The sequence below is a fragment of the Oryctolagus cuniculus genome, chromosome 2, assembly GCF_964237555.1.
Source record: "Oryctolagus cuniculus chromosome 2, mOryCun1.1, whole genome shotgun sequence".
In the NCBI taxonomy this organism is placed as follows: domain Eukaryota; kingdom Metazoa; phylum Chordata; class Mammalia; order Lagomorpha; family Leporidae; genus Oryctolagus; species Oryctolagus cuniculus.
This window is the reverse complement of record NC_091433.1, coordinates 79,183,644-79,472,001: the sequence shown is the minus strand read 5'-3', so window position 1 is coordinate 79,472,001 and position 288,358 is coordinate 79,183,644. Positions and strand designations below refer to the sequence as shown.

Below are 288,358 nucleotides of genomic sequence, written 5' to 3'. Positions count from 1 at the left end.
GATCAGAAGCGGAGCAGCCAGGACTCAAACTGGCACTCATACGGGATGCCAGTGTTGCAGGTGGCGGCTTAACCCTCTGTAGCACAGAGCCAGCCCTTCCCAATTTGTTCCTATGGAAAATAAAGAAAAGATTTTGCCATGAGAAACATTTGACATTTTCCTGTTCCTGGTGGTGACCCTGGCAGCCTGAGAAAGTCGGCGTCGTGCATCCTATTTTGGTACTGTTAATTCCAATGCTGGGTGAAGTCCAAGTACCCCCGGTAGTGGAGAGATTGTAGCACAAGTTGTGTTCCGAGTGGACTCCACTCTACCTCGTGAAGGGGAGAGGCAGGCCTGCCTCCTGCATGGGCTGGTTCATGAATCCCGGCCTCCAAACCCGTGACGTCCCTCTCGTCACTAGAGTCACCCAGAAGTGTTCTGGTTGAAACGCCCCTTCTCTTCCCTTCGGGTTGATTTAGGTACTCCTCTGGCATGCTTGTGCTTAACGCTGGCTCCGGTAGGAATTGCACAGGGAGATTTGCTCATCAGTCACAAAACCGAGCTGAGAGGACAAGCCATCTGCAAAGTATTTGTAAAACGCTTGCCTAGGATTTGTTCCATCCTGTTTTCCTTGGAAGTCCCCGAACAGGCGGCCTCCTGCACGGTTAAACCCATTCGGAATGTCACCTGGAGCTCTCCCACTGCGGCTCAAGGGCAGGAGGCTACTCAAAGCCTCCCAGGCAGTGGTGAGAAGGACACCGGAGTTTTCCGTGTCAGGAGACTTGGCAGGACGTGGCGGAAGAGACCCGGGTGCGACAAACCAGCCCTCACAGGCTAAGGGTCAGCTCCACCTCCCTTGGAGTTCTCAGAGGTTTTGAGGAGGGGGGAGGGAAGGCCACGCCCACACCCTCCCCCAGCCTTCAAGGCAGAAGCACAGTTCTCAGGTGGTTGCACCTGCACCTGTCAGTCCACCTGGGAGAAGAGATAGGCGAAGAGAAAGGCCACAGGCCCTCCGACTGGCTGACAGTGGGACCCCTAGCAAAGTCTCATCAAGTGCAGAAACATCTTTAATCAAATGCTGAACCTGGGGCCGGCAGGGAAAGCCGTCACCTGTGACGCCCACATCCCGAGTGGGTACAGGTTCCAGTCCCAGCTGCTCCACTTCCAATCCAGATCCCTTAGGCCACTTTGGTCTTGGTTCATGGCTTACTTATGAAGGCCACATGCACTGTAGAACATCAAAGTGGCCTTCAGCACGGCCCCCCCCATGCCCCTGCCCACAACCCCTGTGTCCCTGCGCCCTGTCTTCCCTCTGCCTCAGGCCTGCCTCACACCAGGAGCACAGGTGTGGCCCCAGACCCAGCACCAGCTGCTCCCACTGGCCAGCAGCTGAGAGCAGGAGCCCGGGCTGTTAACAGCTGTTGCGATCCAGCAGATGGAGATGCTATCAGAGGGGGAACTTCCAATACCTGAGTCTCTGTGCTGAACTAAGGTTTCAGCTGCCATTGTCCCCTGTGCGGGAAGCCCCCAGGGCCCCCTGCTCACACTGTGGGTTCCTGACTTCTGGGCACTCAAGGACGACCCATGATCCTCTTGAGCTTTCAAAGCTGGGAACCCCCGGGGACGGTGCTGGTTGGATCCCCGAGTGCTGCCGCCCAGCACCGCAGGAGCCAGAGGCTGGTCCCAAGTCTCACACTAAGGCTATCATGCTTTCAAATAGATGCTTTAAAAATATATTTAATCAATAGACACACACACACACACGCACGCACGCACAGAGAGAGAAGGAGAGAGATCCCATCTGCTCCTTCACTCCCCCAAATGTTGGTGACAGCTGAAGCTGGGTTGAGAGCAAAGCCAGGAGCCGGGAATTCAGTCCAGGTCTCCCATGCAGATGGTAAAGACCCAGCTCCTTGAGCCATCACTGCTGCCTCCCAGGGTCTGCATTAGCAGGAAGCTGGAGGGGGGAACCAGAACTGGGAATGGAACCCAGGCACTCTGCTCATCTTAACTGCTAGAGCAAATGCCCACCCAGAGATTCTCTTTCTGTATCTCCTGAGTGGGGATGGTGGGAGCAGACCCCAGAGCTCTCCCTATATGCACTTGCTCTCCAGCTTTAGCTTAGCACACTTGGAGAGGAAGAGCTTATTTTTTAAGGAAAGAAATCTGTAAATATAGTAACTTGGAGGAACTGAGATCTTAAAATTGAATATTTTTATTTTGAATTGATTCCTTCTTTTTTAAATATTTATTTATTTATTTGAAATAAATACAGAGAGAGGAGAGGCAGAGAGAGAGAGAGAGAGATCTTCCATCCGATGGTTCACTCCCCAATATGGCCATAATGGCTGGAGCTGCACTGATCCGAAGCCAGGAACCAGGAGCTGCTTCTGGGTCTCCCACGCAGGTGCAGGGGCCCAAGCACTTGGGCCATCTTCTACTGCTTTCCCAGGCCACAGCAGAGAGCTGGATCGGAAGTGGAGCAGCCAAGACTCAAACCAGTGCCCATATGGGAATGCCGGCACTGCAGGTGGCAGTTTACATGCTATGCCACAGCACCGGCCCCAAATTATGTGATTCTTATGGCCAATTCTTATTCTGGCCTCCCAAGACAGCTTGATGTCCAATTTGCATTTTGAGAAGTTATTCTTCCAGTGACTGCCCACATGTGTGTAGTCAATTTTCTAATTATCTATGCTGGTAAGGGCTGGCTTTGGCTGGATGACCTGAACTCCTATTTTATTAACTTTGAGTAGTATTCTCATTTACTTTTAAAGCAAATAACTCTTGTTCCATTTGATCGTCTTGTCAATAAGCTACATTTTTTTAAAAAATCAGGGCCAGCATGGTGGCACAGCAGCTAAGCCACTGCTTACAATGCCAGCATTTCATCTCGGAGCACTGGCTGTTTCCTTCTGATCCAGCTCCCTGCTAACGCACCTGTGAAAGCAGCAGAAGATGGCCCAAGTGCTTGGGTCCCTGACACCCATGTGGGAGACCCCGATGGAGTTCCTGGCTCCTGGCTTTGGCCTGGGCCAGCTCCAGGCTTCGCAACCATTTAGGGAGTGAATGAGCAGCTGGAAGATCTCTCTCTCCCTGTCCTTTTGTCACTCTGCCTTTCAAATGAACAGAAGAAATTACCTGAGACCCAGGTGTGCACCATCTTCTGGGAGGGGTGTGGACTCTGCTTTTCTGCGTTTTCAGTCCTTACGGTTTCCCTGGTTTCACATGGGATTCTCCAAATCACATTCCCACCCACAGACACCATTTCTACCTGTTCACTGGAGCTGCTTTGGGCCTCGAAGGTCAAGAGCTTTGTTCCCCTGTGCCCCCTCTCCATCAAAAGAGTGAAGCGATTGTAGAAGCAAGACTCAGAAGTGTCTCTGCAGGCTCCTCTTACATGCGCTTGTCCCTTCCAGGCCTCTGCTCACCCACCATGTCCAGCCCCAGATGCTCAGTTCTTATCACACTGGGTGTTAAATACAGAGCACTGATGGCCACAAGGCTGGATGGTTTGCCTGCTTCCAGCAGTCGTATTTCAAGACACCCAGGGGACGCCTGAAACAGCAGATAGTACTGAACTCCAAGTTAAAGCTTTCTCCATCTTGACTTCATCACACCTCGTGGACATAGGTGTGACAGTAAAACTGACATGAATTTCTTTTCCTCCTTTGCAATAAAAATCATAAAATATCATTAATAAAGATAAATACATAAATGTTTTAAAATATGCATTTATTTATGTGAAAAGCAGACTGGCAGAGAGAGACTGAGATCTTCCATCCACCGATTGATTCCCCAGATGGCCACAATGGCCAGGGCTGGGCCAGGCCAAAGCCAGGAGCCAGGAGCTCCACCCTGGAATGTGAGCCATCTTCCCAAATGCATTAACAGGGGGCTAGATCGGAAGTGCAGCAGCCGGAACTAGTGCTCTAATTCGGGATGTCAGTGTCGTAGGCGGCAGCTTAACCTGCTGTACCAGGACCCCAGCCCCTCCACAAACTTTTGGAAGCCCCTCATGTATTGCACAGGCCCCAGTGCCCTTGCATGCTGGAGTCCTAAACCATGCGCCAGCCAGGCAGCTGCAGCCCAAGGGCATCCCCATGGGTGCTAGGACTCTTGGGTACCCTGTGGAGCTGCTATAAGCGAGACCCTGCACCTTCAGGCCGACCTGCTGGGCAAGGTACTTCCCAGAGTAGCACACGCAGGCTGAGTGGCAGGCTGCAAGGCTGCTTTGTGACAACTTGCTAATAAATGTCTGTACCCTTGGCAGCATTTAGTCTAGGGATGCTTCATCATCACCCACCCATGGGAACACTGCACCCATTTCCTGATTGAGCAGACTGGCTGAGCCCCTGTCCCCCACAGCTGGTGAGGGGCAAAGCCAGAGTTTGGGGCCAGCTCCATTCGCTGTGACGCTCAGGAAGCAGGCAAGTCGTAGTCGTGAGTGAGAGGATGAAGCAGACAAACAGAAGCATGGAGGCCAGCACTTCCGTCACCCGCCCGGGAAAGAAAACTCCTTGCTGTTGACTGAACTGTCTTTCACCTCCAGGATCTGCTGTAAAATGGATCCTTAGAAATCCTCCAGGTGTCCCATGTCCTTCAAAGGTCGGGCTGAAGAAATAGATCTCTTTCAAGCCCTAACAGGAAATATAACACGGTTTGGCTTGAAGCATGCGCTTAGCTGTCTCATATAGAATGCAGTAGGGAGCCCATACGACAAGGAAAACCACAGATGCAACTTTCTCAGCATTGCTCTGCGAAAGGTCAGCTTTATTTCCGTCCTAGTGTCCTGGGGCCCAGCCGGCAAAGCGTAGCCTTGTCTTTTCGTTTGCTGTGACTTCTTCAAGTGATCCGATTGGCCAGATCACCAACAAGGACTTATTTTTAGAACCCAAAGGATGAGAACTTCCTATCCTCCCAGCCTCCTCTGAAGATGACGGGCTTTGTTTGTATTTCAACAAGGATATAAAACAGAAAATCTTCCAGCTATTTTTTCCACCCACGAGGACATGCTGCTGACATGTTGACTGGAGGCATTTCCGCATCGGACTCAAAAAGACAAGGCTTCATGAACAGGAAAATCGCCTGGCTGGCAGCAAGTGCTGAGTGGCAGTCTTAACAACACGCAAGCTTGCGGCGAGCGATGGCTGCGAGGCTCCCCCCAAAAGCGTGGACAGCGGTCAGACCAGCTCCTCGCTTGGAGCCCATCATGCTGGCCACGTACGTGAGGCCTGCAGAGTGGGCGTGCCCAGCTCCAGGCTCTGGAGCCCAGGAGTCTTGGAGACTGTGAAATCCTGCATTGAGGATTTTGGAAAGCGACTCGGCTACTAGCTAGAGGCAGAGGCCAGAGAATGCATGAGTTTGGAATCCTGGTGCCCTCTGCCTGGTCCCGCTTACTAGAAACCAAATGGCCTGTGGGACCACCGTAGATGATAATCTCTAGATCACCATATACAAAGCCCTCTGGGACAGAGGCACACGGAGGTCGCAGTGCCTGACAAATCTTTTCTCCACACTTCTCCTGAAATATTTAGTTCCTGCCTGGAAGGACTTGAAGTTTTTAAGATTTGTCATTTAAGGAAATATATTTATCCCCGTGTTGGAACAAACACACGGAAGCGAGGCCACATTTCCTCTGCCTTGCAAAATCAACTTCCCCTCTGGAGCTTTTCTGGTTTTCTGGCTGGGATGAGTGAAAAGCCGTCCCACCCACCTCTGATGGATGCCTTGGAAACAGCAGTGCAAAGTGAGAGGGGCCACCTGTTCTAGACGTTTTCTGGGGCTGTAAGAGGTAGATTTCTTTTTGATTAAAAAAAAAAAGATTTATTTAAAAAGCAGAGTTAAGGGAGGCGGGGGAGAGATCTTCCATCTGCTGGTTCACTCACCAGATGGCCACAATGGCAGGAACTGGACCAGGCCAAAGCCAGGAGCCTGGAACTCCATCTGGGTCTCCCTCGTGTGTGACAAGGGCCCAAGCACTTGGGCCGTCTTCTGCTCTCCCAGGAGCATTACACGGAGCTGGAGCCGAAGTGGAGCAGCCAGGATTCGAACTGGCCAGCTGGTGACTTTCTTGCTCCTCAATGGGAGGAATGCCATTCCTGGGTCTGTGTGTACCCAGAGTACAGTGGGGCAGGGGAGAGCGCCAGTTTATTCTTCACTCTGGAAGTTTGCGCACGCTGTGTCCTCATCCCCAGAGACTTGGCCTAGCCCTTTCCTTCTCTGGTACTATCCTCGCATCCTGAAAGCAAGAGGACCAGTGAGTCCCACACTGGACAGGCTGCTTCCTGTTTTCATTCACTCATCCACTCCTCATCCACAGGGCTTTGTTCCCGACCGCCAGTGACGCCTGAAACGGCTCATAGTGCTGCACCCTATGGGATAAACCAAGTTCCTGTTCCCTATCCATGGACCTATGCTAATAGTTAATTTATAAATTGGGCACAGGAAGAGATTGGCAATAGCTAGTACTAAAACAGAGCGTTTACAACAATAGTGTAATCAAAGTTATTTAACACGAACGAGTCATTGACTTCTGGAATGGTTCCAGGTACCATTGTCCAGGTACCAATGTTCCAGGCCACCATCGGTCACCAGTGACTGAAGCCGTGGATGAGGGGGGACTTCTGCTTGTACTCTGAGCACTTCCTGTGTGGCTGTGTGAGGCTTGGTGCCCAGCGCTGACCTCAGGTGTGAGCTGACACCTGCCTTTGTCCCAGCAGGCCGACCAGGACTGACTGTCCCCCATCCCCAGGACAGGGCTCAGAGAATTCTGCAGCCCTCTGTGTCCAGCCTTTCACTCAGTCACAAGGATGCGTTAGTCACTGACAGGGTTCAAACCCTGTGGGGGCACGCACATGAGTCAGGTCATCAATTCTTCCCATTGCCTAGGAGGGAAGGGGCTCAATCAAGAGTAAAATACCCATTTGGGAGTAAAAATAAAACATCATTTGGATTTTTCCCAGTTTGGAGCTATTATGAAAAAAAAAAGCTGTTGTGAATATTCTTTTTTTAAAGATTTATTTATTTATTTTAAAGGCAGAGTTACACAGAGAGAGAAGGAGAGACAGAGAGAGAGAGAGAGAGAGAGGTCTTCCAGCCGCTGGTTCACTCCCCAGTTGGCCACAATGGCCAGGGCTGTGTGGATCTGAAACCAGGAGTCAGGAGTTTCTTCCAGGTCTCCCACGCAGGTGCAGGGGCCCAAGAATCTGGGCCATCTTTTACTGCATTCCCAGGCTATAGCAGAAAGCTGGATGGGAAATGGAGCAGCCGGGACTTGAACCAGTACCCCCTGAGATGCCGGCACTGCAGGCAGTGCCTTTACCCGCTATGCCACAGCGCCAGCCCTGTGAATATTCTTGTACAGTTCATTTGGTGGACATATGATTTCATTTATCTTGGGCTAATACACTATCCCAAACTCCACTATTGGTTGGATAGGTCAATTGTGGTACATTCATTCAGTGGAATATTATGCAGAAATAAAGAAGAATGATCCACTGCTACTTGGAGCCACATGAAAGAATTCCAAGAACCTTGTCATGAGCAAGAACGGCCAGGCACAAAAGAGTTCATTCTGTGTGATTCTAGTTACATAAAGCTCTGGAACTGCAAAACTAATCTATGGTGGGAGAAATTAGACCAGGGGTTGCCTTTGGCTGGTGGGGCGTAGGGGTTGCTGGGAGAAATGCAGGATAGGTCTTGATCTTGTCCAGGGGGCTGGTTTCACAGATGCCAATGTTTGCCAAAACTCACCACAATGTACCCCTAAAAACTGTGCATTCAGGGCTGGCACCGTGGTGTAGTGGGTAAAACATCCCATGTGCTTGCTGGTTCGAGTCCCAGCTGTTCAACTTCCGATCCAGCTCCCTACTAATGCAGCCGCCAGCGAGGTGCAGGGATGGGGTTCTCTGCCTCTTTATGCTCCCACAGGCCCTAGTACAATCCTCTACCAGAGGACTTGTCGTGTGGAGCTGTCACTGTTGGCAGAGGACCTTCCTTGGAGAGTGGTGGCTCCTGAGGGAGGCATGGCGCCAGCCTTCTGTGTGTGGCATCCATCCCTAGCACGCAGGGCAGGCCACAAGACATGGAGGTGACTTGCTGCAAGTAGGACCCCAAGTTGGCATGCACCTCCTGTTCCTCTCTCACCCCTTTCAGCAATAATGATCGCAGGAGTGGTTTGTACGTCCTGGTGCCAATTCTGCTCCTTCCACCCTCTCTCGAATCCACCCCAACAGTCTACCTGCACAATGTCCTATCGACAGCACCCATAACCTCCTTGCTGCTCAGTGTGGATTGGACCCCTGTCCTCACTGTCCAGAGCTGGTTGCTCCTTTCCCTGTGTCTAGCTTCCTTAGTTCCAAGGACACAGAACCCCTGGTGTTCCTCCCATGCCATGGGTGGCTTCCGAAGCTTGCTAGCGCTTCTTTGTCTCTGTGATGTCTGAATATTCCAAAGTCCCGGAGCTTGGTCCTGGGACACCTTCTGTCTGCTTGCTTCTCTCGGTTACATCGTCCAGCCACGTGGCTATAAGTGCTTGCTCTCCGTTGATTATTCTCACACCGATGACCCTGCCTCTTCTCCTCTCATGAACCTAAGCTCTTCTAACAAACTGTCAACTCCGTCACTCACCTCTTCAGCCTGCAAAGGGAGGCCATGGTCCACCCTCCTGACACCCTGTCCCCAGCATTGCAGCTTTGGGCTTCCAGTTGCTCAGCCCAAATCCCTGGAGTGAGCCTGGTGTTCTCACCTTCCCACACCCCACTCCAGTCCATTGTCACATCCTGTCACTCAGAAGCCCAGTGCTCCTCACTGTCTGGCCAGTCTTACGAGCACCGTGACTGTAGGTTCCTAACTGATCTACTTGCTTTGACCCTTGGGCCCCTAGAGTCAGTTCTCCATGAGGCAGCCTGACCGACTCTGTGGGAACTAAGCCAGGTCGCATCACCCCATGTACGGCACGCCAACAGCTCCCATCACACCTACAATGGCTCACCTAAGAGCTGCTGCTGGGCTTCCCTCCCTCCTTGCCTCTACATCAGCCACAGTGGCCTTCGTGCTGCTCCACCTGATCTCCCACAGGTCAGGCACACGCCCATGGAGCCGCCTGCTGCACGCCCTGCTCCCTCAGCCCCGCGTGCTCCCAAGGTGTGCAGCTCCCTCCTTTCCCACCTCCAAGTCTCTTCAAAGGGGGTCTGTCCCAACCACCTGGGATAGCATGTGGCACTTACTGCATACACGCGGGTATATTCAGTGGGGTGTGGCGCATGCACCTGCTGCTAATGCTTTAACTCTGGATGGTCAGGGAGGTATGGCTTCCCTGGCCCCTGATATCCTAAAGGGACACGCAGGAGAGATGGCTGCTGTCAAGTCTCTGAGCCTGCATCTCAAGCAACAACCAACACATGGTTACTCAGCACACTAATTAAAAAAAGAAATTCCAGCCGGCACCGCGGCTCACTAGGCTAATCCTCCGCCTTGCGGCGCCGGCACACTGGGTTCTAGTCCCGGTCGGGGTGCCGGATTCTTTCCCGGTTGCCCCTCTTCCAGGCCAGCTCTCTGCTGTGGCCAGGGAGTGCAGTGGAGGATGGCCCAAGTACTTGGGCCCTGCACCCCATGGGAGACCAGGAGAAGCACCTGGCTCCTGCCATTGGATCAGCGCGGTGCGCCGGCCGCAGCACACCGGTGGTGGTGGCCACTGGAGGGTGAACCAACGGCAAAGGAAGACCTTTCTCTCTGTCTCTCTCTCTCTCTCACTGTCCACTCTGCCTGTCAAAAAATTAAAAAATAAATTCCTTTATTGGTGAAACTAGCAACCTGTTAAATAGCATGGGGAGAGTTAAAAATCAACTCAGGTGGTTAAAATGGTTTTTGTGGATTGACTCAAGGTGTTGGTTATTGTAATTAGAGGACAACCCCTACTCTTAAATAAATAGGGGGTAAGAATCCAACAAGGCCTGTCACCTTACCCATGATGGAGACCCTATCTTTATTCTTTTTTTTTTTTAAGATTTATTTATTTATTTGAAAGTCAGAGTTACACAGAGAGAGGAGAAGCAGAGAAAGAGAGAGAGAGAGAGAGAGAGAGAGAGACAGAGGTCTTCCAGCCGCTGGTTCACTCCTCAGATGGCTGCAACAGCCAGAGCTGCACAGATCTGAAGCCAGGAGCCAGGAGCTTCTTCCGGGTCTCCCACCTGGGTACAGGGTCCCAAGGACTTGGGCCATCTTCTACTGCTTTCCCAGGCCACAGCAGAGAGCTGGATCAGAAGTGGAGCAGCCGGGTCTCAAACTGGCTACCATATGGGATCCCTGTGCCTCAAGCCAGGGCGTTAACCCGCTGCGCCATAGTGCCGGCCCCCATCTTTATTCTTTAGAAGGATTTGTAGCTACATAATCCCAGCTAGAGGGCACGGAAGCTCAGAAACGTGGGAATATGGTTAGGAATTCGGAGCAGGTTATATGGGAAATTTGGGGCCTGTTTAACTATTAATTTTTTGATGTATAAATATGGTGAGCAGAGTCCAGCTGGAGATGTGCTTTGATTACTCCCCAGCAGGGATATCATGGGGCAGTGACTTACGCTTAGAGGCCACCATTGTTACCAAAAAGAACCCAAGAACTATGCACATCCAAGCTGGCTAAGGTCAAGGTGTCAAGTTGATGAGACCTTCCTGTACCCAGCTGCTTAGTATCTCTATCTCTGTTTCATTTCTTTCCATTACCCATCAACAGCTAACAGTCCATCAATGTCACTTTCTTGGGGAGTTGTCGATCTCCTTCCAACTCCAGAAGCTCATTGGTCCACATGGCTCGGTTCTGTTCGCTGCTGTAACCCCGCACAAACAACAGTGCCTGGGCTAACAGCCACGCCTGGGTGTGGGGAGACTGCTTCAAGAGAACACATGTGATGCCAAAGGCATCAAAAAAATAAAAAAGAGGATTATTTTTGTCTATAATATCAAAGAAAATAGAGTTTGGCCATGTCATGTAGCACAGGTAATCAGTGTCATCTAAATTGACAGGCATGGATTTATGACTTCACTGGCAAGAGGTGTCAGGTTCTTCAAGAAGGCTCGCGGGGCCTCCCGAAACTTAGAGTGAAGGATGAGATGCGAGGCAGATATAGAAACAGTTGTCCAAGTTTCCAGCTGGTCGAGGAGCGCAGCTTGCAGTGGCTCTTGAGATGGGCTCTGGCCCTGGTTTTGCGTCACTGAGGTATGGGGCAATTCTCAGACACAGGCAGTATTTGCAAAAGGCTCCTGTGGGATTGCGCAGAGGGCAACAGAGGGTGATCTGGAATGAGCACACTCAAGGCTTGGCAAGGTCCTTCGGGCGCTATCTCAACAGCTCCAGGAGGAGGGCATGTGGGGCAGAGAGAACAGTGTGTGAGTGTTCAGGAAAGAAAACAGAAAAATCTGGCAAGACACGCGGCCCCAGGGAGCAGCGGGGCCTTTCCGGCTGAGGGCTGGGCGACGATGGGAAGGGGGCTCCCACTGCGGACTGCGGGAAGGTTGCAGGTCATGGAGGATCCCTGATTATGCCATTTGTAATCAGGGAACGGGACCAGAATTTGGAGCTGGGGCAACTCCTGGGTAAGAGGTCATAAACCTTGGACTTGGACGTGGTGAGACAGGCAGGCAGTGGTCAGAGGCCAGGCTGCCAGCCATCAAAGATGGCGCTGGAAGAGGCCACACTTGGTCTGATGGCAGCTGACACACCTGCTCCCCTTTGCTGACACTCAGGTGGCACGGCGTGGCTGTGGCCCTGCCAGGAAGCAGGCTAGACTCCACAGTGGCTGCTCCCTGGCCTGGAGGACTTAACCTTCACTGGGTGGAGATGGAGAGAAAGAAGCCCCAGTGGCACTGGACAATGTGGCCAGCCCTACCACACCTGCAGCTGACACTGTGGTCGTTTTGGGGGGACCAGACGAGCCAACCAGATGGAAAGGTGGGAGCTCAATGACCAGCACCTGGCTTGGTCTGGCAAAGGCCTGCTCACCAGACCCAGCCAAGGCTGTAAGACTCAGGCACTAAGAACCCAGGTTCAAGAGGGACTTGGAGCAAGAATAAGGAAGGTCACAGTGGAAGGCCAGCCCTGGTCCCTGGACAGGCCCAGTGTGAGTCCAGCAAATCAGCTGAGGGGTCTGCCAGCCAGTGGGGAAAGGCTGCAGACCCCCAGGCAGGCCTGACTGATGGACTGTGGGGGCAAGAAACATCTGTGTCTTCACGGATAAGCTAGGAAGGCTGGGAAGTCCACTTCCAATCCTGCACTCCCTGCCCCCAGCAGACTGTGGCACTAGGGACAGCCCAATGCTTATTTAACCTTTGCCCATTTCCTGTTGCACTGAGAAGAAAGAGGGTGCTCTTGGGTTCACAACAGCCAAATCGCTTGGACACAGAGCTGCCCCTGCTTAGCAAAACACACTTAATTCTCTGTCTCTTCTTCCCCTTTTTGCACCTTCTGCAGAAGATGGGAGGCAGTAATGAAAGGGCAGGAAGACAGGAGAGTGCCTGGCCAGGGTCAAGTGCACTGTTGGCTGCCCCCTGCCCAGCTGACCGCCTGTCCACTCTCACCCCATCCCTCTGCCAGAGCCCCTAGCATCCAGGGAGCCCCTGATGTGGGGAGGCAGGGGAGCCGCTGCAGAGAGGCAGGGGAGCCGCTGCAGAGAGGCAGGGCTGGCTCTGCAGGTCAGCAGCCCTCAGTACCCCCTCGGGTGGAAGAGCTTTCAGTCCCGCCCTCCACACGCTGCCTTCTGCAGCCAGAAAAGCCAGGCACCCCCCCGCCCCCAGTCTCCTGCACTGTTCTTAGCAGTTACTTCTGAACAGGTCACCTTACCAGCCTGGGAGGCTGCTAATCACTGCTAATCTGACAGCTAGTGCAGGTGATGTTTGCCTTGGCCGCACTCCAAGGCCAGAACACTCCCATTTCACTCTGCAGCCGCCCTGGCATCGCCACTTCACCTCTGTCCCTCCCGCTGCTGGCCTTAGAACAAATGCCCTTGGGGGTAACTCAAGCCAGATCTTCCCACTCCCACCCGCTAAGTTTCTGCCACGCTTGTGGGAACCTGGAAAGACAGGCAGGCCCCAAGAGATTCAGAGACGTCAGGCAGAGAGATTGACCTGGAAGACGACAGCTCACTTTACCAGAAGGGAACACGTCTGTCTGAGAGGTCTCTGGGTGGGTAGGTCCCTCGAGACCCCAGAGAAAGGCAAGCACAATCCTAAGTCCAGAGTCAAGGAGCAGTGGACTTGGAGCCAGAGACAATGCCAGGCTCTTTCCTGTCGTCCCACGGAATCCTCAGGCACAGGTGCAGGTGGTCTGATTTGTTCCCATTTTATAGCAGAGGCAACCGGAGCTCAGAGACATCAAGTAACTGAACTAAGGTCGCAAGTCTAGAAAGCACAGAGTTGGCGTCCCAATCCGGCTTTGGCTGTCTCTGGAACCCAGGTGCTATCCACCACGTGGCGCTACCTCTGGCAGGAGTGTAAGGAAAAACGATGTGGAGGGAATAATCACCTTATATTCCGTCCTCTCAAAATTCCTATTGGAAGCCCCAGCCTCCCAGTCCCTTAGAATGTGATGTACTTGGAGAGAAGGTTGTAAAGGGGTGACTAAGATAAAATGAGGTCATCAGTCATTAAGAAGAGGCGATTGGGACCCAGACATAGGGAGGGAAGAGCACCTGACATCAGTGGGAAGACGTCATCTACAAGCAAGGAGAGAGGCCTCTTGATCTTGGACTTTAAGCTTCCAGGACATGAGACAGTAGCTTTCTCTTGTGGAAGAGAGCGTTGGGGTATCTTGTGACAGCTGCTCTATCTATTTATTTGAGAGGCAGAGTAACAGAGAGAGAAAGAGAGAGAGAGAGAGAGAGAGAGAGAGGTCTTCCATCTGCTGGTTCACTCCCCAGCTGGCCACAACAGCCAGAGCTGGGACAATCTGAAGCCAGGAGCCAGGAGCTTCTTCCAGGTCTCCTGCATGGGTGCAGGGGCCCAAGGACTTGGGCCATCTTCGCTGCTTTCTAAGGCCATAGCAGCGAGCTGGATGGGAATGGGAACAGCCAGGATCCGAACCAGCCCTCATGGGATGCTGGTGGCAGCTTAACCTGTTGTACCACAACACCCAGCCCCGTCCGACATTTTTCTTGATTCTTCCACCGATTGTAAAGAAGGCACAGGAACAGAAACTCATGTAAGTAAGAAGTCTGTACTTTTAGTATTCTGAAGTTTAACATTTTTTAAACTTGATGAATTCCAAGTGGAAATCCTGATCATTTTTAGTAAGTAGTCCTGTAGTTTTACCCAACCCAAAGGCTATGAAGGCAGTGCTAAAGGCACACTTTAACCCTCTGTTTTCAACCTTAAACTATGACAGAGACATTTCCCTCTGTCTTCAAACATCCAGGGAAAAACCCTGCTCTAGAATCGCGGACACTAACATCTGTGCAAGGTATTTAACGGCATGCTTAGTATATCCCATCATCATTCACATGTATAAAACAGAAGCAGGAAAAAAAGCCTGTACCTGACCTAATGTTCTCGAAGAGAATATGTTCCATTTACAATTTCACTACAAGCGTGAAAAATATTCCTTCTGAAAGGGAAAACAGCCGTGGATGTGGTGTTTATGCCCCAGGCCAGGAAGTCGCCCTCTAACTTGGGTTCTGCTCTCAACAGCACGTAGAGCATGCCAGTGGCACGGGCTCTGTGCATCTCAGTGGAATGGAAGCAGCGTGTTTGCTTCCAAAGCCCGCACGAGGCACAAGAGACAACGACACCTGCCAGGAGCTCTTGGATTATTGATCAAGTGGAGGGAGACTATTAGGGCTTATAAAATAGTTTGTGTGCCCCCCAAAGGCATATGTCTGGGGGGTATAGTCCCCAAAGGTTTTTAATGGTTCATGGATTAAGGGTGAAGACCTGGCCGGCGCCGTGGCTCACTAGGCTAATCCTCCGCCTGCGGCGCCGGCACACCGGGTTCTAGTCCTGGTCGGGGCGCCGGATTCTGTCCCGGTTGCCCCTCTTCCAGGCCAGCCCTCTGCTGTGGCCAGGGAGTGCAGTGGAGGATGGCCCAGGTGCTTGGGCCCTGCACCCCATGGGAGACCAGGAAAAGCACCTGGCTCCTGGCTCCTGCCATCGGATCAGCGCGGTGCGCCGGCCGCTGCGGCCATTGGAGGGTGAACCAACGGCCAAAGGAAGAGCTTTCTCTCTGTCTTTCTCTCTCACTGTCCACTCTGCCTGTCAAAAAAAAAAAAAAAAAAAAAAAAAAAGGGGTGAAGACCTGATCTAAGTATGGCATCTGGGGTGGTCCCAGTGGAAGGCCTTCAAAGCAGCTCTCTCTGGAGGGTTGGTGATGGATGCCAACTCCAGCCCCCTGCTTCCTCCCCACTTCCTGTCTCGCCATGTGATCCTCCTTCTGCACGTGTTCCCCCATCTGTCATGCTCATCAGATGCCAAGCTAATGAAGCTCCCGGTCTCTGTGCACCTCCAAAACCATGAGCCAAAATAAACCTTTTCCCGGCCTTAGTAGCTTCTCCCCAGCGTTTTAATCCAAGTAAAGGAGGACTGACTAATGTGGAGCCTAGGAGAAGCTGGCCAGCCAGTGCTAGTCAAAGGCTCTGCAGGGAGAACCATGGCCTTGGGTCTCCAGGCGGCAAACATCACAGCCTTGCAAAAGGAGCAGCCTGGTAGCAACAGTGCTGAGTACAGAGTGTTTCAGAGAGTGGAAGGAGCACATACTCAGCAGAGAGACTGCCAGGGTGGGCTGCAGGCTACAGGAGGGGCCTCCAGCCCCTGGCCAGCACAAAGGCATGGCAATTAATAAGTTCACAGGTCTCTGTGTCAAGTCATCTGTGCACATCTCTGGCCTGGACATTGCAGGAGATTTTGCTGTGACTGGGCAGATAATATGGTTAGGGGCTGTAATGTAAATCGGCTGTGATATTTTTAAGGATGCTTAATTCTGCTACAGAAAATAAGAAAAACTGAGTCAGCATTGTGGTACAGCAGGTTAAGCAGTTGCCATGGTGCCAACATCATATGTGAGTGCTAGCTTGAGTTCTGGCTGCTCCACTTCTGATCCAGCTCTCTGCTATGGCCTGGGAAAGCAGTAGAAGATGGCCCCAGTACTTGGGCCCCTGTACCCATGTGGGAGACCCGGGTAAAGTTCCTGGCTCCTGGCTGCAGCCTGGCCCAGCCCTGGCTATTGGGACCATCTGGGGAGTGAACCAGCACATGGAAGATCTCCCTGTCTTCGTAACTCTGCCTTTTAAACAAACAAACAATTTTTATTTTAAAAAAATAAGAAAAATCAACATTAGCTGTAGAAAAATAAGCAGAGCATAATAACACTGTGCACTGATTTTAAAAATGATAAAACAGGTGACTTCTCTGGAAAAGTTAAACATAGAATTAGCATATGATCCATCGATTCCACTTCTAGGTATATTCCCCCCAAAGAATGAAAAGCAAGGACTTAAACAGGTACTCACACACCAATGTTCATAGCTGCATTATTCATAATAGCCAAAAGGTGGAAACAACTCAAATATTCATCAACAGATGAATGGATTTTTTAAAAATGTAACCTACACAAACAACGCAATATTATTCAGCCTTAAACAGGAATGAAATTCTGACACATGCTACAGGAAGACATTATGCTGAGTGACGTAAGCCAGACACCCAGGACAAATATTAAATAATTCTACTAACACAAAGCATCTACGATGGGTAGATTCAGAGACAGAAAATAGAGAGGTTGCCAAAGGCTGGGGGAGGGGGTTGGGGAGATACCGATCCAGAAATAAAGTCCTGAAGATGGATAGTGGTGATGGCCACCCATTGCCAACACACTTAGTGCCACTGAGTTGCACCTACAGATGGTTACAACAGCACATTGTATGGTCTGTACATTTCATCACACTTTTTAAGCAAGGATGAGATACGTCAGGACTTTGCTTAGACAGTCACAGTGCATAAGATTACGCTGTCCCTAGGATGACAGCTCTGTCATCCCCAAGTCAGCCACCACTGGTGACACCGTTTGGCTCCATCTGGCACTCCGTGTGCTTTGCCTAGAAACACAGAGAAAGCCGAGGAATGGCTGTTTCGCCAGGGATTTAGGAGTCAGGCCTCCCTGCCGCTTCACCTCTCTGATGGAGCAAGATTGGTTTTGCTTCAGGCCCTTCTCTCCGCTGAGCCTCTGGCTCAGTGCTGGCTGCTGTCACTGCCGTGAGTACAGAACGCAGGTGCAGCAGAGAGCATGGGTCGGAGGACCCGAGCCCCCGAGGGTCGCGCAGGGTGGTCCTTCCACGTACTCACACGCGAGCCAGCTACCTCGCTTCCTCCCCCTGGAGAACACTGGGCATTTTCAACCGATTCCATACGGCACCCACTCAGCATCCCAGGTTGGTCTGAGAGTCCACGTGTTCCACGGAGGAGGCCACCACTGCTTCAGGGAGATTTCTCCCACCCAGATGGAGAAAGGGCGGGTACTGTGTGGCCAACAAGAGAGGAAGCAGGATGGAAGAGAGTGAGGGCTGAAGCAAACTGGAGTGGGGATGGGCACAGGGGAGACTGCCCTGGCTAACCAGGGGCTGGGAAGCAGGGGTGGAGGAGCCCTGCAGGCTGATGGGTAGCAGCAGGAAGACTCGAAGAGCCTTTGCATTACACTGACCAATGGGCCAACATCTGGGCCAACATCTGGGCCAGCTGAGCAGCCGGGCCTGATGGCAGACAGCACACCTGTGCTTCCCAGCGCGTCTGGAGTTTTGCCACGCGCACTTCCACAGAGAGAATAATGCGAAAGTCAACGGGGCCACCTCGCTGGTACCTCGTGGTGTCTCAGAGAACGCCGATGATGTTTACTGAGTAATGTTCCCAGTGATTGATCGAGGTGTACGTAACGTTCCCAGGGAAGAGATAGGAAGAGTAGAGGTTGGAACTCATCTGAGTTCCCCAGCTGCTAACTGGCCCAGCTGGCATCGAAACCCACTTCTACCTGGTTGCAACGTCTGTGTCTTGTGTCAGTACCCCTGATTAATATGAGAAGATACAGCTCACGGTCAAGGCACAGGCATCAGATAGATGATCTTCAGAAAGGGAAGTTGGTCACCTACTACACAGACCTGGTACCTGGTGACCTGGTGGCTAAGGCCAAGACTGTGTGACAGAAAGGACAGGACACAGTGTGAGTCTGGGGACAAAGACAGAGCAATGCATTAGATTAAAAATAGAGTTGGCTGGGTGCTAATTAGCTAACCTCTAGAAACAGGATAAGCAGCAGGATGTAATTACCCACAGTGTAACGGAGCCCCTCAGTGTTTCCCTGGCTGGGTAACCCCTGTGGGTTGTTCGGAGAGAGCACACACAGCTTTTCTGCAGAACACAGCACAATTTGCCAGAAACCGATTCTGGAAAGCCCAAATAATTTTTATAAAAGGAAACTGGATTATAGGAGAGATTGGATTGCGAGAGGAGACAGGACCGTCTGGGCAGCAGCTGGGTGGTGCGTGATGACCAGGTCAGCTGGGGGAGGCAGAAGCAGAGGGGGCGTGGCTGCGGGTCTTCATCAGAAAGACAACATGCTGAGAAGTGTGCGGAGGGGTGGGGGTGAGGGGTGCCCCTCCCCACCTCCACTCCCCCTTTTGTCCCCTCCCAGGGCTCCTAATCCATCCAGCTGGGAGCGGCTGTTTGCAACCTGACGTCTGAAAACCATTATTTCAACTGAAATGAGTTGACCAGTCTCAAAGAGTGCTCAAAATCATCTGCTTTTTGCTGAGACAGCTCATTAAAGACAGATCTTTCTTCATGTAGAAATTGTTGGTTCCTGGCCCCTTCCTTCCATCTACCTGAAAATTCAGAAGTAAGCATTTTCAATCTTCAGAGGGACCGCAGGTTTTCCAAAGCCTGTGACAAGCTGGACGGGACCTGCCCATCATCTTCCGAAGTGCAGGCTGGAAGTGCAGGTCCCGCCCCTGCTGTGACAGCCCCTTTGTGGTTACTGTAATGAGACACCTGAAGAAGGCTGAACTTCACAGGGCAAAAAGGGTATAGAGTTCGCCCTTCTTCAGGTACCAAGGAACAGCATTGGCATCCGACGGGTTTTGGGGAGGACCTCATTGACTGTTGCATCAGAACTAGGAGTTCTGAGAGATTCAGAGTGAGGCCCAGGCTTGCTGGCTTTCTTTAAAAAAAAAAAAGATTTATTCATTTATTTAAAAGTCAGAGTTACATAGAGAAGAGAGGGAGACAAAAAGAGAGGTCATCCATCCGCTGATTCACTCCCCAAATGGCCACAACGGACAGAGCTGGACCAATCCAAAGTCTTCAGAAGCCAGGAGCTTCTTCCGAGTCTCCCACGCAGGTGCAGGGGCCCAAGGACTTGGGCCATCTTCTACTGCTTTCCCAGGCCGTAGCAGAGAGCTGGACTGGAAGTGGAGCAGCTGGGACTCAAACCGGCACCCATATGGGATGCAGGTGGTGGCTTTACTTGCTACGCCACAGCACGGAGCCTGTCCAGGCTTTCATGAGGAGATTTTCTCTGGAATTCACTCCAGGAGCCCAGCATTCCCTCCAAGGAATGCTCCACTGGGCCCCACTTTTTTTGTACATAACCTTTTCCCCCTTCTATTTATTGAAAAAAAATGCTTTATTATTATTTGTTAAATTTATATGAAAGACAATGGAAATATTCCATTGTCTGGTTCACTCCCCCAGATGCCCCAAACAGGCAGGGGCTGGGCCAGGTCAAAGGCAGGAGCCAGGAACTCCAACTAGGTCTTCCACAGGGATGACAGGGACCCAAGTCCTTGGGCCATGATCACCCGCTGCCTCCCGGGGTGTGCATTAGCAGGAAGCTGGAGGCAGCAGTGGGGCCAGGACTCAAACCCAGGCACTCAGATAAGGGATGCTGGGGGCCTAAGCAGAGGTTTAACTGCCAAGCCCAACGCCCACCCCAGTCCCAGGAGTCTGCAGGATGACGGGGACTCGGCTGCGGGCAAGGGCAGCACACAGGCGCCAGACCCAGGTCTCCCAGAACTCTGTGCAGTGCCGAAAAAGGGCCTGAAAGTCCCTGCTTTTCTGTGTTAGACTCGATTTCAGGTCGTTTGCCTGTTTTTGTTTTGTTTTGTTTTGAATAAATGAATATTCAGTTAACTTAAAAGTCTGTGTGATTTTATGTTTACTTCTTGGTAGGAGGTTTCACACAAATCATTGCACAAAGTCCAAAACAAAGCTTTTCTGACCATACACTCTCAATATCTGATCCTACAGCAAAATTCCCACTGCCAGATCCTTGGGGAAAATGATGGAGACATTTAAAAAAATCAATGCTGATGGCGGCCTCGTCGCTCGTCCACCAGATGACTCGAGTAAGATGACGTGAAAGCAGCGCCCGCCGCGCCTGGGTCACCCTGCATCCCGGCTGACGCTGTCAGTGACACAGATGCTCCACCAGGCCCTGGCGTCATCCCCGCTCTCTCTAGCTCCAGACAACTGCTCATCTATTTTTAGCTGTGGACCCACTGGGGAGGAGAGACTTTACCAAATGAAAGGAACAGAGGATGAGGCACAAGGGCAGAACGAATGTCAGAGGTAAGATAACAGTTAAAGAAAAACTGGGACCCTAAGCAGTCAAGGGCGACACTTCAAGGATAACATTGAAGCGGATGAAATGCGCTCCAGCCTTTGTCTGTGGTTTCCCGAAACACTTCACAGACTGTAGGCACAGTCCGGGGGTGCGGTGGGTGTTTCAGATGCCTTTGTTTCTCCCATGAAGTTTAGTGTGTTTGTTGAGTGAATGAAAGAATGAATGAATGCGTGGAAAAGAATCCATATGCAGATTGAGAGACCAATAAAAAGGCTGAACCCATTTGGATCTCCTGTTGGGAAGACTATTTCTCTCCAAAATTTAACAAGATTAAAACTATCAACTTTGTTCTCCATGAGTTTATGTTCTCTTTTTATTTATTTTTTAAAGATATTTTATTTATTTGAAAGAGTTACAGGGAGAAGTAGAGCCAGAGAGAGAGAGGTCTTCCATCCACTGGTTCACTCCCCAAATGGCCGTAATGGCTGCAGCTGAGCTGATCTGAAGCCAGGAGCCAGGGGCTTCTTCCAGTTCTCCCACATGGATACAGGGGCCCAAAGACCCGGGCCATCCTCCGCTGCTTTTCCAGGCACACTAGCAGGGATCTGGATTGGAAGTGGAGCAGCCGGGACTCGAACCGGAGCCCATATGGGATGCCGGCGCTGCAGGTTGGGGCTTTAACTTGCAGCGCCACGGTGCTGGCCCCAAGACTTACGCTGTAAAAGAGAGAGAGAAAGGTCCCCTCTGTCTGGGCATCTCATTGTGTGTGTAGACTTTGGGGGCAGAGCCCAGGAGGTTGGTGAACCTTGGGTTTGGGGTTGAGGGCTCTCTTGTCTGGTATAGGGTTGAAAACGGCAGGGGAAACACTTCCCACCCAGATTCTCCATCCGCCACAGGTGAAGAAACTGGAAGCCAGGGGAGACTGTCTTACCCAAAGCCACCAAGTAATGAGGAGACAGGGCATACAGACCCTGGATAGTTTTCAAATGAAGTATACGATCTCAATTTTTTTGCACCAAAATAAACTCAAATCTTTTCATTTCACTTTTCCATGAACTTTTTGAAGTACCCTGGTAGTAAATGAAGCCTGCATTAAAACGTCTCTGCAGAGGCAGTGGGTTAATAACCCAGACTTTAAATCATTAGTAACACCCACAGAAAAATATGGAGGCTACTGAAATGACCGACTGCACAGCCAGGACTAAGCCCCCAGGCTCCGCTCCAGGGGCCGTGGCCAGGCAGACTTGCCCAGCACTGGCTTCCCACCACCAGATGCCCAGCTCTGCAGCCCAGGTCCTTCCCGTGCCAGCCCAGGGCAACAGCGAGCCTCCCTCTCTGCCCCAGAAAGGGAAATCCACAGGACTTTTCTCTCCCCTGCCACCTGAATTCGTTCATTAAGGATTTGTCTGGCGAGTTCTACTCAAGTCCTCTGGGCAGTGAGTCAGGGGCTGGCTTGGGAACCAGCATAGAAGCCATCGTCCTCTAGGGAGTCCAGGTGGACCCTTAAACTCCCCGATCACACACGGTCCTAATTGGGAAGAAACGTTCTTCAACAAGAGCAGGGGTTTGCGGAGCCTGACAGGCTAACACAGGCGATCCCAGGCGCGCTGATGAGAGAGAAGCAGGATCTACAGGTCACAGTGGATTTCTGAAAGTATTTTCACCCTGAGGTTTACTGCCGAATATAAATAAACTACAGCAGCGCCGACAGCGGCTCACTAGGCTAATCCTCCGCCTTGCGGCGCCCGCACACCGGGTTCTAGTCCCCGTCGGGGCGCCGGATTCTGTCCCGGTTGCCCCTCTTCCAGGCCAGCTCTCTGCCGTGGCCCGGGAGTGCAGTGGAGGATGGCCCGAGTACTTGGGCCCTGCACTCCATGGGAGACCAGGAGAAGCACCTGGCTCCTGGCTTCGGATCAGCGCGATGAGCCGGCCGCAGCGCGCCGGCCGCGGTGGCCATTGGAGGGTGAACCAACGGCATAGGAAGAACTTTCTCTCTGTCTTTCTCTCTCTGTCCACTCTGCCTGTCAAAATAAATAAACAAACAAACTACAGCTCCTCGCGCAATCCCATTCTGATCCCTGCAGCGCCGTCTTAGTTAATTAAATTAACTTTGCAGCGACATTCAAGCCCAGTGTCTTCCTTCCAAACGCTTTGTTTGCGCCCAGATCTGGTGATTGACAAGCTGTTTCGCAAGCTTCCTGTGTGAACGGATTACGTTCCCCGCCCCCAGCCCGCTGAGCAATTGGAGGAAGTTTTATCACCAAGCCTGGAACAGCCGCTGTCCGGTACCCCTCCCACTGTATTTGCTTCATTGCGGACCGAATGCTACAAGCACTTAGAATTAAAATGCATACATGTGCATCACATAAATGAAATACCATAACGTAAATCTCATTAGCGCAAAGCCGATTCCTGGGCTAGAGCTAGGGGACACCCGGGCCTTAGCCCTCGCCGCGGAAGCCACTCCCGGCATGCACACGCGAGTCCGAGGCGGCGGCCGCCCTCCGGGGAGCAGCGCGCAGGCGCGGCGCGCACACGCGGACACCCACGCGCGCCCGCGGGACGCGGGGCTTGGCGGCTGCGGACTGCTGTCAAGTGCAGAGAGCCAGTCTTTGTTCCGGGGGCATTCTCCTCCCCCCGTATTGGGCTGTTCCTTACGCGCCACGTGAGCGCCGCTCGCGGGCTGGGCAGGCGGGGAGCTGCCCCCGGCGCCGGGGCGACAAAGGCGGGCAGCGCGCGGCCCGTGCGGCTCCGGGCCCTTGCCCCACCTCCTGCCCCTGTGGCGCTATTGGCTCGGCCCTGCCTCCCACTGAGAGGCTCCTGGAAGCCACGTCCCGTCCAGACCTTTGCGAAGGAGTAGGGGTCTCTCCTCGCCGAGAGGGGCCGGATATCTGAGCTGCCTGGAAAAGCGAATCTTCCCGGAGCTGTCAGGGCTGGGGGACCCCTGGACCAGGGCGCATTCCTGGTGTGTTAACGAGATCAGGGGTTAGAGAGCCCCACAGCCACCCCAGCAGAATGAGGGGCGCCACGGAGACCTCTCGTGTCGCTCCGTGCGCTGTGTCCGCTGACCTCCACCCGGAGTGCCCGCGCCCGGGCCCCTCAAAGGGTTGGGATTAGGGTGAGCGCGTGCCTCAGGCGCAAAACTTCAGGGGTGTGTGTGTGTGTGAAAAAGTTACTGATCAAAATAAATGTCTTAAAGCCATGTATCAAAAACGCGAAAGTGCACGATGAACGAAATAGTCCATTTTAAGTCGACACAGGAGCACTGCAGAGTCGTGCTGAGCCACCTTGGAGCCCCAGAACATAAGGATTCTGCCCCGGACAAGCCACAGGCCAGGCCCCCGGGTGGGGGATTCGGGGCGCTGAGGGCGGGGTGGTGGGGCGCAGGTCGGTGGCCTCGGAAATGGAGGCCCCGCTGAGCCCCGGTTGGGGCCTGGGGCGAATGGCCCCGGGGGCCGGAGGTGAGAGCTCCGGAAAGCCGCGCAGCCGGGAACAAAAGCCCGGAGCAGGGCGAGCGGGGAGGGCCCAGCCGGGGCGGGAGGGGCCGGCGCGCGACCCAGCTACCGGGACTCGCGGCGCGTCCTGTAATTCCCTAGCTCGGTGATTAATTCTCCCCTAACAAGGCTTGGCAAGATGTCGGCCGAATAATTTTTGGCTTCTGGAAGGGCCCCACCGCGTGCGCGCACAACCCCGGTGTCAAAGAGGCCTCGGGGAAATTAAATGCATAAGTAAAGCCGGGCGGGGGTGTGTGTGGGGGGGGATGCTACGTGACCTGGAAGGAAGGCGGGAGGCCGGGAACCCTGCGTGGGGCCCGCGGCTCGCTCAATCCTTCCCAAAGGTCAGCGCACGGCCGCGCCTCGGGGTTTCGCCCCACACCCAACGCGGACCCCATCTTTGTGCCCTGCGGAGCCGGTCCACACGCGCGCAGAAAGGGGAGGAGAGCCTCCGCCCGCCAGGGTTAAATAAACATCTTTTAGGAAGCGCGGCGCACACCACCACCATTCGGCCCATGCGCGCCTCCCTCCGGGTGGTCCACGGCAGCCCGGCACCTCTCGCCGTTACGGGGCTACGGGGGGCGGGGAGGGCTTTCTCTTTCCTCTTGTAAAAGGGGCTTGCCCACGTTCCTCGGAAGCCGTAAAGCTGATCTCACGACGCGAGATAAACTCAGTCACCCGCTAACGCCTGCGTAAAGAGCGCGCCTGGCTGGCCCGGGCGCGCACGCTGAGCTCCGGGGAGCGGAGTCCCGGGCCGCGCCGGAGGGAGGAGGAAGGGGAGGGGGCGCGCCGCGTTCCCCTCTCCCTTGGGGCTCTGGGGAGAAACCTGCGGCTGAGTTAGGGGCGCGGCGGGGCGGGGGGAGAGCATGGAGACAAAGGGGAAGCAGCCTGGAGCTTCGTCCTGGACTCGGCGGCGCCGGAGTCCGGGCCGGCTGTTTGTTTCCATTGCACCGAACCTCGCGCGGCCCGGGAAGCGGCGGCCCCGCTGCTCGTGTCGAGCGGGAGGCGCGCGGCGGGCTCCGGGCCCGCGGGCGGAGCGGCGGCTCCATTCACAAAAGTCCAGGCGCCGCCGCCACCGCCGCTCGCCGGCGGCTCGGAGGCCGCTCCCTCTTCCGCTGGGTCTCCGTTTTATGAATGGGCCTGGCGGCGCGCACCGAGCGGCCTGTTTACTCCGCTCTTTGTGACGTCGCGGCCCCGTGACCAGGCGCGAGCGGCCGGCGCTCCATTCACGCGCCCGGGAGGGCTGCGATCGGGGGGGGGGGGGGGGGGGAGGGCGCGGGGCCGGGCCTGGGAGGGGGCGGAGCCTCGCAAGGTAGTATTGAGTTCCCTCCCCGGGGTGGGGGGAGCCGAGGAGCATTAATAAATCTATAAGCCGAGGAGGAAGCGCGGCCGGGCGGTGCGCCGAGCTCCGGCTGTGCTTGGGGGCCCGCGCACCGGCGGGAACAGTACGGCCGGCTAAGCCCACGAGAGGCGGCAGCGAGCGGGAGCCGCGATCTCTCCGTACACGCACTCCCCGCCACTGCTGCCACCGCCACCAGCGCCTCCCCAGCGAGCCGCCTACCGGGAGCCCGGGACCGCTGCGCTGCGCCTGCTATGTAACCGCGAAGCTGCGGGAGGAAGGGGACTGCGAGAAGAGGCTGCCCACGGCGGCACAAGTTTGCGGCCACTTGTGCAGGCGCCCGCGCGCAGCCTCGCCGGCCCGGGGGCCCTCCGCTCCCCCTCGCGCGCCCCGCAGCCGCGCTGACCGGCCGGCATGGTGACGATGGAGGAGCTGCGGGAGATGGACTGCAGCGTGCTGAAGAGGCTGTTGAACCGGGACGAGAGCGGCGGCGGCGCCCTGGGGCTGCTGGGCGGCGGCAAGTGCCTGCTGCTGGACTGCAGACCGTTCCTGGCGCACAGCGCGGGCTACATCCGCGGCTCGGTCAACGTGCGCTGTAACACCATCGTGCGGCGGCGGGCCAAGGGCTCCGTGAGCCTGGAGCAGATCCTGCCCGCCGAGGAGGAGGTGCGCGCCCGGCTGCGCTCCGGCCTCTACTCGGCCGTCATCGTCTACGACGAGCGGAGCCCGCGCGCCGAGAGCCTCCGGGAGGACAGCACCGTGTCGCTGGTCGTGCAGGCGCTGCGCCGCAACGCCGAGCGCACGGACATCTGCCTGCTCAAAGGTACACGCGGGCGCCCACCGCGCGAGCGGGGAGGGCAGGGGCGTGGGGACCGAATACCCGGGGCGACTTCGTTGGCCGTGGGGAGCCCCGCGCGCTCCTTGGCGCGCGTGTTGGTGTGTAGTGCGTGGGTTTGCAAAGGGTCGTGCGTCTCTGCGCGTGCGAGCTCCGAGTTCCTGGGGACCGTGCGGCTGCGTTTCCCGGGTCACCTGCCATTCCGAAGGCGTCGCGGCGACACCGTGTTTGCTTACACTCTAACGGTTCTGGCCTCGCGGGTGAGGCGACTCTGCTGGAGTCCTGGCGGGGAGTGCTCCCCGGTGCCACCGAGTGCCCTGCCCCGAGTCCTAACCCCCCCGGGGGTGAGGGAGGGGAGTGAGCGCCGAGACTGGCTGTGTCCCTTGGGCTCAGTGGGAAGCGATCCTCGCGTCCCGTCTCCCACTGCCCAACTCCAGGCGCCGCGTGGGAAGTGGCAGGTTGCTTCCGCGCTGGGCTAGTCCCAGACTCGGGGACGCGGGGCCAGAACCGTGCAAACCCGGGCGGTGGAGACTCGAGACCTTTTGTTCAGCTACGAGTCTCCCTGGCTGTCTGATGGTGGCGCGTGTCTGCGCGAAGTGAACCCTGGCCAAACTCTTGGCAGCAGCGGCAGCAGGGTCCCGCGTGCTCTGGAAGTCGCTGGAGCGGCGGCGCGCTGGCCGCACCTGCCGGGCCAGGGGCCGGGGAGTCCCCTGCCGCGCTGCGCCCCCCCACCCCGCCCCGGGCCGCCGCATTCCGCACATTCTTTGGCCGCGCCGGGTCTTCGCTTCCGACCCGGAGAGGCGTTTCCTAGCCGCGCCATCAAAGAGCCGCCCCTCTCCCTGCAGGCGCCCTAAGCCCCCTCTCTCCTCGCCTCTCCCCTCGGGACCTGTTCGCCCGGGAGGAAGGGAGATGGGCGGGGGAGAGGGGCGGAAAACCTCTCCCCACCGCCCCCTCCCCGCCGCACTGCCGCGTAGCTCCTTGCCTGCGAGCCGGGCCGCCCCTGTGGACAGCGGGGGGCTTTGTCCTGCGTCGTTGTTTGCTGACCGTTTGACCTGTCAGCTGCCGGGGAAAGGCCGCTGTTGACCTTTGGTTGAACCGCTAAGGCGATTTTGCTGATTTTTCCTTTTCCCTAAGGGTCGCCTTTTGCCCCTCCGCTGCAGCCTATACCCCCAAATCTCCCCAAGGCGCTTTAAGAGACGGCGCGGGGGAAGCCGCTCGCCCTGCCAGGCCCTGCGGTGCCGGGGTCCCCGCGCCGCAGGTGCCTAGGAGACCTCCTGGGCGAGCGTCTGCGCCATTGTCGGAGCGCTCCCAGTCCCCCGGAGCCGCGAGCCCTCCCGGCCCCGCTGGTTCGGAGCCGGAGCGCGCGCGTCTCTTCGCGGACCTCTGGCCGGACGCAGCAGCGCGAGAACGCTGAGGGGGCTGGCGCTGGGCTCCGGCCCCACGTGCAGCCGGCGTCTGTTTTGTTTTGTTTTCCTTCCTGGAAGAAATCCGGAGGCGACCGCCCCGGAGCGGCAGCGCGGGGGCTGGAGCCCTGGGGCTTCCGGGACACAGTGATTTAGGTCCTGTCCCCCGGGCTATCAGCCAGAATCCCATCCCGAGACGCCGAGCCAGACCCGGTCTGAGCCAGGCAAATACTGATGAGACGCCAGGCCGTTTCTGGGGAAAATGACAGTGTCCCGGCGGCGTGGCGAGGTGCCTGGCCTGCGGAGAGGGCGATCCTACCGAGGCCTGCACCGCCTGCGACCCTACGCGCGCCACAGGGGGCATCCCAGGGATGGAGATCGAGGGGGAGTCCTGGGCAGCAGGTTTAGCTGCTGACTCGCCAGGGACAGCTGCTCCCCTAACCCCAACCCCAACCGAAGCCGGGGGTTGGAGCTGCGTCTTCAGGAGCAAAGAGAGCAAAGCGCCTCCAGGGCGCGGGGCTGTCCAGCCTGATGGGGGAGGTGACCTGGGCTGCGTTCCGTTCCGTTCCGTTCTGATGTCACTCAGGCCCTTTGTCCTCTCGGCCCTCAGGGTGCGGAAGGCATCCCTGGAGAGGGCGGGAAGGAAACAGCCCGGATCTGCCCCCACACCCCGCGGGAAGGTGCAGCGGCATCTAAAGGGAAGCAAAAACCCCTTGGGTAGTCTTCCGCGAGCCTCGCTTGATAGCGGTCTGGGTAATGTGGTTCCCACCGGAGTTGCTCATTTGACTTTCCTGTTCGGAAGTGGGGCCTTTATTATGTCTTATTCGCGCGCATGGGAGGCGAGTGGCCGTGGGCAGCACAGCCAGCAGGCGGGGCCGGATGGCCGATGACTGCCCTGCGTGGCCAAACAGGGTGACAGTGAAAGCGACGGGATATCTTCAGAAGTGATACCATTCTTCCCAGCGAAGACTCATCTCGTTCTACTAATTAATTGCGTGCAAAAATCCAGTTTTCCTGTTTCCACCACTGCAGGTGGTAACTGATTCCACAGGAGAATTCGGGAAGACAAGAGTAAAGGCTTACCAGAGTTCCGTGGGGCCCTTACAGATCCTATTATTACCCCAGTTTTGTTAAGAGCAGTAACTACAATTCTACAGTGTTTTCTGCATTGTTGCCGGTAAAAGAGTCCCATTGGAGTAATTTCTTAAAACATTTTAATTGAAATCCTGTAAGGAATTTTTAGGGACAATTGAGGGATTTCGGTATTTTTTATATAAAATCCCAGTACACATCTTTAGAATCCCTTTTCTCTCTCTCCTTCTTAAATCTGACATAGAATTTTAATTCCTGGTTGAGAGAAAGACAGGAGTATCTTCTTACCCTAAGCTTAGCCAGAAGTTATTTCTTACCTCCAATATTCCCAAATAACTATTATTATTGTTGTTGTTGTTATGCAAGGAGATTGCGAGTATAACAACTTTATCTTCCTTCCTAAGATTCACCTGTTTCCCTCCAGGTTGAATTTCCTGTGCCCCTTGTGGTACACTAGGATACCTATCTCTTTCCGGAGCCCACCATGAATGACAGGCAGGGATTGGCAGGCCAGGCTGGGGACTGTCATCTCCATGTGGCTGTGTCTTTATCTCTGCTTCCCCTGGGGGGAGGATGAGCTTACTCACTTTCTGTGTGCCCAGGGGAAAGGATGTTTTTCCTGTACAAATACAACACCGTGTGTGCTCTGGACAGCGGAGGCCTGGAGAGTTAGTATTGTAAAAGGGTGGAGCTGCGGCCACTGCCTGTGATGCCAGCATCCCATATGGGCGCCAGTTCAAGTCCAGGCTGTTCCACTTCCGATCCAGCTCCCTGCTAATGCACCTGGAAAAGCTTCGAAAGGTGGCTTAAGTCCTTGGGCCCCTGTACCCTTGGGGGAGACCTGGAAGAAGCTCTTGGCTCCTGGCTTCAGCCTGGCCCAGCTCTGACCTCTGCCATCATTCGGGGAGTGATCCAGCAGATGGAAAATTAATCCCCTCCCCTTAACTCTGCCTTTCAAATAAATAAACACATCTTTTAAAAAACATGGTGGGCCTGAAAGAGGAGATTATCAGGGAAAAAGCAAAGGCATCCTTTGAATTGGGTTTGCAACTAAGAGAAGTAGCCCCAGCCGGGGCTGAAGTGTGACCCGAGAGTGGCCACTTCCCTAGGAGAACTCTGGGCTTCCTGGGGCAGACACCTAAGGTGGCCGGCTGAAGGAGCCCAGGGCTGTCTTCTAGAACTCTGCACGTCTGAAACCAGAGAGCCAGCTTCCTTAGCGGGCGCCGCTCCCGGCTAACAAAGAGGAAGCGTGACAGGAAGCAAAGTTCATTCTCTAACGGAAGCCAGCGAGCCGAATGCTGCAGAGAGCATGCGGGACCTGGGGCGAGGCTGGGGGCGGCTGCAGGCTCTGGGGGTCCCCCAGGTGAATTTTAAGTGTTGCCCAGCATTCCCGCGGCTGCTAACCAGGTCAGTACCCGCAAAAGGCAAGTTCTAATCAGCAGTGACCTTCAAATAACCCCAGGCTTATTTGCTGAGCCAGAGGAGCAGGGCCATGAAGCTGTGAGAACAGGTGATACTGTGAGCACAGAGAGGGTCATGGGAAAAGTCTGGCCATCCCATGAAGAGCTGTGTGCCCATCGGTTATCTCTGCTCCTGCAGGGACAGAGGCCACCAGCAGTGCACAATCTATGGCCAGGGAGACACGGTTCTCACTCACCTGTGGGAACTGGCTTGCTGTGTGAGTACAGGAGTGAGCAGTTGGGTGAAAATCGTACTCCTATTATTTTTTTTTCTCCTAGACTTTCGAGTTTTAAAATTCATCTGAGAAAATGAGAGGTTTCAAAATAAGGAGTACATTTGTAAATAAGGACTTGGGAAAGACTGGTCAGAATTAGTCCAAGTGGTTTTTTCTGGAATTGCATTCAATAGGGCATAGAAACAAACAGATGAACATTCATTGGCATGTGTGTTGGGATATTTTATTCAGAAGACACGAATGCCCGTTTTTTGTTTTTTTTTTTGGTTTTTTTTTTTTTTTTTTTTTTTGCACAGGCAGAGTTAGACAGTGAGAGAGAGAGACAGAGAGAAAGGTCTTCTTTCTGTTGGTTCACCCCCTCCAAAGGGCCGCCAGGAGCCAGGTGCTTCCTCCTGGTCTCCCATGCGGGTGCAGGGCCCAAGCACTTGGGCCATCCTCCACTGCACTCCCGGGCCACAGAGAGAGCTGGACTGGAAGAGGAGCAACCGGGACAGAACCCGGGGTGCCGGCGCCGCAGGCGGAGGATTAGCCTAGTGGCGCCGGCCTGAATGCCCGTTTTCGACACCTGCTGGCCAACTTGACCGGTAGAGAAGGAGTCTTTGGACATTTAGACCCACAGGACACAGGAACTTCAAGATCATTGCCTTGTGATGTCCTTAGTGTTGAGGGGCTGGGAAACTGGGGTTTGAGAGAGACTGTGCTTGCCCAAGTCCCGGATCTGCCTCTGTTTGTCCTTGTACGGTGTGAGCTCAGCCTGCTTATATGTGATGGCAACAAGCTCTCCTTCTCCTGAGTTGTGGATAAGCCTGGCCTGGGTCTGGCCGCAGCACACTGGGTAGGAGAGAGACAGGAGAAGTCTTAGAATCTTTTGTCCCACCTCCCACCTTCATTCACAGGGCAACCCAGTAGAGGGATACAGGCACGCCTGGCAGAACCTGTGCTCCAGGGCACGCGTGGCGTCCGCTGTTTGTTGCGGCTCAGTCCCACGTTTCCACAGGACGCGGCTGGGCTCATGGGTGGAAGCCTGGCACAGGGGACACAGTCCCTCTCACAGTGGCCACACCCTTTGCTAGCACAGACTGAGACCAGAGACCACTGGCGAGGGGCTGGCCTTGAGGACACACTGGGTGCCTTGGACTTGGCGGTGCCTGCCTTGGACTTGGCTGTGGACTTGGACTTGCAGGCCCACTGGGAGGAGCTCCCTGGGGTGTTGCTCCTTGGACCACCCAGCCACAGCCCCACCCTTAAGCCAGCAGCAGCCCAGGAAGCTCAAACCCTCGGATGGCTGCCCTTGGCCCCTGCTCCCTCCTCTAGGTTCTTCCTTCCTGTGGTTCCTTTAGCCATGGCCAGGAGGGAAGCTCACCTTGTTTCTGCTGCTTTCTAAGGGGGTCTTTTCTAGACCCTTGCTAGTTGTCCGTTCTGTTGGGATCAGCGTGGAGGAGGCCTCTCCTCCACCCCGGGAGGTCACCTGTCCTGCCTCCCACCCAGTCAGCCATCAGCAGCAGGCTCCAGGCCCCTCCCTCCGGGGTCTGCTGCTCATTGACTGGGCCCTGGAGGTGGCTGATGCTTGCCATGGCAGGTTTTACTTGCAGGTGGGGGACAGTTTGCCTGTTTGGGAGCTCCACTCTTGTCTTAGATGTTTATTGAAAAACATATACTTTGATAGCTCACATGATAAATAGAAGCCGGGGTACTGGTGTTCAAACCCCTGGGAGCCCACAGAAGCCCACGTGACTGCCTGCGTGCAGGTATCCACCTGCCATGGGTGGTTTGTCACTTGCACCTGTCTCCCGGTCCCCTTTGTCTGAAGGGGAGTGTTGACCAATGCTCCTGACGCCAGGTCTTTAGTTACAGACGCTTGCTGCCTCCTCCCCCCGCCCCTCCCCCATACTCCATTCACTCCACTATGGGCAGCAAAGTCAGCAGCTTTGTAAGGAAGGGGGCCGATGGGGGTCCTCATGGGAGGGAGGGGTGCTCCCCGGGGTGAGGTGGCTGCTCAGGCCAGCAGCATGGCTGGAGCTGGCATGGGGCACCTGGGGCGGCTGGGCGCTGTGAGTCAGCAGGAAGCAGGCCTGTGCCCAGAGAGATGTCTGGTTACATCCGGAGGGAGGGAGCGAGCCGCGGGGGACAGGGAGGAAGGCTGGATGCCCTGTTTCTGGAAGCCTTGTGATGTGGCTCTCTGGGGAAGGGGGGGGGGGTGGCGGGGAGGGAGCTGTTTTTAGGGTGGGGAATCAGGGCAAGGGCTTGCCTAACTACGTGGGCTGCCCCGGGGAATGGCGGCCTGGACTACAGACAGGACTGTGCTGGCGACGCGGGGACCTTTAGCCAATTGGCATTTTCACTTTATTTATTATTTAAAGGCTTATTTAGTTATTTGAAAAGAAGAGTGATAGAGAGGATGAGAGAGAGAGCTTCTGTCTTCTGGTTCACTCCCTCAAATGGCTGCAATGGCTGAGGCTGGGCCTGGGCAAAGCCAGGAGCCTGGAACTCCATCCGGGTCTCCCACGTTGGGTGCAGGGGCCCAATTATCAAGGCCATCTTCCGCTGCCTTCCCAGGTGCGTTAGCAGGGAGCTGGGTTGGAGCCGGGACTGGCACTGGTGCTCTGGCGGGATCACGGGTGGTGTCTTAGTTCCTGCATCACGGCGCCAGCCCCCAGCTTGGCACTGTCATCATTTGAATGGGTTCATTAGAGTAGTTGCGGCAAAAGCTCTACTGCATTAAAACCATCCCCTGCTGGGCCCGGCGGGCACCCAGCACAGCAGTTAAGACAGCTCCTGGGACTTCCACATTCCAGAGTGCCTGGGTTCAAGTCCCCACTCAGCCTCCTGCTCATGCACCCGTGGGAGGCAGCAGGTCCAGTGCTTGGGCCTCTGCCACCCATGTGGGAGACCCGGGTGGAGTTCTAGATCCCGGCTTCAGCCTGGCCCAGCCCCATCCATTGCCAGCCATTTGGGGAGTGAACCAGCAGATGGAAGATTTCTCTCCAACCATCTGTGTCTGCCTTTCAAGTAAATATAAATGAGTAGAAACAATTTTAAAGCTCGTTTGTGGGGCTAACGAAAGAAACCTGAAAGCGGGGCCGCACGTGGGCAGGGCCTCGGAGGGCCCGGTCGGGGTCCTCCCGTGCCCCAGCCCCGGGTGTCTGCAGGGGCCGTGTGGACGTCGCTGCTGTGGGTGAGGTTGTGCACCTGGTGCCTGCTCTGCCCTGGGCATCCCAAAGGGCCGGTGCCAGGGGGCCTGCGTGTGTGTGTGTGTGTGTGTGTGACCGGCGCCCGTGCAGGCCGCCCCGGTGCGCATGGCAGCCCACAGACCGTGCTGTGCCCTACCCGAGCTTCAGTATCCCCTCTGCTCCGCAGAGGCGCCCCTGCCGCCGGCCTGTGTGTCTGCCTCTGTATCCCAATCCCAAGGCGTCCCCCGGGGAAACGCGCCTGGGCCGTCATCGCCGGGCCCACAGCGCCACCCAGTGGCAGATGCGGCGCCAGCCAGCCAGCCAGCCAGCCTTCGCTGAAGCCGACTCCCTTAACCTGAACCTCTTTCTGCTTTACAGGTGGCTATGAGAGGTTTTCCTCCGAGTACCCAGAATTTTGTTCCAAGACCAAGGCCCTGGCAGCCATCCCAGCCCCGGTGCCCCCGAGTGCCACGGAATCGTTGGAGCTGGGCTGTAGCTCCTGCGGGACCCCCCTGCATGACCAGGTAGACTTGGGGTGCTGAGCTCAGGAGTGAGGGGTGAGGGCGGGGTGGGGACCCAGGAGCGGCCTCTTGGCAGAGCTCTGTGTGTTTTTTTTTTTTTTTTTTTTAAGGCGTTGAGTGCACTCCTTCAATTTGGGAAGAATGAAGTGAACCCTGAGTATTGGGGTGTGATGTTAGGGTCCGTTCACTTCACTTTCTAATTAACCCTCATTTAAGAACAAATCTGAAGACATGTGCCTGGCTCAGCCTTGAGCGTTAACATTCAGTGTCGCTGGCGCCTGCTGCATAGGAGGCAGAGAGAAAGCCTTCCTCAAAGGAACAGGCCATGGAGCGGTGCCCAGCGGTCAGGCTGCCCGGCTCGTTGTACGGGGGTCATCAAAACCTTCAGCCTCGTGATTAAGACACGGGCACCGGCGTGCCTGGTCCAGGTCCTGGCTGCACTCCCCACTCCAGCTGCCTGCTAGCACACAGCCTGGGAGGCACTGGGGATGGCTCACGTGGTTGGGTCCCTGCTACCCACACGGGAGACCTGGATGGAGCTCCCAGGCCAGCCCCACCCTTGCTCTTGTCCCTAAGGTCAAGATGGTGCCTGTCTTTGTTGTGCAGTGGCTTGCTGATCAGCAGGCTTAAACTCTGAAGGCAACGCCAGCACTGAGCTACTTCCCTTGTCCTGGGAGTGGTGGACGGGAACTGTGCTGGCTTCTCTGCCCACTGGCAGAGTGGGAAAAGCTCCAACTGCCCCCCCACCCCGCAGGACCACCAACCCTGCCATGCTCCCGGAGGAGGGGATTGGGCTAGAAGAGCTGCCTTGGAAAGCCCCCCAGGGCCAGGCTCCACCCCGCTCCCCCAGCCTGGCCTGAGCCCCTCAGGCCCTTGGCTTGCACTCATGTTGTCGGGGTGCCTCTGTGTTCCTTCCTGCTGCAGGGGGGTCCCGTGGAGATCCTGCCCTTCCTCTACCTCGGCAGCGCCTATCACGCTGCGCGGAGGGACATGCTGGATGCCCTGGGCATCACGGCCCTGCTGAACGTCTCCTCCGACTGCCCGAACCACTTCGAAGGCCACTACCAGTACAAGTGCATCCCGGTGGAAGACAACCACAAGACCGACATCAGCTCCTGGTTCATGGAAGCCATCGAGTACATAGGTAGGTGGGCTGGCCTGGGCTCCCCCAGGGAGGGTGCGAGGGACCAAGCCACCCTGTGCCTGGCTCCACTGCTTCCTCACTGGCAGCCTTGTGCACCTGCTGTGCCGGCTGGGTGGGGTTGGGAAGAGGAGTGGCAGATACCCCCATGGGGACCCAGAGGGAGAACTGGGTGGTTCTGTTTCCGGAGATGGGAACCCTTGCATGTCTGATGGGACCTGACTGGCTGCAGCGTACATTTTCCCAAGTGTGGTGCTTTCCTTTGGTTAACTCCCTGGAGGGGCTGGCGTTGTGGTGCAGTGGGTTCACCTGCCACTGGGGATGCTGGCATCTGGCATCGGAGCGCTGGTTCAAGTCCCGTCTCTGCTTGCTGCTAATGTGCCCAGGAAGGCAGTGGATGATGGCCAGAGTATTTGGGCTTCTGCCACTCATGTGGGAGACCAGGAGTTCAGGCTCCTGGCTTGGGCCTGGCCCAGGGCTGGCTGTTGGGCCATTTGGGGAGTGAAGCCTCCAATGGAAGATGTGTGTGTGTGTGTGTGTGTGTGTGTGTCTACACTTGTACGTCTCCATGTCTCTCTCTGCCTCTCACATAAGTAAATAAATCTTTAAGAAACAGAGCAGAGCAGAACCACCCTAGAACAGGTAGACTCCCTCACGTGGGGATTTTCTTCCTCTCCCTTCTGAATCTGCTTGGGCATTGAAAAAAAAAATGGTTCATTTATTTAAGGGCAGAGTGACAGAGAGGGAGGGAGACGCAGAGCTCTTGTATCTGCTAGTCCACGTCCCAGGTGGCCACCGGAAACTCCATCCTGGGCTCTCACGTGGGTGGCAGGGGCCCGAGTACCTGCACCGTCCTCCATTGCCTTCCCAGGTGCACTGGCAGTGTGGGGGAGCAGCCGGGACTCCTGCTGGGGCTGGGATCCGGGATGGCGGCCCCGCGCTCACTGCGTCCCCCCCTCCCCCCTCCCCCGTGTGCCCCAGATGCGGTGAAGGAGTGCCGCGGCCGCGTGCTAGTGCACTGCCAGGCGGGCATCTCGCGCTCGGCCACCATCTGCCTGGCCTACCTGATGATGAAGAAGCGGGTGAGGCTGGAGGAGGCGTTCGAGTTCGTGAAGCAGCGCCGGAGCATCATCTCGCCCAACTTCAGCTTCATGGGGCAGCTGCTGCAGTTCGAGTCCCAGGTGCTGGCCGCGTCGTGCGCCGCCGAGGCCCACAGCCCCTCGGCGCCCCTGCGGGAGCGCGGCAAGGCCACCCCGACGCCCACCTCGCAGTTCGTCTTCAGCTTCCCGGTCTCGGTGGGCGTGCACTCGGCCCCCAGCAGCCTGCCGTACCTGCACAGCCCCATCACCACGTCCCCCAGCTGCTAAGAGCCGGGAGCCCCCCGCCCCGTCCGCCTCTCCCTGGCCAGCCGCAGGGCCAGCCACGATGGCAATAAGGACTTTTGACTACAGATTCGAACAAACAGCAAAACACTCCACCTTAGAGCAATAACGGCTGCCCCGGCTGCCAGGGAAGGCCTTGGTGTGGTTTGTGTGTCAGTTTTACTTTTTCTGATAGAAATTTCTTACCTCATTTTTTATTTTTATTTTTTTTTTTTTTTTTTTTTTTTTTTTTTTTTATTTTTTGACAGGCAGAGTGGACAGTGAGAGAGAGAGACAGAGAGAAAGGTCTTCCTTTGCCGTTGGTTCACCCTCCAATGGCCGCCGCGGCCGGCGCGCTGCGGCCGGCGCACCGCGCTGATCCGATGGCAGGAGCCAGGATCCAGGTGCTTTTCCTGGTCTCCCATGGGGTGCAGGGCCCAAGCACCTGGGCCATCCTCCACTGCACTCCCGGGCCACAGCAGAGGGCTGGCCTGGAAGAGGGGCAACCGGGACAGAATCCGGCGCCCCGACCGGGACTAGAACCCGGTGTGCCGGCGCCGCTAGGCGGAGGATTAGCCTATTGAGCCGCGGCGCCGGCCATCTTACCTCATTTTTTAAAAGCAGTGAATGAAGGCTTGAAGTTTCCACGCCCCCAGCTCCTGGCAAGTGCGCCCGATCGACCGGTTTCCTTGGAGGCGGGGGAGGAAGGGAGAGGGAGAAGAGACCAAGTTTGCCAGAAGTGCCTGGTTCTGCGTGCTTGTCCCTTTTTTTTTTTCTGTTGTAGTTACAGGAATTGGGTTCCAAAAGGAATATTCTAGGACATGGTTTTCACTTCTGAAGTCGCCAACAGGTGCATAATTATGTGTAATAATAAAGGCAATTATTTATTATGCGGTTCCTCGGAGCGTGGACATACTAGGAGTGGAGCTACAGTGATGGGAGAGTTCGGGGTGCTGTCCAACAGCCCTGCAGCTGGGTAGGAAGTGGATGGTGCCCCCCTGGGGGGGTGCAGGTGGGCCTGATGGTCACCCGCATCTGTCTCCCTGGACGTAGGTGGGAAGAGACCACTCTGGAAGCTGGGATCTGGGCACCCAGACCACCAAGGTGGTTGAGCTGCACCCTACGACTTCTCTCCCATGATCACTTCGGCGGTTGGAGGGGGCTTCTCCTGGACCTGCCTAAAACTGTCTGTGATAATGCACCTGGTCCAAGGTGCTCCCAGGAAACTGGGTGCCAGCCAGACATTCCTAGAGCACCCCTTGGGGAAGACCAGATTCCGAACCCCTCCGTCTGCTGTAGCCTCCTCTCTCCTCTCTCTGGCGGCAGCTGCAGTGTTGGGTCTTAGGGAGCTCCCCAGAGGTGCCCTGGGAAATGCCTGTGCTCCTAAAATTCCCGCCTCGGTGGGTAGTTCAGGACTCTCTTGAAGGACAAGAGCATTTCAGGTGTCCCTCAGTGTGGGGGGTGGGGGTGGGGTCGAGGTCGAGGCAGAGTCCTCCGGCTGCTGACCCCCGACGCGCACGTTGTGTGCACTCGGCGGCCGCTCCGAATCCTTCTTTGGGCCAATGCCATATTAAGGGGCCTGTCCAAGTGGAGAAATGGCTAATTTAGAGGCAGAAGGATGTGTGTTCCGGGCAAGGTTGGGGGGTGGGGTAGGGGAGGGGGGGCAGCCTTTGTGTGATTTCTTGTGTCGTGTTGTGGGCCGAGTTGCTCTGGAGTGCATCACAGGTCACTGCAGACGTGTCTGGAATCGAGGGCCTGCGTCTTGTAGCCCTTGGACAGTCTCCGTGGAGACCTTGCTCGCCCAGAAAGGACTTCCAAGCCGCAGAGGCACGGACGCCACTTCTCCTTTCCGCCTCCCAGCCGGGACTGGGCTCCGTCTGTGAACTCTGAACCCGTGTGCGCCCTTTGGCCAAGGCCAGGGCTCCCACTTCCCATTTGTAGGGAAGCCAGAGGTTCACCCTCCCCTCCCCCCATTTCCTCCGGAGCTGCTTGGCTGCACGATGGGGAGGGGTGGGGGTTGTTGGACAATGGGCGCATTCAGAGACTGCTGGTGGAACATTCCCGCATTCTCACGTTTTCCTTGCTTCCTGGAAGTCACTTCAAGGTCAAAGAAGGTCAAGTGGGGCCGCTGCTTGGGGGGGTGGGTACCAGGGAAGGGCACCTGCAGGACCCTGTTCCTTTTTCCCTAGAGTGAGTACACATTTGCCAAAAGCCACCCTGCTTTCCCGGCCAGATCCTGACCAACTTGGAACTGGTCCACGTCCGTCCAACCCCTGTTTCCCAATTCAGGTCTTTTGAGTGTCGGACAAGCTCTTTATGAAGCCATTTCCTCTGTACTTGATAGCAGCATGAGCCCCGACCCCCTTGGAGGTAAACTAGGACATAGGCTCCATTGCAAAAGAGGCCTTTTGGTGGCAGCTCTGTTGGATGGCTCGGGCAGCCCTAATGAAGCCGCCACGGGGTCAGCGCAGCTGTCGGGGGTTTCCAGAAGCCCCCGCCTGTCCTGTGCCCGTCCTGTGCCGTGATTTCCAGGAATGAGAGATCTCCGCAGTGGCCACCAGGCATTGCCACCCTTCCCTGCCCACCAAGTCTGCTGTTGGCCACAAAAGTGCAGCCAGCGCGTGCGAGAACCGTGGCCCCTTCCCTCCCCGGGTCTTGTCTGCCCACGGGTGCTTGTGCAGGACCCTAAGTGGAGTGGACTGGCTCGGCCACAGGGTGGTGGTGTTAGGCTGGCACTGTGCAGAGCATTTACAAATCCTTGGGAAAGTGGCGGCCAGGGAGCTGGGACGGTTGGAATGCGAAGAGAAGGGGCTGAGACTGGGAGTTGACCCGCAAGCCTGCGGTAGCCAAGAAAGCAGTCTTTCCCCCTCGGCCACCCCTAAGAATCGCCCAGGAGCTTCCAGACTCCTGAAATCCAGCTCTTCCTGCACCAGGCCAACCAGAATCCCTGTGGGCAGGACCCCGGCATCAGCGTGTTTCAGAACCGCAGGCGCTCGCAAGGTGCAGCCAACAGCCCCGGTCTGGGTGGAGGCTGGGCCCGGCCACCACAGAGCTAGTCATCTCACAGAAAGCACAGCCAGGGTTTGTCCCTGTCTGGGCGTGGTCTCCACACCAGCCCCAGCCTGGCCCAAATGGGGCATCTGTTCTTGCTTGCAAGCCAGCTGATACCGTGGAGCGCCGTGGGAAGACTTTGCCCGAACCTTGTCCATCAAGGGTGGAGGGTGTCTCCTCTTGGAAAGCGCCCTTTCCCCCAGCACTCTGCCCCTCCTTGGAATCTTGAGGGGGTCAAGGAAGAGGGTTGCGGGAGCCAGCAATGCAATACTTGTAACTTGTGTAAGTAGCCTCATCTTTCGGAGTGATGTCATTTCTACATTTGAGATGCCTGTACTTCTGTAGGATGTATATAGTCTACGGCATTTTTTTTTTTTTTTAGAAAAGTCAACATGTCTGTTTTTATTTATTGCTTGATAAAGATTGTTTGAAGAAAAATAAATACATTTTCAACCACCTCTGGCTTGGTTTAAATGTCCTTGAACACTGTCTTGCTCCTGTGACCCAGGAGGGGAGGAGAGAAGGCCTGAGTGTTGTGTCTTCTTGCTCTAGGGTAGGCGACGAGCCTGTGGTTGAAGACGACCCCGAGTACCCGGCTGTGAGACCCAGCTCTGGCTTCTGATGCAGACCTGGGAGGCAACAGTGATGCCTCAAGTCAATTGAGATCCCTTTCCCCAGGTCCCTGCCACTGCAGGCATTTAGGGAGTGAACCAGTAGATGGAAGCTCTTCGTCTCTCCCTCCCTGTCTCTGAAATAAATACATATATGTATTTTAAAACCCTTGCCCCCTTAGTGGCATCTGCAGTGGAGACCGGCCGGGGAAGGGAGCCCATCTCTGCTCCTTGAACAGCAAGGAGGCAGGTGAGAGAAGGCAGAAAATAATCTCTCGAGAATCTGGTTTCTCCAAGCTGTCCTGCAGGAGCGGGGCAGGGGGGTGGTCCTCCCGCATCTGGACGGACAAGATAGGATGTGGAGATAAGGGTTCCAGGCTCCCACCCTCGGCCCGGCCCAGCCCTGGCCATTGCAGGCATTTGGAGAATGAACCAGGGGATGGAAGAGCAATCGCTCGCTCCCTCTTTTTCAAGTAAGCTTTTCAAAAATGAGGTGGCTATTCAAGTCAGTGGTTAAGACGCTGTTTGGGATGCCCAGTTCCTCTCCCAGGGCGCTGCACTATTGACTCCCAGCTGGTGAACTTCCTGGGAGGCAGGAGGTGATGGCTCAAATGCTGGGGTCCCTGCCAGCCATGGGGGAGACCCCGGCTTCACTCTGCCTGAGCCCTGGATGTTGTGGGCATTTGGGGAGTGAGCCAGAGGCTGGAAGACCCGTTTTCCTCTCTGTGTGCCTCTCTCTCTCTCTCTCTCTCTCTCTCTCACACACACACACACACACACACACACACACGGTTGTGGATATGAGAATGGCTCCTCAGTGGGAGACATCAGTCTTACACAGCCTAGAGGCGAAGTGATTGGGCTGTCCCAGAAGAATGTACAAGGCACTGCCGCCACTGGCACGGCTCTGCCCACCAGAACAAGGAGACCTGGCCTGGCTCCCAGAGTCTGGGGAGATTTCACTCACCTCGAGTTCTTTCAGGATCATAAAAATCAGCAGCCTTTCGGAGCTGGTAAAAGTTTCTCACACAAGCCAGCGATGTCCCGCAGTGTCGATCTGTGGGTCACTTGCACAAGTCCATTGGTACAGATTTTCCAATGGAGGCTAAAACTACTGGGAAAGCCGCATCCCCTTTGTATTGCGATTATTTAGCGTTATTGGCAACATGAAGCCAATGTGATTAGCCAGGGAAAGCCACGAGGGACAGCACTGGGAAGGGGGGAGGTCAGATTATCTGCGGATGATAAGTATCTGGAAAATGAAGGAATACAGTGGAAAACTCAGATTTTCAGCAAGTGATTAATTGTAGAACTAATATGAAAAGAACCCAGACTTTTTCCTATGCAGAAATATCAATTAAAACTAAACTGGGGGTAGGAGACAATCCCACTGACAGTAGCAATGTACGATCAAATGCCCATGGTAGACTTTATTAGAGCTAGGTCAAGTGTATGGTGGGTATGGAAATAGGAACATGGAAGAACCCTTGGAAACAGCAGAACAATACACTGTGTCTTGGATAAGAGAATAAGAAGCCTCAGTATTGAAAAAATATGGTTTCCCCATCAATTAGCCCATGCATTTAATGTGATTTGGGGTGAAACAGCAACAAGATTTTAAGAGGAACTTGACAAAATGATTCTGAATTTCACCTGAAAAAATAAACATGCAGGGAAATGAAAAAGGTAATACTAATGATAGGGGTGGGAATCAAAGGTTGGGTTGGGAGCCTCTTGGTTCATTGGGTGCTACCATAACAGGGTCCCGCAGACTGGTGATCTAGAATGTGGATCTAATTCTAATAGTCCTAGAGGCTGGGGAGGCCACGATCAATGGGAGCCCCTCTGGCAAAGAGCTTGCTGTGTCATCCCATGGCAGAAGGGAGAAGACTGGGGCAGGGGCCAAACTTGTGTTTACCACAAAGCTCTCACAATGACGAACCCACTCTCCCAGCAAAGACAAGAAGCCACTCATGAGGTCAGAGCCCTTATGACCTAACCACTTCTTAAGGTTCCATCTCGCAACACTGTTGCCCTGGGGTTAATTAAGTTCCCAACACATGAACTTGGGGGGACAGATTTGGACCCTAGTGTTCTGCCTTGGCTGGCCAATGCATGCCCTCTGTCACCAACAAAACACATTCATCCCGTCCCAGTGGCCAGAAAGCCTTAATTCAGTCCAGCACCAACTCCGAAGCCCAGAGTCTCATCTGAATGGGACCAGGGTGAGACTCAGGACACAATTCACCCAGGGGTACATTCTCTTTCATGGCAAGCCTGTGAAGTTAACAAGTTACATGCCTCCCAAGATGACCGGGGGACACACGGGCTAGACATTCTCACCCCGTAAAGAAGAAATAGACAAGAAGAAAGCGTAGCTGGTGCCAAGTTAAGTCTGGAACTCAACAGGGCAAACAACATCAAGTGGGAAAGCTGAGAAGACTCCACGTTCTCCCATCCTGGCCACACTGAAGGGTTTGCCCCCTCTGCCCTCCATGGCCTCAGGCAGCCCAAGCTTTGTAGCCTGGCAGGGCTCAGCCCGCCTAGCTGTCTCCCGGAAGTTGGCCTCTCATGCCTGCAGCTCTCCCAGGCTGCAGATGTACGATGGTAAATCTGCAGGGCTGGGGTCCCAGAGGCAGTCCTGCCCCCACGGCGCCACTAGGAAGTCTACCGGGGACACTGGGGTGGCCTCGTTCCCACGGCTCCACTCGACGCCGCCCTGCCATGGACTCTGTGCCCTTGCACCAAGTTTTTGTCTGGGCCTCCAGGCTGTCTGCCACACTCTCTGATATCATGGTGTGCCACCAAGGCCCACTGCTTGGGGCCTCCAGGTGGCTGCCCGAGCAGCATCTGGGTCCCCCGCGGACCCCAGCAGCCTCCGTATGTTAGATCACCACTCTCACGGTCTGACCTCCATGAAGCGCCAGGGCATCGACCCGGGGCCACTGAGTTCTCTCAACCGTGGAGCAAGGATGCCTTTTCCTCCCATTTCCAAAATCTTGCTGCTTGGTCCCAAGACCCCAGCAGTAGGGTCTTCCTTCCCAGCCACGTTTCCAACAGCGTCCTCATCACCGCTGCCTACCTAATCTTGAGGAAGCTCCCGACTTCCACTCCAGTTCTCTTCTTCTGAGTCCTCCCTAGATTCACCTGCTGTCCCCATTCGTGGCAGTCGAACCTTTCCCTATTTGGCTGGCTTTTACACGTTATCCAGATCCAAAGTTGCTTCTAGATTCATTTTCAGATATTGGTCACCGCAAGATTCTCATTGCTCAGGAACAACTTTCTCTCTTAGTCCCTTATTCACATAGACCAAAATTCAAAAGGTGGGGCTGGCGCCGTGGTGTAATGGGCTAAGCCTGTGGCACTGGCATCCCATATGGGTGCCCATTCATGGGCATAACTTGCAATATTAGCTTGTTTTTGTGGTTTTAATTTTTTTGTTCTATGTACAAAATGCTGGCATGATTCTCCATAGCTCTGATGCCTGGAGAATCCATTCAAGGAAAATCCCTTGGTCCCACTTAATGAAACTGACACCCAGCACAGGCTGTGGTCCTGTCTCTGGACGTGACCGTGCGTGCTTGAGCAGACCCAGTGAAAGAGAGAATCCTGGCTGGATTTTCGCAGGTGGCTCCTTGGGAGCTGCGTGGCCCATCTTGCTTTCCGGAGAACGTCGAGGCAAAAGGCGACTTGGACTTGTTGCCTTAACTTGGGCCTCTCTGATTAGGAGACTGAGTATTTTATATATATATATATATATATATATATTTAGCATTTTGTGATGTTTTTATTGGGGCAAGGACACAGGGCGGGAAAGGGTACCCCTCGCAGGTACGGGAATGTCCGTGCTAGTCAGTCTTCCTGGGATGCTTTATGGAGCTTTTTTTTTTTTTTTTTCTTGGCACTGCTCTTGGTGGCGGCCTATTTTATATATTTTCAAAAGTCACTGCATACATGTGTGTGCAAATTTCCACATGATTATCTTAGAAATTTACAGGAACCCTGCATAGAAAGAGAAGTGGCCCCTTGTCTGTTGCGAACATTTGCAGCCTGTCCCCGTCTATCAGCTGTGTTTTGATTTTCTATATGACAGCGTTCTTCCTTTTTTTCTTTTTCTTTTTTTTAACAACTATGTTTGAGTCCCTGCTTTCAGTTCTTTGGGGGTGTCTTCTCTCTGCCTATTTGAAAGAACATTTAGAGAGAGAAGACAGCTGTCTTCATCATGGCTCGGCCCTCACTGATGCATCAGGGCACATCAATCTTAAAATGTAAACATTTAATGGGCCCAGGGGAGGAGATCTGGCCTGGATAAGTGCTCTCCTTTCTTGATAATCCTCCTGAGTCTAAATTGTGCTGTCCAGAATCAGGTCCAAGTCCATGGTGGAGAACCTAAGGAGTGCCTGTGCCCACCTCCACTGCCCCCAGTTCAGATGTGTTAAAAACAGCAGCACGCTACCTAGGCTCTGCAAATATTTTTCTCCCATTCTGTTGGTTGTTTCTTCTGGATGGCATCCTTTTTTTTTTTTAAGATTTTTTTATTTATTTGAAAGGCAGAAACAGAGAGCAAGAGAAGGAGGGGAGAGGAGGGGAGGGGAGGGGAGGGGAGGGGAGAGGAGGGGAGGGGAGGGGGGGAGGGGAGAGGAGGGGAGGGAGAGAGAGAGAGAGAGAGAGAGAGAGAGAATGAATCTTCCATCCACTGGTTCACTCCGCAAATGGCTGCAATGGCTGGAGCCAGGCCAATTGGAAGCCAAGAGCCAGGAGCTTCCTCTGGGTCTCCCAGGTGGGTGCAGGGGCCCAGGCACTTGGGCTATCCTCTGCTGTTTTCCCAAGTGCATTAGTAGGGAGCTGGATTGGAAGTGGAGCGCCCATATAGAATGCCGGCAGTCCAGGTTGAGGCTTACCATTCTACATCACAGCGCCAGCCCTGTTTCTTTTCTTTTTTAAAAATTTCCCCCTTGATGGTGCCTTTTGAACCCTAATGTGCTAAAAGTTAACTTTTGAAGTAGACCCATGTGTCTTTTATCTGTAGTTGCTTGTCCTTTAGGCGTTGTATCAAAGACAACAACTTCTGGGCCCACAGCTTTTATGCTTGTTTTCTTTAGAGTTTTGTCGTTTTAGCTCTGTCCTCCACTGCCAGTTCCGTGCTTTGGTATAGGGGTCGGCCGCTGGGCTTCCCTCTGGGAGCAGGGGTGGTTTTCTGGCCTCTGCTCCTGTTTGGTGGCCTCAGGGTCCCTTGGGAATCGGAGGTGGCTGGCTCCTTGCTCCTCCTCAGGAGGCTGTGCGGGCCGCCTGCACAGCCTCACTGCTCTGGCCAAGGGCTGGCAGGAGTTGAGCTCCATCTGCTCATCTTGGCTTCTCTATGGGGTGGGTGGAAGAGCCGTGGCTGGGATGTGGGGTGCACTCCCGGCTACCTGGAGCCACGGGGCTGGGCGCTGAGGACTGGCCTGGTCCCACTGCCACCGCCGGCAGCAAACACGGAGGCACCAGAAATAGCCTGGGCTTGCAGTCCCCAATTCTGATGACTTCATTGAAAGAAATCATGGAAATCGGTTAAGCACTTGAAGTTGGTCTGAATCCTTTTCTCCCACGATCGCTGGGACAGTGTCCCAGTAACTCCCTGTGGAAGCTGCCACTGCATCAGGGTCATTTCCCACGTGACACAGGTCTTTATCACAGCTGTGCTTTTGGAAGGCTTTGGTCGTGGGTGGGTGGGTGGGTGGGGTTAGCCCAGGGGGAAGACCTGAGATATAGATGGACGAGTGATGTGATGCACGGAATATTTCTACAGGACAGCTTAGTAGCTGTCTGCGGAAGGTTGGAAGATAGAAGAACGAGCGGGAAGAACTAACGATGGTTACTGTGGAGCTGGCACTGTGGTGTAGCAGGTAAAGCCACTGCCTGCAGTGCCGGCATCCCATATGGGCGCCAGTTCAAGTCCCGGCTGCTCTACTTCCGATCCAGCTCTCTGCTGTGGCCTGGGAAAGCAGAAGATGGCCCAAGTCCTTGGGCCCCTGTACCTGTGTGGGAGACAGGAGGAAGCTTCTGGTTCCTGGCTTCTGATTGGTGCAGCTCCAGCTGTTGTGGCCAATTGTGGAGCGAGCCAGCGGATGGAAGACCTCTCTCTCCTTGCCTCTTCTTCTTTCTCTGTGTAACTCTTTCAAATAAATAAATATTTTTTTTAAAAAGGTGGTTATTGGAAGACTTATAGGATGGGAGTGCTACGTCTAAGTTCAAATGGAAGTCAGGATTTGGATTCTGTCTGCGCTGCCTCCCTCTGGTTATGAGGCCTTCGACAGACTCTTCACCAATCAAAGAATACAGCTGGGGGCTGGCACCGTGGTTCAATAGGTTAATCCTCCACCTGTGGCACCAGCATCCCATATGGGCTCCGGTTCTAGTCCTGGTTGCTCCTCTTCCCATCCAGCTCTCTGCTATGGCCTGGGAAAGCAGTAGAAGATGGCCCAAGTCCTTGGGCTCCTGCACCAGGGTGGGAGACCAGGAAGAAGCCCCTGGCTCCTGGCTTTGAATTGGCATAGCTCTGACCGTTGCGGCCATTTGGGGGTGAACCAACATTTCTGTCTCTCCCTTTCACTGTCTTTAACACTGACAGAGAGAGGAGAGAGAGAGAGAGAGAGAGAGAGAGAGAGAGAAAATAGAATACAGCTGGGTCAGATGAACGCTAAGGCTTATTCTAGCTCTAAGACATTATGAGATGCCATCCTCATCCCATAGCATGAGGCCAGCTTGGGATATTTTAAGATGCAGCCACACTCCCTGTGTTTTATCCTCTGAAACATACATTTTCTCTGAAGGGAAGAGGAGCCAACTTTTAGATGGAAAAATAAAGACCATTTACAACACAAGTCAGCTCATGTTATTCTCACAGCAACTCTCAAATAGTACTTAACAGTAGTAATGGCACATTTTTTTTAAAAGATTGATTTATTAATTTGAGAGGCAGAGATATGGGGTGGGGTTGAGAGGAGAATCTTCCATCCTCTGGTTCACTCCCCAAATGACCTGCAAGGGCCACAGCTGGGCCAGTCCAAGGCCAGGAGCCAGGAGCTTCTTCTGGGTCTCCCACATGAGTGCAGGGGCCCAAGCACTTGGGCCGTCCTCCGCTGCTTTCCCAGGCACATTAGCAGGGAGCTGGATCGGAAGTGGAGCAGCCGGGACACGTACGGGATGTTGGTGCCACAGGCAGTGGCTTTACCTGCTATGCCCAAGTGCCTGCTCCGGTACATTCGTTTCTGAAGATGAGGCAGCTCAGGCACAGGGGAGCTAAGTGACTTCTCACAGCCCTAGGGCTCATCAGTGGCAGAGCCGGAGGCTTTAATCCTACACAGTCTTTCAGTAAACTAGCTGCCTGAACAGGCCCCGAGGTCACGTCAAAACTTCGCGGAAAAAGCAAGTCATGGGCGGCTCACTAGGCTAATCCTCCGCCTGAGGCGCCGGCACCCCGGGTTCTAGTCCTGGTCGTGGTGCTGGTTCTGTCCCGGTCGCTCCTCTTCCAGGCCAGCTCTCTGCTGTAGCCCAGGAAGGCAGTGGAGGATGGCCCAAGTGCTTGGGCCCTGCACCCCATGGGAGACCAGGAGGAAGCACCTGGCTCCTGCCTTCGGATTGGCGCAGTGCGCTGGACACAGCGGCCACTGGAGGGTGAACCAACGGAAAAAAGGAAGAGCTTTCTCTCTCTCTTTCTCTCTCACTGTCCATTCTGCCTATAAAAAAAAAAAAAGGCATGTCATGCAAAACTCAGGCATGGATTTCTAAAACCTTTTTGCACCACAATAAGCCTCATCTTTTAGTTCTATTCCTTTCCACAAACTTGATGAACCTTCATACCTAGACACCTAAATGTCTCATTGTTCTTATTCCATTTTCTCCTAGGACAATAAAAACATGATTTGTGTCACCTGATGCATGTCCCAAACACTCCGTGAATGGCTCTCGGGCAGACAGTACTTCCAGCTGGCAGACAGAACAACAGAGATATGCAGCCCTCTTGAACTTCCTTGGCAACTTAGTGGATTATGGCAGGCACTGCTTTCCTGTGAACTTGAACTTGAGCCTCTGCATGAAAAGTGAACTCTCATAGCTACCTTGTGCTGTATGCTTGGTATTCATATGCCACTGATTTGTCAGCAGGATTATGAATAAAGACAAACTTGATTTACAAATCAGTAGTTGAACAGCAAGAGTATGTTGAGTCATTACAAAAACTGATGTCATCTACATATTGTCTTCCTCACACAAAGCTGTTTTATTAGCACTGTAAGGCTGGTGGAAACTGGTTAAAATGAAGATTCACACAAGACTCGGCTTCCATTTCTGCATTTTCTATTTTCAAGTCTTCGGAGCAGATGCTAACCAGGAAACTTGGCACTTTGGTCCCAACTCAACGGGAGCAGATGACTTCTCTTTTTATTATCTCCAATATAATATCAAGTGCTCCTTCAGATTGGAAGCCAATTACATGGTCTCGTGATTATTAAATAATGAGGAAAAGAGAACAGAGCCAAATAATGAAGGTTTACAAGTGCCAAAAAATGGAGCACGCTGTCTCTATTCTGAGATACTGGGTCAGAACAACCAGAGCACCAGTATAGACAACTGAATTCATAAGCAGTTCTTCCAAGTTTGCTGCCCAAGAAACACTCATGCTTTCCTATTAGTTATAGGACTTAGTTTTTTCTTTTTCTTTTTATAATTTTTACTTATTTGAAATATAGAGTTACAGAGAGAGGTAGAGACAGAGAGAGAGGTCTTCCATCCGCTGGTTCACTCCCCAATTGCTGCAACGGCCAGAGCTGCGCCAATCTGTAGCCAGGAGCCAGGAGCTTCTTCTGGGTCTCCCATGCAGGTACAGATCTTCTACTGCTTTCCCAGGCCACAGCAGAGAGCTGGATGGGAAGACGAGCAGTGGGAATTCAAATCAGAGCCCATATGGAATGCTGGCGCCCCAGGCCAGGGTGTCAACCTGCTGTGCCACAGTGCTGGCCCCAGGATTTAGTTTTCTAGCAAGTAATTTTCTTTAGAAGACAATTGCAATCTATCTGGCAAATGACTTGCAGCCCTCTTCCACTGTCCACCACTGGGTTCCAGTTCTGAAAGTAGGCCTTGGGGCCGTGTTGTGGCGTGGTGAGTGAGGCTGCTGTCTGCAGCACTGGCATCCCATATGGGCGCCGGTTCGAATCCTGGCTGCTCCACTTCCAGCCCAGCTCCCTGCTGATGTGCCTGGGAAAGCAACAGAAGATGGCCCAGGTTCTTGGGCCCCTGCACCCACGTGGGAGACCCAGATGAAGCTCCCGGTCCCTGACATTCCACCTGGCCCAGCCCTAGCAGTTGCCGCTGTTTGGGGAGTGAACCAGCAGATTAAAGATCTCCGTTTCTTACTTTCAATCTCAAACAAACAAACAAAAAAAAAAAACAGAACAGAACAGGCCCTTAGATTACTTATTCTGCCAGGCGGTGGAAATTCTAAGTTGCTATTTCCTAATGCACTTGATTTCCCTGCACAATTCAGGTCAATTCTATTTTCTAACACAACAATAACCAAAGGGGGCACTTGAATCTAGTGGCATTTAGAATCAGATGCCCTAAGACACTGATGATCCACAAAGCTTGTAGGAGAGTCAACTCTGGGTTTTCATTCCTGCTTAAGCTCGAAATTCCATTTTCTTCTGAGGGATTGGTGCACAGCAACTGATACCCACTCCTACCGTGAAAAGTACTCTTGAGCTATACATTATTGCACACCTTGGAGTTCCAGTTGCTTCATCGGTAAAATGAGGATTAAAGCATGAGTTGTGCAGGTGGCTGGGGTCAGTAATCACGACGGGTACACAGCGCCTGACTCGTTAAACAGCGCAGGGACAAGCACTCTTGTGTGCAGGGTTGCCAGAGTAGCCAGCCAGTCGCCGGTACTAGGTGACTACAGGACTGACGTCTCCTTGTGACTCTGACCATCCCTTTGGAAGAGAAGTTACAGGTACAGTCTAGCTTTGAACTTGCCATCTAACGGGTCACCTGGCCAGGAGAAAGGAAGGGGAGGCGATGGAAAACTGCCCTCAGCCCTCCATGGTGGGTCCTGTGTGAGGTCTTTAGTAGCTGCCATGGTATGTGGAAGGCATTCTTTGTGCTTCCTCTCACACAGGACGAGGTATGAGAGTGGGACTCCCAGCCATCAGGCTGTGCCGGGCCTCCTGTGGCCCCGGGAACTGTGTGAGGCCCGACTCCAAAGCTAGGTCTCTTTGTTTAGGGATCTTTCTAGAAGAAACCTGAGTTCTTCCTGGCACTGCCACTCCTCAGGAACTGCCATGCAAGCTAAGAGGGGAAGACAGTGCCCTCCAAGTCCAGATCTCACCAGGAGACAGGGAGGGAGGCTGTTAGTGTGCCCTTGACAGTTTTAGGTCAGCTGTGTTAAGGCTGCTCAGGCTGAAATGAACAAACAGGGCAACAGGAAAGCATTCAGGTGCTAAATGCTACTCACACACAGTGTACTTTAAAAACAGTTTTTATTGAATATTAATCAATTACAAGTACTGTAAGTTAGACGTTAAGCCGAAGCACAATCACAGGTTAAATATAATCACAAAGATGTCGTCCACAGAAACCCGCCGTGGAGGCAGGTCAGGTTCCCTGGCGCCCTCTCTTGGAAATACGCAGAGGGCAGAGGGAAGGAAAGGTCTTCCATTCCGGTGAAGGATCATGAAGACTACAAGCGTTACATGCTGGAAGGCATTTTCTGTGCCCGAAGTGGGAAGGTTGCCAGATTCACAAAAACGAAACAAAGCAAAGCAAAAATTCAGGACACTCAGTTAAATCTGAATTTCTGATAGCTTTTTTTAAATTGTTAAGTATATGCCAAATATTGCGTGACACATATGTGAACTAAAAAACTGTTTATCTGAAATTCAAATTTAACTGTGCATCATGTATTTCATCTGACAATCCTACAAACAGACAAATGCAAGAAAGGAAGAGGAGGGGTTGGAATCCCCTGCCACTGGTGGGTCATACAGAGACTAAAAAATAACACAGCAACAGTGAACCAAAGAATTACTACATCGGTTACTACACAGACCAACATCACAGTGAGAAAATACAGTAACTACTCCCAGTGCTGTTGCCAGGAAACATTCTACGTTTCCTCAAAGCTGGTTTTGTAAATGTTTTGAGAAACCTTGTTGATAAAAGTACCTTTTTAGTTTTGTAGTTATCAAAGACAAGTATTACTACCACAAACATGAGCTTAAAACAACAGGAGCAGAAGCAGGGTATTATATGCACATGAAGAGTTTAAATGTTTTGTGTAGTGAATACCATGGTTATAGGGTCAAGGTCACCTTCTAGGGCTAGGCTGTTAGCCTTACAGATTTCAGTTCCTTTCTAACTCAAGCTGTCTGTCGTGCTTCAGCTTTTCATCCTGAACTCTGGGAGGGGCGTGGGGGTGTGGAGGTGTGCGAGGTACAACCCACGGCCGGGGGCTGACTGGCTTTCTCTGCAAGGGCTCTGAGGTAACGAAGGGCTTTCAGGGCTGCCTACAGAAATGGGGAGACAGGTAAGAAATAACAAAACCATCGGACTTCTGGAGCATGAGCGGAATCTCGGAAAGGATGGGTGATGGGGGTGGGTGTGGAGCTGTGACGTGTAAAGCAGAAAGGAGAAGGGGAAGGAGTTTTTTTTGATGTCTGTCAAAATGCAATTACCTCTACAGTGCGGATACTACTTCAAAGGAGGCAGGACTCTAGCAAGTGTACAAAACTGGTCAACGTCGTAACCACATTTGGTCTTACAGAGTATATAAAATCTTCAGCTTCCTACAGGTTTTTCCTTTAATATCACCATAGCTTATAGCTTAAAACGATTGAAACACAGCTTGCACACCACTCAAACTCTACCTGGTATCACAGCTGTCATCCTATTCCCATTCACAACTACATGGGCTTTGAAATCTTTTGAGCATTTCTCCAAACCAGAGCCAGTAGCTGAGGAATTTCAAATACGGAGAAAGCAGAACGGATGGGTCATATCCATCCTGCTGTTTAGAGGGGAGTATTATCTATGAACCACATCCTCACTGAACAAGCTGACCAGGTATGGGACACACGGAGATATGCCTGACACACGGACACCCTTCAAACACAAAGAAATGCATTTACAAGGTCTCACTTACTAGAATAGAAAAGTTTAAAAAGTTTCTGCCACAGTTAAGGCTTTCTTAAGAAGAAAAATGTAATTGTCCATTGATTGCAGAATGCGTAAGTTGTCTGAACAAGCCTGATGTTGGGGGTGGTAATTTTTGGATGTGTTTACTTTTCATATACTAGATGGGTCCCACCACAGCTTGAATACTACTTACAGTTCTTTTCATTTCTCTGTCATTGATTGGACATCATATACATTTAACTTTAGTCAACTTGAGTCTTTAAATGAATTTCTGACACATGAAGCCCTATCTTCATGTCAGGTTTGGGTATTTGCTAAATGACTAGCCTGTGGCTCTATGCGAGATAATTAACCCAACAGAACACACAGTCGGAAGGCTACAGATCACATATATCATACACATTGCATCTGGACACTCTGGGGAAAGAGTCTTAGAAACACACACCACTTTCCGTGTGCAAGGCCATCGGCAGGCATCCAGAGAGCATCATGTTTATAAAGGGAGAGGAAACAATGTCCAATAACCTTCCGCGCAATTGGGAGATGCACTGAAACAGAAAAACCTGGAGAATATACTGCATTCTGATGCCATTTTTCCAGTGTAAGCCAACATTTTTTTTTTTTTGTATAGTGGCTATAATAACAGAATGTTCATCTGTATTACTTTATTTGTTTGCCATATTCAGGTATATTTCAATGCACCTTGCTATTTTGAGAGCCAAAGGGAAATTATTTTCACCACTGATATCAAGCTTCAAGGAGTACAAGGATGCTATGTCATGAAACATCCTAATATCTTTATTCTATTTATATTGCCCAAAAAGCTAGAAATTCCAAACTCCAAGAAGGTAAATAGGAATCCTGGTTGCACTGCTATAATTTTGCACAGAATTACAACTCTGGGTTCCATGCCATTATTTGTTCACAAGGTGGCACCATCTTCTGGGCAGACAATATGTGAGGCCCACTACTCATTTCTGATTGAGATATGAAAATGGAGAGGTACCTCCTGTAAGCACTAGATGAAGAGAAGAAATGAAGAAAATGAATGGGGTCATGGATAACTGCTGTAGTGAATTTTATTTTCAGGCTAGCAATCCGGGGGAGATGGATGGAGGCCTAGTTGAAAGAAAGCGCCTAGTCCAGAGCACTTAACTGATGCCCTGTCAAGTATCCCGCTGGACATACCAGTGACCTGGAACCATCAGGTCTAGAGAAGCCCTCCGCTATTGGAACTCTGAAGAGCACGTGGTGACGTTTGAATTCTGACTTTCACACAGTCTGAGAAACACAGGGGCCATTTCAGGGCAGAGGGGGGTGGGGAGGACTACAGTGCAAGCCCCTGACTTCCTAGCATTTCCATATAGTGCATATGCAAGAAATTAAGCAGATTTCCACTTAATTCAATGCCATGTTTTCAATATGCCATAAGGTCTTAACATCACTGCTGATGGAAATCCCAAATGTACTCAACTTACGCTAACTTCTGAGTATATTCATGATGACCTTTGGATTTCAAGTTCTGAAAAAAATGTTACTTGCTCCTGTGATACACCCATTAGCCCACTCCCTTTAGCAATGAATAATGTACGCACATCCTTTCAAGAACTACCACATACGTGTATCATCACAAGACAAGAAGCACTGCACATGTCTTCCTCACGGAGTACCCCTTACTTGGCACACAGAACGTCTGACACATGACAGCGGCAGTTTGACGACTGAACCACAGTTTGACTTCTCAAGTGTAAGGCTCAAGTTTAAAACTGACACATCCATTAATCTAGTTAGTAGAATGGAAACGACACACAACCACAGTTGGGTGGTGGTTTACCATTTTAATGAAGTCATAAAGCTTCCATATCTATACCATATAAACACTTTCACTTAACTAAAAATCACGGCTGTGCTGACCGTTTTAAAACTATATCTAAGGGAGGGGGGCAGGAAATACACACCTGGGAACTACTGAAAACCACACAGATGGTAACTTCTTTGACCCTTTGTTACACACAGCCAAAAGGGAACAGAGGAAAGAAAGTTCTCTTACTGAATGGGGAAGTTTGAAGCTCCACTGGACTTCTAGTGTTACCAAGCACAGAGCCACGATGCGAACACCCAGCTCGGGCCACTGGCCTTCAGCAGAACCGGAAACTGATGCTCCTTCTGCACTGAAATTCTGAGGACCCACGCGAGATGGCGCTATAGAATTCAAGCTAGCGTGGCTGTCCAGTCCTAGCACTGGACTCTAGCCAAAAAAGAAAGCAAGATGTGTATTTTTAAGAGCCTGTTGCTAAACATTTTGCATGTAAGCATTTTATTTCACCTCAGGTAATTTAAATCAGCCTACATTTAAAAAGTCCTCCAAATTAGCTTCCAAGGCTTTACACTGAAATGGCAAGTTCGCCTCATGCTGCTCTCTGACTTTTCCAGCATGTTTGTGTTCCTTTTTCCTCAAAGCTGAGCAGCCACGCAGCCTGTCGAGTAGCGTGGAATCGATGCACTGGGTTTGCTACTTAGCTCAGGTGGCGAGGGAAGTGTGAGCACTGCAGCCCGCGGTTCTGAGCGGATGCGCCCTGGGCCAGTGCTGACTGCAGCACGCAGCGAGCTCCTGCCACACCGGGCCTGGGGCTCTCCACCACCTCCATCACAAAACACACACAACTGAAAAGCTTTGGTTTCTGTTTTTGATGATCTTGCCTAAATATTAAGAAATCTGAAAAGTTTGAAGCTCAAAAATTTAGTACAGGGATGTTTATAAACTATCTGTAGCATACCACTCAAAATGAACCCCAAATCTGGATTAAACAAAAACATTCTTGCACTGTGTGTATCTATCGAAGCTAAAGAAAACAATAGGATAATCATTTTGTGACTTTACTGAGGCACAATTCCTCTGACTTTGGAAATAAGGCAGCTAATTTTGGGGCGGCAACTCTAGTGGCACAGATTAAGTGAGGGGAAGAACTGACTCTTTGGGGAGCCCCCTCAAGGCTTTCGGCTGTGATGCTGTAAATCCCATGTTCCACCCGCGGCTTGCCACGGCTCCTCCCTTGCAGCCTGCCTAGTCTTCACCTGGGGACCGGCTGGCGCAGTGGCCTTGCTCCAACATTTCTCTGGCCGACTCTGCTGGCCTCTCCAGCACTTCCTGCACACCTGTGCATGGAGCGAGTGATGCGTCTCAGGCTCTGACTTCTCTCAACCTGGGGCTCCTGAACTGGGGGGGCTGTCTCTGCCCTTCCCGTGCAAGATGGGCCAATTTACAGAAGCAAACGCAAACTGTCGCTTTTCCTTTTCATTTCAATTTATGTGAATAAGCACAGACCCTAAAATCAAACCAGTGAAAGTAAAAAAAGAGAGTGGAAACTGAATCTCGCTAGGCCAGAAGCGTGGGTTGCATTGCTCATGACTTTAGTCAGTGTGACTTTGTGCAAAATGTCCTCAAGAAGGTTCTGGCTCATTTTCAATGTAACAAAACAAAACAAAACACAAAGCCCCAATGATGCACATTTCAAAACAATTATGTGTATGTCTGTTATATACATGTGTGATGCATAACAAAGCAAATGTAGTGTGTAACAGTGAACATGTGGAATAGTATTGGTTTTCTTGTTTTGCATTTCCAAGTCTAGATCCAAGCGATTTTGTTTTAGAATTGGATAACTGCGATGAAAATGAGCCTGAGATATGTGAAAAGGCCGCCCCTGTAAACATTCCCTCAAAGGGAACAGTAGCAGTCGAGTATGTATCAGTTACTCATACTAGGTCATCACTATAGCAATGCTTTATAAAAGACAAACAGCTTATTTCTAGGCTGTCGGGGATTGACGGAATATTCATTTGTTGTTGTTGCAAACAATCCACTGTACTCCAGTCCCAGGTTCACTCCAAACTGGCCTTTCCCAGGGGCGTTCACTAGGTCTTCTGCTCCGCGGCAGTTGCGGTCTGGGAAGGCGCCTCGGGCTTCATGATCTGATACGTGATGAGATACTCGGGGTACGCCTGCAGAGGACACGAAGAAAGCAGTTCACCTTCCGGGAGGCACACCCTGCCAGCTTCACTTCCCTCGGCAGCCTCAGAGGCTGCTGGTCCTAGGCACACTATCCACAGAGCCCCCGCAGCAAGGCAGAACCAGTCTACGAACAGGTGCCTGAACAATTAGCAGATCCAAACGCGCGGATCTGTACAGAAACATGCACACATCCTACACTCTAGAATGCCAGTTCTACTCTGAATACCATAAACATTCACACTCTAGCCTTGTCTTTACAGCCTCACGCTACAAGACCAAGGCATGAAGCAGTGCTAAGATCTTCCTTCTTCTTCTTCACCTTATACACCACAGGACTGTCACACAGCACATGCTCAATGACAGTTGCTAAATCAAAGAGTAATTCTGCTGCACTGAGATCAGATTAGTCACAGAAAATGAAGTAAATGCACTGAGCTAGAAAGAGGAAAGGTAGGACATGCTGAGTCAGCAATAACCTACCGGCAGCAGTTGGGAGGTACTTTTTAAAAACTGACTAAACACAAGTATTGTTTATATGAAAATAGCACCTCTCACACTAGTCTCTTTCTCTGTCTCTGCTGTCTGGCAGTCAATAAAACAGGCTCAGTGTCTGGAATGAGCACTTGACGGGAGCATGAAAAAGGCTAACCACAGGAAGTTGTCATAAACCTTAGCAGAAATCACCACGAAGACAACTGGAAGGAGGGGACAAGCACCTCCTCAGTCTGAAAACTCCACAGGGAATTCTTCCACAAAATACACACGGTTATAAAGGAAGATTCAGTACTCAGGCTGAAAATACTACTTGTTTGGTGAGCAAAGTGTATGGGAGCCCAAAAATAATGTGTTGAGTGATGATCTACAAATGACTTGCATGCAGACATTTAGTATGATAATAAAAGGAAAGGAATTAAAAGAGTATGGAAAAACTGGATTAACACTTCAAATGTAGAAATAACCAGTCACTGAATTATTTCTCTTTAACCACTGAGATCTTAGGAGGCAGAAACTGCTACACATCTGAGCCTTGGCATTTCCATGAGGAATAAATAAAGGGTCTTATATTGGGCATAGTAAAAATCCAGTACATGTTAGTTATTACTATAAATGTTTTACCAGAGGCTTGACCCTCCTTGGAGGTCTCAACAAGGATTTTAAAAACAAAACAAAAACCATGCATGTGCTGTAAGAAGTTATACTTGCTTATGTACATGGAAGGAATCATTATTGTTTGTAATATTCTTATCAAAAATTCTAATTTGTTTCTAAAAATTACAGTGCTGTCCATCTTTAGTATATGTAATTGTAATAACCAAAGCTGACAATCATTTTTGATTTTCCTATTTGAAGCCTCAATAACTAAATGGTTTGTAGCTTTATTTTATGATTTGTATACTGTTTAATTTTTTCTTAAAGATAGATTTATTAATTTGAAAGGCAGAGTTACAGAGAGGCAGAGGCAGAGAGAGAGGTCTTCCATTTGCTGGTTCACTCCCCAAATGGCTGCAACGGCTGGAGCTGGGCCGATCCAAAGCCAGGAGCCTGGAGCTTCTTCCAGGTCTCCCACCCCCTTCTCTGTTGCTCTGCCTCTCAAATAAATCTTAAAAAAAAAACCAAACAAACAAACAAACAAAAAAAACAAATATCCTTTGCCACTTAGCAGCTGATATGGAAATTATTTTTAAAAAAGATTTCATATCTTTTGTATTAAAATAAACATTTTTAAATTCCATTTCCCAGAAACTTTTGAAGTATCCTTGTATCAGAAATCATGTGTTAATTTTAAAGACATCCAATTTCAGTCCATCCCTACTAGGTTTCACATTTTCCTGTTCCATATTTGTACATCCCCTCTACAGTGGGAAGTGTAGTCAGTCCTTGGATCAATACATCAACACATTCATTCATTTGATCAACTCTATAATGCACCTAGAAGAGTTTCATTGTTTTGCTGAACTACCACAATCAACACACTTACTAAAAAGATTTCTTGGCAATTCTGCTGGCTTCACACCCTACCCTGCCCAAGATTGATAGCACAGTGTAAAACACCATTTTTATAGATCACATGTTATGTATATTACATGTTGGTTTTTGTTTTTTTTTTTTTCTCTTCTCCTTCAGCATAGTAGTGGTATTTATTTGAAATTCAGTTAAGTTCAGATAAACTGATTTTTGTTTTCGGACAAGTTGGTAGACACTTAGCAGCACTGTGTTAAGACAGAATTGAAAAACACTGGAGAAGTTTTCTGGGTATCCATTTCCCTGAGTGTGTGTGTGTGTGTGTGTGTATTGTTTTCAATTCTACTTTGCACCTCAAGAGTTGGTAGAATTAAACATCCTAGAGCTTTGTGACTCAGAAAGCTACACAGTTCTATGTAGGCATCACGGTCAAAATGACAGAGATTCCACTCCTGTGACAAGCCTGTGCAAGCAGGTCCATTCAATGGCAGCTCCTTAGCTCCTCACTGCCAGGCTGGGGAACAGAGGGATCCAAAGCATTAACTCAGCATAGCATGGCATCGAGCTGCCCTCCTGTCCACACTGAGCTACTTCCCTGACATGTAACTAATGGGTTCTCTGTGCCAAGTTGATGTCAAAGAAACATTTTCCTGTCTCCATTTTGCACCCAAGCTGACTAACACTACTAGACTAGGTGGTGTGTATTTCACCAAAAAGTTTGCTTAAATCTCACATGGTCTTCATATTCTGTACTGACATGTTTGCTAACATGGATATGCTCATTTAATGCATCACATACCTGCTCTCCCCTGTAGATGACGTATTCAGCATATGCCAGCCCGTTGACACTTGGTCTACCAATAACTGAGTGATGTCCTGGGGGCGCATGAGCCATTTTCATGGTGCTGAATTGCAGGAAGGATTTCCCAAGGGTCACTCTACAGAAAAGCATTTGTCTGAAGAAAAAAAGGAAAGTCATGCTTTGAAGGAAACCTTAACTCTTACAATGACATAACTGTTAGGTTTATTTTTAAAAAATAATAGCAGGCAAGCCAATCGAAATGTCATTTTGAAATTAATGAGTAGGAATGAGATGGGACCTGATATATTGATTTGCTATAAACAATTACCAGGCGCAGTAGTTAACATAAAAGTTAGGAGCCGTGTTGTGGCATGCGGGTTAAGCCACTGCCTGTGATGTTGGCATCCCATAGCAGGCTGGTTCATGTTCCAGCTGCTCCATTTATGATCCAGCTCCCTCCTATCGGCCTGGGAAAAGAAGTGCAAGATGCCTCAAGTGTCTGGGTTCCTGTCACCCATGGGGGAGACCCAGATAAACTTCCTGACTCCTGGCTTCGGCCTGACTCAGCCCTGGCCATTATGGCCACTTGGAGAGTGAACCAGCAGATGGAAGACCCCGCCACCCCCAACCTCCATCTCTCACTCTCTTTCTCTGTAATTCTTTAAAATAAATAATTTTTTTTAAAAAGTTTGAAGTAGTTTTAGTGCGACTTAAGAACAAAATAGAAAATTCATGGTACTAAGTTTTGCCTAATGCAAAAAGGCTCTCTTTTCTAGAAAATATTGCCTAATATATAAACTTAGTGTCTAATTTTAGTAAGTGACTTTCTATCCTTATCTAGGTTCACTTTTATTGATTAAGGTTTTTGTTTCCAGGGGAGTCTGGTTGGAAGCAGGCTAAGTTTTGCATGCTGTATGTACTTGTGTCCTTGGGAATTTCTGTGTGTTTTGAATCAGAGAAGTCTCAATGGAAAGAATTTCTATGGCATGCATCTTAGGACTGCTGATGAATATAATTTTTTTCATAACAAAACAGAGATAAGCTTTAGGGTCAATAACTACAATGAATTTCAAGAATATATAGGTCTTTTTAAGGTCTTAACTGAATAACAAGATACCTCATTAACTTGATTTGCAAAAATAATGCATCTCATTAGTTTGAAGAGAAATCTAATAAATTTCACTCTTTGTAAAGTATAATTCTTTCATATTTTTCCACTTGGCCAGAAAGAGAATATTTCTCTTACACTGACTTCAGAAAAAATGTACTAATGTTATTTTTAATTTCTGAATGTTAAGATCCTATTCAAAAGCTGATATTTATCTGTTTGCAATTAATTCCAAAGTTGTCATTTTGAAGCTGTATTTTTCATGGTTAATCCTGCCATAAACAACATCAGAAGTAAACGAGAGTCTACTTGATAGTAAAAGTTGTATGTGCTAGTTAAAATGTGACTAACTAGAGCTAGAATTCTTGGCTTCACATAAATCATTCTCAGCCTTTCCTTGTCCTAATTCTGAAGCAAGGAAAGTGGGCACAGGGAGAAAGTCAAGATGCAGGGAGCAGCATCATAGCCCACGTCTGGGCAGAGGGGTCTGGCTTCCCCTCTGATACCACATCTGCCCCGCTGCTCCTAGCAGAGCTGCGTCTCCTTAAACTCCAAGCCTGTCCTCTGTAATAGGAAGTTAACACGGAGGATAACCTGTGACTTCTGCAGAGTCTGAGAAAGTAGTCTGGTTTATCACCTGAGGGTGGCAACCATCACACTGAAGGCAAGATGCTCACCTGTGACATATATAACATGACCTGTCTTTGTGTGTGGGGCAGCCTGTTCCTCCTCCAATCCCATAGACATACTGGTTGCTTTTTGAGGAGTTTTCAGCAAAATAAATACCAGCTCCAAACATTCCTCCTATGTATGCATGTCGCTCATCAAACCCTTTATGAATAATGGCATTAATGAAAGGAGAACCTAAAAACATAAAGACACACAGAAAAATTGGTTTTGGAACACTTTTCTAGAACCTGAGTTAGGCACATGCTATCTGCACCAGGTAGATTAATATTAAGTAACCAATAATGCTTACATGGGAAGTTTCATTTTTCTAAGATGGCCTATTATACATAAATTATTGTTTCAGTGAATCATAGCGTCTATTACCAAGCATGCCATATAGGTTTTGCAGATGGCATGAGATTTAGGTGGTTGTGTATAATGTGGCTTTAAAAATACTGTATTACATGCACTCAAACAAGCATGGAGAATCTGATAAACGAAAACAACTCCACTACATTAGGACAAAAGTACTTCGCTAGGTGGTTCAACAAGCAACTTGTGTTCTGAAGCAACTGCAGATAGAGTATGTTAATTTACATGTCTTGGAAAACATGCAGTGTACCAACAAATATTTGTAAAGAACAAAACAAGCCATGTTCAACCCAACCCTACTACGGTCAACAGCATAGGGTTTTCACTGCTGTGAGTTTTGCAAAAGCCCCGTCCGCCCACACGTGCCGGCGCCACGCCCTCACCGTGAAATAACATGCGCTCGTTGTGATGGTTGTGATTCTCCTCCGAGACCTCCTTCTGTCTGTGGCAGAATCGCTCCCTCAACTTCTTATTGACAACTTTTTGAATCTGTAAGGATGAAGAAGAAAGCAGCTATTTGCCAGTGAAATGTACATTTACATCTGAAACTGAAAAGCATGCTTGCCACTAAGAAGGTTCAGTTTTTGTTGTATGCCAAAGGCAGGATTTTTAAACGCTGAGCTTGCCATCTCCCAGCAATTCAGATGGTAACTCCAGCTTTCAGCCACATGATTTTCATTTTGGATTTTCTTATTCTGTACCAGACCTGACTGATACAGAGGTTTAGAGTTATAAAAAGTCAAAAAGGTTCTTTCTAGGCTTTTCCCCAGCTTGATGAACTTTAGGCCTGTGCATCTATATATTTTAAATAAGGTTCCTGAGTAATTCTTATGTGCACCAGTACAGCTTCCTCAGGTCTGTTAGCCCCACATGGTACACTAGCTCTCAACAGATTTTACTCATTTTCATACAGCCCCTTTAAAAAAGGGTACAAGCTATAAATTAAGATACTGAGATTAAGAGATATACACACTCCGGTATAACCTCTGACTCGAGTAGATTGTAAACCTAGGCCTTTAATGTTACTCTCAAGTGGTAATAAAAAAAAAAAAACCACTGTCAGCGAGGTCCAATCTCCACAGGCGCTCACGTGTCACAAGGTGCGCCACGAGGTCACCAGCTGAGGCGCTGGTGTTCCCCGAGCCTCTGTTCCTACAGAAGACTGGCTTTGGGGTGGGGGTGGGGTGAGAGTTACTGCAGGGAGGACAGTGACATCTGACTTCAGCATGACACAGTGCTGATCACCAGGGTTTGAAAACAGGACTTTGAGGAAGTGTGCATGGCCTAGATTTCGCTTTCAGGCAAGCCCTCCATATGATTCTCAGCAGGACATTTTAACACTTACTCGAATGACATTGTATCTGTTGAAGATGCCCCCAGCATTCCCGCCATCTCTGTGTTCTCGGATGGTACTCTGCATCTGGAGAGCAAAATATAGCAATGAACCTCATGAAAATCATTTGGTGTATAATTCTGAAGACATTCCTGTTGTTTTCAATATTCCAGTTCTATTGTATTGCTTCACTGACAAGTACAAAATTCAGCATTAATAAATAGAGTTCACTATTTATGGGCCAACAGATTTAGTGGCTTAAATATTTTTGAGGAGAAAACAGTTACAAACATAAATATTAAATTTACATACTTTGTTTATTTTCTAATAATAGTTTTGAAAAGAGTTCCTCTAAACCTAATGGGAAAACATACAGAAAAATATCACATTAAATCATCTAAAATAACAACTATTATTTCATGCTATTGAGAATGAGAAATACTGTGATTAAGTCAAAACTAAAACTACTCTAATGGGACAAATTATTAAAAATAAATAATTTTTTCAGGGCTGGCATTGTGGCTCAGGGGGTGAAACTACTGGCTGCAATGACAGCACCCCACAGGGGCACAGGCTTTAGAGTCCTGGCTGCTCCACTTCTTCTCCTTCTTCTTTTTTAAAGATTTATTTATTTATTTATTTGAAAGACAGAGGTACAGAGAGGCAGAGGCAGAGAGAGAAGTCTTCCATCTGCTGGTTCACTCCCCAAATAGCTGCAATGGCCACTGCTGAGCCAGTCAGAAGCCAGGAGCCAGGAGCCATTTCCGGGTCTCCCACACAGGTGCAGGGGCCCAAGCACTTGGGCTACCCTCCACTGCTTTCCCAGGCCATAGCAGAGAGCTGAATTGGAAGTGGAACAGCCGGGACTAACTGGCACCCATAGGGGATGCTGGTGCCACAGGCTTAGCCCACTATGTTACAGTGTTGGCCCCTGTTCCACTTCTGATGCAGCTCCTTGCAAATGTGATTGAGAAAGCAACAGAAGATGGCCAAAGTACCTGGGCTCCTGCCGCCCACATGGGAGACCCAGATGTAGTTCCAGGCTCATGGTTTTGGCCTGTTCTAGCCCTAGCTGTTGCAGCCATTTAGGGAGTGAAGCAGTGGATGGAAGATCTCTCTCTCTGTGACAGTGCCTTTCAAATAAATAAATAAACTTCAAAATATATAAATAAATACTTTTTCAAAAAAAATAAATTTTTGGAAAGTTCTCTAGGTGAAATATTCTATATTAGTTCAATAGTCTTTAACTGGGGATCTCTATGTATGTATAGAGAGTACAGGGGAAGTTGTATATAACTAAATGAAATAACTAAATGAAATAACTTTCTTCTAATCACTAACCTTTCCCCCATTCTCCAAATTAAAAATAATTATTATGGAAAAGAAAAATGTTTTAAAGATTCAAGTTTTCATAGTATTGATTCACAGGGTGAATTCCCTATCTCATGCTCCCCATTTGTGAAGATTACTGATCTATTTGATATTCCAATCAGAATTTACTAACTTCTAGAATAATTCAGTATAAGACACTAGATTGCGACAGGAAGTCTTCCTGATACTCAAGCTAAGTATGAGCTCAAAGACTTTCCTAGGATAACTGGTTCAGGACCAGTCCTTAATGTGATTTTCTAGCATGGGAATGAGAATGATAAAAGCATTCATTAAAAAACAACAACAATTAAAAAAATGTAAATGCCAGCATGCCTTCCCTGCTCAGGTATTTGCATAATGGAAGTAAGCATTAATTATCTAATGGAATTAGGCATGTTGCTTATCATGGGTGAGAAGTGAGACATAAGTCATCAGTGGAGAAGATATCTCAGTGGTATCTATCAGGAGGTTCACAAACACAGCCTTACCAAAGGGCTTCACATAATTGTGACTGGAGACATGAAATATGACACAGAATTATGAAGTAGGCTTCAGAAGCAGACATGAAAATTAGGCATATATTTTATAATCATATTCTCTAACTACATTAAAATAAGGATTAGAGGATGTTTATCTATGAGGTACGATTCTCACTCTGTTTCATCCTTAGGCACCATTCTAAGATTGTAAGATTATAAATAGTTCTTTTTTATTTATTTTTTATTTTATTTTTTTATTTTTGACAGGCAGAGTAGACAGTGAGAGAGAGAGACAGAGAGAGAGCGTGGTGTACCGCGCTGATCCGAAGCCAGGAGCCAGGTGCTTCTCCTGGTCTCCTATGCAGGTACAGGGCCCAAGCACTTGGGCCATCCTCCACTGCACTCTGGGCCACAGCAGAGGGCTGGCCTGGAAGAGGGGCAACCGGGACAGAATCTGGAGCCCCGACCGGGACTAGAACCCAGTGTGCCGGCACCGCAAGGCGGAGGATTAGCCTAGTGAGCTGCGGCGCCGGCCATAAATAGTTCTAATAGGATCCTTGCATGAGTTTCAAGAAAGTCTCCAGAATAGAAAGACATCTGCCCAACCCATGCAAACTCTAGGCTTATGACCTGAAAGCAAGGTGGCATAGTTCTAACGCAGTCACACTTTAATTCTGGCAATATTCCACTACCATGCAAAGGAGACTGAATAATATAGATATACCATATGACCAGCAATCCCACTATTGGGAATTCACCCAAATGAAATGAAATTAGCATATGGAGAGTCATCTGTACCCCATGTTTATTGCAGCTCAATTCACAATAGCTAAGATATGGAATCAACCCAATTGTCCATCAACTAATGATTGGATAAAGAAATTATGGCATTTATATAATGTGGAATACTATTCAGCCATAACAAAGAGTGATATCCTGTCTTTTGCAATGAACTGGAAGCAACCAGAAACTATTATACTTAGTGAAATGAGCCAGTACCAAAAAGACAAATATCATACGTTTTCCCTGATCTGTGGTAACTAACAGAGTGCCATTTTGAGCTCTGATGATTGTTTACAGCCCTTGTCTCTACTGTTGAGGAAAAGTGTTTTTTTTTTCTTCTATTTGTTTAACTCTTTACTTAGTATAGGGTTAATCTTATGAGTATAAAGTAAACTGAAAGTAGATCACTGTAAAAATTAAGAGGGAATAAGAGAGGGAGGAGGAGGAAGGGTGGGAGCATGGGTGGGAGGGAGGGGAAGGGTGAGAAGCATCACTATGTTTCTAAATCTGCATATATGAAGTACATGAAATTTTTTTACCTTAAATAAAAAACATTAATTAAAAAACACCAAAATAAAAATAATAAATAGAGCTGTTGCTCATTTTTAAAATAGGAAAAATAGATACGCAGGTGGCCACAAGATAATGTAAGATGATCCTACTTCTGGGAAAATGGGTTTAGCCACAGGTTTCAGGAAAAGAAAATTTCAAATTTTTGATATACATTACCTCTTCTTCTACTGACTGATATTCTTTATCCTCTGGAGCAAGATCCAGCAAGATAGTCCCCTGATTAACACAGTGAAAAGTCAAATAAGGATTGGTACCTGTAGAAGAGAAAAAAAAATCAGCACATAAAACAACATTCTGCACCACCCAGGCTCTATTTTAGGAAAAACTTCACCACAAACAATTGATATTTTGGAATATGCCTAAAGTATTTGAAATTCCAACCTAACACAGAAGGTTACATTGAATAAATGTACCAAAAACAAGAGAAGAAATGAAGATGTGTTTGTGGATCAATCTGATCAGTTTTTTTTTTATCTTTTTTTTTCCTTTTATTTGACAGGTAGAGCTATAGACAGTGAGAAAGAAACAGAGAGAAAAGTCTTCCTTCTGTTGGTTCACTCCCCAAATGGCTGCCACGGCCGGTGCTATACTGATCTGAAGCCAGGAGCCAGGTGCTTCCTCCTGGTCTCCCATGTGGGTGCAGGAGCCCAAACACTTGGGCCATCCTCCATTGCCCTCCCGGGCCACAGCAGAGAGCTAGACTGGAAGGGGAGCAACCGGGACTAGAACCTGGCGCCCATGTGGGATACCGGCGCCACAGATGGAGGATTAACCAAGTTAGCCATGGTGCCGGTCCCAATCTGATCAGTTCTTACAGAGCTCCCTGTAAACACGGCAAGGATCAACAAATTGTTGAATTAAAATTGTTGAAATAAAGTCAATCATAAACACAGGGAAGCTGTATCTGACCCAAAAGACACATACTTATTTACAATGCAACAAGTCTAAAATACTTGAATTATTATTTGTTAAAAGTGTCACTACATGACAGAAATTTATAACAGCTTCAGAATACATTACCTTTGTTAATTTCATGGGTGGACTAAAATATAGAGAAATAAATAAGACTCAAGCACAAAGCCTAACTTGAAGTGTCATGTCACTCTTGCAATTTTGTTAGCTCTGTGGCTTAATTCATTAATTCAAATTGTTTATCTTTCCTTGCTTTACCATATAGTTAAAGTGCTTCTACCAAATGGAGAGATGATAAACATGAAAGACAAAGATAAGAGACTTCTAACAGCAAAGCACAATGGACAAAGACTGAGCTGATAATCATGGACCAGGGAGAAAGCTTCAAGGTGAGGTAAGAAAGGTCAGATACTACAAAAAAACACGATGTTATGAGTATCTGATTCCAGCCTAAAAGCAGTAGGATCCACTAAAGGGTTTTAAGCCAGAGTGATCTGATTAGATACTCATTTTGTAGGGTCCTGGGGTTACTGTGGGGAGAAAGGAAAGCAAAGGTAGAGACTGCTGATGAGCTGGAAGGCGGCCATGACAGCACAGGGAGGCAGGGACAGTGGTTTGGCTTCGGTGAGAGCAATGGGGAAGGACAGAAGTACAGAGATTCTAGAGCAGTTTAGGATATAAAGTGTGTAGAGAGAGAGGGCAGAATGCTTCTCAGATCTTCCCAGCTGTAACTGAGAGGGGGGAGGCAAGGGGTATAGCAGCAGTGTGCATGGGCTCCGGCTCAGGTGGCCTGAGTTCACACGCCAGCCCTGATATTAAGCTTGCACCACTCATTTCTGGTCTATTATTTTCTGAATGGCTTACCTTGCTGTCCACCTAGAAGTCTTTCTACTCCTTTGATTAATTTGTGGCGATGTCCATATGCATTGATGCCTATTTCTTTCAACTCTTCATGACCCATGTCAGCCAGCACATCTAGTGTAATCTGCAAAACAAACACACTTGCTGCTACATCTTTCAGAGTTCCTCAGACTACAGAAGTGCTTCCATTTTTCCAAAATGCTTTACCATACAAATTCAAGAAATTCTTTTGTTTCCTTTATAAGCATAAACTTGCAATCCTGTTAAAGTCACTCTCATAATCTGATCAGCTTTTTTGCTCACTTGAAATAGTCCTTATTTTTTTTTTTTTTTTAGTCAGTGGAGAATTAGAAAGGGAGAAATAATACTATAGAAATACAAGGTGAGCGTTGCTATAATTTCTTCTGATTACTGTATTTAATTCTACATCTTCTGCTTGCCTCAAAATATAGGAGGCACCTATAATTTGAAAATGGGGATGCCCCAGCTCCCACTTGCCAGCAGGTAGAAGTGCACACAAGGGAAAAGGAGACGTGTTGAATACAGTTAGATAGAATGTGGAAAAGGAGTAAGCAGTTTTGCTTCACTAGATCTTAGATAAAGATAAAGAAGAACTTCCCAGTGCTGAGAAATATTCAAGCCTGGTACAGGCTGCCTGCGAAAGTGGTAAGATAGCTATCTGAAGTACAGACTATTTTATAGAGAAGCTACATTAAAAAAAAAAAAAAATCCCAGTTTGGACAACAGAAGACACAGTAGACAGTTTTTAAACTCTCTTAAGACATTGTCTGAATTAATAATCCCTGCTGCTTAACATACATTCCTCTCTTTAATTTTCGGTTATTTGTCCCTGTAGATGGAGATGTTTAACTGGCTCAAAATTACCTAATGCCTCTGTGCTCAAAGTAACTGTGCCTGCACCCCCACCCAGTGGCAGGACTTTGAACACTCAGGATGAAGTCTCCCGCAGGGCCACTTCTTAAGGGCTGAAACAGGCAGTTTTACAGCCCAGAAGAAGCTGGCCCCTGGGATCCAAACACTAGTTCACAAGATTAGCCTTTGACTTTCTTCTTCCTTGGAAAACTGAGCAATCGTTTTACAGACACTCCTTTTCAAATATGAAAAATTGAAATAGCTTTTTTCCAACTTTATACCTGCACATAACATTTTAAAAACTGACAAATTAGACCTGGAGGAGCTCAGCTGATTTTTACTGTCAGAATGAAAAAGATGTAATGAGTCTGACAGTCTCAGTGCAATGAACATATATCACTCACTTTTTGAAATAATTTACTATATTGCTTCTAAGTGGCCATTTAAGAACTAATTGCTTCATTGTACAAAATGGGCAATTCACTTTCAATCACCCAAAGGAAGTTTTCAGCAAAGCTTTTAAAGAGCAACAGTTCTGAAATACATTTGAGACAGAATGGTTCACAAAATAGGTGTCTTCACATTTCTATCTAGAAGTGATCTTAATATAATTTGAAAACCATGTTATTGATACCCCATTTTTTCTTGTAAATATATTCTATCAGTTTAAGTACAGTTCACTAAAAATGAGATCTCATATTGACGTGATAACTTCAAGTTAAAGTATCCCTCACCCTTCTGAACCGACACACACAATGCATATCTGGAGGAAACAGAAACAGGACAGCCAAACACAGTCTCCTCCACGATGTCCTAGAAGCAATGCAGAAGCTTCATCTACTTGTTCCTTATAAAGCACTGAGCACGCAGTGAATGTAAAGAATTTCTAACCGAAGCCACACAGCACCCTGATAGATTATAATCTGTCATTTAGTTCGGAAAGCAAGGTTCAGAACGGGCCTCCTACCTACTGTGAAAAGCAGCCTCTAAGACGGCCTCCATTGACCCCTACACCTCCTGGTATCTGTGTCTCGTCCCCTTGAGTGTGAACTAGACTTACTGGTGCTCATTCTAACAAACCTAAGACTGCAGAAGTCAGGAGACACCACTTTTCATGCCAGGTTGTAAAAAGATTGTGGTTTCCGCCTGGAGTGCTCATCTGCCGGCCTGCACCCCGGGGGGAGCCAGCTGCGATGCTGCAGTAGACAGAGACAGTGAGTCCCATTCTTGCGGCGTGTGGGCTCAGCGATGGTGGCTGCATGTTGACTAGCAGGATCTCTCCCCTGTTGGCTTTGGTAAGGAATTATGACATATTAGGCCCAGATGGTAAGGAGTGGAGGCCTCCAGTCCAACAGGCTGCAAGGTACTGACTCCTGCCCATGACTGTAAGCTTGGAATGGGATCAATTCCCCCAGTCGAGTATTTAAATGATTTACCAGCCCTGGTAGGCACCCTGACTGCAGCTTTGTGAGAGACTCAGAAGCAAAGGGCAAAACTAAACCATGCACAGACTCCTGACTCACAGATGTGTTGTTTTCAGCTGTTAAATTGGTGACGATTTGTCAAGCAACAACAGATAAATAACACATACCACATGCTCATTCCATGGGGAGCTCTGTAAGGTGAGGGGTCAAGGTCAAGATGGGCTAATACTACGAGTGAAGTTGGAAGTGGCCCCCACTCTTGCCAAGTGAGAGCCTCCAGAGGAAACCACAGAGCGGGCAGACAGCGGGACTAACTGCATTGCAAACCTGCAGTCTGAGGCATCTAACTGCGCCATGCTCAGATCCTGGACCCACAGAAACTGCGGGATACTCAATATTTATTTTAAGTCACTAAGTTTTGGGTTAATTTGTCATATAGCAGTAAATAAAAAATGCCTCTGGGCTATCTTGGCATTTATCTCATTTGATGCTTACTTATATAGCTATATAGAAAGAATAAATAAGAAAATGAGTATTCAAGGAAAAAAGAAAATATTTATTAGGTTGAAATGAAGGAGACAAAGGATCGAAAGATATTAACATCTGAAATCTGATAAGCAAAGAAGGAATGGCACAATTTATAAACCTATAATGGAATTTATATACATACATTTTGTAATTCCATCCATCCATTCACCATGCATCCTCTCATCCACCCACTATTTGTTGTTCAAAGCACCTTCTCTCTTCCCCACTCCATAAATATTTTCAACTATCATCACATATTACTGGTCAGAGTTACAATGGGGGAAATTCTAAGTTATGGAAAGGGTCATCAAATTTATTACTTCATAACTGAATGCTAGATAAGTAACATTTGCAGTTGAAATACAAATAAATCCGATTGCTTGAAGACTGGACGGGGCCCAAAGACAGTCAAATACAGTTCAATATGATGGATGGTAATATCACTTGTCTGGGGAAGAGGAAGTGTAATAGAGAACACACATTAAATGCAAGAGTCAAAGCACTGATCAAGAAAAGGCAAAAACAACATCAATGGAAGCATTCATTCAGAATAAACCGACAGTGAAAGGAGAACAAGGAAACTGATGAAACCAGGACAGGCTTTCAGAGGACTGATGGGAAATCAGTAAAAAGAGAGAAATATGCCAGAGGCAGTCAGTAACTGAGGAATATACAATACAAAGTAAAAAAGAAAACATAAAATTATAACGCTCACTGACAGAAAGAGTGGACCTTGAAGTTATGTGAAAATGTTTTAATAGTCAATGACGTTATCTGTTTGAGGCAGGGCCTCTGGATTCTATGCAAAGACATGAGATTATTGTGGAGATGATTTGGGAAGAAGGGATATGGCTATAACATGGCTAGAGCAGAGGATAATGCTTTTAAAACAGATTCAATATCTTCAGGGAGAGAAAAGAGAAAAAAGTCTTAAATGTAAGATGTTCTCAGAAGGAATCTCCACACCAGAGTACAAATGGTAGGAAAGAGAAATTACCACAGTCTCTAAAGTCCTCGCCACCAGACAGCAGAACTCTGAAGCTCCACTAAAGGCATTCTCAAACCTTGTGCACACGGCACAGCAAGCAGATGACTGCATCCCACATAGGAGGACCTGGATCTGACACCCGACTCAGTTTGACTCCAGCTTCCCACTGACATAAACCCGGGGAGGCAGTGAGGATGTCTTAAAAGTGGAAGACCCCGGGGCCGGCACAGCAGGTGAAGCTGCCGCCTGCAGTGCTGGCATCCCATATGGGCGACGGTTCAAGACCTGGCTGGTCCACTTCCAATCCAGCTCTCTGCTTTGGTCTGGGAAAGCAGTAGAGGACAGCCCAAATCCTTGGGCCCCTGCACCCACGTGAGAGGCCTGGAGGAAGCTCCTGGCTCGTGGCTTTGGATCGGCTCAGCTCTAGCCGTCGCAGCCATCTGGGGAGTGAACCAGCAGATGGAAGACCTCTCTCTCTCTTTGTCTCTGGCCCTCTGTAACTCTGCCTTTCAAATAAATAAATAAATATTAAAAAAAAAATGTGGGAGACCCAGAAGCAGCTCCTGCTCCTGGCTTCGGACTGGCCCAGTTCTGGCTGTTTTTGGCCATCTGGGGAATAAACCAGTGGACAGAAGATCTTTCTCTCTCTGCCCCTCTCTTTGTAACTGCCTTTCAAATAAATCAATCTTTTCTTTTTTTAAAGAAACTTAATTTTACTAAGAAAAAGAAAAAAAATCTTACAATGTAACTGATCTGAAAAAGAAGAAAAAGAACTGAGGTTTTTAATTAACTCCAAACTGCCTGTAGGCCTACAAAGAAACCAGAACAGGGAAGGCCATGTATGGAATTTGGAAACTATGGCATATAGAGCATAACTAAAAAAAAAAAAAAAAAAAAAGTGTGCTGATCCTAGAATATGGGAGGATTTGTGCAGGTGGGCAGGCAGTGGAATGGAGAAGTTCGTAAACTGACTAGGTCTTACAAAGCTGAAGGGCTGCACTGCACTGTAGTGCACTGAGTGGTGGCTCTCCAGAGGCTACGGCTCTAATCCCCAGAACCCACGACTGTGCCCTTACTGGAAAGAGATCTGGAAATGTTTTTCTAGATGTAATTAAGGATCCTGAGAAAGATTAGACAGGCTTATAAGGGTAGGTCCAAATTCACTGTGAGTGTCCCTCTAAGAGATACAGAGAGGAGAATACAGACACAAAAGAGAACGCAATGTGAAGATGAAGCGGTTTGAAGGAACGTGGCTGCGAGCCGGGGACACTGCCAGGCATCAGAAGCTAGAGGCATGGAAGGCTTGCCCTTGGAGCCCTGGGGTCCAGGAGGCACAGCCCTGCTGACATGTCCAGAATTTCTGTTAAGCCCCACATTTGTGGTAATTTGTCCCCACAGCCTTATGAAAGTTAATACATTATGTAGATTAGAGATGCGGTTTCAGTGGAAAGCAGGGTAAACATTAAATCTAAAACACACAAATTGATTATACTCAGGGTAGATTTTGGGACACTTAAAAATTACAGTCATTCTATTACACCTGCCCCAGATTATAAGTTACCTTCCTTGGCTACAGGATAGACACAGATGTTAAAAGGGTGATTATAAATCTCTAAACAGCTTCCTATTCTAAGATTTTATATATATATAAATAACAGGCAATTTAAACTCAGGAACTTATTATCATTCAACATTTAATGCTGATCATGATAATAAAACCATCCAATATTAAGTTAAAAACTCTTTATCCTATGCAAAGGTAGCATGATAAATAGGATTCTATAAACACCCTAATGATGACTCCATAACTAATGATGGCGTAGACTTTTACAGACCTTTAAGCTGAAAATAGGATAGTCTATTTGAATGCATTGCCAATTTTTGGCTCAATGCTAATTTAGACTCCAATGGAATGACAACAACTTCATAAAGGGATGATTTTAAAAAGGTACAAATGGCTAAGTATTTGCTGTCCAAGACTTTGCTAAATACTAAATATTTAATGAAACAGTTTCTCATTGGTTATAAGGGGACATCTAGTCACATCAGTAATGAAATGAGATGGATAAATGCCAACAGCTTTAGAAACAAAATAACTAAAAGCAATTTTGAAAGCATCCGTTTGAAATGGTTTTATGGTTGAAGTTTGACGTATGACAAAATATATAAAGCCAGCCTACTTGTAAATATAAACCAAAATAACAAAGACTCTCGTTTTTTAGATAATTTTGGGATGAATTATAAAATATGAGACTCCCTGGCTTCTACAGAAACGTGTTGTGAGTTACAAAATAGCTATTAAAAAAAAAAGAAAAGAAATAATGAGTGACAATTAATAATTCTTAATGTTTAATTCAAAGACTCAAATATATACAAGAGTTTACCTGTTCTGTTTCAAAGATATCCCGAAGATGTTCAAGACCAAGGCTTTTTAGGAACTGGCTAATATTCATGTCAAGACCCGCAACTGAAACAGAAACATATTAAAGTTTCTCAGGAGCAATTTTATGAATACAAAGAAAATTTCAATTTCTTTTTTTTTTAAAGATTTATTTATTTGAAAGTCAGAGTTACACAGATTGAGGAGAGGCAGAAAAAGAGAGAGAGAGAGAGAGAGAAAGTGAAAGAGAGAGAGAGGTCCCCATCTGATGGATCACTCTCCAATTGGCTGCAATGGCTGGCCGGAGCTGCACTGATCTAAAGCCAGGAGCCAGGAGCCTCTTCCAGGTCTCCCACATGGGTTCAGGGGCCCGAGGACTTGGGCCATCTTCTACTGCCTTCTCAGACACAACAGAGAGCTAGATCAGAAGTGGAGCAGCCAGGTCACGAACTGGCACCCATACAGGATGCCAGTACTGCAGGCCAGGGTCTTAACCCACTGTGCCACAGTGCTGGCCCTGGAAATTGCAATTTCTATTTAAAGTCATGGCTCTCTGACATCCGTGGCTGTGCAGCTGATTTTACACAGCATAATATAATCCAGACTGAAGATGAGGTCTGAGTAACCGTTTTTCACCTTTACAATAGTGTGAAAGTGATACACATTCAGTAGAAAGTGGACTTCACTTTGGAGTTTGAATGTTGATGTGTTCCTGAACTAGTGATGTGTGACCTGACCCTCTCTAGCGCTGCTGGGCAGCAGTGGCAGTCCCACTGTCAGCCACAGGGTCATGAGGAAGAACAACCAGGGCTCTCCAGTGTGCGCGTTGCTCAGCTAGGCTGCTTGGTAGCTTAGGGGAGCTCAGTGCATTTTCAGCTTATGATATTTTCAACTTATGATGGATGTATCAACTTGTAATCCCACAGTGAGTTGAGGAGCATCTGCATATAGATTTAATTCAGACATTTCAAGTTATCCCTAAATTTGAGAAGTAGAGTGCTTTATCAAATCAGGAGTATTTACATTAATTCTAATATTATAGTTAGGACTAGATTAATATTATAGAATAATAATTACAGCATTATAATTGTTCTATTAGAACAAATATTTAATATATAAGTATAGAATGCTCTAATTAGCATAATTAGAATTGAACGTTTTTAATGAATTAAAAAAGTCCCTCCTAAAATGACCTCCCAGTTGTTTTCGGTGATGACAGTGGTTTAATAAGATACTATGGTTGGAAATGGAGGTACTAGAATATGCATACTAAGAGCAATGTGGATGTTTGGAAACTTGCTAGTCTTCTATGAAGTATCTAAGGTGTCAGGTGTTTGAAGTTGCAGACAGGATGTGACTAAGTGAGGCATTTAATAGCTACCAATAGAAAGCAGTGAGTCTGTCCCTCTGAAGAAAAGAATAAGCAAAGAGAGTTCAAAGGTCCGCTTACCTTCTCCTTCCTTCCTTTCTGTACCAGCTGCACCGTCCCCTGCGTTCGAGGCTCCTCCTACTGCCAGCTCCGCCAAAGGGCCAGTGAGGTTATCAATGCTGCTAGCAGCAGACAGGCAGGAGGGGGTGGACGCTGGTGAGATCAAAGAGGCACTCACTACAGTAGCTTGAGGTTTAAAACAGGTAGGTAAGGCCTCTGGGGGCATGGCATCTATCAGCAAAGCTCTGATATCGTCAGCCTGAAATCATAATTAAAATAAGACAAACACAAATTACTATATTTTAAAATGTTACATTTCCCACACTACGGACCACATATTTTGTGAAATTTGTTCTTTAATAAAAGGATTCTTATTGCCTTGAGTTCTGGTCATTCCTCTTGCTTTCCTTCTCTTATCCACAGCTCCAAGAGACTCAGTAATTTCAGTAGATAGGACTGGAGAAACTATGTAATTCTTAGACATATTTCTTATTTTAGGACATTAATTCTCTCTTACAAAGAATTTCCATATGTGCTTTTAAAAAATTATTTATTTGAAAAGCAGAGTTAGAGAAAGAGAAGATCTTTCATCAGTTAGTTCATTCCCCCAAATGGCTATAATGGCCAGGGCTGGGCCAGCCTGAATCTACATTTGGGTCTCCTATCTGGGTAGCAGGGTTACAAACACTCAGGCCATCTTCTGCTCCCTTCTCAGGCAGACTAGCAGGGAGCTGGATTGGAAGTAGAGCAGCTGGGACTCAAACGGGGGTCAGATGGGATGCCAGTGTTGTAGGCAGCATGTTAACCACTAAGCCACAAAGCCAGCCCTACTCTTTTATTGCTTAAACAACTATAATAATCTTTGGTTATTTGGTGTACACTTAATGTACAATTAACATGTATTAATTTTTATGTTTTTTTTTTTATATTTCTGAGTTATCGTTTTGGTTTAAAAAAAAAACTTATTTATTTGAAAGTCAGAGTGAGAGACGGAGAGACAGAGATCTTCCATCTGCTGACTTGCTTCTCAAATGGCCATAACAACAAGGTCTTTGGTCTGATGCAGACCAAAGCCAGGAGCCAGGAACCCAATCCTGGTCTCCTACATGGGTTAACAGGGGTCCAAGTACTTAGGCCATCCCCTGCTGCCTTCCTCGGTACATTAGCAGGAAGCTAGACTGGAAGCAGAGTAGCCAGCACTCAGATATGGGATGCTGGCTTCACCTGCTGTGCCACAGTGCTGGCTCCTGGTAAAACTGAAGGGCTGACTACTTGGCTGGTTTATTCACAAGCTTCCCAGTTCATACATGTGAGGTGAAGGTGCTGTAAGAGTATGCAGGAGGTTGTTTCCAAAGCCATCAGCTACTAATTCCTTCACCACGCAGTGCATGCCACTCCTCCACCCAGAGGGGACATCGATTTCCCTCTCCACGAACCTGATTTGCCCTGTGAGTTGCTCTGACCAATAGAACATCAAGGACGTGATGCTCTGAGCCTTTTGAGAAAGGCTTTAAGAGGCTGGCAGTATCTACATCTACTTTCTTAGAAGCCACGCTGTAACTAAGTGGGCTGGACTACTGAGTGCTGAGACACACTATGAATTAGGGAGAAAATCTGCAAGATGAAAGGCTATCTTGGATGCTCCAGCCTCGGTTGATTTCCTATTGAAGAGAGCCATACAGACTGCAGAACTGCTCAGCCGAGCCCTCAGCCCTAGAACTGAGAAATAAATGGTGGGTTAAGCCCCTCTCTATGTTTTTGGATGGTTTGTTTTGCAGCAAGAGAGAAATGATATGAAAATTGGTACCTGGAAGTGGAGTACTGCTCTAACAAAAACCCAAGCTATGTGCCTTTGGCTGGTGCCTGAAACGTGGCATGGTGACTGTTTGTGGCGGCTGGAAGACAGACAGTGGCAATGGACAGCTGGAGAAAGGGACACTGATGCTCTGGAATGCCCTGGCACATAAGGTACTATGGAAGGTCAACAATGACCCTAATACACTTGTGGGTTGGCTAACTGTCAACCACACTGGCTTGTTCTATCTGGCCTTGAAAAAGCGCAAGAGAGAAATGAACTAAGATAAGAACTGCTTAGTTCTCTTTAAGGACACATATTCACCCAAGATTTGCTAGGTTTGCAGCTTCTGATTAGCAAGTTTCTCAAAGCTAGAAAAAGCTTCAGGCCCAAGATCAAATCTAGGTTGTCGATAATAAAACATGGCCTCAGAGTAAAAATCAATTCAGAGGTAGGCATGTATTACATAAGAGTCTTAAAAAGAGCTTTAGGGTGGCGCCCTTAGAACTCTCTCAGCTAGATGAAAGAGACTGTAGGAGTCTTAGAGGCATTGCCCCCTAGCTCCTTGGCTTGCAATCCAAATTAGGGAGGGACATGCCTTGAAGAGATCTGTGAGGCTGCCTTTGTCTGATGGAGAAGCAAATAACTTGATAAGAAACTCAAACATTTATAGAGGAGTGTACCAGTCTGGACTAAAAGGGACAGACTGATCAAAATGAAGAAAGGCTCAATCAAGATTCCCAGCTTCCTAGGAGCAAGGAACAACAGGTTGAGCAAGCCATTTAACAGCTAGATATGGGGCATTTTTTTATGAAAAGAGAAGGATGATTCAGAGGGAACAGCCAAGAGCTACAGAAAACCACCCCCTGGGGAGAGAAGTGGGCCTTATTCAAGGTCCAGTCCCTGATTTCAGAGTAGAAGGCGCTACAAACATAACAGGTGCCAGGTTTGATTTCAGAGCTGCTATGGATCAGTGTTGTGAATACAGCTTAAATGCAGGAGACCTGTAAATAAGTCGTGCTCACCAGGAGGCCTGTAATAGATTACACATAGTCAAAATCTTTGCTCTTTTCTCTTCAAAGAAGTGGAGTCTATTTTCTTATCCCTCAAATATGGACTGACCTCATGACTTGCTTTGTCTCACAGACTGTAGTAAAGTGCTAGCATGCCAGTTCCAGGCTTAGTCTTAAGAGAAATGGCAGCTTCTGTTTTTTCCCATGAAGAAATTCTAGCAAACCTCTACATGGTAAGACACCACATGGAGTAGATAGGAGGTCTCATCTTTCTTGTGGTCTCTGCCAAGGACCAGGCATAGGAGTGAAGTGACCCTTACATTCCTGCTCCAGCCACAGCTGTATACAACTGCATACCTGACCTCAAGTGAACTTCCTAGCCAAGGTACAGAATCATGAGAAATAATAAGTCATTATTAAGCCACTGTTCTGAAAGTTTATTACTCAGCAGATTTCTAGCTTAAAAATTAGAAATTATTGTAACTCCCTATTTTCCAAAAGTTCAGGGAAGATGATTCAGTATTTAATTTTGCAGGTATGATATTTAACCCACAAACATTTAATTCTTGGTTTTGAAACATTTTTTAAAAATTTATTTTCATTTCATTTGAAAGAAAGACACACACGCAGACATACAGAAAGAGAGGGATCTTCCATCTGCTGGTTCACTCTCCAAATGCCCACAAGAGGTAGGGCTGGGCCAGGCCAAAATCAGCAGAGCGGAACTCCATCCAGGACTCACACATGGTAGGCAGGAACTCAATTACTTAGGCAATCACTTACTATCTCTTCGGGCACACATTAGCAGGTAGGTGGAGTCAGAAGCAGAGCTGGAACTCAAGGCCAGCCACTTTGATATGGGATTTGCGTGTCCCAAGTACTATCTTAATCATTATCTCAAATGTTAACTCTAGGGGCCGGCACTGCAGCACAGCAGGTTAAAGCCCCAACCTGCAGCGCTAGCATCCCATATGGGCACCGGTTCGAGTCCTGGCTGCTCCATTTCCCATCCAACTCTCTGCTATGACATGGGAAAGCAGAGAGGATGGCTCAAGTCCTTGGGTCCCTGCACCCTCGTGGGAGGCCTGGAAGAAGCTTTTGGCTCCTGGCTTCAGATCGGCAGAGCTCCAGCTGTGGAGTAAACCAGCAGATGGAAGACCTCTCTCTCTCTCTGGCTCTACCTCTCTCTGTAACTCTTTCAAATAAATAAAATAAATAAATAAAACGAATCTTTAAAAAATATTAACTAGTATTGGAAAATACTTCTATACTAATCAACTTTTATATCTTCATAGAGTGATCTGCTGGCTTAATTTTCTTTGGCCATCTCACAGGCTTGCGTGACTTATTATGAACATCAGTTGCTCTACAACTACATGCCAAATACACAAGGTGCAAGACATTCTACTAACTGTAATTCTTCGAGGAGATACTCTAGAAATGTGCTTTCCTAGGATTCATGTTTTTCCATTCAAGCTAAGTGTGGTACAAAAAGCTTACTGTTTAGTTTGTCTTAACAGTTTTAAATTGCATATATTTAAACATTTTTAATCAAATTTTTAAAAATATATTTGAGAAAGAGAGACAGACACACAAAAGACAGCCAAGGAGAGCTCCCACCTGCTGGTTCATTCTTCAAAAGCCTACAACGGCTGGGGCTGTGCCAGGCTAAATCTAAGCGCTGGGAACTCAATTCAGGTCTCCCACATGGATGACAGGGACCCAAGTATTTGAGCCATCATCCGCTGCCTCCTAGTATGCACATCAGCAGAAAGCTGGAATCAGGGGTAGACCTGGGACTCAAACCTAGCAGGCATCCCAACCAAGGTTTTAAACGCCGTGCCAAAGACCCATCCCTTAAGTTACATTTTAATACAAAAAAGTGTGAACTTCAAAAAATTTCAGAAAGAACTCTCTATTCTAAGCAAAATAAGCATTACTAATGGTAAACCTATTGAGCCCTAGAATTTAACCCTTTGAAAGTATAATGAACAATACTGAGTACTTGAATTGAGAACTTACTGTTGCCAGATCTAAAGGCGTCTGGCCCTCTTGGTTCTTCATGGTTGGATCTGCACCGTGTGCTAGGAGTAGGGCACATAATTGTGTCCTTCCTTTTTGGGCTGCTTCATGAAGAGGAGTAAATGCCCACTTGTCTGTTGCATTTACACAGGTATTATATTTGATCAGTAATGCTGCTATGTCGACATGCTGAAGCAAAACAAGAGAATGCACAGTGAGATCGTTAGGGAAGCTCCATCAAGTACACTTGCTTTTACTGTAGTTTCATCTGTAATATGTTTGTTCTAGGAGAAAACACATTCTTCTCCCTGTATATTGGACTCCATCCTTTCTTGCCTCCTCCAAAATCTCAATTCCACAATCATTCTTTTATCCTGTAACTCTTAATGGGCTTTTTTTTTTTTTTTAAAGAATTCAGCCTTCTAATGTATCAGGTCTATCTTAAAAACAAATATATCTTTTAAAAGCTTTATTTATTTATTTGAAAGGCAAAGTTACAGAAAGAGAGGGGGAGAGATAGATCTTCCATCTACTGGTTCATTCCCCAAATGGCCACAATGGGAGCTGGGCTGGTCTGAAGCCAGTAGCCAGTAGCCAATAGCCAGGAGCTTCTTCTGGATCTCCCACATGGGTGCAGGAGCCCAAGCACTCGGTCTATCTTACACTGCTTTCCCAGGCACATTAGCAGGGAGCTGGATTTGAAGTGGAACAGCTGGGACTTAAATCAGCCTCCATATGGAATGATGGCATCATCACAGGTGGCAGCTTTACCTGCTATGCCACGATGCTGGCCCTTAGAAAAAATATGAGTGTACTCCAAAAGTTCATGGAAAAATGGAGTTAAAAGATGTTTATTTTGGTGCAAAAATTTTTGAAATCCATGCATTTTTCCATGGACTTTTTGAAGACTCCTCATATATAAAATGAATTAGTATCTGACCCTAGATCTTCTACTCAAGATCAAATCCACCTGTCAAACTTTTCAAATGTGCATTCTGTACCCATTGCTTCTCTTCTCATTTCTCTTCACATCTACTGCAATCTGATCTACTTACTGAAACACTCATCTCAAGGATTTTCAATGTTTCTTTTCTTCAGTTTCTAGGAAACTAACAAAACAACATTTTACAAAAAAAATTAGTCTGTCATGTCCAAAAGGATTTAGGTGTAGAGGAAATGTTAGCAGAAGACACAGTGGTAACTCGGGCATGAGGTGATGAGACTGAACTCTCATGGTTATGGCAGAATGGAAAAGGGGGCTAAATCTGAGAAATCTGCAAAGGAGCAAAAAAATTTGGGTTAGAAAGACAAATTCACTCCATATGAAGAAAGAATAATAAAAATATGACAAATAATAAAAATATGACAAAATTGGGAGTGGGGGTGGTGTCCAGAAGATGAAAAAAACACAGGTGGAACTATCAATAGAAAATAAATAGCAAACGTTAAGTAGGAATGACATGATGGAAGGATAAGGTTCACTTTTGAAGTAAAGCATTGAGACAGTGATGCTCTGTAATGGTTGGACAGAAAAGGCTGGAGCACAGACAGAGGCCATCAATTATTCACTCCCTTATACTCCCAGAGCCACTCAGCTGCTAAGCATCTGCTGAGTGTCTACCAAAGGCCTGGCATTGGGAGGAGGAGCTCTAGGGAGATTACAAACTGGAATATTAAATTAAATTAACAGTTGCAGTCACTTAATAAATGAGCTCATTGAGAAAAGAATACAGAGGGATAATTACAGAAAGATAAAGCTGTGAGAGCAGTATTTTGAAAAAAGTGAAAGAAGAGTCCTCAGAGGGGGACAAAAGAGGGACATAATTGTAGAACTATAAAGGTGTGGAATGATGAAAGCCAATGTAGAAGAAAATTCAAAGAAAAACGGGTTCTCTCACGGGCAGCTCTACATAGCAAAAAGTTTCAGCTTCTTCCCAAAAATCCTTATAAAACTGATTATACACAGGTAATACTGATTCAACAACTAGGCTTTAAAGATTATTAAAAATAACTTGTATATGTTTATCAACACATTTACAGATGGAAGGTACCACTAACGAATTCCTGAGATCTCATCCAACCCCAATATTCTGTAATTTTGTAAGAATGGCATAAGTTGTATTTCTTACGGATATATTTCCTAGTATATCTTGGTCATTTTTGATAATTAACTCAGAAGCACATCATCTGTTAAGAATACATTTCTAACTCATGCTATTGCTCAACTACAAGCAGTCATCTCTTGGTATCTACCAGGGATACCAAAATCCACAGATGCTCTAGTCTCCTTTATAAAATGGCATATCTGCATCTAACCTCTGCACAGCCTCTGTTTACTCTAAATTATCTCTGGATTACTTATAATTCATAATACAATGCAATAACTCTGTAGGGGATAATAAAGGTCTGTACATGTTCTATATAGATGCAATCTTTCCCCCACCTTTTCCAGTGTGGTTGCTTCAATCAGCAGATATGGAACCCATGGACAAAAAGGCCCAACTGTGCTAGGCTATTTTTATGTTTCACTTATTTATTTATTCATCTACTCGAAAGGCGAGGGTGGGAGAGGGAAAAGGGAAAGCAAAAGAAAAAAGGGAAAAAAAAAAAAAAGAGTGAGAGTGGATCTTTCACCGACTGGTTTATTCTACAAGTGCTTACAACAGCCAGTGCTGTGCTGGGCTGAAGCCAGGAGCCTGGAGTTCCATCTGGCTCTCCTCTACGGGTGGCAGGAATCCAAGCATTTGGGCCATCATCTAGGCCCTCCCAGGATGCATTAGCAGAAAGCTGAATCTAAAGTGGAGTGGCCAGGACTGGAACTGGATTCTGATGTGGGATGTGTTCATCCCAAGCAGTGTTTTGATCTGATGCGCACAATGCCCATCCCTATCGAGGTTTTTGAAGTGGACGAGTGTGAGAAGGGGAAGAGAAGGGGAAGGTGAAGAAAGATCCCAAGGTGGGATTAAAGGAAAGACCAGCCCCCACAAGATGGGATTTAAGGTATGCTACTTCACGTCTTCCTTAAGTCACAGTCTATGGAAGACATTCACTTCAAAAAGAACAGGCATTTTTTCTGAGTTAGTATTGAAGCTTTTTATAGAACACAAATATTTCTGAATTTTCGAAAACAAAGTGAAGAAAAATTATCTTAAAAGAAAAAGTACAAATGAATGAACTCCTAAGAAAAGCTTCCGCATACGTTCTGATGATATAAAGTCAAAAAAAGAAAAAAGAAAAGCAGTAGCATACTCAGATAAGGCTTCTGAGAACACGCCAGTTCTGATGATCCATTTGGGACTACGAAAACAGCATAAAATTGATTCTAAACCTTAATTATTTTTAGGATTTCTAACATAAAAGATGAAAACAGAGGCACCATCTGTGGCATTATCAAAATCACTTAAAACCTACCAACATCCCTCATTTAAAGGATATATTTTGGAAAAAGAACAATTTTGTTAGCCCAAAAGCATGGAATAATTTCAAGCTTCTCTCCAGTGAGGTTATATGCTATTTAAATTGTACTTTTGATGACTAATTTTATTCTACTCCCATGTTTATTGGCAGAACAACATAATTTGGTAGAGTAATCTTCACAGTCTTCCCTGAAATCTTTACTTAATGTACACTAAACTGATCTTCTGTAAAAAAAAAAAAAAAAAAAAAAAAAAAAAAAAAAAAAAAGAAAGAAATTATCAATTCCCAACTTGACTCTCACTGGGATTAAACATGACAATAGGTCTGATCTGATTTCATCATCATTTAAAAAAAATCATCTATTATTTTTCACTTTATGTTTTTGTGTGGGAGCAAACTGTTGAAATACTTACTTAAGGTATACTAAGCTGATCTTCTGTATATTAAGATAATCGAAAATGAATCTTGATGTGAATGGAAGGGGAGAGGGAGTGGGAAAGGGGAGGGTTGTGGGTGGGAGGGACGGTATGGGGGGGGAAGCCATTGTAACACATGAGTCGTACTTTGGAAATTTATATTCATTAAATAAAAGATTAAAAAAAAAAATCTTCACAGTCTTCCAAAATTAGATAATCCTAGAGAAATTATGTGGTCTTTGGACATGTGTGTGTATAAAATGAACTATGTATCTGGTAGGTACTATTAAACTTTCTTTATACTGAATTTATAGTTTATGCCTAGAGAAACCAATTATATGTTTGTTAAATTTGCTGAAAAATGTCTGAAAGAGCAATGAACAGGAGGAAGTATATGACTACTAAAGTAGACCACAAACAATTCTTAAGCTGTTTAGTTCTTTTAAACAGCTCAACCACTGGGAGAAGACATAACTGAAATTTAAGGCTGACCAATCCAATAAATAAGTAGCAGTCCTGCTACTCTATTCAATCTGTAAGAGGACTGGACTGAACTAAAAGGTCTAGAAAAGGACTTGAACTCTGGTGGAATGCTTCCAGGAGAAAGAGCCAATTTCATATGGTTTCAGGGTCTAACTGCAACACAACATGTCTTAGATGAAAAATCCAACATGAAAACGTTAGGAAGGTGGGAAATAGGGAGAAGAGAAATGTGCCCAGGCTCTGGCGACAGCCATTTAATCATACAAAGGCTTTTTATTACAATGATGTCATGAAATCCTCCAAAGATATATTTTAGAGAGAAGACAATAGGAAATGGAAAAAGTGGAGAAGGAAAACTAATTGGCCAAATGATTTACTCTTACGAGAAAACAAAATTATATGCTTTGTGCTAATAAATAAATCAATGCTTTACATTTATGGAAGAGAAGAAAAATTAACTGTCTTGTATAAACATACATTCAAAAATAATACAAGACATTGCACTATAAAGAACACTATACAGAATAAGGTATAAAATGTTCATGTAAATTCTCATGAAACTTGCAACTTTTATTTGAACTTCTTAAAGCTATGTATTTATTTCTGTATTTGGAAAAACTGAGGTGGCAAGTGTTTTTTATATTAAAAAAAGGCCCAGAGAAATACAGAGAACAGACTGAAGCGCTCTAGAGGAAAAATTACCAATAAATAAATAAACACAAGAAGTAAACAGGTTTTTTTGGAAATTCACAGACACCATATTATTATTATTTTAAAATTTATTTTCAACTACCTGAAAGGCAGAGGGAGAATGGGAGCCAGAGAGATATCTCCCATCCACTGGTTCACTTCCCAAATGCCTGCAACAGCCAGGGCTGGGCCAGGCCGAGGCTAGCAGTTGGAAACAACATCAAGGTCTTCCGTTACATGACAGGGGCCCAGCACTGCCTCCTAGGGTGCATTAGCAGGAAACTGAATCAAAAGCAGAGTAGCCAGGACTCAAACTGGCACTCTCATATGGGATGTGGGTGTCATAAGCGGTGGCTGAACCTGCTCAGTCACAATGCTCCTCGCCCTCTTGTTATTTTATCTCTAGTCAATTAACCTGTGCTGACTTAATACTGATTTCGAGCTGGTCAAATACATAGATTATTTCTAAGGCTGTGAGACATAAGAGTGACACTCTGATTGTGGCAAGTGAGTTACAGTATTACACTGGATTTTCATAGTGCCTTAGCTTAGAGAGTACATTTTCCATCTGCATGGTCTTATTTCATCATTACAGTCCCTGTAAAGAAGTTCTTGGCATCCAACTTTTACTAGTGACAAAGCTGGAGATCAGAAGACTACTGGGTTACTGAGCACAGGAGTAGACTACTTTCCAGATGCTCAAATCCCAAGTATAGCCCTTTCCATTACACTGCAGATACATGCAAGGTCAAGCTGGACTAAAACACAAGAGACATTTTCCTGACAAGATCAAAGTGGGAAAGAGTAGGAGAAAGCATTTAAGTAGAGAGCATTATTCTTAAAATTATTCTACAAATTGCTTCTGTTATCTACTCAAGATGAACTGCTACAAAAAATCTATTCCACAAAACTATTACTTCAGAGCAAGTGTAAAACACACAGGATGTGGCCAGGCCACTCCATGTGGACTGGAGCCCTACAATGTCATTAGAATGTCCAGCTGAGGTAGGTATGTGGCAAGAACAAAGAGGAACTTTTGAAAGATACACAAATTTGGCCGGCACCATGGCTCACTAGGCTAATCCTCCACCTGTGGCGTCAGCACCCTGGGTTCTAGTCCAGGTTGGGGCATGGGTTCTGTCCCAGTTGCTCCTCTTCCAGTCTAGCTCTCTGCTGTGGCCCAGGAAGGCAGTAGAGGATGGCCCAAGTGCTTGGGCCCTGCACCTGCATGGGAGACCAGGAGGAAGCACCTGGCTCCTGGCTTTGGATCGGCGCAGCACCGGCCGTAGCGGCCATTTTGGGGGTGAACCAATGGAAGGAAGACCTTTCTCTCTGTCTGTCTCTTTCTCACTAATTCTGCCTGTCAAAAAAAAAAAAAAAAAAAGAAAAGAAAAGAAACACAAATTTATATACCTCCAGATCACAAAAACGTTTTATTTTCCCTTTATATAAAATGGTTATATCTGTCCTTTGTGTGTCCATAAGTTGAAGGAAGACAAAGTAGCTTTTTAAATTTTTATACAGGATTGTGGTAACATTAGTCCTTATTTTAAGGCACTTCATTGAAATCGAGAGCAGCTGATCTGATTTGGTATTGATAGCCCAATACACGATTATAAATAGCATTAACCAGGATTACTTTGTAGGGCAAAGATTCTCAGTGGGGAGGATGACCTCACTGCCAATCAACAACCAGTGAGTCAAGAGAGCGATTCATCAGGGGGAGAGGCTGCACACAGGAAAAAAATGGCAATGGAAAAAAAAAAAAAGGTCAATAAATCACCAAAATAAAGGTGTTGGTGGATAACAGTGCATAGCTACTGAGCTGCTTGAGTTTTGAACTTACACGTTTATTATGTGGAGGTTTTTAGTCACTCAAATAATCGACCCACACAATGAGGTAAAAATGCCTGCTCATTTGAGTTTTCAGAACAAGATAGACTCACCCAGGTGGAACCAAAACCTCTACAGCCTGGAGAATTTTCTGTTCATTTTCACCTCAGTAAGTTACCTTCACTTACAAACAGCTAAGCAGTAGGGGTTTGATAAAGCAACGGAATAACATAAAAAGAGGTGAGAAGAATTCATCGTCTCTCACTTGGAGATAGAAACGAAGAGTCCGAGCTGTGAAGAACGGCGGAATCAGATTACGAGAACAGAATAGTGGTCACCTGTCAGGAGACTGGCTATATTACACCTCTCTTCGGCCAGTGACAAGACAGTCTCCAGGGTGCATGATATAAGACAGAGTCGATGTGCAGGCTCCATTAGATTTTAGCCACAACTTCCATGAATTCTATTCCTCTCACTCAGATTGCCAAATGACACAAATGTAGAATAAGAAACATCTCAACCCTTTTCCTATTAGAAGGATGGGAAATAGTGACTTTATAAATTTAGTATTACTTCTTTTATCCTTGGGGACAGTCAGGAAGCCTGTGAGAGGAGAGGGACCGATGGACTGGTACTTCCCTACATCCACAACATGGGCTCAATTGTAGTCTAGAAAGCTGCTGGTTTCACAGAAGCTGCATTAGGTGACGTCACCACTATGATTCTATTGCCACCGTCTGTCCTTACTCACTGGAGATTTACACAGAAGATAAAAGACATTTAAGATCCCATAAGAGTTTTATAAACTCTCAACTGAAGCTTAGCAAAGGGATGATTAGAACATAACAAGGCAAGGGTGGGGAAAGTCAGCCATGGGCCGTATATGACTCTGCCAAGGCAACCACAGGCAAGACTCAAAATTCACAAAGTCTATAGCAGTCTAATTTTTAAGTTGATAATTTTGTATGAGCCATGAATGATGCTATAAATATTCAAATGGCCCTTGGCAGAAAAAAGTTTTCTTAACTCAGCAATATATAGAGAGAGCTCATGCTAAGAAGTTTAGTCTGCAAATGATATACATGTGTAATTATAACTTCAGGGTAAAAATTATATATAACATACACGGACACTTCATAAAGTTCATTCTAAGTGGAATTAAAAGATAAGCTCATTTTGGTACAAAAAATTTTGAAATCCATGCACAGATTTCTTATAATATATATTTCCATGAACTTTTCTTTTAAAGATTTGTTTATCTGAAAGGCAGAGAGAGAGAGAGAGAGAGGGAGAGAGACAGAGAGAGATCTCTGATCTGCTGCTTTACTCCGTAGTGGGCACAACGGTCAGAGCTGGGCTGGGCTGAAGCTAGGAGCCCAGCACTCCATCTAGGTCTCCTACATGGGTGGCAAGGGCCCATGTACCTGGGCCATCTGCTGCTGCTTTCCCAGGCGCATTAGAAGGGAGCTGGATTGGAAGTGGAGCAGCTGGGACTGGAAGCAGCACTCCTAAGGGAAGCTGGAATTGTGAGTGGCAGCTTAACTTGCTGTGCCACAGTGCTGGCCCCCTCCAAGAACTTTTGAAAGACCTCTCATATATGTAGTTAGCAGCAAATATTTAGCATGTCAGATCTTCAGTAGAAATGTTTGTTGTACACTAGAATTGAGAATGTTATGCAAAGGAAGATCAAAGGGAAATTCTAACAATCTCTGGAAAGATAATTGTAGTTTCAAAAGGACTTCGGTAACAATAATACATTTATTAAATATTATAACTTCCTATTAATTTATAATTACTCTTGGAAGTATAATTTTCTTTCTTGTTTGTCCAATTCAAAACTGGGTTGTTTGCTTTCCTTACAAGTATTCTCACTCAGATTTGTCATTTTCCTGAAGTCTGAGCACTGGCTTTTGTGAAACTGGCCTGAAAAGATGAGGACATTCTCTTTGTGAAGAGAGCAAAAGGCAGAATATGGAGATCAAGGTGCTTAGTTTGGTTTTTATTTATAGCTTGTAAGGCTTTTGCAAATCCAGAAACCGTGCTCATCAATAGTGATTCCAACCATGAGGACATCTGGTGTGTACAATCTGGCCTCTGGGGATTTTTACAGTCAAATAGGGATTAAAAGGATGAACACACAAGCACAGAGCATCTGCCTTATTTCTACTGTCATGAGTCATCAGGCCTGGGTAGGCCTTGGTTACTTCTAGTCAGTCAGTTCTGACAAATGGCATCAAGATATAGCAATACGCCTCTTCTTACAGATGATGGTTAGCTTTAGTGTTAGACAGAATGTCTCTGAAGTTCCACGGTGGGGTTTTAGCTAGTCATCTGAATTCTATGAAACTATATATACCAATTACTCGACCAACTTATATGAATATTTTAAAGATGCTGATGACATACATAAGGCACCATAATGCCCATGCCTATATAACAGGCTTCTGGGCCTGCTGGTTTCTAAAATCTACTTGGGGTAGAGTTGGAATATATTACACATGTCCATAAATATTAACTGAGCACCTACTACACAGCTATTATTATGCTAGATAACGTGGATAGATCAAAACTCTGTGAAAGGCATCATGGTTGGCTAAAACATAGCTAAGCTAAATGGAGAAGGCAAGATGAAAACTCTGAATAGGAGAATAAAATTGTGACAGATTAAGTTGCCAGTTACATATTTATTTGCTTACTGCATACATTTAATAAAGTAGGAAAGGTGGGAGTTAAGGGAAGCTTTCTAGATTCTAACTTCTGCGTGCTTACCCCGTAAGATGCTGCATTATGAAGAGGGATTAAACCGCCTTTGTCCTGGGCATTAACATCTGCTCCATGTTCCAGAAGATACTCAGCTACTTCCAGGTTATTATAGCCTGCTATTAGAGTGAAAAAAGATAAACACAACAGATTAATGGGAAAGAATATATGTATATACGTTATATACATCAGAAAAAGTTCACATTTGAGCACTTTTTGCTTCAAAAGATAATACTATTATCTGAGAATTGAGAGCATTCACAGTAAGAAATATACAAAAGTACGTCAATTGAAAGCATGTTTCTACGTGGTGCCCTACGTTATGCTCAGCACTGTTTGTTGTTGTCGCCTGCTTGCTTCATGCCTTGGTGAGCTGCTTCAGGTCTTTCAGGAAGGAACACCTACCTGCCAGGTGCAGCGGCGTCGAGTTCCTGCCCTGGGTGTCTCTGCAGTTGATGTTCTCTGCGGTGCACAGCTTCTGCACTCTGGCCAGGCAGCCCTTCTTGGCAGCATCCAGTAAGGCAGCGTCTCCTCTCAGCAAGTCCTGAATATCTGTGTCTCCTTCTTTTACCAAATCTAAGGGCGTATTTCCATCTCTGTTCTTTTTAGTTGGATCTGCTCCATGCTACAAAAGAAAAGAAAAGAAAAGAAAAGAAAAGAAAAGAAAAGAAAAGAAAAGAAAAGAAAAGAAAAGAAAAGAAAAGAAAAATGGGGTTTGTGTTTTGTGTAATGTCTTTGCATTGGCAGATGATAGGCAGGTATATATGTATTTACCTATTTTATTTAGCTTACTCTACCTCTGCTCATTTGAAGAATGTTATCTATTACATATGCATTTTGAAAAAAAAAAGAGGTAATATCTTGTTTACTGTCACAAATTCTCCACCTGGCAATACACTGGATCGGCTCTCCATTATTCAGTCAAAGGCTGAGGGCCAGTGGTGCTACTGAAATGAGGAGGCTGGAGAGTGATTCCACTCTTCACATGAGGTACTTTGTCTCAGACTCCAAGTTGTCTTTGGAAACCTTTCCTTCTTTCAAGAATGGCCAGGATATTAATTTTGACCATGTTTAAATTATAAAAGGATACTGAGTGGATATAATGAAAAACAGAAGAAAAAGGTTTGGTAATATTTTTCATATGAAGTCACAAAATTAGGTACAAATGAATAAAAAATTATCTTGATTTAAAAAGTTTAAACACCCATACCTGTGAAATAAGGTAAATCAATGTCAAGAAATTTTATTATAGTTCTCATATAGACTGCTATTGGTCCACTGTAACAACTAGGAATAAACCAAGGTAGACAATGGATTCACAATCACCTGGAAGCTATTTCTCACCAACCAGTGATAATAAAAATAAGTACAAAATCATGGGTTTTTTTGTAAGACTCTTAAGAATAAGTATTTGAGCCCATGAAAGGGCAGAAGAATTTTTTATAGCTAACAAGAAGAGTTTTTTTCTCTAGTTTAAGAAGCAAAAAAAGACATAAAAGCCAGTGTTGAGTCATTTTTGTATCATTTAATTTAAAAAAAAAAACACAAAATTATTGGTACTCTCATATAACTACTAGTTTCTACTGTTTTAGGTATTTCTCAAAAACCTATATCAACAATTTCATTTAGAAGTTACCTTACATTCTAATAAGAACCTGCTAGTAAAATAAGATATGTGCTTAAATAATAACTAATGATGAGGAATGAGTTAATAATAGTAAAAGAGCCAGTAAGAAGAAAAAAATCATCTTGACTGAAAAACCTGTTGCTCCCTGTATCAATTTTTTTCAGATTTTAAAATTGTAAGTATTAGGATAATACTTAATACACACAAATTAATCCAACCCTATTCCAAAACCTAATCAGTTCAGAACGGTACTGGCACTCCTCAAAGCTATGTAAGTATCATATCACACTTAACCATGCCTCTAAAATAGAATATGGAAGAAATTTCTACAATAGTTACTTACAAAATATTCCAATTTAATTTCAAGTAATAACCCAAAATACATAGAATTGCCTTATATTTTATAACTTTGTTTAAACTACATACTTTCAAGAGGAGCTTGCAGATCTCATATTTTCCTTTAGCTGCTGCTTCATGGAGGGGGGTAAACTTCCAGAGGTCCGCCACATTGACAGAAGCCCCGTGTCTCACTAAGAGCTCAGCCACCTCATAGTGTCCATATGAACAGGCATTATGAAGAGGCACCAAGCCGCTACACAAAAGAAAATTATTTTAAAGTCACAAAGCAAATATCTGTGTTAAAATGGTTTATAATCAAATAATGTATTTTTATTGCACTGACTATATTAAACATCCATTCAAAAAGAAATCATTCTCATTTAGTCTTTCAGATACAATCATCTACTTGTAAATAACTTTAAATTCATATTTTCACCTTGACAATAGAAAGTCCAACACTACAAAGTGATTTCAGGGTTAATTAATCAATAATCTAGTTTTATTTCCTCTCAGATTTTCTTCCATTTGGGTTTTCCTAATGAAAATGATAAGCTTATAAAATCTACAATGCAATTCATCTTCTTGATTTAGGCCAGATCTACCTTTTATATTTTAATTTGTAATGACGCAGTGGTTTCTGTGCGTAGGGTTAAATGTCCAGGTGCCAAGCAATGAAAACTGACAATCCAACTGATGGAGAAAGTATTCAGAACAGAAACCAATGATGGCGATTATAAATTCTAGTCAGAAAAGAAAATCTCAGGCCGGCGCCGTGGCTCAATAGGCTAATCCTCCACCTTGCGGCGCCGGCACACCGGGTTCTAGTCCCGGTCGGGGCGCCGGATTCTGTCCCGGTTGCCCCTCTTCCAGGCCAGCTCTCTGCTATGGCCAGGGAGTGCAGTGGAGGATGGCCCAGGTGCTTGGGCCCTGCACCCCATGGGAGACCAGGAAAAGCACCTGGATCCTGGCTCCTGCCATCGGATCAGCACGGTGCGCCGGCTGCAGCGGCGGCCATTGGAGGGTGAACCAACGGCAAAGGAAGACCTTTCTCTCTCTGTCTCTCTCTCACTGTCCACTCTGCCTGTCAAAAAAAAAAAAAAAAAAAAAGAAAAGAAAAGAAAAGAAAAGAAAAAAAAGAAAAGAAAATCTCATTGCCTCAGTTTATTCATATGGGCAAGCTATTCTGTGGCGACTCGACATTCTGATTAAAAGGCAAACTGGCCTTCTAAAATGGCAAAGATGCCTCCATATAGAAGTGTGCATCAAAAGAGTAAGTTTAAGTTGAATGTAAGACATGGCAAAAACAGGTGTCAAGTATCTTTTTATTTAGAAATCTGTGCTCTGTTTAAAAAACATCTTCCAATGAAATATCCTAATAGGCAAAAGAAACAAATGTTTTTTGCTCTCCAATGCACAACTCTTTGAAATAATTAGTGATATTATTATTGAATATTCATAATATATTGAATAATATATTGAATAATCACTGAAAAAGATAAAGAAATACATAATCAGTAACTGAAGCTTAAAGTGTACAGGTTAATTCTACACAGTTTAATTCATTCTGTTATATAATTATAAATAAAGGTGTTGGCTAGTTTTGAGAGGATATAAAATTAATTCAGAATATGGAAACTCATTTCAGCTAACACTCCCTTCTTATATTTCTAACTAGCTTTGGTGGCTGCTTTAAGCTCTGTCTAAAGAAATTCAAATAATTTAGCAAACTAATATAAAATGTAGAATACTGGAAGTAGTGAAAATGATACCAATGACTTTGAGATGGGTGGCTTCTTTTTTGAAGAGTTTATATATCTTTATTTTTAAAAAAGATTATTTTACTTGAAGAGTTACAGAGAGAGGGAGAGATATAGACAGAGACAGAGAGAGAGAAAGAGAGAGATATCTTTCATCTGCTGGTTCACTCCCTAAATGGTCGTAATGGCTGAAGCTGAGCCAGTCCAGAAGCCAGGAGCCGGAAGCTTCTTCTGGCTCTCCCATGTGGGTGCAGGGGCCCAAACACTTGGGTCATCCTCTGCTGCTTTGCTAGGCACATTAGCCGGGAGCTGCACTGGAAGTGTCGTCCATATGGGATGCCAGCACTGCAGGTGGTGGCTTTACTTGCTCTGCCACAGCACCAGCGCAGATTATATAGTTTTAAAAGCAAAAAACATCCAAAGGGATAAACATTAAATTACAAACCAGATAAAAAATTCATACACTGCAATAAGATACTACATCTAAGCATTAAGAGGATTTGAAAAACTATTTTTTTAAAGATTTTATTTTATTTTATTTGAGAGGTAGAGTTATAGACAGTGAGAGGGAAAGACCAAGAGAAAGGTCTTCCTTCCGCTGGTTCACTTCCCAAATGGCTGCAATGGCCAGAGCTGCGCCAATCCAAAGCCAGGAGCCAGGCAATTCTTCCCGGTCTTCTATGTGGGTGCAGGGGCCCAAGGATTTGGGCCATCTTCTACTGCTCCCCCAGGCCATAGCAGTGTGCTGGATTGGAAATGGAGTAGCAGGGACCAGAACTGGTGCGCATTTGGGATGCCTGCACCGCAGGTGGAGGATTAACCCACCGCGCCACAGCACCGGTCCCTCGATGAACTATTAACTACTGATTTGGAAAGAAAGATATTCAAGATAAAGCACTGGGTGAAAACAAGGAAGCCACTAGGTAGACTATCTAGAGAGTGGTATCATCATTCTGAGTTAGAGACCACCACCAGTGGGGTGGGATGTGATGGCCTAGCAGGTGAAGCAGACACCTGCAATACCAGCATCCCATACCGGAGCACCAGGTCAAGTCCCAGCTGCTCCACTTCCAATCCAGCTTCTTACTCATGTGCATGGGAAAGCAGTGGAAGATGGCTTAAGTGCCTGGGTCCCTGCCACCCACGTGGGAGCCGTGGATGACTTCTAGGCTCTTGGTTTCAACTTGGCCCAGCTCTGGCCACTGCAGACCCCTGGAGAATGAGCCAGTGGATGGAAGATTTCTCTCTCTCTTTCCTTCTCTGTCTGCCTTTCAAATAAATGAAATGTCTTTAATAAGTAAATAAATACCACCACCTCCACAGCATACACACTCGCTAATGCATTTGAAATATCTGGATTACATACAAATTTAATGTTGCATCTCTGGCAGGTGTGCTGACCAGAAATTTCCATTTTCTGTACGGTACATGTTTATAATGTTTTTAAGCAAGCATACAAAAAAGACTCCAGAGATTTTTGTTTTGAAAGCATGAGGAGAATGACTCCCACACAGCTGCACTGTGACACGTACCCTTTGTCTTTGGCGTGGACGTCTGCTCCATGGTGTAACAGGTACTCTACAACAGACACGCGGTTATAGCCTGCTGCAAAGTGTAGCGGTGTCGAGTGCCGGCCCTCTAAGTCTCTGCAATTCACATTTTGAGGGCTGCAAAGTTGCTTTTGTGTTACAGACAGACAAAAACAAAAAGATTAATATTCATACATTATACTCTAAAATAGCATGGCATCTGCATAAATTTTCATTTTTTGATGACTATTTCCAAAAATCAGATAATGCAAATGAAATTTAAAAATCAGCACTATGCTTGGCTTTATGGTGATTACAACTACTATGTATCAAGTAATTAAATCTTTCCCAACATTTCCTGGTTAAAATTATAGTCAAACAGAAAAACCCACAATAAAGCAAGGAAGGCCAATTACGCCTTGTTTTTTCAGCTTTTTAAGTCTTTCCTCCCAGAGCCTGCTTGTCATTGTACATGTGCTTATACTAGCATGCTTTTAGCCATACTTTGCTCAAATAAGATCAACCTCAGTTGACTAGAGAACAGAGTTCTTGTCTCCTCTCTCACGAATTAAACAAGGAAAAAGGCTCTGGAATAAATTATTTTTCTGCTTGGATCACTCACTTGGTCCTTTGATCTACTACTGCAGCAATGCAGAGGACAATGCAATAAAGGCACATAAGTAAACAATGCTTTATATCACTTTTGGGGAAATGTTTGTTTAACTCTACAAGTCAAACTGATTTTAATTACACTCTAGTTGATGCTCTTTACTTCCATCTTCCTGGAGATATCCTCCAAATCTCTTTTCAAAAGAGCCTTTTGACTCTTTGATGCTACCATTTCCAGCCAACCTAAATCCTAAGCTCAACATTGTTTCCAAAACACTAAGAAGTAAGGAATGAAAGGCTGCATCATTGCTGGTAGTAGTATCTAAATACGTAGTACTCTTTCAGTGAGGGAATTATTATCTATCTATGAAGAGGATCACTATCTCCATTTTATAGCTAAACTAAGGCTTAAAAAGTGGCTTATCCTTTTTGAATAGCTGCTAAGAGGTAAACTAAAGACTTAAACCCTCCTTTACTGATTTGTAATTTCTTGATCTTTTTACTGTATCATGTATCACTGCTCAAATTCAGGGCAGTGAAGAGAAGAAACAAAATGGAAAGAAGAAAAGGTAAATAAAGTACAGAGGAGTGGCATTTTCTAGGCCACAAGGTATGATGGGTGGAAGGGCCTTTCCAAGAATTTGCCAATCCTGACTGCCATTAAAATGAGCTTCTAGTACATCAAAACTAAGAACCTGAAATGTCTGTGTTTCTACAGATATATGAATAGGGGTGCAAAGGTTTAAATGTGTGTATACCCTTCCAAAATTCATGCTGAACCTTATTCTTCAATGCAATAGTATCAAGAGATGGGCCTCTAGGTGTCACGAGGCCCTTCCTCCACAGATGGGGTGAAGGCCCAGCATGCAGCCCTTCTTGCCCTTCCTGCCCTTTTGCTTTCTGCAGGACACAGTGACGGATGAGGCGCCATATTGGAAGCAGCAGACCAGCCGCTATCAGACACTGAACCTGGATCATGAACTCCTCAGCCTCTAGAACTGAGGGAAGTAAGTCTCTATTGTTTATAAATTCCTCTGTCCATGGTATATTATTATAGCAGTACAAATGGACTATGATAAGGAATATTCATACTGGTATGATTAAAAATGAGGGCTTTTCAGGTTGCAAAATTTTAACATGACAGGAGGAAGCTGCGTAGCAAGGAAGAGTCTACAATCCCTACTGTAAGATAGAAGAGATCCTGGAAGTGTCCATGTTTTGAAACAAAACTAGAATTTCTAGGCAACTGGGTATCATCAAGAATGCTAAAATTAGTTTGCCAAAAATTACAGTTTCTTAATAAGAGGTGACATAGCTAAGTTTGTGAAAATCTGTTTTTTCTTTTTGATGGTCCAATGGATATAAAGCACTTCATGAGAACTGCTTTGTGGTAAAGATATCTTCTGAACCTGGATCTTTCTTCTGCTCAGCCTTATTATTGCCTGGATTTAAACAGATTTACTTAGAAGCTTAAAAGTGGATTGGTTTGGGGCCAGTGCTGTGGCACAGAGGGTCAAGCTGCCATGTGCAGTGCCAGCATTTCATATGGGTGCCAGCTCGAGTCCTGGCTGCTCCACTTCCAATCCAGCTCTCTGCTATGGCCTGGGAAAGTGGTAAAAGATGGCCCAACTCCTTGGGCCCTGCACCCTGTGGGAGACCTGGAAGAAGTTCCTGGCTCCTGGCTTTGGGTTGGTGCAGCTCTGACCATTGTGGCCATCTGTGGAGCGAACCAGTGGATGGAAGACCTTTCTTTCTCTTTCTCTCTCTCTCTCTCTGCAACTCTGCCTTTCAAATAAATAAATCTTAAAAAAAAAAAAAAAAAGTGGATTGATTTGCAAAGTTTAACAGCACTGCCTCAGACAGTAAAGAGTACTCACTCACCTTCACAGTTTCCAAGTCTCCAGCTTTAGATGCTTCTAAAAGCCGATAGTCAACATCAGAAGTGCGTACAGGTGTACTTTCTAGAAAGCACAAAAAGAAGGTCTGCTGTTAGTTCTCATGATACCACAAAGCCATGAGGGACGGAGAGCCATTTGGTGAGTGAGAAGAGATTAAGGCATCAGGAATTTCTGAGCTCTACCATGGAGTTTTTCTTAATCTCTTTTCCAATAAGAAAGTGTTCTCTTACTTCCATCTATTTCCATATCTTCCTAAGCCACATGTAAATAAATACTAATATACACAAATCTTCACCCATCCCTACTACTCCTTCTGTAAATATTATGACAAAACAATTGACAAAGAGACTATGGAAACCTAGAAACATCTTCATGACACCTTGGTTTTACAAAGTGCTGTATCAAAGCTTTGGCACATATCTATTATGGAAACCTAATGTTTAATTTTTATTTTTAGCCTTAATATAAAACTATTCCTAGAATAAGAATTATCTTAGAAAGTATAATCAGTGAATAAAAATGGTCTACTAAATACAGACATTTGTTTAATTCACACCTGGCTTCAGGGAAATGCAATTTAAAATGTATAATTGGAACATATGAGATCAATGTTAAACAAAAATATAATTGGACAGTTAAATACAGAGGCTGGGGGCTGCACTGTGGCATAGCAGGTGAAGCTGCTGCCTGTGATGCCAGCATCCCATATAGGTGCCAATGTGTGTCCTGGATGCTCCACTTCCGATCCAGCTCTCTGCTAACAGCCTGGGAAAAGCAGCACAAGATGGCCCAAATACTTGGGCCTCTGCCACCCATGTGGGAGACCCAGATGAAGCTCCTGGCTTCAAGCCTAGCTCAGCCCTGGCCTTTGTGCCCACTTGGAGAATAAAGTGGTAGATGGAAGACCTCTGTCTCTGTTTCTTTCTACCTTTCTATCCCCCTTTCTCTCTGCTAACTCTTTCAAATAAATAAATAAATAAATAAATAAATCTTAAAAAAAAATCCAGAGGTTAACAAATGAGGTATTTTGATTAATCCAATATAAGCCAACCAAAAATTCATCTTGCTTTGCTCCAAACAAGGCAGGTTTTGAAAAAAAATTGATAATATATCACCCAAAGTATGGACACAGACATTAAGTGTGGCTTTTATAATGAGTGCACACACACACACACACACACACGTAATGCAAAAAGATTGAGCTCCAGGAGACCTGCATTGTAGACTGAGCTCCATATTCTGTCACTTTGGGCAATATTTGCTTGGTTTTTATGCTTACAAAGGGGGAACTGGTTTCCTTCTCAATGTTTCAGACTTAAGACACCTTTAAGCCCACTGTCCAAGTGAGAAGATCAAGTACTGCTATAAAGAAGTTTTACGTTTCAGAAGAAGTACTTCAGTTCTTATGGTTTAAAGTGCTTTGTTCAGGAGAGTAGTTTTTAAACAGTAAGTAATGAAAATTTTTCATTGGTAGATAAACTGTTTATTTGATCATCATAATGATAATACTTAGCAGATAAAATGCCAAAATTACAGGGAGGAAAGAGAATGTTTAATAAAATGAAGTACACTGCAAAATTACTGTTCTTTAAAAGGGAAAATTATATTACAATTGTTTGTGCTATTTACTGAGGAGTCAGATCTTGCACTTCTTTACATTCTTTTCATGTGGGAAATAGTCACAAAACACTTGCTGAACAGACCTCCATGCTAATTTATATTGGGGTTAATGTGAATGTCAAATTTTAGCTTTTGCTTTTACTGCCTTTATTCTGTTCTTTCACTTCAAGCGCATGCATTCTAAGTGTGCATGAAAGTTACTGCTTTTACTGGTGAAAAAGTCTACTTGTATTATATTCCTATGAGAGTTGCAGTTTATAACTCGCTGAAACATCTTTTGACTATCTATATAGGTGATATTTTTATTAGTCATTTAAACAAAACAAAATGGTGACCACGATTTTAGAATTTTTGGGACACAATATGGCTGACGTTTTGAATTCTAACAAATTGTTGGAAATTGCCACACCCATCTGGATGCACACTGACCAGTAAAGGGTATATTTTCTCATCAAATAAAAAGTTTTATGAAAATGTAAGAATGTTTCTCAAAAAACAAAATCTTAGTCTTGATCAAAGAGCAGAAAATAAAGATACTGATTAAATTATTATACTAACTGTAGAGTCCTGCATCTACTATAAATCTTGAATAGGCTTACAACAGACTCATTTTCAGAAACAATGTGTACAAAGTATTAACTGAAAGAATATATATACCAACCCAGGAATTTCGTACTACAGTGATACATAATTAAACAAAGGAATATAAAAAGTGAAGTTAGGGTTGTGTGTGGCCAGAAGGTTAAGCAGCTGCTTGGGGTACCTGGAACTCATAGGAGTGTCTGGGATTCAATCCCACCCTCTGCTTCCGATCCACCTTCCAGCTAATGTGCCTGAGAGGCAGCACTTGATGGCTCAAGTACTTGGATTCCAAGTGCCATGTGGGAGAACTGGATGGAGTCCCTGGCTCCCGCCTCTGGCCTGGCCTAGCCCTGGCAGTTGCAGCCATATGGGGAGTGGACCAGTGCATGGAAGATCTCTCTTGCTTCCTTGCTTTCTCTTTCCCTCTCTGTCATTCAGCCTTTCAAATAAAATCAAATAATAAAAATACTTTAAAAATACAGTTAAAAAAGAAATGTAAGTAAAGGAAGAATAGTCGATATGCAAAATACTGTATTAGTAAAACTCTTTTTAAGTATACTGGTTTTTGTAGAATATGAAATTAAAGACTTTATCTAGGGTTAAAAAACTGGCGATGGGCTCCTAATTTTTTGAATGATCCTATTCTGGCTCACCAGAATTTAAAAAAAAAGTTTCAAAGGCTGGAAAGCAGTTTTTTACTTAAAAATATCTCTTATAGAATAGCTCTTTGATTAGTATTAGACTACTATCCTGACAACCAGCCTTAGTGGCCTATTTCTGTGTGTCACTGTAAACAAGGATTTCAATGTTTAATTGAACTGTCATAAGCCTCTAAATCCTCATCTGTGTATATGATTACACCAAAGTAATGCTTATCCCACACTGGGATATACAATCTGAAGAAATCAGGTCAAGATCTAGTCTAAAAGTTCCGTCCAAAAGAACTGTGTGATGCTGGAAATACTTGTTATCTGTGCTAATATGGTAGCCATGGGCCGAATGTGTCTGCTGAGTACCAGAAATGTGGTAAGCGAGACTGATGAACGGATTTTCAGTTTATTTAATTTAATTAACTTAAGTGTAGTTCACATGTAGCTGGTGACTACCAAATTAGACACAGCAGACTAGAGAAAACAAATTTTCTGAAATGATGTTTTTTTTAAAATGCTGATTCATGAAAATCTATTCATCTTTATCTTCTTTGCTCTGATATTAATTTTGACATAAATATTGCCAGTAACTTACAAGGAAAATTTCAAAACATTTTTTTTATTCAAAAGGCAGAGTTACAAAGAAAGGTGGAGAAACAGATTATCTCCTATCCGCTGGTTCACTCCCCCAGTGGCTGCCAATTGGCCAGGCTGAAGCCAGGATCCAGGGACTCCATTCAGGTCTCCCACGTGAGTGGCAGGAGTACAAGCACTTGGGCCATGTGCCACCACTTTTTCCTAGGTGCAATAGCAGGGAGCTGGATCAGAAGTGGAGCAGTTAGGATTCAAACTGGTGCCCACATGGAATGCTGGTGTCACGCACGGGTTGGGTGGCTTAACCTGCTCCACCACAGTGCCAGCCCAAAAACTTTATTAATGCAATCTTCTGGCAACCACAGACTTGAAGCTTCTAAAGTAAATCTCAAGCTCAATATTAGCACATGTATTTCAATGAATCTTTAGGATGTTACTCAGAACAGAATGCCAACTTATTATATGATCGAGGAGATTATAGATATAACCTGGAATTCGATTAATAAATGCTGTTAAACTGAAAAGTTCAGTTACTGCATGATCCACAGTCTACAGACACACAATTTCCTACCAGAAATATTAATTTAAGAAATTATGTTCAAGGGCAGTGTTTGTGTAGTGCCCACATTCCATTTTGGAACATCTGGGATTGAGTCCTGGCTCTGCTCCCAATTCCAGCTTCCTGCTAATACATTCCCAGAGAGGCAGCAGATGACGGTTCAAGTAATAGGCTTTATGTCACTCACATGGGAGACCTGAATTAATTTCTTACATCCCAGTTTTAGCCTGGCCCACCTCTGGCTGTTGTGGGCATCTGGAGGAACAAACGAGCAGATGGGAGGGTGATCTCTCTCTTTCCAGCTCTCAAAAATAACTAAACTAATTAATTAACTAGTTAAAAATTACAGTCTCTTTCAAACAAGAAAGAATTCCCAGAAAAGAAGCCAAAAACAAAATTGTTCTGAAGTATAAAACTATACCATAATATCAAGTATTTTTACTATCTTTCCAGATCAATGAATATTAAAAATTACACTAAAATTTCGACATGTTTAGACATGTCTTATTTTACAAATCAATTTTAAAAGCAGAATTATCAAAATAATTGAAGAATATTTCTTGTATGATTCAGTACTTAATTTTATCTTTTACCAGAGCTCAAATACCCCAACTTTACTTATTTAGATGATATTTTAAAAAGTACTGTATGGGCCTGGCACTGTGGTGGAGCAGGTAAAGCTGCTGCCTGCAGTGCCGGCATCCCATATGGGTACTGGTTCTAGTCACGGCTGCTCCACTTCCAATCCAGCTCTCTGCTCTGGCCTAGGAAAGACTGGAAGATAGCCCAAGGCCTTGGGCCCTTGCACCCGTGAGGGAGACCCAGAAGAAGCTCCTGGCTCCTGGCTTTGGATTGGCCCAGCTGCAGCTGTTGAGGCCAATTGGGGAGTGAACCAGCAGATGGAAGACCTCTGTCTCTGCCTCTCTTTCTCTCTCTGTTTAACTCTGTTTTAAATAAATATAATTAAAAAAAAAAGTATTGTATGGCTCTAAGCTGCTTGATTGACTCAATCCTTTCTTCTCCGTTTTGTTAATTATTTCTTTAAAATTATGTTCAATATTATTAGAAATTTTGACATAATAGTTGTATGTTTGATTCATAGTTACTACTTACAGAAACTAAGTTAAAATTCAATACTAAATGATGCTTAGTAGAAAATATGAGAGCAAATTTAGAGTATTTTAATAACAATCACGATTTTTAGAAATTCTTAGAATTTACTGAGAAGGCAGAAACATTTCCTATGCACAGAGAGATACCTTCTTTAAGCAAATGTTCCACTGCTCTGCAGAAGAAGGAAGGAAAAGTCATGTTTAAATAGTTTAAGCTTGCACTCCTACAATAGGAAACCTCACTCCTTCAGACACAGCCTACACATTCTGAGAGTGAAAATGCCCAAGATAGGCTTTCCCGCAGTGTGTAAACATCAGCTCATGCTCACCATGTAAGAATGAGCTAGCACTAAGAAAATCAATTGTCATCAATAGTTTTCACAACGTTACACAATAGTTTTATGAGGTTGTTAGCACTGATGCAGCTTTTACAACACACATACCATGGTCACTATGGAACGTGGAGGGCTCCATTTCAGCACCCAGCAGTCATTCCCACTTGGGCTGAATTTCATGGAAGCCCTTTAGAAATTTAAGGGGCCAATTTTTGTCTCCTACTATGGAGTATTACTACTTAATATTTATCAATTATTTTAATCTGTAGCCTTTTCCATTTTATTTGTTATTTTAGTCTGTAGCAGATATATTCTGCACACAAAATCAAAAGGGTAGCAGAGGAGCCAGTAATAATAAGTTTCTTTTGAATGTAGCTGATCATTTTTCAGTGGGTAGACTGTGTTATTTCCTCCCATTTTAGGAATTAGGTAGCCAATGTCTATTTTCACATTAATGTTTGATCTTCCTCAATAAACTAAATATTAAAATATCTAACATTGTACTAGGCAAATACTATAACATTCAGCAAGATTTCATAATTATATTTAAATCAGGAAAAGACAAAATAATTTCATATTAGTACCATGAAGTTAAGAATTATAAAAGCAGGTCAGAACATTACACATACAAGAACAATTAATTAAAGGTCATTACCATTTGAATGACACAATTTTCTCTCTTTGATTGGTTTTAGAGCCACTATAATTCTACATGCTTATATGAGTTTTCAGTTCTCTTTGATCATAACACCCTTAAGTCAAGTTTTTAACTACAAATTAAAAGTATATTTTTCTCCTTCTCAGGATACCTATGCTTCACCCTACCAAAAAGGGAGAGTGCAGAAAGAGCAAAGACTAAACTGCAAAAATAGGCATCAAAAAGGGGGGGGGGGGCAGAAAAAACACTCCAGAGAGCTACTTAAAAAAAAAAGTGGTATAGTTTGTCGGTATATTTCAGTGGAACTGGACTAGAAGGCACAAACACAACAAGCTCTCTGGACTCACCACTCAGAATCTGCTGCACCGCTTCATTCCCCATTTGTGCTGCTGTAAAGCCTTGTAAGGAGATGATGGAGGGATCAGAGCCATAACTCAGCAGGAGGCGGCAGGTCTGCAGGTGGCCTGCAAGGGCAGCTCTATGCAAAGCAGTCTGACCAAGGGTGTCCAGCGCGTTCATCTGAAAAATCATTGGATGGGAAAACAGAATTGAGCATCTGCTTTTGTTCCCTTCGACATCTTAGCAAATACATTCTTATGAGTAAAATCAACTATCAAAGCTTTTAGAAAAATGCCACAGATGTCCATTATGTGAGTTTTGCTCACTGGATCTGAAAAAAATATTATCTTCCTTTCAGGTACCCTGTTCTGACCACCCTATTGAAAATGACAACATACTCCTACTTCTCCTTCCCTAACGACCACCTTTCTTCCTGTTTTCTAACCCCTGCCAAATCCTGACAGCTGGAATCTAAGGTCTGTGAGGGCGGGACTCTCCTCTGGTGATCACTGCTTGACAGCACTTTGGAATGAATGTGTTTTATCAAACGTATTCCCAGAATACATAGAGACAAAAGAATATGCACACCAAGACCGTCAAAGCAGTTGATTACATTTCATTTCTAATTTTAGGTTGGCTATCCCAGAATACTTGGGACCAGAAGCATTTTGGGTTTGAGATTTTGACATATTTGCATATACCTAATGAGATATCTTAGAAAATAGGATCCAAGTCTAAACATGAAATTCATTTATGTTTCACATATATATACATCTTTAGGGTAATTTTATACAATACTGTTAGTGCACCTGCATTTTGACTGTGACGCATCACATGGGGTCAATGTGGGATTTTTCACTGTGGTGTCAGCATTTAAAACGTTTTGGATTTCAGATTTTTGATTGAGGTCTACTTGTGATAGAATGATAGTTGAATTATAAAGACATTTAACCAAAAGATTACTTGAGGGTTTAAATGTTCCACTTTTAAAACCTTGAAGAATTACACAAGAAGAATGATTTAGCTAGTTTTCAGGTTGTTTAAGACAATGTGGAACTCTGGGATCATGTTCACGGTTTGGTCCAACCTAACTGATCCTATGTTCCAGGACCTCACGGGAAAGTCTACTCTTGTCAGATCGAAGCCATGTTTATGTACCAGCCGCTTCTTTCAGAGAGGCTCTTCTTCTTCCTGCATTTCTAATCATGAGAACTATTCAAGTCTTTCCTCCTCTAAGAAGTCCTCCTTGATTACTCAAAGCCTCGATGACTACCCTTCTGAACACCTAATGCCAGTTAGCATCTATCTTTGAAAAAAAATCTACTAAATTTTTATTTTATATTGAAGACAGACACAGAAAAGATCTTCCATCTTCTAGTTCATTCCTCAAATGCTCTCAACATCTGGGGCTGAGCTAAGTCAGCAGCCTGGAACTCCACCCAGGTCTCCCATGTGGGTGGTAGGGACCCAAGTATGGAGCTGTCACTGCTGCCACCCAGGGGTGTGCATTAGCAGGAAACTCAATCAGAAGTGGAATAGCTGAGACTCAAACGAGGCACACAGATATGGGACAGGCATCGTAAGTGGTGACTTAATCTGCTGTGTCAAATACCAGCCCCATTTATTTATTATGTGAAAGGCATAGAAAGACAGAGACAGAGATCTTTCATTCACTGTGTCATTTCCCCAATGCCTACCACACTCAGAGCTGGCCCAGGATGAAGTCAGGAACATCTGCTGCCTCCCAGGGAATGTATAAGCAGGGAGCTAGAATAAGAAGTGGAGCCTAGACTTGAACTCAGATACTCCAGTGATGCGAAGTGGGTGTCCTGACAGTTGGCTTAATGCTAAACCAAACACCTGCCTGCTCACCCCTTCCCCACCCCTGCAAACTATATATTGTAACACTGGGGTAATTTTTATCATGTAAAACTAAGGTTACTGAGAACATGCATTATATTATATACATTTCCTGGGTCCTCTAGAAAGTTCCCCATAAAAAAAAACATAGTAAATACTCAAATATATGCTGATAGGTTATTCAAAACACTTGTGTACATCAAATAAAAAGTTAAGAAAGGATTTAAAATAATTGGTCTCTCTGTCCGCAGCCTTTCATCACTGTCAGTAAGGCTGTCACATTTATTCAGGCAAAGGTTCATCTAAATCCTAAATGGTTATTTGCAAAATTCACCATGAAAAATCAACATATTTAATTCTATCACATTGGCCAGCAGAAAAATGACTGCTTATTCATAACAACATCAAAGCATAGCCACTAACACTTATCAGTGGAAAATAAGGTGCTAAACTAAACTTGAATTTTTCTATGAATACTTCTTTGCTACTTCTTGGATAAAAGCTTTGGGAACATTCTAATCATTAACATTTTTTTCCTGGCAATTGGAAAAGAAACTAAATTATTCAATTACAGTAATGGAAACCCCCATCCGGCTTGTTAAATCATGGGAACATCATTTGAGACATACTACTCTAAAATACAGATTGCATCAAGTTATTACTCAGCTCGGAATAATGATTACTTAATGCCTTCAAATAAAGTTGAATCCCTCAGCCTGTCATTTCAAACCATATGCAATTACTCCTATGCTAACTTCCTTTCCTACTGTCATTTTTCATCACCATCTGATAGGCCTGCTATGCCTCAGCTTTATCAGATTACAAGGAGCCCCATTATACAATGAAAATGTTAGTTTCTAAAGTTATTGGTAAAAGAAAACTTGCTTTTGGTCCAGATTATCCCTGAAAACACATTAACAACATGCGATAGTAGAGACAGACCATAAAGTTTCTCTGTAAACTACCAGCCAGTTTACCTCCAGTGTACGAGATTAACAGATTCCCTTAGATACAGCACATACAGTAGCTTTAAACATTAAAAACACATAATATGTAAAGGAGATTCTCTCTATAAATCTGTATGGTAGAATTGAGTATAATACAGAAAATAGCAGATTCACTTCTCCCACCTGTCACTCACTCTGGGGCATGTCCTCATAGACTGAAATGTAAATTGTAAGCCATATAAGAGCAATCCAGGATCATTATGTAGTCTCAAATGCAATACTCTCCCCTGACCCCAAGTCTCAAGAAACAACCTCTAGGACATAGCTGGAATAAATGTCTTCTGCATGAATGAGACTTAAAACACACGGTTGATAAAAAGAACTCTCTGCAATTATCTGAAAAAGTCCCAACCATTAGAGGAGAGGAGATCGATAACCCTAGAAAGTTGATAACTTGATTATATACTGGAGCAGTACATCCTCAGCCCTCTGGTTTGTATCTATGGGGCATTTACTCATTCCTCAAGGTGGAACAGTTTTGTTCTCGTATTTTCGAAAACCAAACTTAGACAAAGTCTAAGGACCATGTAACACAAAATTATTTGTTTCAGTAAATATACAATCTTTTCAATTATAAAAGAACACTACAGTTATTTCCCAAAGCTTAAAAAATATCAGGAACAGAAAAATACCCATGGAACGCTTTACCAAACAACAAAGCTAAATCACTAAAAGAAGTGACAGAGGAGCCAGCGCTGTGGCGCAGCGGGTTAAAGCCCTGGCCTGAGGCACCAGCATCCCATATGGGTGCTAGTTCTAGTCCCAGCTGCTCCTCTTCTGATCCAGCTCTCTTCTATGGCCTGGTAAAGCAGTATAGGATGGCCCCAAGTCCTTGGGCCCTCAGATGCACATGCGAGACCCGGAAGAAGCTCCTGGCTCCTGGCTTCGGATCGGCCATCTGGGGAGTGAATCAGCGGATGGAAGACCTCTCTCTCTCTGTCTCTACCTCTCTCTGTAACTGTCTTTGAAATAAATTAAATAAATCTTAAAAAAAAAAGTGACAGGCCAGCGCCACGGCTCACTAGGCTAATCCTCTGCCTGCAGCACCGGCACACCGGGTTCTAGTCCCGATCGGAGCGCTGGATTCTGTCCCGGTTGCCCCTCTTCCAGGCCAGCTCTCTGCTGTGGCCCGGGAAGGCAGTGGAGGATGGCCCAAGTACTTGGGCCCTGCACCCACATGGGAAACCAGGAGAAGCACCTGGCTCCTGCCATCAGATCAGCGCGATGCGCCAGCTGCAGCGCGCTGGCTGCAGCGGCCATTGGAGGGTGAACCAACGGAAAAGGAAGACCTTTCTCTCTATCTGTCTCTCTCTCTCACTGTCCACTCTGCCTGTCAAAAAAAAAAAAAAAAAAAAAAGTAAAAATAAAAATAAAAAGTGACAGAAAAGGACTAGTGAGTAATGTCATAAAAGTACTCATTGCATGGAAACAGTAACAAAACTTAAACAATTTGGTTATACTCTATACCACCCACTTGAAGAATCAATAATGGGGAAAATACAAAGTAGACATTCTGTAAGGGTTTGTCAGGAAGGATTATTCTTCACTAGAAGCAAATGTCAAATTTCTCAAACCTTCTAGTATTAGGACTTCAGGTTTTTCCTTTTGTGATCAAAACCTGAGTCGGCACAGGCATTGGGGTGCAGGGGGTTAAGTCACCATTTGATTTGATTGCATTCCATATCTATGTGTTGGTTTGAATCCTAGCTACTTGCTTCTGGTCTAGCTTCCTCCGAATACGCCTGGGAGTCAGCAGATAATGGCTCCAAGGCTTGGGTCCCTGCAATCTAAATGGGAGAAAGATGGAGTTCCAGGCTCCTGATTTCAGCTTGGCTCAGCTCTGGCTGTTGTAGGCATTTCAGGAGTAAACCAGTGAATGAAAGATTTTCTCTTTCTCTCTCTGCCTCTCAAGTAAATGAAATGTAAGTAAACAAATAAATACAAAAAAGATGACTAGGGCAGTTTCACACATCCCATTCACACAATCATATCCAATGCAAAAAAAGAGAAGATTCATACATACATTTTAAAACAGAAGAAAGCTTTGCCAGTACATTTTTCTCACCAATCCCTACTAGCAAGAATCACCAGACCCAGCCTCCCCTGCAGTAAATGGTCTCTCAGACTGAAGGACTGGGGAAGCTATGACTTGTGGGTTAATTCCAACCAGCTGGCTTTTTTTTTTTTTTTTAAAGAATATACTTTTTTTTTATTTGACAGGTAGAGTTATAGACAGTGAGAGAGAGAGAGACAGAGAGAAAGGTCTTCCTCTGTTGGCTCACTCCCCAAATGGCCGCTATGGCTGGCACTGTGCCAATCCAAAGCCAGGAGCCAGGAGCTTCCTCCTGGCCTCCCATGCAGGTGCAGGGGCCCAAGCACTTGGGCCATCATCCACTGTCCTCCTGGGCCACAGCAGAGAGCTGGACAGGAAGAGGAGCAGCCGGGACTAGAACCCAGTGCCCATATGGGATGCTGGCGCCATAGGCGAAGGATTAACCAAGTGAGCCATGGCGCCGGGCCCAAGAATATACTTTAAATAAAGATCCAAAATCAGGAAACCAAAGGGATTTGCTTGTTAGATCGTCAGAAGTTTAATTAGTTAGTTCACAAAGTACAGAAGAGGGAAACAATGAAAATATGGAAAGATAAGCTGCAGTAAGATCTTGGTATTCTCAGTCAGAGAATACCAAGAGAGAGCTCAGCCTTTGTTATCACAGAACTTGGAGAGACCATGGGAAATTCTGGAATAGGCAGGTGGTATGAGCAGAATCCAGCTTCAGGAAGGTAACACTAGGAAACTATCTTCTGTCAGAAAACCAATTCCAGAAACATACATATATAATAGCTGGTATAATCATTTAACAATATTCAACAAAGTTAGCCTTTTAAAGTTTTGGTGACAAATGATGGTGTGCAGATAATGTTTCTTACCTTCAACCTAAAATGATTTTAATACATCTGCTACCTGTTCCCCGGATTATCGTCTCTGTCCATCAGGACACAGACCTGTTTCAGATCTCTAATTTTTGTTTCTCTTTTGGAGACTTATTAAAGCCTATTAATTTTTTTCATTGCTTAAAGTGCCCTGGTTTGAGTAAAAAAAAAAAAAGATACAATATCACAGGAATACAAAGTCTGCTTCAACTCTTAAGAGTACTTGAAATCAAATTCTAGACTGAGGTTTACAAACTACTAAAATATCCTTGATTTACCCCAGGAGTGAGGAATGTAGAGCTCACAAAACATTTGGTCTAGCTCTGCTAAGGCAACAGTAGTCAGGACTTGAAATTCAACAAATCTATAACAGACTCATTTTTAAGTTGATAATTCTGTATGGCCCATGAATTATGTTACAAATATTCAAATGGCCTTTGGCAAAAAAATGTTCCCTAACACCTGAACTAACCAAAACCTCTTTCCCTGGAAATATGAAAGAAAAAAAAAGCGAAATGCCAAGGTTTATTGAAATGCTTAATATTAAAAATAATCAATTCATTTTATCTCTCATAAAAATACTATTTTATTCTAACATTTTTAATGTTATTTGAAGGTCATTATCCTTGCTAATTTGTACATAGTTATAGCACCTCCTATGAGTAATGAAAGAGTCAAAGGAACACAAATTCAATTCTTAACTAGAATTCTGACATGGCAATGACTACCTAAAAAGGTTTTTAATCCTTTACGTGTTATAACTCACAACAAAACATGGAACTAGATTTTGGCCCATCAGCTGAATTTGAGTATATTATTATTTATAAGCTTTTAAACTTCATGTGGAACTTTAGAAAATCTCCTAATAAAAGTGCAAAGGAAACCCAAAGCAAATAACAGGAATACTTATGGAAATATGGCAGAACCAAGTCATTACATATCAGTAATAACACTGAATGTAAATAGCTTAATTTTTCTATTAAAAAACATAGACTGGCTAAATGGAATAAAAAACAAGAACCATCTATTTGCTGCCTGCAAGAAACACACCTCACCAACAAAAATACACAGAAAATGAAAGCGAAAGGATGGAAAAAGATATTCCATACTAACAGAAAGCAAAAACGAGCATCTTAATAGTAGCCATCTTAGTATCAGACAGACTTACACACAAAAACTGTGTAAAAGAGACAAAGATGGGCATTAGGTAATGTTTACAGAATCAATTCAACAGGAAGATGTGACTATCCTAAGTGTATATGTACCCAATTCCAGGATAGCTGGCTATTTAAAACAAATGTTAATGGATCTAAAGGGAGACATAGGCTCCAACACAATAAGGGGGGCCATCAACACCTTGCCTTTTTCAATGGACATATCCACTAGACAAAAAAGCAACAAGGAAACAACAGAACTAATCTTCATATGGACCAAATGAACTTATAAGACATTTCATCCCACAGCTACAGAATATACATTCTTTTCATCAGTGCGTGGAACTTTCTCTATGACAGGTCATGTGATAGTCCATAAAGAAATTCTCAACAAATTCAAATAATTGAAATCATAGCACTTATCTTTTTTAACCATAAGGAATGAAGCTGGAAATTAACAACTTAAGAAACTCTAGGGCTGGCACTGCAGCTCAATAGGCTAATCTTCCACCTAGCGGTGCTGGCACACTGGGTTCTAGTCCCGGTTGGGGCGCTGGATTCTTTCCCGGTTGCCTCTCTTCCAGGCTATTTACATTCAGTGTTATTACTCTCTGCTGTGGCCCGGGAAGGCAGTGGAGGATGGCCCAAGTGCTTGGGCCCTACACCCCATGGGAGACCAGGAGAAGCACCTGGCTCCTGCCTTTGGATCAGCGCGGTGCGCCGGCTGCAGAGCGCCAGGCGTGGCGGCAATTGGAGGGTGAACCAACGGCAAAAGGAAGACCTTTCTCTCTGCCTCTCTCACTATCCACTCTGCCTGAAAAAAAAAAAAAAGAAAAAAAAAAGAAACTCTAGAAAATACACAAATACATGGAGATTGAACAACATGCTCCTAATTAACAGGGGGTCATAGAAGAAATCAGAAAGGAAATAAAAAAAAATCCTAGAAATGAATGAAGATGATAATTCAACATATCAGATACAGCAAAAGCAGTAGTAAGAGGAAAGTTTAGGGGCCAGCGCTGTGGCGCAGTGAGTTAAAGCCCTGGCCTGAAGTGGCGGCATCCCATTTGGGCGCGCCAGTTCAAGACCTGGCTGCTCCACTTCTGATCCGGCTCTCTGCTATGGCCTGGGAAGGCAGTCCTTGGGCCCCTGCACCCGTGTGGGAGACCTGGAAGAAGCTCCTGGGTCCTGGCTCCAGATCAGTGCAGCTCCGGCCATTGTAGCCATCTGGGGAGTGAACCATCGATGGAAGACCTCTCTCTCTCTCTCTCTCTCTCTCTCTGCCTCTCCTCTTTGTACCTCTGACTTTCAAATAAATAAATTAATTTTAAAATAGTTTATAGCAATTAGTACCTACATCAAGAAATTGGAAAAGTATTAAATAAATTATCTAACAATGCATTTCAAGGATCTAGAAGAACAAACCAAACCCCAAATTAGAAGGAAAGAAATAATTAAAAGTAGAGAAGGAAAAAAAAAAAAAATTGGACCAATAAAACAATATGAAGGATCAGTGAAATGAAGAGCTGTTTTTTTTTTGAAAAAAAAAAAAAAAATTGATATACCATTGGCCCAATTACAATCCCCCAACAAAGAGGGGGAGGAAAGACCCAAATTAATAAAATCAGAGATGAAAAAGGAGATGTTACAATGGATGCCACAGAAATAAACATAATCATCAGGAAATACTACAGTTATATGCCAACAAACCAGAAAATCTAGAAGAAATGGACAGATTTCTGGATACATACAATCTACTCAAACTGAGTCATGAAAATATAGAAAAGCTAAATGGATGAATAACCAAGACAGAGATTGAATCAATAATAAAGACCCTCCCAACAAAGAAAAGCCCAGGACTGGATGGCTTCACTAATTCCAATTCTTCTCAAACTATTCAAAACAATTGAAAAGGAAGGAATTCCCTGAAACTCCTTCTATGAGGCCTGCATCACCTCAATTCCAAAACCAGAAAAAGATACAACAAAGAAAGAGAATATCCCTGATGAACATAGATGCAAAAGTCCTCAATAAAATATTAGCTAAGCTAATCCAACAACATATCAGAAAGTTCATTCACCCAAATCAAGTAGGATTTATCCCTGGTATGCAGAGATGGCTCAACACAGGCAAATCAATAAATGTGATATGTTACATTAACTGAAGAATAAAAAAAAAATCTCAGTAGATGCAGAGAAAGCATGTGATAAAATACAATATCCTTTCATGATAAAAACCTTAAGCAAAGTGAGTATAAAAGGAACATTCCTCAACATGATCAAGGTAATAAATGACAAACCCACAGCCAGCATATTGAATGGGGAACCAGATAAGGGTGCCTACTTTCACCATTGCTATTCAATATAGTTCTGGAAGTTTTAGCCAGAGACATTAGGCAAGAAAAAGAAATCAAAGGTATAAAACTTAGAAAGGAGGAAGTAAAATTATTCCTATGCGCAGATGACAGGATCCTATATATATAGGGGAATCCAAAGACTCCACTAACAGACTCGTGGAACTCATAGAAGAGCTTGGTAAAGTTGCAGAATATAAAATCAACACACACAAATCAATTGCCTTTGAATACACAGACAACGCTAGGGCTAAGAAAGAACTTTGAAGATCAATCCCATTCACAGAACTACAAAAAATTTTAAATGCCTCAGAATAAATTTAACCAAGAATGTGAAAGATCTCTACAATGAAATTACAAAACATTAAAGAAAGAAAAAAGAAGACACAGAAAAATGGAAGAATCTTCCATGGTCATGGATCATCATCATCAAAATGTCCATACTACTCAAGCAATTTATAGATTCAATGTGATCCCAATCAAAATATCAGACATTCTTCTCAAATCTAGAAAAAAGAACGCTAAAATTCATGTGGGAACACAAGAGATCCCAAATAGCTAAAGCAGTCTTAAACAACAAAAACAAAGCCAGAAGCATCACAATACTAGATTTCAAGACATACTACAGGGCAATTATAACCAAAACAGCCTAGTTGCTACAAAAACAGACATGGAGCCTAATAAAACAGAACAGAAGGCTCAAGAATTAACCCACACAGCTGCAACCACCTGATCTTTGACAAACAAGCTAAAATCAATCCCTGGAGAAAGGACAGTCTTTTCAACAAATGGTGCACTGGATTTATGCATGTAGAAGTATGAAGCAAGACCCCCTACTTCAGACCTTATGATAAAATCAACTTTCAGTGAATCAAAGATCTAAATCTATGTCCTGATACCATCAAATTACTAGATGAAAACATCTGGGAAACTCTGCAAGACACTGGCATAGGCAAAGACTTCTTGGGAAAAAAACTCAGAAGCACAGGCAATAAAGCAAAAACAGACAAAAGGGATTACATCAAGCTAAAATCTTCTGCACTGCAAAGGAAACACTCAACAAAGTGAAGAGGCAACTGATAGAATGGAAGAAAGTCTTTGCAAACCATGTATCTGATAAAGGATTAATATCCAGGCTATATAAAGAGCTTAAGAACTCAGGAATAACAAAACAATCCAGTTAAGAAATGGGCAAAGGACATGAACAGGGATTTTTCAAAGGATAAAATACAAATGACCAACAGACACAGGAAAAAATGCTCAAGATCACTAGTCATAAGGGAAATGCAAATAAAGACGACAGTGAGGTTTCACTTCACCCCTGTCAGAATGGCTATCATCAAAAAAAAAAAATATGCTGGGAAAGATACTGTTGGTGGGAATGTAAACCTAGTACAACCATTATGGAAGACAGTATGGAGATTGGCTCAGTTATCTGAAAATAGATCTACCCTATGACCCAGCCACCCCACTCCTGGGAATTTACCCAAAGAAAATTAAATCAATATATAACAGAGTTATTTGTACCCTCATGTTTATTGTAGCTGAATTCATAATAGCTAAGATAAGGAATCAACCCAGAAGTCCATAAGCAAAATGGATAAAGAAAATGTTGTATACATACACTATAGAATATTACTCAGCCATCAAAAAGAATGAAATCCTGTCTTTAGCCACAAAATGGATGTAACTAGAAACCATCATGCTTAGTGAAATAAACCAGCCTCAAAAAGAAAAATATCCTATTTTCTCTGATATGTAGCAGTTAATATAGGATACAAAAATGTATAGGAACAAAATGTACATCTTGAGATTTGATTCTTTTTTTTTTTTTAGTACTTGTTTATACTCTTGTGGAACCATGGTCTTTCTATTTTTTCACTTGTTGAATATTATGGTTAGTGGTGCATTAAGCCAGTGATTTGACTGGATTGAAATTATGGGGTTTTTTTCTTCAAAAATTAAAGAAAAAAGGAAGGAAAGGAGAATTGAAGGGGGGAAAGAAGGAAAGTATGGTTATCTTCTAAGAATTGTACCTATGAAATACAACAAATCAGTTTTCTTTATATTAATAAAAATTTTTTAAATGTCTATTTTTCTCTACTTGAAAGATAAGAGTGATAGAAAGAGAGACAGACAGACAGACAAAGAGAGATGGTCTATCAGTTGGTGCACCACCAAAATGGCCACAACAGCCAGGACTGGGCCAGGCTGAAGCTAGGAGCCAGGTACACTGTCTGGGTCTCCCATGTGGGTTGGTGGGTGACAGGGGCCCAGGCACTGGGGCCATCACCTACTGTCCCTATAATGCATCAGCGAGAAGCTGGATCAGAAGCAGAGTATCTGGTACTCAGATCAGCACTCCGACAGTGGATATAGGTGTTGCAAGCAGTGGTTTAAACAGGTGCACCACAATGCCCACACTTCATGAGTAATTTTAAAAGAAACATTCAAATTCCTCAAAAAATCAAAAAAGAGTCATATATAGATATTACAACGGTATGTATTTTCTTTGCTCTGTTAAAGGGCAAGACCTCACTTAGCTCATATGCCCTGAGAAATAACAGAGTAGACTAGATGTCATCAATCCAATGGCCATGTGAACAAGTTTGTCTCATTCATGATCTCTTTTCTCATCCCTGAGACTTGAAGAGACTGAACCAGGTGCAGGTGGTGTACCTGTCAGTACAGGCAAAATAGAGGTTGAAATATTGTATTTATATGACAGAGAAATCAGATAGAACCCAGTCTGTAGAAAGAAGAACGAAGCAGATGAACAAAGTTCAGCAGAGAAAAGGAATGACGTGACTTCAAAGAGGGAGGGAGAGAGAGTGCCAAGGTATACAACAGTACTGAAAATGCTGGTCTTCTGTTAATCTCAGCTATCATTCCTACATACAGTTAATTCACAGATGTAACTGACATTTATAGTAGCAAAAAAATAGATTTCCATTTGCACTTTCAATCTAGATTCATTTAGTCTGTTACAGGTAACCAAAATGCCCACGTGATACTGATTATTTTGGATTTCATTTTGATATGATCAAACCTCAGATAAAAGATCTCTAGTATCTTAAAAAGTACTTTTAACACCTTGATGTTACAAGAATCTATTTATTAATCCACTTCTAGAATAGTATAATAAAACCCTTATAATGAGCTAACACATTTTCCCAAAGTGAGTAGATTTGTGATCACCTCTCAATGTGAGAAATAAGCCTTTTAAGTGTGAATTACTATTGTCACAATATCTTCTTGTATACAATATAAATAAATCTGTCAAATTAAAATGTGAACAATCAAAAGAAATTCATTAATGTTTCAGGCATTTAACAGATGAACACTAATGGCAAAAGAGCAATGTTTCAGATCTGAAAAAAGCTCTTCTGAATTAAACTTTCTACTTTTAAGTATTAATAATTGCACATGCATTTTGGGTATAATTCCCCTCAATAATGACAGCAGACAATTCATTCGTGATAGAAGGTAGATTGCCAGGGTAGACTAACAATACTAAAGAAAAAAAATTGCCCCATGAAGGATTAAACCTCTTAGTCTTATTTAGGCTTTGTAGTAATCTTGCAAAGCAGGGCACATCAAACATAATTTTTTTTTTGAAGCACAGAAGTCTATTCCTAGTAAAAGTAGTTTTCTTAGAATACCTCCACTTCCTTATAACCCTCCTTTGCTTCCCAGCCATTTGTTTTCTAAACTTTTGCTGAATATTTCCTGCTTGCCCCTCCACATCTATATCCATTGCTCATCCTGTTGTATATCCTCGGAAAATCACTTGTATGGACCACATCCTACAGGATCTTCTGTCTTCAACTTTTATCGGATTTCACACCAGCAGGAGATAGTAAGCAGTGAAGAGTGAGGGGAACAGAATAAGACTACAGGCCCTGGAGCTGGCACTGTGGTGCAGTAGGTTAATCCTCTGCCTGTGGTGCCGGCATTCCATATGGGCGTGGGTTCTAGTTCCAGCTGCTCCACGATCCAGCTCTCTGCTATGGCCCGAGGAAGCAGCAGAAGATGACTCAAGTCCATGGGCCCCTGCACCCACACAGGAGACCCAAAAGATCCTGGCTCCTGGCTTCATATCAGCTCAGCTCCAGCCATTGCGGCCATTTGGGGAATGAACCAGCAGATGAAAGACCTTTCTCTCTGTCTCTCCTTCTCACTGTCTGTAACTCTACCTCTCAAAATAAATAAATAAAATCTTAAAAAAAAAAAAAAAAAACAAAAACCAGCACTACAGGTGCTGCTGATGGCTCTCACTAGATAGCTGTGTTCTCTTGTTCACAGTAACCTTTACCTTCTGTGGCCTCTTGAAGCCAGGGGTGGCACTGACTCCCCACTTGCTGCTAGAGCCATCTCAATCCTTGCTGATTTTCTTAAACTTTGCCTATACCTTTGTATTCCTTTTGTTAGAACTTTTGTCAAATTATTCACTTTGAGTTTGCTGCTTCTTGCCAAGATCCCAACTGCCACAACTTCTATATCTCCAGGGTATCTTCCAAAGCTACCAGAGCTCTCATCTGAAAATGGGGAAATTAAATGTCCCCGTCTAGCTTGATTTCTTTCTGCAGCATGGGTCACCTACTCCTTCTTCGTGTTCTCACTGCACTCAGTAGCTACCGTGACAAAGCTTTTCTTTCCTCTTTGCATTACTGCTCTATAAACACAGGTAATTCTCAAACATCTTAATTTAGCCCTCAATCTCTCTAGGGATTCTCTACTGGAGCCCCTATCCACCCTCACAATGGAAGATTACTATGTCAGTGGTTTCCTATTGCCATATCTTTTATTGTTGGCTTTATCTAAATGGACTTCTACCTAAATGTCCAATTATCACATGAAATCTAAGTATAAAATCATTATCAAAACCTAGAAGCACTTTCTCTGGCTTTCTTATGTTCATTTTATCATCCTTTTCTAAGTCCATTCTAACACCCAATTCATTCCTAAACATTAAAATCATCCCTTCTTAAGTGGCTTTTCTCTTTGTCTTCCTTTTTTACTAGTGATGTTGCTAAATTGATTCAGGATCAGTCAAGTTTGATAACTATATTAATTCCAAATGGGTATTTCTCATGGGAAAATGCACTGTCTTGATCATTTTACATGCTAATAGGGATTAAATGTCTGTTTTAGAAAAATTACATAATTAAATGGAAATAAACAGTATACAAGTGTCTGAAAAGACAAATATGGAAAAAATGCTCATAACCATTCGTAATTAATGCATTGTTTGTATACTAAGAACTATACTATGTGCTTTAAGATACAAGCCCATTTGAGTTTTACAAACAAGCCTGTAGGCAAGGTTTTTTATTTTTTATTTTTATTTTACTTTATTTTTTTGCAAATCACTGATGAATCAATTGAGGCTGGAGGAAATGTGGTTCAAAGTCACCAAACTAGAAAGTGGAGGATTCTAAACTAAAAAAAGCATGTCTGTTAAGGTTATCTGTGCAGTACGTTCAATTTCACTTGCATAATGAAACTAAACTTTGTTTTTATTACCAATCTTTGCACAAAAAGAATATTTTGACTCATAAAAATACTAAGTTATGTCTAAAACAAATTAGGTGATGGTAATTAGTCTCCCTCTAAAATTCTTCTGCCTTAGTCTGAGAAATTAACTCATTAAGGGGATGGGAGGGCAACAGGGTAGTGGGAGGAGCGTAAGCAGGTGAGTCCTAATTTAAAGATGAAGCTGCTTGTTCCAAAGGTGCTTCCAGAATGAAATGGAATTAAGAGTTGCCTGAAAATGAATTAGATATCATGAGTTACAACCCCCACCCCCGGGGGAGGGAACTAAGTAAGAGAAAGCTGGGGGCCAACAGTGCAAAGTGAGATTTTACTAAGATATTAATCACCAGATACCCCAACCCTGAGGGATAGCATACTGCTTTGGAACAAGGGAATGAGTGAACAGCAGTAGATATGGCATCTGTGATCTGAGAGTAATGGTGGCAATTCCTATCTATTGACTTATTATTCGTATTAAATGTGACTTTTTTCCCTCCATTTCAAAGTGCCTCATAGCAAGAGTTCTCAATTCAGCTGAACTGTAGAGGAAAGACTAGGGAGTATATTCAGAAGCCATTCTGGATCATTGGCTGAGTGTTTAAAAATTATACATGCCTCACTGATGAACTAAAATGTTACTCATGAGAACGGATTATGCACATGAAAGGCAGATAAAGATTGAGAGCCACAGAACCAGGGTAATGCTAACTAGGATGGTTATAAAATAATGTTGCTTTCATTGAATGTTTATGAAATGAAATGACTCACAGGGGACAATAAATAGATTTTATTTTCCTAAAATGAAGGGCATTATTCATGGATTTTCAAGAGCATAATAAATGTCATAAAATATTTACAAGACAGATAGGTCAACAAGAAACTTATGATGCTCATAAGTATAGCAGAAAGCCTGCTTAGCTTAGTATTTTCTCCTTGACAGAGCAAGAAGATATTACTCATATAAGGTAGTAGTTGTAGCTACAAAACAGGTAATAAATGTAGAGAACTCTATTCTTTTTTAGTCTTACTCCTTTCTATTTTTTAATTAAAATCATCAAATGTCCTTTTAAAGCAGTGAAATTCAAGTTTTTGGATCATGTACTCTATGAGTGAAAAAATGTTTTGGGAACCCTCTCAAATATGTACGTGTGTTCATTGTAAATTATATCTAAGAAGTGCTGTACTGGATTACTATACAAAACTCTTAAAATAGAAATTATAAAGGATGAGAAAAGGATGAAATAATTACAAATGGTACAAAATATCTTTGGGCTCTAATTTTAAAGACTTCAAAATCTTACAAAAATTGTGACACAGAGATTCGAGGGTCTGAGAATCTAAGTTCATTTTTGACAGCTGGTCCCAATGGCTCTTTTCTGAAAATATTTCATACAGATACATGGGGCCAATGAAAGCGAGGCATTGCTAATTGTGTCTAGTAAATTATAATGCTTATTTTAATGTGATTAATTATGCTAACATCTTAACTGAAATTCTGTAAAATTCTTGATATTTTTGCAAAATTAGTAGGATGTGTTACATTATGAAGGTTTTGACAAGTTTAGAAATCATCTAAACACAAATTAGTTAAGATTTTTAAACAGGTAAGATAATCCAGTTATCATTTGTGCAGATACGATGGCCTGATGACATCAGCATTTACATAAACGATCTTCTGGTAAACCACCAGAGAAGTAGCAGGCTGCAGAGCCAGGCACTTCACTGCCAGTGTGAGCCTCACCTTTGCTCCATGTTTGTGCAGCACTTCCATGACGTCATTGTGAGCCCTCTCTGCCGCAACATGCAGGGGAGTCATGAAACTGCAGAGAAGAGAAAGGAAAAGGTAATCTCCTCTCCGACTTTGACTGTAAGAGGGAACAGCTCCTTCTGCAATCACACTTACTCTTTATTTTTTTCATTCACATTTGCTCCTTTTCTAAGTAACAATTCCGTCACTTGCTTTCGTTTGGGATGCAGGGAAGCCACAGCACAATGCTATAAAGGAAACAAAACTAAGTTAGTAAAATAAACTTCTGCTTAAAAGTAGATTTCTCAATTAACTAGCACCTGTTGATGATTTAGAACATGGTTATCTCAGAGAGCATCAGAACATGATGATATAGTCTACCTTCTGGGGATGATCCATATTCCCTCAAAACACACTGGAAGTACAAAACGTAAGCCTTTAAACCAAGGTGAAATTATGTTCTTGTTAACATTAAAAGAAATCTTGTTTCTTTTCCCTTAGCTGGTGAATAATTATGCGGTATACTAATAATGAAAGCATTAGAATACTAACTCTTCAAAGCTACAGAAATCTCCAACTAAAATACTCAATGCTTCATTAGGCCACAGGCCACTCACATCAATATTTCCCAGTCTCTCCCACACACCTAGCACTGTAAGATAATAAGCTTATAAACACCTAGCACTATAGGATACTAAGCCTATAAATACCTAGCACTATAGTATAATAAGCTTATATGACCAGGGATTGCATAGGAAAAGTAACAGCCTCGGGAATTTGTTTAGGGGAAGAAATAGTCTCAAAAATTTTATATTTTACTGTAATAATTACACAACTTTTGTATTCTGCTTTAAAAAATTTTTTTAAAGATTTTATTTATTCATTTGAGAGGAAGAGTTACAGACAGTAAGAGGGAGAGACAAAGAGAAAGGTCTTCCTTCCATTGGTTCACTCCCCAGATGGCCACAACAGTCAGAGCTGCGGCGATCTGAAGCCAGGAGCTTCCTCCTGGTTTCCCATGCAGGTGCAGGGGCCCAAGGAGTTGGGCCATCCTCCACTGCCTTCCTGGGCCATAGCAGAGAGCTGGATTGGAAGAGAACCAGCACCCACATGGGATGCCGGCGCCACAGGCAGAGGGTTAACCAACTTCACCATGGTGCTGGCCCCTATTTTTTATTTTTTAAAGATTTATTTATGTATTTGAAAGGCAGAGTAACAGAGAGGCAGAGGCAGAGGCAGAGGCAGAGGCAGAGAGAGAGAGAGAGAGAGTCTTCCATTTGGTGGTTCAGTCACTGGATGGTCGGAGCTGCACCAATTGGAAGCCAGGAGCCAGGAGCTTCTTCCGGGTCTCCTACGCGGGTGCATGGGCCCAAGGACTTGGGCCATCTTCCACTGCTTTCCCAGGCCATAGCAGAGAGCTGGATTGGAATTGGAGCAGCCAGGACTTGAACTGGTGCCCACATGGGATGCCGGCACTGCAGGTGGCAGCTTTACACACTATGCCACAGCACTGGCCCCTTCTGCATTATCTTAATATTAACGTTTGAGAGTAGGCAATGTGGGACAGTGGATACAATCCCTGCTTGGTATGCCTGCACCCATTATCAGAGTGTCTGCTTTATGTCCCTGCTACTTTGCGTGTCTGATCCAGCTTGCTGCTAATATACCTGGGAGGCAGTGGATAATAGCTCAAGTACTTTACTCACCACCACCCACCTAGAAGACCCTGATGGAGCTCCTGATTCCTGGCTTTAGCCTGGCCCAGGCCTGGTTGTTGTGGGCACTTGAGAGAGTGAGCCAGTGGACGGAAGATTTCTTTTTTCCTGTCTGTCCCCCTCTCTTCTGTCATTCTACTTCTTAAGTAAGTAAATCTTCGAAAATATTACATTGATATTTGTATTACAATCAAACAAAAATACTTCCTTGCATCATCCTTTTGAGTAATTGTATTCAAAGTACTAGTTACTTTGAATGAATACTCCAAAAAGATAACTCAGGTATATTCTGTGGTGATGTGTACCTCCTGGCATAACATGTGTATCTTGAATGTATCCGAGCCCATTTGAGGATCATGGATTTGAGGGCACATACAGCTGGCCCTGTCTTACTTGTGAATTTTTTAATGTTTTCAGCAGATGTTGACTAAAGTTTGACCTTTTTGGGTTAGATATGTGTGAGAACATTAAGCAAGGTATATTCAGAGGTTTGTGATACAAATATCACAGATGCTTCAACTGAATTAAGGAGCAATAACTGGCCCTATACTTTTGCCTTAATGCAGTCAGTGATAGAGAAGAATACATAAATCTTTCTGAAAGTGCATTAGAAGAAAAAAGATGAATAATTTTAATGACAATATGATATAGAACAGAAAATTCATAATCTCATAATTCATAATTTCAGTATGAATATAATTAGTATTTGAATGTAATTGCTCAAAAGGATGACGTAAATCTTTGGAAACACATCTTATAATTTTCTACATGCAAAAAATATAAGAATGGGGCCGACACCGTGGCTCACTTGGTTAACCCTTTGCCTGTGGCGCAGGCATCCCATATGAACACCGGGTTCTAGTTCTGGTTGCTCCTCTTCCAGTCCAGCTCTCTGCTGTGGCCCAGGAAGGCAGTGTAGGATGGCCCAAGTGCTTGGGCCCCTGCACCCACATGGGAGACCAGGAGGAAGCTCCTGGCTCCTGGCTTTGGTTTGGCGTATCTCCAGCCATAGTGGCCATTTAGGGGGTGAACCAACGAAAGGAACACCTTTCTCTCTGTCTCTCTCTCTCTCACTGTCTAACTCAAATATTATATATATATATATATACACACACACACACACACACATATAGGATTTAGCTAATAAACTCAAGAGAAAGAAGATTCTATTGGGAAAATCATATGTTGTATCTTTTGGAATCATTGGCTATAAAGGTAGATTGTTTTATATTAAGTTTGTGTAAAGACAAAGGTACAATAATTGCCAAATGAAGGCTGACCAAATGTCAGTTCGCATAGCCATGAAAGGAATCATCATCTGAACCAAAATTAACAATCAGTACAAGCAAAATGCAAATTCCTGGCATTTTCCACACTAAAATCAAGGTTTCTGAAATGAAAATCATATTCTGTGCTTACACTACTGTTACAGACCCAAAGAATGGATGAACAATAACATCTTACCAGTGCTGTTTCATGAGACTGTGGTTGTTTGAAATTAATGATTTCCAAAGCAAGAGTTTTTTTAACTTTGGCTAGGTCTGCTTCCCTGGCTGCTTGCAGTAAAGAATGACCTTTAAATTCATCTGTCAATGAAATAATGGTTGACATAAAAAAGGTTTAAAAATAATAACACTTTTCAGCATGATTACATACATAGAAAAATTAGTATTTTTACACATTCCTCCATTTTTAATAAGAAATACAACACTATAATGAGAATGCAGGATGAGGGCGTGATTAATGTGGAGTTCATAAAGATGCACATACAAAGACATTTATTGCAACAAAATTTTAAAACAATTCATCTAAATATCCATCAAAAGGAAATCAGAGGCAGGCACCGTGGCACTGCAGGTTAAGCCATCGCTTGCATCACTCACATCCCATATCAGAGTGCTTGAGTCCTGGCTGCCCTGCTTCCTATCCAGTTTCCTAATAATGTACTTGGGCAATTAGCAGATGATGGCCCCAGTATCTGGGCCCCTGCCATTCATGTGGGAGACCAGGATGGAGTTCCTGGCTCTCAGCTTTGGCCTGGATGAGCTGGGGTCAATGCAGCCATTTGAGGAGCGAACCAGTGGATGGTTCGCTCTCTCCCTCTCTATTACTCTGCCTTTTAAATAAAATTAAAACACACACACACACACACACACAAGATTGTGCAACCTTGCAAGGCTTGGGAAAATATGAGTACTCAAAAATGTTGAATATAATCTATTATTATCAATGGCACAAAAATAGAAGCTCTTATGATGTCAGAGATTTTTTCCCTGATTTGCACACTGCTGTATTCCCAGTGCCTGGCTCATAGTAAGTACTCAATAAGTGGTTCCTGATGGACTCATTCTCATTAGCTTTAAAGAAAAGAAGCAGCAGCTGCTGCCACTGCTGCCTTAACAAATTAATTAGTTTTAGGCTTGAATAAAACCATAACATATAGTATGTGTGTACAAGATTCCTGTGGAAGTCATAGAGAGAAGTAAAAGTGTATGATTAGAAATGAGGATTATAAACTAGCATTCCTGTAAAAATGGAAGGATAACTGTGGGGAGCAGCTCGGACTAGACTAAGTTACTGGAATTAAGACTTATTCTATGCATCTGCTCTCCTCTGTGGGGAGCAGCTCGGACTAGACTAAGTTACTGGAATTAAGACTTATTCTATGCATCTGCTCTCCCACAATATGGCGCTGGGAGAGAAGTAAACAGCTTCCGCACAGCTGCCTCCAGTTCAACCAATAAACTGTAGGACCTGCTCCTGATTGGAGAGCAGCGTACTCGGCGTGTGGGCAGCCGAGTTGGGATTGGCGGAAGAGGACTATAAAGGAGGAGAGAGACGGCATGCACCGGGAACATCTATGGGGGACATCTAAGGGGAACACCTGTGCAGCCCCCGAGAAGAGCCGGCCGGCGGTGTGCCGCTCCCCTGCGGAAGTGGGGAATGCGGCCAGGGGGAACTGCCCTTCCACGGAGGTGGAAGGGATAGTAGCCAACCCGGGAAGAACCAGCAGCAAACCCAGGGAGGGCCGAGCAGACAAAAGAACAGCGCAGGGTCCTGTGTCGTTCCTCCACGAAGAGGGGGAGCGACAGATAACATCTAAGTTAGGTAAAACACGAGCCCTAGTAACAATTGCTATCAGCAATATTGATTTTAGGATCCAGATACATACAAGTCAATCTCTCTCGGAGTTCAGGAGTTGGAGCCATGTCCACAGCACTTTTGCCGTGGCAGTTGACTAGCGTAGGGTCGGCACCATGGCTGAGTAACAAGGAGCAGACTTCAACGCGGTTCTTGGAAGCAGCCTCGTGCAGTGGAGTAAACTGCCAGAGATCCATGGCGTTCACACAAGCTCCATGCTGAACAGAGAAAGTGCTACGTCAGTAACCATTTTGCTGTATTAAATGAAACTCAGAAGATATTTCATTGCAAATTTCAGTCATGGCTTTCTGAAATGTGAATGACTTTTATTTCAATAATTTCAGCTGTTAAAAACAGGTTAAATTAAGTGGGTCATTTTGAAAATTTTAAGGCAATAGTAATTTTTAAAATTATTTTATTCTCTTAGGCTGGCACTGTGGTACAGTGGGTTAAAGCCCTGGCTTGCAGTGCTGGCATCCCATATGGGTACCGATTTAAGTCCCAGCTGTTCCACTTCCAATGCAGCTCCCTGCTAATGTGCCTGGGAAAGCAGCAGAGGATGGCCCAAGTGCTTGGGCTCCTGCACCCAAGCAAGAAACGCAAAAGAAGCTCCTGGCTCTTGGCTTCAGATAGGCTCGGCTCCAGTCATTATGGCCATTCGGGGACTGAACCAATGGATGGAAGACCTCTCTCTCTCTCTCTCTACCCCTCCTTGTAACTCTTTCAAATAAATAAAATAAATCTTAAAAAAAATTATTCTCTTAAAAATCTTATTGGCCAAGAAACACAGAAAAGCTAACTCTTTTTCTGAAGCAAATGGTACTTAGTATTTTGACACTTAGTATATTTCCTCATACCTTTAGCAGCAGTTCTGTGACTTCATAATGTCCATATGAGCATGCATTATGAAGAGGTACAAGTCCACTAAATAAAAAAAGGCAAATCAAAATACTTAAATTTCAGACAACTTAGTCATTTATTCCTGAAATACTAAGAAACAAATCCCCCATATTATATTGAAATATATCTATTTAATTAAAAGAATTCAAAGTACAATGTTCACATTTTGTATATTTATTGGTTTTTTTTGCTTGAACTCCTTAAAGATGATAAAACATCAATTAGAATAACATTGAGGCAAAAAGATTTTGTGCTAATTGATAACTACATACTTTATAAATCAAGTATTTATAGGAAATAAAAGTTAATTGGTAGTGAATTGAAACTTTCCTGTTATTTTCCTTCACTTTCATGATAATTTCCAGCATAAGAATTAAATATCCCACTATTAAAATGTGCATGTCAAAGTATCCAAGTGAGTCAGAACTCCCTTTTTCGGTGCTGTACTTCTCTTGATGACTCACCTATCATGCACCCATCTGTTTTCAGAGATGCACAAGGACAGAGATGCACAAGAGCATCAGACATTCTAAGCTCCTACACTATTGGGACACCATTCACATACGGCACAAAACCTGGTGCAGGCAAGAGAGACAGCACTGAGACGAGCAGACTTGAAATGGATGGATTTCCGTTCTCATAAACGTCTCAAGTACTGCGTTCATTTCTGTTTCTTGATATTGAGGGTGCAAAGTGAAAGAAACACTCCTCGAGGGCGTCTCTTCTTTCTGCTCCAGTCACAAGCCTGCAACGTGAGCTCATCACCTGGGTGCTAGCATCAGTTATCTTTTAGATCTTAAGATGGGAGGATGAGAGATGTTAGCCTGCCCCAGTGTTCATATATCCCTAGAGTATAGACAGGAAACTGGTGCAAAAGTTTTCTAAAACTCTTCAGAGTTTTCTAAAACTATTCAGAAAACAAATGGCATAACTGCTTTCTGGGCTCCCACCTATTTATCCCCTTCCCATACTATCCTTCCTAAGGTCCCCCTAGGTTTTTGTCAGTTTAGATATCCATGATTTCACTAGGGAAAAATCCTCCCACCAAATGAACACTTTGAATACTTAACATTTTGGTTTATTAACTAAAAGAGATAATCCTTTCATATCTGATATGATAACTATGCTACTGGATTATCTTAACTTTCCATTTGTTTTCTGTTTCTAAAATACAACTTAAGAACTGAAAAATGATGACTGCAATTGACAAACATATTTGAATTTTAAATAACAGAACTGCCATACAATTAAATGATTTAGGAAACTATAAGTATCCTTAATAAATAGGTACATATCAAAATTATCTTATTATTAAACTTTGTCTAGTACTTAAAAACTATAGATTAGCAGAGGATGAAAATAAGGCATAATAATTCATAAACAGAGTCATAAGGAAATAAATTTTTACACCTACCCTTTGTCTTTTGCATGAACATCAGCACCATGCTGAAGAAGAAGCTGAACTATTCGAACTCTGTTGTAGCCCGCCGCTAGATGTAAAGGAGTGGACTAGAAAACAGGAACAAAAACACATTCCCCTTGTCAGACAAAAAATTCTTGCTTCGCCATTTTAATATGTATTCAGAATTCAACATAATGACAGTTAACGCAAAATACTGGGTTGAAATGCCAAAACTTCACCTTTCATCACTGCACGACAGATAAGTCACCCTCCTCAGAAATACGTTCTAACTTCTGTGACATCTGCTGCGGTTTGAATATGGTTTGTCCTCACCAAAAATTATGCTGAGGCTTGGGGCTCAGTTCAACAGTGTTGAGAGATGCCGGGGCCTTTTAGAGGGATCAATGCTTTTCTCATAGGAAGAACTCATGAGTTTTGTGCTGGACTGGACTGGTTAGCACAAGAGAAAGTGCTTAGGAAGTGAGTTTGGCTTGCTTAGCTCACTCTCTTGTGTCCTCCCTCAACCATGTGACTTCCGACCCCTCTCGTGTGTTCTGTGCCATGCAGTGGGAGGTGGCTAAAGGGCCCAATTTCTTTTTTTTTTTTTTTTTTTTTTTTTTGACAGGCAGAGTGGACAGTGAGAGAGAGAGACAGAGAGAAAGGTCTTCCTTTGCCGTTGGTTTACCCTCCAATGGCCGCCGCGGTCGGTGCGCTGCGGCTGGCGCACCGCGCTGATCCGATGGCAGGAGCCAGGATCCAGGTGCTTCTCCTGGTCTCCCATGGGGTGCAGGGCCCAAGCACCTGGGCCATCCTCCACTGCACTCCCTGGCCACAGCAGAGAGCTGGCCTGGAAGAGGGGCAACCAGGACAGAATCCGGTGCCCCGACCGGGACTAGAACCCGGTGTGCCGGCACGGCAAGGCGGAGGATTAGCCTAGTGAGCCGCGGCGCCGGCCCTAAAGGGCCCAATTTCTAGCCACAGATTGGGAACCAAATGAATCCTTTTCATTATACATTTACCTGATACTGGGCATTTTGTTATAGCGACATGAAACAAAGACATCACACATTTCCCTACTTGTTTTTCAAGATCTTCAGTAATCAAACCCTATCCTATCTCCCCTACATTATTTCTGATTTCTTTCCAAAATAAACCATCCTCATTGTTTTGACAAGACATGCCAGGGCACACATTCTCTACAACTGGAAATACTTCTCTGTATCCTGCTTATATCCTGTCCTTTCACATTCTAACATTTAAATCGCAATTCTATCATAAATCTTTAAAGACATAGCTTGCAAAATGTCTTTAACAAGAAAGATCAAAAAGCATCCCTAAAGAACTATTTGAAGAAATGTGAGTGGAAACAAAAAAAAATGAAGCTTATTCATTCCATATGGCTGCTAGTAATGGGTCAAAACTACATTCCAACAGAGAATTTAATTCTTCTATTGTATGTACCCCCCACACCCATCATAAACACAGGAGAAAATGTAGTTTCTTCTCAACTAATTTCTGCCACATTTTAATTTGAAACATTCGGCTAAAATTTAATCCAATTAAAGTAATCAAAATTCCCCTCAGTTTTTTAAAAAATCAGAAATAACATCATGTTAATTAAAAACTTCTCTGCAACCAAAGCAATTTTCCAATGTGGCCCTGTTAAAATACAACAGGTTTTCGTGCAAACTCTAATATACTTTAATGTCTTCTCTTTCATTTTCCTTGTCTTCTATTTGGGCCTTACTAAGATTTTTCCACTTATTTTCTTCATACATTCTAAATTAAAAACATAATACATATTACACTACCTGTTACCACTTTCAAAGCACTCCGTACACTTTAAATACACACACACACACATTTTTGACTGTTTAAAAAACCTTTTGAGCAATACGCAGCTATTAATCAAAAGACCATGTGTAGATTAGAAGAATTCTGAAGAGGAAAGTCAGAAAACCTGATTATGGTCCCAAATCTTGGGAAATTCTGTGAAAGTCACACTACCTGTATGTTTCAGTTTTTGTATATATAACGAAGTCACTCACGTCAGCTATTGCAAAAACTAAAGTTTTCTGTCTATGCAAATTCTTTTTTAAAAATTTATTTGAGGGGCCGGTGCTGTGGAGTAGCAGGTAAAGCTGCCACCTGCAGTGCTGGCATCCCATATGGGTGCTGGTTTGAGTCCCGGCTGCTCTACCTCCAATCCAACTCTCTGCTATGGCCTGGGAAAGCAGTGGAAGATGGCCCAACTCCTTGGGCCCCTGCAGCCACGTGCGAGACCAGGAAGAAGCTCTTGGCTCCTGGCTCCAGATTGGTACAGCTCTGGCCGTTATAGCCATCTAGGGAGTGAACCACCCAGTGGAAGACCTCTCTCTCTCTCTCTGCCTCTCCTGTTCTCTTTGTGTAACTCTTTCAAATAAACAGATAAATCTTTAAAAATTTTTATTTGAAAGGCAGAGTTTACAGAGAGAGTGAGGGAGAGACAAACAGAGAGACATCTTCTCCCCAAAAGGCCACAATGGCCAGAGCTGAACTGGTCTGTAGCTAGGAGCCAAGAGCTTCTTCCAGGTCTCCCACCTGGGTTGCCGGGGCCCAAGCACACGGGTGATCTTCTGCAGCTTTCCCAGGCACATGAGCAGAGAGATGGACTGGAAGTGGAGTAGCTGGGACTCAAATCAGCACCCATATGGGATTCTGGGCATCACAGGCGATGGCTTTATCAGCTCTGCCACGATGCTAGCCCCACATTTTCAAGATACAAAATGCTGAACAATTAAATTTTTTGTACTATCTAATGACAAGCCCAGCCAAGTTTCTGCTTTCAGATACATGTCAAATGTCCTTGCAAATGATACTGCCAGAGAGTATTAAGGTATTTTCAGAACTGTTATTTTGCCTTTTACAAAGATATTTTTGCTGATAATGAAGTTTAAGTTAACTCTTTTCTTTTTCTTTAATATTTCAAACAAGTTTTTCTGCTGTCTTCTGGCTCGCATTGGTTGTTTTTTTTTTTTTATTTGACAGAGTTATAGACAGTGAGAGACAGACAGAGAGAAAGGTCTTCCTTCCACTGGGCCACCTCCCAAATGGCCGCTACAGCTGGCGCTGTGCTGATCTGAAGCCAGTAGCCATGTGCTTCCTCCTGGTCTCCCACACGGGTGCAGGGCCCAAGCACTTAGGCCATCCTCCACTGCCTTCCTGGGCCACAGCAGAGAACTGGACTGGAAGAGGAGCAACCGGGACTAGAACCCAGTGCCCATATGGGATGCCGGCATTGCAGGTGGAGGATTAACCAAGTGAGCCACGGCGCCGGCCCTCGCATTGTTTCAAGACTAGAAGTCTGCCACCATCCTTATTCTTTTTGTTCCTTCGTACATGTTCTTTCCTTTGGATACTTTAATATTTTCTTTTATCATTGGCTTTAAGAAATTTGATTATGATGAACTTTTGGATAGTTTCCTAAAGTTATTTATTTATTTACTGTGCTTAGGCTTGGTAAACTTCTTGGACCTGTTTTCACTAAGTCTGGAAAACTTGAGCTTTTATATCATCAAATATTCTTTTCTGCTCCCTCATATTTATAGGAATTGCATGATATTCTGGTCAACAACAGACTACATACATGGTGGTGGTCCCAGAAGATCAAATCCTCTAGTGATGTGGCGGTCTTAATTTGTGTAAGTTTACTCTATGAAGTTTGCCTAGTGATGAAATCAACTAAGGATGCATTTCTCAGAAACCATCCTAGACATTTAAGCAAGGCATGACTGTAATAGGTTGCTTTCAAAGCTTGGTTTTAGGTTTTGTTAGGCAGGACCAGAGCAGAGTTTTGATGGAACTGATTTTCCTCTACTACTGAGACATTGCCTTTTGAGTTCTCCATGATACCCAGTGATTCACGAGAGTTCCCACTTCAGTTAGTGGTAAGGGAAACTACTACAAATCATTTCCTGGCATTATGAGCTTTATCCTTCTGGGTGGTCTTCGATCAGTCTCAGGCAGTTCCCTCACACACGTAATCATCATACTTGACTGAAGACTGTCAGTGGGCCTTTCATGGATCTCCCTTACCTGCTCCTACAACTCTCACCAACTTCCTTCAAACGCCCAACTCTGTCTCCTTAACTCAGGGAGTCTGTAGGGTTCTTCCTGAACTTTCCCCCCTACACTAAAGCCTGGAAATTCTTTTCTAGGCTGTGAGCTGCAACAACTGCACAGCTGACCTGATTGGCTCCCTTTTTGCAATGTCCAGAGTCTGAAAACTATGGTTTCATGTTTTGTCCATTTTCCTTTCTGTTTCAGGAAGAAAGGTAAATACGGTTTTTGGGATCTCATATTGGCACACTTCCAGGATTGAACTGGACATGGCATGGCGGGTGGGAAGTTTTCCCCAGAGACAAAGGCTGCTTTGGATGATTGGTCATTAAGTCAGGCAGCTCTTACAGGACATAGCATACACACAATTTTATTTGTATCTAGTTGATAATTTTTGTTTCTTTTACTCCTGAAAATGAACAAAGTCCCTAAAATGAATGAACCTATATTAACAGCTTATTTAGCAGGGAAAAATATAAGAAAAACACTCTAGTTTCCAGATTTAAAAAGTCATTCGAGAGTCAAAATTTATTGACACTGTGCTGAGAACACAATATATATAGTTTTGAAACTGCTGAAATCTATATAACTGAAAGTGACAAGACAGAAAGCGATGGGAAGCCTGAAATACAGTGGTTGTGATTAAGGACTGAGTTGTAAAAACTATTAGGAAACAGAATGGCTAGTACTTTCATAACTGATTGATAATGGTGAGGAATATGATAGTTTCCAGTTTAGAAATGTCAATTACAGAAAAAAATAACAAAAGAAAGGAGGAAAGAGGAGATGCCAGGTGGAAAGACTGAGATGCGAGTTTACTGAATTTTAAATGCCTATATGATACCTTAATAGTAACTTCTGGGCAGAGAGGAGGAGATGGGAGGGGTGGAGGAAGGGTAGGCGGAAAAGAGAGAGGGGGAGAGAGAGCGAGCGAGCGAGAACAGAAGTATGGGACCAGAATTTGGGACAGATTAGGTTAAAAATAAATCCGGTCATCACTGTTACTCGCTTCAAACATTTTATTATCTACCACGCACGTGACATCTAGTCAAGTACTAGGGTAATCAAGGAAAGTTCCACACTTAGCCCTTGTGGATCTTCTCATCCCTCCCACACAGGGCACTCAAAGGAAGTGCAGATAAACTAAACTTCTGTTCAGAATTACAAAAGATGAAGAAACAAAAATATAATTTCCGAGGACTCAAGTAACTAAAGCAAGCAGGTAATACAGTCTGTGTGAACACAACTGTGATCAGGAAAGTTCAGGAAGCCACAGAAGTCTACAAGATGCAAACCCAAGACACTGTATAGTAAGCAGCAGAGAGAGGGGTCAGGGAAGACTCTCAAAAGAACTGCTTTCTGAGCTGAGACTTGAAGAGAGCTTTCTTCCAAGTAGCATGAAGTGCCTACGGGAATGGTATACTCGAGAAACTAAAAAAATAACATCCAGTGGCTAAATTTACTGTATGAGATTGGGGGAGATCTAAGAACAATGAGAAACCACTGAAGGCCTCGAAGCACAAGAGTACTTAAGACTGAAGTTTCGGAAAGGCTGTTTTAGTTATTATGTGGAAGAATAAAACTGAAGAGACAGAGTTAATCTTATGGGAGGAAGATCTGAACAGAATCCTACTAACCCAGGAGACAGAGGACAGTGTCAGCAAACTGGTAGCAGCATCTCAGGAGGGGTAGCTGAGCCACGGGAGCGGATGAACTACAGGAAGGGTGAGTGCAGAACAAGCTGGATGATACGTTCTGAGTAACTGTTCTAATGTGGATACTAATCATGTAACCTGATGTTCTAACTAGCAGGAACATCGGGAAAAATCCATGCAATACATTTGAGAAACGGCAGAATGCACAGAGAAAAGTACAGACAAATGGAGAACAAAGGATTGTCTGAACAGGCTTATGCCCCTAAAGGCCAAGAGGTTTCCGCACTCTAAAACCAAAATTTACAACATTATTTATCAAATTCCATCTCCGATGCAAAGCAATCAAACCATGTAGCCCAGAACTCAGCTCGGTCACTGGTTACCATGCAGTGCCAAATTTACACCCCAACTGTCAAATGGTGCAGCAGTGATAAAAAGTCATTTTCTAATTGCTTGGATAATTGACAGAGTGTAATTTTGGCTTTCAATAAATAAAGCAGACCCACTTGTAATACTCACACATGTTACTACATAATTTGATGATGGTTGCAAACTAATAGATGTGAGAATCAAACATTTAAGACATCAGTGTACACAGGACAGCAATCATCACCAGCCTGTAAACTTCAGATTTGTTCTAAAAACAGATGTTTCCACTGGGAACATTTTAAAAGACAAACATGTGGAATGGCAAAGTGTGTAAAAACTGCAAATATAAAACCTTTTTCTAAATATTACTCTGATGTAAAAGAAATGTTATCACTAATATTTTCATATTACAAAATGTTTATAGAAAAAAAGGGATTACTGAAGAAAGTCCCAGAATTCAAAGCTTTCTTCTTGGATTCAATCTATAAGAAAAAATAAATTATCTTTGTTTTTTATGACAGATTTACAGTCTAGTAAAAAACATTGCAAGTAGCTTTAACTTATCCTACACACACACACACAAATATATACACAATTCACAAGCCTGTGGGTGCAACTTTATTTATAAATTTTTATCAATTTGATCTTTTGTCATTTTTTTGGCCAATGTCAAAGTCCTGGTTCAAGTCCTGACTGCTCCACTTCCAATCCAGCTCCCTGTTAATGTGCCTGGGAATCAGTGGATGACAGCTCCAGTACTTGGGCAGAGTGAAATGCAGAGCCTCTCTCTCTCTCTCTTTCTCACACACATACACACACACATAGTAGGGGGGTTATGGGAGGAGGGAGAAGGGAGGAAGGGAGATATCTTCTATCCATTGATTCACTCCCCAAATGCCCACAATAGCTAGGGTAGAGCCAGGACTAAGGCAGAGGTCGGCAACTCCATCTGGGTCTCCTCAAGGACCCCAAGTATTTGAGCCAGCATTTGAACATGTCTGCTTTATTAAAAATGGGTTTGAAGAAATATAAAATACTGAAATACTCATCTCTTAGAGTCAATAATCATTATTAAGACCTTGTTACTCTGGCTTCTGTTATCTCTTTTGTATTCTTTTTTCCTTAAGTATTTTCCTTCTGAAGTATATTTAAAATGCTGACAATTCACCTCTACATACTTCCACAGGTGTCTAAAATGTGTAGGTGTTTTCTTTCAAAACTTGAACATATTAATTGTATTTAACAAAAGAGAAGGAAAACGTTATTATCTAATGCTCTTGTCAAAATACAGATCTCCTCGTTGTCTCAAAAAACACTTATTTTAAAGATGTTTTGGGCCGGCGCCGCGGCTCACTAGGCTAATCCTCCGCCTAGCGGCGCCGGCACACCGGGTTCTAGTCCCGGTCGGGGCACCGGATTCTGTCCCGGTTGTCCCTCTTCCAAGCCAGCCCTCTGCTGTGGCCAGGGAGTGCAGTGGAGGATGGCCCAGGTGCTTGGGCCCTGCACCCCATGGGAGACCAGGAAAAGCACCTGGCTCCTGGCTCCTGCCATCGGATCGGCGCGGTGTGCCGGCCGCAGCGCGCCGGCCGCGGCGGCCATTGGAGGGTGAACCAACGGCAAAGGAAGACCTTTCTCTCTGTCTCTCTCTCTCACTGTCCACTCTGCCTGTCAAAAAAAAAAAAAAAAAAAAAAAAAAAAAAAAAGATGTTTTGCTGGAATCTGGGTAAATATATTTAGCTACTGTGCCTCTAAGTCTCTCTAATTGTCATCATCATTTTTTTTCCCCACTATAGTACTGTCTTGTGAAAGAAACAGTGTCAGTTGTCTACTCCCTTTCTTGTGTGCTTGTTTAACTCTTGGCTTTATCTTCTGTATTTCTTGTAAACTGGAAGTTTCCTCTTTCATGTGACACTTTTTGGCAAAAAACAATTCATAGGTTGTACCATGTACTTCATACAGTACTATATTGGGTGACACATTATTTGGATATTCTTTCACTTTTTTAAAAAAATATTTATTTTTATTTATTTGAAAGACAAAGTTACAGAGAGAGGTAGAGACAGAGAGAGAGGTCTTCCATCCGCTAGTTCACTCCGTAGATGGCCGCAATGGCTAGAGCTGCACTGATCCAAAGCCAGGAGCCAGGGGCTTCCTTCGGGTCTCCCACACGGGTGCAGGGGCCCAAGGACTTGGGCCTTCTTCTACTGCTATCCCAGGCCATAGCAGAGAGCTGGATTGGAAGAGGAGTAGGCGGGAGTAGAACCGGCGCCCATACGGGATGCTGGCGCCATAGCGCCAGCCCCCTATTCTTTCACTTTTAAAATTATTCAATGGATAATCAGTTTTGCAAGTATTACTTCTCTGAACTTACAAGTCCCAGATAACATCTTTGCAATTTTTAACTTTATGCATCTTTAAATAAAAAGCTATTATTATTTAATAACTCCAATACTTATTTCTATTTTTAGACAAGTAAAAACATGCCTTTTCAAGTTTGGCTTCAAAAATGAGGCACTATGCATGTATTTTCCCAGTTTCAATTTGTCTTGATTATAAGAATACTACATTTATTCATCGTTCCTTTGCCAATAAAGTTCCTTTTTCAATTATGAAAATATTAATCAAAGAATATAGGAAATACATAAAATTTGTATACCTTAAATAAAATTAAAAAAAATATACAATTCAAACTGTATAGAAGATAATAGGAAGTGGAAGGTTTTCTTTATTTCTCCCTAAAGCCCAACAAGCTCCTTGTCTAAAGTTATCAGTATTTACAGTTGCACAAGTATCTTTTAATACAGTCTTCCAAGTATGAGAGGGTATTTAAAAATTTTTTTTGGAAAAAAGGAACTAAAAGATAATACACATTTTCCACAAACTTTTTGAATACCCTTTATAGAAATGTACTTGTTTTTCCTCTTTTTGTTGTTGCTTTGTTCACACAAATAGGATTATATTATATTCTTCCACAATCTGCTCTTCCCCTCTTGGTTTCAGTTTATGTACATCTATCTTATTTTTTGTAACAACTGTACATATTTCCACTGTATAGTTGTATCATAATTATTTACCATTGTTTATAGATGGAGATTTGGGTTGTTCCATTCTTGCTCTCTCTCCTCAAAACACAGATCTTTGAATCTGTCACCTGGTAAAGATAGACATGTGTTCCTTTCTACAAATAAAATACTACGTCAGCCATTAAGACAAAATTCCCAGGAAAAGAGACAGAGTCAGAGCTTTCTTAAATTTCTTCAAGGCACAGAGACCTGATTAATCTGCTAAGAAGCTCAGAAGCTCTTTGAGACAGTGATACTAAGATCAGAATCTAAGCAAATTAAAAACTAGAGAATCAATATGGCATGCTTCCATTGAAATAAATATATCTGATCGCTGATGCCTGTTCTTTTAAAGTGATATTTTAAGTAGCAGCATAATGAAGAGCAGTCTCCTTGAAGTTTCTTAGCACTCGCCCCACTACAAAGAGAATTTAATAGAGTAACTTCTGGAGAAGAGAAAATGATAAAGCAGAGATGAAACAAAGCTATTTTATCCCCATCTTTCTCACAACTTGTCTTCTCCAGTTTGTCTTTTCTACAGAATGCATATTATCAGATCCTCTTATAGTAATACGGTCTCTTCTCAATCCCAAGTCCTTGCCTCTGGTCCTGGGCCTCTTTCTTAGTCAATTGTTCTCAAAAGCACAGTGCTAGAACTAAAGACATCTAACCACAGCTACAACCTCATCACAATGGACCATATCATAAACATGGTACTACCCTTATAACCTAACAATTTAATGTATTAATATTTTCTTAATTCATATCTCTGTAATGGGGAGGGCATTGCGGAGATGGGGGGAATGGCAACAATATGTCTTCCTCACAGAAATATCTTTAGGTTAAAATGACATGGAAGATATTAAACATCTTCAGAATACAAGTCTTTATTGAAAATAACCAAGGTTTACTGGGTACTTTCTATGTACTAAGTGTTGTTCTAAGTCCATTATGTGTATTATCATGTTTCTTCTGTTTTATTTGCTTTTTAAAAGGTTTATTTTATTTATCTGAAACACAGAGTGACAGCAAGAGGGAGAGCTAGAGATTTTCCATTCATTGATTCACTCCCCAAATGGCTGCAATGGCGGGGGCTGGGCCAAGTTGAAGCCAGTAGCCTGCAACGCATTCCAGTTCTCCCACGTGGCTACAGGGGATCACCTGCTATTTTCCCAGGAGCATTAGCAGGAGCTGGATTGGAAGCTAAGTAGCCAGGACTTGAACCAGCATTCCCAGGCAGCAGCTTAAGCTGCTGCACCAGAACACAAGCCCTATCTTGTTCACTTTCTACACCAACTGCCTGAATCGAAAATTATTATAACTTCTACATAACAAATGATGAAACAGGAACGGGGATATCACTACAGCAAGTTAATAAATCAGGGGTCAAATTCAAGCTGTCTGAATTCAGAACTCTTAGCCTGTCATCCCTCTTTTTCTGCGGCTGAGTGCTCAGGTAGCAGACAGGATGCTCAGAAATGGACTAGGAAGCCTGAGTGGCAAGAAGAATTACTGTCAGCAGGAAGGGATCTCCTTGGTTCTAACCACTTCAGCACTCTGATCACACAGGTCACTCCAAGCTAACCCTATCAATAACGACAATATGACCACACCATTGGATGGGCATCCTAGAAATGGGGCCTAAAATCAGGAGGTACAGCAAGATCAGAAAGAACAACATTGAAATTGGAGAAGATAATATCTTTTGCCTGCTTCCCAGTGCAGGATTTTTCTAGGTATTTCTAACCAATGGTCAGTTGGGTTTTCTTGAACTAAGCCCCTCCCAGCCACCACAAATCTTCTCACTGGATAATGACTACCTGCCTGGTAACTTTTAGTAGGTCAGTATCCCTTCTTCAAGTTTAATATCCAAAATCAGGCCCTGAATTCAGATATGATCTGATCTAAACCAGTGAGCTTTTTTTTTTCTGTTTTAAAGGTATTTAAGCAGAGCCTGCCAGAGTTATCAACACTGGTTTCAAAGCTGTATTGGGAGGCTCCTTCTAAAGATGACCCTGGATTCTAGACAGACTGCATGAACAGAGAATGGTGGTATTTTATAGCCTCAGAGAGGATGTTCTTCCAAAATAACAACACGGGCATTTGAACCTGGGCATTTGAAAAGTTATAGAATTTATGAAATATCTTACAAAACAAGGTTTCTGTGCTTGTACAGCCTGAAATATTAAAAATTTATTTTCAAGTTCAGATATAAAAAGCTATCTCTAAGCATATGCTTTAGGAGGAGAAAAGGGGCAAGGAAACGAATAGACAAGAAAGAAGAAATTCACAGGGTGATCTTAGTGAGAATAAAGCTCTAAATGCCAAGTTAATTCAATTTTAATTTAACATTGTCATTATGGAAATTCCTAGGGGATTCCTCAAGACCTGCAAGACCTACAACTGTGTTTCTCTTTTCCAGCATCCGATCAGCAGAAGAAATTGAAATATGCATATGAAAATGAGTTTCTGACATCCTCTCGTAGGGTCTGTATGGCATGGGGAGGGGAGGAGGTGCCTGGTACTCTCAGGGTGCAACATAGTTTTTTCACTGTTAGCAAGAAACTGCTGGCATACTTTATGGACTACAGGTTTCTTGGTCTGATGGTAACCGGATGTTTTATACTATGGAAACCTCACATAAATTCCTCTTGGTAATTACTATTTTAGAATTTAGATTTTCGTACCTGAGCTTCAAAGATTCTAAGTGATGTAAAACAAATGACTTATTCTTGAAAGAGAAAACAAGTTGCAGTAATCAGCTTTTTTTTTTTTTTTTTTTTTTGACAGGCAGAGTGGACAGTGAGAGAGAGAGAGAGACAGAGAGAAAGGTCTTCCTTTGCCGTTGGTTCACCCTCCAGTGGCCACCGCAGCCGGCACGCTGTGGTCGGCACACTGCGCTGATCCGATGGCAGGAGCCAGGTACTTATCCTGGTCTCCCATGGGGTGCAGGGCCCAAGCACTTGGGCCATCCTCCACTGCACTCCCTGGCCACAGCAGAGAGCTGGCCTGGAAGAGGGGCAACCGGGACAGAATCCGGTGCCCCGACCAGGACTAGAACCCGGTGTGCCGGCACGGCAAGGTGGAGGATTAGCCTCTTGAGCCACAGCGCCAGCCCTGCACTAATCAGCTTTTAAAGACTGCATAGGAGGGAAGCATTCTACATTGTACTATCAGAGGGCCATGTTAACTGCAAGCTGGAACATCGGGAAACTCTGCTTCAGGAGGTTTCAATGTGGTTAAGAGTGCGAGGACTTTGGAGACACACTGGCTTTTATCACAGAGTTCCTTCGGTGGTAAGTCCCAGGGGCTTCTGGATAGGAGTGCAGGAGAGTCCAAAGGTGGGAGGAGGGTGACTAAACAGAGGTGAAATGGGCAACTACGTTTTATCACCTGCTCTTTAACACTGTGGTCCCCTTCTGCGAAAAACTCATTCCTCAAAGAAAAAAACAGCCTAGCTGGCCCTGGGACTAATTACCCTTGCTAGTAGAAATGTCACACTTGACAAAAGAGAGATGGGGTTAGTGGAAGCAATTCCCTAATGAAAGATAAAAAGACATTCTCAAGCCATTGTTGTTACAAAATGAATATATACAGATATACAGAGATTTTGCAATACACCCCAATACAAGGAGGCAAGAAAACTTGCTCTAAGGGATTCCTGCGTTACAGTAAAACATGCGTTGCTCTCCAAGACACACTCTAAAGAAGTGATTTGATTAGATGGATAATTAAACCCAAAGTACTTGAAGAATTCCCTGATGCAGACGTAATGGATTTTCACTTCTTGTAATCAAAAGCAACATCTGAACTATGATCCAGAAAGTTGGAAAGTAAAAAAATGGTATGACCCTTTGGTAAGAACAGAGGAGGATAACAAAACTAGGGGCTAGAGGAAGCATGACCTGCGCCCTGGGCTATGGCTGACACGTTCTCAAAGGGCAGAAAGTCTGCACAGGAGCTAGATTCCAGGTGCCATGGCTAGCCAGATGATGCTGCAGACTCTGACACAGTCCCACTACAGAGCACTGGCAATCACCAATAACTGCTGAAAAATAAAGGACACAATATGTTACAGTCTCGGAACACTAGAGTTGGAAGGTACTTTACAGCACACATGGCCCAAATCTTTCATTTTGTTAGGCTAAAAAAAATTGAGAACTCAAAAATATAACAAAATTTGCTCTTCCAGCTTCAAATTCCTGCTTTTTTTCCCACAATACCACAACCTGAAAAGATGCACATGAAATTATTTTCTACAATTTTAGGGGGAAAAAACTCCTCAGATTGTAAGTTACAAATTCAAAATAACTGAAGAAATCCTAAGTACACTGGGGGAGATATTTTAAAACCCTTACTTATTCTTTCAAGTAGTTATAAAAGAACCATATTCAGGGCCAGCGCCGCTGGCACTCGGGGTTCTAGTCCTGGTTGGGATGCCAGTTCTGTCCCAGTTGCTCCTCTTCCAGTCCAGCTCTCTGCTGTGGCCCGGGAAGGCAGTGGAGGATGGCCCAGGTCCTCGGGCCCTGGGAACCCTCATGGGAGACAAAGAGGAAGCACCTGGCTCCTGGCTTCGGATTGGTGCAGTGTGCTGGCCGTGGCGGCCATTTTGGGGGTGAACCAACGGAAGGAAGACCTTTCTCTCTGTCTCTCTCTCACTAACTCTGCCTGTCAAAAAAAAAAAAAAAAAAAGCCACATTTTCTGTAATTCAGCTTCTTGCCCGGAAGATAATAAGCATGGAGTTAGATTTTCTAATGGTGTACATTTCAGTTACCTATTAGTACAATTACAAACCACCTCAAAGCACAGGTGAGTTGCCTGGCAGTTTTTCTGCTCTCTGTGGTATGAGCTGGGATATGAGAACGGCTGCTATCACCGAGAAGTTGGACTGGAACAGAGAGGAGGCCAGAATGTCTGGGATATCTGAACAGATAAAGTTACTTGGGTGGGTGTACTGGCTAGAGGTCTTCCCTTGCCTCCACGCGGCCCTCTCCATATGGCTGCTGGGGCTGCTCCCTGGCATAGCAGCTGGGTTTCAGGAAGGAACATTCCAAAAGCAAGACACTAACAGCTGCCAGGTTAATTCCGAGTCTTGTCCTGAAATGGACACAGCACCACATCTGCCTTATTTTTGTCACCATAGCAGTCGCAGGCAAATCAGTCACTGCGGGAGGGAACTAGACACGTGCATGAATAAAGAGAGGCATGATTCATAGAAGATCTTCAAAGTAACAATCTACCACATAGGGACTTCCAAAACCTGGCCCAGGCATGATATTTAGAGAAGAATCATATCAGGTAGAGGGCTACTGACCAAGGATATGGAGAAAGTCTACGTACTGCAATATGACAAATGTATACAACCCAAGAACTTCAATACAGACACCCAAATAATTAATCCTATACCTGCCTTGTGTTTCATGGGATGTACATTTTGCAATTCAAATGAATATGGTAGCCTTGTTTTCAGCCAAACATTAATTTTTAGTCAGCATGTACTGAAAAATAGATACATATCTCAAGAACACATTTGTGAATTTATAAGTTGATAATTCAAATTTCTTTACTGTATGCTATATTGGGTGGGGAAAGGAGAATGCCAATCTCAAAAAGAATTCAATTATTTGCATTATAGATTACTCAGTAACCACAGATTTTTTTTTTTTAAGATTTTATTTATTTGAGATGTAGAGTTATAGACATTGAGAGGGAGAGACAGAGAGAAAGGTCTTCCTTCCGTTGGTTCACTCCCCAAATGGCCACAACGGCCAGAGCTGCGCCAACCCAGAGCCAGGAGCTTCTTCCAGGTCTCCCACATGGGTGCGGGGGCCCAAGGACTTGGGCCGTCTTCTGCTATCCCAGGCCACAGCAGAGAGCTGGATGGGAAGAGAAGCAGCTGGGACTAGAACCGGCGCCCATATGGGATGTCGGCACCTCAGGTGGAGAATTAACCTACTGCGCCACGGCGCTGGCCCCCAACCACAGTTTATTTTACCCAAACGCCACCCAGGTCTGCGCTTAGATAATAAAGACAATTTAAGTGGCTAGGTAGGGAATGTTGGAATACTCAAAAGTATGTATACTTTTTTAAAAAAAAAATTTATTTATTTTACTTTGAAAGCCAGAGTTACAGTGAGAGGTCCTCCATCTGCTGGTTCACTCCCCAACTGGCCGCAACAGCTGGAGCTGTGCTGATCTGAAGCCAGGAGCCAGGAGCTTCCTCCAGGTCTCCCATGCAGGTGTAGGGGGCCCAAGGGCTTAGGCCATCCTCCACTGCTTTCCCAGGCCATAGCAGAGAACTGCATCAGAAGTGGAGCAGCCGGGTCTCAAACTGGCGCCCATATGGGATGCTGGCACTGCAGGCGGTGGCTTTACCTGCTACGCCACAGTGCCGGCCCCAGTATGTATCTATTTTAAATATATTTATAAGCTTCAAAAATGGTACCAAAGGAGTAGTTACTGAGGTTCTGCTCTGTGCCACAACTGTACTGGGCACACGGATCACATTATTTCCCTTAACCCTTTAAATGCCTTGTGGATGGGCATGACTACTCCCATTTGTGAAAGAGTAAGTCCAAAATGCCAGAGCCACAGTCACACACACTTAGAAAGCAGGAGGGTCAAGAACAGAACTCAACACTTGTCCTTATAGCCTAACTGCTATTTCACATCTATAACACAGTTTTGTCATACAGTATTAGAGATATACTAAATTCTACTTTGTTTTTGATTGATCTCAATTTAAAAATAGTTTTTACAGACTTTACTCCTTTCTGTTTCTAGAGCTTTGGTCATTATTAACTATTTTAGGGAAGCAAACATTTACACAGTAGAAGTCTAACATTTAAAGAAACCCTTCAGTTAATTATTCTTAAATTAAAACAAGCTCCTTCTGGGGCCGGCGCTGTGGCTAGTCCCAGTCATTGTAGCCATTTGGAGAGTGAACCAGAGGATGGACGATCAATCTCTCCCCCCCTCTCTCTACTACAGAGTTACAGAGAGAGAGATCTTCCATCCACTGGTTCACTCTCCAAATGGCTATAACAGCCAAGGATGGGCCAGGTCAATGCCAGGAGCCAGGAGTTTTATCTGGGTCTCCCACATGGGTACAAGTGAAGCAGTTGGGACTCTAACCAGCACCCATGTGGGATGCCTGTGGTGTAGGTGATGGTTTTACCCACTATGCCACACACTGGCCCCCATTCTATCAATTTTAGAGCTCATTGTAAACCACTACCATTAACCACATATTTATTTATCTCCCATGACATGTAGCACAGTGACCAGAACATAATAGACACTGAGTGCTGTTTGAACAAATGAATAAAAGCAGTAAGAAACTTGAGGGCTGGCGCTACAGCTTAATAGGCTAATCCTCTGCCTGCAGTGCTGGCACCCCGGGTTCTAGCCCCGGTTGGGGCACCAGATTCTGTCCCGGTTGCTCCTCTTCCAGTCCAGCTCTCTACTGTGGCCCGGGAAGGCAGTGGAGGATGGCCCAAGTCCTTGGGCCCTGCACCCGTGTGGGAGACCAGGAGGAAGCACCTGGCTCCTGGCTTCGGATCAGCGCGATGTGCTGGCCGCAGAGGCCATTGGGGGCGCAAACCAACGGAAAAGGAAGGCCTTTCTCTCTCTCTCTCACTGTCCACTCTGTCAAAAAAAAAAAAAAAAAAAAAAAAAAAGAAAAGAAAGAAACTTGAAATATCAGAAATTATACTGGATACTTTATAAAAAAGCACAAAGTATTTTCAATATCTGGTGATATATATATATATCTCATATATATCACTATATATCTATATCTATATCACTATTTATGTAGATATACACAGTGATATATAAAACAGTCTCATTTAGGCCTATGAACTTCCTAACTTCATCCTGTATACTTTTTTATGAATAAGGAGGGCATACCTTTAGACATTTGTTTTAGAAGGGGATAAAGACAGTCTGCAAAGGGGAATAACACAGGGAGGGCTCAAAGAGAATTCTTGAGGGTGGTGTTAGGATAGCTTGAGATGAGTTCAAATATTTACTTTTGTCTATTTTAAAAAAACTGTCCTCATGAAAATTAACACAGAGAAACAAGGAAATACTACCACCTTAAATTTAAATATCAAACAAGCCCAGAATTTAAGTCCAGAGATTTAAAGTCAAGAAACCTGTGTTTGAAAATATAAGAATAAAGAATTCTAGAATGCCAGTAACATGGCACTGTGAGTTAGGCCACTGCCTGTGACCCTGGCTCCCATATCCCATATCTGGAGCACTGGTTGGGGTCCCAGCTGCTCCACCTCTGATCCAACTCCCTGCTAATGTGCCTGGGAAGGCAGCAGAAGATGACTCAAATATTTGGAACCCTGACAACCACCTGAGAGACCCAAATGGAGTTCCAGGCTCCTGACTTTGGCATGGCTCAGCCCCAACTGTTATGGCCATCTGGGGAGTGAACCAGCAGATGGAAAATCTCTGTCTCTTCCCTTCTCTCTGTAACTCTGCCTTTCAGATAAATAAAAGAAATCTTTAGCAAAAAAATAAAATAGAATTCTAGAAAGGTGACAACCTCTTTTGAGGTTCTGGTTGTACTTTACTCCAATAAGGAACTGTGGAGCATTATGGTTAATTACAATGTGCAGGAAATAAAAGAATAATATTTATGCTTCTGTGTTTCTAAAATAGCAATCATTATAGCATAAATGGAATTGGATAAATATTTAGAACAAATATTTTAAAATGTTTTCTACTTTTGCTTTTCAGGAAAAGACAATAATGAAATTTCTAGAGTGGCCAAGCTCTAATTCTGATGTATGTGTAAGACATTAAAGCCATTGTTTTTGATTGAGCTCCTATACTAGGTCAAACAGATTCATTCAAAATGGAGTTATTCATGCTGCAGCACCATGCCATGAAGTCAAAACTAAGTTACTTGTCTGACTTCTGAGATATCAACACAGTGAAAAATAAGACAAATCTCCAAGCAGGTTAGCTATACCCAGCATAAGAAAGCCCCCTCTACTTTTAACTTTTACAAAGAAAGTAACTTTGAAATGACCAACCTGCTTTTTCCTTTCTCACACCTTTTGTCTATACAGTTAACCTCCTCTGTTTAGCACATTGGAACACTCATTCTGTTTTACAGAAAGCACATATTCTATTTTATAAAATAGAATGAAGTGTTACCTGAATTTAGAATTACAAACAAAAAAGTCAATTATGATTTTTAAGTAATTTTTTGTAATTTTGTTTCTTGACAAAAATGAAAGCATAACAACAATTATATAAAAACCTATATGGATGTAAAACATTATTGATACTTCATTATTTTCAGAATTCTATAGGTTAGAAAAACAAATGTCATGGGGAAATAAAAATATTAAGGACTCACACATTATCTGATTAGATAATCATCAAGTCACAGTACATAGAGACTACTGAAAATTTACATTCTCATGGTATAATTACATGCATGACATCAAAAAGGAATACTAAAGTCTCAAATTCCCATATACCTCCAGGATCACTCTCCACCTAGTAAAAGCACTGTAAAAAGAACATTTCTTTTCTAAAAATGTTTTAAAATTAACATTTCCCATAGGCTTTTTAAATTTACAAACCAGGAATTGTAGTAAAAACCAAGACAGGAGTGGGCTCAGTTAAACATAAATAGAGTCATTTAGAAAACCTCCAAAAAAGGATTTGATTGTACATTATATTCAAAAATGAAATTCAGGCTATCAAACTTTATATACCTGATTAACTAATATACATGAAAAAGTACTCTTATCCTCTAATTAGTATATCATCTGACTCCCTAATTCTAGATGAAAAGATGTATTAAGACAGAGACTTGGGGGGGCTAGCATTGTGGTATAACAGGTAAAGCCACCAGCTGCAGTGCCGGCATCCCATATGGGCACTGGTTTGAGTCTCAGCTGCTCCACTTCCGATGCAACTCTCTGCTATGGCCTGGGAAAGCAGTAGAAGATGGCCCAAGTCCTTGGGTCCCTGCCCCCTCATGGGAGACCTGGAGGAAGCTCCTGGTTCCTGGCTTTGAATTGGCCCAGCTCCTGCCCTTGGAGCCATTTGGGGAGTGAACGAGCAGATGGAAGACCACCTTCCCACAGCCTCTGCCTCTCTTTAACTCTGCCTTTCAAATAAATAAATACATCTTTAAAAAAAAAAAAAAAAGAGGCTTGGAATTTAGTGGCTAAATTTGCTAGATTTGTTTTCTTGCTTTTAACATCAAGAAAACATAAGATGCTATTATAACTAAGAGATCTCGTCCCAATCTCCACTAACATCCTATATACTATATAACTATATCTTATGAAGTATCCTATATACTATCCTGTAGCTTTATTGCAATTGGTACATTTAATAAGAATTATTCTATGCCATAAATAAGGATAATATCTAGATATGGATATTATTCAATTTAAATTATGAAATTTGATTTGTACTTTGCATACAAATGGACAATTGTGAAAGATTTCCTATGTTATATTCATAGCAGTAAAACCTAATAAATGCTTACGCCTAATTTCTCTTTTCCATCTAATTTAGCTTTGCAAAACCCAATTTTTTTAAAAAGTATAAGAGCATATTTTAGAAAATTATTTACTTGTTAGGAATCCTCCAGTTTAATGCTTGAGATACATTCTTAAAAATATTCTACACATTAAAACAGAGTTCTCATATGTGTTAGTTACTCAAGGATAAATAGAATAATTCTTATACTAGTAATGATAACAGAAAACACAAAATCTCCCACTCGTATACTTCTAATTTAATTTTTGAAATGGCAATAAGTACAGATGATATTTGCACTCAGATGATAAAATTACACTTATCAGAAAACAACAGAGCTGTATCACATGCTTCTGCCATATTCAAACTGTGGAGTTTGGACCTGTACAAAATACAAAGGCAGCTAACAGAGAAGCAGAAGAAAAATGTATGTATGAATATTAATATTATCATTTAAAGAACTCGGTGGCAATTGCCATAGAGCAATAGAGAAAAGAAATTATAGGAATCTGGAGGAGCAATACATTGGCTCCAGCTAAAAGGAAGTGTGTCCTCCTTTGGGGAGAAGAAGAAGGAATTCCATATACTGTGTAGGGGAAGAAGCTAGGAAAAGAGATAATTTGCTAAGTATCAGCAATCATGCTCCTTAATTATTATAATTTCCTACACTAGAAATGGGGCTGTCAGAGTATTGTACAAGGATAAGGGAGGGACAGTAAGGCTGTGATGCAAATTGACTCCTGCTGTAGGAATTTTACAGAAACTGCAGTGAAATGGCCATGGAAAATTGAAGCAGGGTGGGCTCTCAAGGAGTTCTGCCTAAGAAACATAGCCACACTTACGAGACACGAAAGCCCTTATCTGCATAGTGGAGGAGGCACTTCGTCTACTCAGAAGATTTGAACAAGATCTAGAGCTCAAGGAATACACAGGAGTGTTAAAATCCCTATACAGCAACTTAAAAACTGAAGGAAAAAATGAGCAATTACTATTTCAAAATGCCTCCCAAAAGTCAGTAATAGTAATAAGTAAATCTTTGCTAGCTTATTGTTGGATATATGTAATTTAACCTCCGTGAGAGTAGAAGTCTTTCCCTAAATTATCCAGAGAAACTGGATATTTACTGAGTCATGTGATATAATATATAAGCCATCCACAATAACAAATAGCATGTATTCTGAAGGATTCAATTCCTTGTGCCACCATTATTAGATTTTATGAGAATGAGGGAGAATGAATTTGGGAGGGGAGCACTCAAGGAAAATGGAGCAATTTTGATCTACAGAATTATACCTCACTGAAAAGTGATTTTTTAAAAGCAAAATAGTTTGTTATTTCTACAGAGTACCAATTCATCATAATATTTCTCATATTTTTACTATAAATACTTTCAAGAGAATTCATTCATTAAATATTAAGCACTAGGTAATATTTCCTCAATATTTGCAGCATACATTTGAAAATATTTCAAGTTTTTGAACTATGAAATTAATCCCTTTCCACTAAAAAAATTAACTGTCACTTCAAAAAAAAAAAAGAACTTTAACCAAAGTGCTTTGTTTTTCAGTGTGTTTTAGTTAAAATCAGTACAAAACTTCGTGGTTAATTACCAAAGACTTGTAAAGGACTGCATTTCAGATCACATTCAGCAAGAATAACAAACAGATAATGAATCTGCTGGCTGTACATGTTAGGTTTGCTTACATTTTTTACAACTGTGTATCAATGCAGAATATTCTTGTTTTATTATTCCTACTTTGGATACTCTAATTAACAATGTAGCCAATAAATCTAATAAATAGCAAAGTGGTCACACAGATTTAAAAGAATCATTAACAACATTTTCTCAGCTTAATGAGAAATCAAAAATGTAAATGTTCCATCAAAGGTTGGAAAGTAGGACATAAACAAATATTCCCAATTCCCATTATCATACAGACAGTAATGGATATTATTATAGTTTTAGTTCCAATAAGGCTGCAGTTCTATGTAACAAACAACTTTCAGGGTCTGACATTTAAGAGAAAATCCTTACTTAAGATCCATGCTTCACCAGCTCTGTGTGGATGTCACTACTGCCAATAACAGACATAACAGCATTTCGTTTACAGTGAAAAGATGACAGTAAAAATAGAGCCATATATATGCATGAATATACAAAGGGATTTATATACATGTATATGCCAAGTTAAAAAAATTTCACTGCAAAGCAAATCCAAATTGTTCGAAGAGATTATATTCTAAGCAACTCACCTTTCGCCCATCGCTTGCGTGGCAATTCACATTGAGAGGAGTCAGTAAAGCCATTAGTTTTTCTTCATTACCACTCCTGTAAAAAGGTAGTAAGTCAATTTCCACAAATTTATAGAGCTGCTAATGAAGATATATGGATTTTCTTCACAAGGCAGTGGAAAATAAAATATATCTGCTTTGACTTTGTTTCACATGGATCACAATGAAGCTCTTGCAATATTCAATCTAATATATTTCTAATTAATTCATGTTAATCACTATCTAGTGGTATAGCTTTGATAATGTAGCTTTCTACATTATTTATTTGTTTTATTTATCTGCACAAAGTCACCTTCTTAATTACAAACAAACTTTATTCTGAAAAATGATCTAAAACACTGGAGTTAAAAAATACACACAAAACCCTGTTAAGAATTAATGCATTAAATCATAAATGACCAAGAACAAAAAAAACATGAACAAGGATTTTAAAATTTACTTTATGTCCCTCACGCAAGCTTTGCTAGAGAAATCTTCAGAGGATATGAAGATACAAGCATTTAAACACTCCAAGAACAGCTTCTGAAATGCTGGGCAACTAAGGTTTGCAGGTACCTTACGGAATGTTCCAAAGAAAATTAACCTCACAATCAGCACCATATTGAAAGATTTTTATCACTATACCAATCTTGCAGAATATTCAGGGATTTAATAAAGGTCTTATCTTCATTACTGCATAAAATCCAAGCAAGACAACAACATGTTATAATTTTTTAGTCCTCCACCTGCCCTCCCCTTTTTCTCCCTTAAATGCATTATACTCACTTAAAATGAATGGAATCACTTACCTAGCAGCTTCTAGGAGTTCGTCTTTCTTGTATTCACCTAGATGATTGCAAAATATCATGCTGTTAGCATTTGGCAGAAGACAGATTAAGAAATGCAGTAGGCAGCAAATAGAGAATTAAATAGAGAAGAACAGAAAAAGAGAGTCCACACCCCGCTGGGTGATGGAGCCGTGACGTTAGCCAGCTTGTGAAGGCAGCATCACCAGTGCCTTGGAGACGGGCAGCAAATTGACGCAGCTTCTTGTCCAATCCTCAGATGAAATAGCTTTCTTCAGACAACCAATGAATGCTAAATCTCGTGTCCAGAAACACATTCTCTCTGATAGCAGCATGCCAGTTGAAGACAATGTCCCCTCCCCCCTTCCCTATTCAGGCTGTCACAGTATACTTGTGAAGCATAATACATTCTGAGACAAAAGCAAAATAATGTGGCTCTTTAAAGGTACAAATTACTAGGCTTCAAAAAACTCAGTTTTATTTGTAATGATATGAAAAGTTTTTTTTTTTGAAAAAACATTAATTACCATTGTTGAGCTTTATAGCAATAGAAAATGCAAATATTAGAACCACGATGCCTTTGCCTGATAGGGAAGGTCTGTAGACTGGAAATACGTGAACTACGTACCAAATGCTGTGAACCTCTTGGAGGCAGCGCTCCAAAACCAAAACACTGGATATATTCTGAAATGGCAATAATATTCAAACGTGCCGCAATCTCTATACTTTTCTTACAAATTGAAACAAATGACAAATCTCAAACATATGTTTGAAAAGGACTCTAGGGTCCCTAAGAATAAGATACTCAACTATTTTGATATGGGTAAATTTTCTCTCATTCTGTTTTTTCACAATGGATTTTAAAAATATATCGGACTGAAGATGGAAATATAATTTAAAAACCCCCCTTAACACATTTCTTAGGGAGTTCAAAAATCTAGCAAGCAAGTTTCTCTGGCAAGAAATTTTAATAATACAGTGCTTGTTCATTCAATAAATAAAAAGAGTAGCCAGGACGATGATTCAGCTATAATACACCAACTCAGTTTGCTATCTCATTAAAGCAGTAATTATGCAGAGTGTCTTAGCAAGTCATTATATGAAAACAAGTGATAAGTATCCATTTAGGAAATTAAATTTTAGATTAAATGAAAAAGTTACAATTCTAATATAAAATAAGCCCAAAGTATTTTTCAAAATCTTGTTTGCAAATACAGACTTCTTCCCATCTTCTTTCTATTTTCCTATAGAATATATTATCATGATACAAATACTATAAAGACGTCTCAGTACCACCAGGCAAATATTTAAATTCTACCATGGTACTTCAAAAACTTAGTGGAAAATAGAATTAAAAGATAGGCTTATGCTGGTACAAAAATTTTTTTAAAATCCATGCATATGAGGGGAATTCAAAAAGCTCAGGACAATGTACATTTTGAATAAACTATGCATAGACTTCAAACATTTTTGCACCAAAATAAACATATTTTAACTCAATTTTTCCATATACTTTTTGAAGTTCCCTTGTATACCCATATTTACCCAGCAATATTCCAACACTTAAGCCTCATGAATCACGATTGGTTAAAATCTAGAACACCTATTCTTCTCTAAGGCAATTTTGTATACCAATAAAGTCACAAATTCAACAACATGTATCAGTTAGCTAGAATGTACAACTTCATGATCTTAGAGCTGGTCTTTCCAATTTCCCATAAATTATATTTCAGATTCTTCCACTACTGAAGGGTGAACATTATATTATTATATTCTCTGGCTAATCAGGCTCAAAGCCAAAGTCCTGCCTTTATACATTTATTAAAAAGACCTATGAATATGTCAGATTCAAAACCAAAAGACACTATCATTTCTGACTTCAAGGAATGTTATTCTATTAAAACAAAGAAACAAACATGAAAACAAACAATTAAAGTATGAAAAAAATCTTATGAAATAGCTATTGCAGGTTTACTAACTAGTCTAAACAGGATTAACAGGAGTCTGAGAAGTGGGCACTTTGTTTTGAAACAGCTTTGAGAAAACACCAGTATTTGGACAAAGCGGGGAACAAAGTATATTTAAAGATCTGTAAGTTTTGTGATTACATAAAATATTTCCTTCCATATTCTATGCCAGGAAACCTTTGCTGGGGAGAAAGGTGGTGGGGGAGGAGGAGGAAACACTAAATTCTGACATGGTTTATATTTTAGAATAAGTATAAATTCCTTTGATATATAGTACAAGCACTAAAACTGTGAACTGAAAACAGCTACTACTGAAACTTAACTCAGAGTGAAGCATGACTCTAAAAAGCTGGGCAATGACAGTGTGGTGATTTGGGCCCTTCAAAGTTGAAATCATCCTACCCATGGAAACTTCTCAGGCATAGCTTATTGACATTTTCACCAAAAGGCACATTTTTGCAAAAATGTTATTCCTTCCTGGATAAGCTGATAATAAAGCAAAGCTTTAGAACTTCTAAGTGCATCCAACGGAATCAGACACAGGTATTACAAATGACTTCCTACTGTTATGAGATCCTAGTGCTTCACTCAGCTTTTCTGCAGTACATTCCAGCAGCCACTATCTGGTGCCCAAGGACCACAATCTATGAACAGCTGAAGCTATTTTTTCAAAAGCTACCTCACAGGAACAACTAACATAATGGATTTAGAACCCGTTACACATTCTGACAGCAAATCGGAGCCACTTACTTAGCAGCCAAACCACCAGTTCTATTTCATTTTAGCTGAGAATCTGAAAATATTCTGGCTGAGACGATGGTGCTCTATGGGGCATTTATAGTCTTTAATAACATCCAGATAAAGACTAGCAATAGATCAGCTAGAAAGGAAACTAGACAATTATAGTCAAGATAATAACAGCCAAGAATGGAGAAAATAGATGGTCTGAAATTTTTTTTATTGGAATAAAGTGAGATTAAAAAAAATAAGGAAACCACGAAGTTTATTTTCTCAAGTGTGAACTGTCTGTATTAGTCAAATAAGAAATGCTGTGCTGTACGTCAAGATACCCACATACAAACACACAAGTTAATGTATTCATAAGCTATTGAGTAAAGGGTAAAAACAAAACTGTCCTTAGTATTTCTTTGAATTGTCAGAACAGCCTCACTTTCACTGACAGTAAAGGCAAAATTAATTTTGAATACAACCCAGAAAAAAACCTAAATCAATAAACAAAAGTCATAATTACTGCAATTATCTGTTTCAATATTTTAGGGAGCTGTTACCCATCTTCAGCATTTGACAAGATCAAAGTAGACTTAATTTTGTAAAAATTAGTCATTTGGTTTAGTTGAAGTGGATTAACACAGAAAGATCACGAGTATGAAGTAACAAATTCTTAAAGCAATAAAGGACAGAAAAGAATTCTGACCTTTCTGTTCTTTACTTCCAAACCATGTATAAGTTATGCCATCAATACCATCTCATATTATATGAAATGGGGGTGGGGGCATGATTTGAAAGTGACCCTTTCTTCTTGTCACCTCACCCCCAATTTCAGAATTGGTCTCCTAGGGGGTCACCTACAACATACTCATTTTCAGTCAATGAAACTGGTGCCAAGATATTAAACGAACTGTCTGAGGTTTCACTGGTTATTATCCACTATCTACTAGGTCCTGAACTAGGCTAATAGATAAACGCAAATGAGCAAAATTTGAGTTTTGGAAGAAGCAATGTAAGCAAAAGAAAGGAGTATTAAAATAGTAACAGTAATAAAATGATTTTTAGAACAGTGACAGTTACTAGCTTTAAACAAGCTAACCATAAAAATGTTCAAACCAAAAATGTTCAACAGAACTACTTTAAAGCATTTGTACTTCCTTATGAACTTGTAAACAAGGGATACCGGGCCAAGGAAACAAAGATGACTCATTCTGGGTCTAGTCAAATGATCGATGCATTTTTCATTTCCCATAGCACGTTTTAATTTCTAACTTATTAGATATCTCAAGGGAAGAGAGATGTAAAAGCTCCAGTGAAGAATCTCACATGTTACTATAGAGCTCTTATGTTGCTCATTGCTAAGTAGTGCCATGAATTGGTAATTCTGATACAAATATTTTCTCATTAAGGTATAAGCAAAATTAAGAGATGTATTGATTCTTACAGCTAAACAGTCTATGTGAAAATATGCATTTTGGTGACATATTTCATTGTGTTTTCATTAGTAGATCTGAAAATTCAAAATCAGCTATGAAGTCTTAGAACAAAGCTAGCTAAGGCTCTGGGAAATGATCTAGTCACAGTAAGTTAGATTTTCCACAGAGAGTAATTTTCGGACAGATATTCAACTATATATAAATATGGGTCCCAGGAAGACTTGAAGTTTTATCCCCTGGGGTCTTTTATGAATATATTCAGAACAAATGGGATAAAATTACAAAGATATCAGAGTTCTCAATGCCTTCTTCATACTTTTAAATCCCATCAAATCTTCCCACTTTCTGATATTAGCTTGAAAGTGCATACCATCATTTAAGCCTAGACTCACAGCCAGACTAAATACTCCATACACATTTTAAACACAGAATAGCTTGGGGTCTTCCAACTCTAGATTTAAAGAGTACCAGGGTACTTCAGCAAGTGCATGGAGCACACCATTATCTTCTAATTCCTTTTTCCATGAACTTTATGAGGTAGATTCCTATTTTCCTGATCTAGATCCTCTCCTTTTATTTTCTCCTACAATTGTGACCTTTTAACTAGCTAACATTAGCTAGCATTAAATACCAACTGTGCTTACCACCAACACAATCCCAAAGCTATGCTGACCAACACATGCATTACCATCCTCAGGTGTCCACTTAAATTTAAATAAATTAAAATCATGTGAAAAATAGTATTCTGTTCCTCAGTTACACCGGCCATACTTCAGGCAGCACAAAGGAACAGGAAGTTACTGTATGTCATAATGGATAGTGCAGAGAACATAAAAATAGTTGAAACTTCCACTGGACTATGCAGCTTTATAGTGTTTTAAATTACTATTTAAGAATTCATCTTTTACCCTAATAAACTACTGTTCATATATTTCTTACTCCAAAAATAGTCACTGCCAAAATTCTATAATACAAACTCCCACACATACACTGAAAACCGAACAATCATTTCATCACTATAATACACAGGGGAAATACTGGACTAAGCAGTAGAAGCTTTGGACTAAACTCTAGCTCTGCCACTGATTTACCTGCGTGGCCCTAGACAAGTTGCTTTATCCTATAGGGAGCCTTCACTTTATTCTCATATGGAAAATGAAAGGTTTAAATGATTTCTAATGGATCAGCTCTAAAATTTTCACCTTGTATTGGGTTCTCAGGATAGGTCAGAAATTTTTCTGAGATGCTTTTAAAGTTGCTCTAAATAGGTATTAAGAGAAAACATAAAATTTTCTGTAAAAAATAATGTCTAAGAAACTGTTACAAGAAGCAATACTCAGAAATTCTAGAGTAAGTGGCAAAGCAATTTTAGCAGGCTATAACTCTCTACTTGGTTAATAGTTATGAACTTTTGATAATCTTTTAATTAAAAGTTTGATGAAAACCAGACTTATTGTTATTCTCTAAAAAAACGGCATAATATTTACATTGTATTAGGTTTTATAAATAATCTAGAGATAATTTAAAGTACAGTGGAGGATACACCTAAGTTATAAACAAATAGTACATCATTTTACATAACAGATTTGAGAAAATACTGATTTTGGTATTTGTGGGGGAGATTAGTTTCTGGGACCAATCCTCTCTGAATACCAAGGATATCTGTAATTACATTGAGACATAAATATATACATACCAAGGAAAAGTTGCATTATGAGATAAATATATGTTCTTTGAAGTTGGATATTAAAAGCCAAGAAAGGCATTCCTTAGGCAGTTGTTAACCAATGAGACATTCTGCTAAACTTGCCTATAACTTAAAAGAAAATGGCCTTTTAGACCATACTGCAGAGGGAAAAACTTTTCGATATATGAAAAAGAAGGAAGGGAGAGAGAGAAAGGAGGAAAGAACTCTCATTCTAAGCAATATAGTTTAAGGGCACCAGGTACCGAGTCTAAGAGTTCAGAATGCCCATAATTACTTAAGCCATCAAATTATCTGTGTCAATGGCTGAGGGCTGGAAAAGTGGGATATTGATATTTTAGTTATCACAATGTTTATTCCTAAAAAAGTAGTGTGGAAAAGTAAATTCTATATTTGACTCAAAACAGTTTAGCAATAGTTTTATGTTTTGTTCCACATCAGTGGTCCTTTTACTTTAAGTGTCAATTCATGTTCCCTAATTCGTAAATCCCAAATCCAAAAAGTTCTAAAAATTCATTTGGCAGCAAAACTTGACCTACTTAGTGTATATAGCTATCGTTTGTTTCTCAGCAAAAATACTGTTATAAGGTACATCCTCCATTGGGATACTTTGAAATATAGGGTGGGGCCGGTGACGCAGCTCAACAGGCTAATCCTCTGCCTAGCGGCACCAGCACACCAGGTTCTAGTCCTGGTCGGGGCGCCGGATTCTGTCCCGGTTGCCCCTCTTCCAGGCCAGCTCTCTGTTGTGGCCCGGGAAGGCAGTGGAGGATGGCCCAAGTGCTTGGGCCCTGCACCCCATGGGAGACCAGGATAGGTGCCTGGCTCCTGCCATTGGATCAGCGCGGTGCGCCGGCCGCAGCTCACCGGCCGCGGCGGCCACTGGAGGGTGAACCAACGGCAAAGGAAGACCTTTCTCTCTGTCTCTCTCTCTCACTGTCCACTCTGCCTGTCAAAAAAAAAAAAAAAAAAAAAAAAAAAGAAAAAGAAAAAGAAAAAGAAATATAGGGTGGATGTACTGTGTCTTTTCTTAAATCACCTATTTTAGACGTTTGATTCTGTGAATTCTGACAAACGTATAAAGTTGTGTGAACAACATCCTCAAGATACAAAACATTTCAATCACCACAAAAAGTTTCCTCTAGCCCCTCTGAAATTAATCTTCTGTCCTTGTCCCATTCTGTGACAACCACTGATCTGACTTCTATTTCTATAATTCTCAATAAAATTGGAGACACAAAGAGAGAGAGAAAGACAGAGGTAGTTCTTCCATCCTTTGGTTCATTCCCCAAATACCTGCCACATCCATGTAGGAGCCGGGAGCCAGGAACTCAATCTGGATTTCTCAAGAGGGTGGCAGAGAAGTGCTTGAGCCATCATCTGCTCCCTCCCAGTGTGTGCATTAGTAGGAAGCTGGATCAGAAATGGAGCAGCAGGGGCTTGAACAGGGCACTCCAATCCTGAATGAGATAGCTCAAGTGGCAGCCTAATTACTGTGCCAAATGTCCACACCTTCTCCTACAAATTTATTTTAGAGAATATCATAGGAATGGAATACATAAACTTTGGAGTCTGGCTTCTTTTCATAGTACAAATGTTTCTGAGGTTCATTCATGCTGTTGGACATATAAGTCATTTATTCTTTTTATTGTAATATAGTATTCCATCATGTGGATATTCCTCAATTTGCTTACCCATTCACCAGTTGCTAGCCATCTAGGTTGTTTCCAGCTTCTGGTGATTATGAATAAACCTACTACAAACATTCAGACAGGATTTTGTATGAACATACAACCTCATTCCTCTGGGGTAAACACCTAGCAACACAGATGCTAGGTTGTGTAGGCATTTGCTTTAACTTTGAAGAAACTGCCAAACCATGTCTTTTTTTTAAAGTATGAGAAATTCTCCAATCTGGAATATGAATATGTGGTCCATAGAATGGGATAAGAACAAAAAAGAAACTGACTACTGAGAAATAATGTTAGTACTAACACACATCACACCTGGAAATCCCAACTTTGCCTCTTAGGTCACCTAAGCTGACCTACTTTGAACATCTTTGAAAATTCTACATTTCTCACTTGCTTAGTGGTTTGTATGAAAAAACAAAGAAAATGGCATTTTCTGATTTTGGTTCATGGCACACAGGCATTCCATATATGTTAAGAAATGATGGCAAACAGTTCTTGTGGGAAAATCCTACAGTATAGATTATGCTGAAAGTAAAAGCCAATCCTGGGAACACTTGTTAATGTTACCATTAGTGTTGGAGCATCACAGCAAGGCTGTGTGCATGATGGAATGTGTATCACAGCTTAATCTAAGCAGCTTTCTAAAAAATAAAATAAAAGGAACAAGAAAATTCTGAATGGTCATCTATCAAAAAGATAATAACAAGCACCGAAAATTACATAAATCTAATTTTGACATTTTAAGAAGTAATAGGCAGATAAATTTATATCAGCATACACAAAAGGAAAGGATCAGTGACTCAAATTTCATTATTATTAATTAAAATGATCTATTTATGGTTTGGATAGAATTGTTGCAGCCCTATTTTGCTAAGTATTTAAAACAAAGAGGAACTAGACAATAAAATGAATACCAAATGATGGGTTAAATATAGTTCATAGAGGAAAATTAAAATATATTGTTGATACAGGGCTACATGTCCTCAGCAAATAGGTGAAAGTATCCCAATAATATAATTTTAGGATTATCTGAAATTGAACGTCTCCTCGTTCCATTAGTTCCATAAAGTATTCTGACTTGCACATAGACTTGAAACTATTTCCTAAAGCAAAGTACCACAAAGCAAATTTTCAAAAACACACAAATATATCCCTTTGTTTACTCAGAAAACCTTTCCTCCATATCCGCAGTCATAAAAAAAAACCCTCAAACATCTTCTCAACTGAACAAACTATGAAAAGATCATAGTAAAAAAAATTTCAAATCAAAAGCAATAATAATAATACAATAGCCCATGATGTTAAATTTATAATATGAGAATGGTTAAGTAAATATATTAAAGTTCTTTTTCTTTTCTAGTGGATATTTTTTGAAGCTAACTATGCTCAGCAAAGGAGCAAATTGACTTTCTAGATATTATATCTAACAGCTGTCTTTATAGTCTTTCAAGAAACAATATTCTCTAAAACTGCTTCTTTCAATATTATTTTCTTTAACAAGCCTGAAATTCCTCCTAGCTAAATTGTGAATGCTCACTATCTGTGCTGCAACTGGCTATACAAGAATTAAAGATTGTTCAATTTCAATAACTAAAGTAATGGTTCAATAAACTAGCTACACTATTTAAATGGTTATCCTAAAGAAGTCTGAACTGGGGGAAATAAATCCATTAAGTACAAGCAGAATCAACAAAGTGATTGCTCTTAGGATTATGTTCAGAGGGGCCAGCATTGTGACATAGAGGGTAAGCTGCCACCATGTTGGCATCCTTCAAGTACTGGTTACTCCACTTCCTATCCAGCTCCCTGCTAATGGTCTTGGAAAGTAGTGGAGGAGGGGCCCCTGCCACCGACATGGGAGACCTAGATAAAGCTCCTGGCTTCAGCCTGGCCCAGTGCTAGCTGTTGGCAGCTATATGGGGCGTGAACAAGCACATGCAAGATTCTTTCTCTCTCTCCTTCTCTATCTCTTTCAAAGAAAATAATTTTTTTTTAAAAAAAAGGATTATGTTCAGGGGCCGGTGCTGTAGCATACTGGGTAAAACCACTGCCTGCAGTGTCAGCATCCCATATGGGCGCCAGTTCGAGTCCTGGCTGCTACACTTCCGACACAGCTCTCTGCTACGGTCTGGGAAAGCTGCAGAAGATGGCCCAAGTCCTTGGACCCCTGCACCCACATGGGAGACCCAAAGGAAGCTCCTGGCTCCTGGCTTTGGATCGGTGCAGCTCTGGCCATGTGGCCAACCGGAGAGTGAACCAGTGGATGGAAGATCTCTCTCTCTCTCTCTCTCTCTCTCTCTCTCTCTCTCTGCCTCTCCTTCTCCCTCTGTGTAACTGACTTTCAGATGAATGGGTGAATCTTTACTTAAAAAAAGAGATTATGTCCAGAAAGATTACTGGACAAAGTATTAATCAAATTATTTTCAGTTTTATCATTAATTTTCGGCTATGTGACATGATATTCTTAGTCACACATTAAGCTAATCCATCAAAGTTGCAAGCTCTATTACATTGTGATCCATTTAATGCCTTCCCTTTGCTTGAAATTCTTTCCATTCTTATTGCCACCATTTATTTAAGCACTTTTTCTTCTCACCATCCTCCTCCAAGAGTTTTGCAAATGATCCTTAATGTCTCAGCTCTTAATTCAGAGCTAATATGTTTTTCTGCTTTATTTAATGTACTCCCCTCCTCAATAGTAAGAAAGAAAACAATAAATTTACAGCCCCCTATTCCTATGCCTTACAAAATAATGTTTAATTCTACAACCTGATGTTCAAAATATTCTTAAAGGTTTTTATTTTTTAAATTTATTACTCAATATTCTCCATTCCATCTCAACTTCCCAACATAAAAACTCTACACTTTCCCCCAAATATACCTTGCATCTTCCTGATTTTCTTTGTTCATGCTAAGTATCTAACCTCCAATCCTTTTCCACTTGTTAAAATTCTGCTCCAAGAGAATGATCCAACATGGGAAGCGGGATACACAGCAGATTCATAGAAAGGCAGATGTCCTAAACAGCACTCTGGCCTCAGAACCAGCCCTTAAGGATCTAGCTAAAAAGCCCATGAGAGTATTTTAGGCATGGAAAGCCAAGACACTGTGGTTAAAAACAAAAACAAAAACAAACAAAAAAAACCCCACCTAAATGAAAGATCTCTGTGAGTGAGATCCCAGCAGAAAGAACGGGCCATCAAAGAAGGAGGTACCTTTCTCTGAAGGGAGGAGAGAACTTCCACTTTGACTATGACCTTGTCTAAATAAGATCAGAGTTGGCCAACTCAAAAGGCTTCCATAGCCTTGGCAACTCATGACAAGAGCCTAGGGAAATTACTGATGCCATAAACAAGAGTGTCAATTGTTAAGTCAACAATAGGCGTCACTGTGCACTTACTCCCCATGTAGGATCTCTGTCCTTAATGTGTTGTACTATGTGAATTAACAGTATAACTAGTACTCAAACAGTACTTTACACTTTGTGTTTCTGTGTGGGTGCAAATGGTTGAAATCTTTACTTAGTATATGCTAAATTGATCCTCTGTATATAAAGATAATTGAAAATGAATCTTAGGCCGGCGCCGTGGCTCAATATGCTAATCCTCCACCTGTGGCACTGGCACCATGGGTTCTAGTCCCAGTCAGGGCACCGGATTCTGTCCCAGTTGCTCCTTTTCCTGTCCAGCTCTCTGCTGTGGCCTGGGAGGGCAGTGGAGGATGGCCCAGGTCCTTGGGCCCTGCACCTGCATGGGAGACCAGAAGAAACATCTGGCTCCTGGCTTCGGATTGGCCAGCCGCAGCGGCCATTGGGGAGTGAACCAACGGAAAAGAAAGACCTTTCTCTCTGTCTCTTTCTCTCTCACTGTCCACTCTGCCTGTCAAAAAAAAAAAAAAAAATGAATCTTGATGTGAATGGGATGGGAGAGGGAGCGGAAGATGGGAGGGAAGTTATGGGGGGAAAAAGCCACTGTAATCCAAAAGTTGTACTTTGGAAATTTATATTTATTAAATAAAAGTTAAAAAAAAAAGAAAAAAAAAAGATAAATGTATGTGTCCAAACTAACACATCGAAGAATACAGGTATTTTCTCTGCTAAAAAAAAAAAAAAAAAAAAAAAAAAATCTGCTCCAAAATGCAGTTAGGCTTATACGAGGTTGTTCACAAAGTTTATGGTCAATGAAATTAAAATTACATTTATTGCAGTGCAAAAAAAAAAAAAACTGAAATCCAAGATACAAGGGTTCTTCAAAATGTTCGTGAAAATGTGTACTATGTGTGTGAAACTATGCATGGATTTCAAAAATCATTCCCATTATCATTCCAATTTTAAAGTTCCTAGTTTTGCCACTATATAGTTTTAAAATTTTAGGCAACTAACTTGTAAGTTTAAAACTTTATAATCATTGAGTGTGACAGAGGTTCTTATCCTCTGATAACTTCACGGAATTCAACAAATCTGTAAACATCCTACAAATGCAGGCAAAATTTCAAATTGATGTCAAAATGTGTGAAGTAATTTCTCCCTAGAAACTGGGTCTCAGAATTCTTAAAACAGTACAAGACTCAAAAACGGTTAGTATCTCTTTTCTATATCTTTTTACATAGAAATATACAGAGATGCACAGCTATCCCCCAAATATCAGTCCCTAAGACCTTTAAAAATCCAGTGCTTAGCTGTTATCTCCTAAAAATGGCTTGCAACCATTTCCTCTGACCCACCTGATAGGTGCTGTTCCCACAGGAGGCACACCACTTCCATTTGCAGCAGCTGTGCACCACAGCCTGCTACATGCGGAAGATTTGCTATGAGTTTGATGCCATTCTTTGTGTGCAAGCTCTAATTCCACAACTTTTGCTCCTACAGATTTAAGGTTTATGGTATTACCATTGTATTGTGCTTAGCATATTGTAGATTGTGAACGTATATTTGTTAAATGAACAAAGAAATGGTGTGATGCAAAGAACTAACACATGAATAGCATTACAAAAAGTGCTTAAATGAGAAAGATTATACCTAGGCTAATACATTAATCAGGCTTCACTGAAGACAAATTACTTCTAACCTTAAACAGGAGATTCAGAAATGCTTTTGAGAAAACATAATGAAAAAAAAAGAAATGAAGCACGTGTAGTTAAAGCAGTAAATGACAACTGATGTGTCTTGAGAAAACAAAAATTGCAAAGTCACCATATCTTTGAGATGTTTTACAAACCAAAAACATAGGGTCTGGCGCTGTGATGCAGTGGGTGCAGCTGCCGCCTGCAGTGCAGGTATCCCATATGGATGCTGGTTTAAGACCTGGCTACTCCACTTCTGATCCAGCTCTCTGCAATGGCCTGGGAAAGCAGTGGAGATTTGGGGCCTATGGACCGGCATGGGAGACCCTTCTAGTAGAAGCTCCTGGCTGCTGGCTTCTGATTTGCCCAGCTCTGGCCGTTGTGACCATTTAGGGAGTGAACCAGCAGATGGAAGATTCTCTCTCTCTCTCTGCCTTTCTATAACTCTACCTTTCAAATAAATAAATAAATCTTTTAAAAAATCAACTGTGCCAACATATTTAATAAAAAAGAATTTATAAAGAATAAAATGAAATCACATATAAAATCAGAATGACAATAGTTCTTACATCATTCAAGTACATGTAGTGACACGTACTTCTGCATTAGCCTGCAGCTTCTTAGGATTGTACAATACCTGTCACAAGAAACAGATCTGACCATCCTGAAATAGGGGTCTCACAAAACTTCAGGCTCTCCATAGCTAATGCACTTAGGGGCTACGCTTCCTGCTAAGGGCAAGGACTGCAGGAAAGTCATTTATTTTCCCACAGGGACAGTATGGTTCCTATAAATCACAGTATGCTGTGTTCACATATCTCCAGAGCTCTCAGATTACAGGTACCACAAGCAAAACAATTTCTTGAATGGTTTAAACAAAAATGAACAGTTTTTGAAGTAACTATTTTAATATATCTACAATACTTGACATGAACGCTTTAAGAGAAATATCTGAAGTAAGGCGTTTTTGATTATTTGGGCATTTCTATTCTTTGATGGACCTGTTTTCCTCTCATAAATTTATCAAGTACCCTCATATCAAAATTATCACTAGTATTAACTGAAATACTGCTACTATAAAAATTAACACTTGGAAAAATTTTCAACAAAACTGCTAATTTAGCATTTTAATGTCTCAGTTGTTGGTGGAGTTTCTTTCTGAAATATATTGCACACTTTTATGCATTCACAATAATTTAACTTTTTGTGACAATGCCGTCAATTATCATGAACCTCCATCAGCCAGTGCATTAACAGAGCCATGGTCTCTGTTCCTACAGGGATGTTTGTATGCACACAAAATGGCTCCTTAATGATATGCACATATGTAATTTTATTCTATTTGAAACACAGAGATGGGGCAGAGATCTTCCATCAGCTGGTTCGCTCCACAAATGGCCTAAATGACCAGAAGCCAAGGACTCACGCACTTGGGACATCTGCTGCTGCTTTCCCAGGTGCATTAGCAAGAAGCTGGGTCAGAAGTGAAGCCGCCAGGACTTAAACCAGCACTCATGGGATGCTGAAGCTTAACCTGCTGCACCACAACACCAGCCCCACAGGTGTAATTTTAAACTTTTTAATAATCATTTAAAAAGGCAAAGAAACAGGAAAATTAACTCTAAGAACACATTTTACTTAACCTACTATATCCAAAATATTCTTTCACTGGAACCATTTCTCTGTGAATGCTATTGGACACTGCACATTTAAAACCACCTAGAGCTGGAAGATCACAGTAAGCAGGTGTACTCAGTAAATAGTAAAAACTGTTACTATGGTAGTAGCAAATTCGCTCAGAGATCGTAGGGCTCTCTGAGGTAAGAGGAACTTCAGAGATTCAGAGCACGATTTTGAACCTCTATTTGATGGGAGCTGGAGTGGTGGGTAGGAGAAAGAACAAACGGGAGGTAGAGGAGGAGAGAGAAGTAAGAGTGAAGAAGGAGAATAAAGAAGAGACAGAAATGAGGTTAGGGAGGTGGCAAGAACCCAGTTTAAAAAGTCCTTGAGGAACACAGGCTCTGAGAAGGCTGGAGATTCAGAAGTCTGACCAGAAAAATGCAAAACCGAGGTTGTTGTTAGTAGTTAATCTATGGGATTTAAGGACGCGTGCAATTCACAGGTATGAAGCATTCAATCATAACTGCAACATGCTACAGTATCCAGAGAAAGAGACCAGTGGTGGTGAGTAATGATTCTTAAAGGGGCAGCATAAAGATTCTTAAAGCCTACCTCCCTTAAATGTATATGCCATGAAGTGACTAACAGTATGCTTGGGTAATGTGTCAACATACTATTTATTAATCACTTTTGCTGAATCTTGCAGAGATGAACAACTTTTCCAAAAGACATATGGACCATTCCTAGAGACTCTGAAGTCCTGGGCAAGGGACCAAAAGAAATGGTAAACTCATCACTTCTTTTAAAAGAAGTGGAAATATGAAAAATAGAAACTGGCCCAAATCTGGTCTTGAGAAACTGAGCTTAGGGTATAGAAAGATGAATCTCAGACAATTGGTGATGGGCGTTAAGGAACAACATGAGGAATGTTTAATAAGAAAGAACGCAATGTCCTTCTATTTAGAGTCCTCCTGACCCTACAAAAGAAAATGTTCAGATATATAAGTGAAAAAAGACTAAAAGTTGACTTAAGGCTAGCCCTGATAAAACTATTCTGAATCAAGTATAAATCTAGTGTGGCAGGGAGCTCAATTAATCAATATGAAAAATTATAAGAAAGCAAATGGAAACTTAGGCTTTACTGGTAGACTTTAAAGCAAAAAGGAGGGAGGATACTTAGTCAAGAGCATAAAAGACTGAGGTGGTGATTGTAGAAGGATCTGGACTATAACTGTAAGTATTTCAGAGAGGCCTCTCCAAAGGAAAGATATTGAGCCTTATACAGTGTTGTTTCAAAAGAAGTTACTGCACTTGGCTTAACACTCGGGAGAAATATTTCTAACCATTTCCACTATCCAATAATGGACTGCTCAGGGAGAGAGCTCACAGGGAATCTGCAAAGCTAGAACTGATGTCAGACTGCCTCCTACCCTCTTTACCAGCTTCCCCTGGAACTCAAAACTACTTGTTATATTCATTGCTTTTCCCAAATTTCCTCAGCTTAGGATTTAACAATGTATCTGATCATATTTTTAATGTTCCTGTTGTCTTAGAAGAGCTGCTGAAGACTTAGCAGCACAGGCACAGAGCCTAAAACTGCAACTCACTCAACCTAGGCACATGTGGAAGAATAAAAAAACAAAACCCTAACCTGCAGAACCAAAGACTCTGGCAGGGGTGGGAGCCTTGCTTTCTGCCAAAGGCTGTTTGGGTATTTACTACATCCTTCAAGGGCCAACGTTACCAACTTAAAAACTGCCATACATTCAATGGGTTTCATGTGTGGTTACCTTGGCAGGGCCGAACCAAAGGAATTTACGGGTTGTATGTTCCCCACCCCTGCACTAGAGCAGGACCAGAACGAAAATGCTGGAACCCTCAGAAGCAAGGGGTCCACTGAATAGGGAAATGTGATATTGGAGCCCATCTTACTAAACTTTATCCAAATGGGCTGGTTCCAAGTCCCTCCAATCAGAACTTGCCTTGCCAGTGTTTGTGCATCCCAGCTTTTCCTAACTGATCCATAAAGCTTTCTTCAGACTCCTCATCAGAGAGACAGATCTGAATCATGCATCCTTCATTTAGCCATAATGAAGCCTCCACAAAAACCTGCAAGGGCAAGTCTGCACAGTTTCCAGTCTGCTGAACACAGGGAGGTGCTGGGAAAGCAGGATGCCAGGAGAGACTGTGAAAGCTCTCTGCCCTTCCCATGAGCCTTGCTCCAGGAGCCTCTTCATTTGGCTGCCTGCAGCAGGGCTCTGTTCCTTCCACAGGCTCTAGGAGAGAATCCATCTTCCTGCCTGCTAAGCTTCTGACAGTGTTGACATTTTTGGCTTGTAGCTGTCAGCAGTATGACCTCTTGGTTCCGTCAACCCATCTTCTGTGATTCTGGCCCTCCTTCATCATTCTTTTAAGGATCCTTGTGATTACTGTGGGGAGCAACCCGGACTAGACTAAGTTACTGGAATTAAGACTTATTCTATGCATCTGCTCTCCCACAATATGGCGCTGAGAAGGGAGAAACAGCTTCTACACAGCTGCCTCCAGTTCAACCAATAAACTGTAGGACCTGCTCCTGATTGGAGGAGAGCAGCGTACTCGGCGTGTGGGTAGCAGAGTTGGGATTGGCGGAAGAGGACTATAAAGGAGGAGAGAGACAACATGCACCAGGAACATCTAAGGGGAACATCTATCTGAAGGAACACCTGTGCAGCCCCCAAGAGAGCCGGCCGGCAGTGTGCCGCTCCCCCGCGGAAGTGGGGAAAGTGGCCAGGGGGAACCGCCCTTCCACGGAGGTGGAAGGGTCGGTAGCCAACCCGGGAAGAACCAGCAACAAACCCGGGGAGGGCCGAGCAGACAAAAGAACAGCGCAGGGTCCTGTGTCGTTCCTCCACGAAGACGGGGAGCGACAATTATAGTGAGCCTACCCAGACAACCCAAGAAAAGGCATCCATCATAAGATCTTTAACTGAATCACATCTGCAGAGTTTCTTTTACCCTGTAGGGCAACATATTCATAGGTTCTGAGAATTAGAAGTGGACATCTCTGGGGAGGCACTGTGCACACCACAGCTAGTAAGAAGCAGATTGCAAGCTTCTAACCATAACACTGCTTATCAAATACTACTCCTCAGTTAAATAGAGAGTAGATACTTCCTAACGTATTCCCTAGAAGTTGCTAGGAATACACACTTTTTCTTCACTAAGATACATGAAATACATCAACTAGAGTATAGACAGTCTATAAAGCAACAAAAATTTTTGTCTGGCATATACCTTTTTTTAAAAAGTAAAATAAGCTCTTTGAAAAACATGATAAACATCCACTGTACTTTCTGATTAAGGTTGCAATGAAATAAAAATATCCTTTATTGGGGAGGACATTTGGTTCAGAGTGTTACAATGCCAGTTGGGATGTCCGTATTTCACGTCAAAGTGCCTGGGTTCCAGTCCTGGCTCTGTTTTGGATTCCAGCTTCCTGCTAATTCACACCCTGGGAAGCAGTAGGTGATGGCTCAGGTACTTGGGTCCCTGCTACCCATCTGAGAGACCTGGACTGAGTTCCTGGCTTTGGCCTAGCCCCAATTGTTGCAGGCATGTGGGAAGTGAACCAGCAAATGGGGGCTCTCTGACTCTCAAATAAAATAAACACAATTAAAATATTCAATATCAATAAAAGCATGTTTGTATATTCTGAAAGGTAAACATTAATGCTGGAATTCTGAATACCTGCATTCGTGCTTCTTTTCAGTTGCAAAGAATTAAAATTTCATTTTTTGGTAAAATCATGTATTTTTACACAATAAATACTCAATTTGTAGTTTTTATACTAGGTGAGGAAGATATTAGGAGAAAATATAAATCCGAATAGAAAAACACAGCAGGCATGTCATTTTTGTCTGCCCAACTGCCTATTACAAACTTCTGGTAATCTTACTCACTTTTATTTTGAAGAATTGCTCCTCCCCAACTCAGATCACCTGATTCTAGTGGGTTCCACTCACAGTGCCCCATAGCCCTGGCCAATCAAGACCAGTGACTGATCAGGTACAGTTACTGAATCAAAACAGCTCAGAGTGTCTCCTTGAGGTTTTTCATTATACAACTGGGAAGAGCAACAAACACAACATTAGAAGAACCACAGGGTTGTGTCCTCAGAGCTGCCAATGGCAATGTGCCTCAAATCTGGAGACACAGAGGCCGGCAATATTTGGCAGTGGGGGAAAGGGACAGAGAGAACAAAGCAGGGAAAGAAACGGTAGTGAGGGGAAAGTCAGCAGAGGAAGGGGGCAGCAAGAAGGTGGATGAATTAAAGAACCAGTGACTGTCAGATGCATGACAAGGCTTGAGTTCCTAATACAACAGACCCTGAAATAAAACACATGTTTGCCTTTATATGGCTAATTTCCTAACCAACCAATTTTGTCCGCATAAATAATAGCAATTGGATGAATGAATGTTCATAATGTGCTTTATTCCCTTCCCTGTAACTGCTTTCGACCTCACTGCTCATTATAACTGTCTTTTTTCTGGCCCAAACTTTACGACATTCATCACAAAGAAGCAGCTGGTTGGGTGCACATGTCCATGGAGACTCCAAGGAACCTTCTGAGCCATGTGCCTTGAAGGGGCCAGAGCTGGACCCGGCTTGGGAATCCCTGGTGAGTTCTCAGAGAAGCATCAGCTTTGAGGCCAGGTATGTTCAATGAACCTTAGCTCTGCTATTATCTGTCCACGTGAGTCTGATCAAATCATTTAACCTTCCTCTGAGTTTCATGTTTCTCATTTTTAAAAAGAGAAGGATCATACTTAGGCGGTTGCTCTGAGGGTCACAGATAATACAAATAAAACCCTCAACACAGAACACGCCCATACCAGTTAACAATCACGTTGGTGATTATGACAATAAAGGGATTCAAATCTTAGAGCATTTGATTGACTAACAATTGTTTCTTATTTCTTCCTGTGAATCACCAGAAAGGTAGGACCTCCTTTTCATTAATGCCAGAGAAAAAAGTTTGATTAAAAAAACTAAAATTTAAAGAATCTGAGAAAATTGATTTTCTATATCCTTCTAGCATTCTCTATAATAAAATGGCCTTTATTAAATCAAAAGGGGAGAGGCTTTTTAAAAATCCTGGGTCCCTAGAAAGTTGTAATCACAATAGGAAATGAAAGCTATAGAAACTGATATACTACATTAATAGACTAGTGGGAAAAATAGAGGGCTTTAAATTACTTCTAAGAAAACAGTGAAAGCTATTCAGAGGATGATAATTAGAAAAACTATGTGGAAGAATCAGTTCCTCTTCAGTTCAGCAAAGCCCCTCTGACTGCTCACAAAAAAGGAATCTTATTAAAACTTACCTGGAGTAAACATCTACATTAAAGAGAAAGTCTCCCTCCAAAAGAAGTATATAATGGTAACAGGTTCCTGTCATATGAATATTTAACAGTTCCTAATAGCCCAGCTGGTGAGTTCTTTTTTTTTTTTTTTAAAGATTTATTTATTTGCAAGTCAGAGTTACACAGAGAGAGGAGAGGCAGAAAGAGAGAAAGAGAGAAAGAGAGAGAGCGGTCGTCCATCAATAGTTCACCCCCTAGATGGCTGCAACGGCTGGAACTGTGCTGATCCGAAGCCGGGCGCCAGGAGCTTCCTCCGGGTCTCCCACGTGGGTGCAGGGGCCCAAGCACTTGGGCCATCCTCCACTGCTTTTCCAAGCCACAGCAGAGAGCTGGATCGGAAGTGGAGCAGCCGGGCCTCAAACCGGTGCCCATATGGGATGCTGGCGCTTCAGGCCAGGGCGTTAACCCACTGCGCCACAGCACCAGCCCCATCAGCTGGTGAGTTCTAACAGCTGCAATTATGTCCTGGTGTTAGTGATGAGAAGCCAAAATGAAAATAAAGATTCATTCCATACTTATTTAGTTTTTTCCTTAATTTTAACTTAATATTTACTTTAAATTACATAAAATAATTTCACAAAATGCCAATCAATCTTGGTATATTTTTATTTACCCACAGAAATATACCAACCCGGAAACGTAATAATCCTTACAAAACTTGACTGAAGGTTAATATGCACATTAGTCACATTTTAAAGTCTGGCAGAAATTAAAAATAAAGGCCAGCGCTGCGGCTCACTTGGCTAATCCTCTGCCTGCGGCGCCGGCACACCAGGTTCTAGTCTGGTTGGGGCGCCGGATTCTGTCCCTGTTGCTCCTCTTCCAGTCCAGCTCTCTGCTGTGGCCCAGGAGGGCAGTGGAGGATGGCCCAGATCCTTGGGTCCTGCACCCGCATGGAAGACCAGGAGAAGCACCTGGCTCCTGGCAGCGCCGGCCATGGCGGCCATTTGGGGGGTGAACCAACGGAAGGAAGACCTTTCTCTCTGTCTCTCTCTCACTGTCTAAATCTGCCTGTCAAAAAAAAAGAAATTAAAAATAAAAAAAAATAAAAATCGTTGCAGATTAACCCTCACCATTAGCCCTAGGAGTACAAGTCTGCTCTGCGATAGTGACCATTTGCAACAGGACACAGACAAAGCCACACACACAATGTTTCTATGCAAGGCTACACCACAGCTATGCCTGAAAAGCAATCCTTTATTTCTGAGTGACTTGATTTCTTGAGGATGACATCACCGGCTTGCCATCATTCCTCCTGCTTTCTGAACAGATATTTCTAAACTACCGAATCGCTCCATTTCACAACAGTATCAAATCAAGAGCAGACCTCAACTTATCCAATTTCTCTTTAAAAACACACAGGCAGACCTGTCTTTCACTGATGGCATTCAACAAGATATGCATGAACCTATGCACAGGACAGTCACTGCCACAGTATGTTTTACTTATATATTCAAATAAAAGCTCTTATTAAGGTTGAATACATAATATTCAACTGTGGCTATTTATTTTACTCCATTTCTCAAAATGCGGGGAAGCCTGTCTGCAGTTGTTTTGCTTACATGAAATTTTGCATTATTTCAAATAAAAGGCCATTAGTTATTATTTATTTTTAGTATAGGTTATATTCTATCAGTGAAGTGTATAAAAGAATCTCTACATGACCTCTAAAAAAATGACATATCTTCATTTTATCTTCTATTTTGTTTTGTATTCTCCAGAGAAACAGAAGATGAAATAGCAAGTTCTTCCCATAATACAAATGGCTCATTTTTTATTAGTTTATTGACTACTGTTAATTTTTTTTCCTTCCCAAAGTAATTCAAATAGCTCTCTCCTAAAGAATAATTGCCTTGTTCTCAGATCTAAGTGATGTTTCAAAAAGCCAGCAAGTTACAGCAAGTCAACCTTGGTACTGGAAAATTTATATGTATATACCTGTAATAACTTTTCACTGAATCAAAAGCCCAACACTTTCATTCAACAAATTCAAATTGCCTCATCCAAATTTGTGTTATCCTGTTTTAGCTATACCACTATTTTCTGAATCTATACCCTAATCTTGTACTATTGTGTTTTCTTCCCAGGGGTTTCCTATGCACTCCTATGATACTTTCATTCTTATTTCTAAGTCTAGATACCATAGATTGCTCTGTCTTTTCAATACAGTTTCATCCTAGATAAGGCACTCTTTTTAAGAAAGATCTATGATTCCAGGGATGGGAAAGCCAGGAAGACAAATATTTCTCTTTATTCATTAAAACAAATTGGAAATGTAAGAATGAATATAAGAAATGGCCCCTGACTTCAAGAAATCCAAGACAGACCCACAGATGATTTTTTTTATACAATGTCAAACATGTTACGAAGCACAGAGGCAGGAGCAACCGGTTCACTGCAGAAATTATGCTGAGGTTTGAATGTTTTCATCTCTCTGAGTCTCTAAACTCGGAAGTTTGGTCTCCAAAGTCTTAGTTAACAGTGCTAAGAGGGCAGAGACTTAATCCTATTATGGTGTTTAGAGTTGGGGCCTTTAGAATAAATTAATTGCTCCCTCTGGGTCCAGCCCCATGACTGAATCCTGGTGGCTTTGAAAGCAGTAAGAGAATGAGACCACACAGACACACACTGTGCTCCCTGTCTCTTGCCACGTGATGCCCTCTGGACCTTAGGACTCTTGTCAGTAAGAATGCCATCACGGGGCTCACTTGGTTAATCCCCGCCTGTGGCACCGGCATCCCATATGGGCGCCGGGTTCTAGTCCTGGTGGCTCCTCTTCTGCTCCAGCTCTTTGCTGTGGCGCAGGAGTGCAGTGGAGGATGGACCAAATGCTTGGGCCCTGCACCTGCATGGGAGACCAGGAGGAAGCTCCTGGCTCCTGGCTTCGGATGGGCACAACGTGCTGGCCATAGCGGCCATTTGGGGAGTGAACCAATGGAAGGAAGACCTTTCTCTCTCTCTCTCTCTCTCACTAACTATGCCTGTCAAAAAATTAAAAAAAAAAAAAAAAAAAAAAAAAGAATGCCATCACTAGAGGCCGAACCAATAGAGCCCACCTGATCTTAGACAGTTAAAATTAACTTTTTTTCTTTATAAAGTAACCTGCTTTAGGGATTTTGTTATGGTAACAAAAAACTGACATAGCAAGTTACTACAGCTGAGAACTCACCTGGGTTATTACCTCCTTATAATGCTTCAAATTTTCTAAATTTTGACATGTTTTCTTATTTAGAATATTTCATTTTTCTGTACTTTTGCTCAAGAAAAACTAAGGAAAAGGGGGAAAAATACAACTATTTTCTAGTTTGTTCTCAGCAACAACAGTATCATTCTCCCAAGTAGATAGCACTCTCTTCTGTGGCCATCAGGAGGCATCAAATGAGCATAATTATTGTACAAAATGAACAGAGGAAATTCTACCTAGATGGAGGTCAGAAGTGTGTGTGTGGGGGGGGTATGAGTCCATGTGTGCTGATTTGCTAGATATTATTTTGCAAAGTTATACTTTGTACAGTTGGTCCTTGTTAACTGTGGGTTCTACATCCATCTACATCCATGGATTCAACCAACCATGTGTCCAAGACATTTGCAAAAAAACACTTGTACCTGTACTGAACAGGAACAGGCTATTTCTTAATCATGTAGCATAACAACTATTTATTTTGTATTAGATATTATAAATTAGAGATGACTTAAAATATGTGGGAGGGCGTGCATAGGTTCAGGCAAATACTACATCTTTTTAAGTAAGAGACTTGGGCATCTGTGGATTCTGGTATCCAAGGAGGGGTATCTTGAAACAAATCCCTATGGATATGGAGGGGCAAGGGTGTAACACTGGAACCTTTTCCTGCAAGATGGTAACAGGCAGAAAGTCACTGTGTAATGTGAGTTCCAAAACCTTTCTAATTTTCCTAAGATGACAGTTAATACCTTGCCATTGGGAGATGAGAAAATACTTAGCAAAACTGATCAATACCCCAGTTATTCATCTTTATTCTGCTGCTGCCCAGCCACCACCTACTAAAGTATATTAAGATTTCACATCACATCACCAATTCTCTTTTGTAAATTAAAAATCTTTGTATTTTTCTGCTCCAAAGTAAAAAACTGGGTGGTAAAAGAATTCATGTCTACACTGCATTGCACAAATATCTACAAAATACTTTATCTGTTGACCTCTATGAAGATAAAAACATTGACAGCATATGTGTAACAATGAACCCAAAGCTACCTAGGCAAAGTAGGACATGTACAATCCCTAGAATATAAAAAAAAGCCCACAGTTTTTATGCTATATGTATACACGCTAAGAATGTACAGATTTTTTTCTCATTTGTGAGGAAATATGGCCAAAGTTGCATGATAGCTCTCTTGTCAATACTTGGAAGAACAGCCAGGTTATAAAAGGAGCAGGTTTCCTTATAGGACCCTAAAGGATAAACTTAGAATTAATGGAGAAGGTTATAAGATGCTAGATTTAAATTCAAAGTAAAAGACCTAACAAAGTATCAAGACCTATAATAAAACAAATTGAGTTGGATGGCTAAGCATCTTATTTAAGTGTGACCTAGAAAACTATAAGGCTCTCCCTTTTCCATGGTTTCACATACCCATGGTTTGTTTTATTTGGTTTTGGTTTCCCATGGTCAAATGTGGTCCAAAAATATTAAATGCAGAATTCCAGAAATAAACAACTCATAAATTTTAAATGTTGTGCCATTCTCAGTGGAGTGGTGGAATCCTGCACTGCCCTGCTCCTGCTGGGGATGTGATTCATCCCTTTGTCCAGTGTATTCAACGTTACCCAACCATTACTCACTTACCAGCTGTCTGGGTTACCTGACTGCAGCAGTACCAAAGTACATTGTCAAGTAATCCTTATTTTACTTAAAAGCCCCAAAGTGTAAGAGTATGATGCTGTAACTTTATTGTAGTATATGTTATAACTGTTCCATTTTGTTATAATTTGTTCCATTGATGGTACCTAATTTATAAACTAATAGGAAAAAAAGCATGGTATATTTAAGATTCTGTTCTATTTGTGGTTTTAGACTTCTGCTGGGGTCTTGGAATGTATCCCCAGTGGATAAGAAGGGATGAATGCATTTGGTTATTGAAATGTTCAAGTACTAGAAGATTGCCTGATCTAAAAGAACTTTAAGGTTCATTTAATCCAGAGATTCCATGAGTTTGTGACAACAAACCTGGATACATGTCATTTACTACTAACTTCATTTAAAAGGAAACATTTTGTAGAGCTAAAGAAATGAGTCTCCAGTTATACAATATGATTTCATAAAAATTAGAAACAAGTATGGAACTGAGAAAAATCTCAAAATTATAAAGAAAAAAACAAACTATAAAGAAGAGAGAATTAGACTAGAAGCCAATTTCTATTTACAATAATAGAAATGAGACAATAAATAAAATCTATAGATCATTGGACAAAGATGAAAGAGATGCCGATCATAAAATTATGTTATCATAGATAAATTATCCTTCCTACAGAGTGTTAAAGACAGGTTAGAAAAATCAAAAATACTTTAAATCCAAAACAAAATAGTTTTAAGTTAAATCAAGTAAAAACAAATGAGAAATTAATTTGTGATATATAAACAGGTCTAAGTAGACAATGAGAATGCAGTAGTAAACTGCAGTAGTAAACTATAGCTTGCAAATATCATTCCCATTCTATAGGTTGTCTCTTCACTGTGTCGATTGTTTCTTTTGCTGTGCAGAAACTCTTTTAGCTTATGAAATTTGCTTTTGTTTCCTGGCTTTTGGAGTTCCATACCCAAAAAAAATAAAAAAAAATCTTTGGCATTCCAACATCCTGAAGAATTTCCCCTCTTCTAGTAGTTTCAAAGACTCAGATCTAATAGTCAGGTCTTAGTCCATTCTCACTTGATTTTTCCCATGGTGAGATGTGCAGGTCTAGTTTCATTCTTCTGCATGTGGATACCCAACTTCCCTAGCGCCATTTATTAAAAAGACTCCTTTTATTCATTTATTTTGTAGGATTTATTTATTTAAAGGGCAGAGTAACAGAGAGAAAGAGAGAGAGATCTTCTACCCTGTGGGGAGCAATCCGGACTAGACTGAGTTACTGGAATTAAGACTTATTCTATGCATCTGCTCTCCCACAATATGGCGCTGGGAGAGAAGTAAACAGCTTCTGCACAGCTGCCTCCAGTTCAACCAATAAACTGTAGGACTTGCTCCTGATTGGAGGAGAGCAGCGTACTCGGCGTGTGGGCAGCCGAGTTGGGATTGGCAGAGGAGGACTATAAAGGAGGAGAGAGACGGCATGCACCAGGAACATCTAAGGGGAACATCTAAGGGGAACACCTGTGCAGCCCCCGAGACGAGCCGGCCGGCAGTGTGCCGCTCCCCTGCGGAAGTGGGGAATGTGGCCAGGGGGAACTGCCCTTCCACGGAGGTGGAAGGGATAGTAGCCAACCCGGGAAGAACCAGCAGCAAACCCGGGGAGGGCCGAGCAGACAGACAGAACAGCGCAGGGTCCTGTGTCGTTCCTCCACGAAGAGGGGGAGCGACATAATGGTGCCGTGACTCGGATATGAAGCCTAGGCAGGGCTTAGTGTCGTTCCTCCATGAAGAGGGGGAGCGACACTACCCATTGGTTCACTCCAAATGGCTGGACTGAGGATGGGACCAGTACAAAGTCAGGAGCCTGGAACTCCATCTGGGTGTCTCTCACCAAGGGCCATCTTCCACTGCTATCTCAAGCACACTAGCATGGAGATGGATTGGAAGTAGGGCAGCCAGGACTTGAAACTTGAATTGGCACTCCAATATGGGATACTGGCATCACAGGCCATGATTAGCCTGCTGCATACTGGCCGGGTGAAGACTCCTTTTCCAAATGCATGCTCTCTGCATTTTTATCAAAGATTGGGTGGCTGTAGAGATGTGGGTTTTATTTATAGGTCTTTATTCTGTTCTACTCATCTGAGTCTGTTTTTATGCCAATGCCAGTCTATTTTAATTACTGTAGTATAATGTCTCCTGCTTTCCTTCTTTATCTTCAAGACTGCTATGGCCATTCAAGACCTTTTGTGATCCCACACAAATTTAACCTACTTTTTTTTTCTAGTTCTGTAAAAACTAGAATCTAAATGATAGCAGTAAGACATCACTTATCAATAATTACAAAAACATAGTGAATAATGCTTTTTATGTGCTGGTGGATTCAGTTTACTAAAAAAGGAGGACCTTTCTCTCTGTTTCTCTCTCTCACTGTCCACTCTGCCTGTCCAAAAAAAAAAAAAAAATCTAAAATAAGAAAAAAATATTTAGACTCATCTCTATTTTCTTTCTTTCAGAAACAAATTATATAAACTTATCATTAAACTTATCATTCAACAATATCATCTCCTTTGTCCCAGAAAAAGAAATCATGTAAATATATATAAATCATGTAAAATATACATATAAATACATGGATGTGACAACATGTTCATGGCTGTTTTATTCTCCAGGAGATTAGAGAAGATCTTTAGGGTGCAAATCCTTTTACAATTCAAAGTATCAACAACACCATTTCAGCATAACATGTGGCCAAAACGTACTTTAACTGAGAAAGTAACTAACATTGAAGTGGGAGCCATGATGAAGGTAAATACAGGGATATTTACAAGGATTCAAAAATTTGCTATGAAACTCTAGTTCTTTAACTTGTCCATTGTTCTCTAAGAATTCAAATACTGAGAAGAGTAGGTATAAAAGTATAGCCTTGGCCGGCGCTGCGGCTCACTAGGCTAATCCTCCGCCTTGCGGTGCCAGCAAAGGAGGCTGGTGGATTCAGTTTACTAGTATTTTGTTGAAAATTTTTCTATGTGTATTCATTCATGAAGGCTATTGGTCTTTGGCTTTTCTTTTTTGGCTATGTCCTTGTCTGGTTTTGTTTTGGTATAAGAGTAATGCTGGCCTTTAGAATGAGTTTGAGAAAATTCCCTTCTCTTCTATTCTTTTGGAAAAATTTAAGAAGAATTGATGTTAATTTCTTAAATGTTTGGTAGAATTCAACAAGAAAGCCATCTAGTCCAGACTTTTCTTTGATAGGAGACTTCAATACTGATTCAATCTATCACTTTTTATTGATAAATTTAGGCACGCTATTTCTTCACAATTCAATTTTGGGTGAGTTGTATTTGTTGAGGAACTTGTTTGTTTCTTCTGGGTTAAATGATTTGTTGCTGCAAAACTGTTTATAATAATCTCCAACAATACTTTGTATTTCTGTGGTGTCAGTAATGTCTGCTTTTTCATCTCTGCTTTTATTTGATGTATTGCTCCTTTTTTCTGAAATAGTCTAAGTGTTTTGTCATTTTAAAAAATCTTTGCAAAGAACCAGTTCTTGGTTTAATTCTTTTTTGCTATTTCATGTATTTCTGTTGTGAGATTTATTATTTCTTTCCTTCTACTAATTTTGAATTGTTCTCCATCCAGGTGTCCCACACGTGTGGCAGGAACCCAAAACTTAGGCCATCATCTGTTGGCTCCCGGGCACATGAGCAGGAAGTCGGCTCAGGAGCTCAAAGTCACTGAGACTCAAAGCAGGCCCTCCGGCATGGGACGTGGGTGTTCTAAGTGGTGGCTCAATCTGCTGCACAACAACGCCTGCCCTTCTTTTTGCCTTCTTGAAGACAGAATCAATTGCTCTAAACTTCCCTCTTAGAACTACTCTTGCTGTATACCATAGATTTTGGTATGTTATGTTTCCATTTTCACTCGTTTCAAAATATTTTAAAATAGCCTTCTTCATTTCTTCCTTGATCCATTAATGGCTCAGAAGTAAGATATTTAATTTCTATGTGTTATATTATTTTATATAATATACATATAATATTCTAAACTATTATAATAATATTACTGATTTCTAGTTTTCTTGTAGTGTGGTCAGAAAAAATACTCAAAATAATTTGTATATTTTAAAATTTTATTTAGAATAACATCTTTTAAAAGGGGGGGGGGGGCTGGCACTGTGGTGCAGTGGGTTAACACCCTGGCCTGAAGCACCAGCATCCCATATGGGCACCAGTTCGAGTCCCTGCTACTCTTCTTTCGATTCAGCTCTCTGCTATGGCCTGGGATGGCAGTGGAGGATGGCCCAGGTCTTTGGGCCCCTGCACCCATATGGGAGACCTGGAAGAAGTTCCTGACTCCTGGCTTTGGTTCGGCGCAGCTCCGGCTGTTGCGGCCATAAGGGGAGTAAACCAGCAGATGGAAGACCTCTCTCTCTAAGTCTCTACCTCTCTCTGTAACTCTTTCAAATAAATAAATAAATAAATCTTTGAAAAAAAAATAAAAATTTATTTAGACCTGTTTTGTGACCTATCAGGTGAACTATCCTGGAGAATGTTCCAAATGCTGTTAAGAAAAATTTGTATTCTGTCGCTGTTGGGTGAAACATTCTATAGCCATCTGTAAGGTGCAATTGTTCTCAGGTGCCATTTAACTGCTGTTTCTTTGATTTTCTCTCTAGATGATCTGTCTACTTTTGAAAATGGAGTGCTAAAATCCCACACTATTATTGTACTACAATCTTTCACTCCCTTTGGATCGATTAATATTTATTTTATATATCTTAGTGATATGTTATTGGGAGCATATATATTTCTAACTTTCATTTTTTGTTTCTGAATTGAATTCATCATAATATAATGATTTTCCTTGTCTCTATTACTTTTGATTTAAAATTCATTTATCTGATGCAAGTATGGCTATTCTTGCTTTCTTTTGGGTTCCATTTGCACAGAATATCTCATTCCATCCTTTTACTTTCAACCTATGTGTGTCCTTAGAAGTTAGATGAGTTTCCTATAAGCTGAAAATAGCTGGATCTTGTTTTTGTTTTCAGTGCAGTCACTCCATGCCTTTTGATTGGTGAATTTAATCTATTTACATTTAAGGTAATTATTGATAGGTGAGGTCTTACTACTGTCATTTAAATTCTTCTTTTCTAGAGTTACTGTATTTCCATTCTTTCTCCCTTTCTTACAATCCTCCTTTTGTGGCTAAGTGATTTTCTTTAGTAGTATGTCTTGATTCCTTGCTTATTACTTTTGGTAAGTATATTATAAATTTTTGCTTTGCAGTTACCAAGAGACGTACAAAAATATTTTAGTTATAAAAGCTGTTTTGAGACAACAGCAACTTGACATTGATTATAAAAACAGACAAAAACAGAACTTCACAAATTTGCTCAACCTTGTATAGGAGTCATCCTGATCTTTTCTGCATTGTTCCAATTTGAGCCCATGAGCTGCCAGAGCAAGCACCACAGCAGGAAACTCTGTGAAGCAGGAATTTCTAAAATGAAAAGAGACTGTGCTACCAGTCTAGACCTAACGTCCTAAGCTACGAGAAAATTGCAAAAACTAGGGTGGGGTTGGAGGGAGGAATCAGCAAATAAAAATGTTTGGGGAAACATGAGCATTTTGCTAAATCAATGTAAAACTGCAAAAACAGAGTTAAATATAGGTGGTAAGGAAACGAAGACAACTATTAGTCAAACTGCTGAATTTTTAAAAACAGATCAGGAAGGAGAAAGACAAGAAACTTATTTAAGTCATTAAAGTAAATTTTTAAATGCTATAAAATAGTAAAGAAAAAAACTTCAAATAAAATGACATGATAAAATGCATCATTTATCATTATTCATTAAAAGCATCACTCTAAGTACAGGGAATGTATCAGTAAACAAAACCGACAAAAATCTTTGCTTTGCAGAGCTTATAACTTAATGGAATACAAGTAGGTTGAATTTTCCTGTCAAAAACCTCAAAGAACGTTTTAAAAATGTGCTTTTAAAAAACCCAACAGTTGTATCTGTTAAAAAACATGTGTGTGAACTATGGAGGCGATGAGGGAAAAGATACTATGCAAATGCAAACCAAAAAAAAAGCAGGGCAATATTAGTATCAAGTAAAGACAAAGACCCGGCCCCCGGGGGCCGGTGCCATGGCGCAGTAGGTTAATCCTCCGCCTGAGGTGCTGGCAACCCAAATGGACGCCAGTCTCCAGCTCTCTGCTGTGGTCCAGGAGGGCAGTGGAGGATGGCCTAAGTGTTTGGGCCCAGCACCCGCATGGGAGACCAGGAGGAAGCACCTGGCTCCTGGCTTCAGATAGGCACAGCACCGGCCATGGCGGCCATTTGGGGAGTGAACCAACGGAAGTAAGAACTTTCTCTCTCTCTGTCTATAACTCTACCTATCCAAAAAAAAAAAAAAAAAAAAAAAGAGGTCCACAGGCTATACCTGTTCCTGGGTTCTACCTATCTCTGGCTCCTAACTCCAGCTTCTTGCTAATGCAGACTCAGGGAAGCAGTGGTGATGGCTCAAGCACTGGAGTTTCTGCCACCCATGTGGGAGATCTGTATTGTGTTCCTGACCCCTGGCTTCAGCCTCAACCCGGTCCTGGCCACTGTGAGTATTTGAGGAATGAACCAGTAGATGGAACGGACTGACTCTGTGTGTGTGTGTGTGTGTGTGTGTGTGTCTGCCTCTCAAATAAGCAAATTTGAAAACAACATAAAAACGCCCCCAAACCAAACAATTTCTTCCTAAAAATAAAAATGTCTGACAAATTATATAGCTGATTAGTTCATGGCTGGTCGCATTTATAAAGGATGACATTTACTCTGGTTCACCCTGTGCCACCATCTCAAATTATTTTTCCCTAGCCAAAACAGCATTTAGATGCAAGAAAAATTTAAATTGTTTGTGAAAATTGTTTCCAATAAACTCTCATTTTAAATTGTGATTAATAAGAGTCACAATATTCTGAAGGGGTGGGGAACCCTTTTCTGCCAAGGGTCATTTGGATATTTAGAACAATATTTTGGGCTATACAAAATTATCAACTTAAATATCAGCCTGCTATTCATTTATGGAATTCTGAATCCCACCTGTGGCTGCCCTCACAGGGCTGCAGGTCTTATACAGCCCACAGACTGAACGGTCCCCACCCCTGCAAGAGAATGCTATAATTACGGAGACCTACCACTGTTCAAATACTAAAAACCATTTCTCTACATAATCTCTCAATCTCTTATGAACCACATGTTCATTTTGAGTAAATCTGGTTTAAATGACAGAATCAGCCATATGTAGCATGCCTTCTGCAAATAATTATCTAGGAATGGTGACAAGTCTACAAAGTCCACCTCAAAGAGGTCTGTAATTGGTACAAAAGTTCAGTATGTTACGTTTGGGTTCTTAACAGCCTGAATTTTCTCATCTTGATAATCTTTAGATTTTTGGAAGTATAAAATTTTTGTGTTTTTTTAAGATTTATTTATTTATTTATTTGAAAGAATTACAGACAGAGAGGAGAGGCCAAGAGAAAGAGGTCTTCCATCCACTGGTTCACTCCTCAATTGGCCGGAGCTACGCCAATCCTAAGCCAGGAGCCAGGAGCTTCTTTTGGGTCTCCCACGCAGGGGCAGGGTCCCAAGGACTTGGGCCATCTTCTACTGCTATCCCAGGCCATAGCAGAGAGCTGGATTGGAAGTGGAGCAGCCGGGTCTCAAACCGGCACCCATATGGGATGCTGGTGCTTCAGGCCAGGGCGATAACCCGCTGAGCCACAGTGCCAGCCCGAAGTATAAAATTTTTAAATCTCAGGAGTTCAGTGATTTGGAATGCTTGGTGAGGCTATTTGCTAAATAGCAAAACTATGAACATTGCTTTGTGTGAGATCTTAGTTTTTATAACACAATTCAAACTAAAAAACTCACATCTTATATGAAATGACAAAGAGGTAGGAATATCCTAGGACAGATGATAGAACTAACAGTGATTCCAGACTTTCTTTCAGGAAAAGACCATAATATATCATTATATCTGGTCATCAGTGGATCTGTGTAAATCATTATGACTGAGTTGCAAAGTGCGTGTCTCTTCTGCACACACATGAAAAAATGCATTCTCAGAAAGATGTTTTGGTTTTTTAAAATAACGTTAGGAAATATTCTATGGCACTAGAGTTTTGTGAATCAGTTCCAAACACTTAAGTCTCATAAAGGTATTATGCAAAGGTAACGAGAATCCCATACCTTATATAAAATAAACAAAATTTCAAGAAATTTTATGTGTTTTGCCAAAGTATGGTTAAAAAAAAGGAGGACAATTGTAAAGGAGAAAGATCTGTAAATAAATCAGACTAATTTTTATTGTTAAGTAAAAGTATATTAATTGTTTAGTTAGAAACGTCTAGAGGGCAGAGATACTGCCTTTTTATCTTTATGCACTAAACAACTGTAATGATGCTAGCAAACATTCAAGTGTTAAGAAATGTGTAGAATTAAAAATATACATGTATATAAGAATACATGTATATAAGAAATTAAGGAAGCACTCAACCCTGAATGCTGGGGGGATAATCTGCATCTTAAGGAAAGTGTCAACACTCTTCAGCCAGTGATGAACAGGAATACACCTGTAGCTGAACAGATGAAACTCTACTGCAGGGCCAGGAGGTCCCACAGTGTGGTGAACACTCGGCCATCTCAGTATCAAAGTGTCAGAAAGAATCTATAATCTATTAGGATAGCATTTGGGCTTTGGTTGGAAGATCTAGGAAGCAAGGGTTTGTTCTAGATTAAATGCTATTAGAAAATGGGGGCAATTCAATGACGAGGGTAAAAAAAGCTAACATTCCAAAGAGCTAGATGAGGAGAATGTTTGTATGTTGTAGTTTATGAAGTGACTTTGGTTCTACTGCGTCATCACGGTCTTCAGTGACCTGTCTCATTCTGGTGTTCTGTGAAACTGTTCAGGTCCACCAGCAGAACACCAAGCCAGTTCCAGTAAAAAAAAGGGCTATTTTTTATTCTCATAAGGAATATTTAATTGAAAATGAAAGAATATTATTTCTACCAATTAGCTAAACACAAATTTGAAATTTTTTAAAATGATGAACCTGTATTCAGAGCACTCTTAACTATGTCAGATTTAATTCTCAATCATAAACATCCATAAAATTGAAGATAAATTCTTGAATATAATGAACCCAGTTAAATCGAGATTTACTTTACAATTCAGGGGACCATTTAGTCTAAACAAAATGCTTTGAGTGAACAGTTTTCCATTAACTAGCTGAATAATATAGCCATATGTTAAGGAAATACCCCACCCTGCCTATAATTATCCTTTGTTGAGTAAGTAAAAGCATTATCTCCAATTGCCCATGAACTTCTCTAACTGGTCTTCTGTAGCATCAAGCTTTACACAACTACTGGAAGATATGGTATACTCATAGGTATAAACAAATATTTTAAGGAAAAATAAGTAAGATTCTAAGTATAGGGACTGGAAATATTCAGTAAGTAAAGGAAGTATAAGGACTGGAAATATCCAGCCCTTTTGCTTTCCTATACCCTTCAACTTACCCTGTCACCCCAATACAATAACAAACCCAAATCCTGTCATACATTAAGAAAACCTCCTAGTGTCCAAGGAATAGCCTCGGCAGTTAATTAGGTCCATTTAACTAAATCAAGATAGATAAGTTATTAAGCTGCATTAAATACATAAAAACGTGGTAAATATATGTTACTGTTCCCTACATAGTGGAAGGGTACGTGGCTGAAAAATATTTAAGAAAAACCAGAAAGCCAAACAAACAGAGGCTTAGATAAACATAACTAAATAGTGAAAGTCTTATGTATGATATTTTTAAATGACCATACAGACTTCATCATTTCAATTAAAAAGTAGTTACGGCCAGCGCCGCAGCTTACTAGGCTAATCCTCCACCTGCGGTGCCAGCACCCCGGGTTCTAGTCCCGGTTGGGGCGCCAGATCCTGTCCCGGTTGCTCCTTTTCTTGTCCAGCTCTCTGCTGTGGCCCGGGAGTGCAGTGGAGAATGGCCCAGGTCCTTGGGCCCTGCACCCGCATGGAAGACCGGGAGAAGCACCTGACTCCTGGCTTCAGATCAGCGCGGTGCGCCGGCCGCAGTGTCGCAGTGCGCCGGCCGCAGTGTGCCGGCCATAGCGGCCACTTGGGGGGTGAACCAACGGAAGGAAGACCTTTCTCTGTCTCTCTGTCTCTTTCACTGTCTAACTCTGCCTGTCAAAAAAAAAAAAAAAAAGTAGTTACATTCTCAAACACAGATAAATGAGAGTGGTTAAAATCAAAAGAAAGCTGTTCTCACATTACAGCAATAAAAACTGTTCATAAGCTATTGTTATGCTTAAACAACTTACAGTTTGTAAATGTGGGTTCCTTGAAAGCTTAATTGGTTTTCATACCAATTAAAGATAAATCTATTTTAAAAAAATAAACAAGTTGTCCTCATTTTTTAAGGAATCCATAAGGCAATGCTCTGGTTTGCACTAAATAACAACATGGAGAACATTCAGGTCCTTCACATCACATACAAAATTCAACAATTTGGCAAAATGTGATGATAAATGTCTAGCAATACTTTTCAACTCAAGTTCATAGGAAGAAAGTTAATTTTAAAATACAGTGAGTAAAGTCATTGCCTTCGGTGCTGGCATCCCATGTGGGTGCCGGTTCAGGTCCTGGCTGCTCCACTTCCAATCCAGCTCTCTGCTATGGTCTGGGAAAGCAGTAGAAGAGGGCCCAAGTCCTTGGGACCCTGCACCCGTGTGGGAGACCCAGAAGAAGCTCCTGGCTCCCGGATTCGGATCAGCGCAACTCCAGCCATTGCAGCCAATTGGGGAGTGAACCAGCTGATGGAAGACCTCTCTCTCTCTGCCTCTCCTTTTCTCTGTGTAACTCTGACTTTCAAGTAAATACATAAATATTAAAAAAAAAAATACAGCGAGTAAAGCAACAACTTGCTTTGAGGGGTCACTACTGGAAGGCAGCCATTTTGTAAATTCAGTCTTCGCACAGTCTGTATAACCTAAGGCCCTCACTCACCTTGCTCTCTGTAACATTTACAGGATTTCCTTCTTTTCAGCTAAGGTTGTAGAAAGTTTTTTTTTTTCTTTCAAAAGTGCTCTTTGGTCCTGTGTGCTGCACTGTATATATATTTACTTCTCTTACAGGGCTTTCTGTACATCCCTGTCCTATTTTTTCCATCATAAATAGTATGACAGTCTCTTTCCAGTTCTTAAGACTTCTAAAACATTGAAACGAATTTTCTACTTTACATTTATAAATATTTCTTAGGTTAAACTACCTTTGCTTTCACTCTTTGGTAAATCATGTTTAAAAAATGTCATTCCAACTTTTGTCTTAGCATTTTTCTCTGAAAAGTATCACATAAAGATCTAAAATAAGAAAAAAATATTTAGACTCATCTCTATTTTCTTTCTTTCAGAAACAAATTATATAAACTTATCATTCAACAATATTATCTCCTTTGTCCCAGGAAAAGAAATCATGTAAATATATATAAATCATGTAAAATATACATATAAATACATGGATGTGACAACATGTTCATGGCTGTTTTATTCTCCAGGAGATTAGAGAAGATCTTTAGGGTGGGTGCAAATCCTTTTACAATTCAAAGTATCAACAACACCATTTCAGCATAACATGTGGCCCAAAATGTACTTTAACTGAGAAAGTAACTAACATTGAAGTGGGAGCCATGATGAGGGTAAATACAGGGATATTTACAAGGATTCAAAAATTTGCTATGAAACTCTAGTTCTTTAACTTGTCCATTGTTCTCTAAGAATTCAAATACTGAGAAGAGTAGGTATAAAAGTATAGCCTTATGAGAAAGGAACAATCATAAACTTTTGATATAAGGATACTAAATATAAAGTAGCTTAAATTTGGTCCCCTTTTTAATTGAGTTTCCTTTCTCCATTTCTCACTAGCCTTTTCTTCTACAAATAATCATTAATGTTTCTACTTGGCTTGTTTCTTTTTTTCTCTCACAAAGAATATAGTTGAGGCTATTTTATTGTCCCTTATTAGAGAAAATAAAATGAAAAGGTTTATATTGCAAACAAGTTCACAAACCATGTTGCTCTTCCAGAGAAAAGAATACTCTCCCATGTCTATCTGTTGTTGCCACTGGCATTCTAATAACTTCTTAAAAACAAGAGTCATTTTTATGTCTGTAATAAGCAATATATCATTCACTCTCAGTGCAATGGAGAGTAATAGAATAATAGAAAAACAACATATGGTAAAATAAGAACATGAACAGAGGGGGAAAAAGTCTCTTTCACTCACCTGGAGCACATTTCCAAACACTGAATCCAAATACGAGTAACTAGAATTATAAAGAGCAATAAATTTTTCCCCACCAAGAAACAACCCAAGGAAAAGAATGAAAGAACAGAAACAAACACCAGGACAGAGAACCTTACCCATCTTCAGAAAGAAAAGCAGTGTGATACAAACGAGAGAGAACCACATTCTGATACGTCACAAATCCATGGATAGTCTATATTGCTAAATTGCTCCTTTAATAATGGTACATTTTGCATTCACAGAGACTTGAGCATACGAGTCACTCTATTTCTCACTCCATGCTCAGGCAGGCTGTTAATTCAGATGACTTCCAACATCTACTTCTACAAAAGTCTAGCAATTCTAAAACTGTCAGGGTCTGATGGACAAATATACAAGATGAACACACTCTACATAACTGACATTCTAAGTAGGCTTGATTCTTTCCCTAAGAAAACACCTCTCACCTCACCCATTATGACAGCCACATGTACAAAACTAATCAGGCTAATGAAATGCCTCCCAAGAACTAGTCAGCATCTACCTAGTGTCTGCCTAAGGTAATGTATCCTTACCCAATTAGGAACACCGAGTCTACTTTGACGTTGTGGAAAAAAAAAAAAAAAAGACAAAAAGGTATGGAATAGGAATTGCTTTCAAACAGCCTCAACAAATGTAATGCCCAAGAATTTTCCTCAGAATAAAACTGAAAAAACAGGGAGATCTAATAATTATACCAATGCCCACAAAATGTTCTGATCTAAAACGAGGCAAGGAAACTTTTAACTTTGATCATAGAAAAAAAATCATTTAGTGTTGAAATAATAATAAACAGAAAAGATCATATAGGGCAGTTAAAACAAAATTGAAAGAAAAAGAAAAAAGGGGTGGAGGGGTTCAGCTCTTCCTAGACACTGGTAATTTTAAAAGGAGGCCAACCAGGGGCCAGCGCTGTGGCGCAGAGGGTTAACGCCCTGGCCTGAAGCACTGGCATCCCATATGGGCGCCGGTTTGAGTCCCAGCTGCTCCACTTCCAATCCAGCTCTCTGCTTCAGCCTGGGAAAGCAGTAGAAGATGGCCAAGTCCTTGGGCCCCTGCACCCGTATGGGAGACCTGGAAGAAGCTCCTGGCTCCTGGTTTCAGACTGGCGCAGCTACAGCAGTTGTGGGCAATTGGGGAGTGAACCAGCTGATGGAAGACCTCTCTCTCTCTCCGCCTCTCCTCTCTATATAACTCTGACTTGCAAATAAATAAATCTTTAACAACAACAAAAAAAGAAGCCATCCAAGGTCAAGTAGGAAAGTTGGTTCAGACAAAGTGACCATATAATTTATCAGCCACACTGTGACTCTGTATTTGCTCACAGAGGTAAGTTTAAATTTTTGTTTATTAGAAATCACTTTAAACAGAAAATTTATAAAATTAGTATAGAGTGCTCCTATATAACCTTTGTTCAGGTTCATCAGTTTTTAATATTTTTGCTCATGTACTTTATATCTTTTCTTTATCTACTTATAATTAATAAGATTGCAATATATCACTCTATGCCTTTAAAACTGTGTTGCCCATTTCTTAAAGAGGGGTATTTTCTTATATCACTACAGTATAGTAATTAAATTCAAGTAACACTAGAGCAATTTTTTATAATCTAAAATAGAGTATAAATTCCAATTTTGTCAATTTTTCCAATAAAATCTTTCCCAGTTTTCCCCTTCAGTCCAAGGTTATGCATTTTGCATTTAATTGTAATAGCCCCTTAGTCCCTTTTAATTTGGAATAACTTATCAGTCTTTATCTGTCAATATGTTTTCTTTTTTGAAAAATACAGGATAATTATTTTGTAGAATGCTCCTAAATTTGGATTGATCTAATGTTTACAGATTTATTTATGTGTTCCTGGCTAGAACACAACAAATGTGATGTGTCTTTTCTCAGGTATGAATTGTACACAAGGTTTATTTAACTCTCATCAGTGATGTTCATCTGATGACCCAATAAACAGACTGTCAGATTTCTCCACTGTCTTTCCAGGTAATAATCAATCTCTGGGCAGATATGGTGAGAACCATGCAAGCACACTGCTGCTCATAAAACCTGGTACAGGAGATGTAGCATGCATTAATAATGCCGCCTCTACTGTGATAGTTACAAATAGGGATATTCTAGGTCCACAGTCAGTCCACAGTGATTAGTGGGCATTCTACAGCAAGAAAAATTTCCACTCTATTCATTCATACACTCACTTATTATCACTGTATGAACATATCTATTTTAACCAATGGGTTATAAAACTCACTACTATCATTATGCAGAGTCAGATTGTCCCAGATTTGGGTAGTGGCACCCACTTCAAGTTGGTTTCTGTGATCTTCTGACATGTTTCTGTTTGTGTTTGAGCACTGCCTTACCTTCTATCACCACAAAATGTTGCCAGCTGATTTTATACCTGCCCTGTCGTAGCCCTGAAATCAACCCCCTCAACTCCTCCCAAGACTTCCACTACCTTTTAATAGCGTGGAGAACCTCATATGGAAACCAGGATCTGGGAAATAGGCTTACTCCATTGCCACTGATGTCTCACTGTTTTCTAGGGTTTTTTGTTTGTTTGTTTGTTTGTTTTCCCACAAGATGATTCTAGTATCAACAACTTCCATGCAACTGCACAATTTTCTCCTTTTTCTTCTCCCATTCCCCATTTGCTTATTTCTTTTGCTATACTAAGAGTCCTGGCTCCCAACACATTCACTACAGACTACCTAACATAGTTTCAGAATTATGACATCACACAGCACAAAAAAACAAAACAAACAAAATGGGACGAGAGTCTGACACAGTGGCTTAGGTTGCCACTTAGGACCCTGCCATACCATATCAGAATGCCTAGTATGAGTCACAGCTACTCTGTTTCAGATGCAGCTTCCTACTAATACACATGCTGGGAGGCAGGCAGATGATGGCTCAAGTACTTGGGTCCCTGCCACTCATGTGCTAGACCCAGATGGAGTTCCAGGCTCCTGGCTTCTACTTGGCCCAGACCTGGCTATTTTGGGCGTTCATGGATTAAACCAGTACATGGAAGATCACTGTCTCTCTGCCTTTCAAATAAAATGAAAATAAAAATTAAGACAAAGCAAAATTTCTGAAACTCTAAATTATGTTACAGTTACTTGGATTTGTTATTTCTTTCACTAGTTATTTGAAACAAATAGTTCATTTGTTTCTGTTTGTACTCAGATCTTAGTTTTTTCTCAGATTTAATTTTTAAAAATATTTACTTATTAATTTGAAAAGTAGAGTTGCAGAGAAAGAGATCTTCCATCTACTGGTTTACACCCCCAATGGCCACAAACGCCAGGGCTGGGCCAGGCTGAAGTCAGGAGTCCGTCTGGGTCTCTCACGTGGGTGCAGGGGTCCAAGTACCTGAGCCATCTTCCACTATTTCCCCAGGTACATTAGCAGAGAGCGGAATCAGAAGTGGAGAAGCTGGGGCTTGAACCAGCGCTCATATGGGAGGCCAGTGTCACAGATGGTGGCTTTTAGTTTGCTGTGCCACAATGCCAGCTGCTAATTGTTTTAAAAATATGTGGAATATTAACATGCTTTCAGAAATTAAAATTATACCAAAATGCTATACTCTAGGAAACCTCTTACCTCTACAGTACCCTTTCCTTTCTGAAATCCTAACCTCCTTATAGGTAGCCAATTTTAATGGTTTGTAGTTTATCCTTCCTGTGCCCATTTGGAAAAGAAAAAATGCAGACACATAAATCTCTTACATGAAAACTCCCCAGTATATATTAATAATTATTTCTGCCCCCAAATAACAACCTCAGCACTTGGCAGCCTAGCAGAACAACATTACCTCATCTAGTTTCTGAGGGTCTGGAATCTGGGAGTGGTTAGCTGGACGATTCGGACTCTCCAAGCATCTCTCACACATGCAGCCAAGCTGCAAGCTGGGGCCACAATATCCCAAGACTTGTCCGAGGCTGAGAAATCTGTCTCCCACCATTTCCATGTGGTTGCTGACAGCCTTTGGCTATTGGTTAGAGACTTTATGCTTCTCTGTAGGGCAGCTTTCAGCATGGCAGCTTGCTCCCTCCAGGGTAAGTAAGGCAAAACAATGAGAAAGACAGAGACCAAGACAAAATGACCATCCCATCAATTCTGCTGTATAATGTTGATCAAAAAGAATAACCCTGGTACAACATGGGAGAGTACACAAAGGTGTGAACACTAGGTAGGAGATGGGGTGATCAGGGGCCTTCTTGAAGGCTAGCTACTCCACTGGGTTTCTTATAAAAAGAACGGTATTCATAAATACTAACTGTATCTTAGGATGCAATCCTTCAGCAGATCACAGAGAACGTCATTATTTCATAAATGTGGAATGTTCATAGACCACAGATTATTCAAACAATCTCCTGCACTGCGGCATTAAGGTAGGCTCCAATATTTTATAATTACAAATAACAGATAACATACTGCTTCTATATTTTTTCATGGAAAGTCAAATTGTTAGAAAATCTGGTCTGGATCACTAATATATTAAACTGTTTTCGAGAAGATCAGTAACACATTTTTAGAATGGAAATTTAAAAACCTGAATTTGACTTTTAGTGAAGTTTCACACTGTATTTCTCTGCTTTTAATTTTTAAAAATTTTATTTAAAAATTTTTATTTATTTTCTTCTTTTATTTGAAATGCAGCGAGACAGAGAGAGCTTTTCTATCTATTGGTTCACTCCTCTAATGCCCACAACAGCTGGGGGAGGGCCAAGCCAAAGTCGGGAGTCAGGAACTCAACCCAGGTCTCCCACATGGGTGGCAGGGACCCAAGTACTTCAGCTATGTGTGTGGATCAGCCAGAAGTTGGATCAGAAGCAGAGCCAGGACTCGAAGTAGGCACTCTAATATGGAATGCAAGTGTCCGAAATGGTGTCTCAAACGTTGCATCAAATACTTACTCTTATTATGCATTTCTTAAGCAACTGATATAAGTGGTAATGTACCATGGTCCATAATTCTTACCTGCCTCTGTCTCCATAAAGAAGAAAGGAGATTGTAGTAGCATCATTAAACCAGAATTAAACACTTTTTCTTAGAGGGCAAACATTTCAGTGGATATTAAGCACATCTGTAGAAGAGAGGTGACAACTAGGTAGGGGTGAAATTTCTAAGTGCTCATGACAGGGTTCAAGAAACTTGACAGTTGTGTGAAGAAATGGAATTACCTGGTATCGATGGAAAAGGTCATAGGCCAAGATGTATTTTTATAAAACAGTAAGAAGATGAATTGTGCAATAAATAGTAAATTCCCAAACGTGGTAACTGTAATCATGTTACGTGGATGAACAACTAAAGTATTTAAGCATGAACCACCACAATGTCTTCAAGTAACTCTCAAATGGTTCAGAGAAGACAAATATACATGGAGAGAAAAACATATAAAACAATCCTGGGACATGCTGACAATTCCCAAATCTATGTGAAGCAGAGATAGGTATTCATTTTACTGGTTTTAACTTTTCTGTAAGTTGAAAATTTTTCAAAATGAAAATAATTAAAAATTGGGAAAAGCAGTGGAGAAGCTTGACATCAACAATACATCTTACTCATACAATTCTAATAGCTCAACTGAATTACCTAACGGTTTAAAAGGCAATTTTAAAGCAAAAACAATAGTGGGATTTGAATGAAACAGTATACTCTGTAAAAAACAAACAAAAAATTATACTTCAATAAAATGAAGTCTGGTATCTATTTATCAAAGGTCTAATTACAAGTTTTAGGTTTTATATCATTAAGTTTTCTGAGGATACAAAAATAATGAAATTTCTGTTATTATCCACCCAAACCTTCTCTAAGATTTCAATGTAGAATTGGATTACTTTTGAAGATACAAACAAATGTTAATCCTCCCTTTATAAGGTTTGCCAGCACATGAATCAAGGCCACCTCAGGATAAATATATCTGCATTCTATAGCTGGATTCATGCTGAAACTTATTAAAAACTGGTCAGTTTTTCTTGAAAAAAAAAAAAATCAGCCAACCATGTCAGATTTGTTTTAGCCTACTTTGGAAAAGTTTTTTTGACTGAAGAACTAATATGAAAAATTAAGATAATAAAGAAAGGAAAATGAAACAAGAATAAACTCACAAAACTCAAAACTGTTTTATAAAATAAAGCAGTAGCTTCTTTCACATCAGCACATGTATGACACCTATGAAAATAAGGGAAAGTATTCTCACCAAAAATCCTATCTCAACGAGGTAGGGCTGTTCTCAGTCTTGCATGGTTCTTAATCTTTTGCTTAGCCTAAAACACCCTAAAATGATTCACTATTTACACAAAGTCATGGCTAGGGACAGGGAAAGGTTGATCATGGAAAATCTCCTTTAACACTCTTCAGAAAAACGAGAGAATTCTTGAGGTATTAATAAGTTTGAGGACCGGTGGTGTGGTGTAGTGGGTAGAGCTGCCGCCTGCAGTGCTGGCATCCCATATGGGTGCTGGTTCAAGTCCCAGCTTCTCCACTTCCGATACAGCTCTCTGCTGTGGCCTGGGAAAGCAGTAGATCCTTGGGCCCCTGCACCCGCGTGGAAGACCCAGAAGAAGCTCCTGGCTTCTGACTACTGACTTCAGATCAATGCAGGTCCGGCCTTTGCAGCCAGTTGGGGAGTGAACCAGCAGATGGAAGACCTCTCTCTCTGTCTCTTCTTTTCTCTCTGTGTAACTCTTTCAAATAAATAAATAAATCTTAAAAAAAAAATAAGTTTGGAAACTGCTTTATGAACTAGCTAAATGTTAACAAATATTTTAAATCAACACATTTGTAGATGTGATACTTTTAATATTTAGCTGAGAATATTTATTATAACAGCCTCATTATAATCAACAGAATCAAAAATTATTTTATTTAAAAATGAGATCAAATTAAAACTGGTAGTATGTAAATGAAAATTTTAGAAAAATTTGAGGATATATGTATACTTTCTCACAAAAACAATACAGTAAAAAGGAGACTTTATATTACATACAATAAAGAATTCTTAGATAAAATTATGAAATACCTTTTAAAACTAAGGGTATACCTACAACATTAGGCAATCAATAAGTTTTAATTGAATAGGAAAATTGAATAGGAAAGTTTTACAATTTCTTTCTTTCTTTTTTAAAGACTGAACTCCATCTGTACCTCCCATGTGGATGGCAAGGACTCAAGTACTTGAGCTATCATCTGCTGTTTTGCTGGCACAACAGTAGGAAGCTAGATCGGAAGTAGAGTAGCAAAGACTCAAAATGGCATTCTGATATGGAATGCAGTGTCCCAACCCACAGCTTAGCTTGATTTGACATGATGACTACCCCACAGTTTTTCTGTTGATATTTATTTCATTTATCTAGGACTACAGAAGCCCAATGACAATTCTGAATACAGTCAGTATGCAACTGATCATCTGTATTTTTTCCTCAGTAACAAACCTATTACTAGGACCAAAAATGGACCAAACATTGCACACTTTATCATAGAAAAGTTTTATGTAGCATAGATTTATACATGAAAGGTATACTCCTCCTCACCTTTAATGTAATGGAACTTAGTTTTGTTTTAAATGATCTAACTAAAGAATAAGTTTGTTGGTTTATTTAATAGCAGCTGAATGTAGAAATTGGGGATTCAGGCATGACAGACCAACACAGATTTATCAAGCAAACCACCAGATTAGATGCCTTATCAAGGCTCCTTTCCAATCTTTTAATCAATTTTAATTTGTCTACGTGACGCATCATTTCTTCTATTTTTTAGTATTATTGGAATGCATAACAAAACATCAAAAATGTTCCATTTCATAGTAAAATAGCCCATGAAGCACCCATCTACTCAATGATTACTCATTCAACAAATGTTTATTAAGTGCTGGGACCATAACAATGAACAAAGAGAAAAAGAAAAAGAAAAAAAAAAAAAGAAGAAGAAGTTAGTCCAGAAGAGTGGGAATCAAGATTTAAATAAGAAAAAAAAAAAAAAAAAGTAACTGAAATCACTGCCAATGGTGCAAGACGGGCAATGTAAAGGATGACTGCCAGCTACTCTGGATACTAGTTTGTATGAGGGGTCTGGAAAAGTTTACTTGTGGTAGTGATTTTTTAATTGAACTTTAAAAATCAAGAGACAGCAGTTAGGCAAAGATGTTAAGAAACAGCATTTCATACAAAGGAATCAACACTCTAGAGACAAGACAGAGAAGGTAGAATACCAGATAGAAACCAACTTGAGTGATAGAAAGGAGGTTAGTATGGCTGGAATCTAAGCAACAGGCAAAGTGTTGAACAATGCAGTCAAATGGGTAGATAAAGGCCAGAAAAAATGTTTTGAGTTTTATTTGAAGTAAAATGACTTTTAAGAAGATAAATGAAATAAACCAGTCAATGTTATTAAAATTTTTTCTGGCTGCTACTGGTATTGAAATTTCATGGCCAGCGCCACGGCTCACTTGGCTAACCCTCCGCCTGCGGCGCCGGCACACCGGGTTCTAGTCCCGGTCAGGGCGCCGGATTCTGTCCCGGTTGCTCCTCTTCCAGTCCAGCTCTCTGCTGTGGCCCGGAAGGCAGTGGAGGATGGCCCAAGTACATGGGCCCTGCATCTGCATGGGAGACCAGGAGGAAGCACCTGGCTCCTGGCTTCAGATCAGCGCGGTGCACCAGCCATAGCGGCCACTTGGGGGGTGAACCAACGGCAAAGGAAGACCTTTCTCTCTGTCTCTCTCTCTCTCTCACTGTCTAACTATCTGTCAAAAAAAAAAAAAATTCACAATAAGGGATATGGATCTGGTATCAATATTACTAGATCAATAGAAAAGAAGGGCCCAAGGATTTAAGTTTATTAAGTAATAAATGTTGCTTTTTAAAAATGATTTATTTGAAAGGCAGAGTTACAGAGCGAGAGTGACAGTGGGAGAGAGAAAGAAAGAGAGAGAGAGAGAGAGAAAGAAGGCATGGAGAGATCTTCCATCTTCTGGTTCATTCCTCAGATAGCCACAACAGCTGGGGCTGGGCCAGGCTGAAGCCAGAAGCCAGGAACTTTAATCAGGTCTCCCACATGTGTGAAGGAGTCCAAGGACTAGGGCCACCTTCCACTGCTTTTCCAGGCACATAGCAGGAAGCTGGATTGGAAGTGGAGTAGCTGTGACTTGAACTGCTGCCCATATATGGGATGCCAGCATCACAGGAGATGACTTAACCCATTAAGCCACAACAGCTGCCCGATAAACGTAGCAAGATATTCAACAATGGATCCTAGATAAAACTTAAGTGTAAAGAACAGGGATGTAATTTTATGTCAAAATACATTTCTGCTGGAAAAGAAAGTCAAATGTAAAATACAAAATCATAAAATCACTTCACAGGGTAACTTTATGTAAATTGTAGTGTACCTGAAGCACTTTCTAAACTCAACACACAAAATTCAGAAATTTTAAAGAAAATGATTATTGTTTGCAGTACAGTAAAACACATCACAAGGCCTGGCATAAAGTAAATGCTTAAGAAATGTGAGCCAAGATTTTGTATGGAATCTAACAGCCTACGACAGCAAGCTGAAAAATAACAGGAACCACACACACACATCTATTTTCCTGTAAACTCAACTACTGTCTCTTCTTTCAGCTTCTTAACCACTATCCCGTCTAGCCATAAATCTGCAGTTAGTGATGGCTACTCCTCTGCATTGCAGAAAAAGGATTAAGAAGAGTACTGCGTTTCCGAAGATCATCAGTGACTCTCCTTCCTATTCCAAAGCCTCGCTAAACTGCCCCTATCAAATGAGTCTAATCTGGTTAGCCTCACCCCACCAGCTAGCTTCTGTTCCTCCTTGACAGCTGCTGAAACAGCAGGCTGGAAGGTGTTAAATGCAGTTGTAAGGACACTTCTGCCCGGAAATGTGAGGCAGAAAAGTAAACATCTGTTTGAAGACTTCTCTGGTCTTAACTCAATTTATATCTTTTGCATCATATCCTCCTCCAGTTTCCTCAACCTTATGAATGAATAACATAAGACAGGGATACTAACAATGTACACAGCAAAAACTCCACTAGTAACCCTCCAACACTAAGCTAGTTACTTTAACTATGGTGCCTGCTTGATTCTAAATTATTTTCATAATTCCACTACTTAGTAACACTAAGTAACACCTCCTATATTTTAATAAAAACTCATGCCATTTGTTCAGTGACATATTAAAGTTTCAGAAAAATAGGTCTTCTAAATTAAGACAAGCTAGGAAAATATGTGCTGCTCTATGGCTGAGCCAAAGACTGAATGGAATTAATATTACAGCATAGAAAAGAGGAATGAAAAGGTAGCTACCAACTGATAGCATAAGCAGTTGTTGATAACTTCTTTTCTTACAATTCAACAACACTAAAATCATAACTTTGTTTTTATTCAGTTTTAAAAGTTAAACAATTGTGTTCTCTCTACCATTATGTGAACAGTACTGAGAATCCAATAATATATCCCCCTTTATCTCAGTTACTGAAATCTAGGTTTCTGACTTAACAGATTTAGAAAAACGGGCATACCACAAGACTTCCTCCTGCTCATGATATCTTGCTCAATGCTTATATCCTCAGAGTGTCCACTATAGAGTAATGACGGGTACCATATAGTAATGACTCATTAAAAATAATGTCAAGACTTCTGGGAAAACAAAAATAGGTACACTTTTCCTTGTTCTTCCCACTAAGTGCATTTAAAACTCCTGGACACCACCTATAATACAAACGTTAGAAGACTCTCAAAGGTGAAGAGAAGGACGACAGACTAGGGGCTCCAGTACTCAAGGAATGATATGGTGGTGTGTTCCCAAGTCCTTTTTGTCCCACATAGCACAGAGACTTAAGTGCTGTAGAGTTGGCAACCCACAGATGCCAACTGGCACAGACAAAAAAAAGTCCTCTCTAATTAAAGGAACAGAAAAAGCAGTACCTAGCAAGACAGAAAACCTTTACATAATAGCCAATCTACTCCAACCAAATACCTCACTCACATGCACAAAAAAAAAAAACAAAAGAAAATTAAAACAAACAAACAAAACAAACCTGTCCCCACACTTCCATGCCAGCAGAGACCTTCTGATGAGTCTAAATGAGCCTTCTCACCAGGCTTTAATGGGAAACTCACGAGGCAGGACTATCATTTCTGCTAGGCAGTAATTAGTACCTCTTCCCTCCAGTGTTGCTGGAACTATGGACTTCCATTCTCACCTGGCAATAGCAACATGCCCCTACAGTTTCCCACTTGGATGGTATTAGAGGAGACCTCAGTACAGAATCAAGGCTTTCATTACAGCTCAATAGTAATGAGGCTACTCTTCTCCCCTACCTACCATGTTATCAGTGGTGACCATGTGGGTAAAAGTAAAAAGACAGTAATACACTTACCAAGCAAGAAGGTAGCCTTGGAGGCTTGGTAAGAAGGCAGAAATCCCACCCATACCCAGCAATAATGAGAAACTCTCTCTTGGGTATCAAAAGTGAATGGGTGGGGGACCAGCACTGTGGTATAGCAGGTAAAGCTGCCACCTGCGGTGTTGGCATCCCATATGGGCACTGGTTCGAGTCCCCGCTGTTCTACTTCCAATCCAGCTCTCTGCTATGACCTGGGAAAGCAGCTGAGGATGGCCCAAGTGCTTGGGCCCCTGCACCCACGTGAGAGACCTGGAGGAAGCTCCTGGCTCATGGCTTTCGATGAACCCTGCTCCGGCCATGGCGGCCATTTGGGGAGTAAACCAGGGGATGGAAGACTTCTCTCTATATATAAATTCCTCTGGTTGTATTTTTTCCCCCTAGGAAAAAAATTAAAAAGCATAACAAAAACAGCAGAAACCATAAATGAGAATGCAAAGATCAATAAATAAATAAATAAATAGGTAGAAAGACTAGACTTCCAACCACAACTGACTTCAAAAAGGCACTGTCAAATTAAGCCAGCTAAAACAGGTTTTAAAAAGATCCAGAGTCCCATAATATCAAAATATCCAGGTTTCAAAGGAATATCATTTGTCATACCAAGAACTAGGAAGATTTCAAAATAAACAAAAAAAGACAACCTCTAGGTACTATGTTAGTTTCCTACTGTCATTATAACAAATAATCATAGAGTTAGTGGCTTAAAAGAACACAAATTTGTTATATTGCAGTTACAGTAGCCAGAAGTCTGCCACAGGTCTCAGGACCTAAAGACAACAGTTAAAAACCAGAAACTGGCAGCAAAGGTAGGAAACGTGACTCAACTACATGCTATCTGAAAGGAACTCAGTTCAAACACAATGATATTGGTAGGCTGAAAATAAAAGGATGGAAAATACATATCATACAAACATCAATGACAAAAAAAGCAGGCATGGCTATATTAATATTAGATAAAGTAGAATTTACAGCAAAGGGAATTATCTGAAATAATCTTTACGTTATGATAAAAGGGTCAATGTACCAGAAAGATGTAACAATCTTAAATGTATGTACCAAGTCACAAAGTTGCAAAATTTGGTAGACATTAATTTCTAATTATAGTTGGATATATTACTACCCCTCTCTCAATAACTGACAGAATATCTAGGTAGAAAATCAGCAAGAATATAGAACTTTATAACACCATCATTCAACAAGCTCTAATAGATAATTATAAAGCTCTCCATTAAACAAGCTCAGACAACACATTTTTCCATATACCCATGGAATATACCCTATACCATAACAGAGCACATCCTGGCCTTAAAACAAAACTTCTAGAAATCAAGAGTTGAAATAATACAAAATATTGTCCAAGTACAATGGAATTAAACTACTAAGCAGCATCAATAAGATAACAGAAAAATCCAAACACTTAAATCTAAACAACATAAATTCTAATTAGCCCATGGGTTAAAGAGTTGAAATCTCAAAATAAAGAAAAAGGAATAAATTGAACTGTATGAACATGAAAATAGAACACTGAATTGGTAAAATTGCTTTGGGTAGTATGGACATTTTAATTATATTAATTCTTCCAATCCACAAACATGGAAGATTTCCCCATTTTTTGTGTCTTCTTCTATTTATTTCCTTAATGTTTTGTAATTTTCACTGTAGAGATCTTTCATATCTTTAGTTAAATTTATTCCAAAGTGTTCGAAGTTTTTTGTAGTAACTGTGAATGGGACTGATGTTCTTTCTCAGCCATGATTTGTTTACGTACACAAATGCTACTGATTTTTGCATGTTAATTTTATAACTTCGCCAAACTCTCTTACGAGCTCCAATAGTCTCTTGGTGGAGTCTTTTGGGTCCCCTATATTTAGGATCATCTCATCTGCAAGCAGGGATAATCTGACTTCTTCCTAATTTGAATCCCTTTGATTTGTTTTTCTTGCTTAATGGCTCTGGCTAAAACTTCCGGACTTTAGTGAATAGCAATGGTTAGAGTAGGCATCCTTGTCTGGTTCTGGATCTTAGTACAAATGCTTTCAGCCTTTCCTCATTCAATATGATGCTGGCTGTGGGTTTGTCATATACTACCTCAATTGTGTTGAGATATGTTCCTTCTACACCCAATTTGCTTAAGGCTTTTTTTTTATTGTGGAAGGACGTGTATTTTATCAGATGCTTTCTCTGCATCTATTGAGGCAATCATCTTTTTAAAAAGATTTGTTTATATTTGAAAGAGTTACACAGAAAGGGAGAGAAGGAGAGAAATCTTCTTTCTGGTGGATCACTCCCCAGATGGCTGCAACAGCTGCAGCTGAGCTGATCCAAAGCCAGGAGCCAGGAGCTTCTTCCAGGTCTCCCATGAGGGTGCAGGAGCCCAAGGACTTGGGCCTTCTTCTACTGCTTTCCCAGGCCATAGCAGAGAGCTGGATTGAAGTAGAGCAGCTGGACTTGAACCGGCGCTCATACGGGATGCTGGCACTGCAGGCAGTGGCTTTACCCACTATGCCACAGCGTCAGCCCCAGAGAGAAACTTTCAACACTAAATGCTATATCAGAAAAGAAGGGGAAAGAATCTTAAGTCAATTTTCTAAGCTCTCACCTCAAGAACCCAGGAAAAAGTATAAGTTCAACATTAGCATAAGGAAAGAAATTATAAAGAACAGAAACGAATGAAATTGAAAACAGAAGAGAAAAAAAGCTCAATGAAATAAAGATTTTTTTTTACAAAAGAGAAACCAAATGACTGATATCACCACAGACCCTGCAGACATCAAATGAGAAAAGCTGCAAACAACTCGACACACAAATCTGACAAGTTAGATGAAACCAAGTAATTCCTCGAAAGACAAACTACCAAAATGCACACTAGGTGAAATAAGTAACCTGATTTGTCTGATAGGCATTACAAATTTAATCAATAACAGAGTACTAGAGCCAAATGGTTTTACTAATCTACTAAACATTCCAGTAAAAAATAAGACTAACACTGAAATGGAGCCCTGTTGCTTTCAATGCAGACTTTATCAAGCCCCAGTCTCCATATTGTGGCTTATAGTTCCTCTGTCTTTAGTTTAATGATCCCAAGTTAACTCCTTGCTAAAGATTAACTCACTAAATTAAAATAGTATATAAAATATATATTTTATATATTATATATAATATACATGTTATATATAATATATATTTCATATAAATATAAAATAGTATAATTAAATAGTATAAGGGTCAGGTGAAACCTCAAGACCCCAGGTCACAAGACTCAGAATTCCATTATCTCTGAAGTAAATATCCTAATGCTAGACTCTATTTTGAGACCCCAAAGCAACTCCAGATCCTGATGAAACAAGGTAATAACCAATCTACCAGTAGACCCTAGACAGACCAGAGTCCATTCTTACCTCACAGCATCTTCAGAAGAACACACTAAACTTCCTATTGCTGACCATCAAAGGAAGGCCACAAGTACTGCGGACCAAAAAGAAAGCTGCAAATGGAGCTGGTGTTGTGGCACAGCAGGTTAAGCTGCTGCCTGCAATGCCAGCATCCCAAATTAGTGCTGGTTTGAGTCCTGGCTGCTCCACTTCCAATCCAGCTCCCTGTTAATGTGCCAGGGAAAGCAACAGAAGATGGCCAAGAGCTTGGACCCCTGCCACCCACACAGGAGACACAGATGTAGTTCCAGGCTCCTGGTTTCAGCTTGGCTCAGTCCTAGCCATTGAGGCCATTTGGGTAATCAATCAATGGATGGGAGATTTTCTCTCTGTCTCTGTAATTCTGCCTTTCAAATAAATAAAAATAAATTTTAAAAAAGAAAGATAGAAACCTGCATATGAGCTGATCACACAAAGCTCAACCTCAACTTTAATCTGTAAGTTTCACTGCCCTTAGTCCACTGGACAGTACAGGAATTAAGTGATAGATGCATGATCCCTTGCTCTATGCACTGCAAAATGAAGTGCTTCATTCTGCTCCCCTGAATGTTAGTGGTTGTTTGCTTTGTCAAGTGAGCATAGATTTATTTTAGTTCTACAAACACATTTCACAATTTCTTCCAGAAAATAAAAAGCAAAACTAGATAAAGTAGGGGAAAAGTAGAAAGAATATCTCTGATGATGTAAATATTCTATATGTTAACAATATCAATGTTAATATCCTGGCTGTGGTATCATGTTACAGTTTTGCAAGACCTTACCACTAGGGGAAATTAGATAAAGGGTACAGGGGACATTCCTGAATTACTTTGTATACTTACATGTGAACCTACAGTTATGTTAAAATAAATGTTTAATAAAATTTTCAAAGACTAGAGCTCATAACCATTGTAATACCAAAGCATTAATGAATTCTGTCAATGTGCTATTTTAAGAAAACAAGTATTAACAGCACTTTATTATAATAAATTTAAAAGAATCATTTAAAATAGCAGCAATTTGGTTGTAGTTAAAGCTCTAATACAACGTGCAATGAAAATAACACAGTTGGTACAGTCTACTAGGGAGAATGCCAGCTGCTTGGAGAGTATACACTAATAAGTTATGCTTCACAAATATGTCGTTTCAATGAGTCGAAAGATCATGATGTTTTTAACATCAGCCTAATGGCTGTAAGTACATAAAACAGTTGATGGGAAGAGCTTGAAGTATAGTGCTTGAGTTATTTAAACAGAAAGTTTCTGAGTCCTCCCATACCATGTATATACGTAACTGCCTGTAACTCATACAAAACCTGTTTACATTATTTGAGCTGCCTCTGTGGACAGCTTATACATTTTGAATACTATCTTTTCTTAGAGATTCTAATTACTGTTTTTTGTAAAGTATTGAATGCTAACCAAGCCTACTGATTGATCAGACAGCAAAGGCTTAACAGAATTTATGAAGTTTGATAGATCACTTAAATTACCAAATTAATTGTGCTATAATAATAGAATGGTGAGTCCTGTAGATAATATTAATTAGGTAAATATTATCTTTTGGAAAGGAAGAACCTTTAATACAGTAGAAAAGCACTGTATCAACAAGATGGAATTAAGCCCTGAGTTTATGAGCTGGTCTGATTTTATTTTTGCATTGGGAAGGACCACATCCCTCCAAATGAATAAATAGTTTAAAAGGTGAAAAAAAATAAGTAAAATGATTCTACATATGTAAGAGTAGTGACTCAAACTCTAACAATTTCCTTAGTGACCCTACGAACTTGCAAAGGCAACTTAACCTCTCCCCTGAAAGATGGACAATGATGTCTACCTCATAGCTTCCTTATGAGGACTTAGTGCCCTCAGAACAGCCCTGGCTCCTGGAGGAATGCAGAGGGTGTCCACTATTATTCTTGTATTTTACATAAACTTCTTCAAAGAAAGCTTAGTTTACTGTGGGTAATATGAAAAAAAATCAATATAAATTACAAAACAATAAATGCTAAAAAGAAGAAATTAACTAGTTTCAAATAAGCCACTGAACTATTTGTTCAAGGTGCAAATAATATTTCAAAAACTCAAATTGGGGTTGGCTCTGTAGCACAGTAGGCTAAGCATTCACCTGCAGTCCTAGCATCCCATTCGAGCACCGGTTCATGTCCCACCTGCTCCTCGTCTGATCCAGCTCTCTGCTTATGGCCTGAGAAAGCACCAGAGGATAGCCCAAGTGCTTGGGCCCCTGCACCCACGTGAGAGACCTGGAGGAAGCTCCTGGCTCCTGGCTTCAGATTGGCACAGCTCTGGCCATTGCAGCCATTTGGGGAGTGAACCAGCAGATGGAAGACTTTTTTTCTGTCTCTCCTTCTCAATATTTGTAACTCTGCCTTCCAAATAAATAAATAAAGTATTTAAAAATTTTTTAAATTAATGTGTTAAGTCATTGTATGGTCTTTTTAAAAAGGTGCTAGCTTTGCATTCTTCTCATCTTCCTGGTTTTAAGTTTTCCAATAAAATATTTCAACCTCTATTAATAAAATTGTCCTTAAATTGTCCTATTCGTGTCTCAAGCTACAAACTAACAAAATTTTCTTCAAAATTAGTTAAGAAATTAGCATTTTCAATGTACCTTTAAAATGAGTATTCACACTGTTTTATTTCAACAATAACAAGTTTTAACTTCCTTTGCTATAATATTAATGGTAATTTTTTTTAAAAAACAGGAACTCATCTTAATATAACAATAATTTTCCCCTTGCAAAACTCAGGTGGAAAACTATATAACTTATCTTGAAAAGTAACAAAAGGTTTATTTCCTAGGATGCACATTGAAAAATTATGCTTCTTAACAATTGATATAAATAATTTTTAAAGTTCAAATTACCAGCATGAGAAACTGTCTTAAATTATGTAGGTAATAGTAAAAATATACAACATGTACTATGCAATATGCCATACTATAGCATAGTGCAAAAACAGTGTGGTAAGAACTACTAACAACTGAATGAAAAGAGTGAACATTAGGCTCTGGTTGGACATCCGGAAGTCTGATGTGACAGCTGCAGGCAGACTGATCATTCCAGAATTGGAATGCTCTTAATCAAGGAGTCATCCAACAAATCTGCTGCTACGACAGTACATTTCTCACTCATCATACCAACTGAAATATTTTCAAATTACATAGAAGGGGCATTTGGACTAATGAGTATCCATATCCCACATCAGAGTGCCTAGGTTCAAGTGCTGGATCCACTCCCAATTCCAGCTTCCTGCTAATGTGCATCCTGGAAGGCAACAGGTGATGGCTCAAGTAGTTGGATCTCTGCCACCAAGTAGGAGACCTGGATTGAGTTCTCAGTTCCCAGCTTCAACCTGGCTCAGCCCCAGCCATTGTGGGCATGTGGGGAGTGAATCAGCATGTGGGAACTCTCATTTGTGTGTCTGCTTCTCAAATTAAAAATGTAATAATAACAATAACTCAATTATGTGTAAAGAAGTATACTACTTCTTAACTATAAGAAATCCAGAATAATTTTTTATTAAGATGACTGCAGTATGAAGTGAGAGGTCAAATAAAATGCTTAGTGAGTATTTCTAGAGCCTAGAAAATACGTTATTTTCATTTACTAGTGATTAGACCTTAGTTGTATTTGTTTATTTAATCATTCTAAGTCCTGGAAACAAAGAAGTGAATAAGAGTGACAAAAGTCCAAACTCTCACGAAGTTTTCATTCTACTGGGGAAAACAAGAACAAACTGCAATTTCAGATATCAATAGCTCCTTCAAGAAAACAAAGTACTGGGGTTGGGAACATAGGGGCTCCTTTGAGGAGCAGACATTTGAGCAGAGATTTAACTGATGAACCACGTCAAGTTCTGAGGCAGAGTTCCTTTCAGTTATTTTTATAACCAGGAAAAAAGGCTAAAATGTTACTTCTCAAAATCCATTAACACAACAAACCTCCTTTCAACAAAATTTACATAGACTGTTTTATACTTTTCATATTGGTAATATTGGTATTTCTTTAAAAAAAAAAAAAAGCAAACCAAACCAATCCTTTAGTTGATAACGTAGACTTTCAGAGTCATCATCAATAAAAAAAAAAAAATCAGGATTTCTCCTAAGCATATCATCATCCTCTTACACAATAATGCAGCAGAGTTTACTAAGTCTAAGTGTTGTGCTATAAATACCTAAGTACTTCCCTAAACAAATGGCTATATGTTGGGGGCCCCTAAACTGTAAAACTAAGGCTATTCTGCTGCTTTGTATAGTTTTGTAAAACTTCCTTCTTTAGGTCTAAGACAGGTCCTTGGTCAGTCACATAATTTTCAAATGTTCTATTGGGGCCGGCACTGTGGCTCAGTGGATTAAAGCCCTGGCCTGAAGTGCCGGCATCCCATATGGGTGCTGGTTCAGGTCCCAGCTGCTCCTCTTTCTATCCAGCTCTCAGCTATGGCCTGGGAAAGCAGTAGAGGATGGCCCAAGTCCTTGGGCCCTTGCACCCATGTGGAAGACCCGGAGGAAGCTCCTGGCTCCTGGCTTTGGATCGGAGCAGCTCTGGCCATTGTGACCATGTGGGGAGTAAACCAGCAGATAGAAGACCTCTCTCTCTGTCTCTACCACTCTCTGTAACTCTGTCTTTCAAATAAATAAAATAAATCTTTAAAAAATGTTTTATAAAAAGAGAGGTTCACTCCGTCAGTTTCCTTTAAGGAAGACAGATACTCACTTGTACACTAAGGCTTTGGCTAAGGTATAGTAGTAATCAAAAAGATGGAATCTCAAAAGAGATTTTTTTTCAGCAAGCAAATTCCCAAAGAGAGAATATTTAAGAACAAAAACTTCATTCTCAAGGTAAGTAGTGGTACTACAATTACAGCGTGTATAAAAATAAAGAATGACCTATTTACTTAGAATAATGTCTAATACTTCTAAATTAAGACATTCCTTTCATTATATACCATTTTAAAAACATGCTTAATTTAAAAAATTTACTTTGTAAATAAAACTTCCCCCATAATTCCTTTGGGAACCTACAAGGTCAAGAAAACATTTTGGAGTACATTTCACTTAAGTGCCATTTCACTGTGTTACATAACACAAATGTGTTAAGCAGAACTAGGTTATCACTTCAGCAGAATTAACGTCTATTACTAGACTCTGTTTTTCATATCTGAAAAGTCACATATCATATCCAAAAGAATAGACCTTCTTGAAAAGAACAGATAATAAAATCAGTATTACAACCAACAAGAATTTCATATCTTCCTATCTAAGCAAAGTGCGTACTAGATAGATTTCAAATCAATCTGCATGGATATGGGCATCTGTTCTCCAGGAATCTCCATTCCCCATAAACTAGCAACAGCCAATACAAACTTCCCTGAAATTCACTGCAAATTAAGAGGTAGCCTCTTGTTGTCAATAACTACATAAATATGTCTTTTAAAAAAGTAAAAGTGGATCTAAAAAGCAATGTTGCATTAAATGAATCTACGAGGTGGTCAAGGCAGGCGCTCGGAGAAGGAAAGGTCAGAGGGAGGACACTTCGACACAGAGCCCGTCTTGCTCAGCACTCATAATAGACTGTAGGTCTGTTACTATGAACCGGATTTCTCCTCTGGCTGGAGACCACTGTAAAGCCATCATCACTGCTCTGGGCTTTGGTAAGACACTGTAGAACCTAAGCAGGCCTGAGGCTATGAATTTCAATTTTATATTTAAAATTGGACATTTATATTTAAATTTCTTCTGATCTACACTGATTTAAATAGCTTTATTCTTCTTGTGTATATAATCTTGATTCAGTAACTGAAGCACCTAACATTTCATTAATTGAGAGAAATCATATTACTGTGATTTAACAGTGGTGATATTAATTTTGGCACAGTGGGAAGCTGTCTTTCAATGCAGAGTAATTAAGCAAAACTCTGTATATTTTCAAAGCTTTCTATATATCAGTGTTTTCCATTCACCTCAGAATCTCTGTTAAAATGCACAGCATGGACTCTGAACTTAGAAAAGATTTATTTTCTTCAAACATGGGCAAATTGGAAAGGTGGTTAAAAGTCATTTACTCTCACACAAGCTAGAGCGGCACTGCTGGTACTGCAGTGACAGAGGCTCCGGATTCCAAAGGTCGGTTAAGTAAAAGAGGGTAAAGGCAGCAGGACTCAGAGGCTAAGAATAATAACAAAAATAGATCCGATGCAGCATTTTGAAAATGAAGATCAATGAAAACAGATGCTCAAGATCCTATCACTTACAGCATTATTTTCTATATTGTTATGAGAGACCCCTTCTATTCCAGCATTTCCTCCTTGTTGACTATTGGCATTTGTTTTAATACAACTAATACTTTAGCCAAAACTGTGCAGTACCTGAAGTAAAAAAAAAAATAATGATAATATATTGGCTCAGTTAAACATAGCTTAGCTATCATGGGAAAAGTGAAAACACATGATAAAAATACAACAGGGTGGCAAGGGAGAAGCAGCAGCATTATTTCATTTAACTACCAACCCAAGTAGTAAGGCAGCAGGTTGTCTTTCCAATCAAAACTACTTTCACAGTCACACAAATGCCCTTGCTTGCTTAACAGTGAAGGTCTTAAAAAGAAACAACTGACAGGGTGAGGTACCAGGAAATTATATAAATCAGAAAAATGACTAAAATATGAGTGAATAATATACGTTATGATTTATGTTCCAATTCTAAGTAGAATAAGCAATCTTACTGCTTATGCTTATGACAGCACAGCAACTGAGACATATCAAATCCCTAAGAAGGCAGCAGATGACACACGTATTTGTTAGATTTATCAGTGGGAAAAAAATTCCATGCAGAAAGATTTTACAAAATCAAGAAGTAGTTCCACAGATGAAACAGTTTGATAGCTCCCTGTTTCTTACCTGTAAGGACAGCTTTTGCCGAAGGATCTGCCAGGTCCAGGGCTGATTTCCCATCAGTGTTCCGAATGTTTGGATCCGCTCCGTGCTGCAGCAGCACTGTGCAGGGAAAGCAGAAACAGTGTCTTACCTCCGGGATACAGAGATTATTTACTGGTAAGTGTCGCCTCGGCATGGTGTAGGCATAAACATACATTGCACACTTCTTTCTCTTTCAAGAAAAAAAGAAAAGAAAGTAAAAGAAAGAAAGGGGGGGAAAAAGCACTGCAGCAAAGGATCTTCTCCAGAGTAACGTGAAGTTGGCAACTTAGGGTACAGTAGTATCACATGACCTAACATCATAAACATGACACTCGAAAAATCTTGCAATCTACAGTTTTGGTCTCTCCTTCAGCAGCAGGATGGGGAGCTATGTGCTCCTGGACTCACTGTCAAAGACGCCAACTGTGAACCTGCCCTAGCTTTACTACCACTGTGGCTGCTTGTTGCTGCTGCCGCCGCTTTACTGCTGAATTTCCAAATGCTTCCTCTCCTCAGTACAGTTATGAGACTGTGCAAGCCTTTTAGTGGCTCACCGCTTCCATATGAAACTCACCATAACATACTGGCTTGCTTCCAGGAAGTGTAACAGACACAGCAATGCATGCAATCCTGGGCCCCTGCAGCAGAGCTGCAAGAAAGAACTTCCTACAATATTTCCTTGCATAAAAAATTTTTAGAAACAGAAACCCAATTCATATAAATACGCTATGTTGGACAGAAAGTAGCTAAATTCTTACATCATAAGGATTCTATGAGAGAGAGAGAGAGAGAGAGAGAGAGAGAGAGAGAGAGAGAGAAAGAATGAATCACTGCTTAAATAAAATCCAGAAATAACTTTTTTTTTTAATTTATTTAATGAGCATAAATTTCCAAAGTACAGCTTATGGACCACAATAGCCTCCTCCTCCCCCCCCCACCGTGTCTTCCCTCCCATCCACAATGCTCCCCCTCCCACTCCCTCTTCCCTTCCCCTTCACATCACAATTAATTCAGAAATAACATTTTATTAACCCAAAACATTTCACAGCCACATCTAGCTTGTGAGAATGTGTGTGTATGAGGAGCAAGCTGCTGTAACACTATCCATCCAGTGGCCAATAAATATATCCCTAATCTGAAAATCCAAAGTCCAAAATGTCCCACAGTTCTAAACTTATTGGGTACCCACATAACACCACAAATGGAAAATTCCACACTTGACCTTATTCAATGGGCTGCAGTCAGAACGCAAGTGCACTAAAAATACTGTATAAAATTACCTTCAGACTGTATATAAAGTGCATATGAAACATAAATGAAGTTCATGTTGATTTTGGTTCCACTTCCAAGATAACTCATTATGTATATGCAGATATCCCAGAGCCAAAACAATCTGAAATTGGAAACATTTCTGAAATTGGAAACGCTCCAAGCACTTCAGATAGAGGATGCTCCATCTATATCCAAGTTGTTTAAGCACAGTTGAATTTTAAGTTATGAGCTACTATCACTGACGAGCCCCAAATTTTTATTTATTAATAGTCCCATGCGAAAGTAAGTATAAGAATTCTTTTGGAGTATTTGGAAAGCAGTCCTCATATATTATGTAGTAAGCTCTTTAGAACGCTCTTCCTCTTCCTTGAATGCACGGGTCAGGAAGTCAACGGCTCGGTACAAACAATAACCTTATACAGAACTAGAGCACAGCTGTGAGGACGTGAGTGTTTGTTACCTCTTGCCTTAGAACTTCTGAGGTCCTCTGGGACTTGGGATAATAAAAACTAGCTGTGGCATGAGAAGACACAGTGCTATCTTGCAAAGACTTTCTGCTGTAGCAGTTCCTCTCCCATCTACAGTTTCGCTTCCTGTGGTTAGTTACCCCTGTTCAACTGACGTCTGTAAAGCATCAATTGGAAAATTAAAAAAAAAAAAAATAAGTTCTAAGTTTTAAGCTTGCACTTTTCTGAGTAGCATGATGAGAATTCAAACACTCTCACTGAGTCCAACCCAGAACGTGAGTCACCTCCTTGTCCCGTGTATCCATGCTATAAATATGACCCACTTATTAGTCACTTAGTAATTGCCTAGGTTATCAGACTGATACAGTATCACAGTGTGAGTCCAAGTAACCTTTTTTAAAAAAAAATTATTTTATTTATTTGAAAGGAAAAGTTACAGAGAGGCAGAGGTAGAGGGGGAGAGAGAGAGAAAGAAAGAGAAAGAGAGAGAGAGAGAGAGAGAGAGAGAGAGAGGTCTTCCACCCACTGTTTCATTCCCCAGATGGCCGCAACGGCCAGAGCTGGGCCCATCTGAAGCCAGGAGCCAGGAGCTTCTTCCAGGTCTCCCACACAGGTGCAGGGGCCCAGGGACTTGGGCCATCTTCTACTGCTTTCCCAGGCCACAACAGAGAGCTGAATTGGAAGTAGCGCAGCCGGGACTTAACTGGTGCCTAAATGGGATCCCAACACCACAGGTGGCAGCTTTACCTGCTATGCCACAGCGCCTGCCCCCTACCCACTCACTTTTGATACCCAAGAGAATTTCTCATTGTTGCTGGGTATGGGTGGGATTTCTGCCTTCTTACCAAGCCTCCAATGCTACCTTCTTGCTTGGTAAGTGTATCACTGCCTCTTTACTTTCACCCACGTGGTTACCTCTGATAACGTTGTACGTAAGGGAGAAGAGTGGCCAGCACTGCAGTGGCGGCTTTACCATCTACACTCAGCACTGGCCTCCCTAGTGACCTTTACTGTACTTAATAACAGCCCTAATACTCATAATGCTGATAATGGTAATTTGGATATAACAAAAAGAAATGTCAGAGTGCCTCCTCTAAGTGAAAGCTCTTGACTTAATCAGGAAAGAAAAAAAAATTATATGCTGAAATTGCTAAGATTTATGCTAAGAACAAACCTGTCTGTGAACATGTGAAGATGGAAGAAACCTGTGCTAGTTATGTTGTCACACTCCAAACTGCAAACCTTATGGGAGACCACATTCTTATAGCTTTTATTATAGTATACTGTTAGAACTGTTCTGCTTTAGTATAGCTACTGTTGCCTATCTCTTACTGTGCCTAATGTATAAATTAAACTTTCTCATAGATACGTATGTACAAGGAAAAGCATGGTGAACACAGGGTTGGGTACTATTCAGTTTCAGGTATTCACTGTGGGTCTTGGACCATGTCCCTCTGGGATAAAGGGAGATTCTCTACTGTGTATTATTTAATCGAGTGTAAGAAATGAACACACAGGGGCCTGCATTGCGGCACAGTGGGTAAAGCACTGTCTGTAATGCCAGCATCCCATAGGGGTACCAGTTCGAGTTCCTGCTGCTCCGCTTCCAATCTAGCTCCCTACTAATGTGCCTGGGAAAGCAGTGGAGGATGGCCCCAGTGTTTGGGCCCCTGCCACTGACGTGGAAGACCCAGAGGAAGCTCCCGGGTCCTCGCTTCAGCCTGGCCCAGTCCTGGTCATTGAGGCCATCTGGGGAGTAAACCAGCAGATGAAAGATGGCTTTCGCTCTCTCTCTCTCTCTCTCTCCCTGATATTCAAAGAAATAAATCTTTCAAAAAATGAATACAATTATTTCCCTCTGTTTATAAACTGACTCAGGAGTTAAACAGAATAAAATAGTAAGTACCACAAATATCAAACTGTAGTTATTCCTTTGTCATAATGAATAGAGCTTTTGTAGCAACCCCCACCCCGAGGGGATAAATTCCAACGTGAAGGTTTAGTTTATAAAGGGTCTCTATCATAAAGTAGACTCAAGTCTCCAAGCTGATAACTATCTCTATTTAAATTGCTGAGTGATCATATGCAAAAAAGTAAGAAAAAATAACAGATACCATAAAAAGCAGAGTTTTTTTATTGCATATTTTAGGAACCTCAGAATGTGCTTTAAACAAGAAGCAAAGAAATATTTTTATTAAACAAGAATTTGACAGTTCTACAATGGGAGTTTCATTTTGCAGCTTTTAACAAGTGGCAGAGGCAAAATACTGAAAACCTGATGGCTCTTCTGAAAGTCCTCATAAACGTCAGTCCCCCTCGCTGTAACCAGTATTTCACCTATTATAACTTTGCTATTTTACAACAGTAATCTGTCATTACAGTTCAGGTGCAGTTTTAAAGGAGTAATCTTTTTCCTTGAAATGTATGATTTCAATACTTTTTTTTTTTTTTTTTTTTTTGACAGGCAGAGTGGACAGTGAGAGAGAGAGAGAGACAGAGAGAAAGGTCTTCCTTTGCTGTTGGTTCACCCTCCAATGGCTGCTGCGGCCAGCGCGCTGAGGTCAGCGCACCGCACTGATCTGAAGCCAGGAGCCAGGTGCTTCCTTCTGGTCTCCCATGCGGGTGCAGGGCCCAAGGACTTGGGCCATCCTCCACTGCACTCCCGGGCCACAGCAGAGAGCTGGACTGGAAGAGGAGCAACTGGGACAGAATCCAGCGCCCCGACTGGGACTAGAACCCAGTGTGTCTGCGCTGCAGGTGGAGGATTAGCCTATTGAGCCAAGGCGCCGGCAATTTCAATACTTTTTCAATGGATCTGAACATACAGACATATCCACTGCAGAGGAACCCAGCAATAGGAAAGAAGGAACTGAATTTTCTAATCCAGATGCTGGTTATCAAAATCCATGTTATAAAATATTTAACCATTTAACCATTATAATTCACCAGCTATGGGTTAAAAACACAGCTCAGCAGTTAAAAAGTTTTGGAGCGGTAAAGGTATCTGCCATTAGACCGGCAGGGGTCTAAACTTACCTAGCTCTCAGAAAAGATTACCAGATTGCTGCAAAGATGATTAAATGAGAACACAAAGCGTAATGCAAAGGTGCTGAGCACAGAGCCTGACAATATCAATCAGTGAAAGCACGTCGAAAAATGCAGACCTTGTTTGTACTCGCAACCCTGCCAATAACTACTAATTCCAGGCTTTGTTCTAAGGCAAGAGTCAGCACACTTTTTCTGTAAAGGGCAAGATGGTAAATACTTCAGATTTCGTGGATCACCTGGTCTCTTTCTCAGTTACTCAGCCCTGTCTAGACCCTACCATTATAGGGCAAAAGCACCTACAGACAATACTAAAATGAATGCGTGTATCTGGGCTCCAACAAAACTTACTTAAAGACAGTGAAATCTGAACTTTATATAATTTTCATGTGTCACAAAATATTCTCTTTTTTATTTTAAAAAACTATTTTAAAACATAAAAAAATAATTCTTAGAAGGCAGGCCAAACAAAAATAGAGGGGGCTGGACTTGGCCTATAGTTCACAATTTGCTGACCCCTGACCCTGGGCAATACTATACAAAGTGTGGTCTATGGACTGTTCTGGTCCATAGCTATTCATAATCCATCTATACACTATGATAAGCACACAAATTGAGGGTACGAATTTAGAACTCTCATTTGAAATTATTTTTCCCAGTACTTCATTTTATTTGCATTTTATAAAATTATTGGTCTGTCATTGAGGGGAAAAAACCCTGGTCCTCTCTCCCAGGTGACTTGAGAAGCACTGAGCCAGAGCACACGCGAGCTGTCAGGCCTGAAAAGTAAAGGAGCTGGATGCCGCAGACAGTCTCTAGACCACTAAAGTGAGAGAGGCCTCAAACCTCTGATAACACTTTTAGAGTTACAGCTAAACAACAGAAAGGTTAAGACTTCAGATCTTTAATAAGAGTAATTTTTTAAAAGACTTGGTTCAAGTGGAACCTTTTCTTCCCCACCCTCTAACAAAAGACAGCAAAACTTCATTGAGGTCACAATCTGAAAAGCTGCTGGATACACACTAAAATGTCCCAAACCATTCCCAAGCCATGGCTCAGCTGGAGCTTCCCTGTGAAGTGCCTTCACGTCTGCGCCGTCTCACATGGGACACACACAGGACTGGTTTCTCACACCAGAAGAATGGCACCCACACAAGGCAAGGATAACAACGCTTTTAAGAACGCCAGACTGCACTTGAGGTGGTGGCACCTGCGACTCAATTCTGGACACTTCAAAATTTGTTTTTAAAAATTCTGAGTCATCAAAAGCAACAATAAAATGTGACTTAAAAGATGTTACAATTAGAAATTCCATCTTGTAAAATCAATACGTACTTACAACACACTAATATAAAACAGGTTTTTCTATAACAGTAGCATAAATTTGTGCCGCAAAGTTCCTAAAACATAATTGACAAAGTAAGGTTTGCAAGGCAAACAAGGAAACTAAAATCTGGAAAACATTCCATACATAAATTCAAGCATACTATGGCCATTCCAAATTCCTCTACACTACCTATACTGAACCAGGAAATTATCAAACCTCAAATCCCAAAAATTCAACTGTTGTTTCTAGTTATTCTACTGATATATTCCAATTCCACTCTCTCCTTTATGAGGTGGGAGGGATCAAGAACAGATAGCAGCAGGCATGCATTTAGGTAAAGCTAATAAAGGATCACCATATTCAAGATCCAATTCTCAAAGGAGCAGGAAAGGTATCTGATCTTCCCATCTCTCATACAAGCTACAATGAATCAGATCCAGAAAGCAAGACTTCACCTTGACAGTTTCACATCATTCCGCAAGACTATTAAAAATCACTTCATTTTAATTCTTGCAAATAAAATGGAAATATTTTTATATTTTATAAAGCCTATTCTGTCAAATTCCTAGAAAAATATGTACTATTATGATAAATTGCATTTAACTACCAGCATTATTAACCTTAGAAGACAGAAGAAATGCATACAACGTGAATGTTCCAAGCTAAAAACATAGCAAATCTTATAGAATAAATTATCAAAAGATGTCTTAGTAACTTTTCACTTTAAATAGAAAATAGCACACACACTATTAAAATAATGTAAATGCTGTTTGTCACATCAATTTAGAGCTAAATGAGTGTAAAACTGCTCATCAGAATAAACACTAAAATAAATTTAAGTCAAGTTGTTTGTTAAAATGTTTTCATTTATAACCATCTTACTCTTTAAGACCCAGAGATGTTCAACTATTAAACTGAATTTCAAAAACTGAATCACATCAAGACCAAGTTCCTTAGGTTTTAAGTAAAGCAAATTTTAAATTTTATAACAAAACATCGAAGAATCAAACTAACTATAACCTTCAACATGACTCTCACCAATAAATGGGGGCTTTCAAAGAGAAACTCTTTTTAAATACTGAAATACAAGAGATATTCTGGAGTGAGTATATATTCTTATACTCTTCTCCATAAAAATATGTACAATATTTAATGACTTAATTATGCCCTTATACTATATATATTCATATGCTATAGTTTTTTTTTACAAACCTCATTTATCTTTTTAACCAAGACACATTTCACTTATTACAACATTAAAAGTAGCCGAGTTGATATTTTTTTTAAATCTTTAAGAACTTATTGATCGCTCATGGTAAACTTGAAAATTCAAGTAGCCAGTGTTATGCTACACGATATAAGGCTTACTGAGTTTAAATTACAATTTAAAAGATAAAATTTACTGTTTTCAGCAGGGTTCATTAGCTTATCTGGTCCAACTCTTAGACTGTAAACAATGATCATAACTAGATTAAAACAAAATAAAAATGAATCTTCCTAACATTATCTAAAAGCTTAATGAAACTGTTAAAGTATTACCAGCTGAAAACAGAGGAGCAAAAAGAATCTCCAGGGTAAGCATGTTCAGAAGCTGCCATCATTCCAAAGGCAATTATTGCTCCAGAAATAATAAACTATCCTTTCAATGTTTAATAGGGTAAGAGGAATAACAATGAAAGCCCAAGGTCCCAAAAAAGTAAGGAATGTAATAAAGACTCCCCTACAAAATAAAGGATGAGGGTAAAGCAAATGTGAACTAGCCTTAAGTACGAAACTACGGGTAGACATTCTAGATGTTCAGGCTATCTCAAGCCTTGAATTTCATTAAAGGTGATCCCAGATAAGCAGTAGCTCCTATAAATACAGTAAGATGTCCAGCACATGGCCAAGATAACCAGGTATATAAGTAATATGAGTAAGTTCTAATAATCAAAGAAAACATATTCAAAGAATTAAAGGAAAACATGACCTTAAGAAGTGAACAGATACAGATACCCTAAGAATCAAGTGAGAAATTACAGAACTAAAAAAGTTGAAGGACTTATATTACCTAATTTCAAGATTTATTATGAAGTTACAGAAATCCAGACAATGTAGGTATTGGCATTAAGAATAAATACTCAGTTCAATGAGAGAAAACAGGTCAGCAATAAACCAACAAAGATAAAGTCATTGATTTTTCAACAAAGGAGACAGTAATACGTTAGTAGAAAAATAGTGTATTTAACAAATCACACTAGAATGATTGGTTAGCCATACAGGAAAGAAAAAAAAAAAAAACACGGAACAATTCTTACTTCACACTATACACAAATTAACTCAAAGAGAACCATAAGCTTAAATGTAAAAGCTAAAACAATAAAGCCTGCAGAAGAAAACATGAAAGACTCTTCATGATTTCCTAGGAGAAAATGAGTTTGGGGGGCCGACACTGCGACTTAGTGGGTAAAGCTACTGCCTGCAGTGCAAGCATCCCATATGGCACCAGTTCGATTCCCAACTGCTCCACTTCCAAACCAGCTCTTTGCTATGGCCTGGGAAAGCAGTGGAGGATAGCCCAAGTCCTTGGGTCTCTGTATCCACGTGGGAGACCCGGAAAAAGCTCCTGGCTCCTGGCTCCTGATGGGTTCAGTTCCGGCCATTGAGGCCATTTGGGGAGTAAACCCACAGAAGGAAGACCTCTTCCTCTCTCCCTCTTTCCCTCTCTTCCTCTCTATAAGTCTGCCTTTCAAATAACATAAATGAATCTTAAAAAAAAAAAAAAAGAAGAAGAAGAAACTACCAATAAATTGTACTTCAACAAAATTATTAACATTTGCTCTTGAAAATTTACATTAAGAATTTGAAAAGGCGAAGCCAGCGCTGTGGCACAGCGCTGTGGCACCGCGGGTTAAAGCCCCAGCTTGCAGCGCCAGCATCTCATATGGGCACCGGTTCCAGTCCCAGCTGCTCTACTTCCGATCCAGCTCTCTGCTATGGCCTGGGAAAATAGTAGAGGAGGCCCAAGTCCTTGGGCCCCTGCACCCACGTGGGGGACCCAGAAGAAGCTCCTGGCTCCTGGCTTCAGATCAGCTCACTCTGGCCGTTGGGGGAGTGAACCAGCAGAATGGAAGACCTCTCTCTCTGGCTCTACTTCTCTCTGTAACTCTTTCAAATAAATAAAATAATTCTTTTTATTTATTTATTTATTTTTTTTTGGACAGGCAGAGTGGACAGTGAGAGAGAGAGACAGAGAGAAAGGTCTTCCTTTGCCGTTGGTTCACCCTCCAATGGCCGCTGCGGCTGGCGCGCTGCGGCCGGCGCACCGCGCTGATCCGATGGCAGGAGCCAGGTACTTATCCTGGTCTCCCATGGGGTGCAGGGCCCAAGCACTTGGGCCATCCTCCACTGCACTCCCTGGCCACAGCAGAGAGCTGGCCTGGAAGAGGGGCAACCAGGACAGAATCCGGCGCCCCGACCAGGACTAGAACCCGGTGTGCCGGCGCCGCAAGGTGGAGGATTAGCCTAGTGAGCCGCGGTGCCGACCAATAAAATAATTCTTAAAAAAAAAAAAAAAAAAAAAAAAAAAGAATGTGAAAAGGCAAGAAATAAACCAGAGGAAAATATTTCCAACATAAAGACATGATAAAGAACTCTTTCAGATTCTACAAAGAATTCCTAACAGTCATTTAAAAAACAATACAATTTGAACAATGGGCAAAAATTTCTTCACAGAAAGGCACTTGTTCTATCCAGCTTTTGTTACTACAATGAAATACCTGAGAGAAGCTGACTACAAAGAGAAGAGGTTTATTCTGACTCAGCTCTGGAGGTTTAAAATCCCAGCTTGGGCAGCCACACTGACATCTGGTGGCATCTGGTGAGGGTGACAGAGCACATGTAGAGGAAGGGTCATAGGACAAGGCAGGGGACAGAGAACACTGGGCCCAGTGAGGCGGTCACTACCAACCCTCTCACAAGAACCACCTTCTTTAAGCACACCCTCAGTGAGCTAAGGATCTTCACCATGCTCACCTTCTAAATGCCTCCCTTACCACCATTAACTTATGACCTTGGGGTTCAAACATCTGCATGAGTTTTGGAGCCCAATTCTGTTCAAATCACACCAGTGATAATATAAATTACTAAAAGGAACATTATTAATCAACAGGGAAATACAGATTTAAAGAATTGGCAGGGTATACGCATTTAGTGATTAAGATACTTCAATCCCACATTAGAGTACCTGGGTTCCATTCCCAGCTCTGGCTCGGACTCCAACTTCTAGCTAATGCAGATTCTGGGAGGCAGCAGTGATGGGAGACTGTTCCAGTCCAACCAGAGTTCTTTGGACATTTGGAAGAATGAAGAAGTAGATGGAAGACCGCTCTCTGTCTTTCCTGCTCTCTCTCATTCTCCCTGCCTCTCAAATAAATAACTCTAAAAAAATTGTACCAATACCAGCAATACCAAGTAAGAATGAGGAGGAGGTAACTAAACTGGAACTCTCCTACATTTTTGGTGGGAATAAGAGATGGTTCAAGCACTCTGGAATGCATTTCTCAGTGCCTTACAAATTTAAATATATACTACCATGTATTCCACACATATCTACTTTTAGGTATTTTCCCAACAGAATGTGCTCATACAATAGACTTGGAGGTGAATGTTTACTTATTTGTAATAGTCAAACAGTGGAATATAGGTAAAATAAGCAAATCATGGTATAATCATACAACAGAAAAAAAAAAAAACTACTGATTCATACAACCAGGAGGAAATCTCCAAAGCATGCAAGCAAAAGCAGCCAAACATCAAAGAATTCATTTCTGGAACATAAAATTAATCTATGTGCAGAAAACAGATCAATTATCGGCTGGGAAATAACTGACTGCAGGGGTTGGTGCTGTGGCATAATGGGTAAAGCAGCCTCCAGCGGCGCTGGTTTGAGTTCTGGCTGCTCTGCTTAATATCCAGCTCCCTGCTAAAGTGCCTGAGAGATCAGTGGAAGATGGCCCAAGTACTTGGGCCCCTACACCCACATGGGAGAATCCAAAGAAGCTCCTGGCTCCTGGATTCAGATCAGCCCAGCTCTGGCCATTGCAGCCATTTGGAGAATGAGCCAGTGAATGGAGGAGCAATCAATCAATCAATGAATCTCTCTCTCTCTCTCTCTCTCTCTCTCTCTCTCCAACAAGCTTTTTGGAGTGATGAAAATGTCCTGCTGTTTTGATTGTGGTGGTGGTTACATGGGCATGTTCATTTGTCAAACTCATCAAACTATATACTTAAATGGATTCATATTATTTACCTCAAAGTCAATAAAATTGCTTTTGTGTTATAATTCAATAAAGCTGATTTAAAAATCAATAGAGGATTTAACTGCAGATTAGAAACAATTTAAAGGCAAAATTATTGAATTGGAAAACATATCAATAGGAATTTCCAAGAATGCAAAATCAAGAGAAAAAAAGAATATAGTGGACAAAAGGATGGAATTAGAAGGTCTTATTTGCTGTGATCAATCTTAGAAGAAAAACAACTCCATTATCATGTAATTATATATTGTTATATATTATATATAAATATATAATTTCAAGATGGCTACATTTTTTCTAGATCTAACAAAATTTCAAGAGATAATTTCTGAGATTTTTCTTTTTTTTAAGATTTATTTATTTATTTGAAAGGAAGAGTTACAGAGAGAGAAGGAGAGGCACTGTTCACTGCCCAATTGGTCCCAATGGCCAGAGCTGTGCCGATCCACAGCCAGGAGCCAGGAGCTTCTTCTGGGTCTCTACGCGGGTGCAGGGACCCAAGCACTTGGGCCATCTTCTACTATGGACTTCCCAGGCCATAGCAGAGAGCTGGATTGGAAGTGGAGCAGCTGGGACTTGAACTGGTGCCCATATGGGATGCCAGCACTGCAGGTGGCAGCTTTCCTGATACACCACAGAGCTAGCCCCATATCTGAGATTTTTCTACTTCTACCAAAAGACAACAATCTACAGGTTCAAGAAGCCCAAACAAGGGGTTAATGCTGTGTTGCAGAAGGTTAAGCCTGCAGTGCCAACCTCGAATATGGACCCTGGCTTCAAGTCCTGACTGCTCCACTTCTGATCCAGCTCCTTGCTAACGTGCTTGGGAAAGCAGAGGAGGATGGCCATAGTGTTTGGGCCCCTGCATCCACGTGCAAGACCTGGAAGAAGCTCCTGGCTCCTGGCTTCGGCCTGGCCCAGCCCCAGCCATTGCAGCCATTTGGGGAGTAAACCTGCCGATAAAAGATTGCTTGTGCACATGTTCTCTCTCTCTTCTTCTATCTCTGCCTTTCAAATAAATAAATAAAATTTAAAAAATAAAATAAAGAAGCGCAAACAAAATAAACACATTAATCACATAGGAAAAAACCATTTTATATACAAACTGGGAACAACTATAAGAAAGTAGCTGACAGTTCAAGAGAAAGCATGTAAGTAAATACATTAATAGTATATAAACTACTTTGAAGATAAATATTTTTGTATGCCTACTTTAATATACATGTTATTACAACATGTATAAAGCATTATAGCAAGTATAATTCTATTTACATGTGTATCTGTAAAAAAGCATAATTATTTTTTAACTATAAAAACATAGTATTTCTATTCTAGGTACACATCCAATTTAGGTAATAGCAATTAAAAATGTTATACTTTTTTTTTGGACAGGCAGAGTTACACAGTGAGAGAGAGAGACAGAGAGAAAGGTCTTCCTTCCATTGGTTCACCCCCGGCACCGCACTGTGCCGATCCCAAGCCAGGAGCCAGGTGCTTCCTCCTGGTCTCCCATGCGGGTGCAGGGCCCAAGCACTTGGGCCATCCTCCACTGCACTCCCAGGCCACAGCAGAGAGCTGGACTGGAAGAGGAGCAACCGGGACAGAATCTGGCACCCCAACCGGGCTAGAACCCAGGGTACCCGCACCACAGGCAGAGGATTATCCAAGTGAGCCCTGGCGCCAGCCCAAAAATGTTACACTTTAAGAAATAAATGGTAGCATTAGATACACTGAAAGGATTGCTATAATACTACCCTACAACCAAGACCACACAAGATCTAAGTGCACTTGACCAAATCAAAAAAGTAATAAAGAAAAACACAATAAAATTGATTTAAAATTAATATTTTTATTTGAAAAATTTTATATTTAAAAAATTTTACCTCCTCTTTGCATTTCTTTTTAGAATCATCTTCAATTAAGATTTACCTTTTTTACAAGATTATTTCAACCTCTCAATAAACTATTCATTTAAATTCTCTGAATTCTGACATGCATAGTAGATAAATACTGTGTGTAGCAGATTAAATTTGCAACACAAAAAGAGTTATCAGTTCTGTTTTCTCAATATACCAAGCAAATAACAAGTTTCTCTTGAGAACATAAGATAAACACTTTGATGCTCAATGATGCCTTCCTTCTGCTTTGAATGGGCAGTGCCATTACTGAATGAAGAAGGCTTGTGCACCTTAATTAATACCCTATGGAGGAACCCTCATTATAAAACGAATAGCCTAATGTGATCTGCTGAAAAACTCCTCTAATAGAGGTTTTTTTTTTTTTTTTTAATTTGAAAGTCAGAGTTAGAGAAGGAAAGGCAGAGAAAGAGAGAGAGAGAGAGAGGTCCTCCATCCGCTGGTCCACTTCCCAACTGGACTTCAACTGGATTCTTCAGAACCCTTGCCCATCCCCTGCAACACACAGTTCAAATATACTCATTCCCTCACACACTCCTTCCCACCCTCTCATACACATCATCTACAAAGGACTAGACTTCTGCTCTCTGAGCACTTACAAGTTGGGTTACTGTACTGTATCTTATTCCAACAAAGATTTCTGTGGTTCAGAAACACAAAAATAAATAGCAAAGCAGTGAAACAGTAAATAAGTAAAAATGATAACAGTAATAGTAAAGAGTAAAAATGACATTTAAGGTTCACTAAGAGCTGTGGTCTTTGAATGCATCTCTGACTTTATGGAAGACAGGGTTTTGTTTTTAATTACATGTGGTTAAATGAACTATTATCTTAGCAATAGAAAATAGAAAAATAGCAATAGAAAATAGAAAAATGTATTAAACAACAGAGGTATCTCATCAAAAGCAAAGGCGGAAATGTATCCAAAACTTTTTCTTGCTATCTATTCCTGTCTTCTAGCCATTCCCCTCAGGAACAAACACATACATCTCTATTATCTGAATCTAGATCCTAAATTCTCACTAGGAGAATTTGGTCGTTTTGTTCAGTGTCTGATCAGGGCAGCATGGAACAGTAACACAAATACCTGTTGGGGAAGAAGCCCTGAAGTATCTACTGCATCTCACACTGAAAACTACTTTCAAATTACGTCAAGAGGTTTATACACAGTAAATAAATTCATATAAACACAAAATGATTATAACTGAGAAAACCAAGTAATTGGTTCCTATAAAATGTTTTGCTGTTTATTACAAATATGTATTACTTTTATAACAAGTGGAAAATGAGACTGTTCTCCTCAAAAACTGTCTTTACATATGCTACTTAAGTATGTCCACCAAAGTAATATGTTTTAAAAGCTGTTATTTAAAAGCATTTATTTGTAACCAATGGATAAACAAAAACTGGATGGTTCTTCCAGTCGAGGGAATAACACTAAATATGAAAACAACTTTAAAAAATAAGACTAATACAAAACAAATCTATTAATTTAGATTCTGTGACAATGTTGAGACTATAGAAACAGCTATTAAATAAGCTAGTCGAGAACTGACTTTTTACTTCACAAAAATTCTGGACTTTAGTCTTTTTTTTTCAAGTATTTGCCTTTCTTTTTTTTTTTTTTTTAAGATATATTTTACTTATTTGAAAGAGTTAGAGAGAGAGGTAGAGACAGAGAGAGATGTCTTCCATCCACAGGTTCACTCCCCAAATGGCCACAACAGCCACAGCCAGGAGCTTCTTCCAGGTCTCCCAGGGGGATGCAGTGGCCCAAGCACATGGCCCATCCTCCACTGCTTTTCCAAGAGCATCAGCAGGGACCGGCATTGGAACTAGAGCATTCCGGACTCAAACTGGTGCCCATATGAGACTTTGGCGCTGCAGGCCAGGGCTTTAACCCACTGTGCCACAGTGCTGGTCCTGAGTCTTTGCTTTTCACATAGCGATCAAAAACTCCAAATTCAGCCAACATGTGAGACTAGCATACTTCTGACATATCACTTATTTTCACCCTGTGTCCAGTGAAATACATGTCTTGTTATACAGATACCCAATTTGTAACTTTTTTTCCACAGACTTCCCTTTAAAAAAAAAAGTCCATATGGGCTGTAAAAAGTGTTTAAGAAAAAAAAAAAAGATCAAATTCTCTACTCACTAACGGTAACATCCCACAGTTAAGGTTATTAAGAACAAAGCTATGGTCAAGAGCCCCAACTCTGGAAGCTGACTGCACAGGTTACAATCCCAGTTCTGTTACCATCTAGCTTAGGGACCACAAGAAACTCTCTCACCTACCTAGTCCCTTGCCACCCACTTGAGAGGCCTGGGCTGAGTTATTAGCTCCTAGTCTTGGCCTGGCCCAGCCCCATATACTGCAGGCATTTGGGGAGTGAACCAGGAGATGAGAAATCTCTGTGCCTGTCTCTTTCTCTCTCTGCCCTTCAAATGAATTTAAAATTTTTAAAAGATATTTTTAAATATTTAATTACTCAAAAAATTAACTCAAGTGAATAGAATTTTACTGAATGTATATGGGAAATTTCTTCTGTTCATGATTAATGAGATAAATTAATCTTTGTCAGCCTTTATGGTCAAATTTTGCCATAAAATCTCATAATAAAAGAATCCCCTACCTCACTTCAGGCATTTAGGAGGTCAAACAGCAGGTGGAAGCTCTCCTTCTCTTACTCTCCCTGGGGGTGTATGTGTCTACCTCTCAAATTAATATTTATATTAAGAAAGGAAAATACCCTCCCAATTAAATTTTGCTCCTAATTGTCAAGTTTTCTCACAGCTATGGAGTATCAGGCAAGATGTGTTTAAAAGGCACATTATTACAACAGCAGTAACACAGATTTAAACATTTTTTCTTTTCTTGAGAGGCAGAGGCAGCAGGAGAGAGATCTTCTGTCTGCTGGTTCACTCCTCAAATGCCTGAGACAGCCAAAACTAGCCCACGCTGAAGCCAGGAGCCAGGCACTCAATCTAAGTCTAGCACGTGGGTGGCAGGGACCCAATCAGCAGAGCTACTGCACATTAACAGGAACCTGACTTGGGGACAGCAGCCAGGACTCAAACCCAAGCCCTCTGAGAGGGATGCGGGCATCCCAATCACGATCTTAACTACCATGCCAAATGCATGCTCCTAGAAATGGATTATTCTGTACATATATCAAACAGAATTTTCTTCTTTTCTTTTTAAAAGTTTTGTTTTTGTTTTTATTCTTATCTTCTTTGATTTTATTCAAAGCAGAGTTGGTACCCAAGATCAATTACATCCTTTTGGCAATAAACAGGTGATAATACATTCATGAAAATAGTATTATGTGCTTATGCAAACCACAATTTTCACAAGATAAGGCAAGCACTAGAATCAATATATGAACGACTATAGCATAGCTTATCTTCCTTCCTGGAGACTCGGAAGAGTAAAGCCTGAAAGAAAATACTGTTCCAGCCGTCAGACAAAGCTGAGTTTAGGATACTGCTCTCCACTCAGCTACTGTCTCACCTTGTGAAAGCTACTTTACCACTGTCAATCTCAATTACCTCCTTCATCAAACATTACCAAACTCAGAGAACTGCTGTTACAATTAAAGGTGACAATACATATAAAATGAGCTTGGTTCTCCACACATAATGGGAACTCAGTAAATCAGATCTCAATCAGATCTTTTCATCTGTCTTTCGAAAATAGAGTCATGGTGGGGGGCAGCATTGTGGCACAGAGGGTAAAGCTGCCATTTGCCACACCAATATCCTATGTGGGTGCTGGTTCAAGTCCCCACTGTTCCACTTTTAATCCAGCTCCCTACTAATGTGCCTGGGAGAGCAGTGGAGGATGGCCCAAGTGCTTGGGCTTCTGCACACATGAGGGAGACCAGGAGAAGCTCCTGGTGCCTGCCTTTGGATCAGCCCAGCTCCAGCCATTGCGGCCATTTGGGGAGTGAACCAGTGGATGCAAGATCTCTCTCTCTGTATGTTTCTTTCCCTCTCTCCTTGTGACTCTACTTTTCAAATAAATAAATAAATCTTGAAAAAAAAATTAAGAATCATGGCAGACTGAAACAAAGGCAAACTGGTTAAAGCCCTAGAGAACAATGAATTTATTTGTGCCATTCCAGTTGCTTTATGCTTTCTTGGATTTAGGAAGAGACTACCTTTTCTGAAACTTGACTAAATTCAGCTAAATGCAACACTCATAAGGAATCAAACAAGTGTATTTATCATCTGACCGGGTGAGTTTATAGTAGGATCACAGACAATGATAAGTTGTAAAAGGTGCTGCCCAATCTCTCTCTGGGAGAGAAGAAAGGGCAAACCTAGGCACACTTCTCTACCTGTGTTTCTGAATCCTTCCCTGAGCTACTCCACCTCCTCCCAAGGCCTCAAGGACTAACTAGTATTCCAGATAAACTTCTTTGTGTATAAAACATTAAGACCAATTAAAAACAGTTCTTATATTACTTATTACAAGGCTGAACATTTTTAAATTTTTTTTAATGTCCCCAAGAAAAACAGTATTAAACTTGTATCACTGTATTCAGATTCTGCTTGGAACTTTGGTTTCTTAAAAAATATTACTAGCACTCTTGTCCTAAGAGTACTAATTCAATAGACTGAAACCAATACACTATGGTACTTTCAATCTGAAGAAGAAATAGAATGTAATGCTGTTTTCAGTCTTTGGTGGATTCAGTAAATGACCCTACTCTGAGTTGTGCTTAATGATACAGATTTCAGACCTCACTTCAGCTCCTCTCCCCAACGCTGAGGAGGGAAAGACCATTTTTTCTTCCAATGTAATTTCTCCTCTGCCCTTTCTATTCTTTCATTCCTAATGGGTTACAATTTTCAGAAGAGCTATTCTAATATCCACTGGCAGCCTGAAGGAGAGTAATTTACCCACAATTAATTTGCTTTAGAAAATATTAACAACTATTCACACCTCTTCAATTTTATCAAGCTTTCATTTTCATACACTTCATATGGGGTCACAGCAATCCAATATAGAAGAACTTAATACTTCTGACACTGAATATTCATGGGAAAAATGTTTTAAGTTACATGAATAATTTTTCCATAATACTACACACATCAACTTGAAAGATCTAAACTACAATGAGGAAAAGAAAAACTTACTTCATACCTTATGAAATTAAAATTCAGGTTTATAAAACTACAAAGGAAATGAAACAAAGGACTACATTAATTCACAGTGACCACAACAAAGAACAGCATATGGTAACGGTCAATCAGTTATCAGGCTTTTACTGTGTTTTCACTTTATGAGACAATACAAAAGTCATCTAGAACATGCTACTGTTGCCACGTAAGGGGAAAGAGAACAGAAGGAAAGAAACATTTGCTGAGATACTACTTGCTTCAGAAGTATTATCTCATTTAACTTTCCCCAACTGCTTTATGCAGTAGATACGAGGTCCATTTTATAAATGAGAAACTGACGCTGAAAGGGATTAAATTATTCATGTAAGGTTACAGTTTTTAAGTGGCAAACTGGAATTCATATCTAATTCTAAAGCCAATACTTAATTCCCGCCTTATCATTCTATGTCAGTGCAATCTAAGATCACCTCAGAACTGTTACTCAAGCTTTCTCCCCCTTCAGAGGATTCTAAAGGGCACATTTACACATTTGTTCTCAACACCCTGTGACTCTTATCTGCAATGCCCTCTTCCTAATAATCCCATCAAATAGTCCTCTTGTGGGGATACTTGAAGCCACCATTCTGAAAAACACCCCTGATAGGGCTCCATTTTAGGGGGTCCACCAGAACATTTCCTGCTCTGGTTCCCTTTATCAACATATTCAAACTTATTCTTTCAAAAGACCGCACTGAAAACTGTGCCCCAAACGCGCAAAATGAATACACGCTCCCTGGTCTCTAACCACGAATATCTGTATTACGGCAAACTTAGAAATTTTCACACTTGACACACAAAAAAAATGTATATTTGGAGATAGAGTAGGATTTCTTAGTAAGACTTATTTATACTCTTATATCTGGGAGCAGAATATAAACAATTCATGGTAGGCTGACATTCTTAATTCTAGATTCTGCTAACAGATGAAAAGACTGATACCCACCCCCATTCTTAAAAGATTAGCAGATTTAAATAACATATATAGGTATATACTTAAAAGCCTGTAAATATAATTATTATACTTAATAGCTTTCTGGTCTAGTCAGCTGAGAATGAGTGAAAAGAACAGCCTACAATCTTTGTCTTCAAACTGGGCCTGCCTTTGAGATCTCAGGCAACACAGAATGTACAAAGTGAGGATACAGTTCTAACACACACAAGTTTCAGATAACCTCATACCACATAGAGTAAGGTCTGCCTGATCACATGAGCCGCCTGTACCATGTACATACAACTCCCAAAGTTATGCCAAACATCTCACTGAAATTCATACAAAGCATCATGGATTGAAAGAAAACAGAAATATATGATTATTTTAACAGACAGACTTGAACATTAAGTGAAGCCTTGCATCACTCTAAAATTCTGTTGTCTTTTGTCTATTTTCCTCCTAATTTAAGCATTTTGCCATATTTTTAAAGCCTTCGGACAGTAAAGGCATTCACACCGATGCTTTTCTAGAAATTCTAATAAAATACTATGAAAAATGTACACGGTTTATGTATATAGTTACCACCATTGTCCAGAATGTCTACTAAATTAGTTCTGAATTTACCAGGTAAATGTATAAACACCCTAACCTCCTAAAAACAGCTCTTACACAGCAGTCACATCCTCGGATAACAGCACCCAGTCTCAATAAGGATCATTTCACAAGTGACAATCACTGTCATTTCTGGCTCTTCTCCTCTAAGGATCCAAGGAAGGAATTTTGTCAGCTTCTACTTTTTATGAAAATGGTACACTGAGACATTTAAAAGACCCCAACCCCAATTCCATCTTTATATGGCAAATTAATGGTAAAAATGCAAAAAAGAAGTTTTCTAGCAAGAAAAGAAAAAGACAAAAATAAAACTAAAACAAGGGAAACAAATTCTTAAGGCTTCATTCAATTTTAAGTTAATTTTTGCAAAAGGTAAGGAAGGTAGGGAACTGATTTTCCTTAACCCAGATCATTTATGGGTAATACATGAATAGATGATGTCACAGACTAAATCGAAGGCCTCAGCAGAACTCCCCAGTAGCTACAAGTTCTTTGATCCTTATTAAGCAGCGTCTGGGGCCAGTACTGTGGCACAGACTGCCACTGTGACACCAGCAACCCGTATCAGAGTGCAGGTTGTACCAGTTCAAATCCCTACTACTCTGTTCTGATCCAGCTCCCTGCTAATGTGCCTGGGAAGGCAGCAGAAAGCGGCCCAAGTACTTGGGCCCCTGACAAGGATGGAGTTCCTGGCTCCTGGCTTTGGCGTGGCCCAACCCTGAGTACTGTGGCCATTTCAAGGGTGAACCAGTGTGTGAAGATCTCCATCTCTCTGTCTCTGCCTTTCTCTATGTTGCTCTGCTTTTCAATTAAATAAATCTTAAAAACAAAACAAAAGAAAAAGCTGTCTTTCCGGAAGTTTATCCTAAAGTAATTAAAATTTATACATATATTTCATGAAAATTATATTTCCCATAGTACTATTTATAAAATAGTGAAAAAAGCTGAAATAGCCCAGATGATTTAAAACAAGTGACTTGGGGGTGGCGCTATAGCGCAGTAGGTTAATCCTCTGCCTGAAGCGTCGACATGCCATATGGGTACCGGTTTTAGTCTCGGCTGCTCCTCTTCCCATCCAGCAATCTGCTATGGCCTGAGAAAGCAGTAGAAGATGGCCCAAGTCCTTGGGTCCCTGCACCCACGTGGGAGACCCAGAAGAAGCTCCCGACTCCTGGCTTCAGACTGGCACAGCTCCAGCCATTGTGGCGATTTGGGGAGTGAACCAATGGACGGAAGACCTTTCTCTCTGTCTCTCTCTCTCACTGTAACTCTACCTCTCAAATAAATAAATAAAATCTTTAAAAAAAAAAAGAGACTTATTAGAAAAATGATTATTTCTATAATTCTTTTTTTTTTTTTTGACAGGCAGAGTGGACAGCGAGAGAGAGACAGAGAGAAAGGTCCTCCCCCTTCCGTTGGTTCACCCCTCAATGGCCGCCGCAATATTCTCTGTTAATGAAAATTCAGAATATATTAAGTGAAAAACATGAGAACACAAATAGCATGTATGGTACAACCCCATTTATGTAAAATGGATTGTGCACCCAGGGTCACTGGGTCTAATCACACTAACAGAACTTCTGGCAATCATGAGAATTTCTGTATTTGTACTTCCAATACAACAACCAAGAAGCAGATATGATTATTAAGCACCTGAAATGCGGTTAGTGCTACAAAAGAACTAAAGTTTTAATCTTTAAATTTTAACTAATTTTAAATTATGGCGCCCATATTGGACAGTGTATGCCTAAATGAACAGAAAATGAGGTGTGACAGTTGTTATCAGTGTATTTTCTAATTTTCTCTAATGAACATCTATTACCTCAAATAACACCTTTCAGACAAAACATAAAGCTGCTGGCCTTTCAAATGCTAGATTTAGAATAAAAGGAGATGAGAATCTACCAAAGGCAAACCAACATTTACTCCACCTTCCTCTGCTCCCATCCTCAATTCCATGTCACTCTACGTTTGAGTACATGAACTTCATCAAAGCACAAGCAACCACAGAAGTGATCAGATAAATCAGAACAGTCTGAACAGAGAAAGCAAATTTATTTTTCTAGATAGCAGATATATGAAACAAAGTTACAAAGAAATTATGACAGGGAAAATACTATTTTAGAAGTTATGTAAAAACCTGTTTCAAGTTTTAGTAGACAGGGTATTTATTTATTTATTTATTTTATTTGTTTTAATAAAGCTAAGACTATTTCCCATTTCAAATCTGTATATTATTAGATGATTTAAAAAGTTAAACTAAAAAAAAATCAGCATACTTATAGATGAAATTAATTATTATATTTAAAATGTATTCTTAAATAAATCCCACTAAGTAGATAGAAACCTCAGTTCTCAATCAAGAAAACATTTTTATTATAACAACTTTTATCAGCTTACAGACTGTCAAAGTGACAACTTTTTCCTTTGTTCACAGGTAAAACTGAAGTAATCTGAATGAAACATCTTAAGTATAGGAAATAAACATTAGTGAAACTATTTGACTAGTTAACTATTCACAGCAACTTTCAGAAAATTTACCACAATCATATTATCCTCTCTTCTCCCTTTTTACCCCAACTCCTCAACTCCTGAGAGGGGGCAACACAAAAGTTTAATCTTTAAATAACAACAAAAAAGTTTGACTACCCAATCTTTATAGAAAACCCACTCTAAGCCAAATTCAGGGGCCGGCGCTGTGGCGCAATGGGTTAAAGCCCTGGCCTGAAGCGCCGGCATCCCATATGGGCACCGGTTCGAGACCCAGCTACTCCTCTTCACATCCAGCTCTCTGCTATGGCCTGGGATAGCAGCAGAAGATGGCCCAAGTCCATGGGCTCCTACACCCACGTGGGAGACCCAGAAGAAGCTCCTGGCTCCTGGCTTCGGATCGGCACAGCTTCAGCCATTGTGGCCATCTAGGAAGTGAACCAGCAGATGGAAGACCTCTCTGTCTCTACCTCTCTCTGTAACTCTGTCTTTCAAATAAATAAAATAAATCTTAAAAAAAAAAATAAGCCAAATTCAATGTATGATAGAAGCCACATTCAACTACCCACCCTAATGAAAAATAAAGTTACTTGATAAATGGCAGATAATCAAAAGATACTTTATGTCTGACTATAAAGTATGTACTATATAGGGTACTAATCAGTCTGTATTTGTATATGAATGCCTGACATATCATAAATTCAAAATTAAATAAAGCAACTTCAAAATATCTAATCAAGAAGTAGAAAATAACTCAGCTTCCTTATCCTGAACACAGACTAACACAAAAAGGTCAGATAGAACAAGACATTTTCTAGTGAACCATTTTGTCATTCCAGGAATATTTATCTTTTATTTTAAAAAAAATAGATTTATTTTATTTATTTGAAAGACAGAGTTACAGAGAGAGGTAGAGTAAGAGAGAGAAAGGTCTTCCATCCACTGATTCACTCCCCAGATGGCTGCAATGGCCAGAGTTGGGCCCATCTAAAGCCAAGAGCTTCTTCCAGGTCTCCCACGTGCGTGCAGGGGCCCAAGGTCTTGGGTCGTCCGTCCTCTGCTGCTTTCCCAGGCGCATTTAGCAGGGAGCCGGACTGGAAGTGGAACAGCCAAGACTGGAACCAGCGCCCATATGGGAAGCCAGTGCTGAGACAGGACTTTAACCCACTGCGCCACAGCGTCGGCCCCCAGGAATACTTAAGGAGGTAATCAGACACCGGAGACAGCCAATAGGAAAACAAGAGTGTCCACACATTATTGTTAGTTCCCTACCACAGAGAATTTACGATCTTCCAGATAGGAGGGACTAAGTAAAACATAAGCACAATATTATGGGAGCATATAAGAGGGTACTAATCAGTCTGGAACTTACTTAAGATGACATCTTAACTAATTCAGTTTAAGAAACTAGCACTTGGTCCTACAGTTGCATTAGAAAGTAACAGGACTACTATACTTCCAGATGCCAACGGGAACTGGAGGTTTAAACTACACAAGAACTATAAAGATAAGTCTTTGATACTTTAATCTATTAATATTTCCTCTCAGTATCGTGCTAATATTGAAAGCTGTAAGAATTCTACCAAACTCATGAATGCGAAGAAATAGCTCAAAGAACATTTATGCATCTCTTGATCCAGGAATGGCAAATAATGTTCACAATGCTAAGAGAACATTACAGGAAAACCCAAAGAAACAAATTTTTAAGTATTAGGAATTAGTGAGTATTTATGGAAAGATTTCTGGCACCAAGCTATTAAAAACAACCTATTTCCCTATATTTTAGACATGTACTTCCAAATAGTAGGGGCAAACAATATTATCTCAGAAATAGTTATGCATATTTTAGATAATTATTTTCTAATTAACAAGGCCTACTTAACTTTTGTTGTTAAATGTTAACAGCAGTAGAAGCTGGCCCAAGTCCTTGGGCCTCTGCACCTGCATGGGAGACCTAGAAGCTGCTCCTGGCTCCTGGCTTTGGATCAGCTCTACCCATTGCAGTCATTTGGGGAGTGAACCACTGGAATGGAAGACCTCTCTTTCTCTCTCTCTCTCTGGCTCTACCTCTCTCTGTAACTCTTTCAAATAAATAAAATAATTCTTAAAAAAGTATCATAAGTACATTGTTATATAAAGTACTTCAAGCCTATATCTCATGATCAAAATTCAATTTGAGATCTTACCAACAAAATAACAACAACAGCAATTAATATTAACAATTAATATTTATTGAATGTGCCTATACCAGGTACTCTTCTAAGTCATGTGTATGAGGGTACTTCAAAAAGTTCATGGAAAAATCCAGTTAAAAGATAAGGTTTTTTGGTACAAACATTTTTTGAAATCTATGCCTAATTTTTCATGAGATACATTTCCTATGAATTCTTTGAAGACCCCTAGTATTTGCTAATACAGTAAAGGACCCTACAAAGTATAGACAGCACTCCCATTCCACTAATGAAATATGGAGGTGATGCCCAGAGCATGTTCTATCTATCAATCTGCCCAGAACACACCCTTAAGCTAGGGGTACTACGCCTTTATAAATATCAAATATACTTGCTATTCTATCCCACATAAAGAAATGTAAGTTATCTTCAAATAATTAGGCCATTAGTTCAAACAAAATGCCTTTTTTTTTTTTTTTTAGATTTATTTAATTATTTGAAAGTCAGAGTTACAGAGAGAGAGAGATTTTTCACTCCCCAAGTGGCAGCAATGGTCAGGGCTAACCCAGGCCAAAGCCAGGAACTAGGAGCTTTCTCTGGGTCTCCCACAAGTGCCCAAGCACTTGGGCCATCCCCCATTGCTCTCCCAGGCCGTTATCAGGGAGCTGGACAGGAAGTGGAGCATCCGGGACTCAAACCAGCAACCATATGGGATGCCAGTGTCCCAGGCGGAGGCTCTACCTGTTATGCCACAATACCAGCATCTTAGGCAAAAACCATTCAAGAATCAATTTGGTATACTAGTCTCTCAAAACCACCAGAAGTAACCAAAAGGGAAAAAACAAACAAACAAAAAAAAACACAAAGCTTTCAATTCTTTAATCCAGCTGTCCCAAAATGAAAGCTTGCCTCATAGAAAGACCTCAGAATTCCTTACCTATACTCAGATCCAGAAAGTATGATATATATGCTATCAGAAGTTTCAATGAACCTGAGAATGAACCTCCTAAGAGGATGTTGAAAGCTAATTAAAGATACAAAAAGATCTACAACCAATCTTGATTCCCATAATACCTACATTACATACTTTAATAGCAGCTATATTATATTCTTAATTATAGTTTGATTATAGTTTCAAAGGCACTCCTTCCTTTCCCCTCAATTTTTATAAAAAGGCATAAGTACTTAGAAGGAAGGCAGTATTTTCCAAAGCCTATTATGGATTTCAGGAGTTGGGAATCTGACATTCAGGAGTGGGAATCCATTTTTTAAAAATTCAAGCTGTACATCTTAACCCTTTATTTGTACAGAAACTGAGAGAGACGAAGTATTTTCATTATGTACAATTGGGTAGGAGATTAATAGGAAGAGGAAAGAAATATTAATTTCAGTTAAGATATTCAAAGTATTAATAAAGTGAAAAACTCAGAGAAGTAAAGGCAGAAAAACAGAACACTAAAGACCAAAAATAATAATATTTTAAGGTTAAAAAAAGTATAAAATTCAATGACAAATTACAGAAAAGCCCAAAGGATAGGACAAGGTGAAGCAAAAAGAGTCGATGGCAAGAAAGTTGAAAATCTAGAAAATTAGATAAGAACTTGGTAAGTTCAGTGATAGTTGTCACATACAAAAGCAAGGAATGTAAAAGGTTTTGTGGTCAGAGAGAAGACGTCATAAATTCAAACTTCCCAAGGTTTTATACAATGATTTGGTCTAGGACATGACCACATTAGGGGAAATATAGGAGGAAACGGGAGAATCAAATGAAAGTACAAGGTGTCAAGGAAACAAAGGCACAGAATATCCAAAGGGTTGTGTCAGTGAATGCTAGAGTTAGAAAGGACAATGACAGAGAACGTGATAAAACGTTGTATGACAGGCACTGCAATAATTTGAGGAAAACTGAAAAGTATATTGGAGGCTAGAATAGATAGCTATGAGGAAGGAATAATTGAAATCATTAAGAGATATACCACTAGTGTATCTTTAAAAATGACATGTATATTTGAGTTTTATAATAAAAAAATGGATAACACTGAAGTGGATGTCACCCCGGAAAATCACAACTATGGAAATTAACCTGCCACTGGCTAAACAAGCATGTACTCTATCAAGAAATAGATGATATACTCAGAAGAAGTATGCTTGTCCTCTACAACCTTACTTGTTTTAGATTTCAACATTCGTGAAATGTAAAATAAAGCAGAATCAATAAATGCTGATTGAATATAACTTCACATAATGTAGATACTGAAAATGGTTGAAAAGTTCGATTTTGTTTGAAATTGCTTTTCCTCTAGACAGTGGCACATGCTGAAAATATTAGACTTTGAACTACTGGATCTGAAATACTCACTCAAATCTTTCCAGCACTAATAATCTGGCTGCTGTCCAATTTTAACAACACAAAGAAAAAGCCTTTGCCTTAGTACCTGATGACTTTCCTTGAATCAACCTACATTATCCAAATATGTAATCTAATTCAGAAAGAACTTGTATTTTATAATGTCTTTCATTGATGCAAGGACTGAAACTTGCAATCTTTTAAAGAGACTTGTACACTGACTGAATTTGACAACAGCAATCCATCAAAATTTAGTTCCACATCACTTGGTATTTGACTTGCACTTGGAGTTAATGTTGTGAATCCTGTTCTTAACCAACTTTAGATTACCATGTCTCAACTTTTCCTTTTAATGGAAAAAAATGGCTTCTAGAAGAAGCAATAAACACTCACCTATAGTGAAGAGGCACTACTTAATCCCATAATAAAGAAATAAGAGTAAACCTTCACCTAATATTGTTTATCTGTCAGGTTGACCACACAGTTTTAGTACTATCAAGTAATACTCACCAATGCACACATCAATTTTCCCTTTAATAGCGGCTTCGTGCAAAGGAGTATAGTTCCAGTTATCCCTGGCATTTGGATCAGCTCCTTGGCACAGTAGCAGACTCACAACCTCAGCATGGCCAAAAGAACAGGCATTATGGAGTGGGATGAGACCGCCATCATCACGAGCATGGACGTTAGCACCCATCTGTAGTAAGTGTTCCACAACATCCTTCCTTCCAAAACCTAAAAGGAAAGGGGGGAAAAGTCTTAGACATTAAACCAATTTTGTAAAAAGAACTAGTATCTTTAACAATATCATCTGTACTCTGTAGCAAGAAAGTTAAAGCAAAACAATTAACATTAACTCTGTTCATAACAATTCTCTTTTATCACACAACTGGAAACTAAGAAAACTTTTATTCTTTGGGGGGTTCATTTAAAAAAAAAAACACACACATTTCTAAAGCATTCATTATGTGTGGGATGACTATGCTTGAAAAATAAAATGAATGAGACAAGGCTCCTGTCCAAGAAGACATTTACTTTTCCCTCATGAGTCCCAAGACAAAGTTATATGTACAAAACTCCTCTATGTTTTAAAGACAAAGTTAGTTAAACACTGCTGACAACCCAATGTAAGACAAATCACAACAGTCAACATATTAGGACAATTGGAGAGGAATGTATGGATACCAGAAATATGAGCCAACAGTTTGGTTGCAGGGCATTTCAATGAAGGAAAGACTAAAGACAATGTCAAAATCTCTCTTCTTGGGACTGGTGGACAAACGACACAGAATGGCTGGTAAAGTGAGACAATTCAAGCTTGAGTTTACTGAGTTTGAGGAAACAACATGACAAACATGTGGGAAATCAGGAATACAGAATCAGAACACTGGTAAGAAATATCACAGTTATCAGAAAAGGGGAATGGAGCCAGAACGGATCTGGAGCAGCATAAAGGGCTAAGCAAACACTTAGAAAGACAAGAAATACCAAGAAGGACAACATCCTGGAAGTCCCAGAGCAACAACTCTATGCAAAGTGCAGCATGATCGGGATTCAGTGAGATCAGGGAGAAGGGGAACATGGTCACCAACACTTTGATTGTTGGTATACTGATAGAACTGCAGGCTACATCACAATGGGTTAAAGAAGGAAACTGCAAACACTGGAATTTTTATCTTTACAAGCTACTACCTTTATTCATACTTCTTTTCCACTTTTAAATTTTATTAGGTTTTATTGGCTAAGTATAACTGCTTCCACTGCTTATTACTTACCATAAAATGTTGTTAGAAAATGGCATCTTAAGTAAAACTAAAATGCAGAAAGAGTCATATCTTTCTCCATTCTATTCACAGATTAAATAAATAAGAACCATGAGAAAATGGAAGAAAAAAAAGAATTATTTCACGATGCAGCCTCTCAGCTATCTATAGAAATTCATTCATTCTAAAAAAGTAGGCTGTATAAGAAGTCTCCAAAGCAACTCATGTATTTCTACAGATATTGATCACAAAAGTCAGAATTAGGTTTCCATGGAAAATATCCTTCAATTTAAGCTGAAAACTTTGGGTGAAAACACGTCATTGGGTATTAGTGACCAACAGCAAGCAACAGCAGGACATATGCTAAAAGAACTGTCATCAACTTGCCAGGATTTTGTTTGTTTTTTTGTTTATAACCCCTTTAGAACTTCTGCTTTAATCTCTAACATCTTTCTTCCTGCATCACCACAACTCAACTCCTCTAAGTTCTCCTTACCCAAAAAGACTGAACGGCTCTCCTTCTCTAAATGCATTTGAATAATGCCTGAATATAAACTCACTTTCCCTAGTCAGTGAACTGACAATGCTTGAGAACTAACTTCTTATCTCCACCAATAACCAAGTAAAGGTTAATCACTTAACAAACTTAACCATAAAATATTTGTATATGAACAAAACTTTACATCAAGAATATCTTTCATAGCATTACTTATAGAAAATCATGGAAGTAATTTAGATATGACAACAGATGCTCTATTAAGTAGATGATGTTTTTTCATATAACATCACATCATCCTGTATTAAAAGGGATGTTGCAAAACACTATGAGTGTACTCAATGCCACTAAATTGTACACCTGGAAATTATTAATATGGTGAATTTTGTTATATACAAGTACCTCACAATAAAAAAAAATCACCAAAAAACCCCAAAACATATATACAAGAAAAACAGTAGGATGTTACAGAAAATTTCACACATTAGCGATACATTTTTTAATCAGTCTCTGATTAAAAATATACAAAATAAAGTATAGGAAAGAATATATGTCTATATATATAGGCATATATTTAAAATATAAATATATAGAAAAAAGACTAAATCACTAAGTATTATGATTATGGGACTTCAATTTTTTCTATTTTCTTAATTATATGAGAGCACAACTTAGTATAAAGCTGTATAAAGTTGGGCTGGTGCTGCAGTATAGAAGGTTAAGCCTCCACCTGCAGTGCCACCATCCCATTGCTGGTTCAAGTCCCAATGCTCCACTCCATTCCAGCTCCCTGCTAATGCACCTGGGAAAGCAATGGAGGACTGCCCAAGTGATTGGGCCCCTGCACCCTTGTGGGAGACCCAGAATAAGCTACTGGCTCCTGGCTCCTGGCTTTGGCCTGGTCCAGCTCTGACTGTTACATCCATTTGGGGAGTAAACCAGTGGATGGAAGATGGATCTCGATCTCTCTCTCTCTCTTCCTCTCCGTCTCTCTCTCTCTGTGCATGTGTGTGTGTATCTCCCTTTCTTTCCCTGTATCTCTGCCTTTCAAATAAATAAATAAATCTGTACAAAAAAGTTCTATAAAGCTTATGTGTACAGACACACTGCTTATGAAAGGGGATGGAAGTAAACCATCAAAATCAGGAAAGAGATATTTTATGCAGCAATTATGAGGTTATCCCTTTTCACTTGATCTGGAATTAGTTTTGTTAGTCACAAAACAAATTAATCCCCTATTTAAGCTATTTAAATTTAATAAACCATACATAAAAATAGACAAATAGACTGCCCCGACCGGGACTAGAACCCGGTGTGCCGGCACCGCAAGGCGGAGGATTAGCCTACTGAGCCGCGGCGCCAGCCTTATAACTGTTCTATTGAGTATGAATCAGAATTGGTCATTCACCATTCTAACAATGCTAAATGCTTATGTATTACTTTTATACATAATGAGAATATATTAACTTTAAAGTTTACATACAAGGTCTTCATTTCATAACCAAAGTTACTAGTCAAAATTACCAATTTAGTTGATTTGCTTATTTGAAACTAAAGAATCAAAATAAAAATAATCAGGATTAGTTTGAAGAATCAAGAGCTAAGTAAAATTTGGAAGCAACTTATCACTAATTTTATGGGAATATTCCCTAAGTTAAAACATTAGATACATACCGCAAACAAGATTTTCCGTGTCCCACTGAATCTAGACAGCACATATTCAAAGCAATGATAATAATAATGTCACAATTTTTAAAGGAATTATGTTACTAATTATACATGTATTTATGAGAGGACCAATATATCTTCTCTAATCACTAAAAAGTAAAACAGTGTTTTACCAACACATTATATTATATAACAAACTTCAATTCTGAAAGTTATCATGCAAGAGGTGTAATTTTACTTGTATAGAAAAATTCTTTTTGCCAGGGTACATGCCTTATTCTACTTTTTAAATTTAAAAAAAAATTTTTTTTTTTGTATTTGAAAGGCAGAGATATACAGAGCCCCTCATTCACTGGTTCACTCCTCAAATGCCTACAACAGCCAGGAACTCAGAACTCAACCTTGGGTCTCCCACACGGGGGCAGGGACCCAAGTACTTGAACCGTCAGCAGCTACTGCCTCCCAGGGTGTATAACAGTAGGGAGCAGGGATCAGCAGCTGAGCTGGGACTGAGATTCAAACCCAGGAATGTGGGCATCTTCATCACTGAGCCAAACCACTTCAGGAAGACTAAGTACCTAACATTTAGTGAGATCGCATGTGTCTTCAAGAAGTATGCCAAATGTGTGACACCCATCAGCTCCTTGTGATAACACCATGAGAATTTACTGTTGATTAATTCTTTCTCTGTCCAATATTCATAAACTACACTTTCAAATATAGTACTCTCTTACTCTAGGGGATACAATCGAAGACCCCCAGTGGATGCCTAACACCTCAAATAGTACCAACAATATTTGTATAACAACATTTTAGTCAATGACAGCCTACATATATAATAGTGGTCCCATAAGGTTATAACGGAGCTTTAAACTTCCTATCACTTAGTGGATGTAGTAGCTATGGTAATACAGCACAATTCACTACTCAGGCTTTTGTAATGACACTACAGCAAACAAACCTAAGTGCTGCATATAAAGCATAGCATATACAATTACTGACTCCATCTATTTACTGTATTTTATATTATTATTTCAGGGTGTACACCTACTTACACTCATGTACACACACACACACACAAGACTAAATAGCTTACGTGTATAGCAGGCTATGTCATCTAGGTTTACCTAAATACACTCTATGATGCTAGCAGGATAACAAAGTTACCTAAAATTTCTCTGAACATACCTATGTTGTTAAGCAGCACATGACTACTGTTTTTTCCTATACATACATAACATTCTTAGGCACAGTAAGAAATTAACCACAGCAACTAATAGAGTAAAATAGAGCAACCATAATATTAAAGTTATTTGAACGTGGTCTCTCTCTTCCATTTAACATTTTCAAACTGCAGTTGACTGTGGTAACTGCAACTGCAGACAGGGAAGCCATGCACTGAGGGGACTGTTGTACAAATCTCCAATCTGTTCCCCCATGCTACAGCCCAGCAAACTGATCTCTCTGCTGTCACATCTGCCACCCTACAATTAATTCATCCAGCACACAATATGCAAAGTGATCCTTTCAGAGCATAAATTAGATCCAGTTGCTTCTCTGCTTAATGTCCTGCAATGGGTTTCCATAACACACATAGGAAAACATTAGTACAAAAGCCTTATGACCTATGATGCTTTATGTGAGCTGGCCCCTGTTACCTATTCAATTTCACTGAGCTTCACTCATCCTTTCGCTTTTTGTTCCTTGAACATGACACTTTTCAGCCTAAGGGATATTGCACTCACTGTGCATTCTGGCTGAAGTCCTGGCCCCAGATCTTCACACAGGACAAGCTCCATCTGTCATGAAATTTTCAGTCCAAAGGTTAGCAGCTCAGAAAGACACTTAACTGAGCACTGATTTAAAGCCACATACACACACCCCTCCCATCCTTGCTTTCAACAATGGCCAGTTTTACTTTCTTTCTGTACTTAGTCACTACCTAAAAACACCTCGGCTACTTCTTTGTCTACTTGCCTATCATGTGTCTTCCCCATTCAAAAAAATTTCAAGAAAAGAGGCTCCATGACTCTCCTGTGAGCTGTCTGTATTTCATCACTCTACAGTAGTACCTGATATAAAGCATGCTCTCCATAAAATTTGTTGAATATATAATGTATTTGCTTCATGGCATTTAGAACGAAACAGTAAGTAAACAGCTTTAAATTTTATATTTTTAACTTACTAAAAGAAAACAGATTTAAAAATTCTTACAACTAAAAACATCAGAAATATTTAAACAAAACACCAACTTTTCACAAAGCAAAGTTTTCTGCAATATCCACATAATGAATATACTGTCAATTAAATTTCCAGATTTCTTTTTTTGCAAATGTGTGTGTGTTTCTAAACATATGGGGTTTTTTTCCCTGCTTTTTTATTGTTCAAATACCAAAGATTTTTTTTTTTTTGGTAAAGATTTCAAATTTAATTATCACTTTTTATAGATTCTTCAAGCATTCCATTACATGTGTATATCACAATTTCTTTAATTGGGTGGTTCCATCAATGATAAAGAGTTCACTACTCTGAAACTAAGTTAAAATAAATTTTGTAGCAACATTTTTGGACAACTTTAAACATAAATGCCTCTTCATTTAAGATAAATGCCTCAGGAGTGAGCATTTGGCAAAGAAGTTAAGATGCCACTGGGACAACAAACTCCATATCAAAGTACCTGGGTTCCAGGCCAGTCTCCAAGTCCAGCTTCTTCTAATGCACACCTTGAGTGGCAGCAGGTGATAACTCAAGTATTTGGGTTCTTGCCACCCACGTGGAAGACCCAGATTCAGTGCCAAGCTCCTGGCTTCAGCTTGGCCCAGATCTAGTTGTTATAAGCACCTGAAAAGTAAACTGGTAGATAGAAGACAGCTGTCTCCCACATGGGTGGCAGAGGCCGAATCACTTAGGCCACCTTCTGCTACTTTCCGAGGCACGTTATCAAGAAGCTATAACAGAAGCAGAGTTCCCAAGACTTGAACTGTAGCTCCAATATGGGATGTAGCATCACAAGTAGTGGCTTAAACCACTGTGCTACATCTACCCCATTTGTGTGTTTTTAAACCCATGTATTTATATGTGACTTCTATAGTTATATATTTCCTATTATCATATATTTAACTACCATATATTTCACATTCTATGTTATTGGAATATATTTTATATATATATATACACACACACTTATTGTCAATGTCATATGGTTCAATCAATACTAGCAAAAAGTTAATAATTATGGCAAGAGGCTGGCACTGTGGCATAGCAGGTGAAGCTAACGCCTGCAGTGCTGGCATCTCATATGTGCACTGATTCCAGACCTGACTGCTCCACTTCCAATCCAGCTCCCTGCTAGTGTGCCTGGGAAAGCAGTGGAGGATGGCCCAAGTGCTTGGGACACTACACCCACATGGGAGGCCTGGAAGAAGCTCCTGTCTCCTGGCTTTGGACTTGCCCAGCAAGTATCCTCCTTTCCTGGCCAACAGAAACTCTTTGCTCAGGAATTGGGCACAAAGTAATTCGCTAAGAGAAGACAAACCTTTCCCAATCCAGAGAGTGAATCCTGGTTACTCTTGAGTCAAACAGGTGATTTCCTTCTTCTCTGCCAAGGACTGGCAATGATACATTAAGGAGAAAGCCTGAAGCTTCTGGAAAGATGTGTCTATTAAGAAAAGGTGTGGAGCCGGCGCCGTGGCTCAATAGGCTAATCCTCCACCTTGCGGCGCCGGCACACCGGGTTCTAGTCCCGGTCGGGGCGCCGGATTCTGTCCCGGTTGCCCCTCTTCCAGGCCAGTTCTCTGCTGTGGCCAGGGAGTGCAGTGGAGGATGGCCCAGGTGCTTGGGCCCTGCACCCCATGGGAGACCAGGAAAAAGCACCTGGATCCTGGCTCCTGCCATCGGATCAGCGCGGTGCGCCGGCTGCAGCGGCGGCCATTGGAGGGTGAACCAACGGCAAGGGAAGACCTTTCTCTCTCTGTCTCTCTCTCTCACTGTCCACTCTGCCTATCAAAAATAAAAAAAAAAAAAAATAAAATAAAAAAAAAAATAAAAAAAAAAAAAAAGAAAAGGTGTGAGGAAAGATGTCCTCTTTCTCCTCCCCCATGTGCTTTGGACTTTGAGAAAACTGAAGAGAGTTATGAAAATGCCAGCACAGAACCCTTACTGTGCTAACAGAAAAATGTGCCATATATTGAATATCCTTCCTGTACACTTCTTGCCATATACGAAGTGAATGACCTCAGGTTTTAAGTCACTGTTAGTTGAAGTTTTGTAATATTCAGCCCAATCTATCCAAACTGATACAAGCATCTGGTCATATGTAACTAACCATCCAAGTTTCATCTCGTCAGCTCTCATTCACTATCTTGGCCCAATTGTCTCATGAATTGTTGGTCTTTTTCATTTTGTTTTATAGGAGTTCCTTATGTAGTTCTGAGTATTAATATTGGATTGGTTGTCCAAATGTTTCAATATTTTCTCTGCTTTCTAAACTGTTCCCAGTGTGTTTATTTCACTTAAGCTTTAAATCTGAACATAAAAATTATCAATCTTTTCCTATATGGTTTGTGTTTTCTACATAATCTCCAAGAAATCCTATTTCTACTCTGTTCCAATGTTTTCTTCTAGATTTCAGATGGCTCATCATTAGAAAGGGGCTGCATCCTAACAAACCCATTATAAGTTGAAAAATAAAGTAAAAAATGCATTTAATGCAACTAACCTACCAAACATCCAAGCTTAGCAACAACACAGAACCCTGTGGATACACAGTGTTGACTGCTTCCCCCTTATGACCCTGTGGCTGACTGGGATGATGCCACTGCCCCACACTGTGGGACGGAGTACTTACTATACCACATATCACTTTGTTTCTTCAGAATGTATAATCCCTCCCACACCATCCTTAAGTTGGGAATGTCTTGTACCTTTACACTTCCTTCACATTCAGATTTTTAATTTACCTGTAACTATGGTCTGAGTTAGAAATCTCATTTTATTTTTCCATATCTTGTTCTCTTTCATTGATCAGATTTTCTCTATATTATTATAACTTTAAAATAAATCTAAGGGCATACTTTGTTGCATTGTCACTTGGGACGCCCACAACTCATACTGGAGTAAGCTGACGTGAGTCTTGGCTCCAATTCTGATTCTAGCTTCCTACTTCTTTTGCTGCCTACCTTGGGAGGCAGCAGATGATGGCTCAATTAGTTGGGTCTGTGCCAACCACAGTGGGGCCTAGACTCAGTTCCTAGTTCATGGGCACTTGGGGAGTTAACCAAAGATGGGCAGCCTCTGTCTCTCAAATTTAATTTAACCTAAATATCTAGTAGGACAGAGTCAACCCACCTTGTCCAACTTTTTTTTTTTCCTTAAAGATTTATTTATTTATTTGAAAGGCAGTTACAGACAGAAACCTCCTATCCGCTGGCTCACTCCCACATGATCCCAAACTCTATTTATGTCTCCCATGTCCATCCTCTGCTACTTTCCCAGGCACATCAGCAGGGAGCTGGATGGAAAGAGGAGTGGCCAGGTCTTGAACCAGAGCCCATATGGGATGCTGTTGTCACAAGTGGTGACTTAACCTGTGGCACCTCAACACCACCCCCATCTTGTTCCTCTTGAAGAAATTATCAAGACTGAGCCAGGAAGCGACTGACTGAGGTCGGCATCATGAGGGGTGAAAGAACTCACTAGAGGCTGGCGCCACGGCTCACTAGGCTAATCCTCCGCCTACGGCGCCAGCACACCAGGTTCTAGTCCGGGTCGGGGCACCAGATTCTGTCCTGGTTGCTCCTCTTGCAGTCCAGCTCTCTGCTGTGGCCCGGGAAGGCAGTGGAGGATGGCCCAAGTGCTTGGACTCTGCACCTGCATGGGAGACCAGGAGGAAGCACCTGGCTTCTGGCTTCAGATCAGCACAGTGCACCGGCCGTAGCAGCCATTTGGGGAGTGAACCAATGGAAAAAGGAACACCTTTCTCCCTGTCTCTCTCTCACTTGTCTAACTCTGCCTGTCAAAAAAAAAAAAAAAAGAAAAAAGAAAGAAAGAAAAAAAAAAGAACTCCCTAGAGAAGTCAGAGTGAGCAGAGATCGATTTATTGAACACACTCCAAGGGAGCAGCAGGCAGGAAGCCAGAGTCTGCCTGTATAAACCAGACAAAAATCTGAGAGGCACACTTGTAACCGCATTCTCTAAGGCTCAGTTAGCATGAGTCCTCTTGTGGTCCAACAGGTTTCCCCAGTTAGGTAATTTGCCTGTCTGCTGGAGCTAGGGAGCTAGCACCAACTTCAGCTGGGGACAAGTGCCCCAGGGCAACCTTCCCACATTAACTTTTTTTAATGCTCAAATATGAATATCAAGTTCCAAGAAGAAAACTATTGGAAATTTTTTAAAAGCTCATTGATTAAATTTCTGAAAACTTGAGAAATTTATAATACTGACTCTTCTAATCCATGTAGAATCCTCCCTCAGTATTCTAAGGGATTGATTTGAGGATATTCAAGTGCTTTTCATAAGTCATGGATGGAAGTCTGGATTTCACTGTAAGTACGTGGGAAGGCATTTACAAGGGAAATTTCTTCATTCTATTTAAGTCTTAAAAGGATTATCATTCAGCTATGGGAAAAACAGACTGGAGAATGGCAAGAGCAAAATCAGAGAGTCCAGTTTAACAACTTCTGCCACAGCATGGTCAAGATTTGGCAGTGGCTTGAGACAGGACAGTGGCAACGTGGATAGGTCAAAGGAGAGAGAACTGGGATAAGTTTTAAAGCAAGAATTAACTGGCTTCCAGGTTTCTGGCTTAAGCAACTCATCTAATAGAGGTACCATTTAGAAAAGAGTCAGGGCAAGCAGCCACCAATAAAAAGTTCACTTGGATGAACTGCCCTCCTCCAGCTACTAAATTATGTGATTGTAAATTTCTGCACATCCTTTCTCCTAATCGATGTGTGAGAAACACATTATTTCATATATTTAAAGAAATGCTAAAATACACTATTGCAGAAAACATTATGCTGGCACAATGAGGAAAATCTAAATTGAAAACACATAGCCTCACCCAATATACTTAAAACAGTTTTCCTTATTCTAATGTTAAAGTGTTTCAATTAATGCCATTCAAAATGCTTCAATGTCAAAAGTAAAGTCATTGGTATCTATTACCCAGGTCTGAGTTTAAAGATAAAGTTGTTTCATTTATGTTCAGCACTTTAAATCTACAGCATTTTAAAACTTTGAAGGAAAAACCTTGGCCAATATTAAATCATCTAGTTCAGAACTATGGCTTCCAAAATTTAATATGAAGAGAAAAAAACTAAAGTACTTGGAGTATTTTAAACCGATCTTTTTATTTATGGAAGCCAAGTCATAGCTTGGAGATATTTTCCCCCTAATTAGACTGTCAGAAAAGCCACAGCCACTGTACATCATTTGAACTGCTAATCCACTGATCTATACTTACACACCCAGTGAGAAAATTTATACCTATATTACATTTCTCTATTAAAAAAAAATTCCCAAAGTGCTAAGAGATCCAATTATACCAAAAAGATACTAAAGTAATGGTAAAATGAGTTTGGGACTGTTTAGGAAAATGACTCATAAACACTCTATTTTGCTGACATAGTTGGGAAAGTTAAAAAGATACTTGGTGATAGTAATGACTTGTTCATTATTATCATCAAAAACTTAGGAAAATTAGAATCTGAACTATCAGAATGGCCTACTTACTTTATATTCTCATTTACTCATCTTAAGAATTATCAATCCACTTCTATTTAAAATAAAAAACCAAAAACACAGCAAAGGTAATAAAAGTCAGCTAGGACATGCTTATGTAATAGCTATAAGGTATATTTAACTTTTTATCTATTTAATTATTTGAGAGGCAGGGAAGATGGGTGGAGGGGAGAGATGGGGAGTTGCCTATCTGCTGGTTTGCTTCACAAATGTCAGCAAGGGCTGGGGCTTGACTGGGCTGAAGCTGAAACCAGGAACTCAATCCAGATCACCCACATGTATGGAAAGAACCCAACTACTCCAGCCATCACTACAGCCCCAGGATGCATATCAGCAGGAAGCTGGAGACAGGAACTAGAAGCAAGTATCCAACCCAAGTACTCTAATAGTGTACCTGGGTATCGTAACTGCTGTCCAAATGCCCATCCTGTTGTTTTCACAATTACAGTTTAGGAAACAAACTATAAAATGACTTGGAATTTGGGGTGGGGAACAAAGTACTGGTAGACCTTAATAAGCACCTTTGAAAGGGACAGCAATTGGAAAAGAAGGGATGGGTGGAAAATCTTCAACAACCATGCTATATTTGAGCAGAAATCATGGTACCAGATATTCTTTCCTAAGGCATGTCTCTGTTTGCCCTGAACCACCTGGAGGACAAACGTACAATATAGGCTTTTACCACTCCAAAACCCAAACTTCTCAAAACCCACCCTCCCCTATAAACACATTATTGGCTCAAATGCTATTGGTTCTAGGTAAGCAACACAAAAGTATAATAAAAGTAGTATTAACCAGACCGCCCCCCAAAAAAATCACCAGACATTTAAAATATACTGTCAAGAAACATAATAGGTAAAAGTATTAATTGATAAATAATACCAGAAACAAAGAATAAATTCCTAAGAGTATCAAGCTAAAGAACTTTTCCAAAAAGTACCTGAAAGGGATAAACAAATGGAATGTGAGACGAGAAAAAAGTGGAAGATGGGTAAAGAGAAAATAATGTCAAGATTTCTCATAATTAAAGGAAAATATAAATTTGCAGTTTAATCAGATTTCACATATTGACACACAGAATAGACAGATAGAAAACTCTAATGATATCAAAGGCAATGAAATGTCAATATCCTTCAGAAAAAAAAACACTTACCAGCTAAAACAAAAACAAAAAACCCACCAAGAAACAGTTGGCAACTGAAGCAGGTCTTCTCAACTTTCAGAAAAAGTATTCTGGTGCTTAATTTCAAATCCAGCTAACTTAATTTACATGTAAGAGTAAAATTAAAATAATCTCAGATATGTAAAAAAACTAAGGGGCTGGTGCTATGGCACAGTGGGTTAATGACCTGGCCTGAAGCACCGGCATCCCATACGGGCGCTGGTTCTAGGCCTGGCGGCACCTCTTCCGATCCAGCTCTCTGCTATGGCCTGGGAAAGCAGTAGAAGATGGCCCAAGTCCTTGGGCTTCTGCACTCATGTGGGAGACCAGGAAGAAGCTCCTGGCTCCTGTGGCACAGCTCCGGCCCTTGCGGCCAATTGGGGAGTGAACCATCGGATGGAAGCCCTCTCTCTCTCTCTCTCTCTCTGCCTCTCCCTCTGTGTAACTCTGACTTTCAAATAAATAAAATAAATCTTAAAAAAAAAAAAAACTCAAAACTAAACACAAAATTATCTTAGCCAAAAATACTCTTGTAAGAATACTTCAATATGACAAAAAATGAATTCAATTTTGTGTGTGTGTCTCTACACGTATCTATGAATCATGAATTAATTCAGGAAAAATCTATCCTTGTTTCACAGAACACGGGCCAATTAAATATTTTAATAAATAATTACAATGTAACAAAGAGTAACAAAGCGGGCCGGAGCCCTGGCTCACTTGGTTAATCCTCCACCTGCGGTGCCAGCAACCCACATGGGCACCGGTTCTAGTCCCGGCTGCTCCTCTTCCAGTCCAGCTCTCTGCTGTGGCCCGGGAGAGCAGTGGAGGATGGCCCAAGTGCTTGGGCCCCTGCACCCACATGGGAGACCAGGAAGAAGCACCTGGCTCCTGGCTTCAGATCAGCGCAGCGCCAGCCGTAGTGGCCATTTGGGGAGTAAACCAACAGAAGGAAGACCTTTCTCTGTCTCCCTCTCTCACTGTCTATAACTCTACCTGTCAAATAAAAAAAAGAATACACAGCAATGCAAACTTAATCAAGTCTGGGATAGGGAACCTTCCCTAATGAAATGATATTTTGAACTAAGATCTAAAGATTAAACAATAAATCAGAAAATAAAAAAAACGACCAGGGTGTCTCAAAGAGAACAGGGATAGAAAACGCAAAGACTGAAAGGCATAAAACATATTATATATTCAGAACCCTAAAAGATATTCAGAATGTTTCAAAGAAGGTGGAAACGATGCAATCAAATAACTTTATGCCACAGAGATGAGATCAGCCCTCAAAACCAATATATCAAAACTAAAATTCCCTTATTTTCCATGTCAGTGAGAAGACTATGACTATTCCCTACCAAATTGACATAATTTAAATTTCTGCTACAAGAACTTACATATAGGTAAAAAAAAAAACTACAAAATGTAAATATTTATGTAAACATTCAACTCAGAAGTTAGAGGGAAAAGCTAAACAGAGTCTTGTTATCCTGCAGACTGTTTTCAATCAACCTTTATTTTGATGTGGAAGTTATTTTAGAGGTTATCCTTACTGGAGTAGCAGGAAGGGAAAGGATAAGCACAGTACAATGAATGAATTACAATAACTAGAATTCAAAACAAAAAGTAGCAAAACATCCCTCAACATAGTATTTAAAAAGACCCATCTTCATTTTTATTTAAATGGTTGTATGTATTATTCAATAAATAGTTGAAGGGAACTGGCTCCCTAAAAACTGTTTCTAAAATTTTTGCCTCTCAGTGGATAGCCAGATAAATTTAAATTAGATTGAAAGTGTAACATGTTGAAATTAAACCTTAAAAAATGTTAAATGGGTATTTGTACTCTTTGGATAGAAAAGGCAATAAAAGAAAACAAAAAAAAATTTTAAACAAATAAACTAGGAAAATATTTGCAATGACAATAAAAAGCACACATGAAATTAACATCAAAAGGCAAAAGAAAAATTTTAAAAAGGAAGGTAATTCACAGAAAAGAAAATACCAATTTTTTTTTTTACAGGCAGAGTGGACAGTGGTGAGAGAGAGAGAGTGAAAATACCAATTTTTAAAAAGGAAATTCAGTGACCCAGAAGTGCTCAAAGCAACGAAAATTAAAACATGAATAATGGGGCAGGAATTTGGCCTAACATTAAGCTACCGGTTAGGATGCCCAACATCCCACACCAGAGTACCTTGGCTGGAATCTTGATTGTGCTCCTAATTCTAGCTTGCTAATGCCCACCCTCATGGTAGAATGGTGATGGCTTAAGTAAACTGCCACACGAGTGGCAAGAACTGAGTTCCTGGCTTCTGGCTTTAGCCTTGCCCAACCCCAGCCATTGCAAAAATTTGGGGGAGTAAATCAACAGATGGAGCGCTGCCTGTTTCTCTACCTCTCAAAAATACTAAGAACTCTGATTTTGAATGACTCGTTTTAGAGACATATACAAAGATGTTCATAGGCACAATAATCATAAGGGTTAACATAGAAACTACTCAAATGCTCATCAGCAGTAGAATATATGAACAGTGGCACACTCATACCATGCAATTCTGTAGAAGAATAAAAACAAACTACCATAGAGATCCAGCATGATACAACTGGGGCCATCTTGGTGGTAACTGCCATCTTACCCTCTAGGGACCTGGCAGTCATCCCAAACCCCATGGGATAACCATAATTATTAAAGCAACCTGCTAAGTGATTCCTGTACTGTACATTATCTAACCTTACCTTATGTCTGAAATGTTAGTAACTCTTGAGAAAGTACAGGTATATTCCAGTTGACCAATGACTATCTTTGTCTAGCTCAGCTTATAAACCCTTTTCTTCCTGTCTCCTGACATGGAGAATCCTGTCTTGTGGCTGCTGCCCAAAACATGTTTCATCTGTAAGTCCCAAGTAAATTATACTTTATACAACCTTGATTTGTCTACCTCTTTCTCCTCTTGGCACCTTCTGCCTTTGGTGATCAGTTCTCATATGCCAGGGTTTTCCAAAACAACAGACAAAATTAATCTATGGGTGGTAAATGGGTAGTGACTCAAAAGTAACCTTAAAAAAAAATTTAGGATTCCAAGATGGTGTAATAGGGAGGGAGCTTACTGCTCTAGTCTTGGGAAAAGAGTTTTAAAAAAGTAGAGAGAGCGCAATCTCAGGGAAGAATTAGGAAGAAAACTCCAGGGGAAACTTGACGCAAATTAGAGGGACGCTGTGGATCTATGTGGAGGGTGTGGATGTGCACAACTCAGGGCGCCAGCACCTGAGAGCCTCGGCACCAGCTTTGGAGAGTGAGGAGAGAACAGATTCCAGCAACCCAAGCCACTGGCAATAAAGCTATGGGAAGAGCCTGACATGAGTCCAGCCTGGAGCCCTGTGGGGGACAGTATACCTGCCAATTTAGAGGGGAAAAAAGGGTCTTGTTTCTCTCTCCCCGATCACCCGGAACTGGCATCCTGTAACTTATCAAGACACAGTGGGCACCATTTTGGACATAACAGCTGTGCTAGCTTGTGTCCAGGCACCCAGCAATGAGCCAAGAGAAGTCATGCACTGGTCTCCTTGGAGGAGAAGAGGTAAGCATGAGACTATGCCAATAGGGCTGAACAAACCTCCCCTCTGATAAGAAAAAAAAATTTACCATACCCAACTTAGGTGTCACCTTGGACACTCCCCTCACCCTGGAGCACTAAACAGAGATCCCTGGCCACACCCAGCACACACACCTCTGGGTATTCACTGCCCTAAGCCACCTTTCTGTCTGTCTCTCCCTCTCACTGTCTGTAACTCTACCTCTCAAATAAATAAATAAAATCTTAAAAAAAAAAAAAAAAAGAAAATGCTATTAAAATACTCTTCATTTTCCAACTACATTATCTGTTGAAGCAAGATTGTCTTGCTATACTTCAATCTAAATAATACATCACAATACATGGCATGCAGCAGATTAGAATTCAGCTATCTTCTATTGAGTCAGACATCAAATCAAATTGGAAGTGTGAAAGAATCCCACCCCTCTGATTAACCTTTGTTATTAATCAGTTTCTTTTCACTGAAGTGTTATTTACAGGGCAGGCCTGGTGGCAAAGCACAGTGAGTTAAGTGGCTGCCTGCCATGCGCACCCCATGGGGGCACCACAGCCCAGGTTGCTCAACCTCTGATCCAGCTCCCTGCTAACTAAGGCACCTGAGAAAGCAGCAGAAGATGGCCCAAATACTTGGGCCCTGCTACCCTCATGGGAGACCTGGATGAAACTCAGGTTCCTGGCTTCAGCCTGGCTCAGCCTCCATTGCTGAGGCCATTTGCAGAGCAAACCAGTAGATGAAAATCTCTCTTTCTCTCTGTAACTCTACCTTTCGAGTAAATAAATAAATCTTAAAATTAAAAAAATGTTGGCTGTTAAACAGCTTGAAAAGTTTAACTCTAAAAATAAACTCTAAAAATTTAACTCTAAAAATAAATAATGTGTTATGTACCCTAACATATAATGGAGTTCATTATTTTTATTTTACAGTGTCTCAGTTTTGATTTCTAATATAATAAAATCCACCCACAAGAACTAAAACTCCCTCAATTATAGTACTTCCCCCTTACCCATGGTTTCCCTTTCAGTGCTTTCGGTGGTTTTACCTGCAGTTAACCAAAGTCCAAAAAAATTTTAACAAAAAATTCCCCAAATAAACAACACGTAAGTTTTAAACTGAGCAACATGATGAAATCTCTCCTGGTCCTGCTAGGTGTTTCCTGGGGTGTGTGTCGTCTCTGCACAAGATGGGTCCACACTGAATTATGTCGATTACCAGATCAACTGTTAGGGACCCCAGTGCTCATGGATAAATAATCCTTAATTTACATAATAATGGTCCAGAGTCCAAGAGCAGTAATGCTGCCAAAGGGAAGCCATAAGTGCTTCTTATAAAAGAGAAAGGAAAAGTTCTCAATAAAGAAAGCAAAAAAATCATAGGCTGAGGTTACTAATATCTATAATACAGATTTTGAGATTACATTCACATAACTTTTATTAGAGTATATTGTTAAAATTATTTTTATGTAGTTATTACTGATAAGTAATATCTTAACTGTGCCTAGTTTAAAAATAAAACTTTACCATAGGCATGTATATATAGAAAAAAATAGTATATAAAGAGTTTGGTATTATCCCTACTTTCAGGCATCCCATATCCCTGTGGATAAGGGGCAAATATCGTATTTTCACAAGTGTAAAAGAATCCTGAGATCCAAAAGCTTAAGGAACTCATTTTTGACTATCACCTTCTTAAAGGGCAGAAAACACTGCCATTCTCGTCATCTTGCTCCTTATGACACTCATCCTTGTTGGGCTGTTACTGAATTTTAATAAAACTTCAGGGATCATGCCAGACCCCTGAGGAACAGAATATGGGGCAAGGGAAGGAATACACTATGGAATTGTCCCAGTGACTGCTAATTAAGCAAGCTGCACGAAGTTCTTTTGAATTTCCATAAACACTTCATTAATGCTGAGTTTCACACTGCCAGAGAAGGACTACAGTTACTTTCAGAAACATGAATTAACAGAAGAGATGAAAAGTGTGTGCTCAACGTAATCGCTGAGAATTGCTCTGAAGAATACACTAATTTTCCATATTTCATGTTGGTGACATTAAGAAACAAGTTTTCTTTAGGACAACAGAGAAACCTAAATGTTGATTATGATACTTCCATGTTTAAAAATTTTAGCTGGGCAAAATACACATAAATTAAAATATTTTTAGGTGTACAACAATTCAATGTCATTACATACATTGAAATTGCTGAGACTCACATAGGTTTTATTTACTATTCAAAAACAATGTTTAACTTGATTGCTTCCATGAGTCAAAACATAACAAAACTTGTCTTCAAGATTTTAGCAATTTTAAGTAGTCATAAAGAAAGGAGTTGCTAAAATATCCTTCTTCAATTTAAATATGGAATTCTTAAAGGTCACTGCTAATCACACTTTTTATGTCTGTAAAGCAATGAACAAAAAAACAGTCCAACGTTCTAATAACTGCAAATTTTCCAATGGACTACTTAACTAAAAATTTTACTTTAAATACCTAGGGAAAAGTGCTGGATGGAAACAGCAAAAATCACTATTAGCTGCTTTGGCAACGGACTACTTTTTCTTGTACTTTGCAAAAATATGTACAATGACTTTCAGTCTCAGAAAAATGATATGGGAAAGCAATAACAAGTTATATTACAAAATATCTCAAAATACAAACTTTATGTCTCATCCCTTACCGACTTTCCATTTGATTTTCATGAGCCAAATAGTATTAAGACAAATAAGGTATGTGTGTAATCTAGGATTTTGAAGATATAGAATGAACTGATATATAAGGATTAATGTTTTACATTTAAGAAAATAAAAGGATTAGAAATGTTAACCTTAAGAGTTCAATTGTTCACTTATTTATAGAGTAATCACTACAAATGATTCACTGAATTAAATATCAAGATTTTTTTATCAAATACTCCAAATTTATCTGCTTTCATAAAACCAAGAGTACCGCTTTATACAGTTCTATTGTCAAAGTTTTGTTGATTATTTTGGGGGAAAAAGGGGAGATAACCACATTTTTTGATAGCTTGTCCTAATTTTTAAAGTTAGTGTAAAGATTTCTTTGCCAGATAGGAATATTTTCCAGTAAAGAAAAACATAAATTGGTATCTCTTCTCAAGACATTAGGAAAAATAGCTACTGTATATTTATTAACTGTAACCCTATGTCCTTTTTTTTTTGGGGGGGGGGTAAAAGGAAAAACAAATTTCCATAGTTAGCAAGAGAACAACCTGAGAACTGCACATCTTACTAAGAAGCTGGATAGAAAAAATGATTCCCACAGCTTTTGAATATATCCTAATGAAGGCATCTGATCTTGTCAGTGTCTACTTATACATACACATAGCCAAGCTTTTCAAACATTAAATCAACTAGGCACCTGTACTTCTTAGTACTTCACATTTACTTCTTGTAAATGTACTTCTTAGTACTTCACATTTACTTCTAAACTATAATGAAGATATGGAGAATACAGCTATAAAGTTTTTTGGTCAATCAGCAAATTCAAAGCAAGGTTTTTTAGTTTGGTCTTGTAGTTAACGGAAATCATTTGCTAACTACCAAATGGTTGCTCACTCCCAACCCCAAAATTTACCACAGAAGAAAAAGTTGCAAGTCCAAACAAACAAAAGAGCAGCTGGCACCAACTAGGCCTGTAACAAGGAAAAGGCAAAAAAGGAAGAAGAAATTTTACATCCCTTCAGTTCCTCTCTTCCTGTAATAAAAAATAAATTCACTTGTCTAAATTGAATGAGAAGCTGATAGACTCAAACAAACAAAAATCAGTCTATTAAAAAAAAAAAAAAGTTTAATCTCAAGGTGCTAAAATTCTACAAAGAGATACCTGAACAAACAAGCCAAACAAGTTTCCACAAAGAACCTAGAAACTCACTGTGGGAAAAATGATCTTGGCCATCTGATGAAGCTTAAAAGAGAAAGACAGTGGGCATGCAGAAACAGGACACTCCAAATTTTCCTTAATTACTAGAAATCAAAATACTTTTTAAAAACCAAGGTCCAATGGTGTCCTGGATACTCAGGTTTTAATACAAATTCTTAACAAAACCACTATACTCAATTCTTTATTTTTTAAGAGTGTAGTGTTTTTTATTCAACAATAAGCTGAAAGTACCTTTCTAGATGTTTCGTAGGTACATTTCAATTTATTTTATTAACAAGCAAAATCTCCTACGGGGAGGCTTCACCTAGTCTTCAGACTCCATTCCCTCTTTTATTTTATTTTATTTTATTTATTTATTTGACAGAGTTATAGACAGTGAGAGAGACAGAGACAGAGAAAGGTCTTCCTTCTGTTGGTTCACTCCCCAAATGGCTGCTATGGCTGGCACACTGTGCCAATCCAAAGCCAGGAGACAGGTGCCTCCTCCTGCTCTCCCATGTGGGTGCAGGGCCCAAGCACCTGGGCCATCCTCTACTGCCCTCCCGGGCCACAGCAGAGAGCTGGCCTGGAAGAAGAGCAGCCAGGACTAGAACCAGCGCCTATATGGGATGCAGGCGCCATAGGTGGAGGATTAACCAAGTGAGCCATGGCACCGGCCCCTCCATTCCCTCTTAATCTGGACTAAACCTGTATCCATATTGGTGTTTTAGTCTGCTGGCCCTATTGACATGACCACCAGTTAAAGGTCCCTTCTCTAAGTACTGCTCTCATGAATGGCAAATACATTTCAACATCAGTTTTGGAGGGCACACTCAAACCACAGCATGTGGTCTACTCTCAGAAGAATAAAATACAGTAACGTTAAGGGACCCAACACAGCAGAGAAAAGCAAGAATCTAAGAGGCACCCCTCTCTTCCAATGGATCTACTGCAGATTCTACAGTCAAATACCTAAAAATTTGTCTTTAAAGAACAAGGAAGCTCTGAAATACATCTAAGGTTCATGGTGATGTGTTTGCTCCTCTAAAACCTAACAATACAATGTATTTCCTCAGAATCCTTTACATTCCTTGATTCTTTTGGACTCTATGCCTGAGATCGCACTTTTTAACATACTTAAGTTCACAACCCAGGCCATGACAGTATGTCTTCTATCCTCAAAATATGTTTCTTTGCCCTATTAACCATCAAAAAGTCATTTTATATCTGGAAGGAAGACACATGGTCTCTGATCTTTCACTGCATGAGGGGAATGGGTAGATGTCCCACAGGACAGAAAAGAAGGCAAGCAGTTGGACCAAACTTACCAAAATAGACTCCTATGTAAATAAACTGATGCTTTATCATTTAAATTATGAAATAATACAATTATGCTACTGTAAGAGATGATCCTAGAAACCTTACAAGAGGCCTCAACTATTCTAGAAAAGCATGTCCAGCATGAGAAAAAAGACCCAAGTGGAGTTATCCTTGACATCCCAGACCTTTACGTTTATCCTTGAAATTATCTAATGTCTATAAAATGAGTGATTAAAAAAACTGAGGTCAAATCCCATATAAAGTTCTTATGAGAATTTCAGCAGGGTAACATCTCTACAATAAATACATACCAGAAGAAAATGACCCCAACACAGACAAAATTACAATCAATTATTTCAACAGTAGCTAAAAGATAACATGAAGATGAAGCAAGATATGAAAGAGCATATATCTGAAATATAAATAACAATCTCAAGAAATAATTTCCAATAGAAGAAAAAATTAAACAAGAAAGAATTCAAAGAAAGTGAAAACCAAATATTACACATTCAGCCAAAATGACTTCTAAGAATAAGGCAATGATTGTTAGTGACAGAAAAAAAAATTTTCAGGGAATATTTTCCCCAGGAGAGCTTCCTGAGTAAACTCTAGTGACAGACAACCAAAATAATTAGAGCGACATCAATGATAAAGACTAGCAGTGGGCTAATTTAAAACAAGGAAATAAACTAGGACTATAGCAATGACTTCTATCATATTGCTGTTTAATAAATAACTCCTTAATTTAGTGGCTTAAAATAACAACCAGCACTTCTTATTTCTGTGACTAGGTGTTACCTAAGCGAAGCCACTGGGGGCTCCGTGAGGTTGGAATATCTATAGTGGCTCAGTCACTCACTTAGCTGGAGTGAGCACCAGCAGAGGGCATCCCTCTTTACCATCCTTACTTTACATCCTTTACACTGGCTTTATTACATGGCAGCAGGGTGCCAAGAGGGTTCCCATTGCACAAAAGTGAAAATTTTAAATTTCCAAAGGCTCAGGTGTCAATCTACCATATTCCACTCATTCCAGCAAGTCACAAATCTAACTCACATACAAGCAGAGGGAAATGGGCTTCACCTCTTGAAGAATGGTACAGCACACACACATGTGAAGGAGAAGAATATATGGTAGCCACGTGTGGTGACCATCTACCATGTACACACTGTTAGAACTAAAACTAAATGAAGTTCCTTACAAGAAAGTATGTAATAGCTACCTCTTGTCATGATGGAGCAAGAATAATGGAACAAACAGTAAAGATAGTGTATTCAAACAAACTTTTAGATGCTTTTAGTAATTTTGCTGTGTCTACATTACTTTGAGACCAACTGTGCATTACTATATAATAAAGCAAACAAGATGTTATATTCTAATTCTATAATCCTGTTGCTCTTGGAGAACCAGAAGTTTAGGTATGGAAGAAATGATGTAGACAGAAATATAGAAGGTTAAGTAGAAACCCTACAGTTCTGAATATGAATTTGAAGTATCAATATTAGTTAATGGAATAGATTAAAAAAAGACAAACATTGTCAGAGAGTTTATAAAAGCAATAAATACTGTCCATATTAGACACATTTTAAAAATGAAGACACAGGTTGAAAGCAAAGGGATACACACAGTAAGCATAAGATAGCTGAGAGAGATGGTCATATAAAATAAAATATTCCTTTTTTTCAAGATTTATTTACTTATTTGAAAGAGTAATGGAGAAAGATGGAGAGGCAGAGAGAGAGAGAGAGATCTTCCAACTGTTGGTTCACTCCCCCTGATGGCCAGAATGGACAGAGTTGGGCAAGGCTGAAGCCAGGAGCCAGGAATTCCATCAGGGCCTCCCAAGTGGGTGGCACAGGTCCAAATACTTTGGCCATCTTCCTCTGCTTTCCCAGGCACATTAGCAGGGAGTGGGATTAGAAGCGAATCAGCCAGGACTCAAACTGGCGCTCATGTGGGATGCCTGTGTCTCATGCAGCAGCTTAACCCAGTGTACCACAACGCTGCCCCTCCCCTCACAATAAAACATTCTTTAAAAAAAAAAAAAAGATTTATCTGAGTCCTGCCACCTAGAGATCCGAGCCCTGAGCTGTGCTCCTAGTCTGCCCCAGCATTTGGAGGAATTTGGGGAGTGAATGAGCAGATGTGCTCTTCTTCAGGGAGTGCATGCTCTTCCTCAGTCTCTCAAATAACTAGCTTTTAACAAATAACAGGGTTAAATCATCAGAAGACCCATGTACGGGTTGAGTATTCATGTCCTCTTAGGATTCCTAAATTGAAATTCTAATCTCCAGTGCTCTTAGACATGAGTGGGCAGGCACTGCTATTTTTTAACTTTTATGCTGTATTTTAACTGTACATTTTCTATATGTGGACATGGTGACACACAAATACCTCTGTATTACAGCTGCCAACAGTATTCAGTAGAGTAGCATGATACACAGGTTTGCAGCCCAGGAGCAATGGTTACATCATGTAGCCTAGGTGTGCAGTGGCTGTGAAGGTAAACTGATATGCCAACAAAGCAAAATCACCTAACAACTTGCTTTTCAAAATGCATGCCTGGTGCTGACGCATGACTGTTCTGATACGTATCATCATCAAAAACCACTATGCTGAGCAAAAGAACTGTCTCACTGGAAAAGAGTAAATATTGCGTGATTCCACTTATGTGAACTTCTAAAACAGGCAACTCTTTAGAGCAGAAAAAAGCAATCAAGAACAGTGGTTGACTACAGGACAAGGGGCATGAGGGAACTTTCTAAGGTCATGATGACTTCCAGTATAGGTTTGAGCTACACTGGTGTTTGCATCTGTCCAAACTCACCGACTGTACATATAAGATCTGTGCAAATTTTACAGTAAAAGGCAAATATTTAAATAAACATTAAAATCTTTTGATAATGATACATCTATTGGTGCAGTGAGGGCAGCTGTTGCACAGATGCCTGCAATTTACATTGACCAGCACTAAAAAAAGGTTGATAGACCAAGAAATTCATGAGCAGAGATATGTAATAGGAATCACACAGTGTTATAATTTATGTAAGCATTGCTCCAGTTTGCTTGTTACCAATTTTTCCCAGGTACATATACATTTGGATACCTTACAGCTAATTTGGTCTTTTTTTTTTTTTTACCTTTTAACCTTTTATTTAAGGTATATAAAATTGATACATTTCAAAAATACAACTTTGGAAACACAGTGATTCTTCCCACCTTACCCACCCTCCCAACCTACACCCTTCTTCCTCCTCCCTCTCCTATTTCTTTTTTTTTTTTTTTTGACAGGCAGAATGGACAGTAAGAGAGAGAGACAGAGAGAAAGGTCTTCCTTTGCCGTTGGTTCACCCCCCAATGGCCACCGCGGCAGGCATGCTGCGGCCAGCGCACTGCGCTGATCCGATGGCCGGAGCCAGGTACTTATCTTGGTCTCCCATGGGGTGCAGTGCCCAAGGACCTGGGCCATCCTCCACTGCACTCCCTGGCCACAGCAGAGAGCTGGCCTGGAAGAGGGGCAACCGGGACAGAATCCAGTGCCCCGACCGGGACTGGAACCCAGTGTGCCAGCACCGCAAGGCGGAGGATTAGCCTAGTGAGCCACAGCGCCGGCTTCCATTCTTATTTTTTACTAAGATCTATTTTCAATTAACTTTATACACATAAGATCAACCCTACACTAAGTAAAGAGTTCAACAAATTGTTTGAAAAAAAATATTCCTCAACAGTCAAGATAAGGGCTGTTCAAAGTTATTGCAACTCAAAGTGTCAATTTCACTTCTAGAGATTACCTTTTAGGTGCTCTATTAGTTACCACAGATCAGGGAGAACATGGTATTTGTCCTTTGGGGACTGGCTTATTTCACTAAATATAATGCTTTTTAGTTGAGTCCATTTTGTCAAAAATGACAGGATTTCTTTTTTTTTTTATCACTGAGTAGCATTCCTTGGTGTACATATCCCATAATTTCTTTATCCAGTCTTCAGCTGATGGACATTTGAGTTGATGCTAATTTGTTCTTTAAATCATTTGCTTCCAAGGAGTGCGATCACGAAGACAAAAGAAAAAGATATATACCTTGCACATCCTTCTAACAAAAAGTTCTACATTAATTTCTTCTGAAAATATATCTTAGGGAAAATATGTTTTAAGAAAACACTAAGAAAAAACTTTTGTAACCAGAAGTTTTAAGTCTGGGAAGGTATTTATGAATCTAACTCCTTTTCTTCTATTACCAAATTTAGACCCTTCTTAAATCCTGAGGCAGGGAGTTTGCTTGAAAGCATAATCAAGGATCTTGCCAGACAATGGAAAACACAAAAAGATTCCTACACCAGGCGTGAAGTGTTCTGACTCATTTTTTACCTGCAATTTAGACAGGTGGCCATTTAGAGGACGCAGTGGCTTTTTAACTAGGAACTACGTCTGTACTGGCAAGGGGAAAAAAGACAAGCATGGTCATGCTGAAAAGCAATAATCAGGAATGAACTGAGCAACCCTGGTGCACTTAAAGGTGCGCTGTAACAGAAGACACCAACCATAACCAACCAAAGAGAAAATCACACTGGCATCTCCACTCTGCTGCTTCAACACTAAAACACCTCATATTGCACATCACAATTCAAGTCACACGCTAATGAACTACCAGGAAGCCTATTTTGAAATTTCTTTACTTTAAAATAAATATGATGTAGTCTCAGAATGCAATGTTTTGTTAAAGACCTTATCTAAACTTTTCTATAAAAAGAAAAGTTGCCAAAATATACAATCCTTCAGCAAAAATATGCCATTACAAGGTACTGAATTGAGAAGATGATAATCATTCTAAATGGTATTATTTATAAAGCCTTCTGACTGCTGAACTTTGAACAATAGAAAACTAGGGTCAAGAATCTTATCTGTAAAAGAGAGAAGTCTCATATAAACTCTAGTCAACAATGAAAGACTATCATTTTGATAAGGTCATCATATGGAGGCTTTACAAATAGTATTTTCAGAATCTTTATTAACTATGGAAACTAAAGATTCTGTTCTAACTGTGGAGAGACAACTGAATTACTAATATGGTCTCAATTTTTCTGCTAGAGGGAATATTACCACTGTTATGGCAGTATAAAGTCACCGGGCTTTTTTTTAATTTAGTTACTTTTTTTTTTTTTTTTTTGCCAGACAGAGTTAGACAGTGAGTGAGAGAGACAGAGAGAGAGTTATAGACAGTGAGAGAGAGACAGAGAAAAAGTCTTCCTTCCGTTGGTTCACTCTCCTAATGGCTGCTATGGCCAGCGCTGCACTGATCCTAAGCCAGGAGCCAGGTGCTTCTTCCTGGTCTCCCATGCGGGTGCAGGGCCCAAGCAGTTGGGCCATCCTCCACTGCCCTCCCGGGCCACAGCAGAGAGCTGGACTGGAAGAGGAGCAACCGGGACTAGAACCCGCGGTGCCGGTGCTGCAGGCGGAGGATTAGCCTAGTGAGCCATGGCTCCGGCCTAATTTATTTACTTTTATTTATTTGAAATGCAGAGTTACAGAAAAAAGGAGAAGACACAGAGAGAGATCTTCCATCCACTGGTTCATTCCACAAATGGCCACAAAAGCCAGGGCTGGGCCAGGCCAAAGCCAGGCGCTTCCTCCAGGTTTCCCACATGGGTTCAAGGGCCCAAGCACTTGGGCCCTTCTCCTCTGCTTTCCCATTAGCGGGAAGCTGTACTGGAAGTGGAGCAGCTGGGACTCAAACTGGCAGGTAAATGGGATGCCAGCACCCTAGGGGGCAGCTTTACCCACCAAAGCACCGGCCCAAAGTCATAGGACTTAAATATGGTTTCACACCACTACTGAGATCTTTAAAAAATGGTTTCGATTCACTCTGTGGAACTGAAAACTCATTTTTAAATGTAAATAAATGCATTACTTAACATTATTCTTTCCAACGTTTGATTGGCTAGCCTGAGGTCACCTCTGAAACCTTTGCTTGAAAAAAGTTTATCTAGAAAGATTTCCTCAACTGCTCCAAACCCAGGAGAAGAGCCCTGTAACATACTCCAAAAGACAGTACACTGTGCTTTCCTGTCACTAAAAGTTATATTCTTTGTGGGTTTTGTTACTGCTGTTTAGCTTCCCCACTAGACTAGGCACCACATGGGTAAGAACCATTTGTTCTCCAAAACTGTAACATCTGACCTTTAAAGTATTAAATATTTGTAGAGCAAATGAACTATAACTGTTAAAGCTTTCTATCCAAGGAATTGTTCCAACTTCAACTTCCCAAAACTATTATTTCATGATTACCTTACTAACAGTAGTGTCTATACAAGAGTGATCTATCCACTATCACAATAACCAAGTAACTGTCAATTAAGAATTATTTCTGGGGCCGGCATTGCGGTACATGGGGAAAGCAAACTTGGGAAGCCAGAATCCCACACGGCAGTGCCAGTTCAAGTGCCCATCAAGACCCCTGCTAACACACCTTGGAAAGCAGCAGACGACGGTTCAAGCACTTGGGGGCTCTGCCACCCATGTGGGAAACCCAAATGGAGTTCCAGGCCCCTGACTTCACCGTGGCCTAGGCCTGCAGTATTTGAGGAGTGAACTAGCAGTTGGAAGATCTCTCTTTGTGCGTGTGTGTGCGTGTGTGTGTGTTGGCATGCCACTTTGTCTTTCAAATAAATACTTTAAAAAAAAACACGCACACAAAGAATTACTTCTAACTATTCAGCCTGACAGGACAGATTTAAGAAAACTTCAATATTATACATATAAACATGAAAGTGGTAAATTGACTACAGTGTTACGTTTTTATATCTTAGAAAATTTTGTTATTATTTTGCCTGTTTTCCTCAAATGAGCTAAAAATATTTTCACATTTTTATTAAAAAGTCAGTTCAGCCGGCGCCACAGCTCACTAGGCTAATCCTCCGCCTGTGGCACCAGCACTCCGAGTTCTAGTCCTGGTTGAGGCGCCGGATTCTGTCCCAGTTGCTCCTCTTCCAGTCCAGCTCTCTGCTGTGGCCCGGGAGTGCAGTGGAGGATGGCCCAAGTGCTTGGGCTCTGTATCTGCATGGGACACCAGGAAGAAGCACCTGGCTCCTGGCTTCAGATCAGTGCAACACCGGCTGCAGCAGCCATTTAGGGGATGAACCAACGGAAGGAAGACGTTTTTCTCTCTCTCTCTGTCTCTCTCTCTCTGTCTAACTCTTCTTGTCAAAAAAAAAAAAAAGTTCAAAGTGAGGTTCTCATAGCTACAACCCAATTACAGGACTGCTATTGTCTGCACTCTAGCTTATCCAGGTACACGTAAAACTCTAGAACAAAATTAAAAGTAACTCATTGCAGACAGAAGACGATTTGGAAGACGAGCTCTATTTTAAGTGTGACTAGCCCTAAGTTTTAATCCTAAATATACTAATATACAAATAAATAAAACTAATTACATTTGTTAGTGATTACTTATAAGGAAGTCAAATGGAAGTAAAATTAGAAATGCTAAAATTTGTGAAGCAATGTTAAAATAATCAGATTTGGAATAAAGTATGGGAAAGAACAAATCTGGGTTGACTTTTTAAATCAGATGGAGCTTTCATTTAGCGTGAAGACAGAGCAATGGTATCTCATTTAAAACAAGCAAGACCCTCGAAGGAGTACCTAGTTGGATGCAAGCCTGTTTATGATTCGCTTCACTGCACTCCTGAGAGCAGTGTCGATGTATGAAGAATGGATCGTGATCTAATAACGATTTCCTGTATTTCCCACACCACTGGTCAGGACCCACCTAATGGATCACAAGCAGTAGTTGCTAAAAATGAAATGAAATAGAATACAACGTAAAATATCAGAGCATAGCACATGTAGTAAGGGGAAGTACAGTTTCATGAAACTTTGTGTGTATTTCTAAGTATGGACTGCAATTTAAAAAAATAGTGAAAGTTACTCTTACATGTAAGCTCACTATTACTTCTCTTCCTAATAGATCACGAAAATCAGAAAACCTGCACTATAATTACTCACAAAATGAAAAGTGACTTTAAATCAGGGACAGTGTATGCTCATTAAAGCTTGATTTCACAAGTTCTAGAACCCAAGTGCTTGAACTTAAGGTTCAACCACCTCCTGAGTGAATGCAAATTTAAACAAGATGTGCTACATGTTTAATACCTGTAAAATGAGGATAATATTATTTCCCAAATTGTGGTAAGAATGAATAATACAGTGAGATCTTTACATGTTTACTATTAACAGAACAAATTGAAGGAGTGACTTATATCAGAAATGTAGCAAGAAACTTAACAGAGGGTATCTTTGGTGTGTTAGCTTTGATGTTTCTGTGTGGGGGTGGTGTTTTTCATTGTATATCTTTCTGTCCTACTTGGATTTTGTAATGTGTTTTTAAGGTGTATAATTTCAGTGTAATATTTCTGATGTTTAATTTTTTGTCTTTGTTCTATATGTCCCTGTAATTTATAAAAATATATTAAGTGTTTTTAAAAGAAAATAATCAACAACTTGCTAAACAAGAGAGAGAGAGAGAAGAAGGAGGACGAAGGAAGGGAGGGAGAGAGGGAGGGAGAGGCAGATAAAGTGCAGTACCCAGAGTTAGGAGTTCCCACTTTTTTCCTAGATGTCATATGCCGCATACTCCTTACTAGATCTTCAAATAACCTTAATCTGTTTTTGCCCATGAGATTTAAGGTAAACGGCCTGCTAGACAAATAACAAAACTTCAAAGCCTGTATTTCTTCCATTGTCACATAATGCATCCAAATATTTTTCTCCCAGTTGTTTCATGCAGGCATATTCTGGTCTCAACTGTACAGCAAACTTCTTCAAAAGAGGGAGGTGCCAAAACTTCGGTTATGTCTTTTATTAATGTATTTTACGAAGATCAACAGGAAAAATCTGTAAACGCCTGCGGAGTTACATTAAACTTCTTCCGATCTAGACCGTCCTCAAGGGACAGACCCTTATTCTGAAAACAAACTGGCCACAGCGACGACAAAGCGACTCCAAAGCCGCCCAAATCTTAACTTTATTCCTGTACACTCGGAACGAAAAAGTTTAAGTACTTCCAACTATCCCGCGCCTGCGACTACAGGGAGTCTCGTTAGAGGTATCAGTTTGCAAACAGTAAAGAACGGACTCACACCTCCCCTCCCACACCCCTGGCACCCAGGCGCTCCCTAAAGAAAGGAACCTCTGGTCTTCCGGCGAAGAGTGGACCGGCCGTGGCCACGCCCCCACTTCGCCCCATCATAATTACCTGTTTTTTCATAGCCGGACCCCCGGCCCTGACCCCGGTACCATTAATAAGTAATTCAAAAGTCTGACCTGCAGCGAAGTGCAGGGGAGAAGACTTCCGGCCGGCCATGTCCTTTGCATTGACGTTTGCCGCGTCCACCAGCCTCTTTACCCTGGACACGTCCCCATTGCGACAGGCCTCCAGCAGTTCCCGTAGGGCCCCACTCACTGCTGGGACCCCTGTCCCAGGTCCCGCTGCCCCAGGTCCCAGTGTCGCTGTGTTGCTAACTCCGGCTGCCTCGGGGCTCTCCGCCAAGCTCGATCCAGGGGAGGAAGGAGAGGAAGAGGAGGAATACGTCGGGGAAGAAGAGGACGACGGTGAATTGTTACTGCCACCGCCGGCTGGATTGGGAGCGACCCCGACGGCAGACGAAGCAGAAGCCGCCGGGACCGCGGCCGCAGCGGCGACGGTACAGATTGTGCTGGTGGTGCTGCAACAGCTGGTACTGTCAAGTGGGTCCGGGGATTGGGGCCTGTCGGGCGGATCCCGACTTCCATCCCCCTCCGGCAGCGCTAGGCCGTGCCGCGGGGAAGCGAAGGGGGCCAGGCCACCGGCCGTTGGGGAGGCTGGGGTGGTCGCTGGGGCCAGGCCGGGACTGAGAGGTGGGGGAGGTGGCGGCGGCGGCGCCGAAGCCCCTGGGGCGGGCTGGAGCTGTTGTTGATGATGGTGGTGATGATGCTGAGAGCGACGCGACGCCGCCATCTTCGGACACCCCCAGCTCTGTCACTGCGGCAACGGCCCCACCGCCCGCCCTCACTTCCGACCTCTGGGCCAATCAGCAGTCAGCGCACAGGAACTGATGCTTGGCGGGGTGGGCGGGTCAAAGAGAAAGAGGGAAGTATTGGGAGCTCTGAGAACTTCGGAGGCGGAGGGCGTGGCTTCGTGACTGAGGGGCGGGCTTTGTGACGACCCGGCGGGCCGGCGAAGAGATTTGAACGCTGGAACCAGGTTCTCCCTGCATTTCCCACCTTCCGCCTGCTTGCCTTGCCTTGCTCAGTTCCGTGCCCTAGTCTCCTAGAGCCTTCCTTGTGTTGCTCCAGAGTCAGCAACTGAGGCGCAATTCGGTGCAAGCAGAGAATGTTTTTCATCATCAGGTCCCACCTCACAGAATCGCCTGCAGGATTAAATGAGCTGATATAGACAAAATGCTCCGATTGTCAGTAATATGTAGCTGTCATCAGCCCACTGGTAATTTTTTAAAGCGGTCTTTCTTCCCCAGTTATTCCCTTGGTCTCTTGTTCCTTCCCTACAAGGTTGTTTTTGTTTTTGTTTAAGATTGATTTATTTATTTGAGAGGGAGAGTTACAGACAGACAGAAAGGTCCTCCATCCATTGGTTCACAGCCTAAATGGCTGCAAGACCTGGAGTTGGGCTGATCCGAAGCCAGGAGCCAGGAGCTTCTTCCAGGTCTCCCACAAGGGTGCAGGGGCCCAAGGACTTGGGCCATCTGCCATAGCAGAAAGCTGGATGGGAAGTGGAGCAGCAGGGACTCTAACCCACGCCCGTATGGGATGCCGGCACTGCAGGTGGCAGCTTTACCTGCTATGCCGCAGGACTGGCCTGACCCCTACAAGTTTTCCCACTCTATGTGTGTACTTTGTTAACCTAACATTTTTAACTGGTGGTTCAGATTGCCAGGACCGGAATTCAAGCTCTGGCATTTACTAACGGTGTAAATTCGGGCAGACTCTAAACAACCAAGCACTCCGTCTTGCAGTGCCCCCTCTGTAAAATCGGAATAACAATAATTCCATAAGTGCTAAGTATTAAAATTATGATTTTTCCTCTTCTATTACCTCTGTACTTTTATTTCCTACAGCAAATTTGACTATTTATGAAAGTTATTTTTTAGCTTGGCCTCTCTTCCCTTCCATTACTCTCACCCCACCCCTCTCTCCCCCTCAAACTAAGATGAAAACCTGACCGCTGTCCCTCACACACCTTCATAAATGCAACTTTTCGGTAACTATGTTTTCATTCTCCTGCCTATACCTACTTTTTCCATTGGCCATCAAAAGAGACGTACCCATGAATGGGATAGCCTCCTGGAGATCTCCATCTCACACTGCTTGTTCCGTGGTGAAGCAGGGATCGTGGAAGTAGACACAAACTGCATTATTCCAGTAGAGTGGGCACAGATGGGAAGTCCATGTCCTAAGAAAAAAAGCAAAGTTCAGATAGATCAAGCAGAATATTAAACCAGGAGAAAAATAGTTATTTCATGTGTCCATTGTTAAATATAATTAGTGTAATATTAATACTGCCACTTAAGTAAATGAATTAATTTGTTGGGGACAATCAACTAAATACAATAAAAGCAAGAATGTAGTATGAGTGACATTTATTTTCACGTAATCTTGAGGTTACAAGTTTTAAATCTGACCGTGTGTCTTACAAATGTGTGCTGTTGTTTACAATAGACACTGCAAAAATTGAGGCTGCATATGAAAACCCCCATCAGTGAAATTAAAATCAGTCCACCACACATCTTCCTGCAGAACACAGGATAGCATCCGGGAGAGGAAGATCAGCACGGCACGGTGGCTGTCCAAATCACCGTGTGGTCCCTAGACTGTGGCCTTCTTGCATGTGAAGCTTAAGGAATATCTCATCATGTCCCCCAGTGGCCCGTTATTCATAGATCACAGGAAGAAGTAATGTTTAGGCTAATGCAAAATGCATCTGTTGCATCTGTTTAGCTGTCCAGAATAAGAAAATCTCTTTTGGACAGAGACAAACAGATTGAATTGCCTGAATTTGCCTCTACTGGCAAACCGTATCTGAAAATGCATTTGATCAATTGAAAATTGCTTTTTTCCTCCTCCACTGGGGAGTAGTAAAAGTACTTAACATTAAGTATTTATAAAGTTTACAGCTTTATATGGACTGATGTTGAACTCTAAACATGAAAGGGCAGTTATCATTATCTAATCTGTGGTTAAGCATAATTCCACGAGGGACACATTATACCCTAACGAAACAGCACAGCGTGGAGCCAAACCTGAGCTTGAATCACATCTCTGTCGGTCACCAGTTGGCTAAGCTTGGTAGATATGCTTTAGCTCTATCAAGCTAAAACTCTAATTTTATTTTAGCATTGCAATGAAGATTTAAGCGCTCCTGGAGTATTAATTCCATGCTGTATGTGGTGTACCTAGAGTTAACAGGAGCTCACAGCCAACGTTAATTGCTTTCTGCTCACAGCTCTATGACGAAGACAGGGACTGAGAATAAGCACCCACCACTTAGGATGCAACAGGAATCTTAGACAAAAAGAGGTTTCATTTAATTGTTTCCTCATCTGGTAATACATGATTTTTTTTACAAGCCCCAAGTTCCCCCCAAGAATTGTTGAGGGTTGTAGTATCTTATTTTCCCAGTTACACTTCTATCAGAAATGCCCATGGTGCCAAGGGTTTAGATTTCTCCAAAAAACGTGTTGCATCAAGGTGGGTGTTTGGCACAGCAATTAAGTTGCTGCATCATGTACCAGAGTGCCTGGTTGGAGTCCCAGCTACTTCGCTTCCAATCCAGCTTCCTGCTAATGTGAACCCTGGGAGGCATCAGATGATGGCATAAGTACTTGAGTTCCTGCTACCAGCTTGGGAGATCTGGATTGAGGTGCAGGCTCTTGGCTTCAACATGGCCTGGCCCTGTCCAAGTGAGGGCATTTAAGGAATGAAAGAGTGGATAGAAGATTTCTCTCTGTGTGTGTGTCTCTCAACTACAAATGAAAATATATACTTTATTTATATTTAAGTGTTACATTCTCTTAGCTAAAGTGCCATCCAACAGGTGACTCTGATCTTGTAAAGTCGCAGGGGTGCGAAAATTCCAACAGCTACAGTCAAATAAAGTCCATTGTATCAGTGGAAGTTTTATTTTTCAAGAAAGAATAACAGCTTATTATAAGACAGGAAAATTACAGTAATTCAGATTCCCCTTGTATGTGAATTTCTTAACAACCCCCTTTGAAGCTTTCACTTGCCTTATCTCTTTTACATACCCATGTCCTCTGGATGGTACTCCCAAGATATCTGCAGCCTGCCCCATAATAACTTGGATTTTTCTCCTGCTCTGGTCTGTACAATTGGGAATAGTTACATCAAACTGAATGGTTCGTTCTGGGCAGAAAGACGGTATAATCCAGTTGCTAAGAATGTGGATTCTGGAGCTGGCGTTGTGAAGTAGTGGGTAAAAATGCCACTTGCAAGGCCTTGCATCATAACTGGGCACCTGTCTGGGTTCCAGCTGCTCCTCTTCCAATCCAGCTCCCTGTTAATGGCCTGGGCAAAGCAGTGGAAGATAATACAAGTACTTGGGCCTCTGTCACCCATGTGGGAGACCTGGAAGAAGCTCCTGGCTCCTGACTTCAGCCTAGGCCAGTCCCAGCCATTGCAGCCATATGAGGAATGAACCAGCGGATGGAAGTTCTCTCTCTCTCTCTCTCTCTCTCTCTCTCTCTCTCTTTCCCACCTCTCAGTAAATTTGACTTTCAAATAAAGAAATAAAAATCTTAAAAAAAAAAAAAAAGAATGTACATTTTACATGTAGACTGCTTGGATATGAATCCTAGCTTTATTTCTTCCCAGCTATATGTGATAAAAGGATGCCACATCCTGCGTTTTAACAGGGAGGAGTAAAGCCTATTTACTATGCTCTTAAAATGATAAACAAGCTTTCCCACTAAAAACATTCTTTCTTTATAATCATTTTTTCCAGAAGTAATTAAAATGATACATAAGTACTCCATTAAAGGCAAGCAGATGGCCACCTCACTCAAAGGCGACAAACACCTGCTGTCCCCCAAAGTCATAAGCAGGTTTAGAAAGTCCTAAAATTCTAGAATGTGTTGATAAGGAATGGTGTAACTAGCCAACAATGCGTATGTAATGATGTAATGACTTACGTAACTGGGTGTAGCCAACCAGATAGGGCTGGAGCAACTGCAAGCAAATGAACTGTGGGTGGGCACCCAGAGTGCTGACCCCCACCCCAATCAACAGGAGACCACCATCAGGCCTCTATGCCACTGCCCCTACTGATCATTACGTGACTTTTACACCTGGTGAAGCCTGGCACAAAGACCTCTGCCAGCAGAGATCATCAGATAAGCCCCCCACCCAACCCCCAACACCCTGAGAATAACTGGCAGCTGAGCGGTAAGAGAGACTTGTCAGTCTCAGAAGAGACTCATGCCTTTCACTATCTCTTCTTCCTGGCTTGTTGAAGGAAATAAATGAGTGAAGTCTAAGTTAAGTGGTATTTGAGTGCTATTTCTCTTGGTATTGCCTACTGCCCCATATCCTACAACTAGGTCTTTATTTTGTTGTTGAACAGCTCATAATAAAACACTGTATAATCCCACGGAAGTCATTTAACCTCTTTGGAAGCTCATCTTCAAGGTGGGGGTATTAATAGTTGTTATGAGTTAATACATACCGAATGCCTAGAACAGCTTCTGGTACATTATAAATGCCATGTAAATGTCAGCTGTTATTGTTATCAAGGACTAAGAAGACCTCAGGTACAGGATATAAAAAGGTTCCCAGAGAGAACGCTTTGCCTGCTGAACCACAATTGGTTTCTTTCGTACCCAAGAATGTTGTCATTCGGCCTCTCATACACACATTTTCTTGTTTGCTTTATAGTATCTTAAAAGTCCAATAAACTTGGAAACTCAAAGAAGCTCTTGTATTTGGGGAAATGCAAATAGTGCCTTATGGCTGCTTTCAGAGTGTGGGGGAGATGGGGACTCCAACAAAAAGGATGTCTTCGAATTATCCAAGTTTTTCTGGAAACATCCTGTCTCCCAGTGCTAAGAAAGCACTGCCGCTGTCGTGTGAGAAACTGTCCAAGCTGCCATGCTCAACTTGAGTGCCATCTACACAGTCACGATTCCCAAGCCCCTGTGCTCCAGGACATCCACAGGGAGAATCTCCCACAGAAGATAAATATACAACCGTGAATCACCACATATGTGAGAAGGACCAAGAATAAGAGGGGAAAACAGCAAACCAGGCAAACCAAAGGCTACAGATAATAGAGCAATCCAAAGTTTACTTTGATATTCATATTTAAGGCTTGTGCTAGGCAGAATATGTCACCTGAAAGATATCCATGTCCTAATCCCTAGAATCTGTGAATATGTTAGCTTACATGGCAAAGTAGATTTTAAGTTGTGCTTGGCATTCAAGTTGTTAACTGGTTTACTTTAAAATACAGAGTTCTGGGGCTGGCATTGTGGTATAATGGGTTAAGCCGCTGCCTGCATATGGGCACTGATACAAGTCCTGGATGATCCACTTCTGATCCAGCTCCCTGCTAATGTGCCTGGGAAACTAATGGAAGATGACCCAAGCTCTTGGGCCCCTGCACCCACATGGGAGACCTGGAAGAAGCTCCTGGCTTGAGATCAGCCCAGCTCCAGCTATTGCAACCATTTGGAGAGAAACCAGCAGATAGAAGATCTCTCTCTCTCTCTTTCTCCCCACTCCCACCTTTCAAAAGAAATAAGATAAAATAAATGTTTAAAAAATAAATAAATACAGAGATATTCCTGAATTATGTGAGTGTGTCTAATAGAATCACAGGAGACCTTGAAGGTGCAAAAGGGAAATCAACCAGGAGTTTGGAGGGATGCCGTGTGAGACCTCAGCTAGACATTGCTGCCTTTGTAAATGAAGGGAGGGGGCCACAAGCCAAGGGAAGTGGGCTGCCTCTAGTTGGAAAAGGTGAGGAAACAGATTCTCCCCTAGAGTCTCCAGAAAATAATGTAGCCATGTCAAGACAGTGATTTCAGTCTAGGGAGACTCATGCCAGATTTATGACTATAGAATTGTAAAGTCAATTCCTGTTAAGTTACTAAACTTGTGATAAATTGTTAGGACAGCAATTGAAAAATAATATAGGCTTCTTTGGGAAATCAGATGATATGACGCCACCAGCCTATTTTTCCACACACCCTTTTTTTAGGGTTAAAGTTGCATAGTTGCTAGAGCTCAGTAGTGCCTAAGTCCAGTTATTCTCCACCATTAATTTACATCTTGATGGCTTTACTCAGCTAAGGCCTGATCCCACAGTCATTGGAGTATTTCCTATGTGCCAGGTGGCATTCCAGGCATAGAGAGAATCAGAATTATTTCAGAACATCCAGTACACAAGAACCAGCTGAGAAAGGTGGAAGCTGCTGAGATTGAAGAAGCAGGCAGATGAATCTAGGATGACACAGGGTATAATTTATTCAGACTTTATGAATAGAAGCTTGTCTTGGGTTGCAGGAAGACTGGAGGACACCCTCATCCATGGAAGTAGGGAGTGGTTTACATGTTAAGCTAGATAAAGCTGACCCATGGCCAACACAAATGTAGCTGGACATTCTCAAGGAATGAACATGTCAGGCATCAGGGAAAAGACATTCTAGGTACAAAAATCTCAGCAGACTCTCTTAATGACCTTGTTTATCCCATGGGTTTTGAGATGGGAGCCACAGCGAATAGACAAAATGGCAGTTAACACTGAGATGACTGTAGTCATACCAAACTGGATTCCTACTGGGGAAAAAAAGAGAGATCTGCTTCTAGATGCTGAGTATTTATGGTCTGGTAGGGGAGATAGAGCGAAAAACCATTTCAGCACAATATTTTGAGTCCTCCAAGAGGAGTGCACACAGTTTACTCTGGGAACACAAAGCCGCGTTGTAGCCCATCCTCAGGGAAGCATTCAAAAGGCAATGCCTCCATCTCTCTCACAATAAGAACTTAGCTTCAGATAGCAGCCAGAATGTATACAGTACCTATTGAATATCATAATGTATACAGTACTTATTATATATCATACTCTGTCCTAAGCATCTTGCGTCTATTCATTTAGTTTTCATAATAATTTTATAATGTCTACTATTATTAACTATGTTGCACAGATGATGAAATTGAGAAGCAGAAGATTTAGGTAATTTGCCCAAGAGCACATATTTGATGAGTGGAGCTACAACGGGAGCCAAGTTATTTTGGCTGCAGTGTCTGAAATTTAACACCTACCCTATAATATCTTCTATCAAATAGTTTTCCATATGTGCCAGTAGATTCAAGGCTGTGCTGACAGTGAGGTCCAGCTGTCGTCCAGAGCTTCACTTTCACCCTTGACTGCCAAGATACTGATTCTCTTATGGGTGGAGTAACTCCCTTTAGCCTCGGGGTTTTTACTGGAAATACCTTCTAAGAGAAGGCAGTCATGTACTTCCTGAGTGCTTCCATCCATACCCGTGACTCTTGTAATACTTGGATAGCCACTTTTTATTGAGGTATTTAAGGTAAATCAAGTCTGTGTTAGTAACCACTAAGTTCAATCATACCCGATGAAGCATTAGGCAAACTCTTCAATGTCAACTATCTTTCCAACCAGTCATTCATCAAATATTTACCAAGAATATATCAGGGGCCGGCGCTGTGGCACAGCAGGTTAAAGCCCTGGCCTGAAGTGCTGGCATCCCATATGGCACCCGGCTGCTCCACTTCCAATCCAGCTCTCTGCTATGGCCTGGGAAAGCAATGGAGGATGGCCTGAGTCCTTGGGACCCTGCACCCACATGGGAAACCTGGAGGAAGCTCCTGGCTCCTGGCTTTGGATGGGGGCAGCTCCGGCTGTTGTGGCCATCTGGGGAGTGAACCAGCAGATGGAAGACCTCTCTCTCTGTTTCTACCTCTCTCTGTAACTCTGTCTTTCAAATAAATAAAAACAAATTTTAGGGGAAAAAAAGAACATATCAAGTGCCAGGCACAACTCTACATTTTGGGAGATATAGCAGTGAACAAGGCAAAAATTCCCGCTCTTAGAAAACACACCTAAGAGAGAATAGACAATAAACACATCAATAAAGTCTAAGGCCTGTCAGATAGGGATAAATACTATGGATCAAAGAAGAACTGGAAAAACAGGAATGATGAAGATAAAGGCTATAATTTTCAATGTGGCAGTTAGGAAAGATCTCCATGAAAAGATAACAGTTGAGCAAAGATCTGGGTGAGGCATAGGAGCAAGCCTGGTTATATGTAGGGGAAGAGAGTTCAGGGAGAGGAAACAACAGATAGATAGTTGGTATATTCAAGGAAGCTCACATATTTGGAGCACAGCAAAAGTGGAGGCAAGTAGAGAAAGAATCAAAGAACAACAGATCAGATTGCGCAGGATCTTAAGCTCGTAGTAGGCTTTTATTTCGAGTTGGGAGTCCCTGGATTATTTTGAAGAGAAGAATGGTGTGATCTCAAGTATGTTTAAAATATTGTGTTGAAGACTTACTCTAGAGGGAAAGAGGGTATTAAGATGCAAGAAATGCCGGTGCCACGGCTCACTAGGCTAATCCTCCGCCTTGTGGCGCCGGCACACTGGGTTCTAGTCCCGGTTGGGGCGCCGGATTCTGTCGCGGTTGCCCCTCTTCCAGGCCAGCTCTCTGCTGTGGCCAAGGAGTGCAGTGGAGGATGGCCCAAGTACTTGGGCCCTGCACCCCATGGGAGACCAGGATAAGTATCTGGCTCCCAGCTTCGGATCAGCGCGGTGCGCCGGCTGCAGCACGCCGGCCACGCCGGTCATTGGAGGGTGAACCAATGGCAAAGGAAGACCTTTCTCTCTGTCTCTCTCTCTCACTGTCCACTCTGCCTGTCAAAAAAAAAAAAAAAAAAAAAAAAAAAGATGCAAGAAATAATGGTGGTAAAAAAAAAGAATCAAGAATGGCTCCAGGGGCTGGCATTGTGATGCAGCAGGTTATGCTGCCGCCTGCAATAGTGGCACCACATATGAGTGCTGTCTGGAGTCCCCGCCACTCCGCTTCCAATTCAGCTCCCTGCCAATGCACCTGGAAAGGCAGCAGGAGATGGCCCAAGTGCCTGGGCTCCTGCCACCCATGTAGGAGACCCAGATGAAGTTCCAGGCTCCTGGCTTTTGCCTGGTGGAGCTCAGGCCATTGCAGCCATTTGGCAAGTGAAACAGTGGATAGAAAATCTCTTTCTGCCTCTCCTTTTCTCTGTAACTTTCACTTCCAAGTAAATAAATATTAAAAAAAAAAAAAGAGTGACTCTAAGTGTTTACCTGAGGCATTTGATGGATAGAATTGCCATTTATTAGATAGGGAATAGCTTAGGGAGAAGATCAAGAGTTTGTTTTGGGACTTGCTAAGTTTAAAATGTCTGTTAGACATTCAAATATATTGCATGTAGCCTGAAGTTCAAGGAATAGGACAGAGTGAAGATATAAACTGGGGAGTGGTGAACATGCAGGCAGTTTTTGAAACCATGGAACTAGATAAGATCACCAAATAAGTGACACTAGCTATAGAAGAGGCCCAAAGACTGAGCTCTGAGATACTTCACTTCCTTGACCAGTGGGGGAAAAGTAGAATGAAGAGAAAGGATCCAGTGAGGAGTACTGGCATGCTAAAATTATTGGCCGCGATACTTTACCCCTCCCTGTATCCACACTCTTTGCAATTACTTCCCCTAAGGATAGAGTATAATTCCCAGCCCTTTTATTTGGGGCTCAAGGGCATGATTTTCCTCAGCCACTAGATTGTTGGTGGGCTTCCTACTGGCCAGTGCCAGGTCTGAGTTTAGACATTAAGAGGCATCCTGTGTTTCTATTTGCCCGCTTATATTCTATCATCACCATGAGAGAAACAAGACCCAGATAACATGCTGGTCCAAAAAGTCTGGTGATTGTGGGCCAGCCCTGAACCGATCCTACTGCTTGGAGCTAATCCAGCTGAGCCTCGCCTGTTTCAGAAGACGGTTGTCTGACCTGCAGATGAATAAGCAAAAGTAAATGTCTTCAGCTATTGCAGTTTGTAAAGATTTGTTATACGTCATTGTGGTGGCGATTGTTTGCCGATATCAAGGAAGTTATAAACGGTCAAATGTGACTAAATGTGATAAGGAGAAGTAAGAATCAGACCATGGATTGAAAACTAGATTTAACTACAGGGAGGTCCCTGAATATCAGTTCAAACAAAATAGGTTCAATAGAGTTTAGGGAAGAAAGAAACGAAATAAAAATAGAAAAGATAATCTCTTCAATAAATTGTAGAACAAAGAGAAGAAAAGGAATAAAGTAGCAACAAAAGGAAGAGTGTTGTCAAGACAGAGTTTTCTTTTATGGATTTTATTTTATTTCCTAATTTTGTTTTCTGCTTTATCATTTTTAAATATTTATTTTCTTAAAAATCAGAATTACAGAGAGGCAGAGAGAGAGAGAGAGAGAGAGAGAGAGAAGTCTTCCATCTGCTGGTTCACTCCCCAAATGGCTTCAATGGCTGGAGCTATGCCAATCTGAAGCCAGGAACCAGGAGCTTCCTCTGGGTCTTCCACTTGGGTGCAGGGTCCCAAGGACTTGGGCCATCTTCTACTGTTTTCCCAGGTCATAGCAGGAAGCTGGATTGGAAGTGGAGCAGCCAGGACTCAAACCAGTGCCCATTTGGGATGCTGGCAGGGCAGGCGGCGGCTTTACCTGCTTTGCCACAGTGCCGGCCCTTGCTTTATCATACTTTTATTAATAGATAAGTACTATTGGATATATTTTTAAATTTTTGTTTATTTATTTCCATTCTGTTTGAAAGGCAGAGAGACGGATCTTCCAGGCTGAAGCCAGGAGTCTAGAACTCCATCAGGGTTTCCCACATGGATGTCAGGGATCCAAGTACTTGAGCCATCATCTGCTACCTCCCAGAGTGCACAGTATCAGGAAACTAGATCAGAAATGAAGGACCAGGACTCACACGAGGCACTCCAATATGGATTTGGGCGTCGCAAACAGCTACTTAACTGCTGCACAAAGCACCCACCTAATGTGCATAATTTTTAATACCCAGATGAAAGATGTTTTTAGGTATTCCATTAAAATAGTCAAAATATCACTGTGGCTTACTTATTCTGCCCATTTTCAAATATTTAGAATATAATCTCTGCCAGTATTTCCCTTTTCATGGTTAGAGCTATTGAGCTCTATTTCATATAAATGCATTCATCCATTTATAGTGTACACGTGGATGGTTTTTAGTGTGTTCAGAGTTGTGCAATCATCACCACAATCAATATTAGGACATTTGCAGCACACCAAAACAACCCTCATGCCTGTTAGTAGTCACTGCAGAGGGGGTTTTGTTTTATGTTTTCAATTGTCTATGTATTTATTTTGAGAAGCAGTGAGACAGAAAGAGCTCCCATCTTCTGGTTCATTCCCCAAATGCCTGCAACAGCTGGGGATGGGCTGGGGCGAAAGTAAGAAGCTGGGAACTCAGTTCAGGTTTCCCATGTGGCTGGCAGGAACCCAATCACTCAAGCCATTGGGGGTGCTCCCTGCAGAGCATATCAGCAGGAGCTGGAGTTAGGAACTAGAGCCAGATCTTGAACCTGGACACTCTGATGTGGGATACAGATGTCTTAACTGGTATCTTAATCGCTAGGTTAAGTGCTCGAAGGAGTGGGGTTTTAAGACAGGGAAAATGAAGGCATACCTTTATGCTGATGGGGAAGGCCTGGTAGAGAGGAACAGATCCATGACGGAGGAGGAATGCTGAGACAACATGTCCTTGGAGAGGGAAGGACGATGAAATCTGGGACAATTACTGGAAGTCAGTTCAACCCCAGTACCCGGAGAGAAGGCAGAGTGTAGGCACAAACACAACTGAGTGGCTACACGGGGCACTGAGCGATGGACACCTTGATTGCCTCTAGTTCCCCAGTGCACGAGAAACCAGAAAAAAGAGAGCCTGCCTTTACCTCTGTGTGCCTCTCATTGGCCTGAATTGGGCCTCAAGCCTAAAACAATCTCTATTGCTAGAACTCCATGCTCTCATCAACTCAGGTTGTGTTGCTGAATCAACCAACTGTCATTTGAATTGGGCTCAAACAAACAGTGACCAACTCCTTGGATCATTTCTTCAAGGACCATGGCTATGTTTTGGTTTAGGGAGCTGGAACGGAGATTCTGGGGGTCACCAAAATGCCCTCCGCATTTTCCACATTTGGAATTCATAGTCCAGGCTGACCCCAAAGCCCTGAAAAGTACAGTATCTTCCTTTGGCTGCCAGAACAAGCCACTATACTTAACGGCTTAAAACAACACAACACAAAGTTGTTGTCTGGGGTCAGAAGTTTCCATTCAGTTTCAAAGGGGCTAACATCCAGGCGCTTTCTGTGCTGTTTTCCTCCGGGGGTTCTGTGGGGGAGAGTGTTCCCTTGTTCTATTTCAGCTTCTAGCAGCTGCCTGCAGGCTTTGGCTATGACCTCTACCTTCATCCTCATCCTCAAGTCCTCCCATCTCTCCCGTCGCTGCTTCCTCCCCATCACCTTCTGTCCGACTCTAACTCCTCCTGCTTCACTCATGAGAGGACCCTCCTGATGGCGTCAGCCTACCCACTGAATCCAGAATAACCTTCTCATCTCAAAATTCCTAATCACAGGGCCATCGACATGGCTCACTAGGCTAATCCTCCACCTGTGGCGCCGGCACACCGGGTTCTAGTCCTGGTTGGGGCGCTGGATTCTGTCCCGGTTGCCCTCTTCCAGGCCAGCTCTCTGCTGTGGCCAGGGAGTACAGTGGAGGATGGCCCAAGTGCTTGGGCCCTGCACCCCATGGGATACCAGGAGGAAGCACCTGGCTTCGGATCAGCGCAGTGCACCAGCCGCAGCGGCCATTGGGGGGGTGAACCAACAGAAAAGGAAAACCTGTCTCTCTGTCTCTCTCTCTCTCACTGTCCACTCTGCCTGTCAAAAAAAAAAAAAAAAAAAAAAAAGAATCCTAATCACATAACAGTGTCTTTGCCCTGTAAGGGAGCATTCATGGAATACAGGAATTACTAGGTGCCATTGCTAGAAAGACTACTTCAAGAACACTGAAGCCTGTCTTATATGAACAGGAGAGACGGAGGCTTTTCCTAAGGAGAAAACTTGGGTTAGCTCAGGGCGTGGAGGGAGGAAGCAGAGGACAAAGCCCCACACTCAGTGCCAACACTCTAATGGGGTCAGTGTTGTCCTGCTGAGCACCCAGCTCCCCAGCCTCCTGGGATAGTGCACTCCACAGGGGCTCGATCGCCTTTCTCTTTCAAAGGACATCATGCTGGTTACACTGTAGACATTATGCTGATTGGACCTAGTGAGCTAGAAGCTGGAAGTAGCAACCAATCTAGACTTAGGACAAAACTAATCTAGACTAGGACAAAAATTCAGGGACTTCTGCCTCAGTGAAATTGTGAGGGGTTCGGTGATGTGCGGCAGGTCGTCATAGCCAAGATGAAAGGTCCATTTTTGTATATGGCCCTCCTGTAAGCCCAAAAGAAGCACACTGCCCCGCGAGCCTGTTAGCATTCTGGATGCAACCCATTTTTCACTAGACCCTGGGACTCTGGCCTAGCGAGTCACTGAGGGCTCACCCTGAACCCTGGAGTCTGCTGTACACAGTACACTGATGCCTGGCACCCCTGAGCAGTTTGAGGAGAGAGGCTCTGACTACTCGCTGGAGGTGGCAGGCCGGGAAGAGATACTGGGCTGCGCTGTGCTGGGGGCGAAGGAGGGGCGCTTCCATGTTGGGTAATTACTTCTCATGAGATAGAAGCTGACCTGAGAGTCAAAGAGAGTTTACCTAGATCCACTGTGTAATCCCTTCCGAAGCATTGCCTCCAAGGGTGGACCGAGATGACTTGAGGCTGAGGAAGGAAATCTAAGCCGGCGATTGGAGGAGCCTCACTGGGAAGGGAATCCAGGCTTCTCAGTGAAGAACCCGCAATGCATCCTGGGAAGAGAAGTCAGCTTTGGTTGCCCACCCTACTCTGAATGAGATAATTTTAAACTTCTGTCGAGATCATGGAGTCGCCCAAAACAATGGTTTTTCTGTTCTTTACACCCTCGCTCCTCTGCATTAGTCCTGGAGACGTGAATACGTAGGCACTGTTTAGTTAGGGTTCTCTAGAGAAAGAGGCCCAACATGCTGCATTGGAGATACAGAGATACATGAGGACATTTGTTATAGGAATTGGCACACACAGTCATTATTTTAGTCCATTTTTTTCTTGCTATAAGGAAACGCCTGAGGCTGGGTAACTAAACAAAGAGGTTTTGTTAGCTCACAGCTCTGAAGATTTAAGGACAAGGTGCTGGCATTGGTCCAGTTCTGTGAGGACTTTCTTGTGGATGGCACCACAATGGCAGCAGCATGTAAGGTAGAAAGAGATCACATCCTGGAACAGAAGCCACCAACATCCCATACGGGCGCCGGTTCTAGTCCTGGCTGCTCCTCTTCTGATCCAGCTCTCTGCCCTGGGAAAGCAGTAGAAGATGGCACAGGCCCTTGGGCCTCTGCATCCACGTGGGAGACCCAGAAGAAGCTCCTGGCTCCTAGCTCCTGGCTCCTGGCTTAGGATTGGCGCAGCTCTGGCTGTTGCGGCCATTTGGGGAGTGAACCAGCCGATGGAAGACCTTTCTCTCTGTCTCTCTCTCTCACTGTCTGTAACTCTGCCTCTCAAATAAATAAATAAAATCTTAAAAAGAAAGAAACAGAAGCCAGAGAGCAATGCAGAGGCCATGGTCACTCTTACAACAACTTGCTTTTTTTAAAGATATATTTATTTATATTTTGGAAGTCAGAGTTAGAGAGAGAGAGAGAGAGAGAGAGAGAGAGAGATTGCCCACCTGCTCGTTCACTTCCCAAATGGCTGCAATGGCTGATGGTGGGCCAGGCCAGAGCCAGGATCCAGGAGCTTCATTCACAGTAGGGAGAGTATCTTCAGCTGATTCAGTAATATCTAAATATCCCTGTCATTATAAAAGCAGGTGGCCTAAGAAAAGTAAAATTGGAAATAAAACACACACCCTCAAGACAAACAGATTGTTGGTGGTGAGCTTTAAGGTGGCTCCACAGGGGATCCATAGGCTACCTTTGTTAGTGACTGACTCTGAGAAGCTTGTAGTATATAAGCTTGATAAGTGGATGCTGTTAACATCATGCTTGTTATATTCTTATAGTGCATCTCTGAAAGAAGTCTTTGAGCAAACTCTAATGAGAGTGCTTTGAAAAATTCAGGGAAAATAGATTTAAAAGATAGGCTTATATTGTCACAATTTTTTTAAATCCATGCATAGTATTTTCATAATATCCATTTCATGAACTTTTTGGAAGAGTCATTGATTATTCACATCTGCTTTGAGTTCCCATAATCAATAAGCACCTGAGTATTCTCAACAGCTACTGAGACCAAGGAGGCTCCCTGTCTTAATCCCTGGCCCTGCCACTCTGTAGTTCCCTATCTCCATGGCTGCTCTTCCTGCACCTCGCCAAGCCTGAAAGATGACGATTATAAGGTCTCCAATGTTAATCAAGGCTAAGGAGACGAAGCCAGCCAAGTCAATGAAAGCTCAGTGTAATTAAAGCTAAGCACCTCTTTTCATGCCTCAGAAAAGTCATCATGATGCTCTTGCTTTTTACAAAGGGCTGGCTGAAGCCTATAGATTTTCAATAAGTAAAAGCTTCCAAAGAGATTTGTCTCTCAGAGGTTCAAAAGGAAAACTATAGAAAGAATCTGAATGTGCTATATTGGTGAGAATTGGAAAGACAATTACACACATTAGTCACTTTTCATCTATTTTCTTTCCCTGCTTTTTTCTGAAAAGCTAGAAAGGGAATCCAATGCGACCTTCTGTGGCAATGAAACAGATCCCTTCACGAACTGTGAGTATGCTTGAGATCCAAGTGACACTGCTGTGACTGCCAGGGGGTGTCCAAACGCTCAATCCTAGGCAGGTGCGGTGCTGAGAGGCAGTCTATAAAGATGCCAATCAGTGGTATTCGTGTGGCCATCTCCTCAGGCGCCCTTGGGTTGGCATGGAGCTCTCCAGGGAGCTTGTGGTATGATTCTGGGCCCTTTGCTCACAGAGAGTAACCAACTACATTGCATTCTCTGCCTGGGCAACCAGAGAACAGCTCCTTCAATGCTTGCAATGCCATTACCAGCTCTCACCGTTTATGATGACATCTGGTGAATCAGTGATGGTACTTCATGAATACACACTGCATCTACTTGGATGATTGGCATATATAAATATGTCTGATGTTTGCAGTGTTGTACAAAATAACAAAATGACTGGGGAGGGCGCTGCAGAACAGCTGGTTAAGCCACCTCTTGCAGCATTTGCATCCTATATCAGAGCCCCAGTTTGAGTCTTGACAACTCCACTTCTGATTCAGCTCCCAGCTAATGCACCTGAGAAACAGCAGATGATGGTTCAAATACTTGAGTCCCTGCTACCCACATGGGACCCCACATTCCTCATTCCTGGCTTCAGCTTGGCCCAACCCCAGATATTGCAGCTATTTGCGGAGTGACACGGTGGGTGGAAGACCTCTCTCTGTCATTTTGCCTTTCAATTAAATAATTGAGTAAATATATTCTTTAAAATTAGCAAGACTACTGTTGTTGAAGGTGTGATTCCAAGAAGTCTTCAACATAGTAGAATTGGATACATTGGTGATGTCTACTTGTGTGGATCCATCCACAGGGGTGATACTCAAAATATTTCATAATCAGTATGACCCAGCTACCAATCAGCCAAGATAGCAACTAACAATTGATGTTGCCCCACTTCAGGTTTTCAGCTGAGCATCAGCCCTGCTTGTATTGATTTTCTGTGACTGAGTACATTCTAGGCGTTCTACCACAGACTGATTATAAAACCCAGCACCCAAATGAGAAAAACGGAGTCATCTCAAGATGGCCTTTGACCATAAGTGTAAAGGGACACATACAGAAGTAGTTGCTATACCATGACTGAAGGCCACTTATTGAGTTCAGTTTTTAAAAGCTCTTTTTTAAGTTTTTATAATCTCTTGCCATTGAGAGAAGCCCTATTGTAGCAACATTCTACAATTCTGAGTATATGCAGTTAAACTTGGCACATACTCCAGCAGATCACTTTGAAAGAAGAGAAGGCATTCTATTGCTGAAGGAAGGATCCATTCTGCATAGTGCAGAAGTCTAGGTCAGTCTGAGAAGTTCTGGGATGTCAGCAGGCAGAGCCATGCTAGATCTGGGGCCGGGTTTCATGAAGACCCATTGCCTGCCAGAGAATGGGGTCACACCTAGGGATGCTGAAGAATGCAGGGCACCGCACAGACAGGGAGAGATGAAGCCAGCTCCTTCTTCCTGTGCCTTTATGTGTCATTAGCTGTCTATTCTTCCACGATCCCCATAACTATCCAGACTCAGAGCTGTACATGTATGAGGGTCCTTCAAAAAGGGTGTGGGAAATGGAATTAAAAGATGCTACTTCTGGTGCAAAGAAAATTTGAAATCCATGCATGATTTTTGGTAACATGCATTTTTAAGTACTTTTCAAAGAATAAAATAATTATTTTTTGTGAATATTTCTGTACCCAAATCAACTTACCTTTTATTTGTTAAACCTCTATTGAGCCGGCACTGCGGCTTAGTAGGCTAATCCTCCGCCTGCGGCGCCGGCACCCAGGGTTCTAGTACCGGTTGGGGCGTCAGATTCTGTCCCGGTTGCTCCTCTTCCAGGCAAGCTCTCTGCTGTGGCCCGAGAAGGCAGTGGAGGATGGCCCAGGTCCTTGGGCCCTGCACCCGCATGGGAGACCCGAAGGAAGCACCTGGCTCCTGGCTTCAGATCGGCGCCAATCGCAACGCAGAATTACAGAGAGAGCAAGAGCGATAGGGAGAGAGAGAAAGAGAGAGAGACCGCACTTTTTATCCGCTGGTTCACTCTCCAGATGGCTGCCACAGCCAGGTCTGAGCCTGGCTGAAGACAAGACCCAGGAACTCCATCCAGATCTTCTGCATGGGCAGCCGGGGCCACAGGCAGGGAGCTGGCTAGGAAGGGGAGGAGCTGGGACTCCAACCAGGTGCTCTGATGGGATGTGGGCGTCTCCAGTGGTGGCTTAAGCTGCTGTGCCACAACCGCATCCCCTTCTTGTGATTTATTAAGTTAGTGTCCCAAGGAGCAGATACAAGTAAAAGGAGAGTTGGGAAATCTCTGACAATACATCTTACTATTATTTTCTTTGGAAACACAGAAGTCTTGGCTGTATCCATCTGTGACAATGACATATGGTCAGATATTTATACCTAAATTAGGACACCATCCTTTCACTTACTATGTGATTAAGAAGTCCAGACTTGTGGCCAGCATTGTGGTATAGCATGGTAAGCTGATGCTTGCAAAGCCAGCATTCCATATCTGAGGGCCGCTTCAAGTCCCAGCTAGTCTGCTTCCAATCCAGCTTCTTGCTAATGTGCCTGGGAAGCAGCAGATGATGGCTCAAGTACTTTCCTTACTACCCACATAGAAGACCTGGATGGAGCTCCTCACTCCTGCCTTTAGTCTGCCCCAGACAGATTTTTGTAGACATTTGGGGAGTGCACCCATGGGTAAAGACCAGTCCTCCTTGCCCCTACTCTGTTTCCATCTCTGAAACTCTGCCTTTCAAATAAATAAATAAATATTTAAAAAGCAAAAAATGGGGGCCGACCCTGTGGCGTAGTGAATAAGGCCGCCGCTTGCATGCCAGCATCCCATATGGGCTCTGGTTCGAGTTCTGGCTGCTCCACTTCTGATCCAGCTCTCTGCTGTGGCCTGGGAAAGCAATAGAAGATGGCCCAAGTGCTTGGGCCCCTGCACCTGCGTGGGAGACCCAGAGGAAGCTCCTGGCTCCTGGCTTCAGATCGGCTCAGCTCCAGCCATTGCAACCAACTGAGGAGTGAACCAGCGGATGGAAGACCTCTCTTCTCTCTCTGCCTCTCTTTCTCTCTGTGTAACCCTGACTTTCAAATAAATAAATAAATCTTTAAAAATAAAAGCAAGAAAGAAATCTTGACTTCTCCTAGGTTTCTCCTCCCCAGATGTTCTCTAGGACTTCCAGGGATGCTTCTGCCTCTGAATGAATCAGTTTTTCTTGAGAGCTGCTGTCTGCTGGCAAAAATGGTTACAGATCAGACTGCACTGCCGGCTGGTACTGGACGGCCCTAGACGATATGTCTATGTGTGGTCTTGCTGAAATCACCAGGTGTGTTGCAGCCAAGGCCTGGCAGTCCTGCAGAGATGGTCCCTGATTGGGCTGATGGGTCTGCCTGAGTGTAAATAAATACTCAGTTTGGAAAATAAAATGGATATATAAAGGTATTTGCAGAAACAATGGTGGCCATCCTCTACCTTGACATGCTGTTGTACCCAATATTTTCAAAAGTGATCATTAGCTTAACAGTAGGCAAAAACCATAAGGGTATTTATTTTACAAACATGGTGGCTTGGTTCTAGTCATATAAAGCTTTCCTACACACAACTAATGTTATGCTATTCACTGATAATATGTGGAATGTCAGAACATTAGATGTAGCATTGCCCAAACTCCTGTTTTCTCTTTGAGAAGCTAGAGTAACCATCATGTCAGATAACAGAAATCCATATCTTGGGCCTAGGCATTGAGATGCAGGTCCAGATACATCATCCTCTCTCTAGCCAATTCTTTCAAGAAGCTAAAATTCAAGAGTGCTTTATGGTCGACATATCAAGGCTGGTTTTCCAAAATTCTGTGTGTGTATTTCTTTTTAAAGATTTGTTTGTTTATTTGAAAGGCAGAGTTACAGAGAGAGAGAGAAAGAGAGAGAGAGAGATCTTCCATCCACTGGTTCACTCTCAAGATGGCTACAAATGCCAGGCCTGGGCCAGGCCAAAGCTAGGAGCCACAGGAGCTTCATCCAGTTCTCCCATATGGGTAGTAGTGGCCCAAGTACTTGGGCCATCTTCTGCTGCTTTTCCCAGGCCATTAGCAGCTGGAACTCAAATCAGTGCTTGTATGGGCTACTGGTGCTGCAGGTGGCAGCTTAACTCCCTGTACCACAGTGCTGGCCCCCAAAATTCAGCTTTTGAATTGAGATGGAGCAATGTTGCAGAGGAGAAAAATGCAGAGGAGAGGAATTCCATTTCTTATTTGGAATGTTGTTGGTGTTATCCTAATTCCACTTTCTCAGAATGGGTGAAAAAATCTCTAGGTCTCAGTGGTTGGCTCTATTTTTTTTTTTTTTAGCAGTAATGCCATTGTATTCACTTTGGTGATTTATGGTTGGAAAACAAGTACATATGCATTCTTCCCCTTAATTACAATGCTGAGAGGTTGATTAGATAGATACCTCTATTTTGCTAAAAAGAAATGGAGGTTGAAGATTAACTGACTTGTTCAAGCTCCTACAGAGTGTAGATGACAGAGCTCATGCCAGATTAAAATGTTCTGGCTCTGAGTTGATG

The 288,358-nt window shown here is 42.2% G+C and overlaps 2 protein-coding genes, 1 long non-coding RNA gene and 1 other non-coding gene across 5 annotated transcripts; 1 reads left to right on the top strand and 3 right to left on the bottom strand.

Moving 5' to 3' along the window:
- Positions 1–25,674: 25,674 nt before the first annotated feature.
- Positions 25,675–36,831, top strand: DUSP4 (dual specificity phosphatase 4). Its single transcript, XM_002720829.5, has 4 exons — positions 25,675–26,224; positions 33,976–34,121; positions 35,043–35,262; positions 36,241–36,831. The coding sequence occupies exons 1-4, from the start codon at positions 25,816–25,818 to the stop codon at positions 36,624–36,626; spliced, it is 1,161 nt and encodes a 386-aa protein (XP_002720875.1). The 5' UTR covers positions 25,675–25,815; the 3' UTR covers positions 36,627–36,831.
- LOC138848500 (uncharacterized) lies at positions 36,797–40,120 on the bottom strand. The gene is made up of 2 exons (XR_011386339.1): positions 37,227–40,120; positions 36,797–36,827 (listed from the first exon to the last, which is right to left on the bottom strand). It is a non-coding gene; the product is annotated as an uncharacterized lncRNA (long non-coding RNA).
- Positions 40,121–54,268: 14,148 nt separating this feature from the next.
- Positions 54,269–267,866, bottom strand: TNKS (tankyrase). 2 transcript variants are annotated; one of them, XM_051832511.2, is made up of 28 exons: positions 267,095–267,229; positions 241,825–241,878; positions 236,663–236,887; positions 209,091–209,186; positions 150,484–150,520; positions 149,657–149,732; positions 127,707–127,801; positions 126,250–126,316; positions 125,424–125,610; positions 123,716–123,837; positions 120,693–120,784; positions 120,531–120,609; positions 103,955–104,126; positions 97,481–97,560; positions 94,994–95,139; positions 91,792–91,957; positions 90,144–90,363; positions 89,748–89,857; positions 80,140–80,328; positions 75,331–75,568; positions 73,885–73,967; positions 67,691–67,811; positions 66,071–66,168; positions 62,721–62,795; positions 61,759–61,864; positions 61,012–61,198; positions 59,224–59,380; positions 54,269–56,452 (listed from the first exon to the last, which is right to left on the bottom strand). In XM_051832511.2, the coding sequence occupies exons 2-28, from the start codon at positions 241,829–241,831 to the stop codon at positions 56,366–56,368; spliced, it is 3,318 nt and encodes a 1,105-aa protein (XP_051688471.1). In that variant the 5' UTR covers positions 241,832–241,878; positions 267,095–267,229; the 3' UTR covers positions 54,269–56,365. The 2 variants fall into 2 exon arrangements, with proteins under 2 accessions (XP_051688471.1, XP_008272292.3); XM_008274070.4 differs by lacking the exon at positions 241,825–241,878 and having other exon boundaries at positions 267,095–267,866.
- LOC138848854 (U6 spliceosomal RNA) lies at positions 180,299–180,402 on the bottom strand. Its single transcript, XR_011387000.1, has one exon. It is a non-coding gene; the product is annotated as a U6 spliceosomal RNA (small nuclear RNA).
- Positions 267,867–288,358: the final 20,492 nt, after the last annotated feature.

What these genes read in the sequence shown, in the direction of transcription:
- DUSP4 (XM_002720829.5), top strand. Translation starts at nt 25,816, where the DNA reads ATGGTGACGATGGAGGAGCTGCGGGAGATGGACTGCAGCGTGCTGAAG. An exon ending in GGACATCTGCCTGCTCAAAG is followed by an intron (nt 26,225 to 33,975) that starts GTACACGCGGGC and finishes TCTGCTTTACAG; the next exon opens with GTGGCTATGAGAGGTTTTCC. An exon ending in GGACCCCCCTGCATGACCAG is followed by an intron (nt 34,122 to 35,042) that starts GTAGACTTGGGG and finishes TTCCTGCTGCAG; the next exon opens with GGGGGTCCCGTGGAGATCCT.
- TNKS (XM_008274070.4), bottom strand. Translation starts at nt 267,767, where the DNA reads ATGGCGGCGTCGCGTCGCTCTCAGCATCATCACCACCATCATCAACAA. An exon ending in ACTCCGAGAGAGATTGACTT is followed by an intron (nt 123,838 to 125,423) that starts GTATGTATCTGG and finishes TTTCATTGACAG; the next exon opens with ATGAATTTAAAGGTCATTCT. An exon ending in GTCCACGCCAAAGACAAAGG is followed by an intron (nt 91,958 to 94,993) that starts GTACGTGTCACA and finishes TCTTTTGTGTAG; the next exon opens with CGGCTTGGTGCCTCTTCATA.